At 44.7% G+C, this 288358-nt stretch overlaps 1 long non-coding RNA gene across 2 annotated transcripts; it reads left to right on the plus strand.

Annotated features, from left to right (window-relative positions):
- The first annotated feature begins 11798 nt into the window (after nucleotides 1-11798).
- Nucleotides 11799-193201, plus strand: LOC101021470. Of its 2 annotated transcripts, XR_002521258.1 has the most exons (5): nucleotides 11799-12958; nucleotides 13221-13417; nucleotides 14688-14815; nucleotides 114693-116430; nucleotides 192290-193201. It is a non-coding gene; the product is annotated as an uncharacterized LOC101021470 (long non-coding RNA). The 2 variants fall into 2 exon arrangements; XR_002521256.2 differs by lacking the exon at nucleotides 192290-193201 and having other exon boundaries at nucleotides 114693-119348.
- Nucleotides 193202-288358: the final 95157 nt, after the last annotated feature.

Consider the following 288358-nt stretch of genomic DNA (forward strand, 5'->3'; position numbering starts at 1 on the left):
TCTCAGCTGATGACTTACTGTATGAACAGGCAGTGGCCTAAGAAGAAACCCAAAGCAGCTAACGTTCAAACGGAGCCGCAGGCTGCTGGCTAACCCCGGCTGGCCTGGGCCGGAGCAGCTCAGCCGTGGTGCCCCAAAGCTACCCAGCTTCATCCTCCAGCTACCCAGCCCTGCCGTGCTTCTCCATGAGAAAGGATGGGAAGCCCGTGTACACGCCCGCTGTGAGCCTTGGCCGGCGTGTTTGCTAACGTGCCAGCCGTTGAAGCAAGACACATGGCTGAGCGCAGGCCTCCAGGGGGAGGGACCGCACAGCTGCCCGGCAGAGTGCACACAGGCGTCTCCACAGCGCTCTACCCAGTGACTGCGGTTTTGCCCACCCCTCGATCTGGGTGTGGCCGCATGGTTTGCTTTGTTCAGGAAAGTGAAAATGGTTGGATATCAAGAGAAAACTGCTTCTTGGATGGTTTGATAATTGCCATGTATGAAACACAGCATTACTACTTTTATGTATGTATGTATGTATGTATGTATTTATTTTTAAGAGACAAGGTCTTGCTCTGTCCCCCAGGCTGGAGTGCAGTGGCACCATCATAGCTCACTGTGGCCTGAATCTCCTGGCCTTCAGCCATCCTCCCACCTCAGCCTCCTGAGTAGCTGGGACTATAGGCACATGTCACCATGCCCAGCTAATTTTATTTTATTTTATTTTTTGGTAGAGGCGGGGGTCTCACTATGCTGCTGGAGCTGGTCCTGAACTCTTGGCCTCAAGTGATCCTCCCACCTCAGCCTTCCAAGTCGCTGGGGTGACAGGTGTGAGCCACTGCGTTTGGCCTGATACTCCTTTTTAAGCGAGATTTTAGTCCATGAGTCCAGAATGTATGAATTCATAGGCAGAATATTTAAAATGAGGCCACTGGACTGCTTTTCCGCAGTTCACACATCTGTTTTATTTTCACAGTACAGAGATAATTTGGAAGTAAATGCTTTTGTGGAAATTTTAAGTGTCATAGGAGGCTCTTTCATTTGTATAGTATTTAAGGATTTATTTTCAACATCCACAGGGAAAAATTTATTCCTTTAATTAGGACTGGACTCAGTTTCCCAGTTAGGAGCCCTTAAGTAGTAACAGTCTTGCTGATGGGTTCCATGTCCCCCAGATTAAACCCTGTGTAGTAGCTGTCACTCTTTATTACCCTTACAATGAATCATAAAGAAATGGAGGTTAGACTGTATTTAAGTTCAGCAGCTATGCACTTCTAGATGCCCGTGCGCACCGTGTGCACAGGAACGAGTGCAGCCCAGCCGGGGGGGGGGGGGGGACCCCGCAGCTGTGCCCTCCTGCCACGACTGCCCTGAGATGCGCCCTTGCCCGGAGACCATCAAACCATCCAAGAAGCAGTTTTCTCTTGATATGCACTAAAACAAATGTTCTGCTCAAACCCTTTACCTCGTGTACACTTTATTCATGGAAAAAGTTGTAGTTTTATGTAAGTAGAAATACTAAAAGAAACAGAAATAAAGGAATAATACACGTTTGAGCTTGTTTTGGTCTCAACTGATGACTTACTGTATGGACAGGCAATCTGTCCATACAGTAATACTAAAGGAATAATATCACTTCTCTCTGTTTCTGAAATTGTTCTGTTTTATTGTAACTCTCTCCGTGGTTTGGTCGTGGCATATTTTAATGAATGTTTTTATTCGCATCCTTTCCTGCATCAGTCTCGGCATAGCCAGTGTGGGTCCGTGTTTATTCCTCAAACTAGGACTTACTGTTCCGCGCCCTTTTATGAAAGCGCTGGGCCAGGAACACAGTCCCAGGTTCACCCGGCTGAGCGCGCTGCCCTCGCCGCGGCCGCGGGTTAGCGGGAGGGGGCGCAGACGCTGGGTGCGGGGGTGACGCCCGACTGGGGAGGGGGACACGGAAGCCAAGAAGACCGGCGGGAAGGGCGGGAGGAGAGGGCAGACACCCGAACCCAGAGCGCTGCGCTGCAGAGAGGGGACGGGCTGCGGGCAGGTGCGGGGCGCGCGGCGCGGGAGGCGGCAGGGACCTTGCTGGAGCCCCGGCGCAGGGACGCGGGGTGGGGGCGAGGAGGGTCGCGGGGTAGGAGGGGGAGAGCGAGGAGGTGAGGGGTCTGGGGGCGAGCGGAGTGGGGGAGAGCGCGGGGCGGAGCCCTTTGGAGAAAGTGGTTCCAGCGGGGAAAGGGGAGTTTTGGACTCCGCGTGTGACGGTGACTTTTCTGCAGGGTTTTTGTCCCCACCCGTCACCGTCACCGCAGAGGCCTGCAGCTGTAGCGGAGCAGGGCGGCCGGGGCCTTCCCTTCTGCGGGCGCCAACGTCCCGGGTCCTGGGCCCCGCGGCCAGCGCCAAAGCAGGAAAGGCCCGGGGCGCCAACACCGCTTTGCTGTTTCCCTTCTGCGTTCTGTGATGATACATTCAGCCCAGCGTGTTTGCTGACCCTAAACCGGCCCACTCCCAAATCGTGGTTCTCGAGGATCCCGGGTCGCGGCGCTGACACGTGCGGGGTGGAGCCCGCTGAGACTGTGGAGGGGTGACCGCCGGCCACAGTTGAACTTTTAGGTTCTGGAGGGACGTCTGAATCCAGACACATATATATGTCTATAGAAAGTGCATATGTGTGCATACTTTTTATAAGTGGAAAACACAGTTCCCCTGGGATCCAAAATATTTTTTTCCTGTTTTCTGAACTGTTCGTCCTCACCACGCGGCCCAGTACCCACCCGGAGTGGGCACTCGAAGGATGTGGAATTCAGAATGTCCGGTGGTAGAAGTACATCAAACTACTTTGTACCCGGTGAAATCACAGGAGGGTTTCTCCTGGATTCAGGCAGGATTCTGACAGAAAAGGTGAATGCATCCGTTTTTAAATGTTAGAGTAACTCATTCATCGGAAGGAAATGTTCCCACCACAGTGTCATAGTTTGGGTTTCACAAATAAAAGGACAGGTGGAGATCTCGGCTCTCTCACTTACTGGGTGCGTGTGGTCTTGGGCAACTTACTGCACTTATTTTGAATTTCAGTCTCCTCATTTGGAAAATGGGAGTGATAATATCCGCCTCAGGGGACTGTGGAGGGATTAAATTAGGTATCGTGTGAGGCCCTTTGCCAGGGCCTAGTGGGCAGCAGTGCTCAGGAAACGCAGTGTCCTTTCTTCTTTGGTCTCAGACGATGGCCAATGAGACGTACCACCCGGGTCAAATGAGTGTCTATGTGGAACTTTATTCAATGCCATTCCTTATTAATGGGCACCTTGTGGCAAAAGTTTACACGGGAAAGAAATAGGCTGTTGTAGAATTGTTAAATAATATTGAAACCTTGTTTTGATACAGTCTGGTTGGGTACAGATATACCACAGAAAAATTGTTTTTAAACTAAGAAAATGGAGACAAATGAACATGTTTTATTTGAATATAGACCATTCCATTTACGTTTTAATTTAGCAAGTTGAAACCACAGGTTTTCAAACAATGGCAATTTCAGAACTTGTGGTATGTGAGTTTTGTGTCTTTTCCTCATTATTTAAAGCTCCTCATTCTTTGAGAGTGTAGTAAAGTTCTATCATTTCAGACATCAGAATTAGCATTGAAAACATGGGATTCTTTATCTGGATTGATGAAAGTAATTTATTGTTTGCTGTGTCAAACACAGCATGCTATTTGTCACATTGTGGTTTGTGTATCTTTCTAGAAGCTTTCAACTTTGATCTGAGGCAAAGTACACTCAGTAGCACAGATGACAGAGCTAAAAAAAAAAAAGGCCAGTGATGTGCATTGTCACTCACAGAGACTCTAAATCAACAAGCATGGAGACGCGGAGTAAAAAGCCACCTGACTTTAAAGAGGCTTGTACGTTCTTGTGAGAGAGCAGACCTCTGCCTTTCTCCGGGGAGACAAAGGTGTAGAGCGATTTATGAGTTAAAGATCGGGTTCACTGTGTGCAACCCAAAGGCACCTCCTCAAGGCCAGAGCCTGGTCCTGGCCTGCAGCCTTAGGTAAACACTCGCATTTAAAAGACCGCGCAGAGCCAGGACTCCGTGCACATAAAGGCGGCTTTCTTCAACTGTCATCAGAGTGGATTTTAGAACGTGCTTTTAATACTTACAAGGTTGATGTTTGCCTTTTAAAAAATGCTATTTGAGATCGTTTCTTATTTAACTTTCACCTTGGCGTGCCTTTTACCTGATTCGTGGCAGCATTAAGGAAACTCACCTTGTTGTGAGACCAGACAAAGATTTAGAGCAGTGTCGCACAGTATGACCTTTTAGAAGTCAAGGCTCCACCAAATCCTTGTTTAAACACCATAAAAACTGGATGAAAAGCAACAGCATATAATCTTAATCTGAACATTTGGCCTCAGATTCTTTTTATTGCGCTTGGGTTGATTATTCTGTGAGATAAATTAATCGTGTCCCAGGATAGCTGTGTACTTCCATTTCCTTTCTGATTTTTAACAGACAATGGCTCAGATCAATAGAACGGCAAAATAAAGAGGTTTGGAATGAGGAACATTGTTGCATACTTAAGTCTGTACTCTTCTAGAGAATGATTCTCAAAAGAAATTCAGCTATGCTGTTAAATCTGCATTTGCAGAGTTATTAGTAGGACTTTTAAACTTGTGTATTAAAATGATCATTAATAGCTGCAGAATAATGCATGGTTCAGATACAACTATTTATTCAAGCATTCCTTTAGTTATTGACATTTTCTGTTATGTGTTTTGCAGTAATGATATTCCTGTCCATTTATACGTATGTACCTGGTGTATTTTAATTCAAGTATATTGAGCTAAAAAACACATACACCTTTAAAATTTTATAATTCTATGAATTTTAGCAAATGCAAACTGTCTTGTAACCACCATTGAAATCACAATGAACAACACACTCATCATGACAGAGTTTCCTGGTGCCTGTGTGCAGCCGGTACCTCCCATCACACCCAGGTGGGACCGGCTAGTTGCAGGAAAACAAGCTTAGGGTTCCCACTAATTCTACATTACGGTGAGTTGTATGATTATTTACAATGTAATAATACAATGTATTACAATGTAATAATAATGGAAATAAAGTACACAAATGTAACGTGCTCAAATCATCCCAAAACCATCCTCATCCCAGGTCCATGGAAAAATTGTATTCCACGAAACTGGTCTCTGGTGCCAGAAAGATTGGGATCTGTTCTAAGCCTTCTCTGGTGAAGCTGCCCTTTGGTAAGCTTTCCTATGTAACACAAATGTGTCCATACTCTGTGTCCACTGAAGAAGTCTATCCACATGGTTCCTGCAGAGACTGCCCTGTTACCAGTTTTCCAGCTGGAAAACTCCTTCCAAGTCCCGGGCCATCTGTTCATACTGATGGCTCCTGCAGTCTCAGGCCATATTGTCTTTGGGGCAAAATGAACAGCCAGGTACTTTGCTGGGAGTCCTGCCCACTGCAAATACTTCCCTCAACGCTGTCCTTCAGAGCCATCTCTCCATTTCTGGGCCGATGTAGCACGTATTGTGCACAACCATCTGTAAACGAGGCCTGAACCTTTGATTTCTCAGTCAGCAGGTGGAGGATGCTGTTCCCCAGGCTGCAGCATGCTCGAGAGGATGTGACGTGGCAGAGTGCTGAGACGGGGATCTGAGCCCTGCGCCCATGTGGCTTGTGCTTTAGAATCATCTTGGGTAGAGCCAATATTCGCCACTTCAACTCAAGAACGGAGAGCTGCTGTGGCTTTGTGGTCGGAAAACACCCAGTTCATGGTGAAGCGTAAGAACACAGGAGAAGTGGGGCAAACTCTCCCTGCCTCCCTGCAAAAAAGTTTTAAAGAATATTTCCAAATCAGATATGTGAAGATTCTATTGATAAATTAAAATGAACAGACAGTCTCTCAAGTAAGCAATAAGCTGTGTTTCTTGTCATTAGGTCTTATAGCTCTTACCTCAGGAATTTTAAAGCTTACCTATTACTTGCATCCAAGATTCTCTTTACCTTTACCAGGTAAAGGTGTCTTCGTCGTTTGTGCTGCTACAACAGCATATCTGAGACTGGGTACTTTACAAAGAATGGAAATTAATTTGCCCAAAGTTCTGGAGGCTGGAAGTCCAAGATCAAGGTGCTGGCATCTTGTGTGGGCCTTCTTGCTGTGTTCTCAGTGATTCTGATGAGGCTAGAGCTGGAGGACCACTGGTGGAAGGCAAGAGACGGCCAGCTCCCTCCAGCAAGCCCCTTTACAAGGGCATTTAGTCTCATGGCCTAATCGCCTCTTAAAGACCCACTTCTTAATACCATCCCATTGGCAACACCTGGATTTTGGAAGGAGCATGTTCAAACCGCAGCATGGTTTGCTATGTGATTTTGCTTGTATACAGCATGGCTGTATCATGCTAGGCAGAAATATGACCTTATTATTGTCTTTATTTGGAGGTTAAAAATGGTTTAAGGAGATGTGTATGGGTACCAAAGTGACAAAGGGGGAGCTTGGGATGGTGGATTTTGGATGTCAAGGTGACAGGGTATTAAGGGATGCCCAGATACCTGACAAAGCACCATTTATTCTTATGCTTCATTGGGCACTGGGCATGGCCCTCTTCTGCTGAAAGGGAAATCCAGTTGGCCTGGTGTTTGATTAGAATGAATGTGCTGCCCCAGGCATGTCTGTGAGGGAGTTTCCAGAGTAGTCTGGTGTGCGAGTCAGTGGACTGAGTGGAGAAGATCTGTCGTCAATGTGGGTGGCATCCTTCAGTCAGCTAGGGGGGCCCGGATGGAGCACAAATGCAGAGGAAAGGTGGATTCTGGCCCCTTCTTCCAGAGCTGGGACGCCCTTTGTCTCCTGCCATTGGACATTGGAACTCCAGGCTGTATGGCATTTGGACTCAGGGACTCACACCAGCCCCCTGTGCACCACCCTCTCTAGTACTTGGGCCTTCTGCCTCACACTGAGAGTTACAGCACCGGCTTCCCTGGTTCTGAGGCCTTTGGATGTGATCTGAACCACGCTGCCGGCTTCCCGGGGTCTCCAGCGTGCAGACGGCCTGCCATGGGCCTCCCGAGCTTCCATAATCAAGTGAGCCAATTCCCTGATGAATCCCTTTCCTCCAGCTCCTATGAATCACGTCGGTTCTGTTTTGAGAAGCCTGGCTGAAATGCTAGGCATTGCAACACCAAAGATGGTCTCTATTTCTTTCTTTAAATCACACGCACAAAGTTCAGTGACAAGCTGTGTGTAAAAGGCAAGATTCCACAGGCATTCCCACACAAAAGGCTTTAGTGACTCCCAGGGCATTCGCTCAGCAAAAGTTAACACTGGGCACCTGCTCTGTCCCAGGCCCTGTGCTGGGCAGTGGGGGACAGCAGCAGGCAGGAAACTGAAGTCCCTGCTCTGTGGAGCTTATAATTTAGTGTAAGGCACGGCTAAGACTCATCCCAAGAAATCAGTGAGCAGACCACAGTGCACAGGCCCCACTCCAGGCCATTAGGTAGCTCAGCTCCTCCGGGAGGAACAGTAGCTCCAGGGGAGATGCCGACTCTGTCTTGGGCAACCTTGAATCCATGACTGAGGCGGAGCATTAAAGAATACCCAGTACGTCTGGGAATGACACAGAGCTGGGAGAAACAGGACATGCCTCATCTTTCGCTCATGATTGAATAGAGAGGTTGCCAGGAACTGATGTTTAACCCTGGGCTGTCCATTGGAATCCCCTGGGAGCTTGAAAAGCGCCCCGATGCAGTCCGATGCTCTGGGGAGCGGGCCCCGGCGTGTGCGTCTCAGCAGTGTCTTCATCTTCTGTCTCCACTGGGCTCTGGCCACGCTTTCTCCACAGCAGTCCTCAAACTTGATTCTCACAGCAGCAGCAGCAGCAGCAGGGAACTTGTTAGACATTCAGATTCTCGGGCCCCACTCCAGACTCACTGAATCCAAAACTCTAGGAAGGAGACCCAGAAATCCATGCTTTAATGAGCCCAGGTGACTGATGCAGCTAAAAGCTGGAGAACCACGTTCCTGGAATACCCCTTTTCCCCGGCAGTACTCATCTTGCAAGACTTGGCTCACGTGCCCTCTCTTGCAAGGCGTCCCAGCATCTGTAACTCCCTGTCGACACAGGCAAGTCCTCCTAGTACATCAGACAGGAAATCGTGATGGTGACTTTGTGCCTGTGTCTCTGCTAGACCTTGAATTTCCTAAGAGAAGGGATTTTTTTTTTCCTATTCATCTCTTCATACTCTGGAGCCTAAAGTAGTACTTGAAACCTATCGGGAACTTCAAACCAGTCTTTCTCTTCGTAGCCAGCGACAAAAGAAGAAAGTTCTGGCTGCAGTGCTGGGCCTCTGACCAGCTGCCCGTTCTTGCTCCAGGGCCTCCTGCCCTCTGGCTCCTGCTTGCTGCCGGCTCCTCCACTTTTCTTCCTGAATTCAGAAACAGAAGTGGGGCTAAGTAGCTCCCCAGCAAGGCACACACCAGGTGCTCGGGAGGCACAGATGCAGCTCCTGACTCAATCTCTAAGCACGGGGCACGTTCAAGTTCAGCACCCCAGCGTCCAACGCAGCGAAGATTCAAGGGGGAATCTCAAGACGTAGCTGTGGAGTCTTAGGACAAGGGAATGAATACTATTTATGTATTTTTGTCTTTAATTTGTCTTCTATAAGCCTCAAATGGGGATTAGGTTAGAATCTGGTGTTTTATATTCTAAGTATAAGAATACTGAAAAATCAAATCTGATTTACTTTTCCTCCTAAGCACCGATCAGTGCTGTGCTAGAACTTTCCCTTGGTGTGTGCTGGGACTCATCTCCACAACAGTTCACTTTAGCCCTATTGCTTCTTTTAAAATGGACAGTTTTACAAGGCAAATCTTTCTAATATTGGAAAGGATACTAGAAAGGAACACATATTTACAGAGCATTTACTACTCACCAGGCACTATTTTAGGTAATTTTGCATAAATTGTCTTATTTAATCCTCATTCTACCTTTTCAAATGGGAAGCACATTCTAAGTTAAGAAAAAAACAAAAACAAAAAAAGGCCAGCCAGCCCAGAGTTAGAGTCTAGGAGACTCGTTCAGAGAGGTAATAAGTGATAGTGATAGAATTGGTAAATAATTATTCAGAACTCACAGATAATTTTGTGTTTAGCACTTTTTCCATACACTAAGCTTGTAGGAGGTCCATGAAATAAAAATTATTTTAAATGTTCAGTTCTGGTTTATTGTCACTGATAAGTTGTTCTGAAACAATTTGAAATTATTTCTAATTTTAAGGATTGACAATGATGTGACATGTGTTGATTTAAGTCCAACTTTGACATTTTGTGGGAAGAAATCCTATAATTCTAGACACTAGATTTATGCCAAGAGTAATTACTTCCTCGTGTTCTGTTTATTTAGGAATTAGCCAAAACCAGAATTTTCCAGATATACTGTTTTCTTTAACTAGTAGGAAAAGAATCACCAGCTAACACCATTCTCAGAGCGGTCTGACCCCGCTAAGATCGTGTCATAAACGTTGGGCTTCACTGTAAGCACTTTTGGTCCAGAGTTCAGTTTCAAACAATGGACCGTGCAGAACTAGGCGTTCCGAAATTCTTGACAGCTTTCCTGTTTGCTCACTGGGGAGGGTAGATAAAGACTCGCTTAGGTGCCTCTTATCTCTAGAATTCTGTAGATGTCATTGGGGGGCTGGGAGCCTGGGACAGCTCCCCTGGCATGGACCAGGGCTTTTCCTACCTTCCAATATGCCTTCGTTATAAGATATTAAAGAGGAAAAAACCCCAATAAGCAAGGACATATTGAGTGCTTGCTCTCCTGTGATACTCACAGATAGGAGAAAATATGTGACAATAAAAATCCCCTTGGGAACAACTAAGATTACTTGGCTCATCATCCTTGCTTTGTAGAAGAGTAAATTGAGAAGAAAGTAAGTAAATTGGACAAGGTTGTAGATTATTTATGATCAGCACGAAGTCGACTCATCTGATCTAATAATGATTCCACGGCACCTTCAAGGTGCTTATCGTTTAAATTAAGAAGACTGGTGGCTGGGCGCGGTGGCTCAGGCCTGTAATCCCAGCAATTTGGGAGGCCGAGGAGGGTGGATCACCTGAGGTCAGGAGTTCGAGACCATCCTGACCAACATGGTGAAACCCTGACTCTACTAAAAATACAAAAATTAGCTGGGCGTGGTGACAGGGGCCTGTAGTCCCAGCTACTAGGGAGGCTGAGGCAGGAGAATCGCTTGAACCCCAGAGGCAGAGGTTGCAGTGAGCCGAGATTGCGCCACTGCACTTCAGCCTGGCCACAGAGTGAGACTCCATCTTAAAAAAAAAAAAAAAAAAAAAAAAAAAAAATCACTTAACATCCGCAAAACGAGGAATAACTAAGCATCTGTCCATTTGACAGGAAGCCAGAGGGGCGGATGGGTACCAGGCAGGGGCTTGAGAAAGAGTCTCCTCAGGTGGACGTGGGGGCAGGAACGTCGCCGTGTGTTCAGGGCCAGGAAGGAGCCTGGTGGGACGCAGCGGCCGCAGTTGGAGGAACGGGCTGGTGGGGAAGCGGGTGGGGTCATCGCGGAGCCCACGGGGCTGCAGGGGCTGGGCCCGGTGTCCTCCAGTCCTCGGAAGATCGCATGGAGGTTTAGGAGGCATCCGTTTTCTCCCCCTTGGTCTCTACATTTCCAGAATGATTTGTAAATACTTCTTTTGCCGGTCAACAGAGCTTTCCGTTCCATTTTTAAACACACCTGCCTTTCCAGCAAGTCTGGGGCCTCCTGAGGCTGGAGCCCGTCTCCCGTCTGCAGCCCGGTGCGCGGGGCTCGGGGCTCGCGTGGCCTCGCAGGGGGAGCGCGGGGCGCCCCTGTGTTTGGAGGGTGGGCCGAGGGTGGTCGTGGGGGAGGAAGCCAAGTAAAGGGGGAGGCGCCCAGGGCCGGATGCACGTCGGGGGAGCGGTGCTTGAGCTCGGGTGCCCCGGGCCGCCTCCTCTTCCGCCTGGCACCCGCCGTCCCGGGCCGCCCCACGGGCGTCCGCGGAGCCTCCCTCCTCGCCGCCGTCCCGAGTCGCCCCGCGCGAGGCTTTTCCAGGTGCCCCGCCTGGACCGAGCCGGAGTTCCTGGGTCCCCCACCTCCAGCTTCTCCTCCGCGGCAGGTGCGGGCCGACTTTTCTCCGCAAGGTGGTCCCGGGACTCCGCGCTGGGAGCTGAGTGGGTGGGGGCCGCGCGTCCTCTCCCTGCCCGCCTCGCTCGGGGGCAGATCTGGGGGCCTCGGAGGTCACGGCCCAGATTGCCTTTGCGTGGGGTGAGACGGGAGACCCCGGGGCTGGGGCAGGAGAGGCGCCGTCCCCAGAGATTTATCTGCCGGGCTTCGCTCGGGTGCGGGGAGAAGTGACCGCGAGGCCTCAGAGGCGCTGAGAAGGTGGAACCCACGGGACCTGTGGTGCCGCGCGTGGGGCTGAGCGGACAGGAGGCTTCGCGGGGAGCCCTGGAAGGTGGGCCTGGGGCCAGGCTGCGGGGTGCTATGGGCTGGGTGATGAGGTGCCAGGTGAGGGGAGTGGGGCGGTGCCCAGGTGTGGAGGGCTGGGCGGTCCCCTGCTGAGGGGGTCAGGACGGTGCCCAGGTTAGGTGGGGGAGGTGCACGGGGGGGGGGGGGGTGGGGTGATGCCCAGTTGTGGGGTCCAGGTGGTCCCCTGGTGAAGGGGGCAGGACGGTGCCCAGGTGCCAGCAGTGGAGTAGTGCACAGGTGTGGGGGGGTGGGGTGGTGCCCAGGTGTGGGAGACCGGGTGGTCCCCTGGTGAGGGGGGCAGGGCAGTGTCCAGGTGCCAGCAGTGGGGTGCCCAGGTGTGGGCAAGGAGTGGTATCCAGGTGCCCAGGTGCTGTGCCCAGGTGCAACTTGGCTGCAGGAGCCAAGTGATGAGGGTGCTGTGTGGGGAGAGGCGAACTGATTTCTGCAAGAGAAAGTAAACTTCCTTCTTCCATGCAGATGAATAAGATATAATTAATTATATAGATTATAATTATCTAGTTACAGAGATAAGAATACGTTTTATTCTTTAGTTAAGGGCTCTCAGTTAAAACTAGCTGAAAACAATGACAGTTAAATTCTATATTATGAGATGTTGGCTACTTATTAAATGCATTATCAAAAATGTATACATACATATTTGCAGTGCAATTGCATTTCATAGAGCACAGACCTGAGCAGCAGCCAGCTCGGGCAAGTGTGCACGAGACACTTGTTCCGCAATTTTGTACCTTTCTGTTTCTAATGGCCCAACTGGTCAAATGTGGCAGGGCGATCATGAACCTCATACAACAGCAGAAGTGCTGGAAATTTTAACTATTTAATTTTAGGCTTAGACTTAGCTATAAATGCTTTCTGATGAGAAGTTCTGTCTTTTCCTTGAATGATTTCACCTCATTTCGTTTTATGTAGTCTCCATTCAGTCATGAATATCTTCCCCAAAGTACCTTTGTAAATCATTTTTTTTTAAATGCTGTAGTTTACTTGTGACAAGCTATAAACTGTATTTGAATTTTTAGGTTAAGTAAGAAACCCATTTTAACTAATATTGCAGCAAAAAAACGGAACAGTTCCAAGAAAAAGAGGATAAAGTACTTGTTATTCTAGTGATAATACAACTGAGTAAGAAAGATTTTCCTTTTTAGTCTTGAGTTCATGAGCTTAGGGAAAGCAGGCTTCCCTCTGCTTCTGGCAGCCTTGGCCATGGGGTCTTCACTCTCCTCCTGTTTGGGCCTCACCTTGCAGGGGCTCCTCACCTTGCAGGGGCTCCTCACCTTGCAGGGGCCATCCATTCCATCTGCCTTCCAGTGTCAGCCCAGGCCTCCTGTCTTCCCCTTCTCAGGCCCTCCTGGTGGGATCCCATCGCATCCCCTGCCTCCACTGTCATCTGCTCCACCTGATATCTCCAGGGGGACCTCTCTGCTGGGCTCCAGGCTGCAGAGCTGTGGGTAAGGCACCTCCCTTTGCACGACTTGTCTCCTGTTCTCCTGGTGTGGAGCTCACAGCCCTCTGGCCTAGACGTGGGGCTCTTGCAGTGGCCCCTGGTTTAGCCTCCACATCCCATCCACCCAGCTGCTCACGTCACACACCTGGGCCTCATCCTTGATACCTTTTACTGAATCCACCCTATGTGATGACTTGAATCCTGCGGGTTCTCTCTCTTGAATGTGTCCTGAATCTGCCCTTTTCTCTCTGCTGCCCATGGGCTAGGTGGCCAGCATGATGTCCCACCAGGACCCCTGCAGTCCTAGTGCACCCGCCTGGTCATCCGGGGACCTGTCCTCACTGCCTGCTGCCTGCACTGTGTGGAAGGACAGAGGCTAAACGAGGAAGCCTGGAACTCTGGTCTCATGGACATGGCAGCCTGCCCACCACCCACACCTGCCCGACCTTTCTTCACGCAGCGCGTAAGACTCTTTTAAAAATACAAGTATTATCCTGTCCTGTTGATGAGTCAAATGATCCCTCACAGTCCTGGTCTTGGAAGCCCCTGGGGCCTGCTCGTGGGCAGCCTCTGTCAGTGTGGGTGCGGGTGATGGAGGCTGGGGTGTGTGGCTGGCAGTCTTGACCAGGTGGGTGTGCATTTGGCCACAGAGCTCAGATGCAGGGCTGTGGCTCCAGCGCTGGTGGCCGGGGTGAGGGTAGAGAGTAACACAGAAGCCGTGGCACTCTCTGGCCTAAGCCACTTATTCCAAAGTAGGAAACAATCTTCTACATGAGGTCAAGGGGAAGGCTAGGAAGAGGGGGAGTGAGAGAAGAGGAACAGGAAGCAATAGACCTTGGGAGGCTTTGGCGGGTCCTCTTTATTCTGCAGGTGAAGGAAGATAACAGAGGTTCTTTGTCACGGAGTTACTAGAATCAGGTTTGTGTGTAGGTAGACAACCCTGAAATTAAAGCAGGTTTCTTGCAGAGGGGAGTGTGTAGCCACAGCCCTAGGGAGCTCAGCAGCTGCCCCTTCCGCAGGCATCACAGGGGCTTGGAGAGCTGGGAATTGCCCAGTGGGACTGGATTCCTAATTCTGTGTGAGTCATAAGCCCTCAGGCGACTTCCAGACTGAGGAAGCTGCGGTGCATTGGTGGAGGGAACGTGGGAGGAGGTGAAGGCTGGGGAGAGAAGGGGGGCCTTTGGAGGCTGATGTTGAAGACAAGCTTGGCTTTGGCCTTTTGCGTCGATACTGGTGAAGATTTTCAGGGCCTCCCTCCCTGCACCCGCTTGTACGTGTTGAAGATCCAGTCCTAGAGCAAATGCATGGGGAAAATAAAATACACAGTCCCTGTCTTCAGGGGACTTGAGGCCTTATCAGGATAGGAGGTCGGCACACGTGAAATAAATAGGAACATGCGAACGTGTGCCTGGGTGCTAAGTCTGCGGTGCTGGGTTTCTTGATGTCTGTTACCTGGAAGATGTAAAGGAACAGAAGAAGCCTTTCTTAGACATAAAATGCATTTGTAAGGTGGAATCTACTCTTGGCTTACTTCAAGATGCATTAAAAAAATGGACATCATCCTTATAAATCCCCTAATCCACAAATGAGTAGTAATGGTGTATAACACTGGGGAAACGTTATTCCTGGTGTGTAGTGGGAAAAAAAATTACTTTATCTCTAGATGGTAGTTATTTTAGAATTTTCTAAAAACGTTTCCTGGTTTCACGTTGCCCTTTTTCTGTGGTTTGTAGTTAAAACGTGGAGAGCGGAATCTTCTGGGCCCAGGTAACACACCTTTGCTCCGACATTCCCTTCACTACTCACTGGCGAGCTCAGTTGGAAATTCGCTCCCAGTAGGAGGTTCCGCAGCAGACACATGGTGAGTCCCGGCAGAACTTCGTCTTTTAATTGCAGAATGTTAAAGAAAAAGTCACTCAGGTAGCAAAGATTGGCTTTTCAGGGGCGATTTTATGGAGCTATTAACTCCGAGACACCATTACTTAAATGTAATTTTTATTATTACAATTAAAGACTGATTTGATTTTATGAGATCATGCATTTTTATTTTATGGAAGTTTTATAGTTAAATTCAATTTAAAACGTTACTCTGTATTTAAAATAAAATATAAGCAAGTACAGTGTTAAAATTATACCACACTTCTCTTGCAACTGATGTTAAAACTCCATGCAAGTGATCACTTTGGTAGAAACAAATGTTTCCTGATACAGCTAGGTAATAACTCAAGGAAAGTAAACTTGGTTCATTCTGTTTGTGAAGTTACCAGCAGTTGTCGGCGTATTTAAGATACCAAGTCTAATTAAGTTTATTGTCAATTTTTTTGTGTGTGAAACATAAACGTTGATTTCCTCTCGGTTGATTCTTGGAGGAAGGAATTTCTTTGGGTCGAAGGGAGCTCTCCTTGAGTGTTTGCAGTATGAAGAGTTGTAAAAGCTGAGACTAGCCACTCAAAATGCGAGCTTCTGGTCCTGACATTTCACAGAGAGAGGGAGGCTCATGAACCGACTAAGACATGGTTGTGCGGCTAAGATTTCTGTAGCTATGATGCTGCCATCCAGGCCGACTTAAGACGGGAAGTTTCCATGTGAGTTTCTGGAAGGTTTTGGGGTTTTGTTTTTGATGAAGGAAAAGAATGTGAAAGAGTGTTTGCACCAAATAGATTAAGCTGTTAGTAAACATGCACCCTTTAAATTAACTGATGAGAAGGACAAAGAAGGTGCTTTGTCGTTGTCAACTGGATTTGTCTGAAGTCACAGAGGCAAACAGGTGAAGGGGCAGTCCCTCTTCAACTCCCTAATGGAAAGCAGAGATTAAACCGTGCAATGAGGAGAAGTTGAATTGGATTCTTCCTCCCATTTATTTTGGCAAAAGCTTGCTCTTCTTTCTCTCACTTGCCTTTCTTGCTGGGGGAAGCCTGGTTTTTCCAGAATCAAATTAGCATAGGGACAAATATTGCTCAGGAATGTGCGTCCTTTCAAGATCCTCAGCGCTTGTGATGAGTAAGTCTCTGTGTAGTAAGTGGCTGGAGACACATCCGTGTGGCAACCCCCGCTTCTCGGCTGGACTGGAGGATAATTAATCTTACTCTCAGCACTGCTGAACAGACAGCACTGTTCAGAGTCAGGGATGATGGGTGGGCCAGGCCCTTACAAGACACTGTCCTTAAATCGGGTGCTGGCTTCCTATCAGCACGTTGCTTTAGTCACTTCTGCCTTCACTCTTTATAAAAAACAGAAAAGAAAGGATAGTAGGTTTACAGGGGACTGTTTTGGTCCTGGGAAGAGAATGCAAAGCCCGAAGGAATCCTAAAGGAGGAGAAATGGGGTAGAGACCCCAGGGAAAGGAGTCGGCCTGTCCTAGGAGAAGGTGGGCAGGTTACCTTTTCAGCAGTTTTCGTTTGCAAAATATGAGTGTCTGGGTTTAAGCTGGCATGTGTCAGAGAAATGCAAAAGAGCCAGTATGGAAATTTAAGATTGGGTGCTGAGTTTCTTCTTTTGGTGAGTTTTGTTTTGTTTTGTTTTGTTTTGTTTTTGTTTTTGGGATAGTGACTTCTAGTAACTAAGCAGAGTTAGGGTTGTATTTGCTCTTCAGAGTTGGGGGTTTACCATCAGAGGTTGAATGCGATAGTAAGGAGGTAGAGGTGTCCCAGGGTGCAGTTTTCAGACATGATATGACACCCCTCTTAGGAGTCCTCCGAAGCAGGTGCCTCTGCCAGGCGAGCCTTAGGCGGACGCTGGTCAGAGAACCACAGGGGTCTCAGCTGTGAAGGGATTGAGTGGACCGGACAGGCTGACCGTGGTGCTCAGGCCTCCACTGCAAAGTTACCAGAATTCTGCAGGAATGGGTTGTTGTCTTAGCGCTCATTAAACCAGTCAGGCAGCGGGTGACCATCACGGGTGTGGACCCTGGGAGCCAACGTGCCAGCTGATGTGGGGGCCTTGGCACTCGGGCTTATGATTTATGTGCCCAGCTCACACGTGTCAGCTGCAACCATTTCACTCAAGTGTTGGGGCCTAGAAAGCAAAGACTGTGTCTTGTTCTTTTGTGGATTCTGGGACTTTTCTAACCTAAGATTCCTCAGTCCTAGTGTGGCCATATTCGTGGAGGGGGGCGGTTATGAGTATGAAACGAGGTAACAGTAGTGTTTACACTGTTGGTGAGGATGTAAATTAGTGCAACCTCTATGGAAAACAGTATGGAGGCCGGGCGCATATAATAAACACATATTAACAGCATCAAGCGTAGCGCTTTCTAGAGGCTCCCTGAAGACGCCCATGCCCCTTCTCACATAAGAACTGCTCAGGCACTTTCCCAAGGGCTCTACCATTTTGCACTGTCCTCACCTAACGGCTGGACCTGTAGTGGCAAACCAAATTTGACCAATTATGATTTGGCACTGTCCTTACTTCTTAACACTCACGACCCGGACTGAGAACTTGAAACTGGCCACCTCTCACTAATGATTCTGTGACTGGCTCACAACGACCTGTGATGGGAAGGGCACAGGTGAGGGCTCAGTGCCCAGAGCAAGCCCCTTTGTGCTGCTTAACTGCTGTCTAAGTGACGCCTCTTCCCTCTGAAAGGCCTGGTGGTTATTAAGGTGCACAGATAATGAGAGTGGGTGGTGGAGTCTCCCAGCCAGGCATGGAGCTCAGAGCCTCTTCCGGGCACACAGTGAGGCTGCACTGCCCAGGGCCCCTTTCAGCTATGCAAGGCCACTGAGTCCTCACCAGTGGGGTCTGAGTGGGAGTGATGTGGGCTGCTGCTGGCCTGCACGGGGACACTTCTCTCAGGCAATCTTTTTTTTTTTAAAAAAATGGTATAAATGTATGGAGTACAGGTGTGGTGTTGGTACGTGCACATATTGCATAGTGGTGAAGACTAGGCTGTTAGTGGAACCGCCATCCAAATAGTTTACAAAGAAGCCATTAAGTCTTGTTTAAATCTTCCACCTCCCTCCTGCCCCCGCCCTTCCAAGGCTCCAGTGTCTATCATTGCACTCTCGGCTACCATGTGGACACTTCTTCTAGTTCACACATATGAGTGAGAACATGTGGTATTTGGCTTTTGAGTTGTTTCCCTTAAGATAATGACCTCCATATGTGTGTGTGTGTGTATATATATATATACACACACACACACACACATATATAATATACACACACCACATTGTCTCATCCTCTCCTCTGTTGATGGATACTTAGGTTCACTCCACATCTTTGCTATTGTGAATAATGCTGCTATAAACATACACGTGCAGATATCTTTTTGATATGGTTTATTTTCCTTTGGATCGACACTCAGTAGTGGATTGCTAGATTGAATGGTAGTTCTACTTTTAGTCCTTTGGATCGAAACTCAGTAGTGGGATTGCTGGATTGAATGGTAGTTCTACTTTTAGTTCTTGGAGAAATCTCTGTGCTGTTTTTCATTTTGTTTTTTGAGACAGAGTCTCGCCCTATTGCCCAGGCTGGAGTGCAATGGCGTGATCTCGGCTCACTGCAAACTCCACCTCCCACGGTCAAGCAATTCTCATGCCTCAGCCTCCCAAGTAGCTGGGATTATAGGCGTGTACCACCATGCCTGGCTAATTTTTGCAGTTTTAGTGGAGATGGGGTTTCACCACGTTGGCCAGGTTGGTCTCAAACTCCTGGGCTCAAGCGATCCTCCCACCTCGGCCTCCCGAATTTCTGGGATTACAGGCATGAGCCACTGCTCCCGGCCTCCATACTGTTTTCCATAGAGGTTGCACTAATTTACACCCTCACCAACAGTGTATAAACATTCTCTTTTTTCCACATCCTTGCCAACATCTGTTATTTTTGTCTTTTAAGCAATAGCCATTCTGACTGGTATAAGATGGTATCTAATTGTGATTTTAATTTACATTTCTCTGATTAGTGATGAGCATTTTTTCATATGTTAGTTGGCCATTTGTATGACTTCTTTTGAAAAACATCTGTTTTTGTCCTTTGCCCGCTTTTTTAATGGGCTTATTTTTGTTGTTGTTGTTAGTTGTTTGAATTCCTTGTAAATTCTGGATATCAGTCCCTGGTTGGATGCATTGTTTGCAAATATTTTCTCCCATTCTGCAGGTTATCTGTTTACTCTGTTGATGATTTGTTTTGCTGTACAGAAGCTTGTTAGTTTAATTAAGTCCCATTTGTCTATTTTTGCTTTAGTTGTTTCTGCATTTGAGGTCTTAGGCATAAATTCTTTTGCTAGACCAATGTCTAGAAGAGTTTTCCCTAGATTTTCTTCCAGTATTTTTAGTTTCAGGTCTTACATATAAGTCTTTAATCCATCTTGAGTTGACTTTTTTGTTGTTGTTTTTGTTTTGAGGCAGCTGTCTCAGCTCACTGCAACCTCCGCCTCCCAGGTTCAAATGATTCTCCTGCCTCTGCCTCCTGAGTAGCTGGGATTACAGGTGCCCACCACCACGCCTGGCTAAGTTTTGTATTTTTTTTTTTTTTAGTAGAGATGGGGTTTCACCATGTTAGCGAGGCTTGTCTTAAAATCCTGAGCTCAAGTGATCCGCCTGCCTCCGCCTTCCAAAGTGCTGGGGTTACAGGTGTGAGGCACCATGCCTGGCCTTTAGTTGATTTTTGTATGTGGTGAGCGATAGGGGTTCAGTTTCTTTTTTCTGCATATGGCAATCCAATTTTCCCAACACCATTTATTGAAAAGAGTATCCTTTCCCCAGTATATGTTTTTGTTGCCTTTGTGAACAGTTGGCTGTAGATGTATGGCTTTATTTCTGAGTTCTCTATTCTGTTCTATTGATCTATGTGTCTATTTTTATACCAGTACCATGCTGTTTTGGTAACTATAGCCTTGTAGTATAATTTGAAGTCAGGTAATGTAATGCCTCCAGCTTTGTTCTTTTTGCTTAGGATTGCTTTGGCTGTTCATTTTCTTTGGTGGTTCTATATAACTTTAAGGACTTTTTTTTCTAAGACTGTGAAAAATGACATTGATATTTTGATAGGGTATAATGAATCTGTAGATTGCTGTGGGCAGTATGGTCTTTTTAACAATATTAATCTTAACATCCATGAGCATGGGATGTTCTTCCATTTGTTTGTGTCATCTGCAATTTCTTTCATCAGTGTGTGGTAGTTTTCCTTGTAGCGATCTTTCACCTTCTTGGTTAAATATATTCCTAGGTATTCTGTTTTATTTGTAGCTATTGTAAATGGGATTGTCTTGGGCAATCCCTTTACTCTCTCCCAGTTTCCAGGTAGATGTTGACCCCCTGGGAAACCTTGGAAGCCACACATTGATGATGGCAGAACCTCCATTAGCTTGAGTCTTGAAATAACAGTGTAGGGGGTAGCTCTCCCCAACCCACCCCTCCATTGCCAGTCATGGGGCATAGCTCCCCACAACCCACCCCTTAATTGCCAGCCATGGGGCATAGCACCCCCTAACTCATCCCTCAATTGCCAGCCATGGGACATAGCACCCCCAGCTTGCCCGTCAATTGCCAGTCATGGTTCATAGTGCCCTGGAACCCACCCCTCAATTGCCAGTCATGACAGAATATCCACAATGGACTTGTGGTTTGAGAGAAAAATAAAAATTTTGTCTTGTTAAGCTATTTAAATTTTGAGGATTATTTGTGACAGATGCCAATATTTTCCTACCTAAAAGAGGATTCCTTATTAAAGGCTGTGGCACCACCGTACCTCAATCCCTGAACCAGAAAATGAAGGCAACAACTTTAATATTTCTTTATCCTTATTTGCAGACCAATTCCAAAGCCTGAATTTTTTTAAACTTTTAACTTTGAGATGGTTTAGACTTAAAGAGTTGCAAAATACTGCAGTTACCAATATACCCTTCCCTCAACTTCCTCCAATGTTAGTATCTTATATAACCATCATATAGTAATCAAAACTAAGAAATTAACATTGATAAATACTATTAATTAAATGACAGAGTTCATTGGTCTTCACTCATTCAGGGACCTAGTAAGACATAGTAGGAATAAAATGTGAGACTCTTGTGTACTTTGGATTACAGAAGCAAAATATGGTTTTCAGTTGGAAGACAGCCAGCTGCCCACAGGGTTATCACCAAAGAAAGACTACTAGGTGGCTCAGAACCACACGTGTATTGACGTGAAACTAGAAGTAACTAGACACGTGAGCCTAATTTTTTTGTTTTTTGTTTTTTTTTGAGACATTCAAGTTCAGCTCTCCTACTTCTTTTCTTTTCTCTTTTTTTATTTTTATTTTTTTATTTTTTGAGGCAGGGTATCACTCTGTCACATAGGCTGGAGTGCAGTGGTGTAATCTTGGCTCACTGCAACCTCTGCCTCCTAGATTCAAGCAATTCTCCCACCTCAGCCTCCCCAGTAGCTGCGACTACAGGTGTACACTACTGTGCCCAGCTAATTTTTTTATTTTTTGGTAGAAACAGGGTTTCACCATGTTGGCCAGGCTGGTCTTGAACTCCTGACCTCAGGTGATCTGCCTGACTTGGCTTCCCAAAGTGCTGAGATTACAAACGTTGGCCACTGCACCCAGCTTGAGCCTAATTTGATCCCAGAATTAAAGAACATCATAGGCTGAGTGCGGTGGCTCACGCCTGTAATCCCAGCACTTTGGGAGGCCGAGGCGGGTGGATCATGAGGTCAGGAGATTGAGACCATCCTGGCTAACACAGTGAAACCCCATCTCTACTAAAAATACAAAAAATTAGCCAGGCGTGGTGGCGTGCACCTGTAGTCCCAGCTACTCGGGAGGCTGAGGCAGGAGAATCACTTGAACCTGGGAGGTGGAGGTTGCAGTGAGCCAACATTGTGCCACTGCACTCCAGTCTGGGTGACGGAGTGAGACTCTATCTCAAAATAAAAACAAAAACAAAACAAAACAAAAAAACAAAAGAACACCATAAGGCTGTCCCGAAGGAGGTACCGGGGGGAACCTTGGTCAAGTCAAGAGAAGAAACGAAGGACTGAGGATTATTTGTATGAGTTTAAATACTTATAAACATTTAGAGTTTTGCATAAATATATAAGTCCAAGCCCAATGTATGCAAACTTGTTGGGCACAGGCAGCCTGTTGCTCCTCCAGTGACAGGTCAAAGGACGCGATAGACTCAGCCTAATGCGCATACCCATTCTTCCTTTCTCTTCTAGTGCTGCCATTGCAGTAGAAGAGAAAGGCAGAAAGCGGTATCTCATGATGGGTATCTCTCAATTCATGACACATGAACTGAAGCATTATGGAAGCATAATGACACAAGAATTGAGAGAAGGCAGGGCAAGACCTTGCTGTCCCATGCCTTCAGTGGGTTGGCCTGATGTCAGAACAAGCAAAGAATCCTGTTGTCTGATTTTACCCTCTCCCCTGGTTGCTGTCCAGAGCGTGAGGTCCACCCAGCCTGGGAGCAGATAGGGGTTGACAGTGCAATGGCTGTATCCTCTGCGTGGACGTGGTGAGTCCTGTAGACAGTGTTCCATTTGTTCTTCCCATGAGCGACGCTCCTCATCTCTCCTCTCCCTTGGCTCATCCTCTGTTCACATGTGAGGTGCTCACATGGGAGGTCATGCCCATGAGGAGGATGGGTATGTCTTGGGGATGAGGGTGGGGAAAGGGTCTGATGTAAGGTGCTGCAGGAAGGTGAGATGTGAGTAGGAAGAGCTGTCCTCCCATTTCCCTATGTGCCTAGATATGAAGGGTGAGCACAGGAAAGGAGGAGAGACAAGCCTAGGAGGTGTCCACACACGGAAGAGGACTTCATCTGACAGTGCCACCTGTGTCTCAGGGCTGCTGTGGCAAAGACCACAGATGGTGTGAGGCTGAAGCCACAGAAATTTTTTCTTATAGCGCTGGAGGCTGGAAGTCCAAGATCAAGGTGTTGGCAGGGTTGGTTTCTCCTGGGGCCTCTCTGCGTGGCTTGCAGAAGCATCTTTGCCCTGTGTCCTCACAGGGTCGTCCCTCTATGTGTCTGTGTTTGAATCTCCTCTTCTTATGAGGACGCCAGGCAGATTGGATTAGGGCCCCCACCTAATGACCTCATTTTGACTTAATCACCTCTTTAAAGACCTTATCTTCAAATACAGTCACATTGCAGGGGCTAGGACTTCAGCATATGAATTTTGAGAGAGGGAGAACTCAATTCAGTCCATAACATCCCATCATGAATATAATGATCTGTAGATTTGAGCCATGTAGCTCAGTTATATCAGTTGTAAATACTGCAGAAGACTCTCTTGTCTGCTACAAAAGCATGATGGCCCTTTGGTTCCTGAAGCCTTGGATGCTAGAACAAACACATAAATCAATAAATGACCTCTACCTAAGCGTTTGCTTTTTATGTGCATAGTATAAAAAGTCTGACCCAGAGCCACACTCTCAGCATTTTCATTTTTGTCTGGAAACAGCAAAAGGGGAAGGGAAAGAGCATGAGTTCCTGGCCCCAGGTCTACTGTGGACCAGGTTTATCGCTGTGGACAATTCCCACTTAATTACTATTTTGACCCGTAGCTTCCTGTAACCTGGTTATTAATTATGTCTGCTCTTCTTACCTCATAGATTTCATGAGGATTGAATAAGAGCACAGAGTGAAACCCTTGGCCATTATGGTTGCTAATAATTTAGTTTAGCTCTTCAGTTCCATAGATATTTATTGAGAGCTTATTATCTTCCAGGAGGCATTAGGGATATAAAATTGAAGAGAACGGGCCTTGTCTTCAGGAGAAGAGAAAGACAAGGACAAGATGATCTCATACACAGCTCATTTCAGGAAGATAGATGTAGACACAGTGTACTGTCCAAGCATGGCGGGAGGGTACTTAGCTCAGCCGGGCTGCAGGTGGGGCGGTCACGGAAGAATTCTGGCAACCTCTCATCTAATGGATGACTCCTGGAAGCGTAATTCTGAAATACTCTTTAGAAAAACAGAGTCAGGAATGCAACTGAGGAAATCAGTCGGCAAATGGAAAATAGTTCAGATATCAGATTTAATGTGTTCAGGTATTCAATATTGTTGATAGAAAATCCAAAAGAATCTACAGGTAAACTCTTAGAATTCTTGGGTAAGGTTTTCAAGGTTGCAGGATACAAGGTTAATAATAACTGCCTTTCTATATACGGTCATTAAACAACTGGAAATAAAATTTTAATAAATTACCACTAGCATCACAGACAGGAAATTTCCATGCATAATTGTAGTGAAAAATGAGGCGATCTCTGTGCTGAAAATTAGAAAACATGGTAGAAATAAAGGAAAGAAGAGCTTCATCTATGGACAGACTTGCCGTGCCCATGAACTAGATGTCATGTTATTGGTAAAATGTCATTATTTCCGAGAACATCTGTAGATTCAATGCAGTTCCAACCAAAATCTCAGCAATATTTTTTGGAAATTGATACACTCATGATAAAATTTATATGAAAATAAAAAGGGCCAAGCATAGCAAAGGCAATTTTGAAGAAGAAAAACAGTTCAAAGATGACCCATCTTGTAAATACCCAACGTTATCATAGATTAAAATGGCCCAAGTATTTATGAAATCCATGTGTTATAAAACATGTCATCTAATCTTATTATTTTCCTTATCATTATTATTTTCCTTATTCTGCTCTTATCTTTAATTCCATCTGTATTAGTTGGCTCAGGCTGACATAACAATGTAGTACAGACTGGGTGGCGTAACAGACATTTATTGCTCACAGTTACGGAGGCTGGAAGTCCAAGACCAAGGTGGCAGCACGGTCAGGTTCTGGTGAGGGCTTTCTCCTTGGGTTGCAGATAGTCATCTTCTGTGTCCTCATGTGGCCTTTCCTCAGGGCTTGGTGGGAGGAGTGGGAGGGAGACAGAGAAGGAGAGAGAGAGAGGCAGAAAGAGACAAAGAAGGAGAGAGAGGGAAAGGGAGAGAGAGAGGGAGAGTGTCTCTTCTTATAAAGACACTAATTCTATGGGATCAGGGCCCCACCCTTATAGTCTCATTTAACCTTAATTATTTCCCTAGAAGGCCAATCTCCAAATATAGCCACACTGGAGGTTAGGACTTCAACATATGAGTTTTGGAGGTGAGGCAGCATAGGTAGTCGAGGAAATAACCATGTCCTTGCGATGTGGCAACCGTGGTGACCGCACTGCCAACACAAAAAGCCCCGGCATTTGCACTGTTGTCAAGCTCACTCAAGCAAAGCTGTCTCCAGTGGGGAATTTCCTCTGTAGAGAACATGTGCATTTTGATTTTGCCTGTCCTCAGACTGACCCTTTGCTCACTATAATAGTAAACTACACACCCCTGGCTGGAGATTTCAGATGTTTGTGAGACCTATGACGTATTGTGCCCAGGGGCCACACAGAACGTGCTTCCTAGCAACACCTCTTCCCACCCCTTTTGAACAATCAGGTAAGACTTCCATAAAGTAACTGTCCAGTAACTGTCAATGCTGTCTCATCCTCACGAGGAACCCGCTCCAAATCCTCTCCAAAGTGTTACTTCCTCATTCGCACCTAACACTCAGAGTGCGCTTTGTCCCCGAGATCAGTGGCTCAGTGCTGCACCTCCTTTGCCGTGTGTCTCTGGTTTACATTCTTTTAACAAAAAAGAAAAACCGTGGTCTCATATCCACTGTCAACAAAGGCACACAGACGTTCCATCCGCATCATCTTCCTCTTCCTTTCTCAGGATTTGCAAGCTTATGTTGGACTCTTGGCTTACTAATTTTTAATTTTTTCTCATACATGCATGTAAGGCTAAGTATTTCTCTTTGGGTACTATGAGAGCTGTTTCTCCAAGGTAATACAGATTCTTTGATATGTATTACCTTCGTTATCATTTGGTTAAAATTAAACTTGTAATTGTCCTGCGAAGTGACGTCAGTTGGCAGGGCCGTGTATCCCATTCAGCTGTGTGGGTGCAGCGAGATAGTGATGAAATGGGCTTAAGCATTGTATTTTAAAGATGACTCCAGAGACATACTGCCTGGCTTCAAATGCCTGCTTTATTGCGAATAGGTCTTTGACCAGGGTAACTTACGTAATTCCTATGTGACTCAGTTTCCTCAGCTCTAAAGTGGGACAAACAAGGTGTGTATTGTAGTGTGTGTGCATGCTTGCGGTATTTTCATCTGTCCTGCTTTGGAAATTCCTTCTTCAAAGTGTTCTCATTTTTGCTACTTTTGGTCCATGCAGGCTTCAGCAGTTCCAGTCTAAATTTCGAGCTAAGTTTTTGGCTTGGAGTTCCTGCTGTCTTCGGGCAGTCGTATTCAGACTCTACCCCGTTCTCGTGCTGCAGATTTGGAAATTCTGCACCTTATGGATGAGGTTTCACCTCCCCAGACCCTGGGGAGACAGCGAATGTCTTTACGCTGCTCTGTCCATTGATACGTGGCCTTGTGGCTTTGCACATCACCTGCAGAGCTCAGCCAGTCTCCCTGCTTTGGGCACAGGCTGCACATCCGGAAGCTGTGTGGGCTGGACTGCGGGTCCAGTCTCCTGCCCGAGGCCTTGGGTCACCTGCGTGCCGCCGGCTGCTTTTCTCACCCTTGACCTCTGGGGCTTTCTGCTCTTCCTCTTGAGCTCAGCTGTGTCTTTTAAAAATGTTTATTTTGAACTAGTTTTTCTGGGTGACGGCAGTGGGAGAAGCACTGGTTGCATCAGTCCAGGCCCCTGTATTCTTGGAAACAGGCCACAACATTCAGTCTCACCAGGACTGATGTTCAAGCACAATTGTTGTTTTAAGTAAATGACACCCCTTTATGTGGCCTGGAGTGAGTCTGGACTTTAAAAAATTAGTTCACATGATTCATTCATTATACTTTTCCCCAATGCATTGTTGAACTATGCAAAATTCTTGGCATGAGCATTCTTTTCTATTCTTTTAGGCATAAGCTGCCGCTGGGGGGTGAGCCATCTCCAGCACAGAGCGTCAAGTCTCACCAGAAGAGGATAAGGCAACAGAGCTCAGCTGCTGGAGGTTCTCCTCCTCACTGGGCAACTTAGGGCTGTAACATCTACAGGCTCTGTCCACTGTAACTTTGTCTGGAGGTTCTCCTCCTCACCAGGCAACTTAGGGTTATAACATCTACAGGCTCTGTCCACTGTAACTTTGTCCAATAATTTCACTCTTCCTTTCCAGAGACCCTTTTTGAGTCTGTTGGTCTTTTATGCAGTGTCTCTGCTTTCTTTAATAAGTTGATTACACTGAATATCCATTAAAGACCACTCTTTATTTTGCAGCATAACTGAATTTTGAAGATATCTCTGGAATTCTTTGGGAAGAAATGGGTAACTACATAAAACTACATCTGAGTATATTGAACAGTCTCAAGAAAAGTATTGTTGGGCACCGAAAATTATTTGAATTCTCTTTCTTTTCTGTTTTGTTGAATTTCATTAGAAGCTCAGATTCTAAAAGTGAAGCATCTATCTTGCACTTTGGCCAAGTGCCTGGATCTGTTTGAAATTGGATCTTATAAATATTCCATCAAGTCCTATGTAATGGGTTTGCTTTTTCCTGGCAGTTAGCCTGTGTGGATGGCATCTTAAACATTTGTGACATTTTTGCAAAACTTGACAAAAACATTTCAAGCATTAATAGTTTAGTTAATAAATTACTCAGCACCCAAACACTACATTAGTTAAGAAAATTCTTGACACCAATCCTTCTGCCATTTTACGTTTGACATTTGGTAGGTGACTGCAAGCCTGCAATATATCAGTTTAAAGCTGCACCTCAAATGGCAGGACTTAGAAAATGCCCAGTGCAAGGTGACTTGGCACTTTCCTAACGAGGAGGGACAAGTAGTGAAATCAGGTGGTCAGCTCCGTTTAAGAACTCTTTTCATTTAGAGAGTCTGACTGGGCAGTCACCTTTTTTTTTTTTTTTGAGGAGTCTCACTCTGTCTCCCAGGCTGGAGTGCAGTGGCATGATCTCGGCTCACTGCAACCTCTGCCTCCAGGGTTCAAGCGATTCTCCTGTCTCAGCCTGCCTAGTAGCTGGGACCACAGGCGTGTGCCACCACGCCCAGCTAATTTTTGTATTTTTAGTAGAGACGGTTTCACCACGTTGGCCAGGCTGGTCTTGAACTTCTGACCTCGAGAGATCCATCCACCTCGGCCTCCCAAAGTGCTGGGATTACAGGTGTGAGCCACTGCGCCTGGCCTGGACTGGGCGTTCTATACTAGAAAGCTCCCTCTGCATGCCCAGGCAGGACTCAGCACCACAGGACCAAGCCATGTGCATTAGTACAGTGTTTATGAATACACATATTCATAGATAATTTAAACTATTTTAAAAGTAGTGATAAAAATAACCTCTTCAAATTTCAGTGTATGCTACATTTTAACACACTGGAAAATAACAAGACAGTAAGACATTACTTTGTGCTTCTAGATTAATTTCTTTGGGGAAGACTTTGAACTAAAGATAATCCTGCCATTTTGTGGTCAGTATTTGAACTTCTTATAATCCATTATTAATTTAAAAGTTCTATCTCTATAATGATCTTTCTTGGAATTTAGGCTTGTAATTCCCACTAATGTTAAAGTCTGTAAAAGACAGTGTTTCCAAAGCATTACGTATATGTGTGTGTATAGATACGTGTGTGCGTGTATTTGTAGTGGTAATACTGGCTCAGTGAATGGCCACACAAGCTTTCACGTTCACTTGACATTTGATCTAGTGACAGCTTATCAGTCATTTGTGTGGTAACAAGTGAATATGCATCTGGCCATCGTGCCCTTATATTTTTGGTACATATGGTAGATATTGTAAACCTGGGATTGCTTTACATATTTTTATAGTTTCCTACTCTTGTTGCAAACATCTGGGTCAATTTGATTTAAGAATAGCCAGATTGCAAGGTGAAATGTTAAAAACCCACGGTTATTTTCAACTATGTAGGGCAATGTGCAACCCAAACAGAATATCAACGTGAACAGGATGCAGAGGCTGGTAAATATCTGTAGAGGTCATGAGCAACTCCTGGTTTCTGTGTTCATCAGAATTTGTTATGATTTTCATTGATTTCCTTTATAATAGGAAAATATTTCCTTTATAATAGTGTATTCATTTGTGTTTACACTTCCAATATACTCTCACTTTTGTTTTGTATATTGGGGTTCTGTGTACACATTTTTACTCCAAAGAGGGTTCTGCTACTAAAGATATTTAAAAACTGATAAAATGGCAAGAACATGGCTAGGAACTCATGAATAGTTAAGTTTGACTTTTGGTTCTAAAACCTACTAGATGTATGGCCTGGACCAAGTCACCTAATCTCCCAGAGACTCAGCTTCTCTGTGGGTTGAATATGGGTAGGACCTACTGCATGGATTTGCAATGAGGATGGAATAGATAACGTAGGAACCACTGAGCATAGTGCCTGACATACCCTTGATGGACACTACATAGTATTGATTACTGTTCATATTATTGTGATGTGGTAGGATTTTTGGCTTTAAGACAGAATAATCAAGAGTCAGGAGCTCTGGACTAGTGTGTGGAGAAGTTCGAAAGCTGGCTGGTTGTGAGGAAACATGGTGTTAATTGAAGTTTAAGTAAGTTTAGGAGTGAAGAGAGGTAACAGACGTGGTGTGGAATGAGGCTAGTTTTATGTACCTTGTGTTTACATTTGATAAATACCATTTGGCTTTCAAATTATGAGTCAATGTTAAGGAAGGCAATGGGAACTTGTATTTTATATTGTCTCTGTGTTCACGATCTCATATAGGATTGAATCACACAATAGAGTTATATATAGATTCAATAATTATTATATTGTTTTCATCAATTTAGAACTTATAACTTTGAATTTGGAGGGGATATAAGAGATTATTTAGAGTATGTTTGCTTACTTTATAGATGGTGAAACTGAGGCCAGAGAATTGGGGAACTTGTGCGTAATAATTACCAACTCACATCTGCAACCTGGATTTCCTGGTGCTCAGACCAGTGCCCATGTGGTTGTCCTGGCCTGGTAACTGTTACACTCTGGGCTTCCAGGTTGATCTGGTTCCATATATCCAGGTCCTTCCTCAAACTTGGTGCCAAAGTTCCAGATTGTGCGTGTCATGATTTTTGGGAGTGAAGATTGAGTCCCTGTAGATTAGATTACTCTTAGGACTTTCCTTCATAGAGCATACAATTCTGTTAGTGATAACCCAATTTGTGAAGCAGTGGGGTGTGTACTTTTATGCATTTCCTATTTTCCATCACTGTGAACAAGGACAGAAAAAGCAGAGAGACCAGTCCTTAGAAGGATTGGTGAATGGCAAGGCAGTGAAAGATGAAGAATTTACTGATACTAGAGATAATTTCTTCATGGGGAATTTAATATTAGATTAAAATCTATGCTTTTTCCTCTCCCTTTGCAGCTTATATAAACCAGACTTGGCTGTATGGTAGTCACTCATTTAAAGAAAGCTGGGCATAGATGTAGGTGAAGACAAAATTCAGCATGCTTAGAGTTTTTATTAACTGGTTTATTAATTTATCCATCTATTCATCAAATGACCATTAAGGACCTCCTATGTATTGAAATCACAATGCCTAGCATACAGTAGGTGCTTAATCAGTGGTGGATATTATTATTTCTATAGTTTCTATAGTAATACAAATACTAATGAAAACAATCCTATGCTGAAAAATGCTGAAACAAATTAGGTTTCATCTTTGCAGAGCTTAAAGTTTGGCAGGAGTACCGTGATCAGCCTGGAAGATAGAAAGCATGCTCGTATTTGTAGACATTTACTTGAGTTTTGATTTTTTCAATCCACGCTGACAATCTCTGCCTTTTAATTGGTGTATTTAGACCATTTACCTTTAAAGTGATTTTTGATCTAGCTGGGTTAATATTTACCATGTTTGTAACTGTTTTCTATTTGTTGAACTTTTCCCCTTCCCCTCTTTTACTGAGTTCTCTGGCTTTAATTAAGCATTTTATACGATCTCTCTTTCTCTCCTCTTTTGGCTTATCAGTTATACTTATATCTAAATATTTTCTTAGTGGTTACCCCACAGTTTGCAATATACATTTACAACTACTTTAAGTTCACTTTCAAATAACAATATACAGTTCACGAGTAGTGCAGGTGGGTACCTTATAACAAAATATTCCCAATCCCTTCTGCCCATCTCTTATAATGTTGCTGTCATTCATTTTACTTATCCATATACTATAATCAACCAATACATTATTACTATTGTTACAATGAAAACATAGTTACTGGTAAGAAAAGATTAAGGATAAAAGAAATTTTCCCTTCATGTGTTCCTTCTGTGATGCTCTTCTTTTCTTTAAGTAGATCAGAGCTTCTGCCCTATATTATTTTCCTTTGGTGAGAAAGGGAGCCAGAGGAGGCTGGAGATGGGTAGTTGTTCTCCGTGCAGGTGGTAGGTGAGATAAGTCCCTGGTAAAGTCTTTTCCCTGCAGAGGAGGGCATTGTGATGGAGAATGCTCTTGGCGTCCTTCAAAATGATTTCTTTCCTTCTCCCTGCCTAAAACACAAGGGATTTTTTCTTGGCTCTTTATTTGAGAACCTGGTGGGGTTCCTGGAGGTAAAACCATGAGAGTGTGGGCGCCCCCTAAGGTTGGGCCAGGAATTTCTCACTCTCAGGCTGGGCCATGTGCAGCCTCCAGAGGTTCATCCAATCACCATCTAATATTCCTGCCAGCTTGTGGCTCCTGCCCTCAGCCCCGGGTGAGCTGACTCCAGTGCTGGTTCTCCGTGTATAGTCTCTCCAGTTCTCGGAGCAGCAGTTTTCCCTGTGACCTCCTATTTCTTCAATGGATCCATAAAAGGTCCTTGATTTTCAGGTTGTCCGGTTTTTTCCTTGTGTTAAGGAGAAGAGGGAGATCTAAGCTTTTTACATATTGGAGTAATAACAACTACTAAGTAGTTAAGGAATTGTTTTAAAGTTCCTCATCTTTGTTTTACATACACTTTAATACTTTTAAAATATTTCCTAAAGCTTTAAGCTAGGAAGTTTGTTAAGCTATCGCAAATATTACCATTTTTAAAATTAATTTTTGTGGAAAAAGGGTGTTAATATTATTTTTCTATAAAATACTACCACATCATTCCAGCTCTGGGAGTATCACTTAACATAATTTTACAGAGTAAGGCTTTCTGCGTAAATATATATATTGTAATAATATGTCTAGAATGTCTTTTGGGATTATAATCTAAATCATTTGTCATTTATCTTACGCTTAATCTATGCTGTAAATTATCTTCTGTGATGTCTCATTAGTCAACTAGGTTTGTGAACTCCTGATGACACGGAGCTGACTTATACCCCTTTAAATCTGGCACCCCCGACCCCCACCCAAAAATCTCAGCACACTTGTGTTTTTAGTCAACAGAGATTTGTGCCCTTGATTCTGGACGATACGAAGATGAATAAGAAAGAAATGGCCTCACGCCCATGGGACTTAGATTACAGTGGAGAAGACAGACTTGACTTCCAAAACCGTGCGAACCATTTTTAATTAGGATGGAATAAACACCAGGAAGGAAAATACCGTTTGCAAAATTTAATAGTACAGGGTGACTTCCCACCGAGGAGGTCCACAGAATTTATTGATTTCTCCAGAATGAGCCCTGAGGACGCGTTTGCTTGTGTAGCAGGTGTAATTTTCAAATTCACCTCAGCCTGACTCACATTGTCACCACAGGATACAGGTGACATTTTCAGAAACAAACTTTTCTGTCCTTACTAGCAAGTGTTTCAGCCCGTGTGCCAGCCACTGATGTCACCACAACATCTGATATCCATTTCGTAGACTATCAGAAATGTGCTGCGGGTGCAGTGTGGTTTCTATTAATGTTATTAGGGGTTGTGCGGTTGAATTCCATTTCACCCTTCCAGAAAAATATCCTCACAGTAAGTGATCCCTGCAAAGCAGAGCGCTGGGAACGTGGCTCTGGCATTGTCAACCGTGGTCATGACAGTGTCATTTGCTCCTGTTACTGTGAGCATTTGTGTTTTACTGCAAATACTCCAGATCGAAATAATAGGGATCTGGAGGTTTTGAAAAATCAGAAGAAAAAACATGACGTTTTGCTTGTGTTTCTGATTTTTAAAACTGTACATCAGTGTGGTAAACATTAGTTTAACCACTGTACGTTTTGCCACTAACCTGTGACCAGGCTGCTAATAAGAGACGTTTGAAAGGCAGCTTTTCATTTTCCCTCTTCCATGCGTGTGTGGACTTACCCTATGGCTAGCGGTGGGGCACTCCCTTCTGCCTCCAACTCGTGGCTCGTGTGCAAGGTCCTTCCCGGCTCTTGACCTTTGGAAGTCACAATCCTCAGCACTGAATACTTTTAAAAATAGTTTGTAAGCATTGTCATTTAATGTTGCTTTTTACACCAGTTCTGTGAGGGGTCATGCAGTCGAACGTTTCTGTGGAGTGGGCTGCCGAGATGTTACTGTTCCCACAGGTGAGGAGCCTGAGAATCACTGAAGATGCTCACCAGGAAGTCTTCTGTAGAAAATAAGTGGGAGGAGCCGGGCGCAGCGGCTCACGCCTGGAATCCCAGCACTTTGGGAGGCCGAGGCGGGCGGATCACCTGAGGTCAGGAGTTCGAGAGCAGCCTGGCCAACATGGTGAAACCCCATCTCTACTAAAAATACAAAAATTACCCAGGTGTGGTGGCATGCACCTGTAATCCCAGCTATCAGGAGGCTGAGACAGGAGAATCACTTGAACCTGGGAGGCAGAGGTCTCAGTGAGCAGCCGAGATTGCACCACTGCACTGCAGCCTGGGTGACAGAGCAAGACTCTGCCTCAAAAAAAAAAAAAAAAAGAAAAAAAATAGGAGAGCTGAACTCGAATATATATCTGTGAATTCAAGGACTGTGTGTGTGTGTTTGTGTGTCTTACCCATTCCATCTCATTCCTGCACCCCAAGTCACAGACTAAAACCCCACAGGGCCCAGCAGGTGGTGCCTGTGAGTGAGCTGGCTGTGAGGCCATGGAGAATGGCAAGGCTTGTGTAGAAGTGGAGAGTCCCCACACCATCTAAGGGCACTCAATATGAATTTTCAAAATTCTATGGTTGCTGCAAAGCACCCCTGCTGAGGTATTTTCCTGGAAGCCGCCTTACGTAAAAAGTTGGGAAAGCAGCGGCCTGGGCCTAGGGCTTCCGTATTCATTGCAGCACGGTTCACAGTAGCCAAGATATGGATGTGACCTGTGTGTCCGGCAGATAAAAAAGGTGTGTGTGAGAGAGATACACACATACACACACACACGTGCCTGTGTGTGTACACACATATACACACACACAAAATGGAATATTACTCAGCCACGAAAAGAAGGAAAGTCTGTCATTTATGACAACCTGGGTGAACTTGGGGGACATTGAGTGGAATGAGCCAGGTACAGGACAGACTCTGCATATTCTCACTTAGATGTGGAATCTAAAAAAGTTGAACTTACAGAAGCAGAGAGAAGAACGGTGGTTACCAAGACAAAATCTTGATATCTTGGTTCTTAGAAATGCAAGATATTCTCTTAGACTGTCATGATGTGGTTAAAATGGGTGAAGATGCTGCGTGCCACAGGGAGAGGCAACAGGACCTAGAAATGTGTAGGATATATATATATATATATAAATAAATAGATATATTTTAGATGGAGTCTCTGTCGCCAGGCTGGAGTACAGTGGCATGATCCCAGCTCACTGCAACCTCCGCCTCTCAGGTTCAAATGATTCCCCTGCCTCAGCCTCCCGAGTAGCTAGGATCACAGGCATACGCCACCAAGTCCAGCTAATTTTTGTATTTTTAGTAGAGCCAGGGTTTCACCATGTTGGCCAGGATGGTCTCGATCCCCTGACCTCGTGATCCGCCCGCCTCAGCCTCCCAAAGTGCTGGGATTACAGGCGTGAGCCACCGTGCCCAGCCATAATTTTTTAAAAGATTAAAAAATTACAATTGTTTATAGAGCATTACTTAGTGAAATACCGGTAAGCACTGTCTCCCTCTCTTTCTCTCTATATATTTATGTTAATATTAAAGTTCCAGCCGGGCACAGTGGCTCAGGTCTGTAATCCCAGCACTTTGGGAGGCTGAGGTGGGCAGATCACCTGAGCTCAGGACTTTGAGACCAGCCTGACCAATATGGAGAAACTCCATCTCTACTGAAAATACAAAATTAGCCGGATGTGGTAGCACATGTCCGTAATCCCAGCTACTTGGGAGGCTGAGGCAGGAGAATCATTTGAACCCGGGAGGCAGAGGTTGTGGTAAGCTGAGATCACGCCATTGCACTCCAGCCTGGGCAACAAGAGTGAAACTTCTCAAAACAAACACACAAACACACAAACACCCTGAAGCTCCACACTTTCAGTTAACTATGTGTGGGCATGGTCTTTGGGCCCCGCAGAGAGTGCAGCTGTGCACACAGTTCTCTGTTTGGCTCCACGTCTTACCTTCCTAATGGATGAATCTAAGTCTGGAGTTTAATGGAGATCAAGCATCCAGATGACCCACAGTATCAATAAACAGTATGCAGAGACTGTGTAAGGAAATACTCGTTTTTACAAATAAAAGATACTCTATTTGGATGATTATGTAACTTTACCATTAAAAGATGGAGTTACAAGAAACAGTAGCATTTTGTGTTAATAACAACACTAAACTGGCTGGCTTTTTCTCAGCCTCTGTTGGGCATCATAATGTGTGAGTAGTCACATTTCATCGAGTTTTAATTTCTTCTGTTGAGACTATCATGGAATTAATTTCTTCCTCACTTTCTGATGTTCTATCATTTTTTCACCTTTGCATCGTTCACCTGGACTCTCGATGTCGGAGGAGCCCACGCCGAGGGGCTTCCGTGCCACCCCAGGGCCTCGGCTGTCTGCCTCCATCCTCGCCCTGCCTGAGGCTTTCAGCCTTCTGGTCTTTCTTCCTTTCTTCCATCTACACAGGCGTGCTAGGTAGATGCGCCTTCCTCTTTCCACCTGAGGCCCCTCCAGCTGCAGCGCTGTCTCGATGGCCAAACTTCCACAAAACATTGCCTTCCTTCCCGTCTCCCACAGACGCTTCACCATGCCCCGGCCCCCAGCTCCCCTCCTCCTCTGTCCACAGCTACTGTGCGTGGACTATAAGATGCCAAGTCTACGTTTTCATTTCGACTGTCTTGTGCTTGCCTCTCACATCTGTGGTTACCTCCTGGACGTCACTGCGCACCCTGCAGCATCTCAAACTCATTTCACTTCCTTCGAAATACCCCCTGATGCTTCTTTCAGGGAATCCTCTGTCCAGTTACACGGATTGCTATGGCTGACACCCATCCCTCACCACGTACTAACTGTAGCCTCGGGAACTACATTGGATGCGTCTGGGCCTTAGTTTCCCCATTTGTAAAGTGATAATTAAAAATCATACCCATTTCATAGGGCTCTGGTGAAAATTCAGCATGTTAATGGACGTAAAGCCTATTGAAGAAGGCTTGGCATGTTGAAAGGGTTCAACACATGTTGTTATCATACAGCTTTGATTCTGGTTTTACAAAAGTAGGTCATACTATGCTATTTTTTTTTTTTCTTTGAGACAGAATCTTGCTCCATCACCCTCTGGGGTTCAAGTAATTCTCGTACCTCAGCCCCTTGAGTAGCTGAGATTACAGGCATGTGCCACCACGTCGCCTCATTTTTGAATTTTTTGTAGAGGTGGGGTTTCACCATGTTGGCCAGCCTGGTCTCAAACCCCTGGGCTCAAGTGAGCCACCCAACCTCGGCTTCCCAAAGAGCTGGGATTACAGGCATGAGCCACCATGCCTGGCCTTATGCGATCTTTTTAAATCCAGTATTTTGTGGACGTCTGTTCAGGTCGTGTTACCTGTTTTTCAAAATGTCTGTCCCGTGTTGCATCGTAGAGACGCTTGTGAAATGTTCTCGCTGTGTGCCGATGACACGCGTCTGACTTCCTCCCCATCCTCAGGCCATCCTTGTCCAAGGGTCCTTTGTGGGGTCTTGGTTTTGGGTCTCTCCTGGAACATTCCGGTTGTTCAGGGTTTTGTTCCAGACCTTCTTCCTTTTTCTCTTTATGTACTTCCTTGTTTGTGAGCTCATCCTGCCACGCTGATGTGAACATACACTGATGTCTCCAAAATCCGTATGTCCAGCGGAGCTCTCTCCCCACCTGGCTCTGGTCATCTGTACTTGAATGTTTTAAAGGCACTTCAACTTCTACAAGTCATTTTCTCCCAGGCACGACACCTCATCCCTCTGGCTTTCTAGCAGAAGTTCAGGTATCACACTTGATTTCTCTCCTGCCCCTCTCTCCGCACCACTCACAGACATGCCACCACCCCGTGGACTCGCCTCTGAACTTGTCACAAGTCCCTCTCATCCTCACCGCCTTGGCCTGTCCCCTCTCACATGGTGGCTGCCCAGCTGGCCCCTCATAACCCTTCCTCACCCTGCAGGCACAGAGACCCCCCTCCGAAAAACCGGGCCATGTCTTTTCTTTCCTTAAAACCCTTCAAAATCTCCCTGGCACACCTAATGCTCACAGCTCGTGGGCTCTGGCTCCACGGAACCCTCCAGTTTGTGTTTGGCCATTTCCTGTCATGGAACTCTCTTCTGTTTCTCAGTCTCTGGGCGGCTCTCACCTCTGGGTCTTCATGTGTATTGTTCTCGGACTGGACGCCTCTTTCTCTAGCAAGCAGGGGAGCAGATTCTTGGCATCCTTCAGATCCCAAGGTAAATGCCGCCTCCTCCGGGAGGCCTCCCTGGGTCTTTTCTTTCTCCATAGGGCAGCTGCCCTTGTGTTTGCCCCCACCCCACCCCACTCCTGGGCTTCCCCAACCCAGCTGTGATTATGAGGACTCAGTTGCTTGTCTGTTTTGGTCTCAGTCACCATCGTCCTCGTGCCCTCTGGGCTTAGCAGTGTCTGAGGCATTGTGGGACTCACAGCCCTTGCTGAGTTGAATTGCTTTTGGAGTCAGGGCCCCTTTGCAAAGGCTGTGGAGCCTCCTGTGAGGAAGAGGCACGGATGCATACACTTCCCAGTTACTGGCGACCTTGGTGTTCAGACCCCCTGAGCCCAGGCTGTGAACTCCCGTCCTGGGGCATCACACATCTCTAGGGTACACACACTGCGTGGCAGCCAGCGCGGGTGTGTCCTCCATCCCCTCAGCGCTCTGTGCCCCTTCAGCACAGAAGCAAAGGGGTCCAGCGCTGTTTTAAGCACTTTGCGTGCGTCATACTGCGTAGGCACCATGGATGAGATGTGCAGTCTAATTACACCCACCCTGCAGGTGGAGAGCCTGAGGCACAGAGAGGGCGAGTGACTCCAAGGTCACTCGGGTGGCCGTGGGTCAGCCAGGATGGCAGCCAGAGCCCGCCCTGCTCGCCAGCATGCAGCACTGCCCCCCGAGGACGCCTGGTGCTGCTCAGCGTGCGTGGTGGTGACGGATCGCGGCGAAGCCAGGGGTCCGTCTCTGACCAGTTGTATTTCTCCTGTATGATGCTGGCAGAGCAGTGTCAGGTACAGGTCAGGCTGTCAGGTGAATATCAGATTGGGAGGAGAAAATGCTCAGAACGGCTGCATGCCCTCCTTTTCCTCCCTGGCAGATGTTCTAAAGAAAAAGAAATTAGGTCTGGGCCAGAGGATGTCCTCAGCGCCTCAGAGGAGGAGCAGCAAAGCAGGGGCTGCAGGAGCAGGACCGCTTGTTCCCGATTCTGCAGCTTCTGAACACCATGAAGACTGAGTACATCGAGATGCATAAAAAATACTTCTGACCTTCATTGTCATTTGGAAGGATGTAAAGTTTTTTGCTTTTTTTTTTTTTGTTACGAATTCCCCCTTTTCTGACATTTCATCTTTGGTAAGTTAGGTAATGCAGACAGCTCTTCCTACAAATCTGATGTTCTATTATTACCCCATTGGCAGCTCAATGTAGAGCAGTCACCAAAGGGGACAATTGACAAAGGCATGTCTGTCTTGGCCTCCGTCCAAGGGGCTTAGTTCTTTAAGTGTGAGGACTGTAAGACGGCCTTATTAATAAGGAAGATGAGCTTGGAGGATTGCCTGCTCACAGCTGCTAGCATCTCATAGAAGTTTTAGCTCTGTAAAACAGCTAGGCAGGCATTGCTGTCTCTACCGACAACTCTGGAAATTAAGAAAACAAGCTGGGTGTGGAAGTGCATGCCTGTGGTCCCAGCTACTCGGGAGGCTGAGGCAGGAGGATCACTTGAACCCAGGAGTTTGAGGTTGCAAGGAGGCATGATTGCATCGCTGCACTTGCAACAGAGCAAGACCCTGTCTTTAAGAAAAAAAAAAACAAAATAAAACAACACAGAGAAGTTAAAGTAATTTGTCCAGTTATGAAACAGAGATAGCATAAAGGTTAGGAACTGGGTTTTAGGGTGCCTTCCCCTTTTATTTAATCTCCCTCAGTCAGCGCCTTCCAGAATGTGGCAAGTGGAGAGACCCAAATTTTAAGATGAATGATTCGGTGTGTGTGTGTATATACTCGTATGTATTTATAATTGAGATCATTTTATATTCCATAAGATGCAGAGATCTGAGGTGCTCAATTTGTGTTGTAACACATGCTTATCCATGTAGCCCTGTTCCAAACAAAAGGCAGAACCTTTTTATCATCCCAGAAAAGTTCCCTCATGACCTTTTTTAGTCATTCCTCATTTCCTGCCCCCAAACCAGGCAGCCACTTTCTGAATTCTATCACCATGGGTGAATGTTGCCTGTTCCTGGAGTTGATGGACACGGGATAACACAGCATAGACTCTCTTGGGTCTGACTTCTTTCACCCAGTAATGCATTTGAAATTGATCCCCACGGTCGTATACATCAGTAGTTTGTTCCTGTTTATTGCTGAATAGTCCTCGGTGGTATAAATCTGCCACAGTTAGACAAATATGAATGAATTACTTTTGACTTTACTTTTTTCCCTTGCATTGAGTTGTTTGGTGTTGTAGGATGGTGCTACCTGTATGAGAAGCTCAGCGTGTGCCTTGCTATGCTATGTTCTGTCTGAGCGGCTCATCTCCTTAGCCCATCCCTCATTGCATGATTAATGAACTGAACCCCACCTCCCCAGACAGATGCTCACTGACACCCCTCACACACCAGGCGGTGGTGTGCACCTCACAGATGTGGTGGCGAAAACGCCCACATTCCTGCCCCTGCAGAGTGGACAGTCGGGTGGCGAAGACAGACAGCAGGAGGTGCTGGCAGAATGTGCGACTGGTCCTGGGTGGTTAATGAAGGTTAGGGAGGAAAATCAACTTGGAAGGGAATAGAAAGTAACCGGGTAGAGTGCAGTTTCAGAGCGAGTAACCGGGGAGAAGCATGGGAGAAAGGCCTGAAGAGGACAGGGAATTCCATGTGGATATTTTGGGGAAGCACATTCCAGGTGGAGGGGAAACCAACTGCAAAGGTCCGAGACAGGAGCAAACCTCAAATTCAAGAGCAATTGAAGAGCAACGTGTGCGGTTGGTGTGGTGTGGTGGGTGTGGCCAGAGTGAGCCCAGAGGGAGGGGGAAGAGTCGACTCTAGGACCTGTTAGGGACTTGGGTTATTTGCTTGGAAGCTCAATGCCATCTTCCTATTTGGAGAGGACCAAGCTCTGGTGAACATCTTTTTGTTTGATAGCCAGAGTCGGGAGGTATTAATTAACCGAGGGGATTGCATCGTCTATGTCCCCCAGGTGGCGATCCTTGAGACACAGGAGGGTGTCTCTCATTTCCTTAGATAAGCAAGAAATCAAAGCAAAATAAAACATGAGTTTTGAAGACAGCAGATTGGTTTTATTGGCAACTCGAGAAATCTTTCTTGGTCGTGGAGAAGGATATTCCTTTAGCGGCTGGTGTTGGCTTCAGTCTCTGCTCCCTAATGGAAGCTGCTGCTGGCTCAGTGCCTGGGCAGCACCTCTGACTCAGGGCTGGAGAGGACTCAGCAGGATGGATCTAGAAAGTTCTGGGGAAGCCAGAAGCTTATATGATTTTGGGAATGCTTTTAAGTAAAAGGACGTAAGATTATGAAGACAAACTGCTGGGACTCTCTTGGAGTCTTGGAAGGACCCGGGGAATGATAAGTTCCTTTGCTTCAGGGCGAATGTGTCCTGATGGGGAGGGGAAGATGGATCCCAGGAAGGGCTAAAAAGATCCGAGTCCTATTTGTATGAAAGCTATTTATAAGCTCTTCTCACTGCCCTAATACAATTTACATTAATGCACAGTTATGAAACTAACCCTTCCCTTTTTCATTTTCCCTTTCATGTTGCATTTTATGACGTTTAGCTCCTACAGGGAATTTTCTTAAAACTAAAAATAAATTTATTGAAGTAAGGTTTACATAACATAAAATTAACCAATTTATTTATTTTTTATTTAAACATACTAAATGTATTTTCATCTAGTTTTGTTAATTTCAAATTGTCCCAAATTGTTCTTGGGAACATTTTCACATAGCATTTTTTTTTTTTAATCCTTCACACCCTTCCCACCCTTCCCCCTGAGTCCTCAAGGTCCATTGTATCATTCTTATGCGTTTGCATCCTCATATCTTAGCTCTCACTTATGAGTGAGAACATATGATGTTTGGTTTTCCATTCCTGAGTTACTTCACTTAGAAGAGTGATCTCCAATGCCATCCAGGTTGCTGCAAATGCCATTCTTTCTTTCCTTTTTATGGCTGAGTAGTATTCCATGTTTTATATATATATACACACACCACATTTTCTTTATCTACTCATTAGTTAATAGGCATTTAGGCTGGTTCCATATTTTTGCAGTTGTGAATTGTGCTGCTATAAACATTCATGTGTAAGTGTCCTTTTCATATAGTTACTTCTTTTCCTCTGGGTAGATACCCAGTAGTGTGATTGTTGGATTCAGTGATAGTTCTACCTTTAGTTCTTTAAGGAATCTCCATACTGTCTTCCATAGTAATTGTACTAGTTTACATTCCCACCAGCAGCATAAAAGTGTCCCCTTTTTATCATATCCATGCCAACATCTGTTATTTTTTGATTTTTTGATCATGGCCATTCTTGCAGAAGCCAGGTGGTATTGCGTTGTGGTTTTGATTTGCATTGTGATTATGAGTGATGTTGAGCATTTTTTCCTGTGTTTGTTGGCTATTTGTATATCTTCTTTTGAGAATTGTCTATTCATGTCCTTTGTCCACTTTTTGATGGGATTATTTGTTTATTTTTCTTGCTGGTTTGTTTGAGTTCCTTATAGATTCTGGATGTTAGTCCTTTGCTAGATCCATAGTTTGCCAATAGTTTCTCCCACTCTGTGGGTGGTCTGTTTACTCTGCTGATTGTTTCCTTTGCTGTGCAGAAGCTTTTTAGTTTAATTAAGTTCCAGCTATTTATTTTTGTTTTTGTTGCGTTTGCTTTTGGATTCTTGGTCGTGAACTCTTTGCCTAAGCCAATGTCTAGAAGGGGTTTTCTGATGTTGTCTTCTAGTTTTTATGGCATCAGGCCTTAGATTTAAGTCCCTGATCCATCTTGAGTTGATTTTTTTCTATAAGGTGAGAGCTGAGGATCCAGCTTCGTTCTTTCACATGTGGCGAGCCAGTTACCCCAGCCCCACTGGTTGAATAGGGTGTCCTTTCTCCGCTTTCTGTTTTTGTTTGCTTTCTCGAAGATCAGTTGCCTATAAATATTTGGCTTTATTTCTGAGTTCTCTATTCTGTTCCGTTGGTCTACATGCCTATTTTTATACCAGTACTATGCTGCTTTGGAAACTACAGCCTTGTAGTAGAGTTTGAAGTCAGGTAATGTGATACCTCCAGATTTTTTCTTTCTGCTTAGTCTTGCTTTGGCAATGCAGGGTCTTTTTTGGTTCCATATGGATTTTATAATTTTTTCTAGTTCTGTGAAGAAGGATGATGAATTCTGATGGGAATTGCATTAAATGCTCCACTTAAAAGATACAGAATGGAAGAACGCGTAAAAATCTACCAACCAAATATCTTCTGTCTGCAAGAAACTCACGTAACACATAAGGACTCACATAAACTTAAGATAAAGGGGTAGAAAAAGATATTCCGTGCAAATGGAAACAAAACGCGAGTGGGGTATTCTTATATTAGACAAAACAGACTTTAAAACAGCAACAGTTAAAAAAGACAAAGAGGGACATTATAAAATAATAAATGAATCAGTCCAACAGGAAAATATCACAATTCTAAATATATATGCACCTAACACTGGAGCTCACAAATTTATAAAACAATTTTACTAGACATAAGAAATGAGAAAGAAGGCAACAAGATAATAGTGAGGGACTTCAGTACTCCACTAACAACACTAGACAGGTGATTAAGACAGAAAGTCAACAAAGAAACTCAATAGACTTAAACTATACCCTAGAACAAATAGACTTAACAGATATTTACAGAACATTCTACCCAACAACCAGAGGATATACATTCTTTCATCAGTACACGGGACATTCTCCAAGATAGACCATATGATAGGCCACAAAACAAGTCTCAATACATTTAAGAAAATCAATATCAAATACCCTGTCAGACTATGGTGGAATAAAATTGGAAATTAACCACAAAAAGAAGCCTCAAAACTATACAAATATATGGAAATTAAATAATCTGCTCCTGAATGAGCTTTAGGTCAGCAATGAAATCAATATGGAAATTAAAAAGTTCTTTGAACAGAATGATAATAGTGATACAACTTATTAAAACCTCTGGGACACAGCAAAAGTGGTGCTAAGAGGAAAATTCATTGCATTACATGCCTACATCAAAAAGTCTGAAAGAGCACAAATAGACAATGTAAGTAAGGTCATATCTTAAGGAACTAGAGAAACAAGAATAAACCAACCCAAACCCAGCAGAAGAAAAGAAATAGCAAACATTAGAGCAGAACTAAATGAAATTGAAACAAAAAAATGCAAAAGATAAAGGGAACCAAAAGCTGGTTCTTTGAAAAGATAAACACAATTGATAGAGCATTAGTAAGATTAACCAAGGAAAGAAGACAGAAGATAAGCTCAATTAGAAATGAAATGGTAGCTATTACAAACAATACCACAGAAATACAAAAGGTCATTCAAGGTTACTATGAACACCTTTACATGCACAAACTAGAAAATCTAGAGAAGATGGATACATTTCTGGAAGTATACAACTCTCCTAGATTAAATCTGATCAGACAGTAACAAGGAGTGAGATTGAAACAATAATAAAAAAAATTGCCAGCAAAAAAAAGTCCAGGGCCAGATGGATTCACAGCTGAATTCTATCAGGCATTCAAAGAAGAATTGGTACCAATCGTACTGAAATGATTCCAAAAGATAGAGAAAGAGGAAATCCTCCCTAAATCATTCTATGAAACCAGTATCACCCTAATACCAAAAACAGGAAGGGATGTAACAAAAAAAGAAAACTACAGACCAATATCCTTGATGGACATAGATGCAAAAATCCTCAACAAAATACTAGCTAACTGAACCTAACAGCATATCAGAAAGATAATCCACCATGACCAAGTGGGTTTTATACTAGGGATGCAGGTCAACATATGCAAGTTTAACATATGCAAGTCAATAAATGTGATACATCACATAAACAGAATTAAAAACAAAAATTATATGATCATTTCAATAGATGCAGAAAAAGCATTTGACAAAATCCAACATCACTTTGTGGTTAAAACCCTCAGCAAAATTGGCAGAGAAGGGGCATAATTCAAGGTAATAAAAGCTACCTATGACAAACCCACAGCCAACATTTTACTGAATGAGGAAAAGTTGAAAGCATTCCCCTGAGAACTGGAACAAGACAAGGATGCTCACTCTCACCACTTCTATTCAATGTAGTACTGGAAGTCCTAGCCTGAGTAATCAGACGAGGGAAAGAAATAAAGGGCATCCAAATTGGTAAAGAGGAAGTCAAACTGTCACTGTTCACCGATGATATGATCGTATACATAGAAAACCCTAAAGACTCCTCCAGAAAGCTCCTAGACCTGATAAATGAATTCGGCAAAGTTTCAGGATACAAAATCAATGTACACAAATCAGTAGCAGTGCTGTACACCAACCACGACCAAGATGAGAATCAAATCAAGAACTTAACTCCTTTTCTTTTGAGATGGAGTCTCACTGTCACCCAGGATGGAGTGCAGTGGCGTGATCTTGGCTCACTGCAACCTCTGCCTCTGGGGTTCAAGTGATTCTCCTGCCTCAGCCTCCTGGGTAGCTGGGATTACAGGCATGCACCACCATGCCTGGCTAATTTTTTGTATTTTTTGTAGAAACGGGGTTTCACCATGTTGGCCAGGCTGGTCTCCAACTCCTGACCTCAAGTGATCTGCCCACCTTGGCCTCCCAAAGTGTTAGGATTACAGGCGTGAGCCGCTGCACCCAGCTGTCAAGAACTAACACCTTTTGCAATAGCTGCAAAAACAAAAAAACAAAAAACTTAGGAATATACTTAACCAAGGAGGTGAAGGATCTCTACATGGAAAACCACAAAATGCTGCTGAAATAAATTATAGACAGCACAAACAAATGGAAACACATCCCATGCTCATGGATAGTTAGAATCGGTGTTGCGAAAATGACTGTAACTGCCAAAAACAATCTACAAATGCAAAATTAACCATTCTATTTTAAAGCATTCATTGGCATTTGATAACTTTACAGTGTTATACAACCACCACCTCTCTCTAGTTCCAGAACATTTTAATCACCCCAACAGAGACCCTGTACCAATTAAGCTATCATCCCAACTCCCCCCAGGCCCCTAGCCCCTGGAAAACATCAGCCTGCTTTCTGTCTCTATGGACTTATTCAGGATATTTCATGTAAATGGAATAATATACCTATACTATGTGACCTTTTGTGACTGGCTTCTTTCCCTGAGCACCATGTTTTCAAGGTTCATCTATGTTGTAGCATGGATCAGAACTTCATTCCTTTTTATGGCTGAGTAATATTTCATTGTATGAAGAGAACACGTTGTTTATCCATTCATCAGTTGATGGACGTTTGGGTTATTTCCACCTTTGGGCTTTTGTGGATAGTGTTACCTAAAGGGCATTTTTGATATTACCTTTTAACTTGATTTCACCTGTGGAGGGAAGCGAGCTATTTAGAATCAGCAAAGAGATTGGTCTTGTACCCTATACCTTCCTACGCCTCGGTCTGGCCACTTCCACCTCTCAGATTCGGAGCACTTTCTTTGTAATGAATGCTACATGCCCCTGACAAAGACTTTGCTATCTGGTTCTCTAAGTTCAATGCTGGAGACTGTTGATGTTGCAAAGGGTTTTCATGGTAATGTCTATTGCCAGTTCCTAAGTACCTCCCACTTTGGCTCCCATCAACTTCAGTAAGATTTCTCTCCTTAACCTTTCCTTGATCTAACCTTTTCCTGAGTCTGTTTAATTAACTTCCCAGCTTTCCTGTTGACCAGACATTTTTCATGACAGGAAGCTCCTCTCCTGTCTGTCTCATCCCCAGGGATCCAGCCGCCAGGAATCTCTTTTCTTTACTCACCACTACCTTCAGACACACTCTGCCAAATCTTCTCTCTCGGATGACATCTCAGGTGGATCTTACAGTCCATTTCAGGTATTATATTAGGATAATCTCTTCTTTTCTTTTCAAGATGGAGTCTGGCTCTGTCACCCAGGCTGGAGTACCATGGTATGTCCTTGGCTCACTCCAACCTCTGCCTCCTAGGTTCAAGTGATTCTCCTGCCTCTGCCTTCCGAGTAGCTGGGATTACAGGCACCTGCCAACATGCCTGGCTAATTTTTGTATTTTTACTAGAGATGAGTTTTACCATGTTGAACAGGCTGGTCTTGAACTCCTGACCTCAAATGATTGACCTGCCTTAGCCTCCCAAATTGCTGAGATTACAGGTGTAAGCCACTGTGCCTGGCCAATCTCTTATTTTCAAGAGTTAAAAAATAGTCCAGACCAATCTAAGTCAAAATTCCTATTTTGTGTCTGAGTCAGTCTTTCTCCTTCCCCAGCTCAGGATGGCTCCCACTCAAGATACCGTCATCTCTTGGCTAATACAAACCCACATTCTCTTGGTTTACTTCCTTTATCTGATTATTCTCAATTTCCTTTAGGAGTCCCTCCTCCAATCTGTAGAGACACGAGACCTCCAGTGTGTAATAGTCAGGACTTGGTACCGAGCCCTCAGCCTTTGCTTCTCTCTCCCAGGTGACCTGGCCATTCCTCTGGATTTGTGTTGTCCACGGTTCCCATATTGTTGTGCAGAGCCCACATCTCCCCCTAGAGGCCCGGGATGTCTATCCATCTGTCTCCGTGTCACTTACACTCAGTTGTCTCAAGCCTAATTATTGTAATTAATGTAACATGCCTTAAGCCTAATTATTGATTTATCTCCGTTATTATATATAAATATCAGTCTCTCCCATCTCAGTAAATGTTATCACTATGTGTCCTTTCACTGAAAGCAGAAACTGAGAAGACCTGATTATAATAAATGGGCAGAAATATCTAATAGGAACTAAAAGTGAAGTCGAGAAGGAAAAGACTTATGCTATTTTAGGTGTTAACTACGGATCTTCTAGAACATTCCAAGAAAGGAGAATACAGGATGTTCTTATGCCCCCAAAGGCTAAAATGTATCTGCCCTTGAACCTTTTTTTCCCGTAGATAATTTATAGATTGTTATTAGAGTGTAAAGGAAAGAGCAAATAATGAAGACAACAAAGATTCAGAGGATGCCGAGACACCGAGACAAAGGCGTTATACTGAGAGGTGTGAAATGAAATGAAGCCAGAGGTTTTGCTTGTGGTGCTTGAATTTTATAGGTAATTAATTGTGAAAAGTTTAAGCAATCCACTTGTAGAGGTAACACACTGTGTGCTTCCTGTTTTGTAAGGAGAAAAAAGAGGACATGAAAAGAAGGATTTGGTGGTTCCACGTACTATTGGATACATGTCACAAAACTTTGAAATTTCACTTTAACGTGTAGCAGCAATTCCTGGAGAATAAGACCATGAGGAAGGAAGACCCTGAATGCATTAGGATTAAAAGTGGGCAGGGAGAAGTTTCAGTGAGGGAGGTGGATGGAGACGGGATGGATCCGGTCGCATCTAAGATTATTAAATATGTCTGTGTTGCATAGCCTTCCCACCTCTAAGGCTCCTCCTCCTCTGGCCTCCATTGTACTGGAACTTGGCCTGTGACAGCATTTGTCATGGTATTATCTCTGATCATTTAGTCATTGGATTGAAACCTCTTAATGGTGAGAGTCATGTCTTTCTTACGCCATTGTGTCTCAGTACCCTGCACAGCCCCACGGACTTAGTTGGTCTCTATGAATATTTGTTGAATGAATGAAATGGTAGTTTAATGACTATTAAATACTTGCTAATGTTCAGCGGTAAGAATAATGAAAAATAAACTTAGGCATAGGCTTTCTCTGGAGAAGTTAAACATTTCACTGGAGGAGACAAAACCAAAAAAATAAACAAGTTAAATTTTAAAAATTCTGTAACAGTACAGGCCTATCTTTAATTAAATACTAAATCTATGAAGATGGCCAGGCATGGTGGCTCACGTCTGGAATCCCAACACTTTGGGAGGCCAAGGTGGGTGGATCACCTGAGGTTGGGAGTTTGAGACCAGTCTGGCCAACATGGGGAAACCCCGTCTCTACTAAAACTGCAAAAATTAGCCGGGCATGGTGGTGCATGCCTGTAATCCCAGCTACTCAGGAGGCTGAGGCAGGAGAATCTCTAGAACCCAGGAGGCGAAGGTTGCAGTGAACTGAGATCACACCACTGCACTCCAGCCTGGGCGACAGAGTAAGACTCTGTCTCAAACAAACAAACAAACAAAAAACTATATGAAGGTGACAATACATTCAACAAGATTTCAGAGAAGAGAGTGTTCACCGTACGTGATCATGGTCAGGGCAAGAATGGGTGTGGAACTGGAAGATCGGGTGGAGTGTGAACGGATGCAGTCAGTGGCTGTATCATGCAGAGCCCCAAGTGTTTGGACTGGACTCCTAGATAAAGAGGATTTGGGGGGAATTCTCAAACTGCTACCTTTAGGAAGATGAGTCTGCTGTTAGTGCATGAGTGGAAAGATCATCAGGAACGCCGACTGTTTGAGTGGGTGCAGGGGTCCAAGTGTCGGGGGCAGCGAGGGGCAGGCTGAACTGGAGAGGGAGGCAGGGTGGGAGGGACCTAAGAGAAACACAGCGGGAGCTCTGAGGGGCTTTGAGGGGAGTAAAGAAAGAACAAGGGCCAGAGAGGCTGGGGTGGGGGGAGTGAGCAGGCTGCCCACGGAGCTCCAGAAAGGGAGGCTGGGAGGGAATGCTGGCGGGGCTCTGATGAATGTGGTGAGACATAACTGAGTCGGGGTCATCACGGAGAGGAAGCAAGTGAGGCAGGAAGACTCAGTGTCATGGAAACTCTGAGGGGAGACTTTGGGACGCACGAACGGGGTGTCCATCAGCTCAGATGCTTGGGGAACTACAGAGGAATGAAGACTGAAACATGGGGATTGAATTTGGTAGGAAAAAGGTTGAGAACTCTCAGGGGCGCAGAGTCAGTAGCATGCTGGGTGCAGGGCCAGCGTTGGCACAGGGAGGCTGGCGGACAGGGTGTCAGGGAGGAGGCCAAGGTCAAAGGAGACTCCAAGCCCTCTGCCCTCCATTGCCGCAGGAACCGTAGATAACCTGGACACGAAATAGAAAAACGACACGAATTTAGAGAAAAACCAAAAAGGAAAAGAAAATATGTAAGATGGGCAGGCATCATCCGATCTGCACAGATCATGGCACGTGGCGGGCACTCAGTGTTCAACAACTCAGGGAGGCATCCTTGGGTGTTTGGGCGTCTCTTCCCCTTGTTTGGTCGACTGGATTTCCTGGAGCCAAGCTTGCTCTTCAAATGAGAAGTGGGAAGCTCTCTCACAGGGGGGAGGGGAAGACAGGGCTTCCCTGAGCGGTGTGCATCTGCCCCAGAGGAGGAGGCCATGGGCGCCCAGGTCCTGCTCCCTCGGGAGAAGGAGGTGGGTGAGCCTGGGTGTGGCCGCTTTATCTCTTCTCCTGTGTGCCTCGCCTTACCCTGTGGTCTCCAGCTGTTTGCCACCCTCTCCCCCTACCTTTTTCACCCTTTCACCTTTTCTCCTCCTTATTTTGAGTAAACTCCAGTTTACTCCTATTTTCTCAGTATTGACTGACTTAAAAATTGAATCTAATTCTTATGTGGACAATAATGACTTTGGAGTAACAGAAGAGATGATAAAGGCTTTCAGATATATGGCAAATAGACACAACTTCTGGAATCCAAAGTCAATGAAAACTAGCATATATAATATTTGCAGGGTTAGAGAAATAAGAATATAAAGTCACTTGGGAAAAAGTGATGAAGAATAGAAAGAAAATCATTACAACAAAATGGGCCCTATAGAGGCAGTCAATCTGAACAAACTTACCAGTTTCAATTTCTTGTCCAAATGGGCATGAATGTGAGAAATTGGTGATGTTAATTTTTGTAAAGCTGTTTTAGTCTTACTTTGTGGAAGAACAAATCCATGGTGAGAAAGATAGGTGTCTGCCTCCTTATAAAATGTAGAAATAGTGAACTCTGAGCTTTTCTTTGTCAGTAATTTCGAGAAAGAGAGGCTTGTGATAATCTTGTGACCATCTATTCTCCCTTGTGGTGGGAATGGAAAAGTCGCTGCATCCTGAAATTCTGAAAACATGAGCAGCAGTTCCTCAACTGGATCCCTCGCTCCTTCAACCATTTGCTATATTGCCTTTTGGATTTCAGACTTTTTTCTTTTAATCTGAAAGTGTGTGAGATTTGAGAAGATTTTATTTCTGTTTTTTCTTCATGTTCTTTTAGCTGTTTTTTTTCTATACTGTATCTTTTTTTTTCTTTTTCTGGTGTTCTGAAGTGCCTTGAATTGAACCCAATGAAAAGACTTAGGATCTTATTTGGTAAAGAGAAAACAAAATCTGTTTTTTAATGCTTGGTGTTATTTTAGAATGGCGTCTTTTCCGAGACATAGTAGTCATGGGAAACATTTTGGCAATAGCAAGGCTGATCATAATAAGCACATTGAGTAGTGATTTTATATCTGATAGATGACTTAATAGTAATTACATTGAAGTTGCCATGTAATTAGATGTTTATTTGCCATGTAACTTTTATATTTCATCAAAATGATGTGATTTAAACAGCAAAGGTAATTATCCCTTGATTATGAGGCTGTGACCTTGAACTCTACCTTAATTAGTTCTAGGTTCTGAGGTAATTACATTGTTGAACCAGATCTTGCTGGGTGAGAGGGCAACTAACTGCATGCAAATCAGTGCTCACATCCTTGGAAGGAATGATAGAGAATTGTGGACTATCTCCCGCACTGAGACGCGGATGACAGAGAATTGTTCCCCATCTCGCCACTGAGACGCGGATGATAGAGAATTGTGCACCGTCTCCCCACGGAGACGCGAATGACAGAGAATTGTGCACCGTCTCCCCACCGAGACGTATGAATGGACTTCTTACTGTCTCTCCCGCAGATGCGAGCTCGGCCTGGCACTCACACTGCTGTGTGCTGGGGGCTTTGCCTCAGCCCACGTTATTACCGTTCCCCAAAAGCACGAGCCCACCGGGCATCACACTCCAAAAGTCTCCGTGCTTAGGCCTGGACTCGGCTGCTTCCAGTCTTCCTGCTGATTGGTTTCGGAATCAGGTTGCGACCCAGTGTGGGCCAATGAAACTTAGAAGTTTCCTGGTACCTTAAGGAAAGCTCCTTCTCACTTTTAAAAAAAATTTTAATTTTAATTTTATTTTTCCATAAGTGATTGGGATACAGCTGGTATTTGGTCACACGAGTAAGTTCTTTAGTGGTGATTTGTGAGATCCGGGTGCACCCATCACCCGAGCACTATACACTGCACCATATGTGTTGCATTTTATTCCTTGCCTCTCTCCCACTCTTCCCTGCAAGTCTGCAAAGGCCATTCATTGTATCATTCTTACGTCTTTGTGTCCTCATAGCTTAGCTCCCATATATCCGTGAGAACATATGATGTTTGGTTTTCCATTCCTAAGTTACTTCACTTAGAATAATAGTCTCCATTATCATCCGGGTCACTGCAAATGCTGTTAATTCATTCTTTTTTATGGCTGAGTATTATTCCATCATATATATATATGTGTATATATATATAAAATAACTTATATATATAAAACTTATATAAAGTTTTATATTGTATACATTTTATATATATATTTTAATAGATATATTTTATATATATTTATATAAAATACATTTTTATATTTATATATTATATGTAAAATATATATTTTATATAAAATATATATTTTATATAAATAAAATATATATTTTATATATATTTTATATTTTATATAAATAAAATATATATTTTATTTCTATAAACATATATAAAAATATGTTTATAGATATAAAACTTTATATAAAATATATAAAGTTTCTTTATCCACTCATTGATTGATGGGTTAAGGAGAGTCACAGAAATCTCTCCTCCTTCCTTGGTGTGAAGAAGCACATAGCTGAGGTTGCTGTCGGGAGCCTTGTTACAGCCGTAAGAAAAGCAGCAGTGGGGCAAAGTGACACCGTGGGTGGCTGCAGGGAAGGTGGTCACTCAGGCTTGAGCGGAGGCTGCCCAGCCACTGGGCTGACCTTTGAAGTCCCGAGGACTCTGGACTTGCTCTTGTGTGATCGAATCCATTTCCTTATTATCTAAGCCATGCAGCTTCTGGTTTTCTGTTGCTCGAAGGCACAGGGATACTAAATGACACACGCACCCAGCCTGTCCTCTGGAAACTCCTGATGTGTGAAACGTACCCTTGGTTCTCAAGCCTCTGTATTTGCTCCACTGGCCTATGTGTGATTTCTGGCCAATTCCACATTAACTAAACTGTGAATGGGAAGAGATTTGACATCCCTGAAACCCTCAAATGAACTTCCCAAGGACCCTTCAAAAGAAGCGTTTCAAGCAAATTTCAGCCAGTGTGTGGAGGTAGCACCCGTGTCGGGGAGCCCGCCTAGGTGTGTGTTCCGATCACTCCTGTCAGTAGCCATTGTTAAATAAAGCTTACTTCGCTCATTATTCACCAGACCGTTCTGATTAGAAAAAAATTCCCAGTGTAATTGGACCAGAAAGCATTAAAAACATCAGAATTTTCTCTGGAAATTCTTTACTTATTTTTAAGGATGGATCACATTATCAATTTTTTTTTCTTTTTTTTTTTTTTTTTTTTTTTTGAGATGGAGTCTTGCTGTGTCACCCAGGCTAGAGTGCAGTTGTACAATCTTGGCTCACTGCAACCTCCACCTTCCAGGTTCAAGCAATTCTCCTGCCTCAGCCTCCTGAATAGCTGGGATTACAGGTGCATGCCACCAAGCTAATTTTTGTATTTTTAGTAGAGACGGGGTTTCACCATGTTGACCAGCCTGGTCTCGAACTCCTGACCTCAGGTGATCCACCCACCTTGGGCTCCCAAAGTGCTGAGATTACAGGCATAAGCCACCACGCTCACCCTACATTATCAATTTAAAAAGTATTAGTTACCACTTTGTGGTGGTGAACTTTATTTTTTATTGTGAAAATGTGGTCTTTTTCACAGTTTTCATATATTGTATTTTAAACCTTGGTTCAACTAGTGATTTCAATTTATCTGATGTAGCGCTCTCATCTTTCTAATTGTTGACACTGGAGGAAACTCCCCACCAGGATCTACTTGTTTCTAATTACTCACAATAGTTTATGTTTCCAAATTTATGAAAACATTTACTGTGGCCCATCTATTTGATTAGGCATAGTCTCGTGATCATAATAGTGCTTCAAAGATTAATTTACTAAACATATAATCTGATGCTTTTAATTAATCACATGCCATAGTGTAAAGCTCATGACGTAACCTAATGGTCAAGACCTGCAATTGATGAGCTATTAATTACCCATTAACTCATCCACTCACATGACCTGTAGATCCATCAGCTTGATTGAGAGTACAGACCTAAATGATCCTAAAAGGTATTTTATATAACTTTCACAAAGAATTCCAGGAAAAGTGGATCCTTGCATGAGCAAGAGGGCAGAAAAAAAAAACTGACAAATTTTCCATGCATGTTCGTGCCCTCCACTCCAGAACGGGGAACTAGTCATTAGAATAGCATGGTACTTTTCTTAGTTATTCCCTAGTAACACTGTTAAGTGACATGACTAACTCTTTTTTCTTATCCTTAAGAAAAGGGGAGGAGAAATCAAAAGTGATTTTTTTTTCAGGTCCTTGGAATGCACGATATCAAGCATAAATTTTAATTGGCTTCATTTACTAAGTGTTGCATTACCTCATCCTCCAGTTTTAACTATGGATTTTCTATAAATCTTCATACGGCTAAACATGATAAACTGCTCAACATATCACAGAACAAGGCAGTGCTTATTAGCACTTGAGAAGTTATTGATTCTTTGTCTTGATTAATCTTTTATTGGTCTCTGGAGTATTAATTCCAGAGAAGAGACTATAGGTTTTGCTGCAACAGAGCTCATGCAGAGTTTCTACTTCAATTACAAGATTTTTGATGTCACAGCTATTAGTCTAATTATGACTTTTCTGGGACAAATACTTCTTGTGTCTATTTATCAACAATGAGCACTTTTAAATTTATTTTAAGATCTTCCAATAAAATACAGCCAAAAAGTGTGTTTTATACTTAAGGATTAAAAAATAATTTTTACTTCTGTTTTAAAATAAAGTTTATTGTTCTTGATTATGTAAATTAAAAACTATAACTTTTGGTGAGTGGGCTTTTTAACACGAAGAATCAGCCTTATTATTTTTTGAACATTTTGTGATACTTTGATGCTGGCTTTCACTATTGATTCTGCTTGAATGCTTTCTAAACTAGAAATCTATCATGACATTATCAGATGCATGTGGAAATTTTAACATTTTTACAAATAGTCCTGGATGGTGCAGTGGAGGCTGCAGAATTTCTAGTACAGAAAGGGTTGGGTTGGGGGAGCCCTCTGGTTTGGAGGAGAGATCTTGGGGAAATGATCCTGAAGCTACATCCATATAGCATTTGCTTTAAGACTGAGACACTCTTAGTGGGGGCAGAGTCCTGGTGGAGTGGAAGGCGTAGCTGGTGCCCCCACTTCTGTTTCATTACGACCTTGGGAAGGGACAGACATTTCACCTTACAGCAGGCAAGGCAGGGTCCTAGCCCTGAGATGTTAACCATTCAACACCATCAGAGCAACGTGTTCCTCAAGTTTCCCGCTAAAGGGTAAGTCTCTTCTGGGTGGGGCCCGAACCTCAGTTCCTGCCAGTTAATTAATGCTGAGCCTACACATCACAGCACTCAATAACTCTTGATTTAATTCAACTGAACCAACAGCAAGAGTTGGTTGGTTAATGAGTTAACACCTTTGGCAGGGATAGCATAGGGTGGAGGCTAAAACAGAACAGAAGGGATGATAGCTGCTTGCTGGGGAGAGGCTGAGCCCTGAGCTCCCAGCAGAACCTGAAGGTGTGGTGGGGCCAGGATGGCCCAGCGCTGGCTCTGCTGACAGCCTTGTGTTTCAGGAGTTAAAGTGCTATGATTTAACAACAGACAAACTCACCTGTGCTAGATGTGCAAGGTGGTGTAAAATCCTGTTTGTGATTGTTGCCAATTTCTATGAAGCCATAGAGGCTCAAGAAGGGTCATTTCTGGAAAGGAATTTTTAGGTAATCATGTTTGCCAACCAATGTGTGAACACCTTGGTCTGAAACACCTCATTTCCTGTTGTCATTTTATCCATCAGGGCAAGATGAAAAATACATGCTTTCTTATCCTGAGGAACAGGTGAGCAGGCTCAACAAATTGAGCTCATGTGGGAAAGGCAAGTTGTTGTGAACTAAATTCACAATTTAGTTTTAAAAATGTGTACTCTTAAAAGTTATGTGCTTACGTTTTCAGCCCAGTTAGGCCTGTTGGTTTATTTAAGGTCACACGTTTGGGGACTGGGGTGTTGTGTTTTTTATTTTATTTTTATGCCCCAGGGAATACAAAGGGCATTGTGTTGCAGCGAATGTTCTGATTCATTGAGAGTTAACCATGGAGGATTCTTTTTAAACTCAAAAATCATTTTGACCCTTATCTGAAATTGGAAGGATCTGGATTTGAGAACCATCCATCATTTACCAGCTTTTTGAACTTGGGAAAATTACTTAATCTCTTTTATTCATCATTCTAATCTCTGCCTCTAAGGGTTCTTGGAAGGATTAAATTAGGTAAAATGTGTCCTAGCACAGATGATATGCTCAAAAAATGGTAGTTATTTAGTGATCTGAAGTTTTAGTGAAAGCTTTAGTATGATGTAATAAAAATAATAGAATCCTTCAATAATGACTGATGTTGAATTAGCTAATATCTGTGTGCCAGAAATTGGAACAATAAAGATGAAAAAGGTCCCACATTCTGAGAGCCCACAATCTACAGGTAAATCTTCTCTGAAGTGGTAATTTCCAGATGAATTCTCCTTATTCAGGTCTGGAGGTGTAGAATAGGAAGCAGAGGATGCCTTTGGGATGGCCAGGTGAAAGGTGGAAGGTGAAGACTTTGGGACTTCTGTTCTCAATGAAATGTCATAACTCTGATAAAAGTGATGCAAATCAAAATGTTTATGTTAACTCAGGAATTCTGGTTGAGTTGCACTCATCAAAATTTTGACTTTTGTGATTAGTATTGTAATGAAACATGGCAGACTATGATTTCTGAGATAAACTAGCTCTTCACATAAATAAATATGTGAATAGAGAATATCTGAGCACCTACTTTGTGCAAAATTTGATGCCAGGTACTCTTGGGAGCATAAGGACATCAAATTCAAGTCATAGTCTTTGGGCTCTGGAAGCTTACAGCACAATTGGGGGAAAGCCATAAATAGGTAAAAGTGAAATTACACTCAGTAGTTCAATAACAATATAAGACCTCCCAAGTAATTGGTACAGAGAGGGGTGATAATGAGCACAGAGGGAGAGGTCACTTTTGGTCATGGCGATTGAGGCAATCCAAGGGGAAGAAGCAGCAACAGAAAGAGGACAGAGGTATGTGATTTCAGGATTTGTTTATAAGGCTGAAAATTAAGAAATAAATTAAACTCAATGAAGTATTGGCTCAGATGATTAATTGGGAAAATAAGCTAAAAGAGAATGTCAACGTCTTGAGTTATATCAACAATGCATTAAAATACCACTCAAAAGCAATCAAGTGTGAAGGCTCGGATCACACATAATATAACAAGCATTCTGTAGTTCCCCCACCCGCTTCCTTCCTTCGCTCCTTCCCTCCATAAGCACCTAGTTAGTGCCTACTATGTGTCAGATGACGCTATTCAAATTCTCATACAGCTCACACTCTAATGAAAAACAGCCTCCCTGATATGATTTGGCTCTGTGTCCTCACCCACATTTCACGTTGAATTGTAATCCTCACGTGTCAGGGGAGGGACCTGGTGGGAGATGACTGGATCATGGGGGAGAATTTCCTCCATGCTGTTCTTGTGATGGTGAGTGAGTTTTCACAGGATCTGATGGAGATGAGGAACTTATTGGGAACTGGAGTAAAGGTCACTCTTGCTATGCTTTAGCAAAGAGACTGGTGGCATTTTGCCCCTGCCCTAGAGATCTGTAGAACTTTGAACTTGAGAGAGATTATTTACAGTATCTGGTGGAAAACATTTCTAAGCAGCAAAGCATTTAAGAAGTATTCTGGCTGTTTCTTTTTTTTTTTTTTTTTGTTGCACTTTAATTGACGGAGTGGCGCTCTGTCGCCCAGGCTGGAGTGCAGTGGCCGGATCTCAGCTCACTGCAAGCTCCGCCTCCCGGGTTCCCGCCATTCTCCTGCCTCAGCCTCCCGAGTAGCTGGGACTACAGGCGCCCACAACCGCGCCCGGCTAATTTTTTGTATTTTTAGTAGAGACGAGGTTTCACCGTGGTCTCGATCTCCTGACCTTGTGATCCGCCCGCCTCGGCCTCCCAAAGTGCTGGGATTACAGGCGTGAGCCACCGCGCCCGGCTTATTCTGGCTGTTTCTAAAAGTATATAGTCATATGTGTTCACAAAGAGATGATCAGAAATGGAAACTTATATTTAAAAGGGAAGCAGAGCATAAAAGTTTGGAAAATTTGCAGCCTGACCATGTGGTAGAAAAGAAGAAAACAATTTTCTGGGGAGAAATTCAAGGTGGCTGCAGAAATTTGCATAAGTGGAGGAGCCAAATGTTAATAACCAAGACAATGGGGAAAATGTCTCCAGGGAATGTCAGAGACCTTCATGGCAACCCCTCCCATCACATGGCAGCCCCTCCCATAGGAGGGAAAAACAGTTCTGTGGGCTGGGCTCAGGGCCCTGCTGTTATGTGCAGCCTCAGGACATTGTGCCTTGTGTCCCAGTCACTCCAGCTCCAGCTGTGGCTAAAAGGGGCCAAGGTACAGCTCAGGCCATGGCTTCAGAAGGTGTGAACTTCAAGCCTTAGTAGCTTCCACGTGGTGTTGGGCCTGCAGGTGCACAGAAGGCAAGAGTTTGGGAGTCTCTGCCTAGATTTCAGAGGATGTATGGAAATGCCTGGATGTTCAGACAGAAGTCTGCTGCAGGGATGGAGCCCTCATGGAGAACTTCTACTAGGGCAGTGTGGAGGGGAAATGTGGGATTGGAGCCCACACACAGAGTCCCTACTGGGGCACTGCCTAGTGGAGTTGTGAGAAGAGGGTCACAGTCCTCCAGACCCCAGAATAGTAAATCCACTGACAGCTTGCACTGTGCCCCTAGAAAAGCTGCAGGCACTCAACACTAGCCTGTGAAAGCAGCTGTGAGGGCTGTACTCTGCAGAGCCAGAGGGGTGGAGCTGCCCAAGACCTTGAGAGCCCACCCCTTGCATCAGCATACCCTAGATATGAGACATGGAGTCAAAGGAGATTATTTTGGAGATTTACCTTTTAATAACAGCTCTGCTGGATTTTGGTTACTTGCATGGGGCCTGTAACCCCTTTGTTTTGGCCAATTTCTCCCTTTTGGAATGGGAGCCTTTACCCAATACCTGCACTCCCATTGTATCTTTGAAGTGACTAACTTGTTTTTTATTTTACAGGCTCATAGGTGGAAGGGACTTGTCTTGTCTCAGATGAGATTTTGGACTTGGACTTTTGAGTTAATGCTGGAATGAGTTAAGACTTTGGGGGACTGTTGGGAAGGCATGATTGTATTTTAAAATGTGAGAAGGACATAAGATTTGGCATAAGATTTGGGAGGGGACAGGGGCAGAATGATATAATTTGGCTCTGTGTCCCCACCCAAATTTCATGTCAAATCGTAATCCTCATGTGTCAGGGGAGGGACCTGGTAGGAGGTGATTGGATCACGGGGGTGGTTTCCCCCAACTCTGGTCTCATTATAGTGAGTGAATTCTCACAGGATCTGATGGTTTAAAAGTGTGGCACTTTCTTCCTTGCTCTGTCTCACTCCTGCCACCATGTAAAACATGCTTGCTTTCCCTTTGCCTTCTGCCATGATTGTAAGTTTCCTGAGGCCCCTCCAGCCATGTGGAACTGTGAGTCAATTAATCTATTTTCTTTATAAATTACCCAGTCTCAGGTAGTTTCTTATAGCAATGTGAGAAAGGACTAATACACCCACCTTTCCCAAATCAGGTAGTGGTAAGTGCTATGACAGCATGTCCTACAGAGTGGGCAGGAGCTACTTACATTGGCAACTCAGGGAAGACCTCCTGAAAGAGTGATGTTTAGCTGATGTGTCATGACTATAACATCCAGCCAAAGGAGAAATCCTTCTTTCTTCTGTATAACAGGTTTTATTTCCTTCCCCTAAGCACAGCTTCTCGAAATTCCTTTCTCCTCAGTTTCATTCCTTCTGTTTCCTCTGTCTGAAATCTTCTTCCTTTCTATGTGTTTTCTAATTAAATTCTGTTCATAGGAGGATTGGGTTGGAGGATTACCCCTAAACTCAGCATCTTTAAGAATTAAATATATCATAGCTTCTCTCTGTAGCAGTTTATGGCTCTAATATTATCATTTTATCCCAATAATTCTTAAATCCACTTATAGTTCCTGTCTTCATTATCCTCTGAAAAAAGAGTTTAATCAGTGGATTGCCTGTGAGGCTTATGGGACTCATTGATGGCCCTTGAAGTGGGCCTGGTAGGGTTGAGAGAATGAAGGAGAAGAGGAAGGAGCCAGCATAGTGAGGAGGAAGTCCATCTCCATTCTCCATCACACAAAAAGATGTGTGTGATGCCATTTTCCAGGACAAACAAGTACATTTTCATCAGCCTTGCCAATTTCCTCTTCCTGATTCTGATCAATCGTCTTGAAAGCCCCTTGGAATTACTAAATTCGTGATGAATTTCCCATGATTATTATGAGTGTGAATGATGAAGAACAAAATAATTGCTATTTAATTATTTATCCCAATTGAACATGAGTGATGATAAGAGCTTCACACAAGATGGAATTGGGCCATCTTTACCCATGCTTCTCACTGCCTAAAAAGAGTTAAGATGCATGTATGCTAATAATCATAAGGAAACAAGAAAAATAAACTCCATCTTCTCATTGATGTAGGCATAAATAATTACAGATGTTCCTCAATTTATGATGGGGTCACGTTCCAGTAAAACCCATTGAAACTTCAACTTGAAACCCATTTCAAATTGAAAATATCAAAAGTCGAAATTACATTTAATATACTGACCCTCCGGAACACCACAGCTTAGCCTCGTCTACCCTAACTGTGCTCAGAGCATGCTTGTTAGCCCATAGTTGGCAAAATTATCGAGGGTAGGCTGCTCACCCTCATGGCCGTGGGGCTGTCTGGGAGCCGCAGATGCTGCTAGGCAGTGTAAGGGTATCCTACGGTATATTGCTAGCCTGGAAAATGATCAAAATGCAAAATTTGAAGTGTGCTTTCCACTGAAGGCATCTCCCTTTTTACACTATTGTAAAGTTGAAAAATTATAAGTCAACTGTTGTAATTTGGGACCTGTCTATATTTCAAAATGTACTTTTCCCACAATGCTTTAGGGAGACTATGAAGTAACTGTCAGGAGCACTTGCTTAACCCCTGAACCAGCTGCTTTTTCTGAGCCTTGACCCATCAGTGATGTTCAACTTGTGTGATCCGATGGCCATGGCACAGCTGAGTGGACCAGGGCGGGTACTGACCTGGGTGGAGCCGATCAGATTCTCTGAGAGATTTGACATTGGGCCTCCCAGCCCCCAACAAGTTGTTGTCCGCTTCTGTCTGCAAATGTGGGAAGGTCTCCTGAGTTGTAGAATGGCCAAGCAAAGGAGGTCAGAGAAAGAAAGGAGAGAGGAGAGGAGAGTGGGAAGGGACGGGGAATCAGACAGTTCTGTGACCCACACTGTTGTTACTTTGTGTCATGGGGTCTGAGTTTGTGTTAGGAAAATTCAGATGATGGTTTCTTCATTCAGAAGCATGACAGAGAAGCATGTCGTTTGAATGTGGAGTGCTCTTTCCATAAGAAAGAGCGTGGGCTAGAGGAGGGTGGCATCACCTATGGCGGCACTAAATTCATTTTCACCTGCAAGGGCGACCATAATTCCCATGAGCTTTGGTTGGGCTTAATGTTTTCCTGTCTTCTAATGGACAGTAATTGAAATGGATTTATTATCTAAATTATTCCTTAGTTCAGGATATCACTTAGAAAAATGGGACTATAAAATGAGATATTCATGGTCAAAAGCAATCTGTAGGAGCTGTGAGTTAAGGCAAGATTCCTCCAGCCTGACTCTTCCCTAGAGAATATAAAGTAGTTTTTCAAATTTGGAAAATTTATTATATTATAAATCGGATTTAATATCTTTCTTTACCCAATTAAGAAAAATTGTTGGGAGAAAGTATGTCTGATTTTACAGGTAATTGAAGACTTAGGCACTTTTGCAAATGAACAGATACCCAGGCACAGTTGCCCTGGATGGCTGGCCCCTGGAATTTTCTTTCCTTCCAGCAGTCACACAGTGACTTCCTGCCTTCTCTTTCCTTCTTCACAGCAGATCTGGTGGATGCCTGGAGTTCATCTCCCTGACTCTCGTTTTCACACCTTCCTCACATGCTGCTTCCTGAGAGGCTCTCGGCAGTCAGGACAGGGGGGAAGAGGAGAGGGAGAGCGCGGAGCCCCCTCCTCCCGGTGGCTCCAGCGTTGGTCAGGTGGAAGCTCCTTCAGACCTCATTCCATCTCCTCCAACATTTCGCTCCTGGTGCTGTGAGGAAACACCCTGGAAACTCACTGCATTTGCATTTTCCTCCGATACATAGATAATAAATCTTACTGTAGCTACTCATTTCACATTTGAGAAACACCTACAATATGTGTACTTAGTAGGTCGCAAATCCCAGGCATCTGAAAGTGATAGAATTGCTCATCTCTGGAAGCTCACAATCTGGGAGGAGACAGATACACTAAATATTGTAATAAAATGATGACGACGGAGGAGATGGAGACAGGGAGTGCTCAGGTGGCTGGGGCAGTGGGATTGGCCGCAATAAAGAGGAAGTGATGTTGCCAAAACCTGAAAGCCGAGGGAGCTTGTGGTGCGATTGGGGGTAGGTGTTTTAGGAAGCCGCAGGCTCAGGACCCGCTTGTAAATAAGGCTGTGTGGGTGGGATGGGCGGATGCACACGCATGGGCAGGTGTGTGGGGTACAAGTTGTTGTGAGTTGCTGGGAAGTGCAGCATAAGAAAGCTGCGGTTTGAGGCCAGGAGCTGGGCTGAGCCAGGTGGCAGAGACCTCCATGCCACTTGCAGGAGTGGGGTTATCCTCGGAGAGAAAGTCACAATATTCCCAGACTCATAGTAGCCTCTGGGGGCGACCAAGGGAAGTTCTGCTCACTGTCTCCCAACAGGTGTTGCGGGATGCCATCATGATTTCCTGGCGCTCTGGGTCTAACCTGAAAGTCTTGCCAATCCCAGGGACAAACTTATCCTAAATAAACTCCCGAGCCACATGCATGAAATCAGAATGCTGCTTTGTTGTTGTTGTTGTTTGCTTTGTTTGTTTTTTAATACAGAATTTTGCTCCATTGCCCAGGCTGGAGTGCAGTCGTGCGATCATGGCTCACTGCAGCCTTGACCTCCCGGGCTCAAGTGATCCTCCCTCCTCAGGCTCCCAAGTAACTGTGACTACAGGTGCGCCATCACACTCAACTAATTTTAATATTTTTAAAAAAAGTTTTTAGCAGAGACGGGGATCTCACTATGTTGCCCAGGCTGGTCTCAAACTCCTGAGCTCAAGAGATCCTCCTGCCTTGGCCTCACCAAGTACTGGGATGACAGGTGTGAGCCACCATGCCCAGCCCTGCTTTATTAATTTATAAGGCAAAGCAACAGTAGAAGGGCTCGGAATACCAGGGGAGACTGTGGAGCGAGTGCTCTGCTCGGTGAACAGGAATCCCGAGAGGGAAGGAGGCGAATGCTGTCCTCAGAGGCTTTATTGGCATCCAGTGGGAGTGGTCTCACTCCTGGGATGAGGACACTGGGACCCCACTGCCTGGAACCCCAGCGCCCAGCTCCCCTTTGGGTTGCCTTTCCCGAGAGGTGTGGGGCTCTCAAAGTGTCCTCTCTCCTAGACGGTGCTGGATTGGCAGAGTCCACATTTATCTCTTACCTTTTCCTTTTACAAAGTCAACCAAGCTTGGAGATTCCCAAATTCGTGCTTTATACGCATCAGAATGTTTTACAAAGTGACAAACGTGGTTAGCATGGGAAGCATTCTCCCTCGCTCTGGTGACACAAGTCACCGTGCCTGGATGAGAAGGCCATCACCTGGCTATGGCAGCCCAGACAGTCAAGGACAGGAGAGGCTCCAGTTGCCCATTGCCCTGAAGGACAGCCTCCCTGGCACGGACAGACGCGAGCTGTGGCCCTGGCCATGCCTGTGGCTGAGTCATCATTTTCAGGCGGTTGTAGCTCCCAGTGAAGAAGCTTGCTGGAGTCCAGTTGGCCAAAAGCAAGCAGCTTGTGCATTGGAGTGTCACAGCCCCTGAGCAGGTCCCTGTCTTCTTGCAGGATGCACCCCTGAGTCACGCAGACCCCCCCACCTCTGTGTTAGAAATGGGCCTGCTTGTGACTTGGTCACCTGGCCTAGGCTGCTCACACCAGAAGATGGGGCTTAGCTCCCCAAGATCCCAGCAGAGGCCGGGAATCTATTTTGATGCCTACTTTATCTCATTTGAGGATTTAGGAATAAAAATGATAACGCTCCAAACATTCCTCTGAGCAGGTCCTGCTGCCTCCACAGTGGTCCACGTTTATATGACTCTGAAACATACATGGAACCACTTTTGGTTCTGCTTTTCAGGGGACAAAGATCACCTTCTTTTGTGGAAAATATTCTAATATATTAGCTAACATCTTCTTAACTTTATTTTCTAAGATTAGATGATCATAAGCCGAAGTTTAATTACACTACTGCACTCCAGCCTGGGCAACGGAGCAAAATTCTGTATCAAAAAACATTTAAACTAAAACATTACTATAATATATACTCAGAAAATTAGAATGCTTTTATGAAAAAAACCATTATACCTAAGATTTTTTTCCTTCTGTGCTCTTTGGAATGTATTTATTTCTTTTCTTTGCGTTGACTCTAATATTGTCTAGTGTCTCATCCCTGCTCAAGTATGCATCCTCACAAGCTATGATATCACAGCTCATTAACCAGGCAACAGGCCAGTGTGGATGAGATCAGAGCATGAGACGAGGCCAGGCTTCCTGAGGTCTGAATCACTAGGTGTGTTCATCATTGTGGGCACAAAAGAATAATAGGAACCTGGGAGGCCAAGGCTGGCAGATCACAAGGTCAAGAGTTCAAGGTCAGCCTGGCCAACATGGTGGGCCCCCCCGTTTCTACTAAAAATACAAAAATTAGCTGGGTGTGGTGGCGGGCACCTGTAGTCCTAGCTACTTGGGAGGCTGAGGCAGGAGAATCCCTTGAACCCGGGAGGCAAATGTTGCAGTGAGCGGAGATTGCGCCACTGCACTCCAGCCTGGGTAACAGAGCGAGACTCCATCTCAAAAAAACAAAAACAAAAACAAAAAAAAAACAGAGAGAATAATAGGAACAGACTGCAGTCTTTTGCTAAATGTAAAATGTTTTACAACACTAACTTTTGTAAGGAGTTGATGTTGGAGAGGCAAGAACTTGAGCCTTCTCCAGCACATCCTAACATCTAGAACTACAAATGCAGATTAAAAATTAACATATGATCGTTATAAAAAGTTTATGTGACAGAGACAACTTTAAAGTAAAAAGTAAAAATCCCTCAGATCTTACTGTCCATTAATAATCATCATTATCATTTTGGTAAAAATCCTTTCAGATTTTTTCTTTTGCCACGAAAACATACAAATGCACTTCCAAAGAAAACTAAATTTGTTTATACCAGGCGTGCTATTTTATAACCTGGATTTTACATATCATATTATAGTTTGAACATATTTCTAATTCAATAAATATAGATTTATACCATCATTGTTGACTATCAATCATTCCATTGTGTGAATGTCATAGATATATTCTAATTTAACTATATCATTTTAATATTAATTATATTGTTTAACATTCAGTTTGTTGCCAGCTTTTAGTTTTGCAAACATAAACAATTTTGTATTGGCTATTCTTAAATATTCATACTTGTCTAAGTCTTTTGTTTTTTTCAGAGATGGAGTCTCGCTCTGTCACCCAGGCTGGAGTGCAGTGGCTTGATCTCAGCTCACTGCAAGCTCCGCCTCCTGGGTTCAAGTGATTCTCCTGCCTCAGCCCCCCAAGTAGCTGGGATTACAGGCGCTCGTCACCATGCCCGGCTAAGTTTTTGTATTTTTAGTATAGATGGGGTTTCACCATGTTGGCCAGGCTGGTTTTGACCTCCTGACCTCAAGTGATCTGCTCACCTTGGCCTCCTAAAGTGCTAGGATTACAGGCATGAGCCTCTGTGCCCAGCTCAACTTGTCTGATCTAAGGGTTAATTCTGAGAAGCATAGTCACTGTTAAAAGATCATACAGATTTTTAAAATTTGACGTATATTGTTAAATTTCTCTCCAAAAAAGCTTGTAACAATTTTCACTCCTTCCAACAACATAAACACTCCTGTTTCTTCAAATTCTTTGCCATTATTTTAGATCTTTGCCAATCCAGTAAAACAAAAAAAGATACCCTGTTTTATCTTCTTTATTAGTAATGTTCTTTATTAGTAATGTTTCATATGCATAGAAATTCTTTTGTAAGAATTTCTTGTTTCATATGCATACTTCTCTTGTAAACTGTTTTTTCATGTATTTGTCATCGTTTTTATTTGTTGATATATTTGTATTTTTTTTCTATCCTATCTTTTTAAATTTGAAAAAATAAGGTATTATCAACATCTGGTTAAAAATCAAAGCATATATAAGGGTTTATGGGAAAATGCAGCATCCCTTGCTAGTCCTCCTCAGCTCTATGCTCCTCTCTTCATCGTAGATATCTTCAGCTCTGCTTACTCTCTCTCTCACTCTCGCTCTCTCTCTCTCTTTATTTCTTAGAGACAGGGCTCGCTCTGTTGCCCAGGCTGGAATGAGTGCAGTGGTGTGATCACAGCTCATTGCAGCCTTGAACTGCTGGCCTCAAGTGGTCTCCTGCCTTGGCCTCCCAAAGCACTGGGATTACAGGCAGGTGCCACTGTGCTTGGCCTCAATATTTTTGACTTTAGATTGTGATAAATATTCCCAGGAATATCATAAGCAAACAATAAGCATTTGTTGAACTGGGACTGTCTTACCCAACTTTATGAAGTGTATACTATGGCAGGCTTCTTTTTCAGACCAGGACAGCGAGGCCCAGAGAGGCTAAATAACCTTTCCAAGGTCATACCATTACTAAGTGGTAGCCCTGGTACTCAGAGAGGGGGTCTGCAGGGCTTAGGCTCTTTGCCTCTATGCTACAATTGGCCCCCTGTCTCTGAATTGTGGGCTTATGCTGCCATTTCTTTCATTTTACAATTGTACTGTTTACATATACCATTTTGTGAGCACCTAATCCTAATACATATCAAGTACTTCACATATTTCTTTAAAAAATACTATATCGAGCTATAACTTACATATAGCAAATGCATTCTTTTTTTTTTTTTTTTTTTTTTGAGATGGAGTCTCACTCTGCTGCCCAGGCTGGAGTGCAATGATGCGATCTCTGCTCACTGCAACCTCCACCTCCTGGGTTCAAGCAATTCTGCCTCAGCGTCCTGAGTAGCTGGGATTACAGGCACCTGCCACCACGTCCAGCTAATTTTTCTGTATTTAGTAGAGATGGGGTTTCACCATATTGGCCAGGCTGGTCTCAAACTCCTGACCTCGTGATCTGCCCGCCTTGGCCTCCCAAAGTGCTGGGATTACAGGTGTGAGTCAGTGCTCCCAGCCATGCATTCGTTTTGAGTGTACTAATATGTACCCTGGTGTAACCTCCACTGAAATCAAGACTTAGAATATATTCATCACTGCAGGAGACACCCTGGTGCCCCTTCCCTACCATCAAGCCCCTGGCCCACCCTGGCCCTAGGCCGCCACTTATCTTTCTCTCTGAATCAGAGTTGTCTTTTCTTTAGTTTCATACAAATCGAATCATATAGCATGTCATCTTTAGTGTCTGGCCTCTTTTGCTTAGCATCATGTTTTCAAAATTCATCATATTTTTACATATGTCTATAGAGTTTCCCTTTTTATTGCTGAGCAGTGTGACTACACTACAGTTTAAAAAATCTATTCAAATGTCGATGGACATGACGGTTGTTTCTAGTTTTGGGCTGATATGAATGAAACTGTTACGAACATTTGGGTTACAAGTATTTGTGTGGATATTTTTTCTCGTTTTAGGTAAATACCCAAGAGTAGAATTGCTAGGCTGTATAGTAAGGGCATATTAAAACAAACAAATGAAAAACCAAACAAACCTGCCCATCCGTTTTGCAAAGTGTTTGTCATTGTTCTTTCCCACCCGCGGCATATGCGTGTTCCACCTGCTCTCCCTCCTCGCCAATGTTTGGCGCCGAAGGATCTTTCCATTTACCCGTCCCGCGGCTGTGTGGTGGGAGCCTGTCACAGCTTTAACTCACATTTCCCTAGTGACTGATGACGTCGAACATCTTGTCATGTGTTCATTGGCCATTTGTGCATAATCTCTTCTTTGGTGAAATATCTGTTCAAGTCTTTTTTCATTTATTTTTAAAGGTTACTTATTTCCTTGTTGTTGAATTATGTTGTTCTGAAATTCTATCAGGCCTTTATCAGATATATGTATGGAGAATAATTTCTTCCATCCGTGGTTTTCTGTCTTGTTTTCTTAACAATGTCTGTTGATCAGTAAAAGTTTATAATTTTGATGAAGTCCAACTTACCATATTTTTTCTTTTAGAATATAAGTTTTTTGGCCGGGCACGGTGGCTCACGCCTGTAATCCCAGCACTTTGGAAAGTCAAGGCAGGTGGATCATGAAATCAGGAGTTTGAGACCAACCTGACCAACGTGCTGAAACCCTGTCTCCACTGAAAATACGAAAAAAATTAGCCAGGTGTGGTGGCGCATGCCTGTAATCCCAGCTACTCAGGAGGCTGAGGCAGGAGAAGCGCTTGAACCTGGGAGGTGGAGGTTGCAGTGAGCAGAGATTGTGCCATTGCACTCCAGCCTAGGCAACAGAGGGAGGTTCCGTCTCAAAAAAAAAAGAATATAAGCTTTTTGTGTTTACTAAAACTTCTTTGCCTAACCAAAAATCATAATGATGTTATCTTATATATACTAGAAGAGATGTGAATTTGGTTTAGGCTCAGGTCTATTCATTTTGAGTTAATTTTTTGTGGGGTGAGGTAAGACCAGGTATCCAGTTATTTTAGCATCATTTATTGAAGAGATTTTTCTTTCTCTATTGAATTGCGTTAGCCCATTGGTTAGAAACCAATTGGCCATCTTAGTGTGGTCTATTTCTGAACTCCATTATGTTTCCTGGATCTGTATGTCTATACTTACATCATTACCCTACTGTCTTAGTTATTATAGCTTTATAGTAAGTATTGAAATCAGGTAGTATAAGTTCTTTTGTAAAACAGCTTAATTACATTTCCTTATAAACTTTAGAATCAACTTGATAATTTGAAAAAAGTTGGAATTTTGATCGAAATAACATTGAATCCATTCATCAGTTTGGACAGAATTGCCATTTAATCCCTCCAGTTCATGATCATGGCACAGTTTTCCATTTATTTTGCTCTTCTTTAGCTATTCGACGTGATCTCTTAGAACTTTCAAAGCACAGGACTTGTACTGATTAATCTCCAGATACTGTGGATTTTTGGATGTTTTTATAAATGTCATTTAAAAACTTTAAAATTTTAATTGTTTATTGTATATAGAGATGCAAAATTGATTTTTGAATGCTATCCCTATATCCTGAGACCTTGCTAAACTCACTTGTTGGACTATTTTTCCTTATAGAGTTTCTGCGATTTCTTATATATCCAATAATGTCATCTGCAAATAAAGAATTTTCTTTTAAACTTTCAATCTGTGTGCCTTTAATTTCTCTTTCTTGCCTGACTGCAGAGGCTACCACCTCCAGGATGATATTGATTAGGAGTGGTGCCAATGGTTTCCTTGCCTGGGGTTGCCAGTCTTAAGGGGAAGGCATTCAGTTTTTCAACATTAAATATGATAGCTGTGGGCTTCACCTAGACATGTCCAAGCAGGTTGAAGGAGGACCCCTCTGTTTCTGGTTTTCTAAGTGCTTATTATTATTTATGATACTGATATTGGCCAACAGTGTATTACTCTTTTTTCCTATCCCTTTATATATTGCTGAATTAAATTTGCTAATATTTGGCTACACTTAAACTAGGGATATAGTCCCTAGATTTTTCTTGTGATATTTCTGGTTTTGATTTCAGGGTATAACTGGTTTCACAAAATTGAGTTGGAAAGGGGTTCTTTTTCCTTTACTTTCTTAAAAGTTTGATAGAATTTACTGAAGTCCTATAGGTCTGGGAGTTTGTAGAAAGGCTTTGTAGGAAGGCTTTATTTTTTAATTTTTAAAATTTTTGTGCTTAAATGTATGGAAGGCTTTAAATTATTAAATCAGTTTTCTTTCTTTTTTGCATCTCTTTACATTTTATTTCTTCTTAAGTAGGTATTTTGTGTGTTTCATAGAGATCATCATTTTCACTTAAATTGTTGAATTGTTGTGATAAGGTAGTTCATACTAGTCCCCTGTTATCTGTTTTATATCTGTAATATTTATCATGAAATTTCCTCTTTTATTCCTGATATAGGCAATTTGTGTTTTCTCTTTTTTTCTAACTAAAATTAATAATTTTTACTGATCTTTCAAAAAATTACCAATATTCCTTTATTATTTGTCTATTTTCTGTTTGTTTTTAACTCTTTATTTTCTTCTACTTTAGATTCAATTTGATTCATTTGTCTTGCACACCCAAAACTATTTTCTGATTACATCATAGCATAATATTGTAGACATCTTCCTTGCAAAACATTTGGACAAAAGTGTTAGGAGAAAGTGAATTCCACCTAGATACGCACCACCTGTGATAACAAACATCAGCATTCGGGAGAGATTCAAACTTGTATGATTTTATGCAGATGAAATTATTTCATGCAACTTCATATTTTTTCTTCTACTTCTCTGTTCATTTTGCATCTTAATATCCCTCTGAAATTCTCTCTCAGCCCCACACCAAAATTATGAAAACTATAGTGTGTAAACTTTCATCTGTTTCTCCATGCACACTTAATATTCTGGTGTATTTTTTAGTTCATTCTTTTATATAAATACATTCATATTTTCTTCCATTCTTTTCTTTCTTGTTTCTTTTCCTTCCTTCCTTCCTTCCTTCCTTCCTTCCTTCCTTCCCTCCTTCCCCCTTCCTTTCTTTCTTTCCATTCCTTCCTTCCTTCCTTCCTTCCTTCCTTCCTTCCTTCCTTCCTTCCTTCCTTCCTTCCTTTTCTTTCCTTTCTTTCTTTCTTTCTTTCTTTCTTTCTTTCTTTTCTTTCTTCTTCCTTCCTTCCTTCCTTCCTTCAACCTTCTTCCTTCCTTCCTTCATTTCTCTCTTTCTTTCGTTTCTTTCTTTCTTCATATTCATTCATTCCATTCAGCCTATTCATTCATTCCATTATTATTCATTATTCATTCATTCATTCCATTCATTCATTCCCCGTACCGTGTAAACCCACCATTTCATTCATTCCCTTCCTTCCTTCCTTCCTTCCTTCCTTCCTTCCTTCCTTCCTTCCTTCCTTCCTTCCTTCTTTCTTTCTCTCTTTCTTTTCCCTCTCTCTCTCTTTCTTTCTTTCTTTTTGAGACAGAGTTTCCCTCTGTCATCCAGGCTGGAGTGCAGTAGTACGATCTCCACTCACTGCACCCTCTGCCTCCTGGGTTCAAGTGATTCTCCTGCCTCAGCCTCCTGCGTAGCTGGGATTACAGGTGCCTGCCACCATGCCTGGCTAACTTCTTTGTATTTTTAGTAGAGATGGGGTTTCATCATGTTGGTCAGGCTGGTTTCAAACTCCTGGCCTCAAGTGATCCACCTGCTTCAGCCTCCCAAAGTGCTAGGATTACAGGTGCAAGCCACTGTGCCTGGCACATAAATTTCTTAAAATAAATGTGGAATGAAAAAAAAAAAAAAAAAAAAAACAGGCACAGAAATTCCCCCAAGCCCGTTGGCATAGTTCTATCTCATTCTGTGTAGTAGATGCCATGGCATTGTGCCAGAGTCTGTCATCTCAGGCCCATTTTTATTTTACTTTTAATTCTTTCTTTGGACACTTAAAACTAATAAGACCCTTCTGTTTGTACACACTGAGTGCTTATATAAGGTGATTTTTGCTCTTTGGGATAGGAACAGATAGAAAAGTAGATGGATATATGCTTGTCTGTATGTTGCTAGACTCAGTGAAGAAAATGGTAACAAGCCATACTTCTCACACTCCCAGCGGTGAATGAGCGAAACTTCTTTAGCCAGTGTTGAGGTAACACTCCCTTTACCCCAGTCCTTGCTATCCGAGTATTCTGCAGCTCCTTGATTTTAGCAATTTGGACAATGTCTTTCCACTTCCTCCTATGATTGATGAGGATTTAATGATTTTATATCACCAGCCCTTCCCTTTCAATATATTATAAGACTATTTGCATTTTCATCAATAAACAGTGTTTTCTTTTTGGCATGCAGATGTTTCACATTTTCACATCAACCAATATGTATGGGTTCTGCTTTGATGTCAGTCTCAGGGAGCTGTATTTCCTCCGCCTGTTCTAGACTGTTCCAATGTGTGGTTTTATTATCTGCTGGCACCACTTTCCCTAATTGCTCTTCTTTTTGTATGTATATAAGATTCCTGAAGAATTTTCAAATCTTTTTTTCCCAAATTCCTAAAGTAACTTCATTAAGCTTTGGATAGAAATGATGTTTCTAATTTAGGGAGAACTGATATTTTAGAGAGCTGAATTTCTTCATTTAGGAGCAACAGGTGTAAATTCTCTCAAGTCTTCTTTTATGTCCTTGGGTGGCATACAGTGTGTAATGGGTGTAATGGAATGCCTCAGTGTGGAGTGTGTGTGTGTGTGTGTGTGTGTGTGTGTAGACAAAAGATGTGCTAGTTACTTTTCTTTATGGATAGATGCAGGAGATTGCCACAGAGGAAATCTACGTTGCCTGATAAATTTATGTCTCTTAATTAACCCCCACCTTGGCAAAATTAACTATCAGGACCTTAGTTGGACACACCCACTCAGTTCTTCCTTGAGGATGCAGGGCTTGGGGAAGGGGTTACTATATGGTAGAAGGAGTCCAGGGTCTCCTGGGGGGGAACCAGCACCTCAGCCTTTTCCTCCCTGGATTTGGGGCTGGGGAGACCTGTCAGGGCTTAGCAAGTTGGCACTGAAGTAAGTCAAGGGTCAGAAGAAGTAAGTCCCTGAAATAACTTTGTCCTGGTGGCAGAAAGAGATGGATCAGTAGACAAGGAGGAGGAGAGGGGCCGTGGCCGTGAGCCTGGAGGAGTCAAAGCCTTGATCTGTGTAGCCCAGCTCTCCTCAGGCAGCCTCCTGGGGAGGGGATATGACTGTGGGATGGAAGAATCAGCCCCATGGTACTTCGTGTGGACTCCTTCCACCTCTGCATCCTTCTGGTTTCTGCAGTGGCTGGAAAGCTGACTGTGTTTCTAAGACATACACGCGACTGGTGTAGCCATATGACTGTCTGGGCTGGTGAGAAGGTAGAGGTGAAAAAGCCACCTTGCCTGGACACCTGCTTTTCCTTTCAGCTGGTAGGATGTGGAGACAGCTGTCGCCTCTGCCCAGAGACGGCCATGCGCCCAGCATGGCAGAGCCACCGGGCCAGCCTGGGCCTCCAGCAGCATCATGCCATTGCCATGTACCTACCGCGGAGCTCTGGACGGTGACATGAGCATGATGTACACTGACAGCTTATTCATCTCGCTGTATTTGCAATTAGAAATGTGAGCCTACGGATGGGGATCCGCTGTCATAAAACCCTACAACATGTGCGTTGGCCCAGTGGTCGAGGTAAGCGTGAAGAAACAGACATCGTGGGCTGTGAATATGATGGTCTTGTGAGGTCCTGGGAAGACGTTTGGTGAAAGTGTTGCCCTCATGGCCTGGAACCCAGAAGGCAGGCTGTGGCTTGTGGAACCCATTGCTCCAGGAGAGGCAGTTCTGGGAATAAGAAAGGCTTTGGTGAGTCCTGGTGTCTTCTTGCTGCTTCCAGCCAAGTACTGGGAGAGAAGGAGCCCAGGAGGGGACCAGGTGGTGTGCAGGCAGATGGACGGGACGGCAGGTGCTCTCAGTCCTTGGTCCAGTCATGTGAGGCCTCCCAGACTTGGACAAGAACGTGATTTGCTTCTCTTTTAAAAATCGATTTTTCAACTTTAAAAATATATAATGTGGTTTTTAATCTTTTGTTGGTTTTATGGATGGCAAAAATCTGCCAGGCTGTGACTTACTGGTTTCTGCAGGCTTTTGCTGCACCTTAAACTTCTTACCTGTAAGGAGAGTATATGTGGAGGGCTTCATTTCTTTACCCTCTATTTATCCTGCGTGGAATTTGTAGAACTTTATAAATGTATGGCTTGCCTTGATGATGTCTTTCATTAGTTTTGGAAAATGTTACCGATGATCTCTTTAAACAGTGGTTTTTCTGGCTTCGGCTTCTCTCTGGAGCTGCAGTTCGATGCATATCACGCCATTTCCCCGAAGTCCAGCCAGCCTCTCATGCTGTCTTCTGCCGTCCCCACCCTTTTCCTCTCTGTGCTCTAGTCGCGATGTTTTCCATTGACCCAGACTCTAGTTCATGGCCCTTTCTTCTGCTGGGTATCATCTGCTGTTAAACCCATCTGCTGAGTTCTTAATTTCAGTTATTATATTTTCCATTTCTAAAATTCCCATTTGGTTCTTTTTAATAGATGTCAATTCTCTGGTGAGATTTCCCATTTTTCTTTCTTTTCTCCATCATTTCCTTGAACATATCTGTAAACTATTTTAAATTCCTTACCCGATAATTTCGATATGTGCATCAAAGGTGGGTGTATTTCTGTTGACTGGTTTCCCCTGACTTTTGGTCACTGAGTTCTGTCACTTTAATGTGCACGGAATTCCCCTGCCCACCCTGAATTCTAGACCTTGTATATGAACAGTTGTGAGACCCTGGGTGTTGTCTCCTCCCAGAGAGGGTTCACGCTTTCTGTGCGAGGCAGATCAAGGAGGTGATGATCGCCTTTCCCTCACTGTGGTCTAAGCTGACTTGAGGCCGGGCCCTCAGCAGGGCTCCGTGTGCCCCTCCCCTCCTGGGGTCTCAGCCAAAGGCCTGTGGGGATCGGCAGGCCCCTCTTCTCAGCAGGTGCTAATCTCCAAGCCTTGATTTTTCTAGAACTTGCTAAACACTCACTACTGTGGCTTGGGGCTTCTTGGCTTGGTGCCTTTCCACCCCTTGCAGCCTCAGAAGGCAGTGTATGTGTGAAGGAAAACGCTGCACCTGCCAGGACTGGTTTATCTCTCCCCTTCCCAGGGGGAACCTGGTCCCTCGAGTCTCTCATTTTAGTTCTCCACCCGCATGAGCCTGCCGAAACCTGGGTGGGGTCTCTGCCTCTCAGTCGCGGCCTCAGGACTGGCCCTTTGTGCAGACTGCAGTCTCGCTCTGTATCAGACTCAGTAGAGGGCTTGATGGGAGAAGCTGCAGGATGTGGCCCCCTCTCCGGGGGGTTTACCCTTCTCTCAAGTCCCTGTGGCCTCCGTGGTGCTTCAATGCTTTCAAACAGATTTTGGGGGTGGTTTTTTTCCCAGATTTTCTATTTAATATTGGCAGGAGCACTAGCTCACTACAAGCAACCTCCCGCATCAGCAACTTGAGCTTTTTCCAAATAAAAACAGTTTAAAACATTAATAATAAATAACTGTCCTCTTGGAAGCTGCAAGGGAAAAGCAACCCTATAATGATTTGAAGAATTAGGCAGGCACCTAGAAGTGAGCTGAAATTTCATCATGCCCTGCTGGGAGTTTTTGATTATCCCCCCCTTTTTTTTTTTTTGGAAAAAAAAAGTTAAGAAGTTCCTTTCTATGTTCTATATTGTTTAAACACATGAATGATTGTTAATTTTATACAATGATTTTTCTGAATCAACTGAGGAGAGCGTATGTCTTTTCTTCTTTAATCTGTTAGGTTAACTTAGTGGTTACTTTGTAGATATTCTGGCGTCCAACCATTTTACACTCTTAGGTTAAATCCCACATTGCCACGATAAATGATCTGTATACACGGCTGATGTGCTAATATTGAGTTTGGAATTCTTGCATGTGTGAGCAGAAGCAGGAATGGCAGTGACTTTCTCCTGCACGTTCCCGCTCTGGTTCTAGTGTTAACGTTGCTGGCTGCGTTAAACGGGTGGGACCCTCCTCTGGCGCTGCTCATCTGTGAGCCTGGTTTACCTGGTACCTCAGGGATGCTGTGTCATGGTTGTTGTGCTGTTTTCAAACTCTACGACTCTCAGCTTTCCTTTTTTTTTTTTTGAGACGGAGTCTCGCTCTGTTGCCAGGCTGGAGTGCAGTGGCACCATCTCAGTTCACTGCGACCTCTGCCTCCTGGGTTCAAGCAAGTCTCCTGCCTCAGCCTCTTGAGTAACTGGGATTATAGACGTGCACAACCACGCCCAGCTAATTTTTGTATTTTTAATAGAGACGGGGTTTCACCATGTTGTCCAGGCTGGTCTTGAACTCCTGGCCTCAAGTGATCCACCCACCTTAGCCTCCTAAAGTGCTGGGAATACAGGCATGAGCCACCGCGCCCAGCCAGCTTTCCATTTTTGTATCACCTTTGGTTCATAGAGTTATTTAGCTAAATTTGAGCTTGATCATGTTTTTTTTGGGGGGGGGTGGTGGGAAGCAGGGGGTGGTGCAATTGGTAGATTTTATCTGTCGTGGTAAATGTTTGGGCCTGAGAGGGAACCTCAAAACTGATGCTATAATGACATCTTGGCAAGAAGCACGCAAGAGGACATTTATTTATTTTTGAATTTTTAAAACGTCTTTATTTGGAAAAGGCTCAAGTGCAGAGGGAGGGTTGAAGAGTGCTGTGAGGAGCACACAGGCACAGATCATCACTGGTGAGCATTCTTGCCATATTGACCCGATGTGTGTACAACTTCTCGGCTGAACTGAGGAAAGCACATTTTGGATGTTGTCACTTTGCTCCTTAGTGCAACATGCATCTCCAAGAGAGTCTTTCAGAGCTTGGAGAAGACCTAGTTTCTGATGGATGAGAAATCTCACCGTGCAGCCACCCCTTCCCTTCATCCTCATCATCATCCACGTTCACTTCCATGGTTTCTGACTGCTGGAAGGACGGCAGTTGCGGCACAGGAGCCTTTCCAACGATGACGGGGTGGGGAGGTGGCCCTCCCGTGGTTTTCTGCTGCTGTGTCTGTTTCCTGGGCAACAACAGCTTTGTGTCACGTTTTTCAGCCTCCTCCCCAAGAGACCCTGTGTGCATTTTATTTGTTACTCTACAGGGAACACCTGAATTTAAAATTGTTAAAAAGCTGTAGTAATGAGTTTTCTCAGGCGTATAACTGACGTCAGGAGACCTTTCCGGCCCATTCATGAAATGTGTCAGGTATAGAGTAAGTCTAACACAAAATTCACAAACACATGCTTGGATCAAAATGCCATCATACTGAGAAAGAAAATATTACCTCAGTGCCAACAAATTAAAAATAATTTTATATCCAAATTATTGACTAAGGTATTCCCAAGTTTCTCACATCCAGGCTTTCATGCTGAAGTTCAAAAAGAAAATGTTTAATTTTTTACTTCGGAATACACACCAATTTGCTTCACTCATTTGAATTTGATGATGTGTTTTCAAAGAGTGATTGAATGAAACTTGGACTTATCTTGTGTATGTTTTCTGGTGTTCTGTGTAATGAGCAGGAAGCCTCATTAGTATTGAATGCATATGCCCCCGTATTGCCTGGTGTGATCTCTGGCCAGGCAGTGCATGTCCAGAGGCCTGAGTAGGAGGTGGGTAAACCAGTTCCCCGATTCTGGCCTACCACCAAGCCTTGATCAGACAGAGTCAAAACAAATACTTATTAAATTAAATCAAATAAGTGGGTTCTGGTAGTTGGGTTGGTTGGAGTGTTTGCTGTGTATGGAACAATGGAAATGCAGATGGGGTCTCTGCCTTTCCGTTCACTTTTCTCCCAGTGTGGAGTGGTAGATTGCCTTTCCGTTCCCTCTTTTTTCCTCCTTAGACTTCAGGGTTATTCACATGACTTCACACATGTGACTCTGCAGCTCCACCTGCTGAAAGGGTGGTGTGCATTTTCCTGCCCTGGACTTTGGATTCAGATGTGTGAGTTGTATTGACATTTGGAAGGGGGCCAACGTGCCGGTGCACCTTCATAAGCCTAGAACTCAGAGGCCTTTTTTTTCCCCCAGCCTCTTGAGTTCTTCCCTTTCGTTGGGGACTTGCCCAGGATAGCCCACTTCCCTTGAGTTGGGAACTGGCCCAGGATAGCCCGCTCTTCCCAGGAAGAGGCTGGAGGGGCAGAGGCGAGCTGCTCTAGCTTACCCAGCCTAGATCGGCTGACCCCTACCTGACCTTCAGGTGTGTGGGAGCCACGGAAAGGCCTTCTGTGTGCTGTGCTGAAGTTCTGTGGTTGCTTGGGTCTGTGCCTGTAGGTAACTGCTAGTGTTATCGAGGACGCCTTGAGACAGAGAGGCACTGTCTTTGTCTTAACGTGATACAAAATGTGTTAACTGACAATGCAACAGGTTTTCTATTTCCGTTTAATAGTCTTCCTAATGAAAATAATCCAAGAACTGTAAATATGAAAAGTTTGACCTCAGACTTGAGGCCTTTACAGAAGAAGAACGGGCTTGTGATTTAAAGTTGGCCTGAGTGGGTTTGGAACCCTGACCCTGGAATGCTGGAAACAGTGCTCTTTCTTTTACCTGCCGACTCTCTTGTATGATGAGAAAAGGCGCCAGGACCACCCAGTTCTGTTCTGCACCTGGAAAGTCTAACTCAAAAAGTAGCCTCCCTTGCTGGGGTCAGTCCGTCTATGGAGGAACCGTCAACGTTTTAAATAGTTTAGTCTTTGTCGCGGTTGGCCGTGTGCTGGTTCTGGGGCCCCAGGTTTGACCCGAGAAGTGGCAGAGCTGCGCTATCTCCCGAGTTCTAGGCACAAGATGTCACTATTGTGCTGACTGTGGAGATAACGTTCTTGTTGCAATTTTAATGCCTTTAATGGTTTGCCTTTTTAGCCCAGAGTGAACTAATCAGACAGCCTCTGCTAGGATATAAATCATAGCATATTTCTGAGGAACCTCAGGTGACATAAATCAAGGAATTTTTTTTTTTTAATCATCTCTTCAATCACTCTTTTTAGTCACGTAGAAAAATGGTCCACGCTGTATTTACAGTTTGATGGTAAGGAGATGTTTAACATCAGTGTAGGAGATTAAAAATGACAAGTTATATGGTGAAGAGTGTGAAAAGGTGTTTACACTGACATGCAATATCTAGACTGATCTACAACTCAATAATAGATACCATAAATCTCACCGCAGGCCCATGAGGCTGCGCGCGGGAGAAGCAAACATGGCGGGTCGGCGGCTGCCCAGCCCCAGCCAAACCTCGCGGAGCCACCTCGCAGCTCTCCGGGGCGCGCTGCTATGACGTGGCCTCCCAGCGGCCACAGGCAGCACGTCTCACGTGTGCGCATGCCCGGTGCAGGTTCGCCCACTCCGCTCCTCCATTCGGTGAATTAGAATGCCTTCCCGATTCCTGATAAAATAATGTTTTATTCCATCCCTAGTCCCAAACTTATTCTAGTTGTTTGTTTAATCAAAAATCTTTATCGAGAGTGTATTTATTTACTTATTCTACTTTTTAAAATAGATATTACATCATTATTATTATTGAGATGGAGTCTTGCTCTGTCGCCCAGGCTGGAGTGCAGTGGCACCATCTCGGCTCACTGTAGCCTCCACCTCCTGGGTTCAGGTGATTCTCCTGCCACAGCCTCCCAAGTAGCTGGGATTACAGGCATCCGTCACCACACCCAGCTAGTGTCTGTATTTTTCAGTAGGGTCAGAGTTTTACCATTTTGGCCAAGCTGGTCTCGAATTCCTGACTTCAGGTCATCTGCCCTCCTCGGCCTCCCAAAGTGCTGGGATTACAGGCGTGAACCACCGTGCCCGGCCGTATATTATTTTTAATTGACAAATAATTGTGTATACTTTTGGGGTAAAATGTGATGTTTTGATCTAGGTAATACGTTGTAGAAAGATTCAATCAAGCTAATTAATGTATTGATCACCTCACCAACTGTTTTTCTTGTGTGTGGTAAGAATGTTAAAAATGTATTCTGTTAGCAATTTTGAAATATACAGTATGTTATTATTAACTATGGTCGCCATGAAGTACATTAGATCACTAGAACTTCTTCCTCCACACCAAGGGAGGCCTTGGATCAGCACTGTCCTCTCCCCACCACCACAGCCTCTGGGGTAAATCACCTTTCTGCTTCCCATGTCTATCAGACTGACGTTTTAAATTTCACTGTGAGATCACACAGTATTTGTTTCTGTGCCTGGATATTTCCCTTAGTATAATGTCCTCCTGGTTCATCCTTATTGTTACAAATGACAGAATTTCCTTTTTTATTTTCTTAAGGATGAATAATATCCCATTGCATATATATACCACAATTTTTTTTTTTTTTTGACCTCTCTGTCTCGCTCTGTGACCCAGGCTGGGGCACTACAGGTGCGTGCCACCACACCTGGCTAATTTTTTTGGTATTTTTTGTAGAGACGGGGTTTCACCGTGTTAGCCAGGATGTTCTTCATCTCCTGACCTTGTGATATGCCTGTCTTGGCCTCCCAAAGTGCTGGGATTATAGGCGTGAGCCACCACGCCAGGCCATGTACCACAATTTCTTATCCATTCATCCGTCGTTGGACTCTTAGGTTGATTCCAAATCTGGGCTATTGTGAATAGTGCTGCAATAAACCTGGGAGTGTAGGTCTCCCTTCTGCATACTGATTTCATTTCCTTTGGGTCTATACCCAGCCGTGGGACTGCTGGATTGTATGGTAGTGCTACTTTTAACTTTTTGAGGAACCTCCATGCTGTCTTCCAAAATGGCTGTACTAGTTTACATTCCTACCTACAATGTGCAAGCTTCCCCCTTCTCTACATCCTTGCCAACACTTGCCATTTGTGTTTTTCGTAATAACCTTCTAACAGGTGCATGGTGATATCTGGTGGTTTTCATGTGGATCTTGCTGCTGACTTGAGAGGTTGGCATCTTTCATGTACCTGTTGGCCATGTGCATCTCGTCTTTTAAGATGTGTCTGTTTGGATCCTTTGCCCATTTTGTAATCGGGTTCTTTATTTTCTTGCTGCAGAGTAGCTTGAGTTCCTCATGTATTTTGGATGTTTGGCCCCTTACCAGATGGATGGTTTGCGGATATTTTCTCATTCTGTAGTTTGCCTCCTCACTCTGTTGATCGTTTCCTTTGCAGCACACATTCCAGTTCTTGCAAAAGAACTGTAGATGGCAGATGTTTTTGGATTTTGATTTTATTTTAAAGATAAGGGATATTATATAAAACATTTGATGTAAAACTTCACAGACCCCAAGATTATTAAAATGATATGTAAAGCAGAAATAAGTTTACTGTAAGTGAAGCCTGAAAGGCTCTCTTACAAGCTTTTATGCTTTAGCCTTTTAGGATCATCCTTTCCCCATTTCCCTTTGCAACAAAAATAAAATCCTATAAATAAAATCAGCATTTACTTTCACTTGCACACATTCACCTGCACTGCACACACACACACACACACACACACTCTGGCATGTTTCCTGGGTCACACTGTGCTACAGGCTGATGTTTTCCAAACTGGGACAGAGAGTGGTTGGTATCAGCCTATTCACATTCTCTTGGCCACCATTGCACTTGATGCCAATAGGAAGGATTTATGTGAGGATGACCCAGGTTAGTAGTGGGTTCCAGGTATCAATACTTTTTAGAATTTTTGATTGTGTTCAGTAAGTATTTATTGAATGCCTATCATAGACACAGCCAAATAGCAGCTGCTGTGAAGAATGTAAAAGCTGTGAAGCCATGGCTATTGTTCCAGAAGATTATAATTCGCTGAGAAAGGCTATAGTATAGTGCTAATCAAATCACGTTAGAACCAACTAAGCCAGCTTAAGCCCATCCACAAAATAAAAAGATATGACCATAGAAGAATAAAGACTATAAAAAAAGGATTTTTTTTTTTCTAATAGCACAGTATAATGTTTTAAAACTCAACTTTGTAATAGCATAAACTGTAAGGATTTCCATAGCATATCACTTCTATCCTTTCCCAACTCCCCTCCACCCAATTCCACTTAGCATGGTGGGAGTTGGTGATGCCAGCAGAACCCCAGGGGCTGGTGTTCGGCGTTCCACTCTCTGGCTGGCCTTCATGCTGAGGCTCTGCCACCTGCTTACTGGCCTGCCCCACCACCTTGGGAAGAAGCCTTCTGTGTTTCTGACTGTCTGCTTTGTACGGCTACTGTGTGAAACCTGGGGTCTCCAGGGTCCTGCTCCCACAGGCTTAGTGAGCAGAGGGAGTTCCCAGCCTGCCCATGACTGTCCCCACCCTCTCCCCATCCCGCTTCTCATGGGGTCTTCCCCGGTCTGGAGTTGCAAGCTGGTCCTCATGTCTTACCTTGTCCCATGTATGCTGTTAGCTCCGTTTATCTTGGGTTGGGATATTATTTCCTAATTTCCTGCATGGTATTTAATAGTGAAACATTACAGGAAATCCTGTTAAAAACATAGAAAAACATGAATGGCTAGGATTCCCATTATTATTTATTACTATTCTGAAAAATCCAAGCAATTACAACAACAATATGGTAACTAGAATAAAATAGAGAAAAAAAGGAATCTATTTTAAATGTTAGCACAGAAAATTCTAAAAGGAATCAAGTTAAAAATGATTGAATTTGATTGCTGGATGTGTAATAACTACATAGATGTCAAGATTATTACCATATTTGGGAACAACTTGTGGGTAATATAACGAAAGATAAATCCTGCTATGATAAATGTGTGTGTGATGTCTAGGAATGCCATTAGCCACGTCGATCATTTTCAGACCTATTGACTGCACTTTTAGGGGCCCTGCCACCTGTGCGTTGCCCTGGAAGGGGCGGCCTCAGCGTCACATGATGCAAACACCACCCTGCTGCCTCGTGGCTCTTGTGCACTTCTCTCGCATCCCAAACCAATGGGTCCCGGAGCGAAGTGACTGACCCACACCTGCCACCAATTCTCTGCTGAATTTGAATTAAGAGACACAGAGACTGTACAGGCTAGTTCAGTGGTGGTGGGGAGGGTGGCACGGAGGTGAAAATTCATGCACAGTTCGTGGGCAAATGGACCACAACAAACCAAATCCCTGTGCCAGCTGCATTCACAGAGAAGCAGACACCTTGAGTAAATCGAGAAGTTGGTCTGAAGAGAGACACTCAGGACCGGAGTGGATTCACCAAGCAGAGCAGAGACTGAGACAGTGTGTGTATGTTGCCGGGTGGAGTGGGGAGAGGGGGGTAGAGAGAGAGAGAGAGAGAAGGAGGGGGAGAAAGAGGGAGAGAGAGAGAGAGAGAGAGAGGGAAACAGAGAAGGGGGGGAGAGAGAGAGAGAGAGAGACAGAGGGAGAAAGACAGGGAGGGGGAGGGAGGGGGGAGAGAGAGAGGGAGAGAGAAGGAGGGGGAGGGAGGGGGAGAGAGAGGAGAGAGAGAGAGAAAGAGAGAGACACAGAGAGGGAGAAAGAGAGGGAGGGGGAGGGAGGAGACACACACACACACACACACACAGAGAGAGAGAGAGAGAGAGTGAGAGTGGGAAGAAGAGCTTTGGCCCTGGCTGTCTTATTCCAGCCCCTGGGGTGCTTGTCTATATTGTGTTCTATCTTTGAATTCCTTGAGTTCCATGAGCTATATTCTTACAATAAAATCTCTTTTTCATGTTAGTTTGAGTGGCATTTCTGTTTATTGAAGCCAAAGATTTTCCTGCCTAAAATAATATTAAGAAGGAAAGTACAGAACATATTAGAGGAAAGCAATCATTTATTTTATGAAAAGGTAGAAACAATAAATGGAGAAGCATTCCATGTTGATGCAGTGGGAGATGGATGGTTTCCTAAAATTAATTGTTAGGACTAAAATAATCAATGAAAATGGGATTAAGCTTCCTCTTCTTCATATTTTTGAGATTGCCAGAATTATTTTAAAGTTCATCTGATGGAATAAACCTAATAAGAAATAATACTAATAATAACAGTGAACATTTACTTAGTGACTACTGGTACTAGATTCTTTTTAACTAATTTCCATGTATTCAGAAGAGAATGGCCATGAATAAACATGACATTTTAAAAAAGAAGGGGTGGTGAGGAGACACAAATGCTATAAAATATTAAAACCTGCTATAAAGGTGGTAATCAAACATTTGTGGTATCTGCTCAGGAGAATAAGCTGAAAATCAGAGAGCCTTACAAGTGCTCATTTTGAATTTATCTTTATATTATGTAAAGGAATATGTCATATATTGTATATGTTGCAGTTGGCTACTAATTTTAACTATTGTCTTAAAAGGTCAACTTAGACGCTTACTTTATTCTCCCAAATGAATTACATTTAGATGAGGTAAACATGTGAAAAACATCAGGCCATAGAATATGGAAAAATACTCTCATGGTCTCTCCCAAATCTTCCCTGGGCCTCACATTTCATTTCAGCTCAGCCACTTTTCATTAATTCTGATTCCCAGACTTTTTTCCATTCGGACTACACCATAAAGGGACTTCACCCCTCGATGAATTATTTTAGCTATCATCTCTAAAACTGTTTTAAACAGGCAAATGTCTTTGAATTATCACCCATTTGCAAAATGGAAAGTGACTTGGAGGCGGAGTATACTGCAGGCAGAAAGACCAGCCAGGAAGCTACTGTAGTCCAGGAAAGCCAGTGGTGGCTTGGGTTTAGGTGCAGATCATGAACACACAGAAATATTCAAGAGTTTGTGATGGATGGGACATGAGGTTCTGGAAGAGGGAGGAGCTGGGCAGCTGGGAGTAGTGGTGCAATTCACCAAGACAGGAAGGGTGCAGAAGCAGGCTGAGTGGAGTAGCTCATGTGTTCATTCTTCAACAGGCTGAGTTTGAAGGGCTCTGAAATACCCCAGTGGGGACATGTTATGGACAGCTAGACCTGTGTGTTTGAGTTTCAGGAGACGAGTCTTGAATGGAAATATAGATTTTGGAGTTACTGGCATATAGATAATAACAGAAGCTTTGGAGATTGAGTGGCAGTGGTTGAGATGAGTAGTAGAGAACCCACAGAGCTGGGCCCCCTGAAAACACACACTCTGGGACCTTAGCCCTGGAAGGTAAGAGCTGCCATGAAGCACGCAGTGGCAGAGATAGGGGCTATTTGTGGTCCCAGTAGCAGGAACTCCCATTTGCCAAGGTGAATTTGGTGGCTGATGTTCCAACAGCCAGCAAGAAAAGTCACAGGTGAGCCCCTGAGGTGACTTTGGTCCTCAAGGAGGCCTCTGATCACCTGGGGACAAACTGGCTCTATTGTGCCCTTTCTGTCTGGGAGGAATGGCAGCTTGGCCTCATGGTAGCAGTCACCCATCCTGGGTGCTGGTTTGCTGTTCCTGCTTGAAAGCTTCAGTCAATACCACTGAGTATCAGGTGCACAGGCAGGGACGCTAATGGAACCTCAGGGAATCACAGGGAGGGAGGGTGTATTAGTCTGTTCTCATGCTGCTCATAAAGACATACCCGAGGGGTAATTTATAAAGGATAGAGATTTAATGGACTCACAACTCCACATGGCTGGGGAGGCCTCACAATCATGGCTGAAGGTAAAGGAGGAGCAAAGTCACGTCTTACATGGTGGCAGGCAAGAGAGCATGTGCAGGAGAACTGCCCTTTACAAAACCATCAGATCTTGTGAGACTTATTCGCTATCACGAGAACAGCATGGGAAAGACCCGCCCCCATGATTCAATTACCTTCCACTGGGTCCCTCCCATGACACATGGGAATTGTGGGAACTACAATTCAAGATGAGATTTGGGTGGGGACACAGCCAGACCATATCAGAGGGGCAGGAGGGCCTCTGCCACAGTAGCCACTGGAAGCATCATGCACCTGTCCACGTGCTTGAGGCCTGATAGAGTGGAGGGGTGTTGGCTGAAACCCCACCTCGAGGGCAGTGCTCTGTGAGGTGACAGGCTATGCCCAGAATCTGAGCTCTCTCTGTGGCACTGTGTTCCCGAGGAAGCCCAGGAACCAGGGGTGGAGAAAGGAGTAGCCCCACTTTTCATCCCTCCTGGTGGCCCACTGGGAGACTTGGTGCTTCCTCTTCTTGCCACTGTTTATCTGATAGAATAAACCTAATATGAAATAATACTAAAAATAACAATGAACATTTACTTAGTGACTACTGGTACTAAATTCTTTTTAACTAATTTCCAGGTATTCAGAAGAGAATGGCCACAAATAAACACGACATTTAAAAAAAAAAGAGTGGTGAGGAGACACGAGTGCCTCAAAATGTTAAAACCTGCTATAAAGGTGGTAATCAAACATTTGTGGTGTCTTCAAGGCTAGTTCTAGTTCCCCGAGACTGAGAACTCTTGCTAGTGGTCATAGCTGGGGTCCTACTGGATGACAGGCCAACAGCTCCCTCTGTGCCAGTTTTGCACGGGCTGGCAGAGACTCTCGAGCTGTGCTGCTGCCCCGGGACCTTGTGCCCCAGCCTCCTTCCTCATCCTGCAGCAGGTCAGGTCTACAGTTCAGCTGTGGACTCTCCCCTCCTGCTCCTGCTTCCTCTCTCTCACTCACAGGCACTTCGCTGATCAAACTCACACACTTCGAACTCTGCTTTCGAGTCAGTGTCGCCGAGGCTGTGAGCTGACCCAGCTGGCTAGGTTGACATTGGGGCATAGTTTTGTATCTCTGAGATGTCCTGAAATGAAGGAATTGCTTTGTATAGTAGGAAGATATTCTTCTTCTTCCACCAAACAAGTTTGAGGAAAGTTCACTCTGGGGAAGATTTTCAATGCTCCATTAAGGAGCATCATTTGAAAAGATACAGGGAACATAAACCCCTAAAAAACCCACAGTTGAGGGGATCTCACTGAAGCAGAAAACAGGCTAAAACCCGCGGAGGGTCTTAACAAGGCTGAAGTAGGGCAGGAACAGGTTCCAAGCTGCGTGGATGGGAAGTGCACGGATGGGGCTGGTCCAATTACGAGATGCAAAATCTGACCAAATGATTGAGCAGCAGAAGGAATTTGGGCCTCCTTGAGCCGAAAATACTTCCATCAAAACTTTGCCTCTTCTTTTGGGTTTCTACCCCAGTAACTTGCAAGTGTTTATCTGGCTTTTGACTTTGTCTGAATTCTTGAGTTTTAATTTTGTGGGTAAGACCAGAATGCTTCCTTCAGGAAGGGCTTGACTCCAGGGAGGTAGAACAGAGCTATGTCCTGCAGGTGGGTTAGATTGAGGACTATTCTGGAAGGTTCACTGAGCCTCCCATGGGAGCCCTTGGAATTCTTGTATCAGACACATGTTAGGTTTTCCACAGTTTCCTGGTGAAATGCAAAAAGACCCCTATGTATCTCAGAGAAGCAGCTGCACTGGCATCCACTGACACCTCAAGAGGACTTGGGAGGCAGAGGACTGTTGATATCAGGTCCAGAAGGAGAAAGATACAAAAGGCCACATTTACCGATCTCACACCTCCCTACTCCACCTGAAGCTTCAAGCTCCTTCTAAAGAGCGAGGATATCAACCCGAGAGCACTCAAAGCAAAGTCTTGACTAACTCAACCTTTGCCTTTCCTTTAAGAAGTTAGAAGGCTTTCCTCAATGAACAGAATTTGTATTTATAGTATACTTGTGAAACGGAATGTGATGATGCATTATCCCCATTTTATAGTTGAGAAAGTCAAGTCGTCAACAAGCCGAGTCACTCTTGGGAGTCTTGGATTCTACCCAATGCTCTGTCTCCACTAGGCGATGCTGTCTTGTCACATGTTCAAATCTAGTGCCTCAAAAGAAAACACACTTAAAAGAGGAAAGCACCGAGGCAGAGGAAACATCGGGAAGTGCTCTGGAATACAGCGTGATACATTTTCGGCGGATTAGGAGGATTCTCTGCTAATGAGGGGAATTCCAGGCGTGCCCAGGAAACATCTTTCATAACCTGCCTTTATGTTTGGTCTCATGCGAAGTTTTGTTTTGTTGCCAGAGCATTTTCTAGGGTCATGCCAACGCTAATGAAGGTAGCCCCGTGATCTGAAAACTTTGATGGTTGATTAATCTTTCTGATGGGAACAAAAAGGCACAGACACTCAGAAAATCCTCAACACAAATGATGAAGGTAAATAGCATATCATTTCCTAAATTGCTTAATAGTATTTGGGCATAAATTTCTTGGTAAGTCTTAAAAGATTTGCAAAGAGTTCACAGGAAAATCAGGAACCTGAAACTTATTGCTTCAAGCAAAAGTCCCTTTTCCTACTAAAGAAACCAGAAGATTGTCTTTTTTTTTTTTTTTTTTCCCTGCAGACTAACTTCAGCCCAGAAGTAGTAACTTCTTTAATTCACCATGGTATCAGGTTTGTTTGATTTTCAAAAAATACATTTTAAAAATTTTCTTCAAGTCTACAACTGACTTGTTTCTAAGAGGTCTGTAGCCTTTTGGGCAGTGAGGCTTTCTGACCCACACTGGCTTTGCTGCACCTGCCGAGGCCGGTTGCACTGAATGAAAGGCTGTTAGAGGCACGCTGGTGGAATCTGAGGCCTCGCTTCCACTCCCTAAAGGGACACAAGGGTCTTTCCTGATACGGGAATCACATGTCGAAGTGGAAGCTGAGAAGCTGAGCCTCTTGGCTGAGGGTTCCTGTTTGGGCCCAGCCCAGTGCCAGGAGTGGGATGGTAGAGTCAGGTTGGCCTTGGCCAGCTGGTCTTGCCATGGCACTATGCAGTTCTCTGGGTTTTGCGTAACAGGCCCCATATCAACTTAAGGACATCATTATGAAAGCAGAGACTGCTGCCGACTATGAGTGTCCGAGACGCCGCTTTGAAGAGGTCACATCCCAGGATCGATCTCTTCATTCTCTTAGAGTCCCACATTAATAAGGCCTATGTGCATTTTGCCACATTTTTAAATGTAGAACCTGGTTTGTTTTTAATGAAGCAGTGAGAACATGGTCTGTTGAGTGGAACTCAGGTCTGAGGAGCCCTCTTCCTTCTGCCTTCACTGCCCCAGGTGAGGTCCAGCAGAGACAGAACGCGAATGCAAGGCCTATTTACAAAGGGAAGGGTGAGTTTAGGGAACAGACACAGGAAACTGAGGCACCCAGAGAGCACCGGAGAGGGTGCTGCTCCCTGGGGCTGGCCTGGCATGGAGGGGACAGAGGGTGCAGAGCCCAGGGAGGGCCGTTCGTGTGAGGCCCAGTCTTGGATGCGGCACTTGGTTGTCTGCTGCCTGTGTCTCCTGCTGGACTGGATCAGAAGCCAGAGGTCACAGGGGTCCAGGTGAAGCAGCTGTAGAGGTTGGCCTAGGGGCACAGAGCCATCAGAGGAGGGTCAGCACTGTTGGGCAGAGGAGGCCAGGCTGGGCGAGGGGGAGGGGGCCGGGGCATGGTGGGAAAGAGGAGGCCAGGCCAGAGGGAGGGCCAGTGGTGGGGTAGTGGATAACAGGCATAGGAGGGAGTGGGCTGCATGGTGGAGGGAGGGCTGCAGTGGTGGAGGTGGCTGGAAGGGGCAGATGATAACAGATCAACAGATGATACCGCACAAGTGGCGCTGATGATACCATAACACATATGGAGCATCACACCCACGGCTGGTGATGATACTGGCAACACGATGATAATCAGCACGGGCGGAAAGAGGATACCAGTAATCACAGATGATGTATCAGCATGGGCGGAAAGATGATACCAGGTCACCAGATGATACCGCTAACGCATGGCAGAGGCGATACTGCGCTCAACAACAGATGATGGCCCAGCGGCGGAAAGATGATGTACCAGGTCCCAGATGATAACAAAGTACGGCGGAAAGATATTATCCGAGTACCACAGATGATATCAAAGACGTATGTTATGAGGATACTGGCAACACAAGATGATAATGAAGCATGGGCGGAAAAGATGTGATACCAGGAACGGCTGGTGATGATGGCCCGCGAACGAAATGCATAAGAGGATACTGCGTCACGATATAACGCCACGGCGGAAGAGGATACCAGGTCACAGAGGAGGGTCAGCACGGGCAGGCAGAGGAGGCCAGGCTCACAGAGGAGGGTCAGGCATGGGTGGGCAGAGGAGGCCAGGTCCCAGAGGAGGGTCAGCATGGGTGGAAAGAGGATGCCAGGCCACAGAGGAGGGTCAGTATGGGTGGAAAGAGGATGCCAGGCCACAGAGGGAGGGCTGGGCATGTATGTGGTGAGGAGGCTAGGCACAGAGGGTATAGGTTAAGAGGAATAGAGTGGATGGATGGAAGGAAATGGAATGGAGGGAAGATGGAAACTTTTACAGATAAACTAGCACAGGAGCTCAGATTCTGCCTAAAGAAGAAGCGTTCTCCACCTCAAAAGATTTTTGCCTGGACTTCAAGATCCCTTTCTGTTCTCAAATCTATGAGATCCTGAAATTCTAATCCCAAAGCACTTTTCAAGTGAGGCTATAACTCACACAGGTCTTGCAGCTACACATGCAGGTGTCAAACCCTCTCATAACACCCCAGTGAAAACTGTTTGCATTGCTGTGTGGCCTCTGTTCCATCCTCTCAGCCCGAAACCAAAATGCTAATGAAGACCACTGAAGAAGTCATCACCATTTAGAAAACCAGCATGGTATTTTCTTTTTTGCTGAAGGACTTAATTATTATGAGAAATGATAATTAAAATCATAGTTTACCTTGGAAATATTGAGAGATTTTTAGTTCTCTCATAAACTTATGAGCAATTAGATAGGAAAGGGTCATTTATAATGACTTTTAGTAAGAAGAGGGAGTAAATTCAACCTGGTACTTAAACAAAATTTTAAAAATTATTGATTTTTCATACATACAAATGAATGTGGGGCTGGGGAGAGCCACCCCCTTCCTATGTTTTCCCCTCCTTATGTTCCAATGTGCCTGAGCCCCCACATCATTCATTCACATGGGCTGCTGCTCCCATCCTTCAAAAAAGGGAAATGCCATCTGGTTAGGCTGGAGCAGCTGTAGTTTCATGTGCATTTTGGAAGGCATGGACTGAGGCTTGTCTGTGTTATTTGGGGAACATGTTATGGATGGAATGTTTGTGCCCCCCCAACCAGATTCCTATGTTGTTGCCCTAATCCCCAGTGTGACTGTGTTTGGAGATGAGGCCTGTGAGGAGGTGATAAAGGTTAAATTATGTCATCAGAGTGGGCCTTGATCTGACAGGACTAGTCCCTTCTAGCAAGAGGAGGAGACACCAGAGCTCTCCCTGCCAGGTGAAGACACAGCAAGAAGGCGGCCGTCTGCAAGCCAGAAGGAGAGCCCTCACCAGGAACCAACCCTGGCACTTGGATTTCCAGCCCGCAGGACTGTGAGAAAGTAAACATCTGCTGTGTCATCCACCCAGTCTGGGCTACTTCACTGTGGCAGCCTGAGATGACTAATACAGAAAGATAAAGAAGTTCACAGAGTCAGGTGCAGATAAAGTGGAGATAAAAGAGAAGAGACTTCTGCCCACTGGGAAGGATATGGGCTCCCTGTGGAAGTAAGGAGCACACATACAAAATCATGGAGATGCTAACTAAGGATCGTACAGTTTTCTACAGAAACCCTTTCATTTCTCAGCTGAGACCCCCTATCTAAGTGGTAGGCCCCAGTCTCTGATCTCTTGCTGTCCCACATGGGCCTCTCCTGCTGTGCTGGCATAGCGGAATCTGTTTCCACATCTCGCCATGTTGGTCCTCTTACAGGTCTTGGTGGTTACGTGGCCCAGTCCATCCAAGGCAGAGCAGGCTGCATTTACAACTATTAATTAATTCTTCTCTGTTTTTCCACTCTTGTTATTAATCTGATTGGATAGCGAACTATTCCTGTACTTGTATATGGTTCAAACCCTACTCCAAGAATCCAGAACTGTGTCTCTTTTTACCTCTCTAAATGGAGATGAGTTCAATTTGTCCATATTCACCTGTTATGGGCTAAGTCATGCCCCCATAAAATTCATATGTTGAAGTCCTAATCCCTAGGACTTCAGAAGATGACTGTGTTTGGAGACGGGTCCCTAAAAAGGTAACTAAGTTAAAGTGAAGTCACTGGGATGGGCCCTAATCCAATCTGATGGGTGTCCTTATAAGAAGAGGAGATTAGGACACAGACATGCACAAGGATGACTATGGGAGGACACAGGGAGAGGATGGCCACCTACAAGCCAAAGAAGGAAGCTTGTAAGGAACCAGCCCCACTGACACCTTGATCTCGGACTTCCAGCCCCCAGAACTGTGAGAAAATAAATATCTGTTGTTTGAGAGCCCAGTCTATGGAACTTCATTATGGCAGTTCTAGCAAATGAATGCATTATCTTACAGGAGCCAGCTAACAGGGAGAATGGCATGTCACATGGTTGCTGGATAGATGCCATCTTTGGGAGCTACTCAGGTTGGTTCATTTAATCATTCATCCAACAACTATCTATGATATATCTGGCACTAGTAACATCCAGTGAACATTACAGCCAGAGACCTCCGTGGGGCTTAGTATTTTTAAACTTAGTATTTTTTAGTGACTAAGTCACATCAGGCAGCACATAATATAGACTTGTACTTAGTCACATTTTGTGAAAAATCAATCTTAGGTCATTTGTTATTGCCATTTTAAATTACTATTTAAAAATAGAACCGTATATAGGTTTATAAATGTATTTTTCATTTTAAACCAGTAAAAACAGGGCAATGGGTCTCTTTATCTGTCACTATATTATAAGTAAGCAAAATACTTCTAATCCTAATTTTTCAAGTTGTTATCTCAAACATGTCAATCTAGTCCTAGTGGGGAAAGGGGAAAAGCCTAGTTATTGTGAGGGGAACAACATGGCCCTTAACACACAAATGCAAACACACAGCTTGTACTATATACATACTTTACACAGCATCTACTGCCTAGCATGTACTAAACATGAACACACACCTTGCAAACACACAGGTACATGCATATGTTTTCACTTTTTGTTTTCAGTATGCAATAATGTCATGTCAAAATAAACTTGCTGAGTATGTTTTGAAATAAATTGCAGAATTTTAAACTGTCCATGAAATTAATTTCCTAGAATATATTCCAGCCCTTTCAACCTGTGTAGCATGGACTTTTCTAGTTAGTCATTTTTGTGAGCCAGGTAACAAGGTTGAATTGGTGCAAGCTAGGAGGGAGATGGGAAGCCAAAACAAGGGGCCCATCTGGGCTTGGTCAGGAGGTGGGAGACTAGTAGCACCTTGAAGCAGATCATGCAGTGGGGGACCTGGAGTTGAGGGACAGCCATGGAGGCTGCAGGTCAATCTGAGGTTAAAAATGAAAGTATGCAACAAGAAGACCAGGCTGAGCCTGCAGGCAGGGACAAGGCTGGCCTGCGGCCGTGCTTGTGGATGGCGCTATTTGCCTTGGAGCCTTCTGAGGGCTTTTTGAAATGTCATTCTCAAGGGCAGGCCTTTGTCTGGCTTGAAGCTGTTGCTCCCTCAAGGCAGTGACTGACGCAGTTTAGAAACTGATCAGCAAGGAGACTCTGCATATCTGGACTCAAGTGGAATTGCTCTTAGTTTCTCCTTCGTTATTAATAATTAAGAAATTAAGGTGTATGCATGTCCCCTCTTGCCACTCTTGCATACACAATTAATTGCAGGGGAGCTCAGGGTCTACTCTCATCATTTACATATCCTGGTACCTGTGGGTGTGTGCTAAGCATCATGGATGGGCTACTTTATCTTTTTCTTCTGCATGAACGTGCTCAAGGGTGAAAAAAGAGGAATAGGACAATGGAAACCCACATCTAGCTGCTGCATACCTTAGTAGTTGGTAACTTGTTGCCGTGGCATTTTTGCTGAAGCATCTAAGATGAATTAAGGATGTTATAGATGTCAGGGCACCTGGTCCTGTAGAGCTGCAGCATTTACCTTTCCAAAATCAGGAAGCCTTCCAATGTAAACACAATGCCACTATCACACTGATACGGTTTGGCTTTGTGTCCCCACCCAAATATCATCTTGAATTGTAGTTCTCATAATGCTCCCATGTCATCGGAGGGACCTGGTGGGAGGGAATTGAATCATGGTGGCAGATACCCTCATGCTGTTCTCATGAGAGTGAGTGAGTTCTCATGAGGTCTGATGGTTTTATAAGGGGCTTTTCCCCCTTCACTCTGTACTTCTCCTTGCTGCCGCCATGTAAAGAAGGACGTGTTTGCTTCCCCTTCCACTGTGATTGTAAGTTTCCTGAGGCCTCCTAGCCATGCTGAACTGTGAGTCAATTAGATATCTTTCCTTTATAAATTGCCCAGTCTTGCATATGTCTTTATTAGCAGCATGAGAATGAGCTAATACATACGTCAAACAAAATTCACAATTACCATCCCATACTCAGTCTATATTCACGTTTTGCCCATTGCACCCTGGGGTTGATTGATCACTTCATTTTGGTTTCGATTCTGTGTCTGATATTGTGACTTTGGACAAATTCACTGGGCCTCATTTTTTTCCTGTTACTTGCTAAATGATGATAATAATATTTGTGTTTCCTGTCTTAGAAGAATTTCATGAGAAGATGAAAAAACAGATATGGAATCCCTTTGACAGACTGAAAGTACTATTCTAACTTCAGGGATTATTTTTATTTGAAGATGATATTTCTTAGCGATAAAGAAAGTGGAGTTTCTCACATTAGCTGTCACTGTAATGGAGATGGTGTGTGTTTAAGAGATGCCTGTGTGTTGGGGGACTCAGGTAGCCCACACATTGCCTCACAGAAAATGATCCCCCATGCTGGAGGGGCACAAAAATGGAAGCCAAGGGAAAAACCACAGCTTCATGGATGATGGCTCACAGCATGGTCTGATTCCTGTTACCCTGAACAAACCATCTGGGTGTGACAGGTGGCGACAGAGCTCCTCAACACTTTTGTTCAGGTTCATCCTTCTAGAGCTTCTCCAGTTTTGCTTCCATCAAGAGAAAGCCTCCAATCACACTAGCCCACAATGGTCTCCCCAACTTGAACACAAGTTCTTCACTTTAACTCAGAAATGTGACATTTACCATAAAATTTTGCCTTATGAAATCTTGCACACCTCAAATTCTGCATGTTTGAAATGTTCGGGGTGTCGTATCTCTGCAAGTGAACTATCAGCCCCCCAAAAGGCAAGAGTTAGTTCCATATGCACTTTTTATGTCCCAGAAAGTCTCCATGCTGATCTGAGTATGTGCTAAGTACAGCTCATAAGTATTGCTCAGTAAGTGAGAAAACCCTTCTTTTCATTTTTGAATAGTGAGAAAAGAATGGGAGAGGAACTCCAATCTTATAAGTAATTTTGATTAGTGTCATCCTTAAAAGAAAAACCTAAGCCTTTTTAATGATAAAATGTGGCATAAGGCACCTGGCTTCTCTCGTCGCCGTTCTTCTGAGAAATATTTTGCAGTCTTTACTTCCTTGAAGAATTTGACCTCAGTTTAAAAATCAGAGGCATTAAGGACAGGGGACGAAAGTCTCTGTGGAACCCTCCCACTGGCAGAGTTTCAGAGGAAGAGCAGCCTGGCCAGGTAGAAATGCAAGATTCAGGACAAGACCAAGGTCTTTTAATGAATAGCTCAGCCCAACAGCACACTTAAATGGAAAACCAACACAACCTCTAAGCTGTGGCCAATCTTTTCCTTGTTTTGCAACACCTTTTCCTGATGTTTTATCCTGTGTCACTCACCATCTGTCATCATTAACATTTACTGAGCACTGAGCAGTAGAGACAGCCGCACATTTGCGTGTGGGGACTGAGTATTTGGGTTGGGTTTGAGTATTGTCCGCAGCTTCCCAACTGACCAGCAATCTTAAGGCTCCATTTCCTCAAATGGGAAATGGGGATACCAATAGGGCCCCTCTCGTAGCTCGTTGAGATCATTAAATGAGACAATGTGGGTGAAATGTTTAGTATAGTGCCTGGCACATAGTAGGTGCCCAACGAACATGAGCTGTTTTCATTATTTGAAAATGACAAGAAGGGTTTTCTTGTTCACTGAGTACCTGTGTGGCATTGGATTGCAGCCTGAAAGGGGCTATGCCAAGCAGGGCTGAGCTAATTATAAGGTAGAAGGAAGCCAAATGGACTCGGGAAGCTGGACTGTTCATGGAGGACGAGGGGGAAGGTGGAGACCTGAGTTTCAATCCTGGGACCACCGATTATCCCTGGTCCCTATTTCCTCACTCTCAATGTAAAGGAGCAGATCTGTCGAGTGGTTCCCACGTGTCTTCTTTGCAACATTAGCCTGTAAGATGTTCCATGGAAAAAGAGTCTTATGATCAGACAGACTTGGGAAATGCTGAACATTTTATCTTCCTCTTGGAGAATCACAGTGTCTTTAAATGTCCAGAAATAGAGAAGCCTGTATAGTTTGGTTAAGCTCAGAATTTTTCAAAATTATTTGCCTGTTGATCCCCAACGTCTCTTGAGTGAGTGAGTGACTATGGTATCCTTTGACGTTTGTGGAGTCTAATGTCTCATGACGCTTACTTTCAAAATTGTTGGATGGGATGGTCTGTAAAGTCCCTTTAAGAAGCCTATTTTTGGGCATAATCCAAGGTTAATGATTCTTGCTTATCTCCCTCATAATTCCTTTTTTTTTTTTTTTGAGACGGAGTCTCGCTCTGTCACCCAGGTTGGAGTGCAGTGGCACAATCTTGGCTCACTGCAACCTCCACCTCCCAGGTTCAAGTGATTCTCCTGCCTCAGCCTCCTGAGTAGCTGGGATTGCAGGCGCCCGCCACTACACCTGGCTAATTTTTGTATTTTTAGTAGAGATGGGGTTTCACCATGTCAGTCAGGCTGGTCTCAAACTCCTGACCTCAGGTGATCCACCTGCCTTGGCCTCCCAAAGTGCTGGGATTACAGGCATGAGCCATGATGCCCGGCCTCATAATTCTTTTTCTGATTTTCTCACACACTGAGGATCCTTCCCAGTACTTATGTCTTCCCCATAACTTCAGGGTAAGCTGCCTTTCTGTTTTATTTTTATTTTTTTACCTTTCTTATGGTGCTGACAAGAAAGTTTCTAGAAACAAGTTATACCATCCTTCAATCTCTTGTTTAGATTTTGCAAAAGTATGTGTAATATCAGGGCTTCTAAAAAATAGAATTGTAAAGCTATTCTGAAACACAAATGGAATTATTAATATTCTATGAAGGAGATGAAATTGGGACACAAAATTAGCATCAGCAAACAGCCTGTGAATTGAAAATCCACTTGTGTGGCCTGCCACATGGCAATTGAGAGCAACAGTGGGTAATTAGAATAATACTTATTTTGTTCTTAGGAGTCAGAATTTTGAGGGGAAAAGATCTATGGATCTAGTTATTAATAACTTCTTTTATTAATAACTAGATATTTTATTAATAAAGGAAATTATCAAAACTTCCTTTAGCTGGAAACACAGTTTTTAATGTAAAGATTTAACTAGTAAACTAGTGTAATCATCTTTAAGAACTCATGGAACACCACAGCCTACTGGAGATTTAAATTACTCTAAGTTTTATAAAACACCAAGAGGGGAAGCTGCCAGGTCCTAAGGAGCTGACGGCGGAGTCCAGTCCCAGCACGGGAGCCAGACATCAGCCTTGTTGAACCAAACACAGGGAGCGCTCCAGCCCCTACATCTGCTGGAGCCGAGGGGTGACCAACCAGGAACCTGATTTTTTTTCTTTGTCAGTTGTAAAACTTTGTCAGAAGTATGAACTCTGCTGTTATTTTTGTGATAGGAAACACCAGCCAGTGAGCAAAGTCCTGTCTTTCTTGTGTGACCGAGAATCTTGCGGTTTGCCTGGGTCATGATTCTGGAAGCAAATTTCATTTTGTCTGTGAGTTCGCCCAAACCAAGTATGCTTGGGGTGGGCTGGCCAATGGGGACAGAGTCCTCCCTCAGGCACTAAGGAAATAAATGAGACAAACCTCGAAGCCTCAGTTTACCTGAATGGAAGGTGGAGAGAATAAAAGCTCCAGGGCTCCACGAGATGGGCACAGGCAGCTCGCAGCTCGAAATGTGGCAAACACACTTGATAAATGCTAATTATCATGATGATGATGATTAACTCAGATAGAAAGAAAAACAAAAATGCAATAGGTAACAGACTTTGTGGAGCAGAGGCTTACCTCTTTCTAAAAAACAGAGGCCCCCCAAATTTATGTTTAATTGAAATACTTGCTTATTTGAATTCTACATTCTCTATAAGTAGAAGTCAGTGGTATCCCAGCCCTAATAAAGATGAATAAAAAAGAACATTATACATTAGCCAAAAAATATGAACCAAGGAGCATCTGGTAAAGAATATTTTGTTTTGGAGACGGGGTCTTGCTCTGTCACCCAGGCCGGTGTGCAGTGGTGTGATCATGGCTCACTGCAGCCTCAACCTTCTGGGCTCAAGTGATCCTCTCACCTCAGCCTCCCAAGTAGCTGGGACCACAGGTGCACACCACTATGCCCAGCTAATTTTCATATACATATATATATATATTTTTTTTTTTTTTCAGAGGCAGGGTTTTGCCATGTTGCCCAGGCTGATCTCAAACTCCTGGGCTCAAGCAATCCTCCTGTCTCAGCCTCCCAAAGCATTGCGGTTACAGGCGTGCACCACCGCGCCCTGCCAGAACACAGAATATTTCCATGCAAGTTCTTCCTGTAGAGGTGAGTTGTGGAGAATCGAGCAGAGAGAACCCTCTGGCCGCCTGTTTGGGCTTGGGAGTATGACCCGGGAGACACCTTCCACCAAGGGAGGTTGCCCGGTGTTTCCTTTGGAGTATGGTCAGCACAGTACACGTTGTCGCTGTCATTGCTGACGGTGTCGTGAAGTGCACGTGGCCTGCTCTCTGTTCTTTAACACTACCCTCACCTGTTCCCACTCTTGGAGATTTTTCTTTCTGGGTTGGCTGCCTGGTGGCCACTGGCTCCCTCACTTCCCGCCTTTTATTTCAGAAACGAGGTCACTGGCTCGGTCTTCTTCAAGGGATTCTACCACTCACACTACAAGGACACAGACAGCGGGATCAGGCAGGAAATACATTTGTGGGAAGTCACCCTGATTAAAGAAATCTCACAACTTCCGGCAGGAGGCTCCTGGGTTGAGTTCTGCCTTCTGGCTCAAGCTTGTGTTTCCTGCCGTGTCTCCCGCTCCAGCTTTCAGGAGGAGGCTGGAGCTTCCTGTCGTCTCTTCCATCATTTTCACATCTTTCTCATTTTTCTCAGCTCTTCCATCCAATTTGCTCAAGTTAATGAAGCCTCAAGTCTATGCTGACTATGGTGCCTGGTGCTATCCGAGGATATTGTGATTCTTATGACTATTTATGATGTAGCCTGAGCAGGACAAATATAAATGAACGAATTAATAGGAAGTACACGGCACTGTAGAACCAAGTCCTAGAAACTGCACGGCGTTTATCGCCTCTAGAACTGGGTAGGGAAAAAGTGGCGAGCATTTTCTGGTCATAGAAAAAATTAAAGCGCTTACATTCAGCTTTATTCATTTTGGCACTGGAATTCGTATTTGCGGGGGTTCGGGTTACAGTTATAAATTGGACATTCTGCCTCCTGGAGGAGAGGAAACAAATCCTGGAGAGGTCTGTCAAGGTCTTGCAGGACCTGTGCCCCTGGATCAGCGGGGCTGCCTCATTTGCAAAGTTCCATTTCTACCTGGTCCTCAGACGCAAGTCGTGATGCCAAGAAATGCTGATGGCGGGCAGAGCCCGCCTGCCCACAGCCAGCTTCCGTAGCACAAGGCATTATTTCTGCTCTTAGGCCACCCACGGGTCCCCCTCCCACCAACGAGGCCCCAAAAGTGCAGAGATCATGGCTTGTGGCACACGCACCTTGCAACACAAGACGTCATTAAAAACTCGACATCCGGTGATGCTGCCGGCTGTGCTTCCGGTTCGCTCTGTGTCTGCTTCAAGATGGCGTCGTGGTTGAAAGGGCCCTCACCAGTCGCCCATCACAGGAAGCCCCTTTCCCCTCCTAGAATAAGCCTTTCATTTGCTGCATTATTTCTGTGATTGTTTCTTTGCACAGTCATCTTTCAGGAGACCACTGTTCAGGGTGATGTCTCATGGGTCTGGCACAGAAGAGACACCAAGAAATGTGGGTGAAAAGGATGCACTTCACCAACCCAGAGAGGTCGCCTGAAGGTCAAATGAGATAATATGTTTGAAGGCATTTGAAATTTTAAAGATACATGTAAATAACTAACATTTATCGAGCACTTACCATAGGCCATATATTGTTCCAAGCACGCTACAATATTAATCGTTTCAATTTTATTAATACAATTACCACCTGTTTCATGAGGAAATAATACAATTAATACAATTACCACCTGTTTCATGAGGAAGCGCTTTGAAAATAAAAAGCAAACTGACGCAAGGTGTCATTTTCATTTCTTAGAAATTCTAACTTTCTGCGAACGTTATTATAAAAAAACTGTCATTGTTACTCAAACTTTACCAGGATTCAATACATTCTTGGGAGATTTGATGCAATTTTCTTTAATCAATATTTTGCATATTTACTAATTTCCCACAATATAGTTTCTTGACCTTTATAGCACTTATTACTCCTGGAAGGATTTTTATTTGAAAGTCTTTTCTAAAGTAATGAATTTGTTTGTGGACTTTTCTCATCTTTATTTCTAGAGATAAAAAAATACTTTAAAAAATCTTTATGGTTGTTGGTTTCTTTGAAAGTTAGTGCTGCTGAAAGGATAAGGTATGTTTGATATCACATCAAGAAGGCACGAACTTAACAACTCCAGGTGCGTGGTAAATAGACATCCCATGAGGGACCCAATAGGCTTTATTTGAGTTTCTGTCCCTATTTCTTGATAAGCTGTCTTGAATGGATACAATAATTAACAACACAGAGAATGCAATTCCACTTCCTAACATAATGATTTACTGCTGTCAAGATACTTTACAAGGTCACAGAATTACTTTTATATATAGCCCTAGGATCAGGCAGATAATAAACACTCTTGATGTATTTCTACTATTAGATTGACATTTTTGTCTCTAACTAGGGTGGAAAAAATGAGTTTGTCTAAAGATAGGATTGCATTAACCTTCATATCTTTGTATTTTCCTCTTGTTTGATAACCTATTTGATATTTAGTAGCTTTGTGTCTGACATCTGGTTTTTCGTTAGTCACATGATTTGGCCAATAATCAAAGAAAACTCTGCTATGATTTTTTTTTTTTAAGGTGAACAAATGAAGACTTTGGTTTTGAACATAAGGTCAAAAAATGTCAAGTACAGATCCTTAAATTAAAAGTAATGAAATCAATAGCATTAGGAGGCTAAAAATACATCTACTCAATATGGAAAGCAAAGAGGCCTGCGAAGGCATCAGATTAAAAAAAAGTTAGCATAATGGAGCACATTTCAAATAATTCAAAGCACAAATGAGATGGAGAAGGAGAAAAAAGGGGTGAAGCTTGCATTTACGATAGAAATCTAGTAAGACAAATTTGTAGAAACATCCTTTTCTTTGTGACAACATAAGGACATTTATCAGTGGACATTATTAATGTAAATAGCAAATGCATTGACACTTTTCCCTGTATTGTTGGCATTAGGATACTTGAGTGCTCTCTTCCCCCAAATCGTGTGTGATTTATGTTGGAGTTCATCTTTGCAGGCCACACCGGAGGCACCCTCATCCTCCTGTCTCATCCCTTTATGTTTTCTATAGATCCAGAGAGAACTGTCACACACACAAATTTTGTTTTGGAAAAGTCAGCCCCTCCTGCCACTCGCCTTCCGCTTCTTCAGCACTGGGCTTGAAGGTTAGGAGGGGCCTATGGGCCTAGACTCAAGTGAAACCATACTCTAAGTCTTCCTTGCCTTATCTGTAAAATGGGAATGTTATTCCATGATTGTCCCTTGAAATGGTGTATGGAACGGGCTTACACAGTTCACTGACATGAACTAAGTGATCAATAGTGCTTAATTGTGATGTGTTTGTTGTTTTGTTCTTTTCTCATCATACTCTTTGCTGCATAAGTCCTTCCTACAGTGTTCTCCTAGTCCTTACATTGTCCTTTTAGGACCTCACTGTGGCATCCTCCTAGGCCCTTGCTATGATATGCTCCTGTCCTTGCTGTGTTCTCCTAGGTCCTTGCTATGACATCCTCCTAGGTCCTTGCTGTGATGTCCTCCTAGGTCCTTGCTATGACATCCTCCTAGGTCCTTGCTATGACGTCCTCCTAGGTCCTTGCTGTGATGTCCTCCTAGGTCCTTGCTTGAGGTCCTCCTAGGCTTACTGTGATGTCCTTGTAGGCCCTTACTGTGTTTTCTTCTGAAGTCTTGAGTGCGATGTCCCCCAGGGCCTCACTGTGATATTGTTCTGGTCCTTACTGTGCTGTCCTTGTGGTTCTTCTGGTGACATCCTCCTTGGTTTTGTTCTCTGAAGCATTTCTGAGTTTCCTCCTCACTAAGCGTCATCTCTCCGAGCACTCCATGCCTTTCTTACTGGATCTTTAATTTCTCTGACCACCTAAGTGCAGCATTTCCCAAACCAAGCTTCACAGAGGGGAGTGATCTGTGAGAGGCTAACAGGTGTTTTGGGAAAGTAACTATGCAGGTGAGATGATTAGAAAATATTTGTAAGAAAAATATTAGACACATTTATCTTCTTCTGCTTATTACTCAACAATCTGTTTTTCAGTGTCGGGCCAAAAACAAACAGGCAAATAGACAGAGAAACAGAAACGAAGGGGACCTCATACATAAAAACACCAGGAAACGAAGGGGACCTCATACATAAAAACACCAGGAAATGAAGGGGACCTCATACATAAAAACACCAGGAAACGAAGGGGACCTCATACATAAAAACACCAGGAACCTGATGAGCAGTCAGCTTTGCATTTACCAACCATCTGTCTTCTCAAAGGACACTTACGTTGGGGAGATTGACACCTCCCTTGATCTCCACTGGCCACCCTCATCCCTGCACAAGGACACTGAATGCCTGCCACGTAGGCAAAATAGCGCATCTACCGTGCACATCTGAAAAACAGCGGGCCTACCGTGCACATCCGAATCCGAATACACCCCTCTGTGTAGAAACTCTGCAGCCCAGATTTGATCTGTTCTGCTTTTCTCTTGATGTATCATAACCCCAACACCAGTGGCATCAAACGACAACCCTATCATGCTCACGGTGCTGTAAGCCAGGCATCCAGGTGTCCAGGTGTCCAGGTGGGTGCAGCAGGGCTGGTTGGTGTCTGCCCTGTGGTTGATGGGGTGGCTTGAGCAGCTGGATAGGTCAGGGGTGGCTTCATTGGGGTCCCTTGTGGAGTCTCTCTCATGCCTGTTGGCTCTTGGTTCCTCTTGAGTTGTAGCTTCGGGCGCTGGAACATCTTAGAAGCTTCGTCAGTTGCCTCTCTGGCCTCTAGGGTGGGGTGACTGGAAGAGTTGGGGTTGGCCAGGGGCTTTGCTCCCTCCAGACAGCCTGTCCACTTGGCTGGCAGGGGCTTCTCCTCACATGGTGGTCTCTGGGTGGCCAAGGGTCTCACATGGTGTCTGGCCTCCCTTAGAGCAAGGATTTTGTGAGAAGGAGGTGGACACTGCCGTCATCCCAACGCCTGGGCCCAGACCTGGGCCGTCACTTCTGTCTCCTCTTGTCCGCCCAGCAGTCATAGGCCCTGCCCATACTCCAGAGGCAGGGATGGAGCCCGCGTGTGTGGATGAGGTGTGGGTCAGAAAGGTTGTGGCCATTTTAAATATGCACAGAGGCTTTTGTCTTTCTCATCATCTTAGTGTATATTTTTGATATTGTTCAGTGTCATTGTGTATTCAAAGTTAATTAAATTTTGTTAATTTACTTAACTACAACGAGTATTTCATCTGAAGTCCATTTTTGCTAGTCATTTTAATCCAAGAGCTCATTATGGCTCTGAAGTCCCTCTGGGATGTCCACCAGGCCACTACATTCATAAAATATTCTGTTATTGATGTCTGAGATGGTTGGTGTGGAGAGCCACCATTTGCCCGTGTGTTCCTCTGCTGGCAGACATGTGGCCATTGTGAATACACTGCCATGAATGTGGTGATGGTGGCCATCACAAGGACATGGCCTCCTGCCTGCCTCACAGGCAGAGTCCTTCAGAGGTGTGCTTGTTGGTGAGCCTCCCTCACACAGCCTCCCTCATGGGCCTCCAATACACAGCTTCCCTTACATGCCTCCCTCACACAGCCTCCCTGACAGGCTTCCCTCACATGCCTCCCTCACATAGCCTCCTTCACAGCCTCCCACACAGCGTCCCTCACACAGCCTCCCTGATACCCCCCCCAGAAACAGCTTCCCTCACACAGCCTCCCTCACACAGCTTCCCTCACACAGCCTCCATGACAGCCTCCTTTATACAGCCTCCCTGACATAACCTCCCTGACATAGCCTCCCTCACACAGCCTCCCTTACACAGCCTCCCTCATGGGCCTCCCTCATAGCCTCCTACACAGCCTCCCTCGGCAGGGATGGTGAGGAGGGGTTGAACCTCTGGTGTGGAAGCAAGGGAGGCAGTTAGAGGAGGAGGAAGAGGTGGGAGGCTGGACAGGAGGAAAACGATGACTGCTCCCTGCATATGTGCTCAGAATTTCCTGGAAACACGCTGTCCTTGAAAGAAGATCAGGCCGTCAGATGCGCGACACGTCCCCTTTTCAAAAGGCGACAGTCTTGATTTATGGAACGGATGCAAATCACTCCCCTTAGCTTCACCTACTACCTTCCTTTCGTGTTTGACTCAGGTTTTGTTAGGATGGAGGAGGCCAGGAAGGGTTTCGGTTGGAGAACCCTGCGGGTGGGCTGTGGAGTTGTAAGGAAAAGCGAATGAGTAGAAATGGTTTTAAAAAAGGATTGTGGACTTTAGACGCTCAGTATCATGACTGAAATGATAGTCAACCTAAGGTCATGTCCAACAGAAATGTAAACAAAATGGATAATGCAGGAAAAAAAAAAAAAAAAGAAAAAAGAAAAACAAGCAAACGAAAATAAGGGTTGAGAGTCTGGTCGCTCTGACCTTGAATGAGTTAGTGTCATGTGCTGCAAACCAATGTGAAGGCAAACGGCTTTTGTGAAAACAACATTCTCGATGGGGTTCGGCTTCTCTGGCCTCTCCAGGTCTGAGCAGCAGAATCTTCATAGAAAAAGCCCCATGAGCCCCTCCAGTGTGGGTGCTGCCTGCAGCTGTGCCCGGCATTGTCTGCGTGGAACCTCCTGCTGGTGCCGAAGGTCCTGACGAGGCTGGGTGAGCCTGCGCAGTGCAGTGAGAATGGAAAGCACTAATGTGAGCATTAACAGCAATAATGGCAGCGTTAGCATGTGGCATTTATGGAGTGCCGACTTTGTGCCGGGCACTGGTCTAAGATGGTTGCAAGACTGACAGCCGTCAGTGGGGTTAAGCGCGGTCATTGTCCCCATTTCTTAGAGGGAAACTGAGTCAAGACCGAGTGCCTTCCTGAGGTTATACAGATGGGAAGTATAGGAGCTAGGATTTGAGCCAGACGATGGCCTCCAGAGCTTGTGTCCCCAGCTGTGAGACAGTCCGCACGACAGCCTGTGGGAATACCGACTGTGGGATGGAGTGTGAGTTCCCAGGTCTTCTTCCCCAGGGGTCTGGGGAAAATGTCTCTCGGGTGCAAAAGAACACTCTTGCTTTGATCCTGACTGACTCTTCTCGCATTGTGGAGTTTCTGTTGCCTTCCCTTATCTGACATAGCTCTGGACCCCACTGGTTTGTTCTGGGAAGGGCGCCTCTCCCTCAGGGACTCAGGAAACCCCAAACAGCCACTGCCTTCCCCTGCCCGTGATTCACGTTGTTCTTGAAGGCTTTTGTGGGGGAAGAACAAGCGTTAATAATTATAAGGCCCCTTAGAGAGCATCGGTCGCCTGAGGGAATCAAACTGTCAAACTCACTTTTCAACTTTCCAGACCTCACTGTCCCACCCAAGCATCTGGGCAAGTTAATCTTTTCCTTTAATTGTCTTAATAAAAACAATGCCCTGTGAATGATTTCTTGGGAAAGCCAATGTAATAGAAACAAAAAAAGTGTTAATTTTGGGAAAACATCTGGGATTCAAACCGAAATGAAATTGATGTAAGAGAAGCACAGTGGAGAGATTTGGCATGGCTGGGGAACAGCTTCTGTATTCTCTCTCCCACCTATGTCCTGCTTGTTTGAGGCGAGCATAACAACTGTTTCACTCGATGCGATACGTCTATTTCATCTTGAAGACCGCCTCTGGGAGTTAGCAGGGCCACACATGAAAGCCCTGCCCTGCACTTCGAGACCCTTCTAATCTTGTTAGAAGTTGAAAGTCCTCAGCTCTGAGCTATTAGAATATGTGGGACCAGGAGAGACATGAAACACTCTGCACTTTGGGAGGATGGAAAAGCACCCTGAAGGAAGTGGGTAATGCAGCCGGCCTACCCAAAAGCTTGTTCACAAATACTTATTAAGTGTCTTCTGTCTGCAAACTCGTGTGATAGTGTATGTATGTGGAACAAGACAATAATTACTTTAGCAAGCCCTCTGTAAGGGAAATCCAACACATCAACACAAACAGCAATGGCACGTGGTGGAGTGATGCACAGTGAGGAGCAACACAGTCAGTGCAGGTTGTCCTTGACATTCGAAGGAGGGAAACGCTGTTCCATGCTCTGGAAGGTCCGAGAGCAGAGGTGGATGGGAGGGTGAGGAGCATCGGAAGGCCGGACATGGAACACAGGACAAAAAATCGGAATGGTCTTGACAAAGTCCTGGGGTTTGAATGGGTAGAGACGGTGGAATGGGATTTGAAGTCACTGGATCAGAAATGCACATCATTTGGGGTTGAAAGTGTAAGACGTCTGCGGTTACCAAATGAATGGGTCTGTGGAAGACAAAAATGGGTAAGCAGGTGAGTGAGACAGGACCACACAGGGCCAGGATGCAGAGGCCCCGGGTTCCCAGCACAAGTGTCCTTCACTAAGTAAGCAATGTGGGGTTTTCCCCACACACACGTGAACGCACACGTGAACACACACACACACACACACCCCCCATAACTTTATTGATGTATAATTTACCTAAAATGCACCTCACTCCAGTAGACTGTACTATTCATTGGGTTCTGATAAATGTGAAGTCCTGCAACTACCACCACAATAACGTTTCAGAATACTTCCATCACCCCCCAAATTCCCTCCTGTCCCTTTGCAGGTAATTCCAGCTCCTACCCCAGCCTCTGGCAACCACTGACCTGCTTTCTCCCTCGATAGCTTCACCTTTCCCGGAATTTCATGTAAAGGGAATCATACGGTATGGAGTCTCCTATGACTGGCTTCCCTCTGCGGCATGATGTGGTAGAGTCACCCACGCTGCTGCGTATGTTAAGAGTTTAGTTGTTTTTATTGCTGAATAATATTTCATTGCATGGTTATACTACATTTTGTTTACTCACCAGTTGATGGACATTTGGGTTCTTTCCAGTTTTCGGCTATTATAAATGATGCTATTATGAACATTCACATAGAAGTTTTAACGTGGGCGTATTTCTTCATTTTTCTTGGGTAGATGCCTAGAAGTGGGATTGATGGGTTTGTTGGTAAGTGTATGTTTAACTTAATAAGAAATTGCCAAAACTGTTTCCATTTTCCACATTCAGCGATAATGTATGTATATGAATTCATCAACTTAGGTAAAGGTTTGTAAATTTTATTGATCTTTCTAAGAACCATTTCTTGGCTTCATTGATTTTTAACGATTGCTTGCCTGTTGTTCATTTCATTGATATCTACACTATCTTGATGATCTCTTTACTTCTTACTTCTGGTTTAATTAGACCTTTTCCTAGCTTCTTAAAATGGCATTTCATATCATTGACTATAGACTTTCCTATTTTCTAACATAGGCTGTTAGCAGTAAGCGTACTACTTTAGCTATGTCTCGCAAATTTTCGTATGTTGTGTTTTCATTTGCATTTTATTCAAGATATATTTTCCTTATGATGTCTCTTTTGACCTGTTGATTATGTATAAGCATTGTGTATATAGTTTCCACATATTTGGGGATTTACCAGAATATTTTTTCTGTTTTAATTTAAAATTTTATTCTGCTGTGCTCAGAGAACATGCTCTTCATGATTTCAGTCTCTTTAAATGTATAGAGACTTGCTCGATCCCAGGATGTGGTCTATCCTGGCGAATGTTCCCTGTGTGTTTGAAAAGAATGTGTATTTTGCTGTTGTTGAGTGGAGTGCTTTCCAGATGTCAATTGTTTGACAGTGTTGCTCTATGTTCTTGCTGGTGTTCTATCTACTTGATTTATGAATTATGGAGGGAGGAGTGGTGAAACATCTAGCTATAACTAGTTGTCTATTTCTTCTTTTGATTCTGTCAGTTTTGCTTCCTGTATTTGGAACTCTATTGTTAGGTGCATATATGCCTAAATTATTATATATTTCTACTACTTTGGACATTTTATCATTATGAAATGTACCTCTCTGTCTTGAGTAATATTCTTTAGCTTAAAACTGTGTGATATTAACATAACCAATCTACTGCTCTCATATGTACAGTTTGCATATCTTTTCACTTTTACTGTCTTTGTAGCTTTCATTTAAAATATGTCTTATGTAGAAAGCATACAGTTAGAGCTAGTCTCAAAATCTTTGCCTTTTGATTGGAGTGGCATGTAAATTTATATTTAATGTAAAATTGATATGCTTAGATTCATGTATGTCATTTTGCTCTCTTGTTCTTCCTTCTTTTGTGTTAATATTTAAGTAGAACATTTTTATATCTCTATTGATTTCTTAGCTATATTTCTTTGTGTGCTTTAAAAATTATTTGTAGTTGTTCTAGGGATAATATAAGTATTTTAAACTTATCACGATCTACTTCAAGTTGATACTGACGTTCTTCTGGTAAGTCAGGCACTTTGCACTGGTACAGCTTCATTTTCTCCTCTCTTTCTTTGTGCTGTTGTTGATACACACACACACCTACATATACATATGTATGTATAACATATATGTGCATGATGTATATATGTATAAAATCTATATGTATACAATTAGAATTAAAATATATATAATACACATATGTATATATATACATACATATGCACACACATGCACACACACATTCCTATATGTTAAAATCCAACAACACAGTATTTTTTTTTGCTTTAAACACTCTTTAAAAGAAATTCAGAGATAAAAAGAAAAGTTTATATTCTTGTATATTTATGCAGATTATAACTCGTATTTACCATTTCTGGTGTGTTTTATTGTTTCCTGTGGATCTGAGTTACTATCTGGTGTCATTTTCCTTCAGTCCACAGGCATTCTTTTATCATTGCTTGTAGTGAAGTTCTAATAGCAACAAACTCTGTTTTTTTTTTTTTTTTTAAATATGGAATCTTGCTCTGTCACCCAGGCTGGTGTACGGTGACGTGATCTCAGCTCACTGCAACCTCCGCCTCTCAGGTTCAATCTATTCTCCTGCCTCAGCCTCTCGAGTAGCTGGGATTACAGGTGCATGCCACCATGCCTGGCTAATTTTTGTATCTTTTAGTAGAGATGGGATTTTGCCATGTTGGCCAGGATGGTCTTGAACTCCTGACCTCAAGTGATCTGCATGCCTCAGCCTCCCAACATGTTGGGATTATAGGCGTGAGTGACCACGCCTGGCCTCTATCTATTTTTTCATATCTAGAAAAGTTTTAATTTCATTACCATATTTGTATGATAGTTTAACTGAATATAGACTTCTTGGTTGATAGTTTTATTCTTTTTGCACTTGAATATGTCATGTCTGTTGGCCACATTGTTTCTGGTGAGAAATTACGTTTACATTGTATCTTTGTTTCTCTGTATGTGATGTGTTATTTTTCTCTTGCTGCTTTTGAGATTTTCTCTTTAACTTTGGTTTCCAGCAGTTTGACTATAATGTGTCCAATTGTGGCTTTCTTATTGTTCATCTTACTTGGGGTTGGTGAGTTTCTTGGATCTGTAAGTTAGTGTCTTTCACCAAATCTGGGAAGTTTTTGTACACTATTTCTTCAAATAATTTTTCCCCTTCTTTTCTCCTGTATTTCTGGGGCTCTAAGTACATGTATGTTGGTATGTCTAACATTGATCTGCAGTCCATGAGGCTAAGTACATGTATGTTGGTATGTCTAACATTGATCTGCAGTCTCTGAGGCTCTATTCATTTTTCTTTGTCTTTCTTCTCTCTGTTCTTTGGATTGAATATTTTCTACTGATCTTTCTTTAAGTTCACTGATTTTTTTTTCTTCTGCTACCTCATAGCTGCTGCTGAGCCCATCTAGTGAAATCTTTATTTCAGTTATTTTACTTTCCAGTTCTAGAATTTCTGTTTGGTTCTATTATATAGCTTCCAATATTTTGTTCTCTACCTATTCAGTCATGTTTAGCACATTTACTTTAATCCTTTGGACGTATTTTCTTTTGAATTGTTGAGCATGTTTACAAGAGCTTTTTACAAAAATCTTTGTCTCTTAAGTTCAACTTTTGGCCCTTCTGGGACTCACTTTACGTTGATTGGTTTTTGTTTTTCTTCCCTGAGTATGGGTTATACTTTTATTTTCTTTTTGCATGTCTTATAATTTGTGTTTGAAAACTGGACATTTTAAGTACTACACTGAAATGACTATGAATTCTGGTTTGTTCCTCTGAGGGTGTAGACAATTAGCTTGCCTAGACTCAAAATGCAAAGCGTCTCCACTGTGTGTGCAGCCTAATATCTTTATTTTGTTTTTCCTTTCACTTTCTTTATGGCCTGGCTCCCTAGTGGTCTCCCACTGCCTACGTAGGCTAGCAGTCAGCCAATGATCTGAGTAAGGGTCGTACAATGATCTGGTAGAGTCATGCCAATGATCTGAGTAGAGGTCAGCCAATGATCTGAGTAGAGGTCATGCCAATGATCTGAGTAGAGGTCATGCCAATGATCTGAGTAGAGGTCAGCCAATGATCTGAGTAGAGGTCATGCCAATGATCTGAGTAGAGGTCATGCTGTTCCATTCAAGCCACGAAGGCTACTGCTGTACCATGTGGCTGTGTGTGGACTGCAGGATGTATTCAAAGACACGGACACATCACAAGTGTCTCATGCGTGTAATTTTGACAGACTTTTCCAGCATCTTCTGCGTGTAGTTTGGCAGCAGTGACATGTGATGAGCACATCTCGGCTCTTTCATGGCTTGTTTCCCTCCACAACCTCCTTCTTACGTCTCCAGCTGCTTTTGCCACCCACCCTGAACATTAGTGAGGACACACGAATTTGCTGTCGGGTGTGTGTGTGAGCTCATGGGTGTGTGTGTGAGCTCATGAGTGAGTGTGGGTAGTGAGCAGTGTTTGACTGGAAATTGTGGGACCTGGATTTTAAGTAATTTCTCATCTCATCTGACTGACCGAACCAGCTAGTCAGAAGCTACAGACTCTGTGGCTTCTGACCGTAAGGCTGCACAACCTCCGTACCTGATCTAGTGAGAGGTGGTGTGGGAATGCCCCAGGAAGGAAGGCTGCAGGTTCACCAGTCTTACCTGGTGCAGGCTGGCTTTCTGTAAGTAAACAGTTCTCAAGTTGTTACCTGCCTTTGGTTGTTTTCCAGTGCATCAAAATGGATGTGTTTAATATTTTTTTTTCATTTAGTACATGTTTTCTGTGGAGGGAAAATGTCTAATATTCTCAGACCACTATAGTGAAACTAGGTTGCTTTGGAAGTTGCCTGGTTGGTGTGTCAGGTTGAGGAACGGGGTGAATGTGTGAAATGGGTGAGCCACGGTGAGAGGAAGGGGATGGGGCCACACGAGGAGCAGTCGAGGTCATGCTGGAGAAGGTGGCAAGGTGCGGGCAGTGAGAACAGAGAGGGAGGAACAGACGGTGTGGTGTGACTGAACATGGGCAAGTTACTGGAACTCACAAAAACTCAAAACCGGGTTGTTGGAAATTAAAAAGGCAAATACAAGAGAGCGAGAGCAATAGCTAGAAGGGAAGACAGGGCGGCTGATGTATTATTTAAGATGAAAGTGACCTGTGCAACCTGGTAGGCAGAGAGGGAAGTTCAATGGAGAGGTTAAAGACAAAGAATAAAGAAAGCCATGTGTGGGGACATAGTCTTGAAATTGTGTTCACCTCGTCTGGATGTTACATCTGGGACACAGTAGCCTTTGTTCTGACTTAGATGGTGACAAGCTGAGAGGAGCGTCTTCCAAACATTGCCCACTGATGCACACCTTGCCTCTTTGGTTGAGAGAGCTGGCACCATCACTGACTGAATAAATGGACAGTGGACACTCCTCCTTCCTATGAATGCTCACTTTTCTTTTTCGAGAGGAAGAAAGGGTATTTTTCTTTCTAAGACTATGGATATAATTGTGCAGACGTGGAAAAAGGGAGAATGTGAATGACCATTTGGAATATTTGATCTAGATCAGTAAATGTCATCTTAAGGAAGTGGAAAAATGATTTATTATATAGTTGACATTGGTGAGGACACATGAATTTGCTGTCAGGTGGGTGTGTGAGCTCATGAGTGAGTGTGGGTAGTGAGCAGTGTGTGACTGGAAATTGTGGGACCTGGATTTTAAGTAATTTCTCATCTCAGCCCAGCAGTTTTTTCATTTCCCCCAGATAAACTGGATTTGATAATATCTAAAGACCAGCACGGATACATACTTTATAATGATTCTTGTGGTCTGGTTGGGGAGTATATATTTCAACAGACTTCTAGATCTTGTATTAGTTGTTCCTGGGTATGTGTGCAAAGGAAAGGCTGCCTCATAATAAATTGGTGAGATTGTTTTATAACAAGACTTTTTTTTTTTTTTTTTTTTTTTTTTTTACATTTGTGATCAAAGCTGGAGATTTAGTTAAAATCCTTATGGCAATGATATTGTTTGACTCTGTGTCCCAACCCAAATCTCATCTTGAATTGTAATAATCCTCATGTGTCAAGAGCTGGACCAGGTGGAGATAATTGGATCATGGGGGCAGTTTCCCCCATACTGTTCTTGTGATAGTGAGCGAGTTATCATGAAATCTGATGGTTTTATAAGGGGCTTTCCTCTTCACTTGGCTTTTATTTCTGTCTTGCCTGCCGCCATGTAAGACATGCCTTTGCTCCTCCTTCACCTTCCACCATGATTGTGAGGTCTCCCCGGCCATGTGAAACTGTGAGTCCATTAAACCTCTTTTTTAATTACAAATTACCCAGTCTCAGGTATGTCTTTATTAGTAGCATGAAAACAGATTAATACAGACAATGTTCAACATGACTTCTTCTTTTGCTGAATTCCTGCCTCTAATAAAGGGTATTATATTAATATTGGGGTGCAGTCCAACCGAGCTCACCTGTGAGTGGCCACAGAATCCTGCAGATGGGGTGATTTGAGTGATGGTACTCAAAAGGCTCACCTGCTCAAAATCATATTCCATCTCCAGGTGCTCTGGAATTCTACCCTGAGGAACACCTCCCAAAGGGTGAAGGCATTATATTTCCTGGATTCATTTTCAGAAACTCAGTGCTTCGTGGAAATAATGACGGATTACACCCTTGACACTGTAGTGGGGCTGAGTTTATTTCACACTTTTTGGTGCCATGGGGCAATATCACATTGTTGGTGACTTCAGTGATGAGGCATGGAGAAGGGACATGGCATGCAGGAAGTGCCTCCATGCGTCACTGCAAAGGTACTCCTGAGCTGGGCCACCTGTGTCCTGTCTTCTTCCCTCTACTTTGTCCCCCGTACACTTGCTGGCCCACTCTTCCTGTTGTAGTCAGAGTGCTTTTAGTTGCAAAAACCCAGAAACCCCTTAGGCTAGTTAAGATGGGGAAGGGGGTTTATTTTAAGGGGCAGAAGAACTCATGAAAGCCAAAGACAGGGAGTGAAGGACAGCTGGATCCCCTGGAAGCTGAAAGTGGGGATCACAGGGCCAGGAATTAAAACAATGGCTCCTGTTGTAACGTCTTAGTTGTATTCCTCTCATCTGGTAGACTGGCTTCCTCTGCTAAAGAATGACCTAGAATGGCCAGCCTGGCCCCAGTCTTTAAGCTCTCCTAGGCCTGGTGCCCACCTCTCACTGCCTGATTCCTTCTGTATTGATTGGCTCAGATTTCTTTTTCTTTTCTTTTCTTTTTTTGAGATGGAGTGTCTGTTGCCAAGGCTAGAGTGCAGTGGTGAGATCTCGGCTTACCACAACCTCTGCCTCCTGGGTTAAAGAGATTTTCCTGCCTCAGCCTTCTGAGTAGCTGGGACTACAGGCACGTGCCACCACGCCCAGCTAATTTTTGTATTTTTAGTAGAGACGGGATTTCATCATGTTGACCAGGCTGGTCTTGAACTCCTGACCTCAAGTGAGCCGCCTGCCTCAGCCTTGCAAAGCGTTGGGATTACAGGCGTGAGCCACTGCGCCTGGCCAAATTTCTAAGAGAAATACTCTTATAGACTCAGCTCAACTTGGCTGGGGGAGAGTCCTTTGCACCTGGTAATCCTTTAAGTTTCTGTCAGAAGGTGAAGGTCACAGAATCTGTTGGTCCCTACCCCAGAGTCCAGCGGGGGACTCCTCCAGACTCCAGAAGGGTGGGGCAGCAGCTGTGGCTGCCTCTAACACATGCTAACCATTGTTCTGATTTTGTCAGTCATTTGCACCAAAAACTTAAAAAAAAAATCCTTATTTCTTGCAAGACTGTTTACGACATGGCCTATGGTGTCTCTCTCATCTCACTTGCTGCATTTCTCCTTGCCCAGACACTGCCTCCGTCTCCCCGGGCCGACTGCTGCAGTCCCAAATGCCCCACTGCTGCCTCAGGACATCTGTACTGGCCGTCTGCAGCCTCAGGGCTCTTCCCCTCCCAGCTGTCAACCTGTCTCACTTTAGCCCCCTCAGGGCTTCACTGAAAGACCACCTTCTCCTCAAGACCTCCCTGTGCACCGTCTCCTGAGGTGGGACGAGAAGAAACACTGACCGTCCCTCCATGGGACTTTGTCTGGCCTCACTCGCATAGTCCAACTGGGTTATGCATTTTGGGGAAGAGTGTCCCCGGTCTTTGGGGAAGACTGCCTACGCCGGTCTGACGGTAAGAGTAAGACCAGACAAACCCCCATTGTGGGACAGTCAATATCTCTCAAAACAGAGGAGGACATGAAAACCCAGGAAGGACTGAGGAACTGTCCCAGAGAGGCGGCTAAAGAGACATGTCAGTGTCATGACAGCCGCACCAGAGAAGGATGTCGGTGGAAGGACCAGTGGTGCCTGGATGGTCTGGAGTTCTGGCAGCAATGGAGCAGCGCTGGGGCCCTGGTTGTAACAGACGGATTCTAGCGACGTAAGATGTTAAGTCTGGGGGAAGCCGAGTGGGGGTACTATCTTTGCAACTTTTCTTTAAATCTAAAACTATTCTGAAGTAAACATTTTATTTTTAAAAAGCACGTGTCCATTACCTTGACATTACTCTTGCATCTTCCCTGCTGCAGCGCCTAGTGAGGGGCAGCTGCCTGTGGGGCCAGCACTGCCCGCCTGCCCGGGGGCTGCCTCTCCCACCCACAAAGTCCCCTGCCTTGTGTCGTACGTTCAACTCTCTCCTTCAACTTCTGGAGCCAGTGCCCGTCCTTGATGAAGCTGTCCTGACCTTGAAACACAGGTAGCATTCTTCGTGTCCCAGGACTCCCCTGGGACCTCCTTTCTGCGGCCGGGCGCTAGCAGCTGCCTTGAGACCTCCTGTGCTTCTGATCACATGATGTCCCCAGCTCAGGAATGACTCCTGCTCAATCCCGGACTCCCACAGTGTGAGGTGTAGGACGCCATGGGTGCTCGTTGAGTGGATAAAGCCGAAGGCTCACGTCTTTCCTGCAAAGTCCCCTACCCGTGTCCATTATGAGGTGGTTTTGGGGGAGAAAAGGCCAAGACCACCTTGGCGAGTGGGCTGGGCGTCCTGGATGTTGGAGGTCAGAAGTGAATGATGGACACACGCTGAGACTGAAGCGTCTGGATCTGGATGAATGCTTTAAAAAGAGAGCGGGTGTGTCTGAGGGTGCTGAATTTCCACCTAGGCGCCAGAGAGAGTGACCAGAGGAGGAAGACACCTGCCCGCCCACCCGCCAAGGGAGAACTTCCCGGCTCCAGCAGAGTCCCGGGCTGCCCTGGCCTCCTCGCTCTGGAACGTGTGACAAGCACCCACAGCGCGAGCAAGGGGTGAGGCCAGCCCTGCAGACCCCATCGTCACAGCCAGGCCTGGGTGGAGTGTAACTGCCCAGTGGGTGCAGGCCTTCGCAGAGCACCGCAGGTCTGCACCGGGTTGGCATGCGACACGCGGTTTGCGGCTTCCTTCTCAGGCCTGTTCTGGAGTGTGGGAGGCCTGCCAGGAGATCACGTGAGCAGGGGAGAGGAGGACATTCCTTGTGCCCAACCATGGGGAACGGTGTATTTTCCACAGCCTGATGAACTGAAGGGAAATTCAGAGCCAGCGTGCACGAGCTGATAAAAGGGGTGAGTAGCCCGCTTCTGTTGATCTTGTAATGAGTTTGTAAATGCAGACATGCACACATCCCACCTGGTTGCGCTTAGAGACCAGGCATCCAGAGGCCCCCATCCCCTGGGCACAGCTACTGGGCGGTCAGCGGCCGGGGGACTGACCCGTGCTCACCGGGTGCAGTGCAGGCCTCGGCTGGCTTCCTGCACGCACTGCCTGAAGCTCCCCGAGAGAAGCATTTCCCCGTGAGAACAATACAGCCTTATTGAAGAAACTGAACACTGGGGACCCAGGGGCCGGGTAGCTACAAGCTGAGTCAGTGGGGACAAGGCAGGCAGGAGGCAAGGGGTGTTTACTCATTGCTTGGTGCCTCCCACAGAGACAGGATCCCCGCAGCCCCACCCGGCCTGTTCATTGTTCAGTCACCCTCAGTGCCTGGCATGGAGCTGGACTTAGGAGGTGCTGGGTGGCGTGTTTGGAAGGAATGGCCTAGAACCAACCTGTAGGAAGGTCTGGATGTGTGACCTCTCCTAGCAAGCCTTTCTTCCTCAAGGAGCAGAGGGTCGGTCACGTTGCCCGCAGTAGGGCCACACACGTTTATTCTCCTCCCTTTCCTCTCCAGAGCTTCGGAGAGGTTGATGGTGACCTGGGGAGGATAACATGAGAAAGGGTGGGGATAGCAGGTTTGACTAGGTCAGATGCTAAGTTGGCAAGCATTAGGGTTGCCAGGTAAAATCCAAGATGCCCAGGTAATTTGAGTTTCTTGGAAACCTGGCTAGAAGGTGGTTCTCATGAACTTGGGATGTGGGTTGGAGGCCTGCAGGTAGCAGCTGGTCTCATGTGGAAGATGTGTTTTTCACAGCTGCAGACCCGAGCCCTCGCCTCCAATGCCTTCCCACAGACACGTGCTGCTGGACACTAGTTACGAGAGTTTTGGGAGCCGCTGCCCCGTCGGCGCAGCGCCGTCTTCACGCTGCCAGAGCAGCCTGGTTTGGGACGAGCATGGGGGCGCAGGTGGGGAGGAGACCCAGGTCTTCAGACCTCAGGTCCCACCTTTCCTGGGATTCTCCTTCCAGCTCAGGCATGAGTTACTCCTGTGGCTGTACTTAGAGGGTCTGAAGTTCTGCATTGTGACCTAGACTCTGTGGAGAATTATTGGAGAGAGCAGGGATGAGTGACTCAAACCCCTGCTTAGAAACCACACATTGTTACTGCTGAAAGGAGGCATCCACATCACTGTTACGTTGCCTTGTGCCGCGGATGGGGAACTGAGGCCGAGAAGGTTCAATGAGATACTCAATGAAGAGTCTCATGGTTCTCTTGCCTGATCGTCCCCACACTCAGGGACAGATGGGAGGATTGGTGCTATTGGAACATAGCCAGGGTCTGGCTTTCCTCAGGTTTGAAGGTGGCATTTGTAAATGTACATGTAGGAAAACAGTGATTGCTTCTGAAAGGCATGAGACAGAGTGAGCAAGGAGAGAAAGATGGCACAGGCAGCTGTGTTGATTTTTGAGACCAAAAGGCCTGAGACAGAGTGAGCAATGAGAGAAAGATGGCACAGGCAGCTGTGTTTGAGAAAAGGACTCGGCTCTCGCCCTAATACAAAGTGTTGATATCACCTTGAACGATACAGGGCAAATGAAATCAGCTGCTTGGAGATTACAAAGTTAATTAAATATGGAGAAGTGAATTACACCCCGACATCTCAGATCCCCAGAGGGACGGCTGCGTGGATGGGCTCTGGGACTCCCAGAATTCCATGGTTGAGGGGCCTAAAGGGCCGAGCACTTTGTCCAGCTCCACTTGGACACTAGAGGCTGCTCTAGTCAGTCTTTGCCTGAGCTCATTACTAAGGGGAAATCCATCCCTTGTTTTCTCTCTCTCTCTCTCTTTTTTTTTTCGACAGTTAAAATATTTTAAATCAAAAAGACAGAGAATTAAAAATGCTGATGAGTATGTGGAGAAAGGGGAACCGTTGTCGCTGATGATAAAATGTAAATCAGTATTGCCACTGTTAAAAAATAATGTGGAGGTTTCTCAAAAACCTAAAAATAGAATTATGCTATGATCCAGCAGTTCCACTGCTGTATATATATCTAAAGGAAAGGAAATTAATATATCAAAAATTTCTTTTTCTTTGGGTGGATACCCAGTAGTGGGATTGATGGGTCAAATGCATCCCTTATTTTCTAAAGCAGGTAATTTTTGTTCCCAGGCATGAGTAGAAGTTTTGCTTAATCACATTTATGTGTAACTTACCCATTACCGGCAAGCCAGGAGACCACATACCTAGGGGAGAAAACAATATCAGTTACCCAATGCCTTCTTCATTCACACTTAGTTTGAGATGACAAATTCTCCAAGTTCCTTTTGTTGAGAGCAAAGCATCTATTTCCTATCTGCAGGAAGCGGAACTGGCACCTCCACGAGATACTCCTTAATATTTTACCTGGAACACCCATTTAATTGAATATTTCATACAATGCTACTGTTTTTCACATTTTGAAGTTATAGTTGAGAATGTGGAAGTCACTTGGGGTTGTTTGCTGGGCTATAAAACCTGTGGTGGCTAAGATGGTATTTGACTGAAGAAAAAGAACAGATTGAGAATGAAGATTGTATTATTTTAGAAATGTTGGTTTTACTTGTTTTAAGAAAAAAAATTATTTTATCCAACATGGTGCCGTTTGCATATTAATTTCCTTGACAAGTAACAAAGTTATTGAAAAGACTATTTCTTTGGACCCTTTGATCACTGTGGCTTAGTAAGGTTGGAGACCTGCAGGCTCTGAACTAAAGACACAGATCTGGCCAGAAAATCCAGTTTTATTTAACTCAGCAAGTTTGATTTGACTCAGGCTGGGTCACTCTTTGTTTTTTTTAATTTTTTATTTTATTATACTTTAAGTTCTGGGGTACATGTGCAGAACATGCGGGCTTGTTACATAGATATGCATATTCCATGGTGGTTTGCTGCACCCATCAACCCATTATTTATGTTAGGTATTTCTCCTAATGTTATGCCTCCCCTAGCTTCCCACCCCCCAACAGGCTCCAGTGTATGATGGTCCCCTCCCTGTGTCCATGTGTTCTCATTGTTCAACTCCCACTTATGAGTGAGAATATGCAGTGTTTGATTTTCTGTTCTTGTGTTAGTTTGCTGAGAGTGATGGTTTCCAGCTTCATCCATCTCCCTGCAAAGGATATGAACTCATCCTTTTTCATGGCTGCATAGTATTCCTTGGTGTGTATGTGTCACATTTTCTTTATCCAGTCTGTCATTGATGGGCATTTGGGTTGGTTCCAAGTCTTTGCTATTGTGAACAGTGCTGCAGTAAACATACGTGTGCATGTGTCTCTATACTAGAACAATTTATAATCCTTTGGGTATATACCCAGTAATGGGATTGCTGGATCCAATGGTGTTTCTGATTCTAGATCTTGAGGAATCGCCACACTGTCTTCCACAGTGGTTGAACTAATTGACACTGCTACCAACAGTGTAAAAGCATTCCTATTTATCCACATCCTCTTCAGCATCTGTTGTTTCCTGACTTTTTAATGATTGCCATTCTAACTGGCATGAGATGATATCTCATTGTGGTTTTGATTTGCATTTCTCTAATGAGCAGTGATGAGCTTTTTTTTTCATGTTTATTGGCAGCATAAATGTCTTCTTTTGAGAAGTGTGTGTTCATATCCTTCTCCCATTTTTTGATGGGGTTGTTTTTTTCTTATAAATTTGTTTAAGTTCCTTGTAGATTCTGGATATTAGACCTTTGTCAGATGGATAGATTGCAAAAATTTTCTCCCATTCTGTAGGTTGCCAGTTCACTCTGATACTAGTTTCCTTTGCTGTGCAGAAGCTCTTTAGTTTAATTAGATCCCATTTGTCAATTTTGGCTTTTGTTACCATTGTTTTTGATGTTTCAAACTATACTACAAGGCTACAGTAACCAAAACAGCATGGTACTGGTACCAAAACAGATATATAGACCAATAGAACAGAACAGAGGCCTCAGAAATAACACTACACATCTACAACCATCTGATCTTTGAAAAACCTGATGAAACAAGCAATGGGGAAAGGATTCCCTATTTAAGAAATGGTTTTGTGAAAACTGGTTAGCCATATGCAGAAAACTGAAACTGGACCCCTTCCTTACACCTCTTACAAAAAAATTCACTCAAGATGGATTAAAGACTTAAATGTTAAGACCTAAAACCACAAAAATGCTAGAAGAAAACCTAGGCAATATACCATTCAGGACATAGGCATGGGCAAAGGCTTCATGGTCAGGTCACTCTTAATTATTATTTTTTATTTGAGATGGAGTTTCACTCTGTCACCCAGGCTGGAGTGCAGTGGCCTGATCTCAGCTCACTGCAACCTCTGCCTCCCAGCTTCAAGCAATTCTCCTGCCTCAGCCTCCCAAGTAGCTGGGATTATAGGCACCTGCCACCATGCCCAGGCCAGGTCACTCTTTATGAGTCAGACAGACAGGTGAATGGGATGTTGGCCTGAGCCTTGAGAAACTGATAACAGGGAGGGTAAAAGGGACCATGAGACGGGGCTAGAAAGAACAGAAGAACCAAGCATGTTCCACAGGAAGGTGGAGAGAGACAAAAAGAAGAAAGGTGAGAAAGTTTGATTCTGACATTTGGGGTAGCGTCCTTGGAGACCAGCATGAGGGCAAAGTGTATCTAATTCCACCACAGTTCTCTGTTGTCTGCATTGACTATGGGATTGAAAAAATATTTTGGAGCATTCCTGCTACTTTACCTTGGAGAAGATACTTCTCAGAGGCCGAAAAACAGCAATTTTCTCTGCTGGTTGAATGCATTATCCTCACCTTTGGCTTCCACATGACAGAAAGCAAGCTTGCATTGATTCTTGGTATCGATTTCCAAATATGAAAGCAGTACTTGGAATTTTCGAAGCTTCTAAACAGATCTGGTGCAAAGAGGCAAGCCTTTTTCCATCTTCTTCCAAATGATCTTTAGAAAACGATGAAGAGCTTTGAGCTAATGTCATACAACAAGCCAGCCCTATCCCCTGCTCATTCATTCATTTTGGTACAGTTGAGGTTTCTGTGTGGAATTGGAACTTTTCTGAGACCTGTCATTGGGATGTCTCATTGGCATCACACAAACTTGAAGCCTGCATTAGTGAGGATGAGCTTCCTTTTTACAGTCAACTCCTTTAAAGCCAATACGTATTTTGGTAAAAAATTTATGTTTTAAAATCTATATAATGGGTAAGCAAGATGTGCTGCTGACTCTGAGGTTTCTTCCACGTCTGAGAAAGCAATAGGAAGTTCTGGCAGAGGGAGTTGCCTAGAGGCAGGATGGGTCTGAGCAGCGCCGCGCCACTTGCCGCAGAAGAGTTGATCCAAAATGTACACACCAGACGCTTTCAAACAGTGGAATTTTTCTACAAGAAGTCAAAAATGACAACACAGAGGCATAACATGGCACTAGACTTTTTATTAAAATCACCATGCTCTTTCAGAGAGAAGGAGCTCCGTTCAGGAAATACTGTTCTCGTGGAATGAGTCAGGTCTGAAAATTCTGGGTCAATGCTCCTCTAAGACCTTCATAATTGTGGTTATTAGAAATCTGGGTCTCCGTGGAGGAGAAGAGAAAACATTTAGATGCAAATATTAATAGTTAAGTCTCATACAAACTTGAGTTTGGGACAGTTTCCAAAAGAATGGAAAGAGAGGAACCAGTCAAAACAATGCATGGAAAGAGTGACTGGCGAGACACCGGCGGTATGCAGCGTGCGGGTGTGTGTGTCTGTCTCTGGGTGTGTCTCTGTGTTAGTCTCTATGTGTCTGTGTGTCTGCATGTGTGTCTGTGTGTATCTGTGTCTGCGTGTATGTTTTCCTGTGTCCATGTGTGTTTGCGTATCTGTGTGTCTGTGTATCTGTGTGTCTCTCTCTCTGTGTCTGTGTGTGTGTCTCTGTGTCTATGTGTGTCCCTATCTCTATGCATATCTGTGTGTGCACCTATGTGTCTATATGTATGTGTCTGTATGTGTTAGTGTGTCTGTATTTCTGTGTGCACCTATGTGTCTCTGTGTGTGTCTGTGTGTGTGTCTCTGTGTCTGTGTGTGTCAGTGAGTGTGTCTGTGTGTGTGCACCTGTTTGTCTCTGTGTGTCTTTGTGTCAGTGTGTTTGTGAGTGTCCTTGTGTCTGTGTGTACCTGTGTGTAAGTGTGTCTGTGTCTCTGTGTCTGTGCACCTATGTGTATCTGTGTATTTGTGAGTGTATCTGTGTTTGTGTGTGTGTTTTCCTGTGTCTGTGTGTGTACCTGCCTGTGTCCCTGTATCTATGTATGTGTCTATGTGCATATCTGTGTGTGTCTGTGTGTTTGTGCATACCTCTGTGTCTCTGTGTGTATGTATTTGTGTCTGTGTGTGTGTCTGTATCTGTGTGTCTGTGTATTTGTGTGTCTATGAGGTATCTGTGTGTGGGTTTGTGCATGTCTCTGTGTGTGTGTGTCTGTGTGTTTGTGTGTCTGTCTGTATCTGTGTGACTGTAGTGTGTCTATATCTGTGTGTCTTTGTGTCTGTATCTGTGTGTCGCTGGTCTGTGTGTGTGTGTGTCTCTGTGCGTCTGTGTGTGTCTGTGTGTTTGTGAGTGTGTCTGTATCTGTGTGTCTGTGTGACTGCGAGTGTTCTGTATCTTTGTGTATGTCTGGGTGTGCGTGTATGTGTCACTGTGTCTGTTTGTGTCTCTGTGTGTGCCTGTGTGTCTGTGAGTATGTTTGTATCTGTGCGTGTGTGTCTGGGTGTGTGTCTGTGTGTTTGTACATGTCTGTGTGTGTGTTTGTGTATCTGTGTGTCTGTCTCTGTGTGTCTGTGTGTGTGTGTGCATGTCTCTGTGTGTCTGAGTGTGTCTGTATCTATGTGTGTGTGTGTGTGTGCGTGTCTCCGTGTCTGTGAGTTTGTGAGCGTGTAGCTGTGTGTGTGTTTTTGAGTGTGTCTGTGTCTGTAGCTGTGTGTGTGTCTGGGTGTGTGTCAGTGTGTTTGTGCATGTCTCTGTGTCTGTGTGTGTCTCTGTGTGTCTGTATCTGTGTGTGTGTCTGGGTGTGTGTCAGTGTGTTTGTGCATGTTTCTGTGTCTGTGTGTTTGTGAGTGTCTCTGTGTGTCTGTCTGTATCTGTGTGTGTGTGTGTGTGTGTGTGTCTGGGTGTGCACCTGTGTGTGTTTCCCTGTGCACCCCCCTTCCTACCAGGCAATCTGCCGTGCATGCAGGGAGCCCGGGGAGGGCTCGTCATCTGGGAGTGTCAGCAGACACCGCAGCCATCCGCAGCAAGCATCCACCTGCTCCGTAGGCGTCTTTTTCCAGCGAGTTCAGCTCACCTCTGCTTCTCTTGGTTTTCCTTTGCTTAATTGCAGGTGATGATTCAAAAAAGCCTTCACCTGTTTGCGCCTGGCTTTCATCTTTCGCAGACAAAGCAGGCTGGGGCCTGGGCCTTGATCTGTGGCGTGCTCAGGGCCTGGGTATTAAAGGGGCTGGATCACCCTCAGGCTTTCAAGGGTTTTTTTTTTTTTGTTAAATAGATGAGCATGTATAATAAATCGAAGCTTTGTTGTTTGGCAGATTTTTTTATATTTGTTATTCTTCTATCAGTGCAGAGACTGGTTGGGGGGTGGGGGTCACCTTCTCTCTCCCCTCCACGGCCCAGATTTGCCTTGGGATCATAATGGACAGATTTTAAGATTATAAATACTTTTGTTATGTTTCTGTTTCTTCAATAAGAGCCCTAAATGCAAGTGTCCAAGTGTCTAGATGTCCAGTGTTAGTGCAGCTGCGTCTGCACCGGGCTGAGGGACGTGGCCCTGGAGGACTGACTGCTGCACTCCCCGCGTCTTTGGGCTAAGAGCGCTTGGCCCGAAGGCGAGGCCGTCCCCACCCAGGCTCAGCCTCTCAGCCCCCAGCTGCCTCCTGGTCCGTGGCAGGGGCTCTGCAAGTTCCTCTTTGTTGGATGTTGGCTGCTCATTCATCCCCGTGTAGTTTTCTTGTTCATTTCTGTGGAATGTTATTTTGTCCAAAGCAGAACCAAAGGAATTTACGAAGTATAGGTATTGTGCTTGGGAGCGACTTGCCTTGGAGAAGCACACCACACCTTGGAAAGACAAACGCGCACGGCCCCGAAGCCGTGACATCTACCAGTAATCAATTTCAGACACGCTTGCCTGGATCTGTAGACAGACTGGACTGTAAGACTGTATGGCTCCTGTTTTCTGTGTGGAAAGGGGAGCGCTGAATGTGTATCTCCGATGCTTCTGTTACATACCAGAATATAAAATGACGTGTGTGTGTGTGTGTGTGTGAAGTGCACATGTGTACTGATATATTCATTTTGCAGTGGGCAAAAGGGAACATTTATCAAATACTTTCTTTTTCTTTTTCTTCCAGGAAGTCAACTCTTACTCTCGGTAGTGTGTGGACAAGTCACGGAATATACAGGAAGGTTGTGTTGACTTTGTTTTCAGTCCTCACCCCTCTTCTTGGGTTGAGGTGATCGAACTCTGCCCGTACTTGCTAAAACGCTCCACTCTGTTTTAATTCTTTGTAAATAAAACAGAGCTCCCCCTCCCCCGCATGGTGGCTTATTCCTGTAGTTCCATTCACTGCCACGTTCAGCCTAATCACATCTCTTGGAAATAATATGAGAAAGTTATGCTGTTTTACTCCATCAGATTTAATAAGTTTGGATGGTTTCCAAGTACTAGGCATTAATCACACTTAAACCCGGGCCTTGATAGTTCATCCACCCGGAGTATTCATGTCAGAGACATAAAACAATCTGCTTTAATGCTCAGAGTCCTCTTGAAACTGAACACTTGCCTCGTGTTAATAAAACTTGCTTTCTACAGCGGGGCTGGGAGAGGACGGGGCATGGGGATTTTTATATCATGTCAAGCATTTCATGGGTGCATTTTCCTGCCCTTGTACTTTCTAAACCCAGTTTTAAAGCTTTGCAGAATTATATGAAAAAACGTATGCAACAAGGTAAGCCTGGAATAAGGAAGAATTAGTCACACCTTGGCAGCACCCAGAGTTTGGTTTACATCAAAGCGGCAGAGAGAACGTTGTCCTTCCAACCTGACAGCTCCCCTCAGCTCAGGGTTTCCACTGTGGGATGACAGTGAAATTGGACGCAACATTTATCCATTTTCTGGTGGGTGGGTGTGATGTGCCCTCTCTGTACAACTCTCCAGGACAGAAGGTGGGGGCTGCGGGGAGACAGACGGATGGAAACTGACACACACAATGCTTTCTTCATCGCCCATCTACGTTTGGTCTGTTCCTTAGGTTGGTTTGTGGGTTCCTTTGACATGGGCTTCCTTTTATTGCAATCTTCCCTCCATCCCCGTGAAGAGAATGCTTTCTAAAACACTTCCCATTGTTTTGTTTAGAAATGAACATCTGGCAGGATCATTTTAATATTTAACCAGAGTGACAAATGTTTTCTCTCGTTAGTATTTAGCTAAAGATTCTACCGTGTCATGAAGGGAAATCTGGTCAGGTGGACAAAGAGTGCGTTGAGGACATCCGGGTGCCAGTGGGTGGTGTTTGTTGATGCTGGGGTACCTGCTAAGTGCTTTTGATTGTCAGTCTATAGAATGTGGCTGCTGCAGGCTGTGCCCACCTGGCTGTGAGACACAAACATCGGTTACACTGTGCACTTGGTCCTTAAAGCCTCTAGGACAGCATTCCCCAATCTTTGTGGCCCCAAAGACCAGTTTCGTGGAAGACAGTTTTTCCATGGACAGGGAGGGGGGATAGTTCTGAGGTGATTCAAGCGCCTTACATTTATTGTTCATTTTATTTCTATTATTATTATTATATGGTAACATGGAATGAAATAATTATAAAACCCACCATGATGTAGAATCAGTGGGAGCCCTGAACTTGTTTTCCTGCAACTAGATGGTTCCGTCTGGGGTTTATGGGGGACAGTGACAGATCATCAGGCATTACAGTAACATGATCCTCTCATGTGCAGTTCACAGTAGGGTTTGTGCACCTTTGGGAATCTAATGCTATTGCTGATCTGACAGGAGGCGGAGCCCAGGCGGTAATGTAGGTGATGGGGAGCGGCTGTCAATACACAAGAAGCTTTGCTCACTGGCCCACTGCTCACCTCCTGCTGTGTGGCCCAGCTCCTAACAGGCCACGGACTCGTATCGTTGGGGAGCTGGGCACCCCTGCTCTAGGAAATACAAGACGTGGCCATCTCTGATACAAGATGGTATACATGCTAAGTGTGGAGGTAGCACATGTGTGTTTAACATCATGAAACACAGAGCAGTGTCTACCAGCTGCTAAGTGGGGTGGGAAGATGAGATGATGAATTTGAGATGTTCTGAGAATGACAGGCTAGGCTCGGAGGCGTCCAGCAGCTGGAAAGTCCAAAAGGGAGGGAGGCCGTTCCTCACCCTGCTCTGATTTCAAAGTCCCTGCTCCTTCTACTCTTTTCACAATTCCCTGATCCTCCCACAGGCCCGGGCCTGGCTTTCCATTGGCTCTCACGTGCTGCTGCCGCTGGAGGATTTTCTGGGAGAGTGCGTGTCTGCTCTTTATTTTGTCGAATGACGATTACACATGCAAGAGATTCCAGCCTCAATCTGGGAATGCAATAAATGACCTGGGCTGAAACAAACAAAAACACGCAAACACAACAAATGAAACAAATCTTAACACGACCTGGGCATTTCTATTCACGTGGTGGTTGACTAACATGAGGCACGGTAGATTTCTGAGTAATTGTGTTCCTCTTCTTTATAATCCATGCTGAAAAAGAAGTCTGTCTTTAGAAAATATGGCTCAGATAGAGATGGAATTCATTTGCTTCAATTGCATGAACATCTGAAATCAGCACCTGTCTGGGTATTAGTGTTCTGAGTTTAGAAGGTGTTTAGCTGGCTATGTGTTTGTATACACGTAAACCCAGAATTGATTTGAGATACACGTGCACATCAGCAAGTCGCGGAGGAGTTTGGTGGCACACCTTGCGATGCTGATGGCGATGCTGGGAGAGAGGGCTTACGCCTCCCAGGGAGCTTGCAATTTGCATGGTAGTTGTAATCCTTCCTGAAAAATGTCTTGATTCACGTGACATCCGACTGGGCAATACCCTGCATTGTGTGATTTCATCCCTTAGACATTGATTTAAGAAATATTTATTGAATGTCTGTGATGAGCTGGCCACCTTCCAAATGATAGAAACACAGGAATGAGCAAAACAGAGCAAGTCCCTGCTTTCACGGGAAGGAGGAAGACAGAAAATACTAATAAAAAAAGATAACTTATAAATAATAAAATAGGATTGACAAGTGCAGTGAAGAATGAGTGTAGAGTAGGGAGACAGGGGCAACAGGTAGAAGGTTGTCATCTACTGTGGTCAGGGAGGGCCCATTGGCACAGGACACTCCAGCAGAGACCCTCACTTGAGTGAGGGAGGGAGCCTTGGAGGTATCCTAAGGAAGGAACATTCTAGAAGGAATAGTGAGTGTAAAGCCCCTGAAGTAAGAGTGTGCCTAGTGTGTTCAGGAAACATCTATTGTTCTCCTTCAGTATACATTATTGTCCATATAGATTTTTAAACATGTAACCAGAATGTTCAAGTGTAAACAAATTGCCTTCCCAGGCAGATTATAACTATTTGAGGGCTGGAACTACATATTATAAATGTATCTTGTACTTTTTAAATGTCTAGCCCAATGTTGAACCCATACTAGGTAATCATCAAATACATGTTAAATTTGATGGAATCAGTGATTTAAGATATGAAATTAATATTAACCATAATGCAGTGAATGTGGAGTTGACATAGGGCATTTTTCCAGGAAAAGAAAAAAATTTAGCCATCTCAACCTTCCTTTTCAGTTGCCCCTAATGTTAAGATTTTATATAGTCTCCTCAGGCTCAAGTTAATTATCAAACACTGTCTCAGGAAATGGCCAAAACTGGATATTTGATATAATTGTTCTGACTGTAGAATATCTGTAAGATTACAGTTCTGTCCTCATAGATTCTGCAGTTTAGCAGAATCAAATGGACAGTGACAACATCCTAATTATAGTGCAGTGACACGCAATATGCATTTTGGAAATTAATGTTGAATTCACTGTAATTTTTATTATCATTTCACTATCTATGAACATACACACCAACACATCACATTGTACGTCTTAGATATGTACAGTTTTTATTTGTGAAGTATACCTCACTAAAGCTTGGGGGGCAGTGGGAAAGGCAGGAAAGGCATGTTTTCCTTTAGAGCAGAGCTGTGCCCTGGAAAGGAGTGCATGTGATGATGGAAAGGAAGGAAAAGCTCTTCGTGCATGTGGGGATTTCTGGCTTAGAGGGAATCTGTGGTAAATCATGGGAAGCCGGGAATCCTCATGAGAGTACTCAGCCCCGGCTGATGTGGAAGCTGTGTGAGTGCAAGCTTGCGTTTCTCTGTATCATGTAGTGCTGTATGGAAGAACATTCCAGAAGGGTTGGGGCACAGAGGCCCTGAGCTGGACGGTTCTCGGAACAATAGGGAATGTCAAGGCCACCCTCTTGTATTCCTGCAGTCCCTGTTGTCCATAGAAACCTCCGTTCATGGAAGCCGGGCTCTTAATAATGGGCAGACAGACATTGGACTGTACAGCTCACACGACCACTGCATGCTGTGATGTCTGCAGGACCGAAGGCAATCTGGAGGAGGCAGATGGAGGGCAGTGGGGGTTGGGGGGCATAAGGAAAGGTGAGGAAGGATTTCTGGCATCTCCCCAGGTGGAGCCCCTCAGCTGAGGATCTGACTAAGCCTCATGAGCAACCCATAAGCAGGGCCAGCGGCATGGTTTGCAGGGCCCAGTGCAAAAGGAACCTGTGGGACCCTTGTTAAGAAATGGTGAAAAATGTGGAGACTCTGATGGCAGAGGGTGAAGTCAGCTGACCCCGTGGATGGGGCTGTGCTTCTGGGTAGGGTCTGCTGCAGCCACTGAGGCCTAATCCCGTGGGGACGCTGGGGGGACCACGCCTCAGGGTGGCCCCCTGAGGAGGGGGTATTTATTCACAATTCTCATCCTTTCGGGGCTGTGGTTGAGGCTGTCTTGTGTGCTTTAGCTCCCTTGCGTTTCTGGCCTGCCCTGCGTACGTGGGCAGAGCATGCTCCTGAGGCCGAAGAACATGTCGGGCAGACACACACAGGAATGCACCTTACCTGTGGACTGTCTGTGATGACCTCCAGGGTGGCTGAGGCAGGTCACCAAAGCACAGCCATGGAGGCCTGGCTTGACAGGCCCCTGTAAAGAAGACCCTTTGGCCCAGAATCTGCAGTAACTTGGAGCTCCTGTTCTGCTGCTTCTCCAGGATGAGCCTTCAGGCTGAGAGCACTGCACACGCAACCCAGCCCTGGGTAGGCAGAATGGGTTATCTGCTCAGAGCCCTGACCCCCGTGGAGAGGGCTGAAGAGGGGTGGAATGGTGGCAGGAATCCCTGGACGAGGGTCAGGAAGAAAAGCCTGTGCATGGAGGCTCTGCATGGAAAGAATGAACTAAAAAATGCAAGAAAGAGGCCATCTGTGGCAGTACTAGTCCTTGTTCTAGCACTCTTGGGAATAGTAAAACTACCTGCCAGAATTTCATTTAACATAAAACGACCAATCAGTAGCATTTTACTAGTTCCTGTGAAATGTGTAGCCCCAGACGCGAATGCCCCCAAGTTCTGAATCGTGTGACTGTCCCTTGCCTCCATCTTTCTTAGAAATAACTTGGATTTTGTAAATTTGAATTTTAGAACATGATGTTCTGGGATGCAGGTAGATACACAGATGCATGGTGATGGTACAGGTGCACACACCTGTCGTTGCACGTGGTTGCTTTTTGGTGACGAGAGCAGCTAGAACCCCCTTATTTATAGAAAATCCCTGATGCAATAGAATCGTCTCAAGTGTCACCGCATGCTGTGCCCTGGCGCTGTGTGCTCGGCATCCTGCATAGCTGGTGTTTTGTATCCTTTGACCTTGGTTCCCCATTCCTGTCCTTGCCCATGTGGTAACCCCTGCTTCGTCCTCTCTGTGTATCTGAGCTCTTTTTTCTTTATAGTCCACACCTGAGAGAGAGTGTGCAGTACTTTTCTCACGTTTGCCTCCATCTTTGGTTCTCCCTGGGAAGGTGAATATTCTCTCCTTGTTTTCCTCCTCTGGGCGGGGATGGTCTGTGTGCTTGTGGCGGTTCCAATTCTGGGCACCCAGGAAGAATCTCTGTTGGAGCCAGGCATAACCTCCAGGCTGGAGCGAGGGACTGAGGGATCCTGGCAGGCTTTCCATGATGGCTCGGTGGGGGCCACTCCTCTGGGCTCCTTAGGCAATGGTGTCTCAGGTGGGAATCGCGTTGTCCAGGCTGTGGGCATTTGCTATCTAACCACACCATGTCTTCCTCAATACCACAGCCCCTGCACCCATCCGCACACATGCATCCATCTGACACACTGCCGGGGGTCCGCCCTGAAGGTGCTCTCCAGCGGGGGCTTCCGGGATGAGCAGTCCCACTGGCCCGGTTCTCACGGAGCCTGCATCCTGCTGGGGACATGAAGTCCAGGCAAGTGAATGCCGGGTTGGCAGTGGAGACAGTGAGCAGGGCTGTGAAGGAGCAAAAGGTGTGCTGAGGAGAGAGAGCCAGGGGATGGTTCAAATGGGGGCTAGGGAAGAACTCACAGAAGAGGCACCAGTTGAACGGGCAGAGCAGGCAGAAGGGGTGAGCTGTGCAAAGGCGGGGAGCAGAGAGGCTTAGGGATACCGAGGAGGCACCAGCAGGAAGGCTGGGGCAGAGCAGGTCAGGTGCAAGCAGAGGTGGCCTTGCACGCTGAAGGCTGGGGCGAGGCCAGCGTGTCTGTCCTGTTGAGGGGAAGGGCTGGCCTCTGTCCCTTGGATCTGGACTGTGAGCTGAGATAGGGAAGGTTGTGGGAAGAAAGTCGCAGGAAGAAGGTTGGGGGAAGAAAGTTGCTTTAAGCCAAGGGGATCGGGTGGGCTCACCCAGGAAGGAAGCGGGGATGGAAACGGGTAGATGATTACACTCTTGACAGAATCTCACCAGCACTAATTTGCCTTGTCAGTTTATGTTTTTTTTTAAGGACCATCATTGATAATTACCCAAGAATGTGATTGAAGTGTAATTATGAATGTTTGGTTTGGGGAGAAAACATTTTATACTATTTTAGACCCAAATTCTGTATTAGAGCAACATTCAAGATTTTCTAATTTCTAAAGATTTAGAAAAAACTATGTTTTTTTTGGTGGCAACTCTGTAATTGGTGTATGATGAGTAAGCGTTTTTAAGTGTGTGCTCGTGTGATTAATGGAAAAGTTACACCCTGAAAGTTGCTATTTAAAAATGCAGCCGGTAACCATTATCTAGGAAGGCATCCTGCTTCAGTTCAATATGAATTTAAAACTGTGTCGTGTACCTAGTAGAATGGCATATTAAAAAAATTCTGCATATGAAAATCCATTATAATCTCAAAAGGAGATACTCCTCTTATTAATCTTGACCGGAGTCAGATTTTTCCAGCTAGCTGTTTAAGTTTGGTGAGGGTGTTAAAACCAGACTCAAAAAATAGGTGAGAACCCCAGGACCTGAAGTGAGGTGCAGGTCAGTCAGGCTGAGCCTGTTGAAAAACTAACGGGTGAAACCCGCTCTGAGACGCTGCTTTATTGCAGATTTTCAGCCTCTATCGGTGGGGGGAGGATTGGGAGGCCGATGCTTCCTTTGAGGGGTGGTGGAGAGTGGTGAGGGGCAGCAGTCCCTGCATATCCCCAACTCCCCCTCAGTAGCCAAGTACAGTTTTGAGAGAACCGCTCTGCTAACTCGACATGTGTCGGATGTCCCTTGCCAAGTGGCACCAGCATGCCCAGGGTCCCAAACTGCTGTGGCCACCTGGGCTCATCTGTCCTTTTAGACATATCCTGGGTGACTTTCTCTCTTCCATTGCTTCTCCTTCCTAATTCCTGGCTCTAATTGCAAAACACCAATTGCTTTAAGAACAGAAAATGTGTGTCAAGCATCTTTCAAGACATTTCATAGAATTTATGTATCTACCATCAACCTTTGACTCGATAGACAAAAATTATTAATTGAGCAATTCGAATGATCTTAATATTGATTTAAGCTTTCAAATGGTGTTTTAGATATTTTATCCTAATGCCATCATGAGAATCAGGAGGGCAAAAATGGTTTTCTAATTCATCAAATTTCTACATCAAATGGTATAAACCAACATTGAGACTTAACTCCTTTTATTTCTAATGTGTACTCTCACATTTCTACACAGTTCAGATGGACTGGGTGCTTTTACTGCTGGCTGGCAATCCGAGTCCTACATTCGTGCTTTCTGGAGTGGTGCCCGGGAGGCCTTGATTTAGCAAACTATGGGCAACAAAGTCGTCTGGATTGGGATTATGTCCAAACTGAAATAATCATTGCTGGTGATTTTCCTTTGACATTTAGATGGATATTATAAAATAATTCTATTAAATAAGTTTACTTATTCAGCTATTCAATTTTTATGCAATCTACTGGCACATATATTACAAGACGCGCACAAAAGTTCTATAGGTGGAAACTTGGCGATATCACCCATAACACGGATAAACTAGGTCATGTTTCTTTGGTAGAGAACTTTAGCTTCAAGAAATCACTATGAAGCCACAAACACTGGGCCTGGCCGGGCACGGTGGCTCACGCCTGTAATCCCAGCACTTTGGGAGGCCGAGGCGGGCAGATCACAAGGTCAGGAGATCGAGACCATCCTGGCAAACACGGTGAAACCCCGTCTCTATTAAAAATACAAAAACATTAGCCGGGCGAGGTGGCGGGCGCCTGTAGTCCCAGCTACTGGGGAGGCTGAGGCAGGAGAATGGCATGAACCCGGGAGGCGGAGCTTGCAGTGAGCCGAGATGGCGCCACTGCACCCCATCCTGGGTGACAGAGCCAGACTCCGTGTCAAAAAACAAAACAAAACAAAACAAAACAAAAACACTGAGCCTGCCTAGGGTTTCTCGGGCTTCTCACCTCCCTGCAGAAAGTTGCTGCCCCTCCACTTTGGCAAGGACGCAAGCCAGGTTCCTGTGCCAGTGAAATAATCTTTGCCATCTATGTGGCTGAAAAATCTCTCATTTTGAAAAGCCTTCCCTGTAACTCTTATGGAAGGCTTGACTGAAATGAGGATGTGTAAAAGATACTTAAGGGAAGCGCTAATAATTTATATCATTCCCCATTGATATCTCCATTTTTCAAGATAGATAAGGCTCTGTGACCTGCACCATATCATTCTGACCCTGGAGAAGTAACTGTGGATAATTATGCTTTTACATTATGCCCAGAAGGCCAAAAGAAACAGCCATATGTAACTTAAATTTGCATTTTAATAAAACTTCCATTGACGGTATTGTTCAGAATTCCTTTGCTCAGTGTCCCTCTGATAGCTCATGACCAGGAAGAACCCCAGCTACACATGAGCTGTGTATTTCCTCCAAATACGGACGAAGTAACTCCAGCCTGACTGCTGGGGAGCTTACTCAGATGGAAGGTTTGCATTTAATTTCTGCAACTTGTATCTATCATCTGTCTATCTATCTATCTATCTATCTATCTATCTATCTATCTATCTACCTATCTCTCTCTAGCTCTATCTATCTATCTATCTGTCTGTCTGTCTGTCCGTTCGTCCGTCCGTCCATCCATCCATCCATCTCCTCTATCTGTCTGTCTGTCTATCTATCTATCTATCTATCTATCTATCTATCTATCTATCTATCTATCTATCTATCTATCTTATCTGTCCATCCATCCATGTATCTATCATCTATCTATCTATCTATCTATCTATCTATCTAATCTATCCATCTGTCTATCCATCCATGCATCTATCCATCTCCTCTATCTATCTATCTATCTATCTATCTATCTATCTATCTATCTATCTATCTATCTAATCTATCCATCCATCCATGTATCTATCTATCCATCCATCCATCCATCCATCCATCCATCCATCCATCCATCCATCCATCTATCTGTCTATCTATCTATCTATCTATCTATCTATCTATCTATCTATCTATCTATCCTATCCTCTCTATCATCTCATCTGTCCCTTCCTGTCATCCATCCATCCATCCATCCACCCATGCACCCATGTAGGTAGACAGACATAGTGACCTTCCTTACCCCTACGGTCAGTCTTTACTTTCTGACTTCCTTTTTTTTCCTCAGTGTTAATTAATTTTGGTTGTATTATGTCTGTATTGTTGTAAGTCATCTGAAATCCTATTTGGGTAGCCTGTAAGTGAAAGAGAACCCATTAGTTAAAAATGTTGACGGTTGAGTATGGTGTAATATTGCTAATCACCTCTGTGAAAATATATTTGTATTTTAGCATAGACCTTAAATTTAAATAAATGATTCACGTTGGGATTTTAAGCCCTGGCAGTAAATGGCAGGGAGGTTACTTAAGAGTCAGGGAAGAATTTCTGCCTTTTCCTATGAGCCCCACTTTCAGACAACCTACTGCAAGAGAGAGAGTGGCTCGTTGTATATTTTCATGGCCCATGCATGATTTCAGTTAACCAGATATAACTAGATAAGAAAACTGAGCCACTCACGGAAGTCCTTGGTGCCTGTGAAAAAGAGTGTGTAAATTAAATCCAGAAAGCCCGTAGCTGTTAGCTTTTGCAAGCTGTTATCCTGTGAAGCTTTATTCTTGTGACAGCCTTGTTGATTTGCCTAGTGGACAATTAACAGGCACATCATTCATTTTTATTCAAAGAATGTGTGCCGAGTCTCTACTGTGTGCCAGACACCCTTGTAGGTGGCAGGGGTGTAGCTGCAAACAAAACTTAGGTAGCCCTTGCCCTCATGAACCTCAAGTCAAGTAATGAAGGTGAAACATGGTTGCTGGTGTCATAGAGAAGCAGAGGCTGTGGTGTGGCAACCCTTGCCCTCCTGAACCTATCGTCAAATAATTAAGCTGCAATATGGTTGCTATCATCATGGAGAAGCAGAGAGTGTGGTGTGGCAGGAGGAGCAGAGGGTGTGGTGTGGCAGCCTGTAGGGGCTTGCCTGCCTGGGGCAGGGAAGACCTTGAGGGGAGGCTGAGGCCAAGTGGTGGGGAAGGTCGGGAGGTGCTCGGGTGGAGTCCTCCTGGATTCTGCAGCAGAGAGGGGCTGTTAGGGGCTGTGTTCATGCAGGGGCCAGCCACGGTGCTTCTCTGCACAGGCGCTGTTCTCTCACGGGAAGACCCCTTGCCTGCTTGCTCCCCACTGAGCCCATGCTTCCTCAGGACGCTGCCCTGTCCCATCTCCTTCCCTGGGCCCTTGGCTCCTCCCACAGCACCACATCGTGCGTTTACAGCCACTTGTGCGTTTCTCTGTTAGTATCATCTGTTAGCTTTTGCTCTTCAGGAAGAGTCATTTTCATGATATTTGCAACAAGACCTGAAATATTTCATAAACACTTACTTAAAATAACTCTTATTATTTGAAAAAATTAGTACTTAAGTATTAATAGCATGAACTCTTGGTAGAAAATATAGATAAGTAGATAAGAGGTGATAAAATCTGCCCACAACTCAGCTATTAAGAGATAGATACATCGACATTCTGAGGTAATAAATGGACTTCTGGGCTTCTGCCTTTCACCTAATTATTACTATAACATATCAATATATGTGTGTGTACATATGCACATACATTGACATAAATTTACAGACCATAAATTCTGTTTTGTAAATGTTGCTTAACAATATATTATTAGCATCTTTCTATGTTAAAAACTATTTTTCTACAACATTGCAGAGTTTATTTTGATGATAAACATGCCTATGGAAAATTTTCAGGAGATTCAGAAATTTTAAGAAGAGAATTAAGAGCACTATTTGAGCATTCAGATGTAATTTTTAATACACAGTGTTTATTTCTTCCATGGCTACATCGTAATTTCTCCCAACAATTCCCTATTGCTGCATATCAAAGTTGTTTGTATTTTTTCTATGAAAATGAACACAGAGATAAACAGTCTTGTGGCTCAATCTTTGCATACATCCTAAATTATTTCCTGAAAACAGATTCTTAGATGTGAAATTGCAGCATCAAAGCGTAGGTCTAACCAGAATGCTTATTTGGAAAAAGTTTAAATTTCATTTTCTTTTTTTGAGACAGAGTCACGCTCTGTCTACCAGGTTAGAGTGCAGTGGTGTGATCTCAGCTTACTGTAACCTCTGCCTCCTGGGTTCAAGCAGTTCTCCTGCCTCAGCCTCCCAAGTAGCTGAGACTACAGGCATACGCCACCACCTCTGGCTAAGTTTTGTATTTTTAGCAGAGACGGGGTTTTGCCACGTTGGCCAGGCTGGTCTCAAACTCCTGGCCTCAAATGATCCACCTGCCTCTGCCTCCCAAAGTGCTGAGATGACAGGCGTGAGCCACCACACCTGGCGGGAAAAAGTTTTAATTTCCTGTTTCCAATTTTCCATCAGGATGTTTTGACCCGTCTGCACTTCCATCAGGATATCATGAGCATGCGTATACTCTAGACCACCGGGTTTTTCTTTTAAAAATAGGTATTATTAATTTTCTCTGATTACAAAATCAATGCATATTTGTAAAAGCACCCGTTCACCTCCCCGCTCAGCATCTCAGGGTTCAAGGCACAAAGACACCCAACTCAGTGAAGCAGGGTGCGGGGGAGAAGGGGTGGGAACAGTGTCCTCTGCAGAGTGTGGGTCTGCACACAGCTAGGCTGAAAGGGCAGGTGGCTGGCCAATGGTGTGAGCCTCACTTTTAGGCTTTCTGAATGAGTTTTCTGGATAAAGGAACACTTTGATTTCATCAATCTTTTTCTTCCTATAAGCACAGTAGAGACCCTGAGTTTAAAATGCCAGTTGAAATTAATCAGATGATTACAGCGTCTCTGTATTGTAGCCTCTGTATTCTATCGATGATGTTGTTTGGGCTTTCCCTCCAGCCCATCAAAATGTGGCACAGATGGATATGCAGCCGTAGGAGAATGTCTGCCAGGTCCGCGACACCAGCTCCGTGCAGCAGATAGCAGGGTCTTCATTTTATCCGCATGCAAAACACTCAGGTCATGAAGTTGTCTCAGGGCACATAGCTGATAATTATCAAAGCTGGGGTTTGAATCCCACCTGGGGCTGAAACAACTGCCCGCGTGTGTGGGTTGGGAGCCAGTGAACTCGACCCTGCCTCAATAGGGGAAGGTTGTTGCAGCGTAGTTTAGCGATGGAAAATTACCAGCGTGAGGCACAGTTTTCACATACCTTAGTCAGTTAAAAGAAAATGTAAAAGAGTTATCAGACAATCAGACCTATATATTTTGGATGGATTGATAATATAAGATATTTGGATCCTTTGCAGTGGGAAAACCTGCTTGAAGAAAAGAAATGGCCAGATCATGACCTGGTTACCAGACTGGAACTGAGTGCCCTGTGGAACTGAGGCCTCTTCTCCTTTTGCACTTCTGCGGGATAGGAAGGGGATGTTTTGAGTTGGCTCAGCCTGTGTTGCCTTCCTTGTTTGATTGACATGGGCGGGCCATCCTGTTAGGTGTCCTTCCTCCGTTTGCTTCCTGTCTTTCAGTGATTCTCAAGTTTGGCTGCATGTGAGCATCATTTGGAATTTTTCTTTGAATTTCAAAGCCTAGGTTTCACCCCAGTGCAATTAAATCAGACTCCCTATTGTGGGGCTCTGGCAGTAGCCTTTTAAAAACCCACAGACAAGATTGGGTGATTCCAGTCCACAGCTAAGATTGTGGAACCACTGGTCTACGTCAATCCCTACCTTATTGTTGCTATGTATTCTGGCAAAGTTGGGTGTAATGTGAATTTTAGGGAAAGAATTTCTTACACTTTGTTGTGATTAAACTCAGAACAAATAACTGTAAAAAGTATCACCCACTAAACCGAGTTGGCAGTCTTTGGTAAATGAAGGAGTTAAAGTTGGTGACATTCTAAACATTTTTGCTGCACTTTGAAAATGTAGGTGTATATCCTATATCCTGGGTTCTATTTGTTGTCCTCTATCTCTTCTTTCTCTTCAACCACAGAGTCATCTCCTAGATAAGTATCTCCTGACACTCACTTACAGCCCTCTCTAGCTTCTCTCTCCTTTTATCTATGGTTTGCACAGAATAAAGTCAAATATCCTACTTTCTTGGCCGGTACTGTCTTACTCTTAGGCATGATATTTTATAGGCTGAAAACGTGTAAATTCTGGATCTAACTTTCAATGTCTTTGTTTCCAATCCATTGATGATCGATTTTGGAGGTCTCTTCACCAGCACTCCAGCCTGTGTGGATGGGAGGAGAGGTTTGGGTGCTGGGACTGTTGGGGTCTTGCAGGGACCATCTGTCAGCGTCTCCACTTGACGACTGAGGATACGGAGGCCTAGAAAGATCAAGGAACTTGTCCAAGTTCATAAATCAACCAATTTCGTTACCTGAGAGTGGGTATAAAGTATTGATGACAGAAGCGTTTGAAATTGAACTGAAATGAGGTTTCTGGATTACCCGTGGACTTCAATTACCTGATCCATCTCTTTCTTGCTGTGGGACAGGTATTCTGTGATTTTATGTAATGAAGGTTCTTTTTGAAATGGGCTCGACCCAGAGGAAAATGGCAAAATGAGTAGCATGCTAATGGATTTTGCGGGTTTGTTTTGTAGATGAAAGCCTAATTTTGGGTTTTGGGATAACTATATCAACATGCCATTCTATCTCATCATTATCGCTCCTTGTTTAGAAAAGAAATTTGATAAATTGGAAATTTTAGGCTTGAAAGAAGAAGCTTAAATGAGACAGAATACTCATTTAGAAGTAACTTACATAGCCTGAGGAAAAAAAAATCAGTAATGTAGAAATAAATTAAGAAATGAGGGCCGGGAACGGTGGCTCACGCTTATAGTCCCAGCACTTTGGGAGGCCCAAGGCAGGCGGATCACCTGAGGTAGGGAGTTCGAGACTAGCCTGGCCAACATGGTGAAACCCCATCTCTCTTAAAAATACAAAAATTAGCTGGGCATGGTGGCACATACTGTAATCTCAGCTACTCGGGAGGCTGAGGCAGGAGAATTGCTTGAACCTTGGGGGTGGAGGTTGCAGTGAGCAGCGATCACACCACTGCACTCCAGCCTGGGTGACGGAGCAAGACTCCGTCTCACAAAAAGAAAAAAAGCAAACCCCAAAAAACCAAGATGACATCAACATAAATTAAGAAACGATTATTTGTGTTATTACAGTAACTCTTGAATTACTGAACGGCAATCTCTCCACGCTTCCGAAGCTGGGATACCTGGTACACTGGGGCATTTGAGAAGCTGAGAGAGGACGATCGCTAACATTTGCTGGTGCTTGCTGCTCCCAGGCTATTCCTATCTCAGCTGCCTCCCGCACCTTGTGTCTTTCCAGGCTTCTGGGATTCTGGATGTTTCTGAACACAGTAAACCGTCTCCTGCCTTGGGGTCTTGGCACGTATGCCTCCTGGCCATGTGTCTTTCTTGCTGTCTGCATGGTCTCCCCTCATTCCCTATGGATCTCCCCTCTCCCTTCTCGGTGTGTCTCTCCCCACCCTGTCGGGATCTATGTCATACCCCCTTCTCCCTCCCCTCCTGTCTCTCCGGTCAGAGAATGGCATCACCTAACCCTTGAAACCCAGGCCTCAGCATGGTACTTCCATACCCTCTTCACGCGACCCCTAAGCACCTCTCCAATCTGCTCGCCTCTGGCCTACACCTGAGTCTCTGCTCTCAGCATCTGTCACCTACGCTGGACAATTTTCTCCCAGCTGTTTTGCCTGCTCCTACTCTTCTAGAAATATGTGGATAATGGTGAGATTTAGCTGTTACTGCATAGAGCCGCTATCCATCCGTTTGCGGCTGTACAACATTCCTTCGTGTGACTCTGCCACAATTTGTCCATTCCCCAACTGAGAACACGGGAGTTGTTTCTTTGACTATTGCGGACTCTCCTGCTATTCACACACTGAATGCTTCTTCAGGTGCAGGCGTGAGGCTTTCTCTGGGATATGTACCCTGAGGTGGGATTGTTGTGTCTAGGCAAACCCTCACCTTCACAACATGATAACAAGTTGCTTTCCAAAGAGGTTTGCAAGTTCTTCTCTCTGATCCACTGGGCCACATGCTCGCTAAACTTTGGTATTGTCAGAACTCTTCACTTTGCTTGTAGAGTAGACGTAGAGTGGGTCTCACTGTGCTCCGTTTGCATTCAGCTGATGACCAGTGAGACTAATGTCTTCTCCCGTGTGGACTGGATTTTCTGTATGGCCAGTTCTATCTTTGGAGTTGATACTGGCTTTGTTTCTTCCTTTCCAAGCCTCTGACTTCAACACATTCCAGCTTCCTTATAGCGCTACCTCTGACGTCCAGGGCGGTGCTGACAGCAGCCTCTGGGCCAATCTGACCTGGACCTGATTTGGAGGGAATGTTCCTTCCAGGGTTTTCTCATGAAGAGTGATGTTCATGGGAAGTGTTTCGTACACACTCTGCCAGACTGAAGACGTGTCCTTCTATTCCTAGCTTGGATGACGTTTGACGAGATCAAATGTGTTTTCTCCAATTGAGATAACCAGGTAATCAATCCTTCCTCCTCTCCTCTCCTCTCCTCTCCTCTCCTCTCCTCTCCTCTCCTCTCCTCTCCTCTCCTTCTTTTCTTTTCTTTTCTTTTTTCTTTCTATTTTGAGACAGAGTCTCACTCTGTCACCCAGGCTGGAGAGCAGTGGCACGATCCAGCTCACAGCAACCTCCGTCTCCCAGGCTCAAGCGATTCTCCCACCTCAGCCTCCCAAGTAGCTGGGATTACAGGCACCTGCTACCATGCCAGGATAATTTTTGTACTTTTAGTAGAGACAGGGTTTCCTCATGTGGGCCAGGCTGGTCTTGAACTCCTGACCTTAGGTGATCCACCCGCTTTGGCCTCCCACAGTGCTGGGATTACAGGCGTGAGCCACCATGCCTGGTCTACTCTTCTTTAATCTTTTGATATGGTGAATGAAGTTCAGGAATATTCAAATATTAAAACACTCTTGAATTTCTAAAATAAATCCAACATGGCCATGGCAAGAGGTATTTTCTTATTTACTGCTGGGGTTGATTTACTAATATTTTGTTTAGGATTTTGGCATGTATATTCATGAATACGGTTACTCTTGCCTCAATTCAACAGGAAGTTTATACTACCCTCATGGAATAAGGTGGAGATAGTCCTCTTTTTATTCCCTAGAAGAATAAGATTGCATGAGATTGCAATGACCTGGTTCCTGAGAATTTGTTAGGACTCACTTGTAAAAACTATCTTGCTTTGTGTTTTCCTTCTAGGAAAACCCTTAACTATGGCTTTGGTTTCTTTAATAGTAAACAGATTCTTTAGGAATTCTATTTATTTTTGAGTTCTTCTAAGTTATACTATAAAAAGTTATCTTTGTCCACGTGTTCCCATTTTTGGCATTAAATCATTTTAAGAATTATACCTGGAATCCTGTCTCTTTATTCATGACTAACATTCCTTAGTTGTATCTTCTGTCTTTTTCTGTATCCGTTTCTCCAGAAGTTTTCCTATTAACTCTTTCCAGAGAACCTGTTGATGGTCTTCAGATTCCTGGAGGCATTCAGGGAGGGAGTAAGTTTGTGAGAGGAGTGAATTCACTTGAGCTGCAGCTCACCGCTGAGGATAGACTCTCCAGGGGTCTTGACACCTTGCAGGTGTCAAGCCCGTCAATGGGCTCTGATCCACTGGAGAAAGGGCAGCATCAACCACTGGCCAGGCTGCGGGACCAAAGCTGACTTATGATGGTGTCATTGGGTACGACCTCTCCTGCACTTGGATCCCTCTTGCCTCCCCCAGCCCCTTGACCCCCAACAAGAAAGACATGGTGGTGGCTGATGGCATCAGGCGCCTAAGCTGCTGGCTGGAGGAGAAGTGTCGTGAACCATGGAGCTGCAACAGGAGCTGGGTGGCCACAGAGGTCTTGGTGGGGCGGCAAAGGTCGATTTATTCAGGGCAGAGGTTTTGGTGTCTGGAGGGGACTGGGCATTTTAAATTGCTGACTTTGGATGGCATCTGTTGACTCCAAGTGGCTAAAGAACTTCTTATTTCCTGGGACTGATTAGAAAATGTATAGGTCTGGCCTGGGTTTTCATCCAGGGACAGAGAGTGTCCAGCAAACAGGCTTAAAAGGGACGGTAGGAAACAAGCCAAAGCTGTGTCGGGTTACATCCAGTGCACCTGCCTGTACCGCACACAGTTCCTCAGACATCTCCACCTAATCACAGAATGACGGAGGCTCACGTTTCCTCTCACGGCTGCCAACGCTGTGGGGCAGCCGACTTACAGAATGTCTTCACTTCAAGATGGGATACAGCCTGAAAACACAAGCAGCAAGTGCAAAATGGGTGGAAGAGGTATGGCTAAGCCTTTTGAGGTTGGCACTGGGACAGCAGCGGCACCTCCTCCTGACACATCCCCGAAGGTGAAGGCTGGGCTTCCACGGAGCGTGTGGATGCCTAACGCGGTGTGTTTTCTTACTTTTTCACGAGTGAGGTTGAATTTGCTATTTTCCCTGGCCCGCGCTCTTTCATTTCTGAGGGTGCTTTTGTGACAGTGTCTTATGGAGCAGTCTGTCAGCAAGGATGATGTGTTATCTTTCCAAAAGTTCGGATGCTTGGCGTGTGTCTGCACCATTTAAACATCGGTAACTAATTAGCTGCACAGAACGCATTTTTATTTTAAAAGTCTGCTACCATTATTTCATTCCCTACTTTAGGAAATTTTGGAACTCCCAAATAAATACCAGTCAGATATTTTGAATGATACTGTCTCCAACAGGAAACTAGCCTGAGAGGCTCTTTACCCGATAAGAACATCTCTAAGTCACCCTGCAGATTCGTTTCTGTGTCTCAGAATATCTTTTCCCCTAGGGATTCTGCAGTAGCTTGTGACACCCTTATTTGGAAGAAGCACTTGCTGGAAAGTGAACTGGGTAAGGTGCAACTCAAGTCTCCTTCACCCTTCTTAGAGCCTCATGTGTCCTGGAACAGAGTTTGTTGGCTGTTACTTGGGTTCGGGATTCCCTTGTGAGCAATTCTCTGTCTCTGGCAACTTTCAGAATTGTATCCCATAGCCATCTACACACACACACACACACGCACACACGCACACTCTTACACACTCATCATTGGGACATTGAAAGAGATGAGTGTTTGGCCACACGCTTCAGTGGCGTAATAGATGTTTGATGTAACTATCCCCACCCCAGCCTCCCCCTTCTCTGTCTCTTCCTTCTTTCCTCCCTCTGTCTTCATCTCCTTCTCTCTCTCTTCCTTCTTCTTTCTTTTTCTTGTTTCACTAGCCCAGCCATTATGCCTCGACTTGCCCAAGAGAGCATCATTGAAAACACTGTCAGTAAGGGCTGCACATTATTGCTTAATTTGGGGGATATTGCTCCATCTTTTGCTTTAAGGGAAGTGTTAACTGACGTTACAGTGCTAATGATACAGGTCTGCCTCTCCTAAAATAATTATAGATCAATAAATTACAGGGTGAATTATAGAACAATTATAAAATAATTTACTACGGTGTTCCTTCAAGGGTTGATATAATGGATTTAATTTATAAAGCTTTGCTTTTTCCTCTTTTCATAACTATTCAGTAAAGCAACAGTAGCAGTCATGATGGTGAGTATTATATTCCAGTGAATATCCAACGACACCACCAATCAGGAATTCCATGCTTTAGTGTGGGGAACAAGCTATTCTCCATAGCAGCCTCACCACTCTGCATTCCTGCTGCACTGTGTGAGGACCCCCATTCTCCATGTCCTCACCGACACTTCTTTCCCAGTGTTTGATTATAGCATCCTAGTGGGTGTGAGGTGCTATCTCATTGTGGCTTTGATTTGCATTTTCCTAATGAGTAATGACATTGAGCATCTTTTTTGTGTGAATTCTACAAAATTGGAATGGAAAATAAATAAGAACGGTAGATGCAGCACTTTTTTTTTCTCTCCCTCTCTTTAAATTGATTTCCCTCTGTCTCTCTGTCTACACACACACCCCCCTGAGATGGCAGACCTTTTGGCTAGAAGGGCTCTGTGGGGGTCGTTTAATCCACACCCTCGGCTCAGGAGACCCAATTCAACACACATTTGTGTGGGCCCAACAGTGACGCAGAAACAAGATAGGCTCAGTTCATGCCCTCAAGAACTGACAGCCTAGTGAGGAGAAAGGCCTCCAACCGAGTCACACAGATAAGGAAGGAGGTGAGTGTGCAGCACACAGGTCAGCCGTGGACCAGCCATAGACTGGTGCCTAGTGAGGAGAAAGGCCTCCAACCGAGTCACACAGATAAGGAAGGAGGTGAGTAGAAAGGCTACTCTTGGGGGTGACTCTCAGGCTCTGACACCTCTGAGAGAGCTGGGGCTTGGGGTGGAGGCAGCCTGGCGAAGGTGCCAAGGCCCACAGCGGGCAGGGAGGATGTGGTGGGTGCTGGAGGACACAAGGGTGAACTCGGCTAACAGCCCCGAGGCTGGCGTGTGAATTAGAAGGCAAGGGGAACCAGCAGCTGGGGAGGGTGGCTGGGATGAACGGACCTCAGGCAGCAGGAACGTCTGGCCCAGGAGGCCTGCCTCTGGGTGGGCAGCACCCAGGGCTGCCTCACCTCCTGAAATCACTGCCTCCAGGGTCAGCAGAGGCAGTTACCAAGCCCTGGTCCAGGGCCCTGACCTGGGGGGTCCTGGGTGAGCCACTGAACTCCCTGTGCTTCAGTTTCTTTACTGGGACATGAAGAAGGTAGTTTAGGACCGTTACAGCCTTCCCACCCTGCCATTTGGAGAATCTCTGAGGCCGTCGTCCGAAGCGTCACTATCAAACACAACTTTGTCACCTCCTTTATCCCCACTTCCATCTCAGTCCTCCTGGCTCATCCCTCACAGAAAAGAATTTGCTCAAGAATTCAGGCTTGGACAACATGGGATCCAAAGATGGATTTCCAGGTCGACTCGTAACTAAGATGAAAAAGCAGCTCAGCACCCGCTCAGCCTTTGGATTTGTGGGGGTTTCTTTTTCCTGTTTTTAGTGGACAGATAGCCACATGTATTTACCGTGCACAGCTGATGTTCTGAAGTTGCATCCATTATGGAAGAGTGAAATCTCGCTAATTGACAAATGTATCCAAAGGTAGTTATCCAAAGGTAAGTGAGTTAACCTCACTTAGTTATTATTTTTGTGGTGAGAACAATTCTCACTCTCACCATTTTTTGAGAATGTGTCATCACTACCTATGGTCACCGTGCTGCACAACACACCTCTGGGGCTTGTTCCTCCTGTCTGGCTGTAATATGTATCCTTTGACTAACGTCTTCCCATCCTCCCCTCCCCGAACCAAGCCGTCCGCTGGTTAGATTCTACCTGTGAATGAGGCCACGTGGTATTTGTCTTTCTGCATGGGGCTTATTTCACTTAACATAATGCCCTCCGAGTTTATCTAGATTGTCATAAATGATGAGATTTCACTCTTTTCATGGCTAAATAGTATTCCACTGTATATCTATACCACATATTCCTTATTCATTCATCTGTTGATGGACACTTATGGCGATTCCAAATCTTGGTTGTCATGAACAGTGCTGCGTGTGCACGGGAGTGCAGATGTCTGCTCAGCACACTCATTTCGTTTCCTTCGGATCCATACTCAGCAGTAGGGTTGTTGGATCATATGGTGGTTCTATATTTAATATTTTGAGGAACCTCCATACTGTTTTCCACAATGGCTCTACCAATGAACACTCCCTACAACGGTGTATGAGGATTCCCTATTCTCTACATCCTTGCCAACACTTGTCTTTCTTCTTTTTGATAGTAGCCTTCCTAACAGGTGCAAGGTGATAGCTCACTGTGGCTTTGATTCGCATTTCCCCGATGAGTAGCGATGTTGAGCATTTTTTCATAGACCTCTTGGCCATCTGCATGTCTTCTTTTGAGATATATCTGTTCAGATCTTTTGTCCATTTTTAAAAATTGGGTTGTTTTCTTACTATTAGGTTGTTTGAATTCCTTATATATTTTGGGGATTAACCCTTTATCAGATGCACAGTTTTGCAATTATTTCCTTCCATTCTTTAGGTTGTCTCTTCACTCCATTGATTGTTCCTTTTGCTGTACAGAAGTTTGATGCATTCAAACATTTTAGTTTGATGCATTCCAATTTGTCTATGTTCGCTTTTGTTACATGTGCTTTGAGGTCATATCCAAGAAATCACTGCACACGCCCATGCCATGGAGGTTTCCCCCGTGTTTCCTTCTAGGAGTTTCATAGTTTTGGGTCTTACATTTAAATCTTTAATCTATTTTAAGTAGGTTTTTCACATGGTGGGAGACAAGGATCTAGTTTTATTCTTCTGCATGTGGCTATCCAGTTTTCTGAATATCGTTTTTTGAAGAGACTGTCCTCTCTCCACTGGGTGTTCTTGGCATGTTTGTTAAATATCATCTGGCTATAAATGCACAGATTTATTTCTAGGCTTTCTATTCTGTTCTATTTGTCTGTGTGTCTGTTTTTATGCTGGCACCACGCTCTTTTGATTACTACAGTGGTGTAGTATATTTTGAAGTCAGGTAATGTGATGCCTTCAGCTTTGCTCTTTTTGCTCAGGATAACTTTGGCTGTTCTTTTGTGGGTCCATATAAATTTTATATATATATTTTTCTATTTCTGTGAAGAATGTCATTGATATTTTTGATGGGGATTATATTGAATCACTTTGGGTTATACGGACATTTTAACAATATTTATTCTTCTAATTCATGAACATGAATATCTTTTCATTTATTTCCTTTTTAGTGTCTTTCATCAATGTTTTACAGTTTTCAGTGTAGAGATCTTACACCTCCTTGGTTAAATTTGTCTCTAATTATTTTATTTTTTGTAGCTATTAAAAAGTGGTGTTGTTTTCTTGATTTCTTCTTCAAGTATTTCCCCATTAGTGTATAAAAAGGGTCCTGATGTTTGTATGTAGATTTTATATCCTGCAACTTTACTGAATTCATTTATTAGTTCTAAGAGTTTTTTTGATGGAGTCTTTAGGGTTTTCCCTAGTTATGATCACGTTGTCTGCAAACAACAATAATTTAACTTCTTTCCTTACAATTTGAATGTCTTTTCTTTCTTTCTCTTGCCTAATTGCTTTGGCTAGGATTTCCAGTACTACATTGAGTAGAAGTGGTGAGCGTGGACATCCTTGTCTTATTTCTGATCTTAGAGGAAAAGCTTTGAGCTTTCCCCTGCTGAAGTTTCTTGAGAAGGAGAGTGACATACATTTCACAAAGGAAAGCAAACCCTTGTGGTCACAGACAGGGATTCTGGGCTGGAAGCCCTGCGTGCTGCCCCACGGTATTCTTGGGACCTGAGAGAGGCTGCCTGATCATGAACCTGCTGCTGGACGAAGCTTTAAAAATTATACAGAAAAATGGATGATGCCCCCCTAAAGTTAAAAATGAGGTGGCCTTATAGGTGGTTGAAGACAGCAACGCCTCTCAATATAATTTTCTGAAACCCTTTTTGTAATAACCCTGCTAAACCTTCCTGTTGTCTGTGCGTTTCCCCATGCAGGGACGTGCTGTGGGCAGGGGCTAGAGATAGAAGTGGGTTGACTTTGGCCCCATAACTCACTCCCTGGGGAAGTTGTAAGTGGGTTGCTTGGAGGAGACAGAGGACTTTGCAGAGAGAAAAACCTGGTGTGGATTTTTGGTGCTCTCAAAGCCATGTTGGATTCAAACTCATTAGCCACTTTTCCCACCTCCTCTAGAGGAATCTGGCACCATGAGGGGTGGACACAGAGTGGTTTCTTTTGGAGAAGAAAGGTGGGATTTGGGATTCTCCTCTGCCTGAGTAGGGCATTGATGGGTCCCTGAGGACACAAAGCATGAGTGTCGCCCATGTGGACCCTATAAGTTGGGGGGATGCCAGTGTGCCCACTTGCCATCTTCAGGTCCTAGGCCGCGTCCCTTCTCTTCCTATTCTTCCTTCTTCCCTTCTCATGCTCTCTCGGTCTCCGTCTCTTCTCGTTGTTTTCTTCCCTTCTCTCTCATCTGCTTGTGCATTCGTGCATTCATTCCATCAGTGTTTACTGAGCGCCTTGTACCAGGCAAGCATGCGAACTCTGCCCTCAAGAGCCTGCAGCCCAGGACTCAGGACACATCAATGAGGTTGATCAGGCATGAAATAAGATCAAAATGGAGGATGGAGCTGCCTGAGCATGGTGGGGGGGGGGGGGGGGGGGGGCGGGGTTAGCCCTGCTTAGGGACTTGGGGACGCTCCTGGGAGGAGCTGGCTTTGGGCTGAGTCATCCAGATAAGTAGGAATCTGCTGAGTGGACAGGCATTCCAGAAAGGCACATTGCACGTGGGAAGCAAGGGAAATGGGCCAGGCCACGTCCTGAAGGAATGAGGTTACTCCTGGGGCAGTAAGCAGCTTTAAGGGTGTCAAGAGACAGAGCTCAGTGTGGCAGGAGCATGGGGAGTGGTGGCGATGAGCCTGCGGGCCGTCCATCCTGCAGACTTGGGGCTGCAGTCTATGGTTGGTTTATAGCTCAAGGGCGATGCCAGACCTGCTGTGCAGACTAACAGAAACTGCCAGTGACCAGCTGCCTTGGGGATATGGCTTCTGACATTCCTTGTATGGGTTTCTTTTAACCCTCAAGGCCACCCTGCACAGGGTGCATGATTAGCTCCATTATAGGAACGAGAAAGCTGGGGGTCAGAGAGGTGGAGTCAGTCATTTGAGGTTAGCACCTGGTCAGTGGGTGACGTGAGGCTGAGACCCCTGGCATGCTTCCTCCCTCAGACCAGTGCCCCCCTCTGTGTGTGGTGAGCCGCAGGGATTGTGTGTGGACAGTGGTAGTAGTGTGTGGTGTGTGGCTGCGTGGCTGTGGCTGGAGGCTGGAGGTTGTGGCTGTGCCTGAAGTGTTGATTAGCATTGCTTGTCCTCAGCCTTCTCTGTTAAACACGCACAAGCCTGCTGTCTGTCACTGATTGCCGTCTCCGTGAGCCTGTGCTGAGGTGTAGGTTCACATGGCAGCGCAGACGTGGGTTGCAGAGCAGGCAGAACTGGGTGGGATTCCAGCTGTGTTATGTTCCCGCTCAGTGGCTTTACCTTTTTTGCTCAGTTTCCTCATCTTTAAAGTGAAGGAAATAATAGGGTCTACCTAAAGAGTTTTTAGATAAACCACTTAAAACATAGCAATTAGGTAACAACTGCCAATAAGTATTAGTTATCATCATTGGACACTGTAAAACATTTAGTTTGCAAACCTATAAAATAGCTCCTAAATTGAATGATCTCATGGTCTAGCTGGGAAAATCATGTGTAATTCAAAAATAAAAATAAAAATATCAACTCTGTACAGAAATTCCCAAATGAATGTGTAGAGTCTATTACCCACATTGAGGAAAATGGAGAGATCATGACTTGGAGCCCCTGCAGAAAGTGTTTAGGGAAACAATGGGACTTGAACGGGAGCCTGGAGGCATTAGGTAATGAGACAGGAAGGGAGAGAATATTCTAGAAAGGAAGAATACCAGGTAAGAAGGTCTATGATGTATTTGGAAGCCACCTCCTATGACAGTCGGGCTGAAATACTAGGTTTGTGTGGAAGAATATGGGTGAATCATGCAGAAAACTGATGAAACAGGATGGCGGGTCAGCATCATCCCAGGAGCCAACTACTGCTTGGAGAAGAGTTAACTCGGTGGCTGTTTGTACGATGAACTGAAGTCAAGAAGAAATTAGAAGCAAGGATGAAACAAGCGAAGTAAACCCTTCTATGTTTAACCACAACTTAGTAAACGCAGTGACTCATCTCCATTCATGGGTGTCAGCGTGGTTCTGAGCGTGCAGATGAATGTATCCAACCAGGGCTGAGGAAGCCCGGGTGACCCTGAGCTTCGGCCTTTTCGTTCTGTTCCTTTGCAGGCAGAAACAACTAGGAAATGAGGCCCATATTTTGGGAAGCAAAATTATTCTATCTGAGATATTTGCAGTTTTATTTCCCTAATTATTTTGGATAATCAACATTTTCAATATTTTCTTTCCAATTTTCAAATCAACTTTAGATTTAGGCCCTTAAATATATCTTTTAGGAAGCAGCATCTTGTTGCCTTAGGAATGGTGTTTGAAAAAGTTCTTACTTGTGCTGTACATTTCAATGACAAAGAAAGTTCACTGCCATCCCCCCGTGGAAAATGCTTTTATCATATAAAAAAACATAGGCACATAGAAAGAGTTAGTGGAAGTCACTATGTTGTAAGAGCCCAGGGTTGGTATCAGCAGAACTTAACGTATTCCCTCTCAAAATATGATAATCGTTGGAAAAACTATAAATAATTTTCAAGTTTATTTTCAGACTGCGTTTGTTGTTAGTAGCACTTTAGGATTTACTGTGATGAAAGACAACGGTTGTGTTTTTAAAAAGCGTTCCCCACTTGGACTAACAAAGAGACTCAGCACTGCAGCCTCGATGGCACGTTCTTTCTCCACACAGGCACCAGATGGCGCCAAGCCGCAGGTCCTTCGCCTGGATCAGTTCATTATTTTAAAAATGAATTTGGGAATTATGGCTGCTGGCATTCTGGGCTCACTAAAATTTGTGTAATGTTTCCAGCTGTGGACAGAAGGGTCAAAGGCTATATTTAATAGGTTTTTCTGGAATTTATTCTCATCAGTGGTTGGAGTTGGAAGGCCATCTTCCTTCTCAATTCTTGACTTTGGAGGGAGGTGAGGGAAACAGCTTTCTGCTCAGGCTGTCCTGGGCAAAATCTGGACGTCTGCACCACCTGCCTTACAGTTTTTCTGTTGTGCTTCCCTTTAATCTGTAGAAAAGTGATTTAGTAGGAGTAACTTACACTAAAGCGTTAGTGACTTACTTCACTAGAGGAATAGTCACAAAAAATAATGTCAGATGCAGAGGGTTAGGTTGCTAGAGGATTTTTAATTCTCAGTGACAAGGCAGTTCAGAAACTATGTTTAAGATTTACGTTTACTTTTTTACCTCTAACCTTACCAGTATTAGTTTTATGTGAACAGATAATAAAAACATATGACATTTTTGTATGATGAGTATTTCTTATCAAGGCAAATTTGGTTTTGGTTGTTTTCACAAGAGTAGTAAAATTAAGATTAGCCATGCTGAGCTCACGGTGAACAACAACAACAACAACAACAACAAAAACAACAACAGTTTTTGGAGGTTTGATTTGAACTCTGAGAGGAACAGCATAAGAAACGGAACAGGAAAAGACCTCCGATATCCAGGAATGTTGTAATTGACATATTTGAATCTGAAAACACTGTTTATCCTTGCGGCTAATGCAGGGTAATATACACTGCCAATGCTTCAAACAAACGGGGTAAATGCCACTGCTGAAATTACAGCTTCTGCTCACATTCTTTCAGCTTATCCTTTATTTTTGTAAAAATATTCCTCTTGCTGAACATATATTTTGAGATTAAGAAGTGTCTTTTCTTTCTCAGAGAAAAATATTTCTCAGCCCTCTGTTCTCAAGACAGACAAGTGCTTTAGAAAGAAGACTCCACAGCAGCAAGGAGGAAGGAATGACAGGCAAAGCACTTAGGACCAGGAGATGGCTTCATTCCCTCAATCACTCATCCAAAGACGTTTAATGAGCACCTACTGTGTGTCAGGCATTGTGCCGGGCAATGGGGATGTCGTGGTCGGTAGTAAGTGAGGAGAGATGAGTTCATTTGTGAGAGGCTTTGACCAGTGGAATCAGAGGAAGGGAGGGCCCAGGGTGGGCCAGGTTCAAAGACATTTTGGAAGTAGAATCTGCAGAACATGATGATCCTTTGGAAACAGGGCAGGGATGTGAATGAGCACGTAATGTCTCCACGGGTTTGTCTTTCCGAAGGTTTAAAATCCTCAAGAATAAGGAACATAGGCATGTGTGGTAATGGTCTCCACGATGGGGAGTATTATGTCAGTGCACCTGCATGTTAACTCTGCTCATGTAGAGGCCATGTCTTCACCACCACAAAGCCTCAAGTCTCTCCTACCCCCTCCCTATTGAGGTGGAATAAAGGTCCATGTGTCTTCTAGTATGGGAACAGAACTAAGTCCTTTGTTCTATTATTTGGCCATTATTGCCTCAATCATTCGATGAGTATTGATGAAGTGTGTTCTAAGTTTGTACCGGGCTAGGTCTTCTACTACAATCCTCACACTTACAAACCTTGCCAAGCTGTGCCACCTGCAAGCTTTCTGACCTTGGGCGACCTCATCCCTTCACTTCCACTGGTAAAGATGAGCTATGGAAAGAATGTGGAGTACTCCTCAGCACATAGTAGGAATTTAGTGAATATCAGTTCTCTTCATTCACAAGCACTTAATAGGCCAGGTCCTGGAACAAAAGACAAATCAGATGGAAAGAGGCTTATACCACATCCAGGCCTGGCAGAGTGAGAGCAGCTCCTGGAACTGGGATCCCACGTCAGCTTTCAGCTTTTTTTCTGCTTTTTCCTTCTTCTCAGGCCTTTTAGGATGTGGGTCTTGTTTTAAAGCTTCTGAAGGAGTGAGCCAAGTGGCGTGTCCTTGCTCTATGGGCTGGGAAGCAATGAGTGATTGCTGAAGAGGCTTTTTCTCAGCAAAGGGCAGAGACAAAGGAGAGAAGAAAGGAAGGGCCCCGTGCTGCAAAGGAATTTTCTCACCTTCTGCTGCTGGTGCTTGCATTGGTGTCTTCCTCAGCGTGCAGGGGAGGCCCAGAGAGGCACTGCTGCGGGTTCCAGACATTCCTTGTATTCTCACTGCCTGGCTCTGTCCTCAACAACTTAGTTCTGGTGTTAGCAGTGAGTCTCAAAGGAACATCTTGCTGAACTGTTCTCCATCTCAACTACATGATCCTGCAGCCCTCAGAATGAAGGATTTCGGTCTGTGATTCCAGTGTCCTGGAGTCTTGCTTACTGTCAACTCCATGCGGAGAACCATAGAAAACAGGATAAAGATGGAGACTAGGCCAAGCCGTCCAAGGCAATGAGTCCACAGTGAGTGTGGCAAGTTAGGATGTTCCCACACTGCTATAAAGAAATACCTGAGGTTGAGTAATTTAGAAAGAAAAGAGGTTTAATTGGTTCATGGCTCTGCAGGCTGTACAGGAAGCACGGTGCTGGCATCTGCTGGGCTTCTGGGGAGGCCTCAGGAAGCTTACAGTCATGGTGGAAGGTGAATGGGAAGCAGGGAGGTCTTACCTGCCGGGAGCAGGAGCAGGAGGAGAGAGGGGAGCTGCCACACACTTTTAGACAACCAGATCTCGGGAGAGCTCCCTCACTATCATGAGAACAGCACTGGGGATGGTGCTAAACCACTCATGAGAAACCACGCCTGTGATCCAGTCACCTCCCACCAGGCCCCACCTCCAACACCGGAGCTGGCATTTCAGTGTGAGGTTTGGTGGGGACAGACATCCAAACTATAGAAACTGGACAGGATGGCTGGAGCGGCAAGTTTTGGGAGATGAGGGAGGATGTCTGAGGGCCCTGGAGCCCGCTGGAGGGTAGCCATGATTGAGGGGAGCTGAGCAGGGCTCGTGGAGGCGGGGCTTCTGTTGACCCGGATGGAGCGACTGGGCGGGCCCCAGCCCCAGTCCTCCCTGCTAGTCTGCTGAACTGTGGGCTGGGGAGTGGTTTTTCTGTTGGGCCACATTAGTGGTATTGAGTTCAAGGCTGAGAGCACAGAAAGAACCCTGAGAAGCCTTTTGTGGGGGCCCATCCCATCCAGGGCCTGGGCATGAGAAGCTGTCATGTGCATGCCATGATGACCATTACTGTCAGGACCGAGACATCCTTGCGGTGCCACCCTCCTGGCACAGCACACCTGCCAGTCATTGGGGCTTTGCCCTGGTGTCTTGTTGGGACCTACAGTTCAGGTAAAACATCATTACACAGAAACCACTGCAGAGAAATTTCATAGAGTGCAGTGCCCCTCCAGCTCAGTGAACTGTTGGTGTTAGATGATCCTTGGCTAAAATGCTTCGTCTTAATCGGAGAACACCTCGTTCTTAGAAGCTCTGTATAGCAGTTTACTTTGTAAGCTGGAAGGGCCTTAGAGCTGACCTATTGTTGCTGAGTTTTGTGATTTTTCTACTCTGCTATCCTGACTTTGCCTTTCGCCACTTTAAGAATTCCAACCATTCCAGCCAGGAAAACTCACTTCAGCTCCTCGGTTACCAACAGCAAAGACACACATAGAGCTACCCTCAGATCCCAGAGAAGGAGAAACATTTGCATGGTGCCCTCTTGTTCTCCTAGGTACAAAGTGTTTCATTTTAATTACTAATTTACAGTAGGAACCCAGGGATTCGTCTGTTGCCTCTCTTTGTCTTGTAGATCAGGAATGTGGTTTTAACAGTTTATTTGTTACAACAAAATTCCACTGTAAGAGAACCCGTAGAATTCTTTTTGGTTTTATTTGTAGGGATTTAGACCATATAATGAGTCCCTTTATAAATGGGTTTAGATAACACAGCACCGGACTAGCTTTTGTCTCCAACACACTGGAGGAATAATAAAATGTAGTCACTACTAAATTATGTCGTGGACTGAAGTAGATTTTTACCATTAATTGGATCTAGGCCCTCTGACCTTTTCGCAGGAAGCAAACTAAAGGTATAATAATTTTTACAAGGATGAGCTTTCTGCACTTCCGGTAATTTTTTTTTAGAACACTGAAATAATTTCTGGACATTGAAAGAACTCTGACGTATCGTTCTCGAGATAAACAGAGCTTTGAATTTCAAGGTTGTCACATTTTTTTTTCTCTCTCTCCACACCCTCTGCCCCCACAAAGTTAAGATAATACAGGTAAATGAACTCAAAGATAACCCGCATTCAGGAACAAAAATCTAATTGAATCACATATTTTTCCTGGAAAAGTTTTAAAATGATCTCATTCAGTGTCTTCCCAAGAACATCAAGATAAATAGAAGCAGATTACAACGTTTGGCAAATCTAAATGTATGTATTCAGTGGCATTTTTTTCTTCTGAGATTAAATACTTTTTATAAAACTCAGAAAACTCTGAAACTAAAATATTGAAAGGAGGCTAAAAAAATGGGAAACTCCGGAAGGGCTTTCCAGGTAATACAGGATGGAGAAGCAAGAGGAAGTTGTAGGGGGGGTGTTACTGTTGATTTCATATTTCAGTTTATTTTTGCTTTTTCCCTTCTGTGTATTTTGCCTGCTCTTTGCCCCACATGTTGGTGGGGCCACTATTGTTCTTACCAGCTCTGCTAAACCCTGTCCGTTGGTTCAAGATTTTTATCATTTTTAAAATGATGCTTACAAGTCCATTGATAGGATGGAACAAATACTGTGGGTGATTCACAGTCTGTCATTAACAGTGTGCCGAAAAGGAAGACTTTTCTGAGTTTAATAATAGGATGGCTGGGTCAAATGCTAGGTCCGTAAGAGCTGCTTAGTAAAATTTTTTTTTTTTTTTGAGATGGAGTTTTGCTCTTGTTGCCCAGGCTGGAGTGCAGTGGCACAATCCCGGCTCACTGCAACCTCCGCCTCCCAGGTTCAAGAAATTCTCCTGCTTCAGCCTCTGGAGCAGTTGGAATTACAGGTGTATGCCACCATGCCCGGGTAATTTTTGTATTTTTAGTAGAGACGGAGTTTCGCCATATTGGCCAGGGTGGTTTTGAGCTCCTGACCTCAGGTGATCCACCTGCCTTGGCCTCCCAAAGTGCTGGGATTACAGGCGTGAGCCACCACGCATGGCCTGCTTAGTAAATTTTTAGTGATAGTTTAACATAGCTAAAGACTATACAAAAACGGAAACTTTCCCAGTACCATCAGCTGCATCCTGCTCTCTGAAGGTGGAGAGGGTGTTGGAGCTTCTGTTTGAACCACTTGACAGAACCAATCAGATCAATATTCAGTTTTTTATAAATTTAAATAAGAAAACCAAATAATTTAACCTTTAGATATGAAATAATTGCCTTGGGATAATAGTATAGAATCTCTCATTTAAGGACTATTGTATGAAAGGTTAGAGCTAATCATTTTGTTTTAGAATTTAATACGCAAAAAGTATGTGTCTCTTGGGCATATACTTATATCCATGTATTTTATGAAATTATTTCCAAGACATGGATGCATCTTTTTTCTACGCCTTCTTTGTGCAGCTGTGGGAAGATAATTAGCAACATATAGAAAGTATTTTGAAAGTAGAGACGTGACAAGCAATCACTCATACTTCTGCCGAACTGTCCCAGGCTGTTTGTAAGTGGGGTCAACAACATGTTGACGACGTGGTTGAATGCTTTATTTGAAGTAAAGATGTGTGATCTTTGAATGAAGTTATTAATGATGTGACAGAAATCTTGAAAACCTCTCATTTCAATGGGAAACGACAGTCAAAGCCTTGTACTAACAAGTCAGCTGCCAGGACGCAGCTTGGAGCACAAGATGCTGTGCCTGTGGAGGTTGGCTGCACCAATATGAAGCAGGAGAAGCATGAACGCTGCGAATCTCTGTCTTTCTGCCTAGAACCTCATCAGGGCAATGTAGTACATGGCTAATGGTTTTCCTAATTAAGTTAGAACTTTCTTTTTCTAGCTTTGTACTGAATCAGTATAGATACGATTGTGCTAGAGAAGGAACAAAAGATTTCATTTCATGCTAAGTCTTGTTCTCACCACTCCCATAGTACAGGGGACCTGATGGAGAAAGGGTAGGCACGGAGGTGTGGGCCAGGCCGAGGGGACTAGGCAAAGCTGGGGGACCTAGCAGAGTCCCCAAAGGTTGGAGGGTGGCACAAAGAGCAAATGACCATTTATTCCTGAAATTCCAGTATTCTTAAATAGTTTTCTAGGCCCCACATCTCCTGTCAAGAAAAACATTTCAGGTGGACTGAAAATGAGGGAACCACTTTCTTAAAACAAAGAGAGAGTTTCCTCCCAGGAAGTGATGTGGAAGCTCCATCCACCAAGTCGTGGGTGGCAGCTGGACAGTGAACAGTGACTGACCCGTTAGTCCCGGGGTCACTGCAGGAGGAACGGATGCTCCTCCCTCTTCTCCTTCAGCTCTCTCGGCCACGGCGTCACTGAGAGGGACTGTCCTTATATTATTACATAATCAGATCATGCAGGTAATAGGAGCTCTGATCCTTTTAGAAACAATTTGAGGGGAATGTTTTTAGGAGAGGATTGGAACAAACGCTTCTTGGGTTTCTTCTAGTTTACTGCACAGAAACCATTTGCAGCTTAATGAACCCCGATCGATCGCGAACCATCACATCAGGGTAACCGTCCTCATTTTCTCTGTTTTCAGATTTATTTTGGTTACTCAGATATTTACCTCTGCTCCTCAGAGCTGGTGAACTGACACTGTATTTTTCATCAATTTAGAACAATGCATGAGAAAACAAAATACTGGCTTTTCCGCACCTGCCCACTTCTCTGATTCACATCCAGAAACAATTCACTTCTGAGCAAAAAGGCCCCGCTCCTCTGTCATTTTTTGCAGCACACTGTGCTCCCTGAAGCTGTAGGTATGTCCCCTGTTGTTGATGGGATAGCCCCATCTATGTTTATGCTGTTTAATTGTGTGAGTTCCCCTGTAATCTGTAAGAAGAGAGCCGCCTGTCCCGGGCGGTGAAACGCCTGAGACAGCCGATCGTTATGCTCCGGTTCAGACTGTTAACGCTGTAAAAACAACAATCTCGGTTTGAAGGGAGATCAGCGGAGCTTATTCTGATTAAAAGGAAGCAAAGTATTTTAAGTGGCTGGTGGGTGAGGGGAAGTCAGGTACAGCCGCGGTATCTGATAGGTGGGGTCTTAGCTGGTGTTGACAGCTGAGGTTTAGGGGAAAATGCTGGGAGTAAAGAATGCCATTCTCTTCCCAAACATCCAGCTATTTGTTTGAATATTATCGGCATTTTCAAGAGGGGTTTTCAAACATGTGCAGAGCTTCAAATATGTAGTCCTTCAGTTCAGCTTTTTGAAGCCTTGGGAAATCCAGTGTAGCAACCACAGTTGGACATTTTATTACAAAAATAACCTGCAAGTAAAATGTAGAGTGAAGGCATTTTTCCCACTAACTTTTACAACTATGTTTTAATGTTAAATTTGTTAAAGACTCTTTAATACACATATACACACATATGTATTCACTAATGTGCTTGTAATCTAGAAATTGTGACCTCGTAATTTATCACAAACAGGGTAAATAGGTGCCATTTATAAAAGCCATTTTATGCTTAGCTAATTATGTTTTCCTCTGCTTGATACACACATCATATGGATTTTTTTTAAACAACATTACCTGGACATAAAGGGAAACAATCCGCATACACAGATTTTGAGTTTTAGAAAAACCTAATATTTCAGAGAAAAGACTCCTCTCCTTTCATAATCAAGCTGGATGTAGGCCTCATTTCACTCACTCACTCAGCAGGTATAAGAGGTGGACACAGAGCACCTGCTGTGTGCCAGGCACTGTTTGGGTATTTGGGAAATGTTAAACATTCAGAGATCAAATCTGAGCTTTAATAGAAATCACATTCTCATTTGAGGAGACAGATAGTAAATAAGTGAGTAAGTTCCATGCCCAGTAAGTCAGCCAGCCATGAGTGCTGTGGAGAGAGACCGAGGCAGGGCATGCTGGGTGGGGTGGGGGCCAGGGGTGGGGGCCGAGGGTGGCCTGGGCCTCGCTGGGCAGAGGCTGCAGGAGCGTGGGCATCCCCCGGCTCTGGGGAGATGTGCCTGCCGGGCGGCTGCAGGTCCTGTGGGGAGAGGCCCACGTGGCAGGGACAGAGGGAGCAGAACGTGCCCTTGGCCCAGGCCAATGGGCAGTGTCGTGAGCACAGAACCGTAGTGAGAAGGAGCCCTGAGGGGCATGCCCAGCAGAGACGGGACTGATCTGAGCTTCAAAATCATGCTCTGGCTTCTCTCTCTCTTTTTTTATTGTTGTAAAATATGCACTATGTAAAATTTACCATTGTAATTGTGCAGCAGCATCAAGTACATTCATACTGTTGTGCAACCATCACCCCATTGTCTCTAGAACTTTCTCATCTTCCCAAACTGAAACTCTGTCCCCATCAAATTATTCACTCCCAATCCTCCTGCCAGCCCCTGGCACCCACCGTTCCACTTTCTGTGTCCGTGAATTTGATGACTCAGGGGACCGCATACGAGTGGATCAGACAGTGTGTGTCATTTGGTGACTGACTTCTTTCACTGAGCATCGTGTCTTCAGGGTTCATACCCACTGTGGTGTGTGCCAGGATTTCCTTCCTTTCTAAGGCTGAAGAATATTCCCCTGTCTAGATGGACCACATCTGGTTTGTCCCTTCATCTGTTGATGGACACTTAAGTGGCATCTGCCTTTTGTCTGTTGACAATAACGTTGCCACAGACCTGTTTGAGTCCCGGCTTTCCCTTCCTTGGATGCACACCCAGAAGTGGAAATGCTGGGTCCTGTGGTGACTCCGTGTGACATTTTGAAGGATTGTCACACCCTTTTCCACAGTGTTGCACTGTTTTATATTCCTGCCAGCTGTGCATAAGGGTTTGGGTATCTCCACATCCTCACCGATGCTTATTTTGTGTGTTTTTTTTTTTGTTGTTGTTGTTGTTTGTTTTGTTTTTGTTTTATAAACTGGCTTCTCTTTGGGACAAGATTGTAGGGCCAAGGGCTAGAGCAGGAGGAGCCGTGCAGGTGGGAGCAGAGATGCTGAGTGGCGGTGGTGTCCTGGGATGGTGGGAGGTGGGGCACAGGCATCGCTGCTTTGGTTAAACGTTGGGTTGAGAGAAAGGGAAACGCCTGGGAGGGGCCCAGTGTTTTTGGCCTGAACAACAGACAGGAAGGTATTTCCTCTGCTGTGAGGGATGTGGAAAGAGCAGCTGGGGACAGGAGCACCAGAGGGCTTGAGGTGGATGTGTTACGTCTGAGATGCTCTTTGGCTGTGGATGTGGCGGGGATGGACTGGGGCTGAGGGGCAGGTGGACAGGTGAGACTGAGCTCCGAAGGAAGTTTCCACTGCAAATACAAATGCAGTCTACTGTGAACTGCCTTCATCTGGCTACAAGATGAGGAAAGGGGTCCGCTGTGACCTGTGTATCTCTGGTCACATCCTGACCCAGCTAACAGAATGACATACAGAAAGCACGTGATGGGATGCAGCGAGGGAAGGTGAGAACAGCCACTCAGCATCAGGCTCCTCCTTGGAAGGGCTGTGGCATTTGTCTTCTTGTCCTCCTCTGTCCTCTGCACCTCTCGGTCTTTCCTCTGTCCTTTGAGCCAGCTCCCTCCTTTCCCCCAATCTCCCCTCTTCCCCCAGGTGACACCTGAATCCTGAGGGCCAAGGTCTTCCTCTTGTAGGTCTCACAGAAACCTTTTATTCTCAGATTGCAGTGATTTCCATTTCAAATCCCAAGCTGAAGCCAGGAGCCACCGATTCTTAATTATGGAAAGTCTTATGCAAACCTGACGAATGTTCATGTCTTCCCGTCAGGCCTGTGTTTATGGTCCGATGGCTCTCCGGGTGTCAGCCATGTGAGAACGAGAAGAACATGGTGCAGGCTGCACGCGACACCTACCCATGTGATTTCCTGGCTGGAGCTCTCCCTGGAGCTGGAGAAGTCTCCAGCGCCCCATGCGTCCCCCCAGTGTCTCCTTTCTGGGCCTCACTTCTGCTGTCTCCCTGCATGAGATGATGTCATGATCACCGATTCTTCCCACCTCTTCCCCCTGCTCCTGCCACCACTGAAGTTCTTCCCAGGTTTCCAGGGCACTCCAAGACCTGCCGCCTCTGTAAGATCCTTTCTCATCATCACAGCCTGGATTCTTTCCCACTTCTCTGAAATCTCAAAGCTTTGTTGTTGTTGCCGGTTTCAAGCCATCTGATCATGTTGTTTTGTGGGAAGGTCTTGCTCTTCCACTCTGCCAGGTGGAGCTTCTGAGGATAGAGGTCATGTCTAGGATTCATTTGGTCTCCTGCTGGTTTTCTGGCCCCGTGGTGGGCAGATCAGAACAGGCTCCACCAGTATTGCTGAAGGAGAGACAGAGCCTACCCTTTATACACCTTGTATATGAGCGTGTCTCACGGTTTCTTCCACATAAATTGATGGCTTCTTGTAGGGCATTACATGGTAAAAATAACAGAAGCAAGATTACCCCGAAAGATGGCCCATCGTTTTCGGTGACTGTGGTCATCTTTCTGCCAATAGTTCAGTCTGATGTCGGTACAGTGTCTGGATGTGAAAACAGAGAGCTCCTTGCGGGAGGCGTTAACCTGGCCCTGTGCTTACATGGAGATCTGGCCACGAACTAGAGCTAGGATGGGTCTGTGCACTTTGGAAGGCAGCAGAACTGCCTTGAATTTTCACTCTTGAATTTTCACCAGGATCAAATGTTTGGGAACATGGGACGTTGGTGTGTTGGAGGAATGTGTGTCTTTGGTTGGCCCAAGCACTGGGGAGCTGTGTCTCAGAAGCCCGGCGCATGCTCCAGATGTTTGGGGGAGACCAAGTAGTAGGAGGGCAGGGAGCAGCACCTCTCAACACGGCACCAGTGTGCACCTCCATCTCCATCTCAGGCCACACAAGGCCACTGCAGTGCAGCACCCGGATCTCCCTTCAGGAAAAAGGATGAATTCCCCCAGCTTCTGGGAATGTTGCCAGCAGACAGCACTCGCCATGGGCATTCCCTGGGAACCGCTTCAGGTGAGTGGACAGACCTGCCGAAGTGCACGTCTCCTCAGAGAAACCCACATTCAGTGACGGAGAGAAGCAGGTGTGCAAAGGCCTGGTCTCTCGCCGGGCGAGGGAGAATGCCGACGGTTGTGGGGTCGGTGGAGGCCTCCCTGAAACTGCAGTTCTGCTCTCCTCCTCCCCGCAGGCTGAGATTCCGCAGGCCGTCCTGGCACACTCCCGGTATGCCAGCCTCCTGTGCAGGGTTTTCCTCTTGTGGAACCCACAAGGACAGCCCCAAGGCATCTTGGCCATTCACCCCCCAACAGCACCTTGCATTCGCCTTCGTGAGTTCCATCAACACCACCTTGGCCTTCAAGCCTGCCCTCCCCCAGGAGTAAGCATGGGGTGCTCAGATGGAGTTCATCTGTAAATCACCCTGGATGCTGAAATTCATCTAAATTAAATAACATGTACACAAAACCAGGTCTCACTGGGGCCTTGCACATGTGCACGTGTTGTGAGTCCTCTGGGTTCGAGATGATGCCAAACATCTTTAACATTCCCCTCACGCACCCTACACTGCAGCATCTGACCGTCTCTTCCCGTGCCTGTCAGGGGCAGTGGGTGAGCTGGCAGCCCACTTTTTGTGTCCTGTGAACTCCGTGGCCCCTTGTCCTAGTGTCCCTGTCTTGCATGGCTCCATCTGCAGCATCTGATCATCTGTCTGTCGGGAGACGCTCTCAGGGCACCCTGACCGTGTGGTGGGTCCCATCGTGGTAGCTGGTGTGTTACCCCTTTCCATTGCTTTTATTCTCAAAGACCTAGCTCAGGGCTTTTGCCTTTCCTATTTGATCTGATGCCGTTTAATCAGCTAGAAGTCTTTTCCCTTTAAATTGATGAGCAGATTTCTTCATGGAGTTTTGTTACACTATGAGTTCCTTGCAGGCAGAGCCTGTGTTTTGTATACCCGAGCACGTCCCTGGGCATCTGACTTTCTGCTTAGTCCATAGCAGGCGCTCACACCTGCTTCCTGAAAGAGTAAGAGAATGCTGCCAAGGTCGGACTGCACCAAAACTCCCAGCCTGAGCGTGGCAGGTAGAAATACATTCTGTGGTTACCAAGGCAGGTTAATGTTCGGTAAGAATTCCTTTCAAACGCCTTCCAGTCTCCTGGAAATTCTATACACGAACAGTAACCTGCCAGGGATCGAATTGCAAGCCAAAAGTCGTCCTATGAGGGTGAATAGAGTTCTCAAAGTTTTATTTAGTAACCTCCCTTTACAAAGCTATTTTTTTTTCCTAAGTGAGAAACAAAACCAGAATTCTAACTCCAAGTTAAACCTAAGCAAACAGTGGTGAACACAATGGATTATGGAGCTGTAACCGGAGCTGGGCCCAACCCTGAGCAAATGGTGCAGCCAGCGAAGTGTGTCTTTGATGCCCTCTCCCTTCTGTGGGCTCCACCTGCACCCTGATCCGGGCTCCCTCACAGGCATCTCCATGAACTTCAAAGCTGGAACTCCACCCACAGCTGAGCTGCACCCAGACAGAGGTGCAGGCGGAGCTTTCTAAGGAACCCAAATTAGCAGCTCATGGACGCAGTGTTAATTTGCTCCTGCTGCTGGCTGACTTTGAACTCAGTATCTCGGTTTTCTCTCTGTGTCACTGACTTTGAACTTCAATGCTTCGGTGCCTGCATTCTCTCTTTATAACTGACTGCGCCCCGGGACCTCAGAGGGCCCCATGAACCCAACCACCACCTGCCTGGACTGAGCCTGCCTCTGCTGCTCAAATCCTCACCTGCCTCAGCACCCCGAGACGGACACCTCGGACCCCGCGTGGGTTGGAGACACTTATTGGCAGTCCTCATGCACTTCTGTGACCTTGGAGGGCTCTTTTGGTTTAAGACTGAAGCCCAGGACTGAGCAAAAGGAGATGGGGCTGAGAAAATGGGATCATCCTGTGTCTGTCCTGGGATTCCGGGCTTTTCTGTCCATTAATTCACCAAAGGAGGAAACTTAGCTCCCTGGTCGTTCAAAACACATGTGCCTTTTCCCCTCAACTCCTCATTTTCTTTTCCTGACCAACCTCCAGTTGTCGGATAAACAAATCAGTGTGACTTGCCAGTAGTGACAGACCCTTTTGTAATGTGAATGCTTCCAAAGTAGTGGGTGCATTTCCAGAGGGTGTCCCTTTATCCACCCAGGTCTCATTTTCACAGGGACTTCAGAGCAGAAAAAATTTTGGTGACTTTTAGTTCTTTTCAAACAATAGACGCACAGCTGGCTACCTATTCTGCCTATGTAAGGTGGGCATCCAGAACTCAGTAGAAATGGGGGCTGAGGAACACACACTTGGAGAGCTTTAATCACGAAATAAGAAAAATAAACACAACTGCAACTTGCAAAGGAAATAAAAACGAACAGCTACCTAGATTTTCCCCTGCTAATCCCACACATTTTATGATTTGAAAACCAAGATATAACCGGCATCCCATAATTCTTGAGCTAGACCTGGCTCCACCCCCTCATTTTAAAGATGAGGAAACTGAGGTGCTGAAGGGTTAAACGCCCAAGGTCAGGGTTTGTGGCAGTGGGTGGCAGGCAGGACCAGGTGCTGCCGGTTTCTGGCCATAACTCCAGGGCTCTCCAGGGGCAGAACAGGGCGGCGAGGCTTTGTCAGGCGGTGCTGCAGCTGTCCATAGCCCACTCTAACCTCGGTTCCGCTTCTCCCACAGGGACTCCTACTCCTGACATGTGGCCACTAGAATGTAGCCCACGCGAGGGTGGGTTATTTGTTTTGTCCACTGATGGATCCCGGTGCCTGGACTCATGCCTGCCACACGTGTGTTGGGAGAACATCTGGGGGTCTCTGAATACATCCTGTGTCCTCCTGACTCCATGGCTTCAGATGGGCTAACTCTTCATCCTTTCCACCTCTTCGGAACCTATTCCCTTCTTGAAGCTTCAGCTCAAATGCCTTTTTGTGCAATCATCATTCTGAAATGTTTCCTCCTCTCCCTCTGGATTCCTGTGGCATCCCTGTGCATGGTGATTTGAAGGTGCCTTCAAATCACCATATGATAGGCACTCAGAAACATGTCTCATGTACCTAAGATGCTGCCCATTGACACCTGTTCATTGGTTGATTGGCCTTGTCAAGGAAGAGTTGCCCTGTTCATTGGTTGACTGGCTTTGTCAAGGAAGAGTTGCCCTGTTCGTTGATTGATTGGCCTTGTCAAGGAACAGTTGCCCTGTTCATTGGTTGATTGACTTTGTCAAGGAAGAGTTGCCTGGTTCATTGTTTGATTGGCCCCTGTCAAGGAAGAGTTGCCCTGTTCATTGGTTGATTGGCCTTGTCAAGGAACAGTTGCCCTGTTCATTGGTTGATTGGCCTTGTCAAGGAAGAGTTGCCCTGTTCATTGGTTGATTGGCTTTGTCAAGGAAGAGTTGCCCTGTTCATTGGTTGATTGGTTTCGGTCATGAACAGCGTTCTGCTCATTGGTTGATTGTCCTTGCCGCTGAGGAAGGTTCTGTTCATTAGTTGATTGGCCTTGTCAAGGAAGAGTTGCACAAGTTCCTTTCTCTGGAGGCCCTTAGGGTTTTGCTTCAAGGGTGGAGGTAGTGAGTCTCTGGGTCTCATGGAATAGACACTTTGCCTGACAGGGGCAAGTGCTGGAGGAGAGACCCGACAGCAGCTGTGGTGGAAACTCATGACAGGCAGGGAGGACTACTTCTGTTCCTGAAGGGAAGATAGGACAACTTTCAAGGCAGTAATTCAAGGCAGTTTCAAGGTTGGGTGCTGGCAGAGTCTCAGCATTTTTGGGCTATGGCAATCAGCCCCATGCCAAAAAGGACATAGTTTAAAAGAGTCAGAATATGGATCTCAAAGAACTGAGAAGAGCAGAACTGCCACGCTCCGGACGACTGGGCTGGGGCCGAGTGCAGGAGAGGGAGTGAAGCCACCGGAGTTGGGGGTGGGACGATTTGGGATGGTGAGCTGGCCAGGTTGTTCTATTAAGAGTTTTCTGATTCTTCTATATTTATTAGTATTTTAATTTCAATCCTGATGACTTTTGTCAGTCCAGTGACTTCTAGTGATCAAAAGCACTTGAAAATCATGGGTCTTCAGATGGAAACCTCAGAGCACACAGACATTTTCCATGCAGTGTCTTTATTTTTATTCTTTATTTCCATGGTCATCGCAGAAATTCCTGAGTGGATGGTCAGTGGCTCTGCCGGACCGAGGGCTTTGAAAGATGGCTCCATCTGCCTCCTTAAAGCCCAGGGCCACAGTTTGCCCCATGGAACTTACAGCCAAAGGTAACGCCCAGGAGGTTCCCTCGCTTTTGCTGAGGAGGCCGTGGCTGCGGAGGGCCAGTGTCTTGTCAGAGACCTCATCTCTTCTCACTGGTACTGGCGACTTCCTCCTGAGGTCTGGCTCTCCTCCTGTTTGGGCTCCTCTCCGGCCCTTTCTTCCTCTGCCCTCCCCACCCGATGCTGCCCCGAGAGCTTGGCCCCGGACTGGCGGCACACCCAGCCCCGTCCCTTCTGTCCACTGCAGACCTTCCTCGGGCTTCTGGTTGGGAATGCTCCCCTCTTCCTGTCTGAAGCTTTGTCATCTCGGAAGGTCCAGCTGATGTCATTCTCCCCGGCATATGTTTGCTTATTTTTCATTTTACCCCATACAGGTTTAGAGCACTAATAACTCCTATTCCGCCCATCATCAGTGGCACACCCTGAATTATTCCTAGACTCTTAGCTGAAACATCTCCGTCCTAAGGGCAGGGGCTGCACCTTCTTTTGAATCCTGGTCATGTCTATTCAGTCAATACCTGACTGATACTTCAGAGTGAGCTGCCTAAAGTAACAGCTGAATTTTCTCTGTGAAATATAACATCATAACTCATAACTCATATGCTCATGCAAAAGATGGGCCTTGTGGGAAACATGCTTATCTCTACTCCAGAGGCCTGCATCCTTTCTGCAATGGGATTCAGGGAGCCCCAGGGCTCTGCGTGGCTCCTGCAGTCTTGTTGTTGTTGTTGTTGTTGTTATTATTATTATTATTATTAGAGAAAGAGTTTTGCTCTTGTCACCCAGGCTGAAGTGCAGTGGCACAATCTTGGCTCACTGCAACCTCCACCTACCAGGTTCAAGCAATTTTCCTGCCTCAGCCTCCCAAGTAGCTGAGATTACAGGCACCCACCACCATGCCTGGATAATTTTTGTATTTTTAGTAGAGATGGGGTTTCGCCGTGTTGGCCAGGCTGGTCTCAAACTCCTGACCTCAGGTGATCCACCCGCCTCGGCCTCCCAAAGTGCTAGGATTATAGGCGTGAGCCACCACGCCCAGCCAGTCTTGTCCTTATTCTTAAAAGGATTGCCTTTCAGGACTCAGCCATTTCCCTCTGTCCCCTCTTCCCATGCCTGTCAGGGGCAGTGGGTGAGCTGGCAGCCCACTTTTCATGTCTTGTGAACTCTGTGGACCCTTGTCCCAGTGTCCCTGTCTTGTGTGGCTCCAGCCTCTCAGCCGCCACAGTCCATTGCTATGTGGTTTTGTGACATGGAAACACGTATCTATTAAACATGGAATTGAGAGCATTAAGACACTGAAGCTAATAACACATTGCACTTAAGTGCCTCGAAATTCACCCATAAACTTGGGAAGGCTTCGCAGTCCTCACCTGGAATCGAAAGCTGGGATATGTTGCAAAGGCTTTGATGCAGGAGTGGAGTCAGAAGCCTCCAGGTTTGTTAATGATTAGGCAAGAGAGCCACGTTCTCGACGTGGACTCATTCCAGGCAGCAATGACATCTTACTTCCGGGTGCCATGCGTTTAAAGGCCCTTCCTCAGTTCCGAGTTAGCCCTCAGTACAGTCTGCTGAGGTGGGCAGGGCGGCTGGGACAGGTCTCACTTTATCAGTATGCAAAACACAAGCGAGAGAGAGAAATGTGCTTTTCCCAAGGTAAGTCCCTGGGGCTCTGGCCACGAGCCTGGCTCATGTGAGACACTTCGTGGGTACCATCCCAGGAAACCTGACCCCACCCCACTCCTTCAGCCAGCAGGACAGAGCCCTCACCCTGGGCCAGGTGTGGTGTTTAAGAGTGAGACAGTCAAAACAAATCTCATCTCCCAAATTTGAAGGAGTCCTCTTCTCGCCCCTAATGGCACGTGTGCAAATCCGCGCTGCGTACGTGCTATGTTCTCCCTTCCAGACAGACACCCTTCTAGGATTAGCCTCTCTGGGTTCCCACTGTAAACCTTGGAACTGTGTTATTGCTGTTGTCATTCTCCCTTGGCATCCAAAACACTTCACATACATTCACATTTTGCCCCCACGCATGCCCATGCACATAGAAAACTCTACCGAAGTCACAGCTGCACCTCACACTGAGAAAGTTCTGCTAGTTTCCATAACCCTAGAAGAGCTACTTTTACACTTTTATGAAGGGATTGCACAATATTATAAGCCGTAATTACTTTTAGTAATTTAACCATCCCTGATCAAGATCAGCAACGTCAACGCAATGCTCTCAGACTGCTCAGTTTCCCCAAATGGACTTTTAAAATGTTTGGCTGAATCTTTAAGGGGCTTGCCAAGACTGAATGCCATTCACTCAATTGCACAGCACTTTAATGTGACCAAAACTACATCAGATCAAAAGCTGAAGGCTTTCTCCCTTCATGTTTATTTGATAATTGTGAGCCATTAAAAAGATGGATTTGCTGTAAGCCTCTGAGCCCGTAAGCATTTCACCAGCCTTCCCTTCGCTGCACTGTGGGTGACAGGAGCAGTGCACTGGTGTGGCGGCCACGGAGGCACAGGTTCATTGTGTTGAGGTGTGTTTCAGCTTTCCTGGTTGAATTTCACTTTGACAAGGAATATGGAAGCAGTTGAGACCTGAAAGCTCCGAGCTTCAGAATCTTGTTCTAAGCAGTCGTGAGCTTCCTCTCTGCCCTTGGGAAAGTTACTGATCCTTGTAGAGCCTCAATTTCCTCATCTGTGCAAGGGTGATATAGCTATGACCCACCCCATGGGGTTTGTGAAAAACCACAAGATAGCATCTAAAACAGCATTTGGGAAAACAAAGCATTCACGAAATGTGAGGATTACAACGAAGTGAAATCATGCATGTGTTTAATTTACGTCAGTTCAACTCTATTGCTCTGGGAGAGACACCATTCAAACAGAGCCCAGGTTCCACCTGCCGTTTGCCATCGGCTCACTACTGGAGTTGGTCCCGTGGCTGGTGGTACAGACCCAGAGGCCTCCGGGGGGTCAGTGCCCTCGTGCCTTTGATAACAAGAGTGTCCCACGGAGTCACCTGCAGTGCTCAGAGACACCTGTTGCCCTATATGCACGACTCCCCACATGCATATCAACCACTCTGTCTACCCGCCTCTGCATCAGTGATTTGTGGAGTTTTGGGGACATTGTCATTTTCAACACCTCCATCTTATTTATTTGCTCACAGTTGACTCAGCTCTTCTGACCACTTCCAGACCCAAGGGTTCTGGATTGCTGGGGGCTCATGTTAGAATTTCTGAAACGTGTTTCATAGACCCAGTAAGGAGTTCAGAGTCACAGTCAGAAAGACAGTGCGGCACCTCCAGACAGAGCCTGACTCATGAGTAAAGAAAATCACCAGGCAACCCCTTCTCGAGTCTCCTTTACCTGCTCAATGGAATTCCTTATACAGACATAAAAAGTTCGATCCAGCCCTGGGTCTCAACACAGGGGATTAGGGCACAAGTAAAACAGAAGCTCCAAAGTAATGAGAGGGAAGAAAAGGTCTTGGAAGGAATTAGATTCTTCTTTTTTTAAGCATTGAAATAACTGTCATGAAGAAACCAGAACTTGTTGAACTTCTTCACAACCATTTTATGAAAGAATTGGTATGGGCTGAAGCAATTTTTTCGGGGGCTCCTGAGCTCCAAAGGTCTTTATCTCCCCTTGACTTAGTGCCACGCTTATAAATGTGTCGGCTGGGCACGGTGGCACGCACCTGTAATCCCAGCACTTTGGGAGGCTGAGGCGGGCGGATCACCTGAGGTCAGGAGTTCGAGACCAGCCTGACCAATGTGGTGAAATCCCATCTCTACTAGAAATACAAAAATTAGCCAGGCATGGTGGCGTGGCTCAGGCCTGTAATCCCAGCTACTCGGGAAGCTGAGGCACGAGAATCACTTGAACCCGGGAGGCAGAGGTTGCAGTGAGCTGAGATTGTGCCACTGCACTCCAGCCTGGGAGACAAGAGTGAAATTCTATCTTTAAAAAAAAATAAAAAATGGAAAAGAAAGAAGTGTCAGTGATACTCCCTGCAGCTATGGCCATGGAAGACAAACATTCGTGAACACTAGGGTGCTGGTGGCTTAGATGTTTTCACCCTGACAGCACATACAACGTTAGAAGGTGGAGGGGAGGGGGTTTAAAAGGGTGCTATGGATATGAAAACAGTGAAAAGAAAAATCGGTGCTGCAGAGGAAAGCCAGCCTACCAGACACCCCTGTGGCCGCCTCACCTCTGTTCCTACAGACACTTTTGCTTCGTGTCCTTTGAACGCTGAGGGGAGGAACGCATTCTGCACACACAAGTTTAAGGACCTGCATAAGGTAAGCAAGAATATGGGAGAGTTTTTCATGCTGTGATATGCTTCCTAGAATCACAAGAAGTTGAAGAACTAAAATGAAAATAGTCGCCTGTGTTTGAGTGCATTCTTGCCTCCAAAAAATGACCATCTGTTGCTAAATACATAATTAACACATCTGAACCACTAGGATAACCATCGTATACTGCATAATAGATAAATAATTCATATTCTTATGACTTATAGACAATTAGCATTTTAACAAAGTCTTGGCATCTGTGGGAGACCCACAAAATATGGAAAAGGAAGACATTTTCCTAATAGTGTGAGCTTATTCAGTTTTTAGTTAGGTAAGTTGATAATGAAAAACTAATTACCATCTTAACTCTACTAGTTCACGTAGTCAACTGAAAGTCCTGAGAACCACCTTCCAGCGGACAGCAAAGTAAAGTGGGCACACTTTGTCGTCTTCCTCCAGATCAGGGAATTAAGTGGATCACAACTCAGTCCTTTTGTAGTCTGGACAAATGTCCCTCCACATCGGGAATGGCTGAACGCAAGGCTGGTTGTCAGCCCTTTGGAGAATGATTTGAGATGCCCAGGATTCATCCCACAGTTCCGATTGCCTCACTCAAGATTTCCACCAGGCAGGAGAAGCCCCGTGGCCCCTGTAATATGTGCGGGCTTCCCACCTGCGCATATTATAGACAAATATGTTTGTTTTCCCACTGCAGCCGGTGGCACAGGGTGCTTAGGCATCGTGCAAGCTAAATGCACTAAAAAGAAATCATCTCCACAACCGAAAGTATAAATACCATTTAATATGAAACATATCTGGAGACTTACGTAAAATCAACCAACATATTGTCAATGCTCCCTTGTTCTCCTTTCTTCACATTTTTCTTTTTGCAGGGTGTGCACTCAGTAAAGAATGATTTTCTTCTGGGGGCGTTTGGATGATGTTCGTAGCAATCACCTCTCACGTTTTCAGCTCTCAACTCCGACCCGAGCAGGCTGCTCTCCCTCCATTTCCAGGAAACCATGTATGTTTTTTCCCCACGTTGAAACTTTCTCTTGTTTCTCTTGGCCAAATGGCCCATCCTCTACCCTCTGACTCTCCAACCCTTAGGAAGTTGCTCAGCTGCTCTGGGAGTGCCTCTTTTCCATCCCCAGATCACGTATTTCTTCCTTCTACAGGTGACCGTGATCATTTTTATGATGACTTTGCTCTGGTATGTAGTGGCTTTCTGTACCCATGCCTTTCCCTGACTGTAATTTAAGCTTCTGAAGATCGGAGAATTTGGTTTCTGTGTCTCATTGGGTGTTCAGCAGGGTGCTGTGCACACAGTTAAGGCTGAAAAATGTTTACTGAATGGTTGGTTTCTACAAGTATCTACCAAGACGTATTTAGTGATATGTGCTAGGAACAGATATCTTAAGGGAATCTGTATTCATGCCTGTGTTTTTCTAATTTTAACCAAAGTCTCTCTCTCACTATCTCTTACACACACACACACACCCCGCACCTGAGTGTATCACTGAGCCTTTGTAAGGCATTTCAGGGAATCAGAGCTGTCCTCAGTCAGTCCCTGTCCCTGCGTAACTTTGCTTTGCGTGATGTCTGCACATTTCGTCCCCGCTGCTGCATCTGTTCAATAACTGAGTATTTGCTGACAGTCTGTTGTATTCCAGAAAGTGTTCTGGGCAGTGAGGACACAACATGGCACCAGACAGAGGAGGTCTGTGTTCCCAAGGTGCTTATATTCTATTGGGCAAGCTCAGCAATGAATAAGGAAGCAAATAAATAACCAGTTTGCACTAGGATAAGCACGGATAAGCACCATGCTTCACCTCTCCCCCAAAATACCAGCACAGTGTGATGAGAGTGACAGGGAGGGGTCTGGATGGTCACGAAGGGACTCTGTGTGGATGGAACATGCGGGTTGAGGTTTCTATGTCCAGAGGAACCATATCAATGAAGACCAGGAAAGAACATTCCAGGCAGACGGAACAAGGCCAAGGATCCTGTGTGGGAGCTTAGAAGAAATGAAAACTTTAAGCCTACTTTACTAATGTACATGCATGCAGTATCCTAAAGGAATATTAGTTTCCTTAATCCAATGGTGCATTATAAATGGTTTGGCATGGTTCATTTCAGGAAAACAAGACTGTTTTATCATTAGAAATTTCTCTAAGCAATTCACTATATTAACGTACCAAATGATAATTACTTCAGTAGATGTAGAAAAAGCATTTGATGAAGTTCAACATTTACTTTTGATGAACCTTCTCAGAAACTAGGAATAGAAAGAAATTTCCTTAACCTTACGAGGTCTGTATAAACAAAAATGAAGAATAAGCAACATAGTTTATAGAGAAACATAAGATTATTTCTTTATGATTAGAATCAAGACACGGATGACTGCTATCCCTGTTAATGTTCAACAGATGTGCCGACCCAAGAAATAAGACACAAAGATTAAAAAAATACCCACAAAGATAAAGATGTAAAGATAATAGGAGATAGACAAAACTATCATTTTTCATATGATATGATTTTCTATGTGGAAAACCTAACAGAATCAACAGATAAATTATTAAACGCATAAGAAAGTCCAGGAAAGAAACTGGATTCAAAATTAACTTACAGTTTTCAGTAATGTTTTTCTTCATCAACAGAAAGCAACTGGGTTATATAATATAAAGAAAGCAATACTCAAAATAGCAACACAGTTATACAATATTTAGAACCTAACCGACAGAGATGCATAAGACTTTTACAAGAAAATTAAAAGCTCTGTTCTATAACATAAAAGGGGATTTTAACTGGTGGGAAGATATACCAGGTTCATGGATGGATGGAACAATTTAATACCATAAAGATGTCAATTTGTCCCAAATTAATCAATAATTTCAATGTAAATCCAACAAACATTTCAGCAAATAATTTTAGGAACTCAACAAGCTGATTTATTTAGAAGCATAAAGGCACATGGATAACCCAGCAATTTTTGTAAAAGCAGATCAAAAAGAGAAACATTCCCTGTCACAAGGTGCTGAGGAATGCAGGGGTGAGGGGAGCCCCAGAATCTCTCAGAAGCTCAGGAGCTGTATCCTGTGGAAGCCGTGGACAATGGAAGGAATGCTGCCTTTGAAATGGGCAGTTTTACTACTAATTAAAGGAATGTAAATCAGGACGAGAATGTTATATGCACTGCTGTGTACACATCAGGTTAGCAAAAAGTAGACAGTGTTTTAATATCAAGATAGGCAAGGATGTGGGGAAATGGGAGATCTCACGAACGCTTGGAAGGAGGGTGGGTGGGGCTGCCATTCTGGAAGGTAATCTAGAATTCTGCTGCAAAATTAAATATTTGTATATCTGATGATACAGCAACCCCACTCCTGGGCATACCCCAGAGGAACTGTCATTCAGGTCCGTGTATTCCATGTTTGGGGTGTTTGCTGTAACTCTGAATGTGAGGCTAGGTGTTGGAGGCAGCCTTGGGGTTCATCACTTGGGAACGGCTGGGTCAAATGTGGCAAATGGACGCTGTGGGACATGGGGCAGTGGTAAGTGATGGGTGAGACATGGCTTGAGTAGCAGAAACAGATCTTAAAAATGTGTTAGCCAAAAAAATAACAGACAGCATGAGATCTATACTTCATGACCACTTAGATCGATGTATAACATACACACAAAAAGCTGCAGGCATTGTCTGTTGAGTCTTCCTGGGTAACATTTTTGTTTTTCCCTCCAGTGGAATATCTCTTGGTTTTTAAATACCCAGTTGTCATAGAGGCACATTTCTTTCAATGCAACATTTTCCGGCTGATGTTTTACAAAAAATAATCTTGTGCTTAGGATTCTAAATGTCAATACGAATACAATATTTAAAACAAAAGCAAAGAAGTAAGCAGGGAGATCTCATTCCTTTCTAAATTCAATGACTGGATGGTCAGAGTCCCACGTGCATGTTTTGTGAAAGACAGGGCTGTGTGTCTTGGGTGTTGTTAACACTGGGTAAGGCCACATCACTGCATGGAGCATATCTCATCTGATCACAGTAATTTGCCTTCCAGTATGGAGGTGTTGTAGTTACATTTGGAAAAGTTGGTTTGGAGTTATTGGCTAAAAATTTCCTTTGAAAATAATAGATATAGGTTCCTAGTTAGCATTTTCACAATTTTTAAGAATATATTGCCTATGTTAAGTGGCAATATCTGTAAAAAAGAGATATACATATATATGTGTGTGTGTGTGTATATACATATATATATAAATAAATAAAATGCAGTTAACTCAACTGTTCTTGAGGTTTACAAAGAAAAAGTATCACCAGCACTACCTCTGTCACTACTACCCCCACTACCACTATCATCATCACCACCACCATCATTACCATTACCCCCCGACCATCATCACTATCACTTCCACCACCACCATCATCATTGCTACCACCACCACCACCATAACTATCATCTCCACCACCACTACCACCATCATCATCATTTCTATCACCTCCATCACCATCATTACCATCACCACCACCACGACTATCACCACCACCACCACCATCATCATCACTATCACCTCTACCACCACCATCATCATTGCTATCATCACCACCACCACCTTCACCACCACCACCACCATAATACCTCCACTATCATAACACCTCTGCCACCACTATCACTGTCATTACCATCACCTCCACCACCACCACCACCACCATCATCATTGCTATCACCACCACCACCACCTCCACCACCAGCACCACCACCACTGCCACCGTTCCCATCACCATCACCACCTTGATGATCACTGTCACCACCACTGTCATTACCATCACCTCCACCACCACCACCACCACCATCATCATTGCTATCACCACCACCCTTATCATAATCTCTGTCACCTCCACCATCACCACCACCACCATCATCGTCATCACTACCATCACCACCGCCACCACCACCACCACCACCACCATCACTTCCATCACCTCTACCACCTCCGACCCCACTACCACCACCACCACAGCAACAAAACTTAACAAAATCCATGAGAAACAACCAAAGGCAATGGCAAACAAGAAATCAAAAAAGCATGTTGATTATTAGTAATAGTAATACCTGATGTGAGTGGGTAGGACCATGGTAGAGCTAAAATACTAGTTAACAGAGCGTGGAGGAGGGGAATGAGTTAAGAAGTCAGACACTGTGAGATCTCTTTCTCCTTGGCAGGCGTGAGTAGCCCATGGCTTTATACTCCTCCGTGGTGGCTCACTGGGAAATGGTGAGACTGGGATGGGCAGTCAGTGTCCTTGCCTGAATCCCATCCGTGCTGGTTTGTGGCCTATCAAGATGCTGGTTTATTTTAATGTAAATGCAGCCTCCCATCCCCTAAATGAAGATCAACTTCAGCTTTCAGCCTAAATGTCTTGAGAGAGAGACTTCTCTGTGAGAGTAAGTGCAGCGCCATAAACTAATTCCAGCTGAACTCCATTTCCCACTTCATCTGCATGAGCCAAGTCCTCATCCTGGAGCTTTTTATGACAGTTTACACCATGTTGCATAAATTGAGAATCTCGTCGAAATAATCCCTTTCTATCCTCACTGCTTCTACTCTTTAAATATCTGATGATGTTTGTCTTGTCTTCACTTAGTCCGTGATTAGGAAAGCTGTACACACTTAGCGTCCTTAATCTTTCTTCCTAAATCAATCCTTGAAACCAGCCCCTTAATATTGTTGTTACTCTGTTCTTCTCTGAACCTCTTCCAAATTGTCTCTTTTTCTTGTATTGAGCTGCCGGGCCTGAGTAAGCTGAAAGCGCTGTTGTAATGCGTACAGACTCACTAATGCACCCTTGCAGCATGCTAATACTTTGGCCCAAGTCTCCTAAGATTGTCTTCTCTCCCTCCTCCTCCATTTCTCTCTGTAGGTATAAGCCAGATTCTCCGCTCTCTGCTGACTCTATTTTGTCGTGCAGGATTATTGCTTTTTAATGATCTCCCCAACGTGTTAGAGAATGGAATGCAAACCAGGAGGAGAAGAAAGCTCAGACTGTAAAAGGAGGTGTGCGTTACTTCCTTCCCAGTCCTAAGAGTCAGTGCCCCTTATCTCTTTCCCTGACAATAACTGTATTTTACATGAATGCTCTCCCTTTAAGCTTCCCCATGAGTTTTCATATAAGATCCTGACAGTCACTGCATAAAATAGAGAGGCAACATCTGATGTCTCATTTTATAGGTGTTGCAACCTGAGGCTCAGAAAGACAGGAAGTCAACTGCTCAGGCCACTGCGTGTAACTTGAACTTCTTCCCATTTCATAAATCTGTTCTTATGCTCCCTTCTTAAGTGAAACCTTAAAATAATTCCTGTAATACCCGGGTAGACACATTCCCAGTTTGGCAACCTTTTATCCTCTCTTATTTGCCCTCTTGTTGCAGGCTTTCTGCACAGCTATAATAGACATGACTTATTTATATGTTGTAAATGCTAGGATGAGTTACCAAGCAAGCTTTTAGGACAGTCTGTCAGCTTTATTCTGATTAGTTCTAATGCATGACTGGTGCTAGTTTCAAGTCCCAAAATATCTAACTGCAAAACCCTGCTTTTTATATGAAGAACTGTTAGGGGTGGTGCCACAGTTTGAATGTCCCCTCCAAAACTTTTGCTGAAATTTAATCCCCCTTGTGGCAGTGTTGACAGGTGGGGCCTTAAAGAGGTGATTGCATCATGAGGGTTCTGCCCTTGGGAATGGATTAATCTGTTCATAGGTTGATGGATGAATGGGTTAACCTGGGAGTGGGAACTGGTGGCTTTGTAAGAAGAGGAAGAAAGACCTGAGTGAGCACACTCAGCCCCCAAGTTGTGTGATGCCCTGGGCCACCTCTGGATTCTGCAGTGACCTCCCACCAGCAACAAGGCCCTCATCAGATGTGGCCCCTTGACCTAGGACTCCTCAGCCTCCATAACGGTAAGAAATAAACTCCTTTTCTTTACAAGTTACTCAGTTTCAGGTATTCTGTTATAAGCAACAGAAAATGAACTAAGACAGGTGGGAAGAAAGAGTGAAGGGCAGGGCAGCCTCATCTGGCTGCATCGTTGAACACTGTATAAGCCTGGGAGCATCATTCTCACACATTCCAATGTGAATGGCCTCCCCTGCAGTTCTGTAGTGCACCTCTACGTCAGAGACCCCGGCAGGGGTGAGGCTGTTCTGTGCAGCCTGCACCTCCATGTCGGAGGCCCCGGCAGGGGCGAGGGTGCTCTACACAGCCTGCACCTCCATGTCAGAGACGCCAGCAGGGACAAGGGTGTTCTGTGCAGCCTTCACCTCCATGCCAGAGACCCTGCTGGGGACCAGGGTGAGGGTGTTGCCAACTGCAGAAGCGGGGAACTGTTGTGCTCAATGGCTTCATCACACCCCATGCCTACAGGGAGGGGTTCAATGTAGCATTTGAGATAATTTCCAAACCAGCTTCCATTCATACTTTAAGCCTTGCCTTCCTTCATTTCCCATGCCAAACCTGTAGAATTCCCAAATCTCCTCCTTTGGCTCTGAACTTGCTTCTCTCCCCACCCAGTGCGGCCCGTTCCTGAGACACCTCCCCCACTCCAGAGCGAGCTGCTTCCTCCTCTGTGCCCTTACCTGTTTGCAGGTGCATGATTGCCTGACCACATGGATCAGTAGTGAATTCCCAGTTGGGCTGTGAGTTCTGAGGGGACCAGGCTCTTGGTTCAGTTGCTTCTTTCCAGCCCTTTACACAGGTTGCGTGCATGGCTGGCACTCAGTTTGTTGAATGAATGTTTGAAAAGACAATATTCTCTATTCTTCATTCATCTCTCTTATCCGTGATCCAGATTCACAAAATGGATTCTTAGGGAAATAAAGCAACGACCAAAGGCTATCACAAGAAAAGTTTACTCAAAAACAATCCATTCAATGAAACATGAAGTGTCTAATATGTGCCCATTCTATGGTAATGTTTTTTAATAAAAACTTTTGTTCTTGCTTTCCAGGAGTTTGGAAAGGCAAGGCCAGCATGCTCTACAGGAAAACCGGATTGGTGATAACCTTGTTGGTCAATGGCACTGCCTGGAGACTTCCCAAGGGCTGCCATTTGGTTAGGCTCATTGAGAGATACAGAAAAATAGGAGTAAAAGGCTTCACAATTTTAAGCATCTTGAGGAAGAGTGCTGCATAAGGTTGAATGATGCCCCCAACCCCCCAAAATTAGTCCACTTGGAGCCCATGAATGGGACCTCATTTGGGCAAAAGGGCCTTCACAGATGTAATTAAGGACCTCAAGATGAGATCATCCTGGACTAATCAGGTAGGCCCGAGACCCCATGACACAGACAGGGACACAGGGAAAGTTCCATGTGACAGTGGAGGAAGGGACTGGAGGGATGCATCTGTGCCCAAGGAACACCAAGGATTGCCAGCAGCTCCCAGGAGGAGACGGGATGGAGCGGACACTCTCCAGAGCCTTCGGAAGGAACCAACTCTGATACCGGATTTCTGTCCTGCAGAACTAGGAGAAAATGTGTTTCTGTTTGAAGTTACCAAGTTTGTGGTCATTTGTGACAGCAGCTCCAGGAGAGGAACACAGGGTGGCTCCATGCCAGGCCAGGAGGGCAGGAGACCGGAGCTCTGTGTGCTCCAGGGCTCACTCAGGCTCACTCTGGGCATTCAGTGCAGTGTTTGGGGCGCCTGGCGATGCTGGGTGTGAGGAGACGTGATCTGTGCCTTCTGGCCCATCACATAATTTGCTTTGGGTGCTGATACCAACCACAGGCAATTTAATTCTAGACTGAAATGGAGCTGGGAAGGGTGCACCTTCCTGGCAAAAGCAGCTTCGTCCAAAGCCTGCGCCTCGGAGGCTGAGCATGGCAGGCTGGGCTGTTTTCACACGGTCACTCTAGAAAGAGCGGAAATGCAGACGCTTTCCTCCTTCACAATTTTTGGTTGCTTTGACTTTTGGTGTGTCTGAGAGGCTATAACTCAAATAGCTGTTCTCCACCTTTGGTTAGATCCTGGAGTCTCTGGTACGTTGTCGGTCAATGGTGCCGCGTGGAGGCTTCCCAAAGGCCGCCGTTTGGTAGGCTCATTGAGAGATGTAGAAGAAATAGGAGCAAAAGGCTGCACAGGAGAGATACAAGCAGCTTCTACCTTCAAATTACTGTGGTTTTTATTTGACCTGTTGGAAGTTCTGGGGTTTCTATAAAGGATAAAAACTCCCTTTGGCACAGTTTGGATCAGAAAAGTCCTGACTCCGGCCCCTTCAGTTTATGACCTGAGGAGCCTGAGGAGCCTGAGGACCTGAGGGCAGCCAGTGGCCGGAACACACGGGCTCTTTAGCTGGGGAGGGACTTGAACCCAGGTGTTCCGACGCGAGGACTCTCTCCCACCACATGCAGCACAGCACTGCTTGCGTTGTTTGGTTTCGTATTGCTTTGGAATTAGTCCAACTATCACCATTGATGTGAATAAACAGACGTGTATCTTTTCAGTTTGCACAACTTCAATCATAAATGAGTATTTATTAGTGTGAAGACATGCCCAGGTCCTGGAACACTCAGCACATGTAGAGCCGAGTGAGTGCCATTATCCAAATGATCACATTTTGTGGATGAAGAAGCTCCACTCGTTTCACGCTCCTGTGGAAAATGAACCAGAGCCTGTTTTTCTTCGTAGCAGCTGGAAGTCAGTTGATCTTGATTCATTATTCACTGTATTTTTTTAGATTACTCATTTCATTATTTTATGAAGGATAGGATTTATTTAACTGGGATTGCTATGATAAATTTCCCCCTGCTCTCTCTAAGGTACCATTTCTTCTAATCAATACATCAAGATCTTGCGGTGAGACTGGGATAGCGCAGGATATTTGGGAAGAAATTCTGATGGAGTTTTAGAACATGAAGCGAGATTGGAAATACAAGTTCTGATTGGGAAGATGTTGCGAATCCTGCAGATGAGTAAAGACGCTGAGAGATACAAACCACGCAAGAGGTGGTCAACCAGGTGGCTCAGCGGCAGCCCTGAGTGCAGGCCGTGAGTGGTGCCTATGTGCAGGTCCGAGGGAGAGGCAGTTTGGGTGCGGAAGAGGGATACAGAGGAGTCAGCGATAGGATCTGGCTTTAAAGGGACTTGCAGCATCACGAATGAGCTGGGACATAATTACAATTAGGGTGCAAGTCAAAACGTGGCAAGTTTCATGGAGAGATAAAAATACAGTGGGAGCTCGATGGGGGAGTGATCACTTCTACGCGGAGGATAAGAGCGCCTCTGTGGAGGAGAGGCATTGAGCTACGTCTTTATTATTACTTCCAGAAGCCAGTGAATTTTATAATCTTAATTTTCTAGATGCCTCAAAGTGTGGAGTACACTTAACTTCCCCAGAGCTTGACTTAAGAAGGAACAACTCCATGCACATGACCCAGGCAGGCCAGCAGCTGGCACATGCCAGCCTTTCCTGGCCCTCTCTGGCAGTGCGGAGTTCAGAAAAGGTTATGCTTTCTGTTTTTTGAACTCAGAAAAGGTTATGCTTTCTGTTTCTTCACAAGAAAATGGGGGGGGGGGGGGGGTGGGAGGAAGGACAAAAAACGTCAGTGAACTGTGCTGCTTCACAAACCCCCTGTCTTTTTCATTCCTCTGCTGCTTCCCCAGCTACAGAGAAAACACTCACAGGGATGATTGCTAAGAACTTAGAAGGAGAAAAAATAAAAAAAGGAAGAAAACCTACGAGAGCTATCTCAGAAATGAGATCATCTTTTCATGTGTGCGCTTTAATGATCTCTTTCATTTGAAGCAATTGTAAAGGCCATAATTACTGTTATTCCTAATATTCTAATGCCAAATTGTCAACCAAAGGCACTGGGGGAATCAACGGGGCGCTGCTGTTTGATGATCTCACGTGTGATAGGACGCTGCTGATAAGACAGATTAGGACCATTGCAGAGTTTGATCAGGTAGCCAAGAAACATGTCAGCAGCTTACTGCATTCACGTGTGTGTGTGCTCCACGCCGCGTCCTTCCCCCTGGAAAATAAAAGCAATTTGCAGAAGTGCATGTGGCTTAGTCCGGTGGAGCAGCTTCACCCGGTGAACACCCCGGGCATTCTGGAAGGCTGTGTTGCAGGAGGCGAGTATCAGAGGTTTCTCCCTGCAGCCAGCGAGGCTGCGGCTCTGCCTCGCAGCTCTGGAAATGCTAAGCAGGTAATTAACAAATCACAAGGCACAGGTGCGCCAGGTGAAGTTTAGTAAACTGCTTTTGATCTAAATTGAGATGCTTTGGGGATTTAACTTCTTAGACAAAAAGGGCATAAATAAATAATCAGGATTTTAAGGTTGGAACTTGCAAGCAAGCTCGAAAATGTCTTAATGCACTTGAGGAGGTGAAGCAGGGAGACTGTTTGAGGCCAGCCCTGGATGTTGTCTGCTGTGCCGTGATGTTCACGCACCTGATTTGCTCAGAAAGGCAGCTTGGCCAATGTCACACAAGTTTGGAAGCTGCACATTTTGTGAGGAGCTCAAAATGCCTCCAGTGTTAGTTTTCGTATCATAAGAAAAAAAGGGGAAGACGAGCACGGGCCACACAAGTTTGGAAGCTGCACATTTTGTGAGGGGGCTCAAAATGCCTCCAGTTTTAGTTTTCGTATCATAAGAAAAAAAGGGGAAGAGGAGCACGGGCCACATGGTCAGCCCTGTTCCCTGGACAGGGCAGCGGTGGACCCAGGAGTGTGGTTCCTAAACCAGGTTCCTGTGGTTCCGAGGAGGAGAGATGCTCCCGGGACACCTGCATATGATACATAGTCTCTGAGCTGTGCCACCAGCCAGCACCTATTGCTTCACTAAACCGCACACAAAACAAGGCCTTGTGTGTGAGAGAAGAGAGACCTCAGCTCTTGGAGGTGGGAGCTTTCTCCATCATCTTTCTCTTATGTCCACCTGGCAAAAGGAACAGGTGTGCCAGGAAGTCCCTCTTTGTCCTTTCAGACCCATATGCTGACATTCCACGTCCAGTCTGGGCCCTGGGAGGCTGGTCTCTATGGACGCCACCCTCCAGGGCTCTGGCCTTCAGTTGGGTTTGGGCAATGGAATCCCTGGTGTAAGATCAGAAGGAGGCAAGGGGAGAGGCTGGGCCCTTATTTCCTGGCTACTTTCCTGCCAGGTCGTGTTTGGATGGGGTCTTACTTCTCCGCCTGCGGCCCGTGGGTTTGGGTAATCACTCTTTCCGCCGTCCCTTAGGGCTGGGGTTTGTGATGGCCTCCCACTGTGTGACTCCGGGTGCCTTGGTCCCCTGCTGAATTCCAGGCCCTGCTGTGCCTCTGCAGGGTCTGTGTACGCTCTGCTCTGTGGCTCCTCTGAGCGTGCAGTCTCATCATCACTGTCATAAATGGTCGTAAAAAAGTCCTAAATCCCAGAGTTTGCAATGGTCTTCTTCGCACCAGTTAGAAAACACACCACCTTTGGAAGGGACTCACCTCTTACGGTTCAGGTAAATTGGATCTGATGTAATGCGGGAGCGTACAGCGGTGGTTTCTGTTGTTTGTTTGGTTTTTTTATATTTATTTACTTATTTATTGGATGTATTCATGAGTCCATGCAACAGGAAGTGGAGCCGTCACTGGGTACGAAGGGGGGACAAGTGCAGCGTCGTGAACGTGTACAGAGGGAAGTTGACAGTGGGGAGAGGCTTTGCTGAAGAAGTGGCATTTGGAAGAGGAAGAATGAGGTAAGTGAGGGGGGTGAAGAGCAATAGGGGCAGTTTATGCAAAAGCTGGGGGTGCAAGGATGCTGCCAAGCTGGAGGAAGGAGGCCAGAGGGACTGATCACGGCCTTGGGGGATGGGATGTGAGGTCAGTGGGGGCTTATGAAGAAGCAGGAGAAGGGGTCTGGAGTCTCTTTGGAGGGTCACAGAGAGCCGCGGGAGGGTTTCGGGTACAGGAGCGACCCAGTCAGATGGGTGGCAGATCAGACACTGGCTGTCGTGTGGGAATGGGCTGCGGAGTGTGGTCCATCCTACACAACCAGGAGCTACTTACAGGTGGGAAGCGGCGATGTCTTGGATGGGGGTGGGAGAAGGGCCAAGGCATATGTGTGGGGTGTGGAAAAAGCATAGGCGCAAGGGAAAGCCCGATGGGATGTTGGTAGCAACTTGCATTTGATTTTGGGGATGAAGTGGAAAGTGTGTCAAGGCGTGTGCCCTGGTTTTTGGTGTGTGCAGCTGGTGGTGCTAAGACAGGGACCCTCAAGGAGGCCAGGGTGCAGGGGAATTGCCGCCTGGGTGTTGAGCCGTCAGGACCCATGGAGGGGCTGGCAGCTGGACCTGCCGGTCTAGAAGGGAGGGCTGTTGGGACCTCAGCCTGGGTTTGGGAGGCATCGGTGTCGATTTCCTCACTGACATTTCCACTGGGCAAGTGCCAGGGACCCTTAAGGATCTCATTGTTTAGTCAGTAACGATTTTGAACATGAAATAATTAGGCAGAAATATGACCAAACAAGCCTGCTATCACATAGGCAGTGTGGAAAACAGCTGTTAGGGGAAGCCAGGAGAGGAGGACGCTCCATGAGCCAGGGGTTTGATGGCTTCCTTCCTGGGCGTCTAAGGGACCTGGTGCCCCATCTGAGCCTGCCCGTTCTCCTTCCCTCTTCCCTAACTCTGGTGGGGCAGGGTGGAGGTGTCCGTAGAGGGCTTCCTCTTCTTTTGTCTTCTAGGCCAGGCACCAAGCCCACCCTGCATCCATTCCCAGGGAGCAGCTGTGGGCACAGGAGTGACTGCAGAAGTGAGTCAGATTGGAGCCCTGTGAGGTCTAACCCAGGTGACCAGGCATGGGCTGAGAGTCCAGGGCCAGAGAAGGAAGGGGCATAAGTGAGGGGCAAGCAAGTGGGCGCTTAGCACCCCAACATGCAGGTGACTTGGCACCCCAACATGCAGGTGCTCAGCACCCCAAGATGCAGATGGCTCAGCACCCCGACACGTAGGTCGCTCAGCACACCGACATGCAGGTGACTTGGCACCCCGACACGCAGGTGGCTTGGCACCCCGACATGCAGATTGGAACGAGAAACCCACTCCTGTTAGGGGAAACCTGGAGAAGCCAGTGAAGGACACTGTGACTAGCGAACAGCTTCTCACATGCTTTCTTCACCTGGCGGCTGGGTGGCCCCGGGAAGCTCAGACGGAGGAAGTGGATGGAGCTAAGTGGCCCCAGGAGGCTGGAGGCAGGAGCACATGCGGGAGGCACTGCTTCTCCTCTCTCTGGGACTCAATTATCTGCACAGGGTGTTTCCTTCTTGTTAAAAGTGCCACTGTCCACCAGTCAGTGACTCCTTAAGAAATCTCTGAAAGTGTCACTGCAAAGAGGCAACTTCCACAGGGACCAACGGATGCGACTGGGGAGATGTGGCCACAGAGCAAGTGTGAATAGAATGTCTACAGTGGGCACTCACACAGACTTCGTCTTTCCAGAGGTCGCCCGATAGTCATTCCTGACCAGTCTCTCAGCAGTGGCTCCTCTGAACTGTACACTTCTGTGCCTTATCCGTCTCTGCTCAGTGTGGTCAAGAAGGCACCACTTTATTTTTTAGTTTTTCATTTGTTTTTGAAACAGGGTCCCATTCTGTCACCCAGGCTGGAGTGCAGTGGCATGATCTCGGCTCACTGCAGCCTCTGCCTCCCAGGCTCAAGCGATCCTCCCACCTCAGCCTCTCAAGTTGCTGGGACTGCAGGTGCGCACCATTACGCTTGGCTGATTTTTGTATTTGTTTGTTTGTTTTTTTAGTGGGAATTTGCCATGTTACCCAGGCTGGTCACGAACTCCTGTGCTCAAGCGATCTGCCTGCCTCAGCCTCCCAAAGTGCTGGGATTGCAGGCATGAGCCACCGCGCCCAGCCACAAAGTCACAGCTTTATAGGCCACCACTTAAATGCACCTGGCAGCTTAATGTGCGAGAGAACTTTCCTGCAGCTCCTTTAAGTTTAACAATCCTTTGGCAAAATGAATAATACAAGCATGTTTCTTCTTCATATGCTTTGTTTTAGGAACATTAAAAAATACAGTTATTAAAAGCAGAAAGCAGTTATATTTGTTTGTTTTGTAACAAATACTGTGGCCTGATAGAATGAGCTTCTGACAAAGGCTTGTGCTTTCCAAGTGGGCCAAGTTCCAAAGTTGTCCGCAGAGTTGTCTCACGGGCTCATCCAGCCCATCATTCAAATATGTAAAGGCCCTACTAAGGGCCAAGTTACTCACTGTACATCTTTAAGGATGAGTTTAACTTATTTATCTATCTGTTTTCAATCTCAGAATACTTTATATTGACTCCTAAAAGTATAGTGTATGTTTGTTTTGGGAATTTCATTACAATCCATAAATTTATGTATCTCAAATGTACAGGGACTCATTGAATCAGACAGTGCTAATCTTCCTAAAACAGTGTCAAAAACAAGGGAATCAATCATGAACACGCTAAGCATGAGGATCTACTGTCACAAGACATGGCTGAGCTTATTTTTTCTTCCTTCTTACTACACTCATAGAACAGAGTTCTTTTGTTTGATTATGACCTGGGCAAATTTGCTGTATGATAAAAAAAAAAAAAAAAAGTCACGTATGCATTTGATTCTCATCCAGATGCCCTTAGGATAAGAGGTTCATTTTCATCTTCTGTTTCCAAATGAAGCTTTAAATCTAATTAGATCTTGAAAGAAAATAACTGCAATAGGGTTTCTGTAAGTAAAGGGCCCTCATTTAAATAATGCTTTTATTTGTTTATGTGATTTACAGTAAGTGATGAAACTCTTTGTGGCCAGCACGCCGCTCACTGCAGGGATCCTTTGCACAGAGCACTTTGAGTTAGTTACAAACCATTCTAGACACAGAAACATTTCATTGTTAGAACATTTCATAGTGTAACAGCATCTCTCAGTGCCTGGCATGGGCCTTCTCCATATCGAAGGCCCAGTAAATATTTGTAGAGTAAATGAATTCACACCCATCCATTGCCCGGATGATAATTGAGTGGCTCTTCTATTAAGGGTTAGCGTTTTCATGTTAATTTAAAGTGGGGGAGTTTGAAGGGAGAAACGCTAATTTCAGACTCTAAAATGAAGACAAGTCTCCTATAGAACGAGGTCCCAGAGACTCTAAGACGTCTGTGTTGATAGGCATAGGGCTGCAGGAATTGAGAAGTGGTTGACGAGGGAGCATCTGTTTCAGAACTGCTGTTTGCAGGTTGTATTTGTTTGTTTGTTCCACAGCTGTTTTTGAAGGATCTTTCTACTCTTAATGGAATCAGGTACTTCACTCAGAGGCCCAAAGGTGTACCTTAGGCTGGGTTTATGGCTCAATCCAGCATCCTAAAAGAAAATGTTTGCCTAAGCATTTTTTTTCATAAAAATATATACACTCATCATCATAAATTCAGATTTCCATGGTATTTGCTTTGTGATAGAACCCCAATGTTAGGACAGTCTTACCAGGGACAGGACTAACGTGGAAACAGCTGACTCCGCTGGCCCTGGCTGAACCGCGATGTGGATGGAGTGGCCTGTGAAGTGCTCTGAGTTCCTGGTTCAAGGTTAGGGAGATGGTGAAAAAGGCTGAGCACCTGTCAGTGCATTAAAACCATCAACCATCACCGAACAGCTTTGGAATGAAGGCTTCCTACTCCTTAGAAATTCTGCCCTGGCTTCATTTCCTTTTAATTTTTTCCCCTACTTGGTGAACCCAAAGACACTTGCCCAGTGGACTCCCGCTCTGAGGGGATTTGTAAATATTTGACAGAGTCGAATTGAAGATCAAAAATAAAACCTGGCGCTGCTCTCCGATTTTCTCTGTGCTCCTTGCCTTCGGGGGATAGCATGATAATTAGGACAAAGGGATATTTGAGATTATGCCTTAAATAAACTGGGGCAGAACTTCTTTAAGCTTCACCAACTATTTTTATCTCTGAGGCAGAAGACACCAATTTCAGTGCTCAGCTTAACTTGACTTTGACACCATGTAAGAAAAATAAAGATGGGAGATGTTCAGCTCTGGGGGATTCCAGGCCCAGTCAGAGGAAAGGACTTAAGGGTTGCCCCCAGCTCTGGGACACGAAACAGGAGCTGGGAGAACAAGGCAGGCTGTGTTCTGATCTTGGCTTGGGCCACCCAAACTCAAGATTTTCTTACCCAATCTGCTCAAAATTGAATGATTGGGATGAATGCAGTGGAAAGAACTGGCTGGGAATTAAAAAGCCCAGGCTTACAACTTCGGATCTGCTAGCATTTGCCAGCAACCTGTAGGAAAGCTCGCTCTCTTTCAGGCCTCAGTCTCGACAGTTCCTTCTGCCTGTGAGAGCAAGTGGTGGTGACGTCTGACTCACTGCAGGGTCTATGGAAGAAGGGCTGTGATTTTACTGTCTGTGGGTTCTGAGGGTCTTGCTTGCACAACCAAACTTTCCTGGTGTGAAGGGGACGATGGTCTAGACAGGCAGGGTTTTCTGGGGATTCCTCTGCCGCCCTGGATTATTGATCAGCTAACTAATAAAAACCTGGTGATTTGAGCCCTTTTGTAGAGGTAGGTGAGAGGGATGGGTCTGGATTAAAGGACAATTTGGGATCAGCCCACAGGACAGAACTCTGAAGAGCTCCGGGACAAGCTGGCATGCTGGCCACATTACCAATTAATTAATTATTAATAACAATACAATTATATTATTAATATATAAATTTATGTATTTATTAATATATAATTTAACGATTAATAATAAAATTAATGTATAAATAATATAACTATAATACAATTAATTAATTATTAGTTAATATAATCCATAACACATACATTAATAGTTATATATCAACTAATAATGAATTGTATTATACTTATTTATTAATATACCATCAATTCTCACTTTCACATTCCTGACAAAGAATGTCAGGAATATTATTATTAATTATATTATTAATTACTTATTAATATACCATCAATTCTCACTTTCGGATTCCTGACAAAGAATGGGTCTAGTCCACGAACTCCCTTTGGGTACCTTGCTCTGCCGTGCTCGAATGACTGACTCTGCGTTTCTTTGTGTGCACGTGAGCTGTCACTTCTCTGCCACGTTGTGAGCCGCGTAAGTGAGTTAAAGGAATTGCTGCTCCTTAGTGGGGAGAATGGGTGGTTGTGAGGCTGTGGGGTGGGGGCTGGGCCTCTGGGAGCAAAGGCGCAGAAGTCACACCAGCCAATCTCGATGGAGGCTTTCTTGTCATGGTGATGTGTCCGGCGCTGTGTGGGTATTTTGGGACACACAAAATGTTGAGATTCAATTGGTAAGGACCTGGTCTCACTGTCAAGACACTGGGGAGAGAAGGTAAAACATGATGTCAAGGAGGACTTGGGGAAGTACTATCCAGAAAGTCACAAGATGGGGGCTGCCATTTCTCTCAGTGTGATGCAGAAACATGACACTGCCTCTTCTGTTCCCCTCAGGGATGCCTCACCTTCTACACCAGCCTTGAACGTTTCACCTGCGTGCCTCCTCCACGCAGCCTGTCCTCTGTGCAGCCTCATAAGATGACCTTGCCTCCCTCCAGAGTGAACAGACATCAGGCAGTGGCACCTGACCCCTCCCTGGCATCCTCCTGACCTGTCCTCCTTCCCTCCTGCCAGGGGTAGCTTGGCCACCTTCCTTGGCAGTGACCTTCCCTTATGGACGCCTCTGCAAAATTTCTCTCTTTTTTGACACTTTTGACTAGACCAGAAGAGTTCACTCTCAAAATGCCTCTCCCTGCCCCCTGGTTTTCCATCACCCCAAACTCCGTTTCTTTCCTCCCAGTCACACCAAATTTCTGAAGCAGCCTACCCGTGCTAGCCATCCCTTGCTCCTACACACTCCTCAGTCCCCCGTCATGGGTCTTCTGCCCCTAAGTCCCTGGACTGGCCTCCCAGTCCGAAGGTGTTTCTTGTCCTCACCAATCTGGTGGCTCCTGCCTCTTTCTGAGGCACTGAGATCCCCCTGCCCCACCTCCTAGAGCTCCATCATGGGAGCTTCTGTTTTTTCCAGCAACTTCCTAGATGCAGATGGTCCTCATTCTTGCTGTTTCCTACATGCAGGTGGTCCTCAGGCTTCTCCGGGCTCCGGCCTTCTCTCGGCATTGGCTTTTCCAGGCCGTATGTTCCATACTGGTGCCTCCTGCGTCCTCACCTCACGCTCGGTCCCTCTCTTCGGCCTCAGGCCCACCTGTCTTCTGGAGAGAAATTGCATTTTGCACGTCCCACAAATATCTCAAACATATCCCCAAATGAACTCACCCATTCTGAAGCTGTCTGGCTTAATGAATGGTGCAACTGTCACCCCAGCAGCCTAGAAAGAATCATGGGATCCTCTGTCCATGACCATGACCATGCCCAAAGCTCCCTGCTGTCCCTGGTCTGAGCTCTGGATGTCTCTGTCCAAGACTGCTTACTCCCAGCTGGTCTCCCTGTGTTCACCATGTTCACCTTTAACCCATTGTCCACACCGAAGATCCAACCAAAAACCTGATCTAATCCTGTTTAGACTCTTGGTAGTTTCCCACTGTCCTTGGTGAAATCCTGAGTCCTGAATGCAGGGCCCAGACCCCTCTTGGTCTGGTTCCTGTTTATGTTTCTATCCCTCTGGTCCTTCCTCTCCTCCCAGACCTCAGTTGCCTCCTCCACACTCTTCATATTCTAATCATACAAATACTTTGTTTTTGGCTTTCTGATTCCTCGAGGTGTTCTCTGTGTTGTTCCTTCTTCCTCCTCACTTTCTCTGGCTATTTTCTGCCCAGCCCTTCAGATCTTGGCTGGTACAACTCTCCCTCAGTAACCTTCTTTCCCGTCCTAGCCAAGGCGGGGCTCCACGTTCACACTTCTGTAGCACCCTCACTTTCTATAGCATAGACCCTGTGAGACTGTGTTGAAGCTGATTTTACGTTATCTATAGCCCTCCTAGTCTACAGCTTTGAGAAGGTTTGGATCCTCAAGGCTTGGCCAGAGTATAAGCTTTAGTAAACTCTCAATGAATGCTAGTTGAATGAGCAAATACGTGTATACAGAGGTACTGGAGTTCCAAGCCTTGTACATATGCATACACTCAGATATATACACAGATGCTTCTGGACTTATGACAGTGCTGTACCCTAACAAACCCATTCTAAAAATATCTTGTCAAAATGCATCTAATACTCCAATAAACTCATCTTAAATTCAAAAAAATCTAAGTAGAACCGTAGGTCTAGATGCTGCTTGACTTACGATGGGGTTATATCCCAACAAAGCCATTGTAAAGTTGAAAAATCATAAGGTGGGTATGGCCCGTGTGTGTATATGTGTGTGTGTGTGTATACACATGGATTGTAGATACATATTTAACATATATATGTATATATATGTGTATACATATGTATACGCGTGGGATAATTTTACTTTATAACCCTGCTAGTCTATAGTTTTGAGAAGGTTTGGATCCTCAGGGCTTGGCCAGAGTATGAGCCATAGTAAACGCTCAATGAATGCTGGTTGAATGAGCAAGTAAGTGTATTCAGAGGTACTGGAGTTCCAAGCTTTGTATATATGCACACACTCAGATATACACACAGATACTCCTGGACTCTACTTACACATGTATGTATATATGTATATATGTGTATATGTATATATGTGTATATACATATATATGTTAAATATGTATATATGGTCCATATATATATACACACATATATATGTGTATACATATTTGAACCACATTATTGAGGTATGATTGACGTGTCAAAAGCTGCACATACTGAACGTATACAACTTGATGAGTTTGGGGCTATGTAGACGCCTGTGAAACCATCACCACCATCAAGGTCATAAACATTCAATGCTTTTAAGAGCAGGGCTTCCCAGAATTAGGAATTTCATAGACCATTAAAATTGCAGAAAAAATGTAAACTACATTCAGGTCACCAACTTTACATTTTCTAAGTGAAGACATTGATTAAAATAATATTTGTTTTTTTTTCTCACCACAATCCCACAAAAGATATAAAACTAAAATGGGGCTGGGCGTGGTGGTTCATGCCTGTAATCCCAGCACTTTGGGAGGCCGAGGTGGGCAGATCATGAGGTCAGGAGATTGAGACCATCCTGGCTAACACGGTGAAACCCCATCTCTACTAAAAATACAAAAAAAAAAAAAGAAAAGAAAAATTAGCTGGGTGTGGTGGCAGGCGCCTGTAGTTCCAGCTACTTGGGAGGCTGAGGCAGGAGAATGGCATGAACCCAGGACGCGGAGCTTGCAGTGAGCTGAGATAGCACCACTGCACTGCAACCTGGGCAACAGAGTGAGACTCCGTCCAAAAAAAAAAAAATCAAACAAAAAACACCAAAATGGTAGGAGGACATTATATTAGAATAAAAAAAATTAACTTAAGTAAAAACTCTCAGATTGTCATTAATCATAATATTTTTCCTCTTTTCCAAAGCTACTGAAAATCTCCTTGCAGACTGGTACCAGCCTACAGATGTACCATTAGGAAGCTGTTCTCTTCAAGAGCAGGCTTGGAAGCTAGAGAGGACTGAGATTGCAGCTGTGGTCTGAAGGACTGTGTGTGATTGGGGGAGCCAGAGAGACCTGGATCTATCAGTCAGGGTTTTCTAGAGAAGCAGAACCAATAAGAAGGAAAGAACAAGAGTTACGATGAGGAGTTAGCTCACATGATTATGGAGGCTGATAAGTCCCGAGATCTGCAGGGTGAGTCGGGGAGCTGGGGGTCCGGGAGAGCCGATGGCGCAGTGCAGCGAGGTGCTACGGACCCTGGCAGACCGGTATGGATGATATTCTTTGCCAACTGCCTTTGGACAACCTCAGATTTCACCATGGTCAGCAAAGAGAGTTACCTCTGACTTCAGTTTGGATTTTTTTTTTTTTTTTCTACAGGGAATTCTTTGCAGAGTTCCAAACTGCTGTTGATTACTTTGTCAATAAAATTTATTGAGTGCCTTCCCATGTGCCAAGAACCATGCTCACTACTTTCCTCGGCTGTCTCATGCAGTTGGCCCACAGCTGGGCGAGGTGATCCCAGGTCCACCGTGAGGCCATGCAGCGAGCACTGGCTGGAGTCAGGGTTGGAACCCAAAGTCTGTCTGCACCATTAGCTACTACACTCCCTTTGAGGGACCTGAACGTGCTCTTCCTGTTCCATGTGACCTGCAGGTGCTTCAAAACAGCCATCGTGTCCTCTCCAGACCCTCTCTTCTCTGTCCTCATTTTTGATAGTTCCTTAAGTGGCAGTTTCTATCATTGCATCCTTGTCATCACCCTCTTCTGGATGAATTGTAGCATATTAGTCCGTTCTTACATTGCTATAAAGAAATACCCGAGACTGGGTAATTTACAAAAAAAAAAAAAAAAAAAAGGCTTAATTGGCTTATGGTTCTGCAGGCTGTATAGGAAGCATGATGCTGGCATCTGCTCAGCTTCTGGGGAGGCCTCAGGAAACTTACACTCGTGGTGGAAGGCAGAGGGGAGACAGGAACTTCTTCCATGGCCAGAGCAGGAGGAAGAGAGACGGGGGGAGGTACTGCACACTTAAAACAGTCATGAGAACTCGACCACAAGAACAGTACTGGGGGATAGTGCTGAATCATTAGAACGCACCCCCATGATCCAATCATCTCCCACCAGATCCCACCTCCAGCATTTGGGATTGCAATTCAACATGAGATCATGAGATTTGGGTGAGGACACAGGTCCAAACCATGTCATCTAGATTGCCAACACTTTTAATATATGGCATCCAGAGTTGGGCAGAATATTCCAAAATAGTCTGAGTAGTGTGAGGTTACCAGAATGGTTCTTTTAAGATTTATACGTGTGGAGAAGATATCAGAGGGATGACATAGAGTTATTTATCTGACACAGGGAAACATGTGGGCAAAGAAAGTTGATTGTGTTCATTAATTGCCTTCTCTCCCTGTCAATGATCTCTGATAAAGAATGAAGATATTCAAATATAAAGCGACTGCAGATAGAATTTTAAGAACAAATAAAGGGCAGTTAATGACAGTGCTTTTATCCTTTGATTTACACATTAGCTATAATTAATGCTTAGAAAATATTCTCTGCTGGGCGCGGTGGCTCAAGCCTGTAATCCCAGCACTTTGGGAGGCCGAGATGGGCGGATCACGAGGTCAGGAGATCGAGACCATCCTGGCTAACATGGTGAAACCCCGTCTCTACTAAAATACAAAAAAAATTAGCCGGGTGTGGTGGCGGGCACCTGTAGTCCCAGCTACTTGGGAGGCTGAGGCAGGAGAATGGCATGAACCCGGGAGGTGGAATTGCAGTGAGCTGAGATCCGGCCACTGCACTCCAGCCTGGGTGACAGAGCGAGACTCCGTCTCAAAAAAAAAAAAAAAAAAGAAAATATTCTCTGTGGTTGCTGTCCTGAAATACTGATTTGGGTAACTATGGCCTCGTATGTGCAGGAGTTGATCACAAGTGCTTTAGAAATGGGCTGCAGCTTTGTGATTTCTCCGTTGTGGTACAATAGCGCTATCACAGTCCTCTCCTTTATCCTCTTATTTTCAGAATCTTTGTTGTCTACACAACACTACTATATATGAAATATGCCTGAGGCTTAAAAGTTAGTGTGGGTCAGGGTGAGTAGACATTCCCAAAGGCAGTGGAATATGGAGGTTACCAAGTGCTCTGCTCACTGAATATGATTTTTAAGCATCCAGCTTCCTATAATGTCTATAATTGTCCACAATTAAGGGTCAAAGCCATTTAGGTTTAGCCTTTGCTTCCAGAAGAGTTCTGTAACATCCAGGAGCGCTGCCTGGTCTATTACCCCATCTACTCAGCTGGTGTCACATTAGTTTATCAATCTGACTGGCTGCTACCTTAGTTAGGTCCTGAATAAATGGTGCCTAGGTCAGTACATTTTTTATCTAGGAAATAGATACTGAATGTGAGGGGTTATGATAATGGAGAGGAGAGATGACAAGTTCATAGCTTATTAAGCTCTGGCCTTAACCGAGGATGCAGATTTTATACAAATGTGCACATATGCAAAAGTGCAAACACACAACTGCTGAGCTCATTATATGGAAGACCTTAGGCATGAGGAGTCTGTTACACACAGCTACAACGAGACATGGAAATGAGGAAAGCCAGGCTTCGGGAAAAACAGGAGGCTCCATTGTGACTATGTTGTTTCTGTTGCTGTGGGAACTGCAAACAGAGGTGTTCAGAAGCTGAAATGTGCACCTGGTGCCACTGGGGAGAGGGACCTGGGCTGGACGTATCCAACCTGGTGCCACTGAGGAGAGGGACCTGGGCTGGATGTATACATTGTGGAACCATCAGTGTGCTGATGGCACTCGAGGCCATAAGTGTGGGTGAGAAGAGAGTCCCCAGGAGGAGGCCGTTGGTCCACAGCCTCAAATGTTGCTTCTGGGTCAAGTAGGGCAAGGACTGAAAAGTATCCAGTGGATCCAGCGAAAAGAGTCATGGTGGTCTTGGCCGCAGCAGTGAGAGTAGAGGCTGGTCGTGTCGGGCTTTGGCTGAGTGACAAATGGCAGATTGCACAATTACAAGTGTCCTCTGAGATCATGTAGTTACATACTTTGTAGTATTCTGGGACAGGGAAATCCTACTTTAAAATGAAACCTCAGAGCCTCAGGGAGGAAACAGATACTACTTGGCTGATCCAGTTGAGTCAGGGGTGAGGCCTGGAGCCTCATCCCTTTGGTCTCCCTCTCATCTCCTGGGCCCTGGAGCATCTCCTGAGGAAACAGTTAGAAAACCACCTGACCTCTGAGGGAGCGGTAGCTCAAAGGCCTACCTGGGAGCTGCACAGCTAATGAGAGGCCAAGGCAACCAGGTGCTCCTCATGCGAGCCTGGCCTCCCACGGTACGGCAGGGACTCCTTGTGGGCTAACTTGAATGACTAAAGTTTAGTTCAGGTTTATGGGCAAGATCTGCAAACTTTATCAGTGGGTAGGAGAATTGTTGTAGTCACCGTGATTTCATTTTAGGGTGATTTCTAGTGGATATATTTGAGACATGGTAGTGATGAAAATACATCCAATGAACAGCTGTGCATGGTAACTGGCTGTCCTGTAATTGATCACCTTTAAATGTAGCCCTGAGTTTTTCCCTCATCTGAGTTACTAGTGAGTAGCTAACTTCATTTCTACCTCTCTGTAGCCCTGTACTTCTGGGCAAGTGCTGAAATGCGGCAAAACTTCCACAGGGTAAGTCAAAGATGAACATGAAGCACTCCTGAAGTCATATTAGCTGCTGGGTTCTAGGGGCCCTTTCCTGGTGCTCCTGCCTTTGCTCTGCACAATGAACGACTGAGTTCTAGGAGCCCCTTCCTGGTGCTCCTGCCTTTGCTCTGCACAATGAACGGCTGGGTTCTAGGGGCCCTTTCCTGGTGTTCCTGCCTTTGCTCTGCACAATGAACGACTGAGTTCTAGGAGCCTCTTCCTGGTGCTCCTGCCTTTGCTCTGCATAGTGAACAGCTGGGTTCTAGGAGCCCCTTCCTGGTGCTCCTGCCTTTGCTCTGCACAATGAATGACTGGGTTCTAGGAGCCTCTTCCTGGTGCTCCTGCCTTTGCTCTGCACAATGAGCTGTTGGGTTCTAGGAGCCTCTTCCTGGTGTTTCTGCCTTTGCTCTGCACAATGAATGACTGAGTTCTAGGAGCCTCTTCCTGGTGCTCCTGCCTTTGCTCTGCACAATGAACGACTGGGTTCTAGGAGCCCCTTCCTGGTGCTCCTGCCTTTGCTCTGCACAATGAATGACTGGGTTCTAGGAGCCCCTTCCTGGTGTTCCTGCCTTTGCTCTGCCTCTCTATAGTCTACACAGAAGTCATATTGGTGACTTTAAAATGTGACTCAGATCTTGTCATTATTTTGCTTAAAAGACTTTAGTGGCTTTCTGTGGCATTTCCAATCTAAGCTCCCAGCCATTTTCTGTGTGGCTCTGAGCTCCCTTCTCCCCCTTCTGCAAACTCAGTCGTGTGTCCCCTCACCTGTGGGCCTCTGGAGCCACATTAGGGTTCACATGCTCCTGGCTCTGCCCTGGCACTTGCGGTTCTCTGGGCTGAGTCTTCCCTGTCTGTGTGCAGCTCCCTCCCTTCCCTCCCTGAGACCCTTTCTCAGGCTGAGCTTCTCTGAAGTCTGTCTCTAGTGGCCTTCAGCCGTATATGTTCCTTCCACTTCCTTTGTCAGAGCTGGAACAGTCTGCTTACTTGAAAACCATCAGTGTCTTCTATATTTATGATAGTATCCGCAGCAAGCATTTCTGGCCTGAATCTTAGAAGGGGCTCCACGGGTATCTGTCGGATGAAGTAGTCAATGGGACAGGTTACCTCTCTCAGTTGACCTAGGTTATGCTGTGGGCCTGTTGTCTGCCTCGTTGCGGTTGCTGAGAGCCTGGACTGGCCAGTTACCCCAGGGCCATCTGATGACCTTTACAATTCTTCACTGAAAACCCATTGTTATTATTAAATCTTTATTGCCAGAGATGGTAGGCAAGGGAATAGCCATCACGAAGAGGTGGCGCCTTAAGTGGTCATCGCTTTAGCCGAAATCTGTCTTTGCGACGGACAGGTTTAACACTGTAAGCGGCCATTTATATTAATGGAATTCAAAGATCAGTATATTAAATAAACCGGCATTCAGCTCCCTGGGATGACACCACTGGGGCTCCTAGATCAATGGAGAGACAGAAATACAAATGTCTACGTGGGATTTGGATCGCTCAGCCAGGGCTTGAATATTGATAAAGGCATGGCAGCATTTCTTGTGCCGCTATCGCTCTTTAACTGACAGGACTGCCTGAGTTCTCCTTCTGAAACCGGGAACTGAGCATTTTGGATGAAATCCAAATGTCTGGACTTCGACCTAAGTAAGTCCAAGGGGATTCTGCTAAGCAGAAGAAGAACTTTAAGAAAAGATTATCTTTAGCTACCAGTACATCGTAGACATCTATTTTAGCTTCAGCGGCATTCATAGCCAACCAATTTTTTCCCTTAGGGCTTGTGTTTCTTTCTTAATGTTTAAGTCCTGACTGACGGAAACCATGTAGTTAAATCATCAATGTTTGGCCAATCCTGCTTAGGTTTTGGATAAATTGAAGTGAATTTTTATTGTGCTGGTGCTAGCGACCTGGACTGATGAAGAGAAACTGAACAGTAGAGCTAGGCAGGGTCAATCTGAGGAGAGGATTCACAGGGACAGCAAATGTGTTATGGTTCTGTCAAGTTCAGACACTTTTCCAATCAAGGTGTCTTTGGTATTTACCTTACAGTTAATAAGGGGAACGGAGGTGGCATAATAAAATGAACACAGACTAATTGCTCAGAAATCTGGGTTCCAAGTCTAGGTCTATCCAAGCTTTGTTACCTTGGCCCCAGCACTTATAATGTCTATGATTAATTTCTCTTATAAACTGAGGATGCATATAAATCTAAATATACTCCATCTCATTCTACTCACTCCAAAAAGGATTTGAGGCAGGTTAAGACAAGCAGAAAAATACCATACTATTAAAACATACCAGCCTGAAACAGGCAGAAAAAACACCATTACTAAGAATTGGTAGTATGGAAATGGAAGTAGGAAAGTGGCCCTACTTAGTAGAAAAGGTCCATCTTTTGTGGACCAAAAGCCCTACGAAAACACAATATGTCAGCTTCAAATTTGACTCAGTTTCTTGGAATGCATAAAAAAGTAGAGACATGGTGAGAAGCAACATTTTCATTAGACATGAATAAAACATTGTAGTTCTTGGGAAGAAGGAAATCTTTTGTGAAAACCGAATGCACAAAGCATTACCTTGAATTTTTCTATCAGGTTTGAGGGTTGGTGTGCAGTATCCTCAACAGTAACAAGTGCAACAAGAAATTACTTATTTATATTCTCATTTGTTCCATGAAAGATTTGGAGTGACTGTTTTCATAAAGAGATTTCTTGCAGTGACCCTCCGTAAGACACATTGCTCCAGGAAGCCAAATCTGCAAGAGACTAAGCGGCAAGGGCAGGTCCCCCATCTCCTGGTGGGCTGCCTTGTTCTAAGGCTAGGAGTTAGTGTGCTTAGAGTGGGGTTATCTCCCACCCCACCTGACCCCATAGGACTGTGTGTGGCTAATGGCAAAGTGATTCTAGAGAGCAATTTAGAAATTTTAAAGCGCTAAAAGCTGCCAGTGGTTATTTATCCACTATGTTATAAAACCCGTCTTATTAGAACTGTTCTTAAAAATACCTACTTCCTGAGTCTTATGAAAATAAATAACTAAAATGGCATACTCTTGCCACAGCGTCTGAAGCCCCTGAGACAACCCATACCGGGACATTTATTTCTTACCGTTGCCTGTTGGTCATGAAAACCCCTAGCAAGTACATATTTCAGAATTCAGAATTCCAGGTAATGGCTTTTCCAAAATGAGATTCATGATAGATTTCACAGATATTCCATTTATTTTTATTTTCTGCTGTTGGAACAGAGAAAATTTGGTTTACAAAACAAAATTGAGGAACATGTTAAAAATTCTCTCTAGAATGTAAACTTCTTGAGGACAGAGTTATTTGTTTGTTCAGCTCTATCCCTGGTACAGAGAACAGTGCCTGGCATAGAATGGAATTCCATGAACCTTGAACAAATGAGTGATGAAATCTTAACAGAGAGTTAATACCAGTGAGTATTTGAGATAAAAGTTGTCAAAGATATATGATTATCATTATTATGAAGACAGAATTATCAAGGGTAAAAACAAAAGTAAATGGTGAAGTGTGATAAACGATCACTTACTCAAACCTACCTGGGTTTCCCCGAAGTTATTAACATGATTGCTTCTAAATACCTATTATTAATATGACTTCCTAATTTTGCCCAAATGTCACAAAAAATTGTAATGTCTCTGTAAATATCGGAGGAAGACTCTTCAAGTATGGAAATTTTAAATTCCTACTTGTAAAAAGTCTATTAAAATCCTTCAAGTGAATCTTTAGATGACAGATGATTGGCTGTTTGCCTAATTTTTTGTATCTATTTAACTTGATGCCAATGGACACAGGTGTGCAGCTCTCTTCTTCACTTCCAAGCACTAGTGTTTGGCAAGGACAAGAAATTGTTGCATAATAAGATTACCCCTCCCCCGCCCTTTTCAGGTTTAGCCTAAAGTGTTTTCAGTGGTTGCATTTGAAACCTTTGTAGGGAGCCAGAATGCTTTTTTTACATTTTAATCAGACTGTGCTTACAGAAACACCAGTGAATCGGGAACTTGTCTGCAAGTGTGTCTGTGCATGTGTGCATATGTATATATGTACACACACACGCATACACAAACATACAACACACAACACACACAACAAGAATGGGCTTAAAAGAAATGAACAAAACCTGCTTGTTTTAAAAATAACTAAATTTAGAGCAGAACTGGGCAAACTTAAGACCCAAAGTCCATACAAAAAAAATCAAAGAAACCAAAAATTTGTTCTTTGAAAGGATAAACAAGATTGATACACTGCTAGCTAGATTAACAGAAAGAGAGAAAATCCAAATCAGAAATGACAAAAGTGACATTACAAGCAATCCCACAGAAATACTAAAAATCCTCAGTGACCATTGTAAACATCTTCTATGCACACAAATTAAAAAATCTAGAGGAAATGGATAAATTCCTGGCAACACAAAATTTCCCAGGATCGAATCAGGAAGAAATTGAAACCCTGAACAGACCAATATCAAGTTCCAATATTGAACCAATAATAGATAATACCAATAATAAAAAACCTACCAACCAAAAAACTCTCCAGACCAAATGGATTCATAGCTGAATTCTACCAGACGTACAAAAAGAGCTATTACCAATTTTATGAGTGGTTACCAATTCTACTGAAATTATTCCAAAGAATTGAAGAGGAGGGACTCCTCCTTAACATGCTACAAAGCTAGCATCACCTTGCTGCCAATACCTGGCAAAGACACAATGAAAAAAGAAAAGTACAGGTCAATATCCCTGATGAACATAGATTCAAAAATTCTTCACAAAATACTAGCAAATCAAATCCAATAGCACATCAAAAAGTTAACTTACCATGATCAAGTAGGCTTTGTTCCTGGGATGTAAGGTTGGTTCGACATACATAAATTAATAAATGTGTGATTCCCCACATAAGCAGAATTAAAAACCATACAATCATCTCAATAGACAGGGAAAATACTTTGGACAAAATTCAACATCTCTTCATGATAAAAACCTTTAAGAAACTTGGCATCAAAGGAACTGACCTCAAAATAGTGAGTCATCTATGACAAACCTACAGCCAACATTGTACTGAATGGGCAACAACTGGAAACATTCCCCTTGAGAAGTGGAACAAAATAAGAAGTGGTGAGAATAGGCATGGTAGTGGTATAAAAACAGACACAGAGAACAATGGAACAGAATAGAGAACCCAGAAATAAAGCTGCCCACTTACAGCCATCTGATCTTTGATCAAGTCAACAAAAATAAGCAATGGGGAAAGGACTCCTTATTTGATAAATGGTGCTGGGATAGTGGGCAAGCCATATGCAAAAGAATTAAACTGGACCCCTACCTTTCACTCTATACAAAATTTAACTCAAGATGGGCTAATGATTTGAATGTAAGATCTCAAACTATAAGAATCCTTGAAAAAAGCCTAGGAAACAACATTTGGACATTGGCCTTGGAAAATAATTTATGACTATGTCCTCAAAAGCAATTACAATGAAAACAAAAATTGACAAGTGAGACCTAATTAAAGAGCTTCTGCCCAGCAAAAGAGACTATCAATTAAGTAAACAGATAACCTACAGAATGGGGAAAATATTAACAAATTATGCATCCAACAATAATATCCAGAATCTATAAGGAACTTAATTCAACAAGCAAAAAACAAATACCCCTATTAAAAAATGGGCAGAAGACAGTAACAGACACTTCTCAAAAGAAGACATACAAGTAGCCAGCGAACATATGAGAAAAGGCTCCACATCACTAATCATCTGAGAAATGCCCATAAAAACCACAGTGAGATACCATCTCACACCAGTCAGAATGGCTATTATTAAAAAGTCAAAAAACAACAAATGCTGGTGAGGCTGTGGAGAAAAGGGAATGCGTACACAGTCTTGGTGGGAATGTAAATTAGTTCAGCCACTGTGGAAAGCAGTCTGGAGATTTCTCAAAGAACTTAGAACTAGCAAGTGACCCAGCAATCCCATTACTGGGCATATATCCAAAAGAACACAAATCTTTCTACCAGAAAGACACATGTGCTTGCCTGTTCATCACAGCACTATTCACAATAGCAAAGACTTGGAATCATCCTAAACGGTGGACTGGATGAAGAATATGCGGTACATACACAGCACAAAATGTTATGCAGCTGTAAAATGTATCATGTCCTTTGCAGCAACGTGGATGCAACTGGAGGCCACTATCCTAAGTGAATGAATAACAAAGAAACAGAAAACCAAATACCGCATGTTCTCACATATGTGGAAGCTAAACATCAGGTACTCATGGACATAAAGACAGCAACAATAGAAGCTGGGGACTACTAGACGGAAGAGGGAAGGAAGGAAGCAAGGGTTGAAAAACTAATTATTGGGTCCTATGCTCAATCCCTGGGTGGCAGGATCATTCATCCCCCAAACTTCAGCATCCTGCAATATATCCTAGTTACAAATCTGCCACATGTACCCCCTGAATCTAAAATAAAAGTAGAAAGAAAGTTAAAAAAGTAAAAACAAAATAAACAACAAAACATCTTTACATAAACGTGGTTGTCTCTCAAATTGTTTTTCTGTACCTTCAAAAGTTTATAAAACGTCTTAGCTCTATGTTGAGTCAACCTGAGTTCACAGAACTGAAGAGCATATTGGGCAGGTATGGAAGATCCAGAGTGGACCTAGAGATCAGCAGCCATGTTTCCATTCTACCCATCACATTGAGTGTGTGGTCTTGGCCTGTGGGTTCTTATCTCTGATCCTCAGTTTCCTCAACTGTAGACTGAAGATACTAAAAGGGACAGTCACCCCAACATTCTATGTGTCTGAGTCAAAATCTCAGAGTCTTTCCAAGGTATTAATTGCTATGTGGTGGGAAAACAGTCTTGAGATGGCACATGTTTGGAAACTGTTTGGTTAAACAGCTAAATTGCAGGACCTTTCAGACATTTTAATATATTAACACACAGTTTGACTCCAAAAGGAAGGTTAGTTCTTTTTTCCCAACTTGTTTGTCCATGGGACCTCTTGTTTCCCCTAATACCTATTAACATCTCACTAGACAGCAGCATTCTGCAGAATCACTTTGGAAAATGCTAGTCTAAGTCAATTCTTTTCTCTTGCTGTTCTCACATATGAAATGAAGCTGTGTTACTAGCTCAGTGATGAACAAGTTTTTCACACCAAACCGTATTTTGTGATTTTCCACGCACTTTGAACAACATATTTGGAAAGAATTGTCTGCACAGCACAATGTGTTTGTGAAATAATTGCTGAGCAGCTTCATCATGAGTAGATGCATTGTTGGCATTAGGCTTTTGTTACATTAAGAAAGTCTCATTTTGCCCAATTTTCTCCCTTCAGGATCTTCCTGTTGGAAGTCACTTGGTCCAAAGATCTTGACTATTGTTTTCTGGAGATCTGTGTTAGTCCATTTTGTGTTGCTATAAGAGAATACTTAAGCCTGGGTATTCTGTATAAAGAAACGAGGCTTATTTGGCTCATGATTCTGGTGACTGGAAAGTCCAAGATAGGGCAGCTGTGTCTGGTGAGGGTCTCATGCTGCTTCCATTCACAGTGAAAAGAGGAGGGGGAATAGGTATGTGCAGAGGAATCTCATGGCCAGAGAGGAAGCAAGAGGACAAATGGAGGAAGTGAAACTCTTTAACAAGCTGCTCTTATGGAAATTAATCAATTCCTGTGAAAGCCAGAACTTACCCCAGAGGGAAGGCATTAATCTTTTCATGAGGGATCCACCCCCATGACCAAAACACTGCCCACTAGGCCCCACCTCCAGCATTGCCACACTGGGGATCAAATTTCAACATGCGTTTTGGCAGGGACAGACCACATCCAAACTATAGCAAGGTGCGATTGCTTTTTAAACTTTTTAAAACAATGTGGTATACATTCAGGAGTAACTCTACATAACACATAGAAAAATGTTTAGATTCACATGTTTATCAATGCTTGCAGCACTGGCTTGTCCCAGGCAATCCTGGGAGTTCTAACCTCTGGAGGCTCCTGGAAGCTTTACTGGATGTTTTTAAACTAGTGGAAATGATGGACTCCATCAGTCATGCCCCTTGTAAGGATGAATGACCCTCTTCCATGGATGAGTGTGTTCCATGCTGTGGTGGTGTGACTACAGATGGCTTATTAGGAGAAACTCCTTGGTGGATCTATTGTTGGGTGAATCTGGAAGCTCTTCTATTTAGAGTTGAGGTTATGGTCAGGGGATCTGCCTGGAAGATCCAGTCAGGGCCTGGAGTTGTATCTTCAATGTATTTTCTTTGGAGATTCTGATATACTCAATGATGTTCACCTGATACCAGAGTATTTGAAACATCTGACTTATGCAAGACCCCAGGGAAGAGGCGTCTGACATGACATTCTCCACACAGTATCTGGCTCCCGTCACCTTCCATACCACCTCCTGCCCCACCTCCCCCTTCAAACCTCAGCACAGGTGAGTTCTCTGCATGAGCTATGTCTCTCCCAACACTGAGGACATCCACATGTGGCAGCATTTCCCTACAAAGCCTTTCTCTGCCTCATCCTCATGGTACACCAGGTACACAGAAGGTGCTCATTGCAAGCTCTGTTGTAAAAGCAGATAGATTCGTCTTTTAGCAGTTCTTGTAGGAAGTCATTGGATCAGTCTGTGATAGGTCCATGATGGAGAGATGATTGCTGTCCAGAGGAATCATCGCTGTCCAGGGCTGGGTGTTTTATGGCCTGGCAGTTCTGTGTCTGGATAAAATTATTTTTTGCTCTAACCAAAATATGTCTCCTTGGAGGTCAATCCGTTGGTCCTTGTTCTGAACTCAGGTTCTGCAGAAAGTAAACCCACTTCCATATGACAGTCCTTCAATCAGTGAAAGCAGTCATCATGCCTACCTTGGTTTTTGCTTGTTTTTTCATCTTTTAATTTTTTATTTTCACAATATGAATACTTACAGTGTCTTCCCTAGGTTCATCTTACAACACAGTTTCAACATTGCCTCAATATCTCATTTTTCTACTTTTGGGCTTGCAACGTGGTGTCTGCACCAAATTGGAATTACCAATGGATGCTGGCCAGTGTTAGCCCCACGGGGCCATCCTGTCCTTGCCTGGACAGGTAAGTGCTGTGGGAGCAGCCCATCCTGGGGCTTCTTTCATGCCCACTCTACACGCCTTCACAATTAACTCACCCAGCACATGTTTACTAAGTGCTTGATGTGTGCTCATTACTGGGTGTGATGCCAAGCAAACAAGGTATAGCCCCGGATGGGGGAATTTAATCACCTGTCCTCTGATGGACTGGATTTAAATGCTGTCATTAAAAAGACTCTGACATTTTTTTTTGAACATAAATGGCTATCATCTGTTTCCCCTAGATTCTGAACATTGTCACTGAGATTTTGAATCGCAGGACTTTTTATAGACAGTTAGCTTCAGCTGTTTAGAGGTTTTTTTTTTTTTTAGTCTGTCAATTATTTGTAATGCCACATATTATTTCTCCTCAGCCTTGTCACAGATGCACTTGATGAACGTACTTTGCAGTAGTGTACCCAAATTGTTGATGAGAATATCTGTCAGGACAGGGTCACACATGGAGCCTTGTGGCAGAACCCTGGAGGCTTCCCTCTGGGAGGGCCTTCGTCAACACATGGACCTTCCACACCATTCAGTCCATGATTTGTGTTTCCCAGGAGCTTGGTTGAAATTAAGAATTCGATTGGTGGTTTACTCTAGTTAGAAACCCAGTTGTTTGTGCAGATTGCGTTTTTGGTTAGTACACGGTGATAAGATTTTGGATCAATCAATGATAGGCTTTTACATCTTCTAATAAGTACCTTGTATCTTTGCTCAAATAGAAGGAGAAGCATGACAATTACTCTGGTTAAAAAGAGGAAGCCTTCAGCACTCTCCACTCAACCCCAGAAGCTTTCAGAGATGCCAAAATCTGTAGAAAACGAGAAATTTTTCCATGGCATGTTGAGAAACTAGAATTAGGTGTCTGAAGAAGAACTTTCTTATAAGAGATTAATTCTGAAGATCCAGTTATTAATAGATAAACCAAACCACCGAGGTGAAGTTTAGATACTTTTGAATTATAATCGAGCTGGAGAAATGAAAAGCCTTGTGCATCATGAAGAAACATAATGTATGCATTTTCAAGCCTAAGAGCTGGATTTGGGAATATACTCAGTCAAATTAGTAAGGAATTCAAAATCCACCCCAGGTAATTTCAGGGGCCTGACTGGGCCTCCTGAGAACTTGTGGTGTCATCACTTTCATCAGACCCTGTTGCTAGCATCAGACGATGAACGTCTCAGACAACGAGGAGAGGCATTTGGAGGCTCATGGATTTCTTAATGAAGAGTGTTCAGCTAAACAGAAGTGCAGATTCAAAATGTTCTCACCTCGCCTGACTTCTGTGTTTATGTAATCTTAAATTGCATGGCCTCATTTTCTCTGCTGATTTTCGAGATTGTCTGCCTGTAAGGAACAGGGAGTACAGGGGGTGAGAAAACATTCACAAGCCTGGAGAGGCCCTTAGTAGAATGAGTCTCACATTTTCTTACATTTTACCAAGGTAAAGAGGTTCTTATGCTTTTTTCCTGGCTTTAGTGGAGAATTATGGCTGTGCAGTTTGTCAAAAGTAGTATTACCCTCCATTAAGATTAAACTGTAGCTCTCAGAGATGACCTTTGAGCTTTGTAATAAATATTTCTGTTGGAAAGTTCCTTCCTCCAGACTGACTCTGCTTTTCCACCGTTCATTTCCTTTGCTGACATTTATAATATTTACAATCACATATTTACTTATTTGTTTACATGGGGTCGTCTCTCTTCCTCATCAGACTCTGAATCTTTTGAAGTCAGGGACTGTGTCCTGTTTTAGACATCAATGTGTACTTGGGCCCGTGTAAGTGCCTGGCCCAGGGTAGGCCCTTAACTTAAAACCAAAGTCGGAGTTAAAGTTTGTTGTGAAGATCTAAAATCTAAACTTCTTGTATGGCCTCCAAAATTATGCCAATATATCATCCTCAAACATCATGTGGGTGGCTGGATGGGGGAATCTTTCCTTTTCTTCTTTTTTTTTTTTTTTTTGAGACAGAGTTTTGTTCTTGTTGCCCAGGCTAGAGTGCAGAGATGCGATCTCAGCTCACTGCAAACTCTGCCTCCTGGTTTCAAGCAATTCTCCTGCCTCAGCCTCCTGAGTAGCTGGGATTACAGGCATGTTCCACCACACCCAGCTAATTTTATATTTTTGGTAGAGATGGGGTTTCACCATGTTGGTCAGGCTGGTCTCGAACTCCTGACCTCAGGTGATCCACCTGCCTCAGCCTCCCAAAGTGCTGGGATTACAGGTGTGAGCCCCCGTGTCTGGCCAGATTGGGGAATCTTTAGGATCTCTCCATGGGAGACTTTAGAACCAAGAGGGCTGCGTAAGCATGGCCTCATGCGACTGACCCTGTTCCTTGGTGTTGTGGAGGCTACAAAAGAGGCAAGAGGGTGGAAAATCAGAAGTCTGTGATGCAGCTGAGAGGTCTAGATGGACTCATGCCAGACAATTAGTGACCATGATGGGACCATATAGAACCACGGATTATTGTAAACAGCAGGGACAATCGGATTTTGAGAGAAAGGAGACCATCGAGGCCTGGAGTCTCAGCCGCAGGCTTTGGGCAATCGTTGGTCATGAACTGGTCTCAAACAAGCTCGATTGTATGCCCCAAACCAACTCTCTTGTCTGTTCTGAGTTGAGTGGTTTGTGTCAAAGGGACACAGTGAAAAGCAGGTGGATTGGCCTTCAGAAGAACTTGTCATAGAGAAGGTGATGGCCTGCAGGACCTTGCCCAGTGCTGATCAGACCCCTGCCTGGGTGTGTGTTTGCACTGATGCTGCACCTGCTTGCTGCACATGCACCAATGCATCTCTCCTGTTCTCTGCTTTCAAAGGACAGTAATAAAAAATCTCAGAAGTGGCCAGGCTCTTGACTTTCACGTCCATGTTTGGCTCTTCACCTGAAAGATGGAACTGTTATGACCTTTAGGGGAGCTCCTGGCTGAGCTGGGAATAAGAGTACTTGGGGCTGTTGTTTGTGCATCAGTCTGGAGCCGTGATGGCTCATGATCGAGAGCCCTGGATGAGGCCTGGCTGGCACGCTCATCCTGGGCCTCTTAGCGATGGCCTTCTGCCTTCACAGAGCATGATGCCTGCAGATGCTGCATCTCTGGGCGGCATCCCTGGCCCGTCACATGTGAGCACAGGGATCGGAAATCGACGGCTCTGATATCCGTCACCTGTGGCTGCAGCAAAACTGTGGGGTTGATGAAGTTGGCTTTTGGTCTCCAGCTTCCACCTTTTCCTTCCTCTATACAGGGCACCGATTCACACGGGGTTTCGTACAGAACATGCACACGTGTGTGTGCACACACACCTATGCAAAGTCCTGAAACTCTGTCTCTATCAGGATCTTGGCTTTGATTGAAATATTTATGCCGTATTTTCTTGTTGTGGCTGCATCGTCTGATTAGCTGCAGCTGGACAGAGAGGCTGGGGGCAAGTGAAATCCGGAAAAGCCAAAATTGGAGGAGCTCATTGACAACCAGCTTTGGAGAGGTCAGTCCCAGACAGAAGGGGCAGTCCCTGGGCCAGTGCCAGACAGGAAAACTTGCAAGCATACAGTCAGATTCCAGGCATCACAGAGCAGAGCAGCAGATGGGTCACAGAACAGAGAAGGCGAGAGCCCATCGGAGAGCTGGGCTGCGGGATGTGCTAAACCTCAAGAGCAAGCAGAGGCAAAGGCAGGACCAGGCCAGGGCGTGGGCACTTTGTGCAGGTGAATCCCAGACAGTCGGGGCTGAGCGGCCCACAGACATGTGATCCTCTCTCTTCTAGGGCCTCAGGTGGGGGCCAGGGCAGCAGTTCATGGAGGGAAATGCCATACAAACAGGGGACCCAGCATTAGTGACAAGAGTCAGTTTGTGTTACCCCTTTTGGACATAGTCGCAATTCAGAAGGGGAGTGGGCTTTGAATGAAAAGGATGAGTCCAGGGGCAGAGGAGCAATTTTGGACAGAGGCCATGCCCCATCTTCTGTGGGCCTGAGACAAGGCCAGGCTCTCCCTGCTGGCAGTGCCTCCTAGGCCTCTGGTGTTTGTGGTCAGCAGAAGCTGCTGCGCAAATTCCCTTAAAACATCCATTGGAGCTAACAGTCACATCCAAGGAAAAACACCGTTCTACTGTAGTTTTGGTAAAATTGGTGAAACTGCCATGTGTTCCCAGGGCCACGGTGTCAAGGACCTGCTTATCAGGGTGGTAATGATGACTGAACAGTGGGACAAGCACTTCACTTGTTCTGAGGGCTACGAATAATACAGAATTTCAAAAGAACCTGTCCTTTTACGGCAGAGTTGTTCCATCATGAACGTATACAACTTCCACGTAAGAGCGTAACTGTTTTTGGAGGAACCCTGGGCATTTAGGGGGATGCAGACGTTCCTAAGGTGGCGTTTTATGTGGTCTGGGATGTGGCTTGTAGTAGGAGGTGAGCCAGAGGTGGTTAGGAGGAAATTGACTAAGGAAAGGAGCAGATGCAGGGGATGTTCCATGCTGGGGCGTTTGCTGTGCTGGTCAGCTGTGGCATGGGGTGCCATGAGGAGCTGCGAAGTGAGCTTGAAAAGGCGGTTAAGCCACACGGTGAGAGAGGCTGAATGACAGACAGGGCGTCTTGTCTTTGGTAGGTAGTGGTGCGGTTTCCAATAGCGAGTTGTGTAAAATGGAAAGTGGAAAGTCTACCGTATGGGTCTTGTCCTTGTCCCTGGCACCGGCATTCCTACGGGATTCCGCTGAAAGACATCACAGCACAGTGGGACGGCATCTGCTCTCGGCTGGACCTGAGTCAGAACCCTGCCAGCCCAGCTCTGGGGTGCCGGAGGAGCCATTTCCCTTTGCTCCTAACCTGCAGCCTCCTCATCTGTGTACAAATTCTGTCTTTGCAGGGTTATTATGATTTCTCCTGTGTGTTGTACGTTTAAGTAGCAAGGATTCAATGAAGAGCTCCTGTCAGTATTATTACTTGAGTGTATAGTCAGTAGTGACGGAGTGAAAAAGCAAGTGAAAAACACATCCCTTTCCTTTCCAATGCTGAACCTCCTACCGGGTGGCCTCGGGGCTGTTTCTGGTGCTTAGCTGTGACGTTGCTGAAACACAAAGTTTCAGGGTGAAGTTGTCAGATGGAGGAAACTCACCACATAGGAACAGAGTGCGAATTCCTTCTCAACTCCTGAGCCCTGTCTGCAGGCAGTCTCCCTGGGACAGTGGCCGTGGAAAAGGTGGACCACATGCACCTCCCTTCTGGCCCTCAAGTCCCCTGCCTCGGTCTCGCTGTGTCTGCTCAGCTTGGCCAATTCTGCGCCATTCCCAGGTCTCCCAGCACAGAGGACCCCCCTCTCACTTTCCCAGCCTGTGTCTTGCCTGCTCTGTCCATGGACAAACTGCATTGTGCTTAAATCATCACTTTCCTCTGAGCTTGAACCCCTCCATAGTTCTAGGTCAGTTTTGTCTGCACCAGTCGAGGTGGAGGACAGAGATGTGTCCTGTGCTTTCTCCCACCCCACAGGCCCAGCAGCCCACAGGCCAATGACAAGCCCTCGGGAAATGTGAACATTTAACAGTGCTTTTGGTAAAACACTCACAGGAGCATTAAAGATGCTAACTCTCCTGGAAGGTGTGGGTTTTCATTCTCTTCAGGAGAATTAGAGGAAATGGTATTATTCTGGGCATAAAAAAGTGATTTTTGGCCCCGATGGGCTTGCTGTGTCCTGGTCTTGCTCTATGCCACAGTTATGGCCGATGGGCAGACCAGGAAGCAGATGGTGCCTCCGATGAGCCGGGGTCAGGATAGTGCTGTAGGATGCAGGGGTCAGGATAGCGACTGAGTGTGCCCAGTGTTCTTGGCTGAACTCACGGGTATTAGGGAATCAGGGACAATGCAACCATTTGTGGCCTCAGTGGACCCTTGGATGGGAGTCTGAGGAGGAGGCTACTTCTCATTTGTTTCCTCGTGCATTTCCTCATGCGTCCACCATGGGTGCATCACTGTGCATTTCCTCATGCGTCCACGACGGGTGCATTGCTGTGCATTTCCTCATGCGTCCACCACGGGTGCATCGCTGTGCATTTCCTCATGCGTCCACCATGGGTGCATCGCTGTGCATTTCCTCTCATCGTCCACCGCTGGGTGCACATCAGCTGTGTGCATTTCCTCATCGTCCACCACGGGTGCATGGCGCATTTCCTCATCGTCCACCATGGATGCATCGTATTTTTATTTCCTCATGTGCCCACCATGCATTCCTGCATGCATTTCCTCGTGCCTCCACCATGGATGCATGGCTGTGCACACTTCCTCATTCATCCATCACGCACTGCTGCATGCATTTCCTCAGTCCTCTATCACAGATGCATGGCTCTGCCCATTTTCTCATTCATCCACCATGCATGTCTGTGCTCCTTTCCTCATTTATCTACCATGCATTGCTGTGTGCATTTCCTCATGCCTCTACTGTGGAAGTATTGCTGCACTCATTTCTTTATTCATTCAGCAAACATTATTGAGTCCCTGCTATGTACAAGGCCCTGTTCTATGTACTGGGAACACAGCAGTGAGCAAAGTGGAGAAACTGATTCATGAAGCACTTAGTGTAACGAGAACAATCAACAAAATAAATGAGTAAAATGCACCATGTTAGCATAAGAGTAGGGAGTGGCTGGGGGATGGGGCTGCGATTTTAAGTGGTGCCATTGTATTTGAGTGAAGGAGGAGATGAGGAGAGAGATGCCCAGATATCTGAGGGGAGTCAGAGAGAAGGGTGCGTGTGAGGTCCCTGGTGAGCCCAGGACTGTCAGGGAGACCAGTGCGAGTGGGGGCAGAGGAAACCCAGAAACCCCGAGAGTCCAGCGTATTGCAAAACTTTCTCAAGGCACTAAAAATACCAAAATACCAAATATTTAGAGGCCTTCATGGTCCTTAATATTTCCCTATTTTTTATTATGTTTTTAAAGACATCATTGTGAAATATACATATGGAAAACTGCATTAAGCATAAATGTATAGTTTAATAAATAATTATAAACAAAATGTGAAACCACCTCGCTTACCATACCTCCTCCCCTCCCCTCTTTATTTCACATTTATGGTCATTGTTCTTTGCTTTGCCTTGTAATTTTACCACCTATCTATGCATCGCTAAATCGTAGAATTAAAACAGTTTATTGTGAACTTTATATGAGTGGAGTCATATGGTCTCTATTCTTTGGCATCCTGTTTCTATTGGCTAATATTAGGTTGGTGCAAAATTAATTGCGGTTTTTGCCATTAATATCATGTTAGTAAAGCTCACCCATGATGTCACATGTCGTTATAGTTTATTTTTGTTTTCATTTAGTTTTAATTGTATTTCTGTATAGTGTTCCATCATGTAAATACACTCAAATACTTTTATTCATTCTTCTACTGGTCACTATTTGAATTGTTTCCAGGTTTTGGCTATCACCCAAAAGTGTCATGAAGAGCATTCTTTCACATGTTCTTGGGCCTTAGTAAATGTATGCATGCGATTATTTAGGGAATAAATGAAGACAGAAATTTCTGGGTTGAAGGGTATGTGTATCTCAACATTACAAGATAATGCCAAAATATTTTCCAAAATGGCTGTGCCAGTGCTTACATCCACCAGCAGTGACAAACATTTCAGTTACTCCACATCTCTGCAACACTTAGCACTGTCAATCTGGTGGGGCATGTATTTCTTTTCCTTCTATATTTTCCTTAATTATTAATATATTATTTTCCTCAAAATACACAGTGATGATCGCTGGCTTCCTTTAAAATGGCAGAATTAATTATTAAGCACCTTTCTCTTAAGTTTATATTGCCCTACAGAGAAAAAAGAAGAAGACAGATTGCAGTGATGGAAAGCCTGGGTGCACTTCCAGGACCAGCTTGGCTGTCGTCAAAGGTCGCAGCCCTTTCTCTCTGCTTTTCCAGGTCTAGGCTCTAATAAAATGACATCAGGTCTCAATTTTAAAAACCACAATAATGTGATAAAATATTGGCCAGTTCTAAGATAGGTAAGAAAAGGGAACAAGGAGGAATATTTATTCCCAGAAATAGAATTTCTGAAGATTCCCAGCTCATCTGTTTTTTTTTTTTTTCCTATCAAATTGGTTTTAAAAAGGCATACAGTCTCAACCTGAGCTTCAAAATATTGTCTATGAGAGGCGATTGTGGTTGCTTTTCTGAGGAGGAGCATGGCAAGTTTAGATTGATTTTCCGACAGTGCTTCTCAACTTTCTGTTCTACTTGTCTTCAGAGTTTGAGAGAAACATTGACAGGCAATCCTGACCTGGTCTGGTCCACTGGACTTCCTCTGAGTAGTGTAAGAACTTCTGCTGGGAAAGATACAGGAAGAAAACGAGCCAATGCTAGTTCAGGTTAGAACTCGATTTAGGGAATCACTGGGTTAACGGAAGGCAAGAATCAAAACCCAGAACATGGGAGTTCAAGTTTATGGCAGCAGAATAGCCGGGTCAGATTAACCCTCCTATGGATAACCATTAGAAAATCTGAATGAAATGCACAGATAATTTCTGATAGTACTGGCGAGTGATAACAGGTAGAAACTGGAGGAGAATCTACCCTTGGAATACAGGCTCTACACTTGGTAAAAACCTTTCGCCCGAGGCTGCCCTCCAGTTCACTGCTTTGGACAGTGGAAACCTGCGGTGTTACAGGATTGAGGTGTCAGGAGAGAGAATTTTGGACTGTAAGACAATCTAGAAAGTTAGAGGGAAAACCCAGAGACTGTTCCAGATCTGCATATAAAATCTACCCAAACCAATGGCTGACTGCTACGCTATGCTAGTAGCGGGGAGATCACAGATGGTCTGGTGAAAAGCAGCATCTGGAAGTCAATATGATTAAACAGACATTTTATCTGTCGCCCCCTGTAGATTATGGAGTTTCAGTCTAGCCAAAGTAACTGCTTGGCAAGATAAAAGTTATTCCCCAGAGGAGCATAAAAACAATCCAGAGACTCTACAATGTTTCATACAGAATGACTTGCATTTACTAATAACAGAAAACCCCTACACATGTGAAGAAACTAGAAAATGCGACTCATACTCAAGAAAAAAGAAGAAACAAGTAACACCCAACCTTGAGTGAGCCAGATGTTGCGATGAACAGACAGAGGCTTTAAAGCAGCAAATAAAGTGTGTGAAAGAACTTGCAGGAAAACAAATGCATAATCAATGAATAGGTGGGAAACTCTGACATAGAACCATAAATCTTTTTTTTTTTTTTTTGAGACAGAGTCTTGCTGTGTCACCCAGGCGGGAGTGCAGTGATGCAATCTCAGCTCACTGCAACCTCTCTCTCCCGGGTTCAAGTGATTCTCTTGCCTCAACCTCCCAAGTAGCTGGGATTACAGGTGCACACCACCATGCCTAGGTAATTTTTGTATTTTCAATAGAGACTAGGTTTTGCCATGTTGGCCAGGCTGGTCTTGAACTCCTGACCTCAGATGATCTGCCCACCTTGGTGTCCCAAAGTGCTGGGATTATAGGCATGAGCCACCGCACCTGGCCTATAAATAAAATTTTTAAAACTTAGATGTTCAATAATAAAAAACAAAATTGTATAAAATTGACTTAACAGAAGAATGAAGATGGCAGCATAAAGAATCAGTGAACTTGAAGATAGATCAATAGAAATTATTATTTTCAAAGAAAAGGAGAAGCATTGAAAATGGACAGAGCCTCAGGGGCCTGTGGGACAGTATCAAGTAGTCTAATATAACCATAATTAGAATTCCAAAAAAGAGATAAGACATATAATGCAGCATAAACATAGTTTTGAAGAAACAATGGCTAAAAACTTCCTAAATTTGATTAAAGACATCAAGTAACAATTCCAAGAAGCTCAAAAAACACCAAGTAAGATAAATACAAAGAAAACCACACCTGAGCATATAATAATTAAGTTGATTAAATCCAAATATAAATACACAACATTAAAAAGTAGTCAGAGGAAAAATGCATGTTACATACAGAAAATGGTTATGCAAATGACTGAATAATTCTTACCAGAAATGAGGCAGGTGAGAGGACAATGGAATGACAAAGTGATGCAATGATAAAAGGGCTGTTAACTTAGAATTCTATACTCGTGTAACTAGTCTTTAAAATGGAAGGGAAAGAGACGTTCCAGGGATGTGTTGTCCATTTCAGTAGCCACTTAGGAAAACTATTGGGCACTAAATGTGGCTAGTCTGAATGGAGATGTACATGTAAAATGCATACCAAATTTCAAAGATGTGAATAAAATAAGGTAAACTATATTAATAATAATTTTGTTATATTTATAGCATGTTGAAATAATATTTTGAGTATATTGGGGTAAATAAAACATACTAATAGCATTGTAAAAATGAAGGTGAAAGATGTTTCAGATAAGCAGGTACTAAGATAGTTTATATTAGCAGACCCACACTATAAGAAATGCTAAAGGAAGTTCTTCTGGTTAAAGACGAATAATAAATGGTACTTGGATCTAGAATATTTAGTGATGATCCCTGGAAATGGTAAATATGTGGGCAAACACAAAAGACTATATCGTTTTCTTTCTTGTCTGAATTTTTAAAGAAGGCCAGGTGCAGTGACTCACACCTATAATCCGAGCACTTTGAGAGGCTAAGGTGAGTGAATTGCTTGAACCCAGGAGTTTGAGACCAGCCTGGACAACATGGTAAAAACCTGTCTTCATAAAACATTTAAAAATTAGCCCAGTGTGGTGGTGGACACCTGAAGCCCTAGTACTTGGGAGGCCGAGGTGAGAGGATCACTTAAGGCCAGGAGATAGAGGCTGTGGTGAGCTGAGATGGCATTACTACATTTCAGCCTGGGTGGCAGAGTGAAACCCTGTCTCAAAAATCTTTCTTTTTAAAGAAAACAAAAGATTTTTTAAAATGCAAGTTACAAAACTATGTTCTAGGATTTATCATGTATGTAGACACAATATATATGAAAGCAATAGCACATAGGAAGATGGAACTATAGTGTTGCATGATTACCGTATTTTATATTAAGTGACTCAATATTACATATACGTAAATATAAGAAATTATAGATGTATATTATAATTTCTAAGGCAACCACTAAATTAAAAAATATATATATAGCTGAAAAGTCAATATAAGAATTAAACAGGAACGTCAAAAAGTCTTCGATAAACTCAAAAGAAGTCAAGAAAGGAAAAACAAAAAGCATACAAGATAAATAGAAGACAAAGGATAATACAGTAGAGCCTAAATTCAATGATATTAATAACTAGAAACATAGATTAATACACCATTTAAGAGGCAGACATGGTCAGATTGAATTAAAGAGCAAGATGAAGTATATGCTGTCTTAACAGATGTACTTTGAATTCAAAGACCTAATAGGTGCAAAGTCTGTGTGTATATATATATATGTAACTAGTAGAAAACTGAAGTAGCTACAGTAACACTAGACAAAGCTACCTGAGAGAAAGCATATTACCAAAGATAAAGAAGAACATTTCATAATGTATTAGTGTGTTTTCATACGGCTGTGAAGAAATACCTGAGACTGGGTAATTTATAAAGAGGTTTAATGGACTCACAGTTCTGCATAGCTGTGGAGGCCTCAGCAAACTTACAATCATGGTGGAAGGCATCTCTTCACAGGGTAGCAGGAGAGAGAATGAGTGCCGAGTGAAGGGGGAAATCCCTTATAAAACCATCAGATCTCATGAGAACCCACTCACTATCATGAGAAAAGCATGGTGGAAACTGCCCCCATGATTCAATTACTTCCAACTGGGTCCCTCCCATGACATGGGGGGATTATGGGAACTACAATTAAAGATGAGATTTGGGTGGGACACAGCCAAACCATATGACATAATAATAAAAGACTTCAACAGCAAAACATAATTAAACATTTTTACAAGCTTAGTGATAGAACTTCCAAATATATGGGCTAATAAATGAGAGAAGTGAGAGAGAGAGTGAGAAATGCATTATATTTATTTGTAAATATATACATTTAAATCATAAATCTAAATTATAGAATTTTAATGACATAATTGACATTTATGGGAACTCCACCCAACACTGCAGAATCCACATCATTTGCAAATGTGCATGAAACGCTTATGATACTCCATAAGTTGAGCCATAAAACAATTCTTAATAAATTTCAAAAGACTGAAATATGTTTAGAGCTGTTTTCTGGCTTCAGTGGAATTGCATTTGAAATCAATAAGAGTAAGAGCTTTAAGAAAGCAACAAATATTTTTGTTTTATGATCTTTAATAAATCTCATATATCAAATAAGAAATCACAATGGAAACAATAAATATTTCAAACTGAATGAAAATGATGGTGGCTTATGTTTTTAATCCCAGTGCTTTGGGAGACCGAGGCAGCAAGATCACTTAAGCCCAGGATATCAAGACCAGCCTGGACAACACAGCAAGACTCTAGCTCTACAAAAGAAATGAAAAAAGTAGCCAGACATGGTGGCATGTGCCTGTAGTCCCAGCTACTCAGGAGGCTGAGATGGGAGAATTGCTTGAGCCCAGGAGGTTGGGGCTGTAGTGAGCAATTATTGAGCCACTGAACTCCAGTATAGGCAACAGAAAAAAAAAAAAAAGAAAATGAAAATAGTACATATAAAATTTTATGGAATATAGTTAAAAAGTACTGTTTAGAAAAGAATTTGTAACTCAAAATGCTTATTTTAGAAAGGAAGTGTTTTAAGTCAATGATCTAATTCTCCACTTTAAAAAGCTAGAAGCAAATGAACACATTAAATGCAAAGTAACTAGAAGGAAGGACATGATAGAGACAAGAGCAGAAATAAATACAATGGGAACAGATGAAACAGTTGAGAATTTAACAATGCTCAATTTGGTCTTTTGAAAATATTAATACAATTCATAAACCCTTGGCAAGAATAATTCATAAAAAATAGGGAAAACATAAATTAATAATATTAGTAATAAAAGAAGGGAGATAATTATGGAAGCTACAGACATAAAATATGTCTTATAAACAATTTTATGTCAATAAATTTGGCAAACATTGAAAATTTGTCAATAAATGACAAGTTGAAATGGACAGATTCCTCAAAAAAACTAGCTTATTAAAAATGATGCAAAATGAAAGAAAAAATCTGAATAGCTTCATACCCATCAAAGATCTTAAGCTTTCTATCAAAATAATTTTCCACAAACATAACTTTAGACTCAGATGGCTTCACTGGTAAATTCTTTCAAACACCTAAGGAAGAAATGTTACCAATTTTACAATATTTTTTTAGAAATGAGAAAAGAGAGTATTCTCAACTCATTTTATCAGGGCAGTATAATTGTGACATCAAAACCTGACAAAGGAATCACAGGAAAAGAAAATTATAGACTGATATTTTTTATGAGCATAGATGCTGAAATCTTTAACTAAATATTAGCACATGAAGTCCAGCACTACATAAAAAGGATAATACATCATAACCAACTGGGCTTTCTCCTATAAATGTAAAGTTGGTTTAATGTTTGAAAATCAGTATAATCCACCATAGTAATTTAATACACAAGAAAGTGATATATTCATCTCAATAGATGCAGAAAAGCATTTGACAAAAATTCAAACCCATTCAAGATAAAACCTCTCAGGAATCTCAGAATAAAAGGGGACTTCTTCAATGTGATCAAAGGCGTCTACAAACACCTTCATGTAACATAATACTTAATGTTGAAAGACTGAATGCTTTCCTCCTAAGATTGAGAACAAGGCAAGGATACCTGCTATCATCACTTCCATTTGTCGTTGTACTGGAGATCCTAACTAGTGTAGAAAGACAAGAGAAAAAAATAAAAAGCATACAAATTATAAATGAAGAAGTAAAACTGCCTTATTCACAGACAATATAATTGTTTACACAGAAAATCCAAAATTATTGATAACAACAACAATGAAACAAAACAACAAAAAAGCTTACTAGAACAAATATGTGAATTTACCAAGGTCTCAGGATAAAGGTCAATATTCAAAAATACAGTTGAATTCTTATTAGCAGCAAAAATTTAAAAAATAAAATACAAATTCATGTGTACTAGGGTCAAAAAAGCATACATGAACAGAAATAAGGTTAACAAAACATATGCAATAAATCTACACTAAAATCTATGGAATATTGATCGGATAAAATAAAGAATACCTAACTAAACAGAGATGTACCATGTTCATGAATGGTGGGAAGGCTCTATACTGTTAAAATGTTGTTAGTCATTCCTAATTTGATCTATATTTTCAACACAATCTCAATCATAAGTCTATAGAAACTTAAATAGTTAATTTTAACATTGATATGAAAAAACAGATAATATAGACTAACCAGAAAATTATGAGTGAGTTTGTGATATCTGACTTTATGACTTGTTAGTAAGTACAGTAATCAAACAGTGTGATTTTGGTGTAAGAATAAATAAGTAGAACAGTGAAAGAGAACAGAGATTATAGAGCTCACACTAGTATGGCCAACTGATTTCTGACCAAGGAATTTAAGAAAGTCAATGAGAAAAGTAAGTCTTTTCAACAAATATTACTAGAATAACTTGATACTCATGTGGAAAAATAAGAAACTGGGTCTACTTAACACCATAAGCAAAAATTAATTGGAGATCGATTATGGACATAAAAGTAAAACCTAAAGTGATAATGTTTTTAAAAGAAAACATTGAAGAATATCTTCATTACTTGGAGGTAGGCAAAGGTTTCTTAGGACACAGAAAACTATATTTGTAAGAGAAAAAAATCAAACTGGAGCAAACTTCCTTTTCTTGTTATTAAAAAGACAGTTTTTAAGAAGAGAATGAGCAAGCCGACTGGGAGAAAATATGCTCAATATATGTAGGTGACAAAGGACTTGTAAGATTATAATTCCTATATTCGATAATAATGAAATGCACAAAAGACTTGAAGAGCTGCTTCTCAAAGGAAGATGTGATTCCTTTGTGAAGGGCCAAATGAGCACACAAAGAAGTGCTCAGCATCAGAGCCATCAGATACAAATTAGAACCATTACAGTAGGACACGATACATCCATTAGAATGACTAGAATTTTAACAAAGGAGCAATTAGAGTTCTAACATACTTCTGGTAGGTATGTAAAGTGGTATAATCACTTCAGAAAATGTTTGACAGTTTCTTATTAAACATACACTGAACCTTTGATGTAGTACTTGTACTCATATGTATTTATTTAAAAAATGCCCAAAATATTTGTATCCTAATGATCATAACACCCTTATTCACAATGATAAAAAACTGGAAACAACTCCAATGACCACTGATGGGTGAAAAGATAAATTGCAGTGTATTTATTCATACAATGAAGGCCACTAACCAATAAAAAGAAACATACTACGGACAGAGCCAATAATGTGGATGATTGGCATAGACATGAAGCTGAGGAAAGAAGCCAGACCCCCTGAAACCCATTTCATATTACTCCATTAAGTGATGTTCAAGTACAGGCTAAACTAATCAATGGTGAAATATACACCAGCATTGATTGTTTCTAGGAGGTGGGACATTGACTGGGGAAGGACAGGATATGATGTCCTGATGAGGTGGGAATGTTCTAGATCATGAGAGTGTGTGGATTGCACAGGTGTCACTATTTGCCAAAATTATTCAGTTATGAGGCATACATTTCAATGTGCTTAAATTTATTCTCCAAAAAGGACTGTAAAAAACTATAATGACAATAATTGAGTGGAGAGTGGAAAGTGGTTGGAGGTCAATTAAACAAAAATGGTAGAAGGCATATAATTGTTGAAACTGGTGCTGGATCTTGAGACTTCCACATACAACCCATAGTGCGTGTCTGCAATGGCCCAGTCAGGAGGCTGTGGTGCCTCTGGCTTTCCTCACTAGTTGTTTGGTTTCGATCGTCACTCAACCTTGGCAGGTGTTGATAACTGTGCTGTGAAGTAACTAGAATACAGATCACAGGAACCCGTACCTGCACTAGATGGAGAGCTAAGAAAGAGAACCTAATGCACAGGCCAAGCAGACACTGAAAGCCGTGTTGGAGAATTCGAGGCATGTTTATTTTCTACTCCTCCACAACTGGTTCAGTTCACTGAGAGTATCAACAGGGAGGACGCAGACAGGGAAATGTAGGATTTGGCATTTGTACCATGTGAAGAGGAGAGTAAGGCCTAGGCCTGTAGGCTTCCTGGAACTGGCGAGATTTTAGGAATTCCCTTCCCACTACTCCCACCTCCAATCCATGCAAAATAAAATGAAACAAGCCACAAGGTGGTAGATTGTTGAGTGGCAGGATGCGGTGCCTAAGCCCAGAGGTCTAGATTACCACCCATGGAGGTTGCACCTGGGAAAGTGGGAAGAATTTGATTGGCCGGAGGAGAGTGGGTATGCAGTGTCCAAGCCAATCCTGACTGCTAAGTAGGAGGCCACTCTCTCCATTGTCTTCCAATTTATAAAATTCTACTGATGCTGACAGTGAGAGAAGCAATGTTGTATAATGGAAAGAATCCAGAGTTCAAAGTTTGGAGAATTATGTTGGAGTTCTGCTCTGCTGTTTATTAGGTAATTTGTGGTTCTTTTTTACTGTATTTACTGATACCATCATAACCCCAACTACTAACATTAGGTAGTTTGTTTAGTTGAATCTTTCTGTTTATTGGAGTCATCATTGAATGTCTGTTTGACAACTGAAGGTCTTGAAAAGCCTCATGGTAACCATTTTCAAAACCAGTTTTTTTACTAGCTAGAAAGTTAAGGTGATAGGTCTACCCCAGGTAGACCCCAGGAAATTCTATGTTTGCATAAATGTTCGTTTTCAGAAATGTTTAGATAGTTTGCACTTTTCATTATAGCTTTATTTCTGTGCCTCTGCTCAAGTCTGTCTCCATTTTGCTCTCCAGTCCAACACATTCAACTACATTCTATTCATCCATAAACGCCAAGTTCAAATCCTGCTCCGTCCACGAAGTCTTCCCTGGTGATCTGGTGTAATATAGCAAATATAAGTAAACTAAACATAATAAAACTAGGATATTAAACATGTATATAAATGTGCTATTGTCGTTCGCTTTCCTTTTTGTGACCTCTCTTCTTCCTCCTTTTTTTTTTGGATGGAGTCTAGCTCTGTTGCCCAGGCAGCAGTGCAGTGGTGCGATCTCGGCTCACTGCCTTTCCTCTTCTTCGAGACACCCGTGGCTCAGGAGGGCTAGAATTGGTGCACAGGAGTGGGAAGGGTCAAAGCAAGCTGATGTTCAGTGTTTGATGTCCCAAATAGGATCTTTACAATGACAAGAAGATCATGAATTCTAGAAAGAAAATCTCTAAATTCCTTTATTCCCATTAACCCACTGGGGACAAGGGCTCTGGATAAGACTTTAGGTCTGAGGTGGAGAAGACCCAGGACAGCAGGACCCTGATGTGACACTCCCTCCTTCTGCCACCGGCTGGGGGAGGAAGGGAGGGGAAGGGTGACAGCGAGGGCACATAGAAGACGCCTTTTCCTGACTGGCCCTCACAGAGTCAAAGTCTCAGAGGGTGGCATGCGGAATAGTCAACAGCCGGGACATTCACCCACCTCCCCCATGATGCTCTAGGAGGAGTTACAGCCACATCCAAGATGGCGCCGCAGCTGCTGTGGGCCTGGCCGGTGGACGAACCTGAGGCCATACTCCTGGCTTCCCCATGGTCTCCTTGGGGTAGGAAGGGAGTCCAGGTGTCCGCTGGGGTCTTGCTGAAGGGATACAGTGGGGGGTAGGTGGCCCAGGGTGTGGGCAGAGACTTGGAGTTAGGGCAAAGAGGAGCTGTTTGTGTGAGGATTTCATAACTAGGGTGCAATGGCCAGAACCCTGTGGCCCCCCACAGGCCTGATGGGACTGAGGGTAACTCAGCAGTGACCCACTCAGAGGTCACAGGGTCTCAGCCTGCAGAGCTGAGACCAGCAGGTCCAGAGAGCCCTGCGTGTTATCAGGTGCCTCTCCTTCTTGTTGCCATTCGGTCACAGAAACCTCAGACATCTTAGGAATACTGTACCTTTACCCCCAAGAGACGATGACAGTGGAGAAGACTGGGATGACGTCTTGCACTGTTTTAATTTGTGGTCCTCCTTCCACCCACTCCAAAAGTACACACTATTTTTTTCCCATGTGCTGTGACTGTCACCATGAGGAGGGACCAGGCAGTGTGGCACAGCAGAGCAGCTGGTGGGACACGGGGAGCTGCTGGCCTTGTCTCCGATCCAACTTCCTAGGAATTTGGTGAATCATTAGATGTTCCCGGCCGACTCATCTTTGCTATACACTTTGATACTATACGATCAATGGTTTTTACTGTGGGACCCGCAGCACACACCGGAATATTGTCTCATTTACTGACTTGCTATGATTTCTCCTCTCCCTCTTCCCAAAAGGATATCCAGGATTTGGAGCAAGGGCATTTGCTGTTTTGCACTCCCTAGCAATAAGCATAATGCTAGAAAAATACATGCCCAATAAATATTAGCTGATTAAAGAGGTATGCAAGACCTTGGTCGTTTCTGTGTCATTGATGTTTTCTTGCCCTGAAATCCGTTCTCACCGGCGCCCGGTGTCTTCTCCGAGTGCCCCGTGAAACAAGTCCTGACTTGCTTTTCCTTCTTGCATTTAATGAAATAACAATGTTTATCTTTAGTGATGCTGCTGTGAAATGTGCCTCTTCTCGATTTCACTAGAAATCTAATTTATTTAAGTATTTTAAAGTTCTTCGTCTTCAGAATGTATCTCTGACACAGACTTCAGTTTCTGTATTAGATAACATCGTTTAAATGAGGAAAGACTGTTTTAGTGAAATATTTTGTGTTTAAGTCTGCTGCACCCTCGAACTTTTCATGATTTTACCCCTCTCACTGGGAGGTAGACCATCGTATGCAATGAATGACTACATCTTTCTTTGAAAGTGGAAGCCATTTCAGAGAGGTGCTTCTATAATTAAGAAATCAAATAGGCCGGACACAGTGGCTCACGCCTGTAATCCCAGCACTTTGGGGGGCCGAGGTGGGTGGATCATCTGAGGTCAAGAGTTTGAGACCAGCCTGGCCAACATGGCAAAACCCCGTCTCTACTAAAAATACAAAAATTAGCTGGGCGTGGTGACACATGCCTGTAATCCCAGCTACTAGGGAGGCAGAGGCAGGAGAATTGCTTGAACCCAGGGGGCGGAGGTTGCAGTGAGCTGAGATTGTGCCACTGCACCACTGCACTCCAGCCAGAGGGACACAGCGAGACTCCATCTCAAAAAAAAAAAAAAAGAAAAAGAAAAAGAAATCAAATAAACTTGAGTAGGACTCTTTGAAAAGTTCTAGGTACAATTGGAAGGAACCTAATTCCCTCATTCCTGATTCAAGCTCCTTATCTTTTTGCCCTTCCCCACAGGTGATGAGTAAGTGGTGTGCCGTGTGTTTAGCCTCAGCCCAGCGGGGCAGGTGTGAGGCCCTGTGGCCCTGCAGGCTCCACCACTGCTAAGACTTTAGGTCTGAGGTGGAGAAGACCCAGGACAGGAAGACCGTGATGTGACACTCCCTCCTTCTGCCACCAGCTGGGGGAGGAAGGGAGGGGAAGGGCAACAGTGAGGGCAGATGTAAGACACCTCTTCCTCACTGGCTCTCACAGAATCAAAGTTTCAGAGGGTGGCGTGTGGAGGAGAAGTCAACAGCCGGGACATTCACCCACCTCTCCCATGATGCTTAGCAGGAGTGCAGAGTGACTGCCCATGCTCACCACCAACCAGCCAGCAAATGGAATCGCAACGCCTGCGTCTGCAGAGAAGACATCTCAGTGTAGAGTGTCAGTTTCCCAGGAAAGCACATCCTCACCTGCACCGAGCAGCTGGAACCTGATCGAGCTGCCTGATTTAAGTCACAAGGCTTCAGAAAGGGAGATTCAAAATTTAAAATTTGTTCTACAGAACAAAAATCATCCCTTTAAAAATGCATTTGCAGCTGTGCCCAGTGATGATGGATTTATCGCCTGAACCAGGGATTAGTAAACAATGTGTGCTCTATAAAGAGCGAAACAAGTCCTTGCTCATCAGAGCACTTAATTGCAGTGGTTATATCAAAGCGATATAAAACGTAATCACCAACCACAAGTTAGGCTCTGCGTTTTACATAGGTGCCTCTGTCACTGTTTTTCCACCTGTTAAAATGAAAGATTCTTGGAATATCATAATATGTAAAACTTGTTTATGATGCAGATATAAAGATGCCTTTTCATCTTTCTGCAGCTTTGATGTCGTGATATGAAGCTTTGGTGCCCCTCCTTCCAGACATGAACCCAAGATGTCATCTCATTCATAAACTTGTGTTCCGTGTGTAAATACATGGGAACCAATTGCGAGATATTTCTGTTTTCGGTACTTTTTATGAGGAATTGGTCCACTTCTAGGTTAATAGAAGGATGAGAAGAGTTTGTTGATATGTTTTTCTTTAACAGCTTGAGCAACAAGGTAAAGAAACCTATTAAAATGGGGAAATAAAAGTCAGAACCTAAGTAAAGAGTTAATATACTACTTCTAGACAGAAAGGTAAGTCCTCAACACATCAGAAATACCTACTTGAGTATTCTTCCACTGATAAAAATGTGAATTTCCTTCTGTTTAGGTAAGGCAGATACTTCTCATTGTAATACGCATTTAACTAGAAAACTCAGACAGATACTTCTCATCGTAATACACATTTAACTAGAAAACTCAGACAGATACTTCTCATCGTAATACACATTTAACTAAGAAAACTCAGACAGATACTTCTCATCGTAATACACATTTAACTAGAAAACTCAGACAGATACTTCTCATCGTAATACACATTTAACTAGAAAGCTCAGTTTTTCTCTCTGCCACATTGGTCTTACTTTTGATCAGGATCTCCCAACTTTTAAAAAACATGAAAGGTTGGACCCTGCCTTAGACCGTTTAAGTAATAATAATTTTTAAAAACCTCTAGGTGCGGGCCTGGGCAGAGTTTGTCTTAAAGGCTCGTGGGTCTTTCTAATGTAAAATTGGGTTAGAACCACAGATCTGCTGAGTCACATTATCTTTTCATGTTATTTTATTCACATACAAATATACTTGACCGGGCGCGGTGACTGATACCTGCAATCCCAGCACTTTGGGAGGCCAAGGCGGGTGGATCACGAGGTCAGGAGATCGAGACCAGCCTGGCCAACATGGTGAAAGCCCGTCTCTACTAAAAATACAAAAAATTAGCTGGATGTGGTGGCGGGCGCCTGTAATCCCAGCTACTCGGGAGGCTGAGGCAGGAGAATGGCTTGAGCCCCGGAGGCGGAGATTGCAGTGAGCCAAGATCACGTCACTGCACTCCAGCCCAGGCAGCAGTGAGAGACTCTGTCTCACAAAAAACAAAACAAAACAAAACAAAACAAAACAAACAAAAACCTCATTATTCAAAGACTCATGAGCACATATGCATAAAGAAACCTATGTTTCCCAAAGAAAAATAGATTGGAAATGATAGCTGGTATGTTATTTTTGTTTATTAGAAAACCTTTGAATGAATACATTAAAAGTTTCATGAAAGCTATATCAACATACTAAAAATTTAGTTTTGTCCACTTTAATTTCTGTTGAGGTGGCTGGTAAACTGTGTGACCTGAAGCAGGATTTCAAAGAGAGAATACTGTAAAACAGACAAAATTCTGATAGTGGAAAATTCTTAACATTCAACCCCCCCTAAAAATTTGCTCTCAAACTATCCTCTCATTCATTTTAACATCTAGAAACAATCTTCTTTAAAATATTTTTTTTATCCAGAATTATAACATCCAGGAAGTTGATGTAATTAATTATAGTCTCTGTTATTAAAATAATGATGTTACTATAACATTTTAAAGGGAGAATGTCGTGGATATTTTGGGGGCCAGAAGAGATTTAAACCTGTGCTGTAACTTGCTGTGCCTACAGGACTGTGGATTCTTCTCTCCAAATTGATTCCCTGTGCACTCCACTCAGGGTCTAACGTGAGTCTTTTAGGTCATTTTCGAGTGACGCAATTACATCATGTTTGGTATAATTTTATCGTAATTTGTGAAAGCGGGTCTTCTGCATACATAGGTTCTTTTTCTCTGACCAGAATGTTTAATTAATTAGAAGATCCCATCTCACCATCATTCTGCATAATGAGAGTTTACTGTACAGCTATTTTTGGTCGCTTGAAATAGTGGAAAGCTATTCACAGTGATGAGTACCTGAATCTGCTGATTGTAGACATGAGTAATTCACAATATCCCATCAGTCACGAGGGGAGCAGACAAGCTAATTGACCCACTTAACGGATAGCACTCCCCAAAGAGGGCTGTCTTTCATGGCTGAAGCCCCATTAATCAAAAATACTCGTCAGGCTCCTGCTGTGCGCCTCGCATGATGCTAGGGATGCTGGTACAAAGCGCAAATCAGGACCCCGGCCCGGAGCATCTTTGATTTGGCTGGAGAACGCGATGCACACAGGCAGTGCCGGGAAAACACGCTGCATTCGTGAAAATGATCACGTCGCATGCCCTGGAAAGAAGGTGCCGACTTGCACAGGATGCAAGAAAAGAAACAAAGAATGTGGAAGAGGAAGCCCCTTGCCCACACTGAATTCACGGGGAGGGAGAAAGCACAGAGCCTGCCTGCAGCAGGTGTTAACACTGAGGGCGCAGCGTCACGCGTGTCCACCTGAAATACTGTGTGTCTCGGATAAGAAGTAGACACCAAGGGCTATTGTCGGAGTCTGGGGAAAAAAACAAAACCCAAAAAACAATCGTCCTCAGTTGCTGGAGATTTTTGCTTTGTTCTGTTTCTGCTTGTGTTTTCTGGTTACACTGGGAGTTTGCTCCAGGAGCACAGGATGGATGCAGTTAGGAAAAGGGACCTTTCCATGGGGCAGATTCACAGCCCAAAGTCAAAACAGCCACTTCTGGATTCAAAGTCCAATTAGAAGGTACATATCACTTCCATTTTAATATTAATTAATTAATTAATTTTTGAGATGGAGTCTTGCTCTGTATGTAGCCCAGGCTGGAGACATGATCTCGCCTCACTGCAACCTCTGCCTCCCAGGTTCAAGTGATTCTCCTGCCTCAACCTCTTGAGTAGCTGGGACTACAGGAACCCTTCACCATGTCCTGCCAATTTTTGTATTTTTAGTAGAGACAGGGTTTCACCATGTTGGCCAGGCTGGTCTTGAACTCCTAGCCTCAAGTGATCCACCCACCTCGGACTCCCAAAGTGCTCGGATTGCAGGCATGAGCCCTGCACCCAGCCCATTGCTTCCATTTGACAAGGTAAACGCTTCTTGGTCGTGTAACCATGGGACCTGGTCGCACTTGAAAGTGTATTTATAGCATTTTTCACTTATAGGTTGCAGGCTAAACTCAACACTTTCATTCAGTCAACACTGTCACTGCCTGAAGTGCACCTCTGTTCACTCTGAGATTGTGTGTTTGTGTGTGCGCACCAGTGCGTGTACGTGGAGAAGGTGTGAGCGGTGGTGGAATGAGAGGAGCTACCTTGTGCTCTCACGGTCACCCTGCCTACTTGCTCACACCCAACCACCTTCCTAATCCAGGAGCTTCATGAAACCCTGAGGCCTCTCCTGAACTCAGAGATGGGGAGAGTGGAGGAGCCTGAGGAGGGGGGATGCAGCGTTGGGAATAATTTTTTGTCCTTTGATGTCTGAATAATTTTTTGTCCTTTGATGTTTATGAAAAATTCAGCTTAGATGTGTACATATAACACACACATTCATTCGTATATACCATCGCAAGCAATACACATTTTTTTTTTTTTTTTTTGCGGTGGTATGTGTGGCTTTGGTAGAGACACTTCAAGTTTTTTGGTGGTGGGAGGGACTGGGAGAGGCTGGGGAGAGTGGGTGGCTCTGAGTCTGACAATATATTCTGCCCGCATAACCCCATTAGCTCTGACTTTGTGCTGAAGAAGTGAGAAACATAACAGCAAGTTTAAAAAAGACCAGAAACAAGGTAATGTGGGGCAGAAAGTTATTTCTAATAACACCCGATAGTCCACACAGGAACCTTCACTGGAAAGAGTGTTCAGCCAAAAAGTGATTAGTTCACGCCAAGATGGCCTCTCGTTTTTAAATTCAGCAACCAAATGCAATATGTTCCCCTTTCTTCTGTTTCATCTCCACTTAACTCTCCCACTCGGGCTCATTTCACCTACTTTTGATTTGATTTACAAATTTGCTATTGGATTTTCGAGGCATTATGGAGCCTTTGCCGGTGCCAGAATACTCATCAGAAGCGCCTCTGTTAGGCTTTTTTGGTGTCACTTCAAATTTCAGTTGTCATCTTATATTCCTGTTGGGATGTAGGCTGAGCACTCACTAATAATATCATTGCAGAGGCTTAAATTGCAGCAGGTGAGAACTGAGTTAGAACGAAGCAGTACAGTCAGCCACTTTATTTAGATATACCGTGTCCCTAAGAATGGGTCAGCACGCAGGGTGGCCCTGAGGGAAATATACCGACTCTCCCAGATAGTTCAGAAATGTTACGTGTCATCTTGTCTGTCTTATTTTGTCTGTTCAGTCCTACTCTGTGTCCTATGTAGAAGCCATCAAATGGTAGTGAGAAGGGACCTTCAGGGCAGTATTGTGCAGAAAATGTGGCAAAAAGCAGGTGTCGTTGGTAACTTGACAGTAAACAGCATTAAATATTAGAGATGAATTCCTCCTCTTGAATATAGCTGGGAGGGCAAGCTGACTTTCATAGTACAGAATATTTGAAGAGTTTTAAATGACTAGATTATTATATCTATAAGTATCTTTGGACTAGAGGGTTAGAGGAGGGGAGGGAGCTGGCAGAGGACAGGTTGCATTCGATGCCTTGTGGGTTTGTGGGATGTACGCACTCTGCCTCACACAATTGGATTCTAGCCAATTCGATAAATGCTAAATTTCTAGAACAATCATGTCCACCTCTCCACACACTTTGCTTCACAGGTTCTTTGGTTTCTACCTCTGGCGTTTCCCCTCAGCCTCCTCTGCCTCTCTGGATTTGGTGTAAAAGCAATCCTGCCTGGCAGACCCCACCCCCTAGACCAGCCCCACCTCTGTACACAACTGACCTGATCACTGAGCCGCCCACCCCAAGACCCCAGCCGCGAGCTGGACACCCCCTGCCCTCTGTGTCTGCACATTCTCCCTCCCTGTCTTCCTCCCTTCTCCACAATTCTGGATCATGCACAGCTCACTCGGTGGACACAGGTCTTGCTTTCTCTATTGCTATCCTGGATGTTGTTTAGGAACGTCCCAATAGGGTTTGACATTTTGTATTGTATTTTATTTATTTATTTATTTATTTATATTTTTTGAGAGGGAGTCTTGCTCTGTCACCCAGGCTGGAGTGCAGTGGCGCCATCTTGGCTCACTGCAACCTCTGCCTCCTGGGTTCGATTCTTCTGTTTCAGCCTCCTGAGTAGCTGAGATTGCAGGTACCCGCCACCACGGCTGGCTAAGTTTTGTATTTTAGTAGAGATGGGATTTCACCATGTTGGTTAGGCTGGTCTCGAACTCCTGACCTCAAGTGATCCGCCTGCCTCGGCCTCCCAAAGTGCTGGGATTGCAGGCATGAACCACTGCGCCCAGCGACATTTTATATTTTAATATGGTGGGAAGAAGCATCTCCACCTTTGTAAGCTACACCAGGTGCCGTGCGTGCTCTGCCAGCACGCTGAGCAGGCGCTGCTTTCGTCCATGCCTGTGGCTCCCGGGAAGCAGCTCCAACTCCCTGCCTGAGATTTCTCTGGAGGTCAAGCACTTGGAGTGTTCCGTTCCCAGGGCCCTCGAGTCACACCCAGCTTTCTGCTCCCTGGAGTGAGGTGACATGGAAGGACACATCTATGCCCTTTCCCAGCAGCTGCTGGAGAATTTGGGCCTCAAGAGTCACGATTGTCTTATGTCCCAGAAGCACCATTGCAACCATCCATGGGCAAACCCTCACCGCAGGGTCTTTTCTGGGAGAGCCCCACCAAAAGCACTCCAGATATCAATTCGAGTCATATTCGACAATTTCTGGTTAAATCTTCCGGCCTTTTCCTTCTGCCTCTCTCCATCTCTTCCTGTCTCCCCGTCTATTCCTGACATCACAAATCCATTTTCAGTTTCACAGATGGCTTTTTGTTCCTGACAGTGTATCTCAGAAGATCAACATAATGCGTGACTTTTAGGAACTGGTCTTTTAAAATTTATTTTGGTATTTTCCTCAAGTATTCCAATTATTTTTACATTGGATCTTTGTTTTCTGTCTCTGATAATTACCATCTTCTCCCATTTTACTTTTGTCTCTGTTCACTGTGTTGGCATCGGAAAGCTTTTCAGGTTGGCCTCCAGACTGATGAATAATTCTCTGTGGGGGTCGTCCTCTTCCCCTCTCTCATGTGCTCATTCTAATGGGGATCCCACCACTTCGATCATGGTCTCTTTGCCATCCTTCTTCATCCCAGACAACTTGCTTTCCATTTCAGCTCATTGTCTTACCATTTCGTCTTTGACTTTTCATGAGCGAATCCCTAGATTTCCTGATTTTCACTGGGAACACAGATTGGGTAGAGCTCCTTACGATCTGCTGGCAGCATTTAGCCATAGTTTTCCTGATTTTTCACTGGGAACACAGATTGGGGAGGGTTCCTTACGACCTGCTGGCAGCATTTAGTGACTTCATTCCAGTGGGATGTTCTTCTTCTGTATAAAAGGTTCATACTTCTTACAATTTTTTTTTTGGTCACAAAATCTTTTCACTGGTTCTAAGTTACTTTCTGTCCATCTTCTCACTCCTGCAATGGTAAATTAGAATTTAATCTAGGATGATACATCCTCATAATTCTGGTGTTTTCCCATGAACAAGGTTTAATATTTCCTTTCGTTCCACTCATGTTCAACTTGGCTGCTCGAAGAATCTTCCTTTGCGTAGCGAGGGCTGGTCGGGGTGTATGTCCCTTGGTCAGCCTGAAAGATTTCCCAGTCTTGCATTTAGAATCCATCTCGTGGCTCGAGGAAGTGTCTGCTCATCCCATGGGAGCAGAATTTATTTTTGGAGTGAAAGATTCCGTAGTTCTTTCTTAACCAGAAACAGGAAAGAGGCACTGCCTGGTGAAGCACAGAGCACGCCCCTTTAATAACTGTTCTCTGCTCTTGCCCCACGGCTGTGGTGTGCACTCCTCTCCCCTATTGGGGAAGGCTGTTCCGGGTGCATCGGACCCTCAGTGCTTCTTGGCTGCCACGTGTGTGGGTTGAGTTCCATCACACAAGAGCAAGGAGGGGAGAGGCACTGGCATGAAGGGGAGAGGCTGTCGGCGTGCCCGGGACCTCACCATCACTGCTGCACATGGATACCCAGGTGGACCCAGGAGGGGAGCCCTGGGCTCAGCATGTGGCTACCTTCCTGTCTATGGCCACTCTGCTTTCCCACCTCGTTGTGCCGATTCACACCTCCCCTGGCAGTGCACAGGACTCCCTATTGCTCGACATCCTTGCCGATACTTGGTGTTTTCAGTCCTGGCAGTTTTGACCACTGGTAGGTGTATAGTAATACCTCACTGGGATGTGTGTTTGAATTTGCCTGATACTGAAGTGGTTGAGTGTCTTTCCGTCTATTTATGAGTCATCTGGGTATCCTCTTTGGTAATCACCTGTGCAGGACATAGTGGTTTTAAAACATGTTTACCAATTCTTTGACATTCCAAGGGCGGCGGGTACCAATTTCTCTCTCTCTTTGAATATAGGGTAGACTTGTGACTCTCTCCACTAATGGAATTCATCAGAGGTGGTGCTGTGTGATGTTCAAGGCAGGCCCCAGATGGCTTCATAGCTTCCACCTGTTTCTCTCTTTTCCTTGGGGCTGTGTTTCTGCATCTCTCAGTCACTGTTCAAGGGGGGTTACTTTCCTGAAGCTGGCATGCTCGGAGAGGGCACATGGAGAAACTGCAGAGAGACAGAGGGAGAGACACAGAAAGAGACAAGAGACAGAGACAGACAGAGACACAAAGAGAGACAGAGAGAGGGAGAAACAGACACACAGAGAAACAAAGAGAGACACACAGAGAGAAACAGAGACAGACAGAGAGAGAGGGAGAGAGAGAAAGGGAAACAGAGAGACAGAAACACAGAGAGACAGAGACAGAGACAGAAAAATAGAGAGACAGAGTGAGAGACAGAGAGAGACAAAGACATACAGAGAGAGACAGAGACAGAAAGAGACACAGAGACAGAAAGAGAAAGAGGGAGAGAGAGAGGGAGGAAGGAAGATGGGTGAGGGGAGAGGAAAGAGGGAGGGAAAAAGGGAGAAAGGGAGGAAGAGAGAGATAAGGAGGGAAAGGAGGGGAGGAGGTTGGGAGAAAGGGAAGAAGCGCTGAGGAGGGGAAAGAGGGAGAGGAAGGAGGCTGAGGGGGAGGGAGAGCGAAGTGCTGGGGTAGCCGTTGCTGCTTCCACTCCCCTTGAGACTCATCCCCACCCCGGTGCCAGAGGTCTCAATGGAGTCTTAGGGGGGACCCAGATGCGAGCCACGGACCGCATCATGAAAAGAGCCAGCATGGCCCACAGCCGCCCCTCCCGAATTTCTGATCCACCGACATGGGGAGAAGGAATGATCAGCTTCCGTGTTACGCACTCCCCGCGTGGCGACTCACTGTCACGCAGTAAGGCTGGCACAGACTTCACCACTATTGGCTAGGGCGGTACTCCATCAAAACCTGTGGCCCACACGGGCGGCTTTGGAGTTGGTCAGCGAGGGAGCAGGGAAGACCTGGCTGGGGGTGCCCCATGAGGTGGCTGTTGGTGAGGAATGAAGAAGGAGCGAGGAAATGTTTCGAAAATGGCCACCTGTGTTGACGTGGAAAGCAGAAGCTGTGCCTCAGGAACCGCACGGTGGGTGGAGGTCGCTTCCAGCCAGAGCACCGGGGCTGCTGCCCACTGTCCTCACTGCCCACAGGACAGCAGGAGGGCAGGGACACCAGCTGGAGAAGGGACTGCCGGGCATGAAGGAGCCAGGACGCACTGGTGTGAAAATGAACCTTTCTCAATCCAAGCTTCTCTGGATGGCAGACAAGACTACCATGAAGTGGATGTGCCAGGGAAACCTGGTCTGAGGAAGGAGGCCAGGGAGCGGGCCAGGCCTTGGTGGAGACGGCAGATGGACGACGATGCCTCGGAAAGGCAGGCGTCTCTCTCAGGGTCTTCGGGGCGTTTTCTCACACAGCCTCATAGAAGGCTCGAGGCAGAGGAGGTGCTGCCTTAGTGGAGCATGTAGTGGCTCTTCTGTTCAGTGGAGTGGATTACGAGCCAATGTATATACCAAAAAAAAAAAAAAAAAACCAAAAAAACCCAAAAAAACCCAAAAAATATTGAACAGAATTATGTTGGCCAGGTGCGGTGGCTCACGCCTGTAATCCCAGCACTTTGGGAGGCCGAGGCAGGTGGATCACGAGGTCGAGATCAAGACCATCCTGTCCAACATGGTGAAAGCCCGCCTCTACTAAAAATACAAAAATAAGCTGCGTGTGGTGGCACGAACCTGTAGGCCCAGCTACTTGGGAGGCTGAGGCAGCGGAATCACTTGAACCTGGGAGGTGGAGGTTGCAGTGAGCCGAGATCGTGCCACTGTACTCCAGCCAGGCAGTAGAGCAAGACTCCATCTCAAAAAAAAAAAAAAAAAAAAATTATATCAATGTGGACTAAAAGGACCAAAAACAGAAAAAAAAAAAAAATCAAAAGAGGCCTTTGTACCTCGAAACCCCTGGGTGAGAGAAGCCCCCGAAGAGACAGGTGTAGCCACTGAAGAGATGGAGGCACGCGCTGGCTGTTTCTTGTGGAAAATGAAGTCTCAGAGGACAGAGCCCAGAGTCCAGGGGGCAGAGCCTGCAGCCACGAGGGGCTTTCTTGGGCAAGAGGAATGAAACTTTGTCAACGCCTTGACTGCAGGTGCCCACGTGGATTCCTGGGTTTCTGTGGCCTGATGGCTGCGATGTCTCCAATTCTCCATTTGGAAAGAGGGCACCCACCACACTGACCTGTGTCTGCCCAGGACTGCATGGGGGTGTGTGATGACACCTTGTCTCTTCAGTTCTCAGGTCTTCAGACAGACACTCTCCTCGAGGTGCCACCCTCCAGGAACCACACCCCAGGAGGTCATCAGGCACGTGCACGGTGGGTTCCGGGATCTCATCCCTGAGCTCAATGCCAGGAGAACGGTGGCCCATGCTGCGTTGGAAGCAAGTGTGCTTTGTATGGAGAAGAGTGTAAATGACCTGTGGCAGAAGGTCATCTGCAATGGTTTTACTTATTCTATCACGGGGTGGGGTGCAGCTGTCCCCCGAATCTGTGTTAGACTTTGTGGTGGCCTCGGTGAGTAGATGGGAAGTGTGGTGTGGCTTCCGCGCAGCACTCTGTGTGTCGGGACCAGGTGCGTGCCTTTTGGAGATAAAGAGAGATGCCAGGGTGGCCCAGCTGTTTCATAGCAAGCACTAGAATAGTGGGGAAGACCCCTCTGAGAGGGCCCAAAGCCAGCCACCATCTGAAGGTGGCCTTGGGACAGACCCCGTGTCAGAGCTGCCTGGCAGGGCCACTGCCGACTTTGTGACCTACAGAAGCAGTGAGAGATGACAAAGACTGTGGCTTTGTGGCTCCCGTGTTTAGATGTGACGGGAACAAGTCTCTTGCCCAGTTTTGTCTTGGGTTGTCTTTCTTAGTCTTACAGATTTATTTACCCCGGATACAAGTTCTTTGTATTGTAAGCAAATTCTTCCCATCTGTGGCTCTCATTCTCACTTTACTAATGGACTTTTTGACAAACAGAAATTATTCATTTTAATAAAGAAAATCTTATCAAATCTTTTAAAGTTTTTTTTTTTTTTTTTTTTGGTAGGGGGTGGAGATGGTCCCAGGGAAGAAGTCTTTTCCTATCCCAAACTCATGAAGATATTTTCCTATATTACATTCAACATGTTGTCTAGCTTTATTTTTTGCAGTTAATTCTACAATCCATGTGTAATTGATTTATATGCACAGTATGAGGTACTAATCAAAGCTTCTCTTTAAAAAATGTCATATCTAATTGTCGCGGAACGTTTTATTAAAAAGAATAGCTTGTCCTCACTCTTTATCGCCATCTTCTTTGTAAATAGATTAACTGTAAATTTAGAGGTCTATTTCTGGCTGTCAATTCTGTTCTATTGGTCTCTGTTTATAATTTCACCAGTACCACATTATATTAATTCCTATAAATTGAAAAGATCTTAATATTTCGTAGCACACGTTTCCTGCCTTGTGTTTCTTCTTCAAGAGTGTCTTAGCTCTTCTTTGCTCTTTGAATTTTTATAAAATTGTATAGTCAGCTTGCCAAGTTTTCTTAAAACAAGTTTCTTGGGTTTTGATTGAAATTGCATTTCATATATAGATCCATTTTGAGTGAATTACTATCTTTACCCAATGTAGTCTTCTAATTTACGAGTCCTTTATATACTTCCATTCATTTATTTTTTAACTTCTCATGATGATATTTTACTATGTGCAGAGAGGCCTGGCACACCTCCTGGAAGGTTTACTAGTAGTTGTTGGTATGGGCTGACGCTGCTGTAAGTGGCCTTTGTTTACACGCCTCTGAAGGACGAACGTGGCAGAGGGGAGTGTATTTAGAAGGCTGCCCAAGATTCAGAGAGGCAGGTGGGACAGGGAAGAGAGGGAGGCCGAAAAAGTGTGTTATTGAACTAGAATCGCTGTGGGCACTCACAACCACTGTGGACACTCGCAACTTGGTCTCACAGAAATGAATGGGCCTCAGGGTTTCCCCCACAATGGGCAGGTTGGCACATTTGCCAGTGGTCCCACTCTCCAGTGGCTGAGGGCTGCCTCAGGGCTATCGATGCTCCTGGCCTTCTGCGTGCCTCTGAGCCTCTGTGCAGGGACTGCTGTTTCTTGGTTGAATGCCTAGAGGCAGAAACTCCGCGGAAACCTCAAGATGCTCCCTTGATGCGGGCCCTGGAATGCGCGTGGAACTGTCCACCACGGCTGTGCTGAAATCAGGTTGGCCAATGGGATGCAGCTCAGGCACTGCAAGCATCTGCCACGTTTTCTTTCTTTCTTTTTAACATTTTGTTTGCTGTTAGTAGAAAGATATCCAATTGATTTTTATACTTTTACATATTGGCCACAACCCAGGAACTTTTCAAAATGTGCTCATTAATTCTAGTAATTTACCTATGGATTATTCTGGATTTTCTACCTACATGGCTATATCATCTGTGAAAAGTGACAGTTTTACTTCTTCTATAGAAGTCCCATCCTTTCACTCCTTTTCTTGCCTTATTGAAGTACTTACATCTTCCAGTGCAATGTCAAACAGAAGTGGTAAGGACGGGCAATGCTCCCTTTCTCTATGGGACATTTCACAGTTAGAGCAGGATGTTTGCTGCAGGTTTCTTGGTGACATTCTTTATTGGGTTGAGAGCACTCTGTTCTCACAGTTTTCTAGGAGTTTTTCAATCAAAAGTGGATGTTGAAGTTTACTAATCTTTTTTTATTCTATAGAAATGCTGTTTCTTCCTTTGTCTCTTTTTTTCGTGATGAACGACACTGGAACTCACTGCTATTCAGTTATTATCAAAAGAAATATCAAAAGAATATTTCTTTTGTAATAGAAAAAGAAATCTTTCATTTGCAAGAAAAAAAACTGAGAGAGGAGCCCCTGAAAGATATTTAGTTCATGTATTACACCGCTGGGAATATTAAGAAGAATGGTTTTTCGTTGTTTTTGTTTGCTTGTTTGCTTAACAGATTGATGGGCCACATACCTCCAGTGAAGCCTCTGGGCTCCTTCTCAGAATAAAATTTCCCAGTCATAAAATAAAATAAGATAAAATAAAATAAAATAAAAAGAATTTTAAATGAAACAAATTTTCTTGAGCTATGTCATTGCAAAGGAAGCAAATGTAAAAATTTAAAACGCAGTGGCTCAAGCCTGTAATCCCAGCACTTTGGGAGGCCGAGACGGGCGGATCACGAGGTCAGGAGATCGAGACCATCCTGGCTAACACGGTGAAACCCCGTCTCTCCTAAAAATACAAAAAATTAGCCAGGTGAGGTGGCGGCGCCTGTAGTCCCAGCTACTCGGGAGGCTGAGGCAGGAGAATGGTGTGAACCTGGGAGACGGAGCTTGCAGTGAGCTGAGATCCGGCCACTGCACTCCAGCCTGGGCGACAGAGCAAGACTCCGTCTCAAAAAAAAAAAAAAAAATTACAACAAATGGGTGATATAGTAACATTGTACTCTTAGAGTAACATGTTTGATAATAAGATCTAACAGCAGGTAGTATAATTTTACAGTAGTACTGAGCCTACACGGCATTTGGAGACAGCTCCCGCAGTATCAACACTGGCAAACAGCATAACCGAGTCAAGCAAAATGTAGCGCACCCCAGCTCTTCTGGCCCTGAGATGGAGAATCTCCCATGCAGGTCCCCACGCTGGCCACTGAGATGCAGTGACGGCAGCTCTCCTAGCCCGACAGCACGTGGAAGAGTGAGGTTACCTGGCTTGTTCCTACGGGGGCCTCTACTGCTAAATGCAATTCAGAAAAGGGCAACTTTTCTTCTTTGGACAAACATTACTGACCGCTGCCTGTGTGCCCAGTACCTTGCTAGCAGTGACGACGAATGAGTACACAACACGGCTGGCACGTCCCCTCAAAACGTGAACCGCCTGGCAGGGGAGACGCAGGTGCAGCCGCGCGGCCGCGGTCAGCCCAGGCATGGGGCTCCTGGTGCGTGTTGAATGTAGTCATGTGGCCCCTGTTTCATCTGATTTTTCCCACCCTTATTCTTTCTTTGTTCTGGTGGTAGTGCCTCTTTTGAAATTTTATTTTATTGTGTGTGCTTGCTTCTGGAAGCACTGTTTAACTCTTTTCTTTTTAACAAGGTGTGTTTTTCTGTGCCCGGGTTGGGATGGAGAGTGGAATTAAGTAGGCGGACGAGTCTTTCTCTTCCTGCCCGGCAGGACCTCAGGGTCTACTGAGCACTTGTACTTCCTGCTATGGTGTCAGGAAATGTGGATATGAGGACACTCCATCCCGCGTGGATGGAGTCCTGGCAGCCCCGGGCCGGGGTGGGGAGGAGGTGGCACGCGTGTGCTGAGCCGTCCAAGGGGGCAACTCCCTGAGTCTGGCAGAGCGGAGCCCAGAGTTTCATCTTTTGAGGGCACTGAGGGTGACCCAAGAAGGCTGGGCTAGTGATGTCTCCTGCAGCCCCAGTTATAAGGGATGGTTCCCCCGGGGGGAACCCATTCAGCCACTTGTGGGCCACATGGCACACTTACATCTGCATCTGATCCTGAGGCACGCCCCATTCATAAGCTCGGCTCTGGACAAACTACACCCATTCACAAATTTCGGCTCTGGACAAACTGCACCCCATTCACAAATTCTGCTGCATGGCAGCTTTTGCAACAACTTATTTTTGGTAAAAGTTTTGTGTGTGTGTGAAGGTTCTCAGCATCTCTGACTCCCCCACTTCACTCTCCCTGGTTGCAAACCAAGCTCCTCCCATTAATTGCTGCAAACCAGATTTGCTTTCAGTGACCGCCTGGCCCAGACCACTGGGATTGTGAGGAGGGGACAGGGAAGCTCTGTTCTTGGTGCTCAGGGTGGAAGCAAACTGTATCCTGTGTCTCTTAAGAATTTGTGTCTCTTTTGTGTAGAAGACAGAGAACAGAATAAAGAGTGTGTGATTTTTTGGTAAACTGTTGTGCTTTCTCTGTAATAAAGTATGTTACTTTTCCAGCACAGGGTAGCTTTGGCATAGTAAACAACATACATAATGGTAGGTTATCTTTTCTGAGGAAGCCGCCATAAGCATGCTTCACATTTTCTCCCACATGATGGAAAAAGAAAGAAAGATTTTCGCCCCTCATTTTAGCATTTCATTCCATTGCAAAGGACTTTGGGCTTGGAATGACACACATTCCATAATCTCTATAGTCATTCTGAATTCCAAACATGCTTCTGCATCTCCATGTCTTCTGAGCTTCCTGGGTCTTATCTCTGAAGTGCACTGCTGATCTATCAGCAAGAATTCAAGAAAAGCAGACCTCAGCCTTCTATGCATCTTTTAATTTGGCCAAAATTAAATGAGAATAGCAAATCATGCCCTTTTCAGTCCAAATGGAGACTTCATTGTGAGCTACAAAACCATTTTGATTTTGCAGAAACTCATACAATGCTGGTACCTGAGAAGGATTTCTTGACATTGTTACAGTTAGCACCTGCTGCTTGGGAATCAGTCTGCTGAGAAAGGACATGTTTGTCCGAATGCATGAGAGGGAAACGAAGGACGGCTGCTCTGGGCACTGGGCCCCTTAACTGAAGGTGTGTTTTCTGTGCACGGTCCTGCTTGGTCACAATAGGGTGTGGTCCTAAGCAAGGGGGGTCTCTCTGTGCCTTAGGCCCCTCATGAGGACAGGCCAGCACGTTAGAAAGCTTGTTGATGTCTACACCTGTGGGTGTGTCATATACAGTGAGCAACATTCCAGGGCAGTAAAAAGTAATCTGGTACTGAGGAACCAGGGTTTGCTGAGGCTGAGACCCTGGTCCCCGCGTGGCTTTCGACATCATGCACACATCTGCTCAAGCATCCAGGGGGCAGCAGGCCCTGCCAGCCTCCAGGGTCAGACCCCAGGTCAGGAGGCCACAGTCACAGTATCGAGTCTCCCATGGGGCAGGGTCTCAGCCTGGCCCCCTTTCAGAAACCTCAGCTTTTGCGCACACTGGTGAAAACGGCACAATCTCCCAGCTTCTGACAAAAACCCTTCGTAGTGCACGGCCCAAGGAAGGCAAGGCAGGATAGCAACCACCTTTAAATAGAAAAGAAGAAAGGCCAGGGATGAGAGAGGGATTAGAAATCGTCTGATTCAACTTTCCCCAAGACCTACAGGGGCCACAGATGGACAGGAGTACATCACCCCCAGCAGGGGAGGAGGAAGCCCCAGCTCCTTCCAGCAAGGTGCGTTTGAGGCTGTGCTGGCCGGCCAGCCCAGGCTGCTGCCAGGAGCGAGAACTGAGGAAACCCCACACAAACCCCCGAGGGTCCCATGTTGCCCATGGATTGCAGCCAGAAATGCCAACAGAACCGCCCCTCCACCTGCAGGGCTGAGGCCCTCAGAGGGAGAGCTGGTAGACGGACTTTTCTTTTCAGGAGCAACAAAAGGCGTCCCGTGGTCGGAGATGTGGAATGAGATGCCCACAGGTAGCAAACCATGACACATGCTGTCACCTGCAGCCAGATCAGGAGACCCCAGCACCAACTGGGGAGCCCCCAGCAATATCCCCAACTGGCTGAGAGCTCAGGCTCTGAGGCAGAGGGCCTGGATTTGAGTTACTTTGGTTATGTTATTGAGCCTCTCAACACTTGAGTTTTCCCTTACCTAAAAAGTCGGGGCAGGGGGTGGTGGCTCAAGCCTGTAATCCCAGCACTTTGGGAGGCTGAGGCGGGTGGATCACCTGAGGTCAGGAGTTCGAGACCAGCCTGGCCAACATGGTGAAACCACATCTCTACTAAAAATACAAAAGTTAGCCAGACGCGGTGGCACATGCCTGTAGTCCCAGCTACTCGGGAGGCTGAGGCTGGAGAATCACTTGAACCTGACAGGCAGAGGCTGCAGTGAGCCAAGATCACACCATTGCACTCCAGCCTGGGTGACAGAATGAGACTCTGTCTCAAAAACATAATAATAATAATGAAAAATAAAACATGGGGACAATAATGTCATCTTTATAAAGTGATATGAGGTCATCCTTGTGCGGTGCTTAGCTTATTACCTGGCACCTGGTACTCAGCCAATGTTAACTATTATCAAGTGTCCAGCATAATGCATAAATAACTACATGAAGCAACACATTCTCCATGAACAGGAGCCACGATTCAGCACGCACTCATGCCGTTCTAGTCACCGTTCTGGGCACAGCCACCTCTTTCAGCTCCCCTCATGTTATTCTGCATCGCATGCTTTTGCTACTGGAGTGTCAGGAATTTTCACACCATCTGAAGCTGCATGCCAGACAAAATATCAACACGGGGCCCAGCCGGGAGGAGCACTCAGGTGCAGGGGTGAGGGGCTGCAGGGTGCACGTGGCTGGCTTTCCCTCCTCGCCTGTGACGGGCTCTTCAGGAATGAGATCTGGGGAGTGGGAAGGAGCCAGGAGGGGTGAAGCATTGGAAACAGTTCCCACTTTCAAAAGGGAGCCTTACCCACAGAATGAGTGCTTGCCTCTGCCTTGTCGGGGCCACAGGGCCACTGGCTCAGAGGGTCTCCAGGCTGTTGGAGCTCAGGCCATGTCAGCTAAGCCGTTTCTCTCCACTGCAGGTGTTGCTGCCCTCACGTTGCCAGATGAGGGTAACCTCCAGTTTCTGCAGAGCCAATGTTCAGAATTAAAACACATTTACTATGACACGCAATGCCCTGCGTGGTGGTTGGATCGCAGCACCAAACGGTGAAAACATCTTTAAACTACCAGTCTATATTTCAGCTGTATTTACCCACTGGGGACTGGTGGATTCAGAGCTATCACTCAGAGCTGGAAACACACCTGTGGTTCTGGAAGCTCGGGCTTCAGAGCTTCTGATGTTCCGGGCTGAGAGTGGCTTGCACAGGACCTGGGGTGGTCCTGCCTCGAACCCACCCACCCCCTTAACATAGAAGGGTGGCCCTTGGTTAGAAACTGCTGCTGGGAAGCAGATCACAAACACGCTTGATTTCAGGACGAATGGCTTTCTGACAGGTGGTCTTTGATTAATAGACGGCCTCTCAGAGAATAGCCCACTAGCCGGACTTGTGTCCACTATGGACAGTTTGGGAGAACACCTTGGTTGATCCTTAGCCTTCTGCTGCATGGCTTAGGTCAACCAACACCTCCTTCCAAAGAACAAGAAATTCATCTTCTTTTTTTTCCTTCCTGAAACGTGCAGCAGGGTGCCTCCCAGACTGCTTCCCTGTGCTCCTGAATGTGTTTTGTAACTTTGGTATGTACCTATCAGGTGCATAAAATTTTTTTAAAAAGAGCCATATAATTGCCTGATGAAGATTTATTTCATGAAAACACTCGACTTCCTTTGTTGTACTATGAACCCAAGATTACGAAATTCAGAAACCGAGGACCGCACAGTGTAAGAAATGAGCTGGGCCAGGGCTTAATTTGATAAACAGCCGGGAACCAGGTCTTGGGTAGCCTTAGCCAAGAGGTCATTCTACTTTCATTCAAGTACCTGAGTGACTCAGCAGGAAGTCCTTTACATAGTTTAGACCATCACATATTTTCCGGGGAGTTTTATAATCTTTCACCGTTCTCCTTCTGAAGGCTATTGATGGGTTAAATAGTGACTGTTTTGGGACAGGTCTTCTAAAAGTAGGAGCAAATTGCATGATGCTTATTGCCACGATTTTTCTTCCAGAATTCAGCGTTGTTCCTGAAATGCAAGACAGAAAGTTGAAGTGTTTTTTCTGTGGTTATGATTAAACAAAAATGAGAGAAACATAGGAAACAAAAAAGCCATGGGGACTCTGCCTCATCCTCCTTCCTCCTTAGAAACTAATGCTTTCTCCTCCTTTGAAGAATGATGGTATCACCTTAACTTTTTCAAATGTCTGAAAGTTAAAAGCTGCCTCTTGAACCTGCAGTCCTTTAAAATTTACGGAAGAACATGCTACATCAGGCTCAACGAGGCTGGCCTTGCATAAAGTCAATACTTGTCTAAAAGCAAATACAGTCTTCGAATACAAGGTCAAAGTGAAAGAATGGCATCTCCCTCTGGCTTCCCCCAACCACTCGTCTCCCTTCAAAGGCTGAAACGGTGCACTGGCTCCTTGTGTGGGTCAAATGCGTGTCACAGCAGACACTGGAGTTAATGTTAAACTAAAAATTAATAGATTAGATAACTGTTACATGCTTTTAGTGCCAATTAATTTAATAGCTGTTTTTTTATTCTTCCTTTTACAAGGCAGGAAAATACAGTGCATAGTTTCCTGTGGTGAGTCCTCAGGTAGATCTTTTGTGTGGCAATTGCCACCAATTGATGGGGCTGACACGTGTAATCCCCTCCGATGCGGCTCCGGTATGATGTGAGGCAGGAGCTCTTCAGGCAGGGCTATTAAAAAGCACATTAACCATGCTCCTTGCTGTAAGATTTATGCTAGCTTATGCTAGAATAACAATGATGCAGTGGTATTTGTTTGAAAATGAAAGGATTATATGGTCTTTGTAAAATGAGGAATTTCATTCTGGGGAGGGGCAGTGAAATGGTGATTTAGTTTTTGTTTATGTTCCATGAATCCTTTGATATGTCAGCTTCTGTCACTAAGTATTAGGACACTTGTAATTTCTTGAATCAACTGAGATGAAATACATATGGCTTCAAATAATTTATGTCAGAAACTCAACTCTGCAACCTCAACGCCAGTGCTTATGGTAAGATTACAATGGCCACGGGCTACCTGGTCTTAAAAAATCTGCAGGCAATTAAATTTTGTGTTTCAGGTGAAAAAAGCCACAATTCTCCCTATAGTAGTTAATGGTAAGAGGAGTGTTTCTCTTACGTTCAGTTTTGTTCCAGGAAGAAACTATAAAACAGCGACTCCTGGGGCGGTTTGGTCAGTTTCCCAGACAAATCTGGGGCCGCTTTCAGGACAGCCGCTGTTCCTCCGATCGGCTCTCAGAGTCTAGAATTCTCACGTAGGGTCTTTTCTAAGGAAAGCAATTGCTTGAATTTTGGGGTTTGATAAAGCAATGGCCTTCGGGGAGTGTGCCTTCCTTCACGTCTCATACACGGGAGACCCCGCAGGTGTGAAACGCCGGCTTTCTCTCACCCTCCCGCCTCCTCCCCTGCACGCCCAGACACACGGGGGCAGCGGCCACGGGCCTGTCTCTGTCCCAGCACAACCCGGACAGTTAGGTTTCATTTGTGGGTGATGAGATGAGCGAATAGGATCCACTATTCTTCAGATGAAGAAAGCCAGGACCAACAAGGAGGGTTCCTTAGCGGAGGCCACCCAGCCCCTCCACGGCAGCCTGGGTCTCAAGCTCAGGTTTCTGGACTCCGGCTTCAGAATCTTTAAAGAACATGGGTGTGGACCCTTCCTGATGGCTTGGGGTTGCCACTTCTCCCACAGTAAGTAAACCAGCCAGAAACAAACAAACCACCTCAAACAAAGCCAACCTGACTGCCATTCCTGCTGGTAACAGCTAGGTCTCCCTGACACACTTACTATACGTAATGTTTTATGAGTGATAGTGTCTGTCTGCTGGCATTTTCCTCTATTATTGAATAACTAGAGTGTAAAGAAAGTATCAGACATCTCTTATTTCCTCTTTCTTTTTTTTTTTCTTTGTTTGTACTGCCATCCTTTAACAAATCGGCTCCAAAGGATACATTCTATGAAAAATTAGAAATGACACAAATTGTATCACCAGCTAAAGGAACAAAAAAACAGTGTGGAATCTGGAGAAGGTCCTGGCACTTTTGGGAGGCCGAGATGGGCGGATCACGAGGTCAGGAGATCGAAACCATCCTGGCTAACACGGTGAAACCCCGTCTCTACTAAAAAAATACAAAAAACTAGCCGGGCGAGGCGGCGGGCGCCTGTAGTCCCAGCTACTCGGGAGGCTGAGGCAGGAGAATGGCGTGAACCCGGGAGGCGGAGCTTGCAGTGAGCTGAGATCCGGCCACTGCACTCCAGCCCGGGCGACAGAACCAGACTCCGTCTCAAAAAAAAAAAAAAAAAAAAAAAAAAAAGAGAAAACTCGAGGCACCCAGAGTGAGATGAATCACTGTGAGGTTACTGAAGACAAGGGACTGGGGATGCCGGACGGGTCTTTTTTTGTTTTGTTTTGTTTTTTATTTTTTGTTTTGAGACGGAGTCTGGCTCTGTCACCCAGGCTGGAGTGCAGCGGTGTGATCTCGGCTCACTGCAATCTCTGCCTCCCGGGTTCACGCCATTCTCCTGCCTCAGAGTAGCTGGGACTATGGGCGCCCGTTTTTTGTAGTTTTTAGTAGAGATGGGGTTTCACCGTGTTAGCCAGGATTGTCTCGATCTCCTGACCTCGTGACCTGCTCGCCTTGGCCTCCCAGAGTGCTGGGATTACAGATGTGGGCCACCACACCTGGCCCAGAGTGGGTCATTTTGTGATGAGACCCTTGCAAGATGCCTGGTCTTCGTGTGCAGTGACATTCAGAGGAATCACCCTCGATCCGAGAGTATTCAGCTCTTAGAAGGCATATTGTTTTCCATCGTTTCCTTACACAGGAAGCCCTTCCTCTGCAGTGCTGATGTCCTGTCCTTGGTTTTACCTGAAGATAAGTCTAGAAGGGGCAGCTAGATGTTCTGGCTAATATCCATCTCCTAGATGGATATGTCCTTTGGAAAAAAAAATCATTATTGAGCCATCTGGGAATCCAAAATAACAGAAATGGAGTTATTCATTTCCTATGATTAATTATGCATCAGGAGCGTATGGCTTGGTGGGGTTGGGACGAGCTTGATGAGCGTGAAGCACAGATCTCATTTCTCGGCCCTGGGAAGGTCACCCACATGACCTTGGAGACTCCTGGCCTCAGTTTACTCATCTCTACAATGGAGAGTGCAGGTGTCATACAGAAAGAATTAGATAAGTAGTAAGAAAAATGGCATCTACTCTTCCAAATCTGTGAGATACGAGCCATGCTGGATGCCTTCTCTTTAACTTGCAATTCAGGACTCTTCACTTTCTAGCCCCAACCCCTTTGCTTCACTGTCTGGAGAGCTGTGTCACTGCCACCTGTGTAGTCACCACCCACCCCGGGTGCCTGGCTCCCTCATGGGATGGTCCTTTCATCACAGACGTCCTCTGGAGCACACGGGGGGCAGGAAGGACACGGTGTGATCAGAGAGGGCCTCTCTGTAGACAGAAACAAGTGGTGTCCCTTGTCTGTCGTGCACACTGATACAGACGTGTGTGTGCACACACATGCTTACACAGGCGCACACACACCCTTGATGTTTGGTGTGTTTTTTTTCTGAATCCAGTCATTTTCAACTTTTCATCCTTTTCTAGCTGGCCTGTGTGTGGACAAAACAAAGCAGAAAATATTTTTTGTTTCACTCTGAGAAAACGGAGAAGGGTTGTAATTTATTTACAAAATAAACTTTATAAAAAAGTAAAGAAAATCAAACTGCTGAAGGTGGACATCTTAGATCATGGCCAGTTTGGAGAGACCTCAACTAGTTCACATTGATATTTGGTCCCTTGTTCTGGTGAGAATACAGTTTTTAGTCTCTTGGGAGTGAGATCATCACGGCACATTTTTAAACCCCTGAGCGGCTGCACTTGATCTCTGCAGAGCTGCTGGGGCCGCAGTTGCTCCCTAAGCACTGGTCCCAGGGGACAGAAGCCTTTTCTGAAACTTACCCGTGAGGCGTCTGCTCTGCCGCCGGCACAGCCAGCTCAGCCTGGGCCTGCTTGTTCCCCCGAAGGTGTTCAGACCTCTGCTCATCTTTTTGCCCTTTTGCCCATGTGCATTTAAAAAAATGTATTCAGAATTTATTGAGAGAGTCCAGTTCAGAAGTAGCTGCGTCAAGACAGCATTTTCCATCTTATCCTGTTGAAAATCACCCAAAAGAGTGAGAAGAATGAGACTAATAAGGCAAATGCCATCTTCACAACAAAATCAGGAGACATCTGTAAGCCTGAAACACAATATACAGGGAAGGCTGCCAAGGAGAGAGAAGGTCAGAGAGAGGCTCAGGAAGACTTTAGGGAGAACGCCCACAGCTGCAGATCTCAGGAAATGCAGACAGAACCATCCCTTCCGGAGAAAGTGACCTATCCCAAGGGGACGACCAACAACCGTTTGTTGGGAAAGAGGGAAGAAAATGATGGGACTAAGAGCAGGTGTTTTCTGGGTGTAGTTTGCCATAAAGTCTCAAGAAGCAGAGGAGGCATGGAGACATTGAGAAATTATGCAGGCGGCTGCATTTGTAAAAAACACAAACAAACAAAAAATCAAAATAAAAAAACCCAGCATGTTGGTGAGGCAGGGTGGAGAGAAACTCTGCATTAGGCACAGCCGTGCAGTCCTGCCTTGATTGGCTGGAGCTGAATTAATCTAAATGAATTTACTCACACAGAAAACCTGAGATTTACATCTCAGGAGCACTCAGGAGCACTCCTCCCTGCTTAGGATAAGGCCTGCAATTTTCTACCATGTGTAGCTTCATTTAATGGCACCTAGGAATTAATCCTCTTGCTCAATAATAAATTATAATCTTAAAGGTCTAAAACACCAGAGGGAAGTGTATTAAGTTAATAGGATGAACAGATAGCAAGTGAACGCCCTTATTTGTAAAATATTTCTAAAGGGAAAACAACAATTGTGAGCAAACCTATCACTATGAAATTTTAACACTAAGAAAGGAATTTACTTCTGTAAAACAAGAGTATGAATACAAGGTATAAGAGCTCATGAAATATTGTCTACTTGTAGAGAATAATCAACTATAGGCTGCCAGACTTCAGGAAAGAGCTGAGTAAAACCATAAAACTATGATAGGCAGGAAAGTTGAATTGGGAGCCTCAGAAAGAAGAAATAGTTGTAAAAACACTCTAAGGAACATGGAGGATAGGACTGAGAAAAAAATGAGCAAAATGAAATGCAAATGAGCAGATGAGGGAAGACAGAAAAAAAAAAAGATCCTTCATGCACATCACTGTATCACTGAAGAAAAAACCAAAATTATTATTAGGTAAATTAAAAATACATATACTTTAAAAAGTGTTTCAGAAATAGAAGATCAAGGCTGGGCATGGTGGCTTACGCCTGTAATCTCAGCACTTTGGGAGGCTGAGGCAGGTGAAACACTTGAGGTCAGGAGTTTGAGACCAGCCTGACCAACATGGTGAAACCCTGCCTTTACTAAAAATACAATAATTAGCTGGGCATGGTGGCGTGTGCCTGTAATCCCAGCTACTTGGAAGGTTGAGGTAGGAGAATCGCCTGAACCCAGGAGGCAGAGGTTGTAGTGAGCTGAGATTGCACCATTGCACTCCAGCCTGGGGGACAGAGCAAGACTCCATCTAAAACAAAGCAAAAAATAAACAGACAAAAAAAAAAAAAACAGAAAGAAATAGAAGAATTAAATAATTTAGAAAGCACACTATGATGCTTAAAAAAAAAAAGGCAAATGGCGAACAATCTGCCATATAGCCTATAAGTGTTATTGCACTTCAATAAACTTCAACAAAGAAAGAGTACTTTGGGATCTAGAGAGAAGATGGAGACCCCAGTAGAAGGTATAAAATCTGGTCAGCCATAAACTTTCTTAGCCTAGCTTTCTATGCTAGGAGTGAGGTGATGCCCACAATTTACTCAGGAAATGAAAACACAACAAAAGAAAAATGTATTTCAAGTCTGTGTCAGTTTTAGACATAAGCAAATTCTTTGACACACTCCTGTTTGAGAGATCGGGTCTATTTCTCCACTCCTTGCATGTAGGCTGTTGTGGTTCCTTGTACAATAAAGTCTGGTGGAAGTGTCCCTTGAGCTGGGTCACAAAGCTGCGCCTGGGAACACTCATGGATGGAGCCGGAGCCCTGGCGTAAACAGGCTCACTACCCAAACGCCACTGTCCTGGAGAAGCCACAGCTGTGTGCTCTGAGAGGCAGCCCCAGCAGGGCCCAGCAGTCAGCCAGCCCAGCCCAGAGGCCAGACATTTCAGCTTTCTGGGAATGGACCCCCAGCCAGTGTGCTCCAGCTCAGCCCTTTGAATTATCTCAGTGGATGTCCAGGACATTGTAGACCAAAGAACAGTCATCCCCCTGGGCTTTTTCTGAATTCCTGACACAGAATTTGTTTTCTTTTTTTAAAGATAGGGTCTTGCTCTGTTGCCCAGGCTGAGTGTAGTGTCACAGTCACCATTCACTGCAGCTTCAACTTCCTGGGCTCAGGCAATCCTCCTGCCTCAGCCTCCCAAGTAACTGGGACTCCAAGGCATGTGCCACCATGTCTTGTATTTTTACTTGTATATTTACTTGTATTTTTGTAGATACAAGGTTTCACTGTGTTACACAGGCTGGTCTTGAACTCCTGGGCTCAAGCGATCTTCCCATCTCAGCCTCTCAAAGTGCTAGGATTGCAGGCACGAGCTACTGTGCCCAGCCAGAATTTTTAAACACGATAAAATGAGGGTGATTCTAAATTTAGGGTAGTTTTTCACACAGCAACAGATAAGCAGAACACAGCTGAACTAATGTTTAGGTATAAAAGGTGACAGGCAATTGCTTTTCTGACATATAAGAACTTAGATAATATAATTCCCATGGGTCATACCAAAGATTATTCTTAAAGATACTAGCAGAGGACAAACTTCAATCAAAGAGATGAATGACAAAACTGTAGTCCTCATTACTCAGGAGGCTGGGGTGGGAAGATCACTTGAGACTGAGTGATGGAGTCTGCAGTGAGCTATGATTTCCACACTGTACTCCATCCTGGGCAAGAGAGTGAGACCTTGTCTCAAAAAAAAAAGGTTAAATGATAAAGATTATAAGAAATTATGTAATATACGAGAATACTTGGGTAGAGGGTAAGAAGAAAACGAGAATGAGGATAGCAATAATATCATTAGCTTATTTAATAGTATTTATTATATGCCAGGCTCAGTTTTACTTTACTGTGGATACTAATTTATTTACTCTTGAAAACAATAGTAGGTACATTTTGCAGATGAGGAAACTGAGCACAAGGAAGTTAGGTAAGCTTCCTGGAGACTCAGCTAGAGAAGAAGAGGAAGAGGGTTTGGACATACACAGTCACACTCCAGACTGCACTCCATTCACCACTCTGCTAACCTGGCTCTCATCAGGAAGATGTGAAAGCCTGAGTCATTGTGCTTGGCTCTTAGTAAGGTGTCCATGGATATTGTCTAAAACCGTGCCGTTCACAATAGAAGCCATGAGACACATGTGGATATTCAAATTTAAAACAAGTAAAGTTAGATAAAATCACTTTCTTAGTTGTACAAGCCACTATTCAAGTGTTCAATAGTCACATCTCGCCAGGGCTATCATATTGGACTGCACAGTTATTGAACACCTCCATCTTAGCAGGAAGTGCTACTGGACAGCTGTGGTCCATGAAATAGTGTTTTCAGAATATTATATAAAGTTATAATCTTAAAGCCACCTTTAGAACAAAATTAAAGACATTTAAAATTATTAGAAGATACACACTGCTATGGTTTGAATGTGTCCCACAAACTTCATGTGCTGGAAAATGAACCCCTCAATTCATATGTTGATTGGAGGTGGAGCCTTTGGGAGGTAATTAGGATTAGATAAAGGCTTCATGGTGGAACCCCATGATGGGACTGGTGGTTTTAAAAGAAGAGGAAGACACCTGAGCTGACGTGCATGCTCTCACCCTCCCACCATGTGATGCCTTCCACTGTGTTATGACATAGCAAGAAGGTCCTCACCAGATGCCAGTACCATGCTCTTGGACTTCCCAGCCTCCAGAACTGTAGGCTATATAAATTTATTTTCTTTATAAATTATCCAATCTATGGTATTCTGTTATGCAACAGAAAATGAACGAAGACACACGCACTGATACAGGAAAGGCAAAGACCATCCAGCAGATAATAAAAGAAAAAAAGAATTAAAAACAGAGACTATAACAAAAATATAAAAGAAAATAAACTGCAGTGTTCATAAGAGTTTGTGAGCTAAATCAACTGTTAAAGATATTTTTAGATTATATCATAACACAAAAGTGAACTATAAACTGTGTGTAAGATATGCTTCTAAAACAAAACGTCTCAAAATGAATTTTAAAATACAAAGACACAAAGGTTAAAGTTGAATTTGGGGTCCAAAGCATTATCTGAAACAAAGAGGGATAGTTATTCACCAAATAACATCTGTACCTAATGTCATAATGTTAGCATTCCTAAAACAAAATCTATAGGACTTATAGAAGTACATTAAGGAGAAATCCTGAACTTGGTCTATGGGAGACAAAGTGGTTTAAAAAAATGAGGTAGATACATAGATACATTTTGAGTTCTATACCTTAAAAAGAGAAAGTGCATCTTTCCCCCAAAGGATAAAATACTAGGGTACAATAAAACCTTAAAAAATTTTGGAAAAGCAGGAATAGCACAGATAATTTTTTTCTGACTGCATGTAATGAAACTAGAACATAATAGTAAAACCAAAAAAACAAACAAAAACTCTCTACCACTCAAAATTAAAGTTATCTTTATTTAACAATTTTACATCAAAGAGGAAGTTAAAACAAATCATTACATCAATGCAATGGAATGCTCTTTGTTATTAAAAACAATGAGGTACCTTTATGTGCACTGCTAAGGATGAATCGTGTTGACCCAAAAATTCATCTGTTGGCCCTAACCACAGTGTGGCTGTATTTGGAGACGGGGCCTCTAAGGAAGCAATTACGGTCAAATGAGGTCATGAGGGTGGGGCCCTGATCCAATAGAATTGATGGCCTTATAAGAAGAGGAACAGAGGACAGTGTCCTCTCTTTACTTCCCCCCACCATCTCTTTCTCTCTTTGTGTTTGTTTCTCTGTCTTTTACCCCACTCCCCTGAGTTTGTACAAGGTGAGGTTAGGTGAACACACAATGAGATAGTGGCCACCTATTCTACAAGCCACAAAAAATAGACCTCAGGATAAAATCTACCTTACTGGCACCTTGATCTCGGATGTTCAGACTCCAGAACTGAGGTAAATACATTTCTGTTGTTTATGCCACTCAGTCTATGGCATTTTGTTATTGCAGCCTGAGCTAAGACACATGCAGCAGTGCCCCTTTATCTGTGGTTTTGCTTTCCGTGGTTTCAGTTACCTGAGCTCAGTCCCAGTCTGAAAATAGCCAAGTATAGTACAATAATATATGTAGAGAGAGAGAGAGAGGCCACACTCACCTAACTTTCATTACAATATGTTGTTATAATTGTTCTATTTTATTATTAGGTATCATTACTGACCTCTTACTGTGCCTGATTTATAAATTAAACCTTATCATAGGTACGTATGTGTAGAAAAAACCATAGTGCATATATATAGGGTTTGGTACTATCTGTGGTTTTCGGCATATACTAGGGGTCTTGAAACAGAACTCTGTTGAATAAGGGAGAACTGCTGTATTATGGTTCAGGGCTTGGACTCATCAAAAGTGCCAGAAAGTCATTAATATCCAGCTTTAGTGAGCAGGCTTCACATCAGCCAGATTAAGAGAAGCCTACTAGACTCTCACAAATTTGATAAGATATTTTTGAAATAGATAATATGTGTATATATACAAACTCAAAATGTCCTGAAGGATAGAAGGGAAGAAAAAAACTTCCCAGAGGCATCTCATGGTAGCTGAGAGATAGATAACTAGAGAGAGGATAGGCAGGTGGATAAAGATAGACAGATCCTTTGAGAAATGGTGTATGCATATATTCTATACAATTATATGCCTATATACATTCTTTTTTACAAAAATTGTAGCAAATTACACACACTATCCTGCATCTTGCTTCTCTACCTAAAGTCAGGGGAGATAATTTCATGTGAGTGCAGAAATCCCTCTCTAGCTATGTGTTCTGAGATCCCCAGGGGTTGCCTAAAACCGGATAGTACCAAACCCTATATACATATATTATGTTTCTTCCTATACATCCTGTATTAGTCTATTTTCACACTGCTGATAAAGACATACCCGAGACTGGGCAATTAACAAAAGAAAGAGGTTTAACTGAACTTACAGTTCCACGTGGCTGGGGAGACCTCACAATCATGGCGGAAGGCAAGGAGGAGCAAGTCACATCTTACATGGATGGCAGCAGGCAAAGAGAGAGAGCTTGTACAGGGGAACTCCTCTTTTTAAAACCATCAGATCTCTTTGGGAGGCCGAGGCGGGTGGATCATGAGGTCAGGAGATTGAGATCATCCTGGCTAACATGGTGAAACCTCGTCTCTATTAAAAATACAAAAAATTAGCCAGGTGTGGTGGTGGGCACCCGTAGTCCCAGCTATTCGGGAGGCGGAGGCAGGAGAATGGCATGAACCTGGGAGGAGGAGCTTGCAGTGAGCCAAGAATGAATCACTGCACTCCAGCCTAAGTGAAAGAGCGAGACTCTGTCTCAAAAAAAAAACAAAAACAAAAACAAAAAAAAAACCAAACCAACAAACAAAAAAACCCCATCAGATCTCATTAGACTTATTCACTATCATGAGAACAGCACAGGAAAGACCTGACTCCATGATTCAATTACCTCCCATTGGGTCCCTCTCACAACACTTGGGAATTCAAGATGAGATTTGGGTGGGGACACAGCCAAACCATATCACATACCTACTTACGATAAAGTTTAATTCATCAGTTAGGCAGAGTAAGGGATTAACAACAATAACAATAAAATAGAACAATTGCAACAATATGCTGTAATAGAAGTTACGTAAAGGTGGTCTTTTCTCTCTCTCTCTCTGAATATCTTACTGTACTGTACTCAACTATTTTCAAACTGCAGCTGGTCACGGGTAACTGAAACCATGGAAAGTGAAACCACAGATAAGGGGCAACTGTGGCTTCCACTTGTGTTCAAAGCTTATGGACCCTCATATAGCCCATTTCTAGAACGTAATCCATTCACACGTCACTTTTTCCCTCTCAAAACGCAAACTGGAGCACCCTGTGTACTTTGGGAACCTCGAGAGGGTTCCAGTCTCCAGGCTGGGGACTACTGGACTCATAGTTCCAAGTTTATAAGAGGATAACAGATGTTGACCAGATTGGTAATCTAGCCCTTCCTGTGCTACGTATCTGTTCTTCAGTCGCCAGATTTTAGATTCTCCCTGATGACTGACTGACTTCATTTCATCTCTACTTTTTCCTTTTGTCTTGGAGGTGATATTTTAAAATCACAGTCTTATCACAAAAATATAATTGTTCATATCATAAGAAGTGGAGGTGAGGTTCTTACAAAGCCTTTAAGATGTTCTTTTCTTTTTGTAGAGACAGTGCCAGTCGTCCTGATTCACTGAGTGCTGGGATCCTGTCTTACGTCCTCCCCGTCCCCTCTGAACAGGTCATGCACAGGATTTTAGGTACCTGAAATCCTCACTGAACTCTGGGTCCTCTGCTCTGGATCATGGATTGTTTCTGCTGGGTGAGACCCTGGCAGCCCCACCCCTTCCACTCTCTCTTCACCTCGGTCTTTAAGAATCCCACCTTTCATTCCTGGGAATGTCCCTGTCTTCTCGCAGGGATCCACATTTTATGCCTCTTTCCAAGATCATGTAAATCTCATTGTTTCCCCCTCCAAGCCTTTTCAACGACTTCAACCAATTCCTATCTCTAATTCCAATCTCTTCTTTCTCTGAATTCCCATTTAGGACATGGCTCTTTAAATTGTCTTGATTGGAAAGACTTGATGCCTTATGAAAATGACAAACCCTTGAGCATCATTTCTCATGTTCTAAACAACACGCAAAGTGAGGCTGGGCACCCAGGAAGGGCTCAATGACTGTCTTTTCACTACTTGATTGACATGCACGCTTGCGGGGTGTCGCCTGGGGACAAGCAGCGAGTGAGGCGGCCCAGCATGTCAGCAATCTTGCACCATGCAGGCCTGGCTTACTTGGGTTTAATTATTGTACAGATGTTTAATAGCCTGTGTTATGTGTGCATTTCCTAAATTGTCCTAGTTTATCCATAATTGACTTAGGGGATATGCAGGCTAAAATATTGGTGGTTTAAGAAGGATGGAAACTTGAGTGGCAGACGATTAATAATTGCTGTAAAAGTGAAAGCAGAGACGAGTTTTTAAGGCTTTGGCAAGGGAAGGATGATGACTCTGCAGGTTGCCCTGTGCTGAGAGGAATCCCCTTCCCTGCAATGTCCTCCCCGTCGAATGCTCCATGAGCCTTCTCTTTAGAACTCACCTCTTGCAGTGCTTCTAATACACAGATGGGGCTGGTTTTCCAAGAGCTGATCCAACCTTTGCGTAACTGATAAATTACAACAGAAAATTAGGCTGGGGTGGAAAAAAACCAGTTTGGCAGTTACAGTGATCGCCTCACGCAGCTGGCCCCTCCAGTGTCCCACGTCCCCTGCCTGCCAGCTCTGCCTGGGCATCCCAAGTGACTGGCTGGCACGTCTAATGAAATATTAAATGTTGAGGGAAAGGTTTTTTAAAGCAAAAGTAGTAAAGATTTTAAAGAGATTTTTTGGTGTGGGTATTGTTCAGAGGGAAAGACAGGCTTGACATCGTCATCAGTGGGTCCGCAGCTCGGAGTTGCAGCAAAGACAGTGAGGTGCCTTTCATCTCACTGAGCTCCTAAGTCCCACCTTATCAAAGTCATCTTCCCTGAGATCATACAGAACAGAGAATCTCAGAAGTGACAATATTAGGAAATTAAAATTCCCTCACTTTATGGATGAAGGAATTGAAACCTGGAAAAGAGCACTGGCTCGACACAAGACGTTCAGCCAATGACCATTTGCTATTTAACTGACCAGCCATTCTGACGCTTTCTAAGTTCGTCTGAGTGTTTAACCACTGCGTGCTTGCTTTTCCTTTCTACCTGGCGGTTTCTACTGGAAGTACAGGCGACTCGATGGCAGGGAATGTTTTTTATGTATTTTATCTCCGCCGTGATGCTCACATTGTAAGATGGTGCTAGATAGGAAATGGCGCTCAGTGCTGGTTGAATTTGCATAAATATAAGTAAATCACCAATTAGTTAAACTGTTGTAGGTAACTAAGCTGTTTAGCTGGGGCTCAGTTAAAACCGTGCCTTTGAGATGCTGTGTTCACAAGTTACATCTGTCTTTCTTTAATTTTTATGTATTAGTAGGCACATTCTTTGGCGTTACCAGTATTGTCCAATTTGGAAGGGCTTTATTCATTTATTTATATTATATTCATTAATTCATTTCTCCATTCATAAAAGGAGGCTGTCCCTCACAGGGAGATGTTAAACAAAGACATCACAGCAGGCCAGAGAGCACAGTCAAAAAATTAGGAAGCGTGGATCTTTTTCAAGCCTTGACTGGTTTGTGACCTTGCCTAAATTATCAAAACTCTCCTGGTCTCTTGTTTTTCCATACAATGAAGAAGTGGGACCAGATGATCTAGGGTGGGGACACAGCCAAAGCTCTGGCCCTTCTGTGTGTCCCAAGAACAAACAGAAGGTCATCTAAGGCGTGGCCAGGGGCCTGCGCTGCAAGCTTCCCTCTTCTCTTCTGAGGATGCTGCTGGGCCTCCTCTGTTCAAGGTCTGCTAGGAGCATTGCTGCAGTCACGGCTGTGGAGCGAACGCGGGAGGCTGTGGCACACTCAGGGTGAGGTTCTTTCGCAGAAATGCTGAAGCCGTCCTGTGCAGGGTGACTGGAGTTGCCTCACACATGGCTGCCGGGTGGCAACTTGTCACTTGGAATAAAGGCCCCAGGAACGCTGGACTGTGAAGCTTCCTCCCTCTCACTCTTCCCAAAACTCCTCGTAGGGGCTCAGGCACCCAGTGAAGGCAGGAGGATTCCCCCTGTGGAATTCCCTGGGTGAGAGGACTCAGGGTGACAGGGGCAGGCTGCAGCGGGGAGAGAAGGAAGGTGTGTGGACACCGGACCTCCAAGTGCAGCAGCCCCAGGGGAAAAGCACAGAACCCGGCCCTGCCCGCACACCCGGCCGGTGAGTCCTGGTCTGGACCTGGGCCTTGGGTCTCCTGTTTCCTGTGGCTGCTGTGAATGGCCATCGGTCTGCTTTTCATGGAAAGCACATCTTCTCTTCAACAAGTGCTCAATTTATCAGTTAAAGGTCAGCCTGTCAGCTCAGCACAAACAAAAACACAGGTTCTTATCCACGAAAGGAAGGTGGACAGAGTGGGCCACACGCCTCGTTTCCTAGGATGGTGGAAATCATCTGGTCTTAGCCACTGCTCCGGTTCAGACTTCTCATTTTGTGGAAGAGGCCTTGAGGTCCGGAGGGGTCAAACAGCCTCATGTGACCAGTGACTGCTGGAGCCGAAACCTGCAGCCCTGCCACCTCCCGTTCCTATGGACGGATTTTCCCGCCAGCTCTGCCACCAGCTGCTTTGCCCAGGATCAGCCAGAAAACGGAAGGCTTGAGTTTGGCCTCATACAAGGTTGGTTCAATCCTGATAAGAAAGGCACCCACAGGCCAGCTGCTCCTCCGCGGGGACCACAGCCCTGCTTCTTAAACTCTCCATGTTTTGGTTTCCTCATCTGCGAAGTGGGGAAAAGACTCACCTTCTGGCTTACTTAAATCAGTCGTGAGAATTAAATTGGTTGACATGTAAAATCTACACTGAAACCGGCAGGGAAAGTCAGGAGAAAAATCTCAGCGTTGACAAGGGGACAGTCATTTCAATGAAGTGTTGGTTTAATGAGCGCTGACTGCATGCCCAGGACCCTGCAAAGGGCTGGGGCATGTGAGAAATCAATGTGCCCCTCAGACCCAGGCGAGGGCTGTCCCAGGGAGATGCCAGGCAGACACCGGGGACCTGCCCTGACCTCAGTGCAGCAGAGCCGTGATGGTTGGAAGCCAGGCTGGTCCTGAGCTGCTGGGGGCCGGGGCTGAGCACAGCATTTTGGTGCCAGCTTGTGCCTATGCGAGCAGGAGGTTGCCGTGGGTAGGCCCGGACCACACGTGGGCCCCACCTGGAAGCAGGGCTCACACACAGAGTGCGTCTCTTCATTAAGAGCTCAAAACGTGAGGACAGGACGTCACCAACCGCCATGCCGCGGACTTCCAGGGAGGGACCATGACTTTCTCCTCTGAGCCCCGGTGGTGCCATGGAGCGTCTGGTCTGCAGGGAGGTGGGGCCACCTCTGCTTTCAGGGCCTCAGTTTCCTTGTACATTAGAGAGGGGTCAGGCTGGGGGCACCGTCCAGTTTCTTCTGGCTCAGTTGTTTGTAAATTCCACATCAGAGAACATGGAATAAAAAATGCAAACCATTGAGTCAGTGCAGGGAGCTGCAGTGACATATTCACGAGCAGTGCTGCTGTCTTGGAAGGCTCCTGATGGGGTGTCAGAGGCAGCCAGTGAGAAGCCTGAGGATGCGGAGCTGGGTGTGATTTATTTCATTGGTTTGCAGGCATGAGAGGGGCCCATTTGTGTGTGTAACTGTGAGATTTGTGAGACATCCTCTGCACGTGGTTTAGCAGGTGCACTTTCTCACCAGGATGCATAGAGTTTGTGTCCAAACGTGGCCCTGGGGGACGGGTGGGAGGCTCGAGAACCAGCCCGACTGCACCACAGGAGCAAGACGCCCTCAGGAATATTGACTTTCCCATGGCGGCTTCCCGGTCCAACGGGCAGTCATGAGTCTTTCAACCGTTGATGAAGAAGGGGATATTCTTCACCTGCCCAGCAATGATTCCAACACATCTGCTCCCAAACCTCTGCCCTGCCCTGCCTCTGAGCAGCCTATCATCCTCAACTCTCTTAGAGCAAATGCTGCTGCTTCCATGTCTTCAATCCTGTTTAATACATGCACGACCTTTCCCCAAACACCGATCTTCCTGGTGTCATTTCTTGGGCTCCTCCTCTTCCGCCGTCTCACCCCCTCGTCACTGGGGAGCTAAAATACATGGCTCCAGGCTGGGCCCAGGTCCAGATGTCTTCTTGCAAACCCCACCATCAAACTTGCATTAGTAACTATACTCATAACTGTATCGTTGAGTGGTGATGTTTGCTTCACAAAAGCCCTTTCAGAGTTATCTTCTAATCTGAGTCTCACGACAATCCCAAGACAGGCATTTTTAACCTCATTTTCAGCACAGAAACTGTAAGAGAGAGGTAAACCGCTCACAACAGCACCTGGGTGGCGAGTGTGAGGCAGGACCCAGTTTCTTGGTTTCAAGCTCAATGCCCGTTTACCTGGATTTACCTGCTGGGGAACCCTTGGGTAAAACCCTGACCCGAACCCACCTTCCTGGAGGGGCCTGCCCCCCAAGTGTGAGCGGTAGAACACATCTCTCAGATTCCATGAGACTAGTGCCGGGAGAGCCTGGTCTCGCAGACAAGGATGACTAAGCTGTGCTGGGTGCAGAATGCCCCCCAGTTCAGGCTCACCCCGGGGAGAGACTGGAGAGGAATCCTTTTCACCCCCAGCTCTTAACTGCTGCTGCCTAATTCTGATCCTCCGGTCTACTGAGGACTTCTGAAGCAAACGCTTCCCGACGTGATCACTTAAATAGTAACGCAACAGAAGATATTACTGTGCTTCCCCAAGGAGCTCACCTGCTCCCAGCAATGACTTGCTATTAGAAATGATTACCCTGTTAGGGAATTTGTCTTTTCCCTTTAAGGCTTCTGGGATAAATTGCACAGAATAATGCCTGGCAACAGAGTAGGCACTTAATTAAAAGATTTGTGGAGTGCTTAATTAATTAATAATATAGTCATGCAAATTTAAGAAAAAATGACACTTCTTGTTTGATGTCTGATACAGAGGGATTTGGGCTCTGCTTTCTTTTTATGAGCTCTCTTTTGGGGTGACACAGTGGAGCAGGAGAGGTAGGTCAGTGGGGCAATATTTTGGGACTGCCACTGGGAAAATTTTTGCTTGTTGCTTTTTCCTTGCTTTAGTGGCTAAAATACACTAGCACATTATTTTAAAACCTCTTAGTAATGGCTGAACCAATTCCAAGAAGTGAAGAAAAACCATGAGTGCAAAAGTGATCCACAAAAAAAGTGTTTGAGAACGGAGGCTGTCCAGCTAGTTTAAGTGCTCTGGTCCCTGCTGTGTAGGTCAGTGGCTCACCAAAGTGAGCCTGAGCTCACTCACCAAAGCTGACGCATCTCAGCCAGGCTGGGCTCATGGGTTATGCTGAAGTTGATGCCTCGGGACAAGGTCATCTCAGAACGAAGGAGGCCAGATCGGTCAGCAAGGTGTCCAGGTAACAGAGCAGGTGAGGAAGCATAAGTTTTGGTCTGAGGTTTGGAAGCAGGGTCTAGAATTCGATACGAAGGAGGGCCTGGGGTTGGGAGCCTCACGTGGCCGTGGGTTCTGATATTCAGGAGAGGCCACATGGCAGGAGTTCCTTAGTATCAGAATTCACTGGAAGAGGAGCCTGCTCCAGTTGGAAAAGGTGCAGCTGAGAGACACGGAAATGCACTTTGGCAGCTGCACCCTGGGGCCATTTTGTTGCCGTTACATTCAGAGCACCTTGCAATGCCACAGCTCAGTCTGACCTCGTTTCCCTACGAAACGATGAGGAGCTCTAAAGAGAGTCTCACTCAAGAGACTAAAGTCCTTCAGGAAGTTCGTGCCGAAAGGCCTGCTGTGGATAAGAAATTAGCCTAGCCATCGTGACATTTAGAATGTCCTTTTTGTATTTCTACATGTTTTAATTAAAACACTGAATTGCTTATTGAAATGATAAAATTGCAACCATGACACGTGTCCCATGGGGTCCAACTTCATTTTTCCGCCAAAACCAAGTGTTGTCCTTGAGCCAGGACAAAACCAAATGAACCAAAATAACAGCAGCAACAACAAAGGCAGGTGACGTTTCTGTGTATGCCTCCGTACTTACAAACAAACAAACAAACAAAAAATGGTGAAAATGATGCATGTAATCTCGAACAGGAACCAAAGTCTGACCCTCTCCACCTCCTGTTCAGTGATCGGAACTGCTCCCACCCCAGCGGGCTGTGGCCTATTAGGATGACACAGAAAGTCCCCGCGGCTCTATTGTGTTTCCAGCAGTATCTGTGGCTCTTACTAGGCAATAGAAATCGTGTCCTAATAATAATTCCTGTGACGGATCCCTTTTTTGATGCCTTTTGACATCCCCACGGCTGGTTCTGTCACCTCTATTGCTGAAACCTCCTTAAACCCAACCAAGCAGTGAAGTACCTGTGCGACTGCCTGACCCCAGTGGCCTGCCGTTCCCATGTTATCTGGGGCTCACACGCTAGGCTGGTTTGTGGTGGTTTTGGCTGGAGGGGAGTCACGGCTGTGGAAAGCGTGTGCAGACAGGACATCAATGCACAGTGACCGTGTGGACTTGGGGGCTGCGTGTCCCCTTCACGGCAGTCCGAGGCTCTTGTTCCTCAGAAGCTGCCTGCTCTTGGATCACGTCTCTGTTCAGGAGCCCTTCTCCCATGGAATGCGGCTGCCGGATTCACAGGAGAGGAAACTTTGCTCCAGGAAAGGAATTCTTTGAAGCTGGCACAGCTGCCATATCCGTAAAACACAGAGGGACACGGTTAGAAGCAGACACAGGAGAGCAACAGACGCGTGCAATTCCTTGCCGGGGCGAGCCGCGGCCGTGCCCGCCCTGTGCTCTGCACCTGCCTTCTCTTCACCGGGAGCCGCTGTGCTTTGCGAAGCCTGCCCCATCTCCAAGGCTGCACTCCTTCTGAGCCCACAGGCACCTTCTCCAACGTCCTCAGCCCGTGCCGTTTCCTTCATGGCCCATGGTCCGGATGATTTCTAGGAGGAGGCTAATTTATTCTGTGAATGATCTTTTGGGGTATATTTTGAAGGGGAATCTTTGATTTTGTCACTGTGCCTAGCATCACGCCTGCCCGTGATAGACACTCCACAAACGCAAGCTGATGCCTGGCCTGGGTGGTTGCCGGATCTAGGGCTGATCCTGAGGCAGTAGGGGAAGTAGGGCTTTAGTGGGTTGCAGTTGGGCGGGAGGGAGAGAGCAAGCCCATCCCCACTCTTCACTCACGCGTAGCTGCTGAGTCAGAAGGGCAGCCGAGGCGGGCGCCACCCTGGGAAGCTTCTTGGCTGGGCCCACTACGCCTGCGGGATGGCGGGGCATGGGTTGGCTCTACCTTGCAAGACCAGGCCTGGCTCTCCAGTACGTCCTGCAGCTGTGTAAGGATTCTCTGTGAGAACGCTGTCTCCCGTGGGATGGAGGCCTCTGCTGACGGTGGCCCGTGGGCTGGGAAGAAGGATTAAAGGACTCATTAGCATGCACAGTCTTTCCACTGCAGAAGTGACTTCACGCTTCTCTGCTCATTCGGGGGTCGTTTTGCTCACCTGAAACAGCCTCAATGCTGCTTCTGTTTTAGAAGATGCATGAAAGTCCTGTCGGGACTGGATGGCTCGGTTAGGGATTGTCTATTTTGAGGTGCTAATTTATGACTCGAGCGTTGACTTCATGGAGATGATGTCATCGTAAAAGTTGTCTGAAAATGGAATCTTCCGAAATCTAAACGCATTTCTCTACTGACTTATGTAATCCTCTCAGAGATGGAAATCCTACCCTAATTTCGGATTGATTTTCAATCAACATCAGCTACTAAAACATTAAAAATCTCTTTGCCTGGTTCCTTTGAGTAATTAAGAAGCTGTAAGCAAATGTTTATTATTGGTGCTTGGAAAGCTTTTTAAAGAAAACACCAAGAGAGGCATTTTGTAAAATTCTGTACATATTGACCAAGGTCATTGTCGAAAGGGCCACACAAATGTAACTTTTCAAGTTGAATTATGTTAATTGATAATCACCCAGGTCTCTGCAGTGTTCCTCGCCTTAACCATGGAGTTGTAGTCTCTTCTTTCATGGCGCGGGAGCCGTCTCGGTCAGTGCTGCTGTCACAGTCCTTTCAAAGGTGGAGTTACTAAATTCTGCAGGCTCAATCCCATGGGGATCCCCCAGCTCCCATCCAGGGCAGGAGACACTCACCGGCCGTGTAAGCCCTGATTGCTTGGCTTGGGCCTGTCCCTACCACCTTCTCTATGGCTTGTTCCTTGAAGCCCAGCTCAGTTGTATGGGGGGCCCTCATACTTCTTTGACTGTAGCTATTGGGATAGATTTTTTTCTCTGGCACATCATAGTAAAGTGACTGTCACTCAGCACCACATCACCAGCATCTCTTGCTCTTTGGATGCTACTGTGGCATTCACTTCTTGATGGGATGCCCTCTCTTTCCTCTCACACCCTCAACACCCCTAAACCTCCCTGCTCTTCAGTTAACATGCGCGTCTTAGAAGAGACAGGAATGCAGAGGCACCAAGGAAGTGAGGGAAATGAGAGGAGGACGGTGGAGCGGGCCTCTGTGTCCCAAGGTGCAGGGTGAGATAAGGACAGGTGGTTGGAGAGGAGGTCAGGTTGCCCGGAGAGGAGCAGTTCGTGGGTCTCTACAGACATCCTCCCTTCCCACCTTCCCCAGGACCCCACACCAAGGACACACCGAGTGCCCCTGCACCCATGTGCTCCTCAGAGTCCCAGTCTTCTCTCCCGCATGTCTCCCAACCAAATGTGTCTGCTGTGTGCACTGTTCCTGCAGAAGCCGGACTTGTTCTTTCCAAAAACCCATTATTTAAGTTTTTCAAAAGAAAACTTAAAGTGATACCAACCTATATTTTGATAAAAAGTAACAATGATTAACTCATGGTGGGGGAGGTCCCTAATAGAATTTGAGGTATGAGGACATGGTTAAAAGGAGAAACATGGCTTTTTAAAAGAAATGTTGCTGTTATGATGGCTTCAAAAAGTCTGTAAAATAACATTGTACAAAGATTTACTTTCTTTACCAATGTGTGAACAGTCTTCATGGATAAAACAGTCATAGTTCCAATTATTCAATTCATTCATTAATTCCAAAAAACTCTTACATACCCGTTAGGTTCTAGGCCATGCACTGGCCATGGATATGAAGGTGAAAAAGACACCTCCGTTAGAGTCTGCGAGATTCTGGAAGGAACCAGGAGAGTTAGAAGGGTCTCAGAAGTCACACAGTCTGTGTCACCGTCACACAGGGGCACTGCTGGGATGACTTTGGCCAGTAGCCAGCTTTGATCCCATCCCTCCTATGATGGGTACTGACCACCTGGTAACATGGCCACTGCATTTTCGGCCAGCTTGGTTATACTGTGCTTCCTTATATTGTGCTCAAATGTGTCTTCTTTTATTCCTACTTAATAGTTCTTCTAGTTCTTCATCTTAGAGAAACACAAAAAGTACTGAATATTTGAAGAAAGTTAGCGAAACTCTCCATTCCACCCAAGTGTTGCCTTCCCAGTCTCCTACAGCCATTCTCACCATCTGTGAATATTTTTCACAATGGAAATGATTTGGATTTTGGAGTCTGAGTTGAAGCTGAGATGTGATTCTGTGTTCTAGCTGCATGAGATTCTGTGTGTTCATTGAACACTTTTGAGATTGATTACGAGCCTGTATTTGCTCACTTGTAAAACGAGAACAAAAATCGTGCCTTGTAAGGTTGTTCTGAGTATACATCAAGAACACCTATGTGGGCTGGGCGTGGTGCCTCATGCTTGTAATCCCAGCGCTTTGGGAGGCCGAGGTGGGGGGATCACTTGAGATCAGGAGTTTGAGACCAGCCTGGCCAACATGGTGAAACCCAGTCTCTACTGAATATACAAAAATCAGCCCGGCGTGGTGGTGTACACCTGTAATCCCAGCTACTCAGGAGTCTGAGGCAGGAGAATTGCTTGAACCCGGGAGGTGGAGGTTGTAGTGAGCCGAGATAGCAGCACTTCACTCCAGCCTGGGAGACAGAGTGAGATTCTGTCTCAAAGGAAACCAAACCAAACCAAAACAGAAAGAACACCAGTGTGAACGTGCCACATGCATTCAGCACATGTGTGCGCACAGCCAGTGTTTGCTATGACAGCAGGAGTGGGCCAGCAAACAGCTGCGGGGCCCACTCTGTCTCGTTAGCTTCCCTTGGACGCATCCCGACTGTTCACCTCCTCGTTTCCAATAAAGCGTGTGGACTTGAGCAGAGCTTTTGAATGTCAGTCTGAAATGAGCGTTGGCTTTAGTTCGTGGTTTTGTCTGAACTTTTATGTATGACGCCTCATTGTACCTATTTTGTGCAGCCTTCAATGATGTGACATGTATCTCCGTGTAGGCTTCTTGAATTTGTCATTCAACCACAAACCCTAGATTGTTGTTTGTGTGAGAGATTGAGGTAGACCAGGCTTCCTGACCCCAGTAGTCGGTAACTGATTTAAAACTTCAAGGGCAGGGTTTCCACCTTCCTCTCAGTTGAACTGCAGGCACTCTCTCAAGTGCTCATCTCAGTTTCTCCAGGTAGAGTTGAACCTTGATTCATCATTGATTTTATTGCTGCCTTTCCCAGCTTTGCATGTCACCTGCAGTTCAGTTGAGCAGACTTTATTTTAAAATCTGAGGCTGGTCTGGCTGCTGCATCTTTTCTTCATTGATTTTCAGGGTTGTATCAGCATGTGAGGACTGCACAGCAAGCACCCCACACCTCTAAATGAACGTGACCTTCCAGCTTAGAGACGTTTTCTCCACTTAAGGACATGTCTTCTATGTCTTCTTCTAGTCAACTCACACAAACATCAACATGGAACATGGACTAACGCAAAATCCTGCCATATGCCACTTTCCTCCAGAACAATGAAGACCCTTGTGCCCCCCTTTTTTTCCTTTTTTCTTGAGATGGAGTCTCGCTCTGTCACCAGGCTGGAGGGCAGTGGCACGATCTCAGCTCACAGCAACCTCCACTTCCCAGATTCAAGTGATTCTCCTGCCTCAGCCTCCTGAGTAGCTGGGATTACAGGTGTGCGCCACCAAACCTGGCTAATTGTTGTATTTTTAGTAAAGATGGGGTTTCACCATGTTGGTCAGGCTTATCTCAAACTCCTGACCCTGTTATCCGCCCGCCTTGGCCTCCCAAAGTGCTGGGATTACAGGAGTGAGCCACGACACCTGGCCTGTACCATTTATTCATTGTTCAGCCAACCAGGCATTTGTGTAACAATGCTCTTGACCAGTCACACCCAGGATCATCACTGAGAAAGAGCATCACAAAGGCACCACGCATGGAGATGTGAGATCTCAACAGCTGTGATGGCAGCGCCAACATTTACTGACAACACTGTGTGAAGAGGTGGTACTAAACTATCACGAGGAACCTGTATATTGAGTACAATTATTATCCCTGTTGTACAGACGGGGAAACTGAGACTTAGAAATGTTCAAGAACTTTCCCCAAATTACAGACGAGAAAGTCATGGAGCTAACTCTGAGCCCTGCAGACTGGCCGAAGTGCCATGGTCTTGACTTACTCTTGGATTTGGTGCTAAGTATCTCTGAGCCCTGCAGACTGGCCGGAGTGCCATGGTCTTGACTTACTCTTGGATTTGGTGCTAAGTATCTCTGAGCCCTGCAGACTGGCCGGAGTGCCATGGTCTTGACTTACTCTTGGATTTGGTGCTAAGTATCTCTGAGCCCTGCAGACTGATCTGAAGGCCAGTGGTCTTGACTTACTCTTGGATTTGGTGCTAAGTATCTCTGAGCCCTGCAGACTGGCCGGAGTGCCATGGTCTTGACTTACTCTTGGATTTGGTGCTAAGTATCTCTGAACCCTGCAGACTGATCTGAAGGCCGTGGTCTTGACTTACTCTTGGATTTGGTGCTAAGTATCAGCAGGTGTCTGATGTGTTGTAAATAATTATTGACTGTATCATGGATAGTGGTCAAATTCTTTTCAGGATTAATTTGAAGCAAGGGGTAGATGGTCTCTTTGGGGGATGATTTCATACTATTCTTGTTAAGGACAGAATCAGTCTTATGCTACTTTTTTCATTCCAGGATAAATTTGCTTTTTAGGTTTTCTTCCATCCAGTGCAGCACACTCTGTCAGGTGCAATATTTTCACCATTGTGACATGTTCTCTTTTAAAATGAAAGGGCAAATACATTTACAAAATGGTAGTGACAACTGCTTTCCTGGAGTTATGACGACGTTAGCCTGGTTCTTGTGTTTCACAATGGTCCCTCGAGGCGGAAAGCACAGGTATCGGCACCATGACGTTACTCATAGGTAGTGGCCACTGAACTTTGAAGCAACAAGTTTGGGTGGAACTGCAATGTCTTCAACAAGAAAAGTCATTGAAAATCCACTTGCCAAGCCCTGCTCACAGAGCAGTGATAAGGAGAGGAATAAAAGGGCTTTTTTTTTCTGGTGATTTTGAGGTAAACACTGTATTTTGCCGGTTAGAATGTGTCTTCCTCCAGTATTCCCATTCAATGAAGTTTTTACTCTCCTACTTTATAGGTCTATGAATCCAGTCATCACTTTGACATCTATAAAAAAGATAAGGATGGGATCACATTGTATGAAAATCCAATTCAGTAGAAAACATCATGGCTGTCGATGGTCATACCTCCATTATTCACATTTTGATTACACTGTGATTCCTTCAAATTGGGTCCTCTTTTGTGCTGCACGTTGTTGAATTTTAAACTCCTCAACAAACTGGCCTTTATCAGAGAGAATGTCAAGTACTCTCAGTCACTAATGAGCTGGCATTTTCTTGAAATTCTTCAAATAGTTACAATTACCCAGGATATAGCGAGATATCTGGCGTACGGGAAACGGGCCTCCAAATAGACCAATGAGAGAGGCCATCGAGAGGGAAACCATCAGAATGAGGAAACAGACATCACAGGGCACCAAAGCATGCTGGGAGTTCAGGGGACCATCTGCTTCCTGCCTCCATCCCCACCTGTATCATTGCCCTTCATCATCAAAGAGGCTGTGGCTGCTGCTGACATGGTCGTTTCCTGGGCCAAGATGTCCATTTAGCGTGTACTTAGAGTGCATCTTGCTGTGCCTGTGAGGGCGGGGAGGCTGGAAGACAGCTCATGTTGCAAGCCGGGTCACTGAGCAGCAGGTTATTCTGGGAAGATGCTCTGCAAAGTGGCCCCCGTGAGCATTCACCCAGTGTCAACCGGAGGCAGTGAAAATAAGAAGATGACGACATTTATTCTTCTTTAGAGATCTTGAAATACTTGACCTTGTCCTTGGGTTTCCCAAAGCAAGCATGCTTTATCTCGCAGCCTTTACAATCAATGGAAGTCTCTCAAGCTGGTTTAGAATGCAGTAGCTTAGGGAAAAGGTTCTCTCGTTTTACGTATATATCAGAAACCTGTCCTCAAGAAGGGTACCATAATCTGATAAGAATAGTCTGCATATCCAGGCCTAGCTCCACACACCCACAAAGACAGGTGTGTGGTATTTAAGGACAAATATTCCGGCAGAGGATGGGAAGCTCCAGGTGTACTGGTGGTAAGAATGTTAGTCACAAGAGGAGAATTCTTCAGAAAGCATACTAAATAAATAGCAGAAAAAATACAGGTAGGCGTTGCAGTACAGTTTTGGAGTTGTCTGATTCAAAATTGATATGAGAAGGTATAGAAAAAAAGTATTGATTTATCACTGAATACCCAGAGTTTACAGTTAGATTTAGTGAGAGGAAGGTCCCCAGGGGTGACTGGCTCTAAGATCCCTACCATGGAACAAGAGGTCCCAGAGCATTAGCATTTAAACAAGACGGCATGGAAAGTATGCCACGGGTGAGAAATCAGGACCTGGTGAGACGGCCTGGGAGTGACCAGAGCCTCCAGGTGCAGGGAATGCTGGTGTTGACTAAAGAAGGGAATCTAACCCACGTAACATCCAGGATTTTACACACATCAAACTCATCTATCCAAAAATCTATACCTTGAAAATATACATATAAGAACCTTGTATAATCATGTTTTAACTCAATATTTTAATGAGTTATTTTAATTTATATGACTATATTATGAATAATATTGATTTGCAAAAGGAAAAATAAAGCGATGGAAGTAAACACATTCAGCAGCAAGTTCTCGTGAAGCATTCCTAGGTCTGGGCATTGCTAAAGCAACCGCAGCCCTGGCCCTTGACATGTAAGGTTTAGTGGAGCTTACGGTGTGGAAATAAAAAGACAGTAGACTAGAGAAGCTGGCGTAGAGAAGTCTTTGAACAATAGAGGAGGACACTGAACCGTTAACGGACAGCTTACTTAAAAACCAAGCAAACACAGGTCAGGCATGTCCAAAACTAAAGTTATTCAAAAGAGATTTAAATCATTGATTTGACACCTTTGGCCAACACAGACAAAAAGTCACCACATATGCAATAAGTAAGTAATAATATTTTTTAAAAAGCCAGGTGATCAGTAGACACATAGATTTCCAGAATAATCAACAGAAACATTATTGGTATTTGCAGTACATAATCATGGATAGTAAGGAAGGTGAGACTCCCATTCAAAAGGTGTCAGAATTCTGTGCATGCCCCCTAAGGACGTCTCACTGAAGCAGAGCAAATTTGAAAACCGAGAACGTCGAAGCGAACCCATCTCGGCACCGGGGTTGGGAAAACATGCTCTAGGATCACTCGTGGCCTTGGGCACTGGTTCTTTAGGTGACGGTGCAGAAATTAGCACCTCTAGATACTTGTCATCTCACCTCTTTTTTCAAAAAAGAGCAAGGAATCTAAGTGTAATGGCTGTTAAACCAAAAGACATGGCCAGAGGATCTAAGCTGATTAAAACCTATGCATATTTCTACCTGTAACTATTTAGTAAGGTCTTAAATCTTATAGGTCCTGCCTAATTTCTGTGACATCTGTGAGGTCATGAAGAAAGCAACTAAAATTAAAAATGAAATATTTGACTTTCAAGCAAGCAAAGACCTCCTTGGTGGAGGCTGAGTGCTATGGAAAGTCTTTCTGCATTATGTATCCACAGTGCATTGTGAACATGTATTTATTTTCCGGATTCATTGAAATAGTTTTTAGGAAAACATTTCAGGAGCTCGTTTTTACTTTACTTCAGTTTAGGAGAATACTTGCTGTGTGCCGACTGTGTAATTAGATGTAGGTGGTGTGGACATGAATAAAAATGAAACTTGCTTGAGGAGTGGGGAGGCGTAGACACACACAAACATATTTCAAGGTGGGACTGGGTTCTGGACAGACGGGTACACACAGTTCTGGGAGAACACAGAGGAGCAGCGCAGGGAATGGAGGGTACAGGAAAGGGTCCCAGGAAAGACGGTGGTAAAATTACTAGGAATGAATTGATGTTCACCAAGGACAGATGGGAGCCAGATGTGTGTGCACGAGTGCTTGTGTGTGTGCACGAGTGTGCGTGTGCACGACTGTGTGTGTGCACGAGTGTGCATGTGTGCATGAGTGTGTGTATGTGTGTGCACGAATGTGCATGTGTGCATGAGAGTGTGTGTGTGCGTGTGTGCATATCTGGGTGACTAAGTTGGGAGTGACATGGATAAGATTCGGGAACATAGTAAAACTCAGGCTTGGGAATGATACAAGCATGTGTGGCAAGGGCAGTAGTGAGGGGCAGTGAGTACCTGTACCGGGAACTGAAGCAGGAGTGGGGCTGGTTAACGGGCACAAAAATATAGGTAGAGAGAATAAATCAGATCTAGTGTTTGATAGCACAACAGGGTGACTATAGTCATCAATTTATAGTACATTTAAAAATAACTAAAAGTGTATATTTGGGTCATTTGTAAGGATAAATTCTTACAAATGGAAACAAGAAACAAGAAAGGATAAGTTCGTGAGGTGATGGATACCCCAGATGTGATTATTGTGCATTGTATACCTGTGTCAAAATAACTCGTATAGCCCATAGATATTGTATATACACCTACTATGTACCCACAACAATTAAAAATAAAATGACAAAAATCAGTATTTTTCTGTTATTGTCTCACTTCGACATAACCTTTCCAGCACCTTCCCCACGTTTCCACCATATTTGGCGCTCAGATGGAAATCAAGTTGAAACACTCTCCTTCCTTGTGCGGGTCTGCTTCAGTTTATCTGTTGTGCTTCTGTTCTCGCTGCTCTATACTGCTGGAATGCCTCAGCTTTCTTAATCAATGCTCAGTCAAAGCCCCGTTCTCAGCACCACCCTTGTACCTCACAAGAGCTGCTCTTCCCTCGACCACCTTGCTGTAGAGAGATTGGGTCTGGACTTACTCTAAACTGTACTAGATGAGGCAGGATAGTTGAGTCGAGCCTTTGGGTAATGGGGAGTCTTTGAAAGATAGTTTTTAGGCGGGGTGCGGTGGCTCACACCTGTAATACCGGCACTTTGGGAGGCTGAGGCGGGTGGATCGCCTGAGGTCAGGAGTTCAAGACCAACATGTCCAACATGGTGAAACGACATTTCTACTTAAAAAAATAAATTAGCCAGATGTGGTGGTGGGCGCCTGTAGTCCCAGCTACTCACCAGGAGGCGGAGGTTGCAGTGAGCTGAGATCGCACCACTGCACTCCAACCTGGGTGACAGAGTGAGACTCCATCTCAAAAAAAAAAAAAGTTTTTACATAGAGAATTGACGAGGAAAAATTAGCATTTTGGACAGTTTATTCCGACGTGGTGCTCATTAAGGGTAATATAATGAAAGACAGACACGGGTGGGGGAAGATGTGCTATGCATCTACTGAGGTAGTCCAGAAGAGGGAGGATGAAGTGCTCCTCTGGGTTACAGTACCAGGATGACAAGAAGGGCTTGGTTTATAAAATAAGTTAGACTGGGCATGGCAGCTCACCCCTGTAATCCCAGCACTTTGGGAGACTGAGGCAGGCAGATCACAGGAGTTCAAGGTCAGGAGTTCAAGTCCAGCCTGGCCAATATGGTGAAACCCGGTCTCTACTAAAAATACCAAAAAATTAGCAGGGCATGGTGGTGCATGTCTGTAGTCCCAGCTACTCAGGAGGCAGAAGGCAGAAGAATTGCTTGAACCTGGGAGGTGGAGGTTGCAGTGAGCTGAGATCATGCCACTGCACTCTAGCCTGGGCAACAGAGCAAGACTCCATCTCAAAAAAAAAAATGATAGAAATAAATAAATAAATAAATAAATAAATAAACAAAATACATTAGAAGATTAATGAGCAGAACTTGCTTATTAGCCAGGCGGGAGACACCATCATCAGAAGTCAAAGCACTTACTTTCTGTGAAATGGATGGTTTTGAATGCAGACAGGCCCCACAAATACCATTCCTGAGCCATTAGACTGTAAGCATTTTAACCCACCTTCTGAATATCACCCAGTTGTTACTTTTGTTCCTATACCTTTAATGAAGAATATTTGACTGTTGAATACTCAAAGGTCTAGAGATCTCACCAAAAAACACAGATGAGAATTGTGTTGTTTCCAGGTTGGTGGGAGGCACGGTCATTTAGATTGTTTTCTTCATTGGTCCTCAACATTGTTACTCAGTGTTTCAGAGAATGCACAGAGCACCTTCCCATTTTTATAAAGAGGATATTAATTCTTTTTAATTAAGAAAAAATTGGTGGCTCACACCTGTAATCCCAGCACTCTGGGAGGTCAAGGCGGGCAGATGACTTGAGGTCAGGAGTTCAAGACCAGCCTGACCAATATGATGAAACCCCGTCTCTACCAAAAATACAAAAATTAGCCAGGCATCGTGACAGGCGCCTGTAATCCCAACTACTTGGGAGGCTGAGACAGGGAGAATTGCTTGAACCTGGGAGGTGGAGGTTGCAGTGAGCTGGGATCATGCCACTGCAATCCAGCCTGGACGACAGAGCAAGACTCCATCTCAAAAAAAGAAAAAGAAAAAATTCAAACTTTCTAGGAAAGCGAGGAAAATAAGATATTAAATATCAAAGTACCTATGACTGGCGTTTAATAAAATGTTGCCATCTTTGCATTAGCTATTTTTCTACTTGAGCATTTTAGAGAAAATTGAGACATAATGATAATTTGTCTCTCATTACTTCAATATGCATCTCGAAAGTATAAGGGTAGTTTTCCTCACACCCACAAGGGCAAATACCTAACACAAAAACTCTGTTCTCATCTGTTATCTAACTTGTATTCGGGCTTCCCCAGAGCCCCCAGTGTTTGTTCTACAACTGGTTTGCTCTGTTGGGCTGCACCCAGAGGCTGTATTTGCTTTTGGTTGCCAAGTCCTGGAATCTTCTGCTTTCCAGCAGTAACATCCTTCATTTTCTGCCTGTGGTAAAATTATACGTAGGATTTCGTTTCTAAAATGAAGGGACTATACTTAATTTTCAGCAGAAATTTTACTGCCGTTAAAGCTTTAATCAGAGCACCAATAAACCACAACTAGCTGATAAGTTTCATTCACTTTCTACTCACACTCTGATTGAAACAAACATTCATGTCAGATAGGCAACAAAGAGGTGTCGTGGGAGTCTAAACGTGGCCCGGGAAACAGGGCGTCATTCTCTAAGTGATCAGGGTTTCCTGGACTATGGATGAATTCATACCCAATAGCTGTTCTCTGGTTGTTAAGAGATTGATAAGGACTTAAAGAACATAGACATGCAGAATGATGAACACACCAAAAATAGTGTGGGTAATTCAGGATGGAAATAAATGCTGAATTCTTAGAAATTGATTGTAAGGGTTTTATACTAGATGAAGCAGGTTTTTGTTTAAAATGTTCACTGTGGATAGGTTTCCTTTGTTTTTAGCTGAAATTTTGGATTTTCTGCTTTAATTGAATTGAAATTTAATTTCTGACTTTAATCCCAATTAAATTTTGCTGAAATTTTGGATTTCCATCTGAGTTTCATGACCCCTTTTATTGCTGAAAGCACCTTTTGGGATTGTTGGAATTAAAGTCATCCTTCTCACAGAAGAAAACAGAAAATCCAGAGCTTCTCAATCAGTCTCCATCCACCCTTATTATTAAATGTACAAGCTCTGTTGACCCAGAAATAGGGTGACAGATGACATATTTCAGAACGTGTATTACATCTTTGCTTCTGATGTGGTTCAGTGTGTCTTCCTGCTCTGACCATCTCTGCCTGTCCATTTTGAAAAGCCAGTCATTCTCCCAAAGTTCTAAAATTAGCAAACAGTGACTAACGGAAGGCGCAGGAAGCCCACTGTAGGGTCTGGAGAGGGGGTCAATAGGACGTGAGGGTTCTTCAGTGAGTGCAGTCTGTGCCTGTGGTTAGACGTCAATCCACCCCTGCATTTAGAAGAGTCTTCCTTTAGATATTGAGCTGTGGGGTCAAATTTTAAAATGGTCCTAAACATTTCACACGTTGAATTGTTATGTCTTTTAAATACGTGCCCTTGAAGGATTGTGCATCTATGATCGGGTCACTGCCAACATGATCTTCATTATCATCTTGAGGCAAAATACATACGCATAGAGACCTGCATGTGACTATCACACCCCTATCGTAAAGTTCTGTTTAAGGAATACAACTTCCAGCACAAACATTCCACTCCTGGCAAACCTGAGAGCAGCGTATCGATTCTGTGAAATGAAGTATCCCTCGCGACATTCATCAGACAGAACTGAACTCAGTTTGAGACCTGGCCTTTGGTTGTAGACGTCTGGCCATCTGGAAGTCAGGAAGAACTGATAACAGAGCGAAGAACACAACCTGGGTTTCAAGGATCTTTGGATTTGTATCTATTGCCAAATCTCTTGAGATGTTGTAATTCAAGAAAACACAAACTTTTACTATTGTTGGTAAAATAAGAGACCCACCAGAAATTCTAGTGGTCATGAATCCAAGGGTCACTTCTTAAAGCTCAGCGTTTCCACTGAGATATGAACGGTTCCTTGTTTCCTTCTAAGGACAACAGACTTGGGGCCTGGACACCTGAGTCCTTGTCCTGCCTCTGCTGCTGATGGAAGGCGGCCTGATGCCAGTCCTGACTCTTTGAGTCCTGACTCTACTTCTACAAAGGGGTCGGCTGAACCTGAAGGCCCCTTTCTGATGTCCTAGTCCATGTGTGAATATTCATAGATGGCCTAATTTTACTTATATTTATTTTTCCCCCAAAATTCCACTTGCATTTTTCACTTCAGAAGATTGTACACCTAAGTACAAAAGCTTTCACTCTCTTGTGTTTCTACATACGCTTACAAGCAAATAGAAAAATTCCTACAGAGCTGGGTATAAAAGCAATAAATGCCGGGAGCGGTGGCTCACGCCTGTAATCCCAGCACTTTGGGAGGCCGAGGTGGGTGGATTACCTGAGGTCAGGAGTTTGAGACAAGCCTGGCCAACATGGTGAAACCCTGTCTCTACTAAAAATACAAAAATTGGCCGGGCATGGTGGTGCACACCTGTAATCCCAGCTAGTCAGGAGGCTGAGGCAGGAGAATCACTTGAACCCAGGAGGCGGAGGTTGCAGTGAGCGGAGATCATGCCATTGCACTCCAGCCTAGGTGACAGAGCAAGACTTCATTTCAAAAAAAAAAAAAAAAAAAGCTATAAATAGGAAGGTGTTAATTTTGCTAGTCACTACAGAGAACATAAATCCCACCGTTGCTATCAAGTAACTTACAACTTGGAAGAAAAATCTCTCATTAAACAACGAGAGCACTGCTCAGCACAGCATGAGAAAGATGTGGAGAGGTTGATGGACAAGAATGGTGGCAAAAACCCACCACCCCCACTGACAAGCACTGAGGTGGGGCCGGTAGATCCCAGGTGTGTGTTTGTCCTTTAACAAGTCACTTGCAGGCTTCAAAGCTTGGTGTCCTGGTGGGTGAAACTAGCAGAACCGGACCTTCTCTCCAGGGTGGAAATCAAGGTCCCAGGAACGATGTGCATGGAAGCCCTTCCAGTCTAAGGGCCACGCAGCCGCAGTGCCCGTCGCTCTAACCATACTCACGTGGGCGGACAGGGACTCCATTCCCAGGGGACCATCCTTTATTTGGCAGTTAACAGAGCACAGGAGGCTCTCCTCAAATTTGTATTTGGGGGCCCCTCAATGACCTCTGGTTATATTCCAGTTCTAAATTACTGACTAGATATACTGCTTTGGTCAAGAAATTTTTATCTCTCTGGGCCTATTTCTTCATTTGAAAAATCGACTAGATGACCTCTAAAACGCCATGAACTTAGGGAGTAAAAGGAGTGGTAATTATCCCCTAGAACGTATAGGTTCAAACTTCATTGTGTGCAGGGAAGGTGTTTGAATCACTGCCTTGCTTTTTTTTTTTTTTTTTCCTGGAACAGAAACAGATACACATTACCAAGCGTAATCGTGTGCCAGGACTTTTAAAAATTACTTTTTGTCAGCTGTGGCACGTTTAAACACCCGAAATATTTCAGGAGACAGTTAACTTCTGTGTTTTAAAAAAGATTTAATAAAGACGTGCGTGTTGGGACTTGCTCTGCCGGCACCTCTGTCTGTAGCTGGCAGTGCAGGGCCGGGCCTTTGACTGTGTAGTCAGGGATTTTCACTACTTAACTTGCTCCACACACCGTTTTAACTCTTCATTCATTTCCTTATTTTCTCAAATCACCGTCAAACATTAGCATGTCGCTTACTGGACGGAGGCCCTAATAGCATATTAAGTTATTTCTTAATCATCTAAAAATACCAAATCTATCCCAGTCTGGTATCCCTGGCTTGCAGCAGAATTGCTTTAGTTCAGAGATGGGCAATTTTACCTTTTGCGAGGGAAGGCGGGGCAAGGCTGGGCATTTGTTGTTTTGTACCAGTCTCTGGGTCCTCAAAACGCCCGCCATGGAAATACCCTTTGGTTCTGCAAAGCAGTTAAGATCCTATCTCTGCTCAAATCATCATCACAGGAGAGAGAAGCAATTTCAGTGAGACTATTAGCAGCATGCCCGAAACACCTTATTAACTTTTTCTTCTTTTGTGGTCCATCTTTTATCGAGGCCTATCTGCATTCAGCATCTGGCTCGCCTGCCAATACTAAATATCATTTTAATAATAATAATACGTTGCACTTTTCAAGCTCCCTTTCATCCGAGGAGCCGAGAGCACTTTGCAACATTAATTAATTAAGCTCCGTACAACACCCCTTTGAGGTAGGTACGCCCTGGTATGATACAAGATGGTTCAAATGGTTCTCTCTCAGGCTCGCCCACTCTCGAGCGTAAGCAAAAATCCCTACAAAGGCTCCCTGCTGCAGGGTTCAAGCGAGTCCTGGATGAAAGGCAGGCTTCCCTACTGAGAACTTTCTGGCGTGGATCGCTCTGAGTCCTGGCCCAGTCCTTCACCGCAGCTTCCTGCAAAGGCCCTTTGTGTAAGATCCGGAGCGTTGATGAGTCCTGGCGTCATCCTCTCTCCTTCTCCCTGCTTCCTTCTGCTGATGTGTGACTCGTCTCCGGGGAGATGAGACCAGCACTGATTCTGGAGCCTCTGCTCTTCTTCATGGAAGAGTGAAGGAATCAGAGGCATTAGGCTGTTGAGAAGCCCTGCTATGGCCGAGGTCAGAACAGAGACAAATGTTACCTTTCCAGGGTTCTGTAGCAACAGGAGTAGCAAGCTCTGTCACTGAGGAACTGGAACAGGATAGAAAAGCTGCTAGTTCACACACTGATGCTTCCAAATATTTGTGGGATGGCCCGTGATGACAAGGAATGGAGTTAACGGGGCTGAAGCTGCGTTCCCCTGGGCCTGTCCTGTGTGAGACGATGCACACCCAGGGAGGTGAAAGGTGGCATTTGGTGGAAGGAAGGGAGCGGTGCCTGGTTCTGCCGCAGTAACCAAGCTGACCAGGGCTGCAAGGAGCTCGGTTCTGAGCTCCAGGGAGGCCCGTAGGCTTCTCAGGGGAGCTGATGAAGGCTGGCTGTCAGGATGGTCTTCTGGCTGCAGTGACCTGGTTCTTATTATTGGCTCGTGGGATTTTTCCATCTGTGAGCCCACTTGTCATGGTAGATGTAGAATTAGAATGGGATGGCCTACTCCCTTCATGGCTATGGGCTTTGATTCAGTTCGAGAGAAAGAGCGAACAGGTGCCAAAGGGTCGATTGGGTAAAATCGACTAAAGACTGAGAGAGGAGAGAGCACGAGGCCGCTGTTCCCTGCCCGCTGGCAAACAAGGAAGGTGGCTTCTCTGCAGGACTCCGGGAAGGTGCCAGGCTAAGCCAGTCAGACCTGCTGCAGCCCAGGCAGAGGCCCCAAGGGGACAGCTGCTGTCCTCCCAGGGCAGACGTGGGTGATTAAGAGGTGTATGTGTGAGAGAGTGTGACTGTGTGTGAGAGAGACTGTGTGTGTGACTGTGTGTGAGTGTGAAAGTGAGTGTGACTGTGTGAGAGTGTGACTGTGTCAGAGTGTGACTGTGAGGGAGTGAGACTGTGTGTGTGAGTGAGTGTGACTGTGAGAGAATGAGTGTGACTGTGTGACTGAGGGTGTGACTGTAAGAATGAGTGTGACTGTGTGTGTGACTGTGTGTGAGTGTGACTGTGAGTGTGACTCTGTGAGAATGAGTGTGACTGTGTGTGAAAATGAGTGTGACTTTGTGAGAGTGTAAGTGTGACTGTGAGAATGAGTGTGACTATGTGTGAGTGTGACTGTATGAGTGTGACTGAGTGTGACTGTGTGTGTGAGAGTGAATGTGATGGTGTGTGTGACTGCGACTGTGTGTGACTGTGGGTGAATGAGTATGGCTGTGTGAGGGTAAATGTGTGTGAGTGAATGTGTGTGTGACTGAGCGAGAATGAGTGTGACTGTATGTGTGACTGTGTGTGACTGTGTGTAAGAGTGAGTGTGACTATGTGCTAGTGAGACTGTGTGAATGATTGTTACTGTGTGTGAGTGACTGTGTGTGTAAATGAGTGTGACTGTGTGCATGTAAATGTATGTGAATGTGTGTGACTGTGAGAGTCTGACTGTGTGAAAGTGTGTGTGACTGTGAATGTAAATGTGTGTGAATGTGTAAGTGTGACTGTGTGAGTGTGACTGTGAAAGTGAGTGTGACTGTGTGTGACTGTGTGACTGTGTATCTGTGTGTGAGAATGTGACTGTGAGACTGTGACTGTGTGTGACTGTGTGTATGTGAGTGTGACTGAGACTGTGAGAGTGGGTGTGAATGTGTGAGTGAGTTGACTGTGTGCATGAGTGTGACTGTGAGTGTGTGACTGTGAGTTTGAGACTGTAAGAGTGAATGTGACTGTGACAGTGTGACTGTGTGTGAAAGTCTGTGTGAGAGTGTAAATATGTGAGTGTGAATGTGTGTAAATGACTGTGTGAGAGTGACTGTGTCACTGTGTGAGTGCAACTGTGTTGTGTAAGTGTAAATGTGACTGTGAGTGTGACTGTGTGTGAATGCATGTGTGACTGTGACTGCATTGTGTGAATGTGTGTGAAAGTGTGACTGTGAGGGTATGACTGTGCATGTGTGTGTGAATGTGTGCATGAGAATATGATTGCATGTGAGCTTGTGTGTGGGTGTAAATGTGTGCATGAGTGTGACCATGTGTGAGTGTGAATATGTGTTTGTGAACGTGTGTATAAATGTGACTGTGTGTAAATGTGTGTATGACTATGAGTATGTGTGAATATGTGCAAGAGTATGAGTGTGAATGTGTGTATGTGAGAGTGTGTGACTGGGTGTGTGACTGAATGTGAATGTGTGTGTGAGAGCATGAGTGTGAATGTGTGTATGGCTGCGTGACTGTGACTGTGTGATTGTATGAGAGTGACTATGTGTGAGTGTGAATGTGTATAACTATGAATGTGGCCATGTGTGGTATGAATGTGTGTGAGTTTTGTGTGTGTGGGGTGTCACCGTGTTTTGTCCATATGAGTGTGTTTGGTATGTGAGTGTATCTGTGTGAGCATGTGTGAGTGTGATTGTGTATGAGTGTGTGATTGGGAGTTTGAGTGTGAATATGTGTGTGACTGCGTCAGCATGAATGTCACTGTTTTGTGAATGTGAATGTGTTTGGTACATGAGTGTCTCTGAGCATGCATGAGTGTGTGTGTGTGTGTGTGATGCTCAGTAGGGCTCTTCCATAGGACAGGCCTAACCCCAGGGCTTGTGGTTGCACACACACAGTTGTGGCCTGGCGCAGAGCTGGCTGGGACGCCGCTGTGCATGCATCTTTCTGGGGAGCTGGTAGCTCCCAACTGCACTGGCTTCGCACGTGTGAAGAGGGGCTGAGTACTTGTCTGACCTTATGACCAAAACGTTTCTGAGTTCTAAATATATGACCCGGAACTGAAGACCAGCCTGGCCTAGTCTTGGGTTATTTTTGCACAGTCATTAATGTTCGCCGGGCTTTGCACAGCTTCAGCTCCCCGAGGAGCCCTCTGCACAGGAGCAGCTTTGCAGCCTGACTTGAGTTGCTCAGGGCTTCCCCACGCTCTCTGTGTACTAAACTCGCCTAGAGAGCTTTCGGAAATCCCACGCCCACACCTCAACCCACCACAATTAAATCAGCATCCTGGAGATGCGAGCCTGGCATTAAGATTTTCAAGGCATCCTCGGTGATTTCTGGCGCAGCAAACTTTGAGAATCAGATGCCTGGATGGTTCTTCTGTATCTTTAAATGGTTATTCTGAAAACAGCGACTTTTTCAGCCACAGCTATAGACCATTTTGTATTTTATTTGGGCTTGTTGTAATTATCTAGACCTATTGGGCTAGAGCAACAGTAGCAACAAGTCATCTGGAGATGAAATCTGAGTGACATTTCTCATAGCAATTACCTTAATCTTTGGACAACTCCCATGCTGGTTACATTTTGTTTCTCTCCCAGATATTTTTCTGCAACACTCTCAACAGCCAAATCTTCCTTTGCACAGTTGGTTTGAGGTCTAGGGATATTTGGCAATGTCTGTTTCAAAATGGCGTCATCTTCCCAGATCTTAGCTTGTTGGATCATCTTTCCTAACATTACTGAAGAGAGAAGACAGAGAAGAAAAAGAAGGATATGTCTCATGTTCTTTGAGTAACACGAAGTCCACCTGCCATCTGTGCTCTAATAACACGTGTGTACACGACTAGTGTGGCACTCTTCCTTCTTGGGAGCGTGCCTTCCAGCTCATCTCATCTCGAGTCATTCCCTCTGATTGACACACGAGTATCAGGGCCCCCACCCTTGGCATTCAAGAGGCCTGGTCGATGGACATGGTTGGACACCAGGGAAGAGGGCATCTGACCACGTGGCCATGGTGGACAGTGAGTTCAAACTGCACCTTGCCACCTGCAGCGTTCTTACCCGCTGAGCCAATTGACATGTTGCTTTTGCAGCTCTGCAAGGAATATAATACAGCAAAATACTTTCATCACAGTGCCTAGGAATATTCCCACAACTTCCCTGCTGGAAAATCAAGAGAGGGACATTATATAAGACTGCAGTAGAGAGGTAGACACCCCAGTCAAGTTTAGCTTAGGCTCAGGCAAGCCCCTGACAGTTCAGGTGTTTATCTGGAACTTTGCATTCTCTGCACGCATGGATTCTGAGAGACCGGCCAGGGATTTGGGGGAGTGTGAACTTTCGGCTGGAATGGGCTGCACATTGACCACATCCTTGGAGATCCCCTCCTTTCTCCAGGTAGACGAGGAAGATTAGCAAGCTCAGCAACAGAGACCAAAGCTCCTCTGGTGACCCTAGGGCTAGGATGGAGGAGACTGGGTGATAGGGACCATAGGCAACGTGGCATGGCTGGAAGAAGCCCAGTGAACGGCTTGTCTGCAGCTTTCTTTTAGCTCCAAGATCCATATTTTTAGTTTACGATATGTGGTTTTGTGTAAACAAAAGTACTAGCCATTGGGAAAACTGGACTTTGGTGTTGGCTGTGCCCATAACTTACTTGTTGGGAGCAAATCTTTTATTATTATTTTTTCTGAGATTCAGTTTCCTTATGTATGAAATGAGAACTAAGATTTATCCTATAGGCTTATGTTAATAGAAATAAAATTATGCATATTCAATAATTTCAAAGAATACATAAAGAAACACCACTTTTCATGTGATTATTATCATTTGAATACATTATTCTCATATGTTTGATGCACTAGCAAAATGGAACAGTGAATGGTTAACATAAAATTAGCTGTTTAGATGCTTTTACAATAATAAGTTGCAAGTTTGTGTAAAGTTGCGAGTTTGAGTGATAGAAAGGGCAAGTTTGAGATTTATTATGAAGATTTTTATTGATTTTTAAATAGATTTTTATGTGGGTCTTGGTATGTGCCTGCCACACTTTAATTCAGGTTCTAAAATGAATTTACGGTTTTAGTAGACATTTACCGTATTTCAGTACAGCACATCCCACTTTCTCCCCGTCCTCTCCCACAAAGTGTTGTCAGGCCAGTCCCAAGGGTTGCTTAGAGTTTGGGTGTCCCTCAGGCCCTGCACAGAAATCATTTACAGAAAATGGGCTCAGGCTTGCCCTTGTCCTCCCTGGCTTTGGGCCCCATAGATGTGGGGTAGAGCCGCCGCCTGCCTGGGGTCTGTGGCTGGGATTCTGGGGCCATTGCCTTGGGCTCTTGAAGCTGTCCCCATCCTGGGCACCAAGGCTCCCACGCCCTCGCTTGGACTTCACTGGCAACATGCTGTCCTCAGCGACCAGCCCCCGGACCAGCCCCTGGCCCCTATATCCACGGCTGAACTGTTATTGGCTCTTCTTCAGAAACTGTTTTCTGAAAGGGCCTCTTTCCTAAAAATAAATTAGGACATTTGGAACTATTTTAAACAAGGTTTTCACATGCCCTAATGAACAGTGTTTGCTCTGAAAGAACAATTCCATGCAGCCGAGGTCAATGAGGGTCTCTTTCCTTCACACCAAAGCAGCCTTGGCAAAGTCCAGAAAGGAGGGGTTGGCCTGGGCCGTCCTGAAAGGAGCATGAACCCAGCTGGGCAGGATGTGGGGTCTGGTCGCTCCTGTGTCTCGGAAAGCTCTGCTGCTGCTCTTTGCACAGTTTGAAATGTACAACTTCTGTTGTGAGTGTCCCGGGAGTGCATTTTAGCAATAGGATTTTCTGGCTTAACTCTGCCCTTTGAATGTAAAAGGGCTTCCCTGCTGGAGCACTGGGCAGCGAGAAGGATGCTCCTGGCCTGGGATGTTGGAGTTGGCAAGGGGGGTACTCTCTCCCAAATGTACAAGACCCTCCTATGATATGCACCAACATTTGCCAAAATGTGCTGCCAAGAAAAGACCAGAGTAGAAAATAAAAGCCAAAGTCTCTCCCTCCTTTCTGTTAAGAGAAGTTAGAGTGCCTCCCGGGCAAAGAGACGTCTCTGATAAGTGTCCACTCTGCACTCTGTCCACTTTTTTTTTTTCATTTGGAGAAAGAGTCTTGCTCTGTTGCCAGGCTGGAGTGCAGTGGGGCGATGTTGGCTCACTGCAACCTCCTCCTCCCAGGTTCAATTGATTCTGCTGCCTCAGCCTCCCTAGTAGCTGGGACTACAGGCGCGTGCCACCATGCCCGGCTAATTTTCTTGTATTTTAGTAGAGATGGGGTTTCACCATGTTGGTCAGGCTGGTTTCGAACTCCCGACCTCAGGTGATCCACCCACCTCAGCCTCTCAAAGCGCTGGGATTATAGGTGTGAGCCACCACGCCCGGCCTGATAGAGTCCACTCTTAATGTTTGGGTGAATGTAGAGGAAACCCTTGAGGATGGGGATTGGCTTTGCTCTCTGAAGACCATGACTCTGTTATCGACATGGATATTTCTGCATTTGTGTAATTACGTGTTGACAGTGACACCATGATGATGTTTTCACACTGTCAGTGTTCCAGTGGTGGGAAGAACCTGCCTGAGGACAGAAGGAAGACTCCGTGAGCAGAGTGGAGCTTGGCAAGCCAAGGTGGTGGAGTGGGGAGCCTTTCCATGGGCTTTCAGGCATCCTCTTGGGTTCCTCCTGTGCACATTTGAGACCTCTAATTCCATCTGCCCAGTGTGGTCAGGGCCCCTCCCCGGATATGCTTGTCCCTCGCAATCCCCAGCCTTAGCTTTGCTGATAGTTGAAGGGGCAGATGTATTAATAGAGGAGAAAATTTGGGTGTGACTCACACTGTAAGGGTGTTTGCATTCTAATAAGGACCCATGAGACCTAAAGCCGTGGTCTGAAGGATAGATGTCTGATGGTAACATTTTAAGACATGTGGAGAAGTGTGTTTTACTTCTCTGTTTGTTGGATTATATTTGGAATTTTGGTCTGTTCTTTTCCCTTGGATATGTTTATTGAAGCATAATTTATATATAGTAAAAAACCCTCTTTAAAGTATACAGTTAGGGTTTTGACAAATGTGTACAGTCATGTAACCACGATGACCACAACCAATAGAGAAAACACCCCCACAATCTCCCAAATTTCCTCCTGCCTTTTGCAATAAGTTCTCTCTTTCTACCCAAGACCCTGGAAACCACTGATCTGATATCTGTCCCTATAGTTTATCTCCTCTGGAATATTGTATGAATAGAATCATACGCTATGCAGGGTTTTGTGTCTGGCCTTCCTCCAGTTAGCAGAACGCTTTTAAAATTCCTCTGCAGGTACAGTAGACGGTAGTATCTTGCTTCTAATGATTGCTGAGTCACATCCGATTATACTACTTTTGACAATTTGTTTATCCATTCACCAGTTGATGAACATCTGGGTGTTTTCCATTTGGGGCTATTATGAATAAGGTTAATATAAACATTCTTGTGCGGCTCTTTGTTTCTCTTGGGTAAATACCTGGAGTAGGATCCTATGGTAAGTGGATATGGCTACTGAGCATAAGAAAATGTCAAGCTGTTTCCTAAAATAGCTGCACCATTTTGTATTCCTATCAGAAATGTGTGAGAGTTCCAACAGCCAGCCTTTACCAGAACTTTAGTCATTCTAATACATGCGTAATGATGTCTGATTGTGATTTTAATTGAATTTCCTTGATGACAAATGGTCTCAGATGTATAGATGCATCCTCTTTGGTGAAGTGTCTGTTCAACTCGCTTCCTTCTTCCCTTTTTAAATCATAGCATTTGTCTCATGATTGATTTGTAAGAGTTCCTTATAAATTCTGGCGCAAGTCTTCGTTAGATATGTGTTTGGAAACATTTTCTCCCAGTCAATAGCTTGCTTTTTTTTTTTTTCTTAAATTTTTCTGAATAGCATCTTTCAAAGAGCAATAGTTGTTAATTTTGATGAATTCCAATGTACAATTGTCCATTGACTTAGCATTTCTATTATTTTTCTCAGCAAAATTTCTCCCCTAAAAGTTTGTACCAATAGGAGTGCCAATTTCCTGACTTCATTGGTGTCACTGGATTCATATCACAAATTTTAAAATTTTGGCTGTTTCATAGGCAGAGAGTGCAATCACGTTATCTTACGTGGAATTTGTTCTATGGTCAGCGAGATAGAACCTGTTCTATGGTTTTTGGCCAGGGTCTTTCTCCTGTGAATTCCTTGTTCTCGCACCTTAGTGGTTTTTCTACAGGGTCTCCAGTGTTTTTTCTTATTAATTTGAACAGAACTTCCAAAAAATCACTAAGTGTTAATGATGATAAGGGACTAGTTTGGTCCCTGTTTTTAATGAAAGACTTAATTATGATTAAGTAGCTAATATTAAAGTTTCAAAGATTAGATTTTGAAGAAATGTTCTTTTAAAACAATAAAATGGGTACAGGTTGAGTATCTCTAATCTGAAAATTCAGCTGTCAAAATGCTCCCAGATGATGAACTATTTGAGTGCTGACATAATGCCCAAAGAAAATGCATCACTGAAGCATTTTCAATGTTGGATTAGAGACACTTAACCAGTAATTACAATGCAAATATTCCAAAATTTGAAAAAATCTGAAATCTGAAACTCTGCTGGTCCCAAGCATTTCAGATAAGGGATATTTAACTTGTAATGCTCATCAAAGATTCCCTTTGACTGTGTGTTGATATCAGTAATACCTGTTTTTCTCCCTGATGGTCTTATATTTTCTAATGTCAAACCATCCTATTTCTAGGATAATTGCAATATGATCATGATGAGAGATACTTTGCTGTATTCATGAAATACATATTTGGCTTGATAAAATCAAGAATTTCTGTATGTCAATATACATTATGCATCACTAAAAAAAGAAAAAGCCATATATCATCTCAATAGATACCAAAAAAGTTTTGACAACATTCAACACCACTTCAGGATTTAAAAAAAATTCTCAGAAAATGCTGGATAGAAAGCTCTGTCTTAATCTAATAAATGCATCTGTGAAAAATCTACAGCTACCATCATCCTTGGTCAGAGAGCACACTCTTTTTCCCACAGATCAGGACAGGAGCAAAGGTGGTGCTTCCTGTTCAACATTGGGCCTGAGATTGTAACCAGTGGTGTAAAGAAAAGAAAGTTAGTAAAATTCATACATACTGATGGAAAAAATAAAACTGTTTATTCACATGTGATGTGATTATCTATATAGAAAAACCAAAACAGTCTATAAAAAGTGTACTAGAACTCGTATAGCAAACAAGGTCAGACTGTAAACAATTGTGTTTCTGTATGCCGGCAATGAACAGTTAGAAACTGAAATGAAAAACAACACCTTTTGCAATGGCATCCAGAATCAGGGTTACATCTCACAAAATACATATGAGAGTAATATGTTAAAATGACAAAACATAAAATAAGTTATGTACAAAAGAATAATGCAATAACACTTTCTACCTATTAAACTGTCAAAATTTAAAAATGCTAATAATGTCAAAGAGACCAGAAAATTGGCACTGAGGTACAAACTTGGAAAATAAGCTTTGTTCTATGTATCAAGTGTCTTAAAATAATTTCCACATGGAGAAGTCTAGAATTATGTACCATTATATTGGTATGTACAACTGAACTTTATAAAACTGAAATTGTGAATAACACGATTGTGGGGAATTGATTCTAGAAACCCCCCCGGGTACCAAAATTCATGGGTGCTCCAGTCCCGGGTAGGAAATGGTGGTGTATTTGTCTGTAACCGACACACATACCCCCGTGTACTTTACAGCATCTCTAGATGACTTGTAATACTGAATACAATGTAAACGCTGTGTAAATAGTTGTCATACCGTATTGTTTTTTCATTTATATTATTTTCAATTATTGTACTGTTATATTCACTTTTAAAAAAATACTTTTGATCTTCTCTTTATTGACTCTGAGGATGCAGAGCCCGTGGATATGGAGGGTTGACTGTATGACATGATCATGAGATGGTTAAGCCAGTGATGGCTCCCCAAAAGACGGATGTAGCAGTTTGTTTTTCAAGAACAAGAAGAGGCAGCATCCCATTAGCATCACGCATGACGCACAACTGCGGAGGCCAGGGGCGCAGACATCAGAGCCAGCAGGGACAGTGTTCAAATTCTTGCGTCAATAGTTAACCAACCTTTCTGAGCTCCACGTTCTGCGTCTATGAAATAGGACTAACAACACAGTATGCACGGGCTTAAATTTTATAGACGTCAAATTGCCTGGTAAGTATAAATACTCAGCTAACACTAGCTATCATTATTAACATCCTTTTAGTAGCA

Source organism: Papio anubis, chromosome 4 (genome assembly GCF_008728515.1).
Source record: "Papio anubis isolate 15944 chromosome 4, Panubis1.0, whole genome shotgun sequence".
Classification (NCBI taxonomy): Eukaryota; Metazoa; Chordata; class Mammalia; order Primates; family Cercopithecidae; genus Papio; species Papio anubis.